This window comes from Rhamphochromis longiceps, linkage group LG8 (genome assembly GCF_057381845.1).
Source record: "Rhamphochromis longiceps isolate RC_006_pf linkage group LG8, R_longiceps_female_GT1.1, whole genome shotgun sequence".
NCBI classification, from domain to species: Eukaryota; Metazoa; Chordata; class Actinopteri; order Cichliformes; family Cichlidae; genus Rhamphochromis; species Rhamphochromis longiceps.
Window position 1 is genome coordinate 846,531 of NC_140564.1, and position 243,793 is coordinate 1,090,323.

Consider the following 243,793-nt stretch of genomic DNA (forward strand, 5'->3'; position numbering starts at 1 on the left):
GATCTCCACGCAGGCACACATGAATGCACATACATTTGCACACATCCAGAGATAAACTCACCCCAAACAATCCACATTCCAAGAAATCCAGACGTGGCTCTGATTGCACACACATGTGATTATGCGCAGAGGTCCACCCTACCAGCCAACCTCAGATCTCCACGCAGGCACACATGAATGCACATACATTTGCACACATCCAGAGATAAACTCACCCCAAACAATCCACATTCCAAGAAATCCAGACGTGGCTCTGATTGCACACACATGTGATTATGCGCAGAGGTCCACCCTACCAGCCAACCTCAGATCTCCACGCAGGCACACATGAATGCACATACATTTGCACACATCCAGAGATAAACTCACCCCAAACAATCCACATTCCAAGAAATCCAGACGTGGCTCTGATTGCACACACATGTGATTATGCGCAGAGGTCCACCCTACCAGCCAACCTCAGATCTCCACGCAGGCACACATGAATGCACATACATTTGCACACATCCAGAGATAAACTCACCCCAAACAATCCACATTCCAAGAAATCCAGACGTGGCTCTGATTGCACACACATGTGATTATGCGCAGAGGTCCACCCTACCACCCAACCCCAGACCTCCACGCAGGCACACATGAATGCACATACATTTGCACACATCCAGAGATAAACTCACCCCAAACAATCCACATTCCAAGAAATCCAGACGTGGCTCTGGCTGCACACACAGGTGATTATGCGCAGAGGTCCACCCTACCAGCCAACCTCAGATCTCCACGCAGGCACACATGAATGCACATACATTTGCACACATCCAGAGATAAACTCACCCCAAAAAAATCCACATTCCAAGAAATCCAGACGTGGCTCTGATTGCACACACAGGTGATTATGCGCAGAGGTCCACCCTACCAGCCAACCTCAGATTTCCACGCAGGCACACATGAATGCACATACATTTGCACACATCCAGAGATAAACTCACCCCAAACAATCCACATTCCAAGAAATCCAGACGTGGCTCTGATTGCACACACATGTGATTATGCGCAGAGGTCCACCCTACCAGCCAACCTCAGATCTCCACGCAGGCACACATGAATGCACATACATTTGCACACATCCAGAGATAAACTCACCCCAAACAATCCACATTCCAAGAAATCCAGACGTGGCTCTGATTGCACACACATGTGATTATGCGCAGAGGTCCACCCTACCACCCAACCCCAGACCTCCACGCAGGCACACATGAATGCACATACATTTGCACACATCCAGAGATAAACTCACCCCAAACAATCCACATTCCAAGAAATCCAGACGTGGCTCTGGCTGCACACACAGGTGATTATGCGCAGAGGTCCACCCTACCAGCCAACCTCAGATCTCCACGCAGGCACACATGAATGCACATACATTTGCACACATCCAGAGATAAACTCACCCCAAACAATCCACATTCCAAGAAATCCAGACGTGGCTCTGATTGCACACACATGTGATTATGCGCAGAGGTCCACCCTACCAGCCAACCTCAGATCTCCACGCAGGCACACATGAATGCACATACATTTGCACACATCCAGAGATAAACTCACCCCAAACAATCCACATTCCAAGAAATCCAGACGTGGCTCTGATTGCACACACATGTGATTATGCGCAGAGGTCCACCCTACCAGCCAACCTCAGATCTCCACGCAGGCACACATGAATGCACATACATTTGCACACATCCAGAGATAAACTCACCCCAAACAATCAACATTCCAAGAAATCCAGACGTGAATCTGATTGCACACACATGTGATTATGCGCAGAGGTCCACCCTACCAGCCAACCTCAGACCTCCACGCAGGCACACATGAATGCACATACATTTGCACACATCCAGAGATAAACTCACCCCAAAAAAATCCACATTCCAAGAAATCCAGACGTGGCTCTGATTGCACACACAGGTGATTATGCGCAGAGGTCCACCCTACCAGCCAACCTCAGATCTCCACGCAGGCACACATGAATGCACATACATTTGCACACATCCAGAGATAAACTCACCCCAAACAATCCACATTCCAAGAAATCCAGACGTGGCTCTGATTGCACACACATGTGATTATGCGCAGAGGTCCACCCTACCAGCCAACCTCAGATCTCCACGCAGGCACACATGAATGCACATACATTTGCACACATCCAGAGATAAACTCACCCCAAACAATCCACATTCCAAGAAATCCAGACGTGGCTCTGATTGCACACACATGTGATTATGCGCAGAGGTCCACCCTACCACCCAACCCCAGACCTCCACGCAGGCACACATGAATGCACATACATTTGCACACATCCAGAGATAAACTCACCCCAAACAATCCACATTCCAAGAAATCCAGACGTGGCTCTGGCTGCACACACAGGTGATTATGCGCAGAGGTCCACCCTACCAGCCAACCTCAGATCTCCACGCAGGCACACATGAATGCACATACATTTGCACACATCCAGAGATAAACTCACCCCAAAAAAATCCACATTCCAAGAAATCCAGACGTGGCTCTGGCTGCACACACAGGTGATTATGCGCAGAGGTCCACCCTACCAGCCAACCTCAGATCTCCACGCAGGCACACATGAATGCACATACATTTACACACATCCAGAGATAAACTCACCCCAAAAAAATCCACATTCCAAGAAATCCAGACGTGGCTCTGATTGCACACACAGGTGATTATGCGCAGAGGTCCACCCTACCAGCCAACCTCAGATCTCCACGCAGGCACACATGAATGCACATACATTTGCACACATCCAGAGATAAACTCACCCCAAACAATCCACATTCCAAGAAATCCAGACGTGGCTCTGATTGCACACACATGTGATTATGCGCAGAGGTCCACCCTACCAGCCAACCTCAGATCTCCACGCAGGCACACATGAATGCACATACATTTGCACACATCCAGAGATAAACTCACCCCAAACAATCCACATTCCAAGAAATCCAGACGTGGCTCTGATTGCACACACATGTGATTATGCGCAGAGGTCCACCCTACCAGCCAACCTCAGATCTCCACGCAGGCACACATGAATGCACATACATTTGCACACATCCAGAGATAAACTCACCCCAAACAATCAACATTCCAAGAAATCCAGACGTGAATCTGATTGCACACACATGTGATTATGCGCAGAGGTCCACCCTACCAGCCAACCTCAGACCTCCACGCAGGCACACATGAATGCACATACATTTGCACACATCCAGAGATAAACTCACCCCAAAAAAATCCACATTCCAAGAAATCCAGACGTGGCTCTGATTGCACACACAGGTGATTATGCGCAGAGGTCCACCCTACCAGCCAACCTCAGATCTCCACGCAGGCACACATGAATGCACATACATTTGCACACATCCAGAGATAAACTCACCCCAAACAATCCACATTCCAAGAAATCCAGACGTGGCTCTGATTGCACACACATGTGATTATGCGCAGAGGTCCACCCTACCAGCCAACCTCAGATCTCCACGCAGGCACACATGAATGCACATACATTTGCACACATCCAGAGATAAACTCACCCCAAACAATCCACATTCCAAGAAATCCAGACGTGGCTCTGATTGCACACACATGTGATTATGCGCAGAGGTCCACCCTACCAGCCAACCTCAGATCTCCACGCAGGCACACATGAATGCACATACATTTGCACACATCCAGAGATAAACTCACCCCAAACAATCCACATTCCAAGAAATCCAGACGTGGCTCTGATTGCACACACATGTGATTATGCGCAGAGGTCCACCCTACCAGCCAACCTCAGATCTCCACGCAGGCACACATGAATGCACATACATTTGCACACATCCAGAGATAAACTCACCCCAAACAATCCACATTCCAAGAAATCCAGACGTGGCTCTGATTGCACACACATGTGATTATGCGCAGAGGTCCACCCTACCAGCCAACCTCAGATCTCCACGCAGGCACACATGAATGCACATACATTTGCACACATCCAGAGATAAACTCACCCCAAACAATCCACATTCCAAGAAATCCAGACGTGGCTCTGATTGCACACACATGTGATTATGCGCAGAGGTCCACCCTACCAGCCAACCTCAGATCTCCACGCAGGCACACATGAATGCACATACATTTGCACACATCCAGAGATAAACTCACCCCAAACAATCCACATTCCAAGAAATCCAGACGTGGCTCTGATTGCACACACATGTGATTATGCGCAGAGGTCCACCCTACCAGCCAACCTCAGATCTCCACGCAGGCACACATGAATGCACATACATTTGCACACATCCAGAGATAAACTCACCCCAAACAATCCACATTCCAAGAAATCCAGACGTGGCTCTGATTGCACACACATGTGATTATGCGCAGAGGTCCACCCTACCAGCCAACCTCAGATCTCCACGCAGGCACACATGAATGCACATACATTTGCACACATCCAGAGATAAACTCACCCCAAACAATCCACATTCCAAGAAATCCAGACGTGAATCTGATTGCACACACATGTGATTATGCGCAGAGGTCCACCCTACCAGCCAACCTCAGATCTCCACGCAGGCACACATGAATGCACATACATTTGCACACATCCAGAGATAAACTCACCCCAAACAATCAACATTCCAAGAAATCCAGACGTGAATCTGATTGCACACACATGTGATTATGCGCAGAGGTCCACCCTACCAGCCAACCTCAGATCTCCACGCAGGCACACATGAATGCACATACATTTGCACACATCCAGAGATAAACTCACCCCAAACAATCCACATTCCAAGAAATCCAGACGTGGCTCTGATTGCACACACATGTGATTATGCGCAGAGGTCCACCCTACCAGCCAACCTCAGATCTCCACGCAGGCACACATGAATGCACATACATTTGCACACATCAAGAGATAAACTCACCCCAAACAATCCACATTCCAAGATATCCAGACGTGGCTCTGATTGCACACACATGTGATTATGCGCAGAGGTCCACCCTACCAGCCAACCTCAGATCTCCACGCAGGCACACATGAATGCACATACATTTGCACACATCCAGAGATAAACTCACCCCAAACAATCCACATTCCAAGAAATCCAGACGTGGCTCTGATTGCACACACATGTGATTATGCGCAGAGGTCCACCCTACCAGCCAACCTCAGATCTCCACGCAGGCACACATGAATGCACATACATTTCCACACATCCAGAGATAAACTCACCCCAAACAATCCACATTCCAAGAAATCCAGACGTGGCTCTGATTGCACACACATGTGATTATGCGCAGAGGTCCACCCTACCAGCCAACCTCAGATCTCCACGCAGGCACACATGAATGCACATACATTTGCACACATCCAGAGATAAACTCACCCCAAACAATCCACATTCCAAGAAATCCAGACGTGGCTCTGATTGCACACACATGTGATTATGCGCAGAGGTCCACCCTACCAGCCAACCTCAGATCTCCACGCAGGCACACATGAATGCACATACATTTGCACACATCCAGAGATAAACTCACCCCAAACAATCCACATTCCAAGAAATCCAGACGTGGCTCTGATTGCACACACATGTGATTATGCGCAGAGGTCCACCCTACCAGCCAACCTCAGATCTCCACGCAGGCACACATGAATGCACATACATTTGCACACATCCAGAGATAAACTCACCCCAAACAATCCACATTCCAAGAAATCCAGACGTGGCTCTGATTGCACACACATGTGATTATGCGCAGAGGTCCACCCTACCAGCCAACCTCAGATCTCCACGCAGGCACACATGAATGCACATACATTTGCACACATCCAGAGATAAACTCACCCCAAACAATCCACATTCCAAGAAATCCAGACGTGGCTCTGATTGCACACACATGTGATTATGCGCAGAGGTCCACCCTACCAGCCAACCTCAGATCTCCACGCAGGCACACATGAATGCACATACATTTGCACACATCCAGAGATAAACTCACCCCAAACAATCCACATTCCAAGAAATCCAGACGTGGCTCTGATTGCACACACATGTGATTATGCGCAGAGGTCCACCCTACCAGCCAACCTCAGATCTCCACGCAGGCACACATGAATGCACATACATTTGCACACATCCAGAGATAAACTCACCCCAAACAATCCACATTCCAAGAAATCCAGACGTGGCTCTGATTGCACACACATGTGATTATGCGCAGAGGTCCACCCTACCAGCCAACCTCAGATCTCCACGCAGGCACACATGAATGCACATACATTTGCACACATCCAGAGATAAACTCACCCCAAACAATCCACATTCCAAGAAATCCAGACGTGGCTCTGATTGCACACACATGTGATTATGCGCAGAGGTCCACCCTACCAGCCAACCTCAGATCTCCACGCAGGCACACATGAATGCACATACATTTGCACACATCCAGAGATAAACTCACCCCAAACAATCCACATTCCAAGAAATCCAGACGTGGCTCTGATTGCACACATGTGATTATGCGCAGAGGTCCACCCTACCAGCCAACCTCAGATCTCCATGCAGGCACACATGAATGCACATACATTTGCACACATCCAGAGATAAACTCACCCCAAACAATCCACATTCCAAGAAATCCAGACGTGGCTCTGATTGCACACACATGTGATTATGCGCAGAGGTCCACCCTACCAGCCAACCTCAGATCTCCACGCAGGCACACATGAATGCACATACATTTGCACACATCCAGAGATAAACTCACCCCAAACAATCCACATTCCAAGAAATCCAGACGTGGCTCTGATTGCACACACATGTGATTATGCGCAGAGGTCCACCCTACCAGCCAACCTCAGATCTCCACGCAGGCACACATGAATGCACATACATTTGCACACATCCAGAGATAAACTCACCCCAAACAATCCACATTCCAAGAAATCCAGACGTGGCTCTGATTGCACACACATGTGATTATGCGCAGAGGTCCACCCTACCAGCCAACCTCAGATCTCCACGCAGGCACACATGAATGCACATACATTTGCACACATCCAGAGATAAACTCACCCCAAACAATCCACATTCCAAGAAATCCAGACGTGGCTCTGATTGCACACATGTGATTATGCGCAGAGGTCCACCCTACCAGCCAACCTCAGATCTCCATGCAGGCACACATGAATGCACATACAGTTGCACACATCCAGAGATAAACTCACCCCAAACAATCCACATTCCAAGAAATCCAGACGTGGCTCTGATTGCACACACATGTGATTATGCGCAGAGGTCCACCCTACCAGCCAACCTCAGATCTCCACGCAGGCACACATGAATGCACATACATTTGCACACATCCAGAGATAAACTCACCCCAAACAATCCACATTCCAAGAAATCCAGACGTGGCTCTGATTGCACACACATGTGATTATGCGCAGAGGTCCACCCTACCAGCCAACCTCAGATCTCCACGCAGGCACACATGAATGCACATACATTTGCACACATCCAGAGATAAACTCACCCCAAACAATCCACATTCCAAGAAATCCAGACGTGGCTCTGATTGCACACACATGTGATTATGCGCAGAGGTCCACCCTACCAGCCAACCTCAGATCTCCACGCAGGCACACATGAATGCACATACATTTGCACACATCCAGAGATAAACTCACCCCAAACAATCCACATTCCAAGAAATCCAGACGTGGCTCTGATTGCACACACATGTGATTATGCGCAGAGGTCCACCCTACCAGCCAACCTCAGATCTCCACGCAGGCACACATGAATGCACATACATTTGCACACATCCAGAGATAAACTCACCCCAAACAATCCACATTCCAAGAAATCCAGACGTGGCTCTGATTGCACACACATGTGATTATGCGCAGAGGTCCACCCTACCAGCCAACCTCAGATCTCCACGCAGGCACACATGAATGCACATACATTTGCACACATCCAGAGATAAACTCACCCCAAACAATCCACATTCCAAGAAATCCAGACGTGGCTCTGATTGCACACACATGTGATTATGCGCAGAGGTCCACCCTACCACCCAACCCCAGACCTCCACGCAGGCACACATGAATGCACATACATTTGCACACATCCAGAGATAAACTCACCCCAAACAATCCACATTCCAAGAAATCCAGACGTGGCTCTGGCTGCACACACAGGTGATTATGCGCAGAGGTCCACCCTACCAGCCAACCTCAGATCTCCACGCAGGCACACATGAATGCACATACATTTGCACACATCCAGAGATAAACTCACCCCAAAAAAATCCACATTCCAAGAAATCCAGACGTGGCTCTGGCTGCACACACAGGTGATTATGCGCAGAGGTCCACCCTACCAGCCAACCTCAGATCTCCACGCAGGCACACATGAATGCACATACATTTGCACACATCCAGAGATAAACTCACCCCAAAAAAATCCACATTCCAAGAAATCCAGACGTGGCTCTGATTGCACACACAGGTGATTATGCGCAGAGGTCCACCCTACCAGCCAACCTCAGATCTCCACGCAGGCACACATGAATGCACATACATTTGCACACATCCAGAGATAAACTCACCCCAAACAATCCACATTCCAAGAAATCCAGACGTGGCTCTGATTGCACACACATGTGATTATGCGCAGAGGTCCACCCTACCAGCCAACCTCAGATCTCCACGCAGGCACACATGAATGCACATACATTTGCACACATCCAGAGATAAACTCACCCCAAACAATCCACATTCCAAGAAATCCAGACGTGAATCTGATTGCACACACATGTGATTATGCGCAGAGGTCCACCCTACCAGCCAACCTCAGATCTCCACGCAGGCACACATGAATGCACATACATTTGCACACATCCAGAGATAAACTCACCCCAAACAATCAACATTCCAAGAAATCCAGACGTGAATCTGATTGCACACACATGTGATTATGCGCAGAGGTCCACCCTACCAGCCAACCTCAGATCTCCACGCAGGCACACATGAATGCACATACATTTGCACACATCCAGAGATAAACTCACCCCAAACAATCCACATTCCAAGAAATCCAGACGTGGCTCTGATTGCACACACATGTGATTATGCGCAGAGGTCCACCCTACCAGCCAACCTCAGATCTCCACGCAGGCACACATGAATGCACATACATTTGCACACATCAAGAGATAAACTCACCCCAAACAATCCACATTCCAAGAAATCCAGACGTGAATCTGATTGCACACACATGTGATTATGCGCAGAGGTCCACCCTACCAGCCAACCTCAGATCTCCACGCAGGCACACATGAATGCACATACATTTGCACACATCCAGAGATAAACTCACCCCAAACAATCCACATTCCAAGAAATCCAGACGTGGCTCTGATTGCACACACATGTGATTATGCGCAGAGGTCCACCCTACCAGCCAACCTCAGATCTCCACGCAGGCACACATGAATGCACATACATTTGCACACATCCAGAGATAAACTCACCCCAAACAATCCACATTCCAAGAAATCCAGACGTGGCTCTGATTGCACACACATGTGATTATGCGCAGAGGTCCACCCTACCAGCCAACCTCAGATCTCCACGCAGGCACACATGAATGCACATACATTTGCACACATCCAGAGATAAACTCACCCCAAACAATCAACATTCCAAGAAATCCAGACGTGAATCTGATTGCACACACATGTGATTATGCGCAGAGGTCCACCCTACCAGCCAACCTCAGATCTCCACGCAGGCACACATGAATGCACATACATTTGCACACATCCAGAGATAAACTCACCCCAAACAATCCACATTCCAAGAAATCCAGACGTGGCTCTGATTGCACACACATGTGATTATGCGCAGAGGTCCACCCTACCAGCCAACCTCAGATCTCCACGCAGGCACACATGAATGCACATACATTTGCACACATCAAGAGATAAACTCACCCCAAACAATCCACATTCCAAGAAATCCAGACGTGAATCTGATTGCACACACATGTGATTATGCGCAGAGGTCCACCCTACCAGCCAACCTCAGATCTCCACGCAGGCACACATGAATGCACATACATTTGCACACATCCAGAGATAAACTCACCCCAAACAATCCACATTCCAAGAAATCCAGACGTGGCTCTGATTGCACACACATGTGATTATGCGCAGAGGTCCACCCTACCAGCCAACCTCAGATCTCCACGCAGGCACACATGAATGCACATACATTTCCACACATCCAGAGATAAACTCACCCCAAACAATCCACATTCCAAGAAATCCAGACGTGGCTCTGATTGCACACACATGTGATTATGCGCAGAGGTCCACCCTACCAGCCAACCTCAGATCTCCACGCAGGCACACATGAATGCACATGCATTTGCACACATCCAGAGATAAACTCACCCCAAACAATCCACATTCCAAGAAATCCAGACGTGGCTCTGATTGCACACACATGTGATTATGCGCAGAGGTCCACCCTACCACCCAACCCCAGACCTCCACGCAGGCACACATGAATGCACATACATTTGCACACATCCAGAGATAAACTCACCCCAAACAATCCACATTCCAAGAAATCCAGACGTGGCTCTGGCTGCACACACAGGTGATTATGCGCAGAGGTCCACCCTACCAGCCAACCTCAGATCTCCACGCAGGCACACATGAATGCACATACATTTGCACACATCCAGAGATAAACTCATCCCAAAAAAATCCACATTCCAAGAAATCCAGACGTGGCTCTGATTGCACACACAGGTGATTATGCGCAGAGGTCCACCCTACCAGCCAACCTCAGATCTCCACGCAGGCACACATGAATGCACATACATTTGCACACATCCAGAGATAAACTCACCCCAAACAATCCACATTCCAAGAAATCCAGACGTGGCTCTGATTGCACACACATGTGATTATGCGCAGAGGTCCACCCTACCAGCCAACCTCAGATCTCCACGCAGGCACACATGAATGCACATACATTTGCACACATCCAGAGATAAACTCACCCCAAACAATCCACATTCCAAGAAATCCAGACGTGGCTCTGATTGCACACACATGTGATTATGCGCAGAGGTCCACCCTACCAGCCAACCTCAGATCTCCACGCAGGCACACATGAATGCACATACATTTGCACACATCCAGAGATAAACTCACCCCAAACAATCAACATTCCAAGAAATCCAGACGTGAATCTGATTGCACACACATGTGATTATGCGCAGAGGTCCACCCTACCAGCCAACCTCAGACCTCCACGCAGGCACACATGAATGCACATACATTTGCACACATCCAGAGATAAACTCACCCCAAACAATCCACATTCCAAGAAATCCAGACGTGGCTCTGATTGCACACACATGTGATTATGCGCAGAGGTCCACCCTACCAGCCAACCTCAGATCTCCACGCAGGCACACATGAATGCACATACATTTGCACACATCCAGAGATAAACTCACCCCAAACAATCCACATTCCAAGAAATCCAGACGTGGCTCTGATTGCACACACATGTGATTATGCGCAGAGGTCCACCCTACCAGCCAACCTCAGATCTCCACGCAGGCACACATGAATGCACATACATTTGCACACATCCAGAGATAAACTCACCCCAAACAATCCACATTCCAAGAAATCCAGACGTGGCTCTGATTGCACACACATGTGATTATGCGCAGAGGTCCACCCTACCACCCAACCCCAGACCTCCACGCAGGCACACATGAATGCACATACATTTGCACACATCCAGAGATAAACTCACCCCAAACAATCCACATTCCAAGAAATCCAGACGTGGCTCTGGCTGCACACACAGGTGATTATGCGCAGAGGTCCACCCTACCAGCCAACCTCAGATCTCCACGCAGGCACACATGAATGCACATACATTTGCACACATCCAGAGATAAACTCACCCCAAAAAAATCCACATTCCAAGAAATCCAGACGTGGCTCTGATTGCACACACAGGTGATTATGCGCAGAGGTCCACCCTACCAGCCAACCTCAGATCTCCACGCAGGCACACATGAATGCACATACATTTGCACACATCCAGAGATAAACTCACCCCAAACAATCCACATTCCAAGAAATCCAGACGTGGCTCTGATTGCACACACATGTGATTATGCGCAGAGGTCCACCCTACCAGCCAACCTCAGATCTCCACGCAGGCACACATGAATGCACATACATTTGCACACATCCAGAGATAAACTCACCCCAAACAATCCACATTCCAAGAAATCCAGACGTGGCTCTGATTGCACACACATGTGATTATGCGCAGAGGTCCACCCTACCAGCCAACCTCAGATCTCCACGCAGGCACACATGAATGCACATACATTTGCACACATCCAGAGATAAACTCACCCCAAACAATCAACATTCCAAGAAATCCAGACGTGAATCTGATTGCACACACATGTGATTATGCGCAGAGGTCCACCCTACCAGCCAACCTCAGACCTCCACGCAGGCACACATGAATGCACATACATTTGCACACATCCAGAGATAAACTCACCCCAAACAATCCACATTCCAAGAAATCCAGACGTGGCTCTGATTGCACACACATGTGATTATGCGCAGAGGTCCACCCTACCAGCCAACCTCAGATCTCCACGCAGGCACACATGAATGCACATACATTTGCACACATCCAGAGATAAACTCACCCCAAACAATCCACATTCCAAGAAATCCAGACGTGGCTCTGATTGCACACACATGTGATTATGCGCAGAGGTCCACCCTACCAGCCAACCTCAGATCTCCACGCAGGCACACATGAATGCACATACATTTGCACACATCCAGAGATAAACTCACCCCAAACAATCCACATTCCAAGAAATCCAGACGTGGCTCTGATTGCACACACATGTGATTATGCGCAGAGGTCCACCCTACCAGCCAACCTCAGATCTCCACGCAGGCACACATGAATGCACATACATTTGCACACATCCAGAGATAAACTCACCCCAAACAATCCACATTCCAAGAAATCCAGACGTGGCTCTGATTGCACACACATGTGATTATGCGCAGAGGTCCACCCTACCAGCCAACCTCAGATCTCCACGCAGGCACACATGAATGCACATACATTTGCACACATCCAGAGATAAACTCACCCCAAACAATCCACATTCCAAGAAATCCAGACGTGGCTCTGATTGCACACACATGTGATTATGCGCAGAGGTCCACCCTACCAGCCAACCTCAGATCTCCACGCAGGCACACATGAATGCACATACATTTGCACACATCCAGAGATAAACTCACCCCAAACAATCCACATTCCAAGAAATCCAGACGTGGCTCTGATTGCACACACATGTGATTATGCGCAGAGGTCCACCCTACCAGCCAACCTCAGATCTCCACGCAGGCACACATGAATGCACATACATTTGCACACATCCAGAGATAAACTCACCCCAAACAATCCACATTCCAAGAAATCCAGACGTGGCTCTGATTGCACACACATGTGATTATGCGCAGAGGTCCACCCTACCAGCCAACCTCAGATCTCCACGCAGGCACACATGAATGCACATACATTTGCACACATCCAGAGATAAACTCACCCCAAACAATCCACATTCCAAGAAATCCAGACGTGGCTCTGATTGCACACATGTGATTATGCGCAGAGGTCCACCCTACCAGCCAACCTCAGATCTCCATGCAGGCACACATGAATGCACATACATTTGCACACATCCAGAGATAAACTCACCCCAAACAATCCACATTCCAAGAAATCCAGACGTGGCTCTGATTGCACACACATGTGATTATGCGCAGAGGTCCACCCTACCAGCCAACCTCAGATCTCCACGCAGGCACACATGAATGCACATACATTTGCACACATCCAGAGATAAACTCACCCCAAACAATCCACATTCCAAGAAATCCAGACGTGGCTCTGATTGCACACACATGTGATTATGCGCAGAGGTCCACCCTACCAGCCAACCTCAGATCTCCACGCAGGCACACATGAATGCACATACATTTGCACACATCCAGAGATAAACTCACCCCAAACAATCCACATTCCAAGAAATCCAGACGTGGCTCTGATTGCACACACATGTGATTATGCGCAGAGGTCCACCCTACCAGCCAACCTCAGATCTCCACGCAGGCACACATGAATGCACATACATTTGCACACATCCAGAGATAAACTCACCCCAAACAATCCACATTCCAAGAAATCCAGACGTGGCTCTGATTGCACACATGTGATTATGCGCAGAGGTCCACCCTACCAGCCAACCTCAGATCTCCATGCAGGCACACATGAATGCACATACAGTTGCACACATCCAGAGATAAACTCACCCCAAACAATCCACATTCCAAGAAATCCAGACGTGGCTCTGATTGCACACACATGTGATTATGCGCAGAGGTCCACCCTACCAGCCAACCTCAGATCTCCACGCAGGCACACATGAATGCACATACATTTGCACACATCCAGAGATAAACTCACCCCAAACAATCCACATTCCAAGAAATCCAGACGTGGCTCTGATTGCACACACATGTGATTATGCGCAGAGGTCCACCCTACCAGCCAACCTCAGATCTCCACGCAGGCACACATGAATGCACATACATTTCCACACATCCAGAGATAAACTCACCCCAAACAATCCACATTCCAAGAAATCCAGACGTGGCTCTGATTGCACACACATGTGATTATGCGCAGAGGTCCACCCTACCAGCCAACCTCAGATCTCCACGCAGGCACACATGAATGCACATACATTTGCACACATCCAGAGATAAACTCACCCCAAACAATCCACATTCCAAGAAATCCAGACGTGGCTCTGATTGCACACACATGTGATTATGCGCAGAGGTCCACCCTACCAGCCAACCTCAGATCTCCACGCAGGCACACATGAATGCACATACATTTGCACACATCCAGAGATAAACTCACCCCAAACAATCCACATTCCAAGAAATCCAGACGTGGCTCTGATTGCACACACATGTGATTATGCGCAGAGGTCCACCCTACCAGCCAACCTCAGATCTCCACGCAGGCACACATGAATGCACATACATTTGCACACATCCAGAGATAAACTCACCCCAAACAATCCACATTCCAAGAAATCCAGACGTGGCTCTGATTGCACACACATGTGATTATGCGCAGAGGTCCACCCTACCAGCCAACCTCAGATCTCCACGCAGGCACACATGAATGCACATACATTTGCACACATCCAGAGATAAACTCACCCCAAACAATCCACATTCCAAGAAATCCAGACGTGGCTCTGATTGCACACACATGTGATTATGCGCAGAGGTCCACCCTACCAGCCAACCCCAGACCTCCACGCAGGCACACATGAATGCACATACATTTGCACACATCCAGAGATAAACTCACCCCAAACAATCCACATTCCAAGAAATCCAGACGTGGCTCTGGCTGCACACACAGGTGATTATGCGCAGAGGTCCACCCTACCAGCCAACCTCAGATCTCCACGCAGGCACACATGAATGCACATACATTTGCACACATCCAGAGATAAACTCACCCCAAAAAAATCCACATTCCAAGAAATCCAGACGTGGCTCTGGCTGCACACACAGGTGATTATGCGCAGAGGTCCACCCTACCAGCCAACCTCAGATCTCCACGCAGGCACACATGAATGCACATACATTTGCACACATCCAGAGATAAACTCACCCCAAAAAAATCCACATTCCAAGAAATCCAGACGTGGCTCTGATTGCACACACAGGTGATTATGCGCAGAGGTCCACCCTACCAGCCAACCTCAGATCTCCACGCAGGCACACATGAATGCACATACATTTGCACACATCCAGAGATAAACTCACCCCAAACAATCCACATTCCAAGAAATCCAGACGTGGCTCTGATTGCACACACATGTGATTATGCGCAGAGGTCCACCCTACCAGCCAACCTCAGATCTCCACGCAGGCACACATGAATGCACATACATTTGCACACATCCAGAGATAAACTCACCCCAAACAATCCACATTCCAAGAAATCCAGACGTGAATCTGATTGCACACACATGTGATTATGCGCAGAGGTCCACCCTACCAGCCAACCTCAGATCTCCACGCAGGCACACATGAATGCACATACATTTGCACACATCCAGAGATAAACTCACCCCAAACAATCAACATTCCAAGAAATCCAGACGTGAATCTGATTGCACACACATGTGATTATGCGCAGAGGTCCACCCTACCAGCCAACCTCAGATCTCCACGCAGGCACACATGAATGCACATACATTTGCACACATCCAGAGATAAACTCACCCCAAACAATCCACATTCCAAGAAATCCAGACGTGGCTCTGATTGCACACACATGTGATTATGCGCAGAGGTCCACCCTACCAGCCAACCTCAGATCTCCACGCAGGCACACATGAATGCACATACATTTGCACACATCAAGAGATAAACTCACCCCAAACAATCCACATTCCAAGAAATCCAGACGTGGCTCTGATTGCACACACATGTGATTATGCGCAGAGGTCCACCCTACCAGCCAACCTCAGATCTCCACGCAGGCACACATGAATGCACATACATTTGCACACATCCAGAGATAAACTCACCCCAAACAATCCACATTCCAAGAAATCCAGACGTGGCTCTGATTGCACACACATGTGATTATGCGCAGAGGTCCACCCTACCAGCCAACCTCAGATCTCCACGCAGGCACACATGAATGCACATACATTTGCACACATCCAGAGATAAACTCACCCCAAACAATCCACATTCCAAGAAATCCAGACGTGGCTCTGATTGCACACACATGTGATTATGCGCAGAGGTCCACCCTACCAGCCAACCTCAGATCTCCACGCAGGCACACATGAATGCACATACATTTGCACACATCCAGAGATAAACTCACCCCAAACAATCCACATTCCAAGAAATCCAGACGTGGCTCTGATTGCACACACATGTGATTATGCGCAGAGGTCCACCCTACCAGCCAACCTCAGATCTCCACGCAGGCACACATGAATGCACATGCATTTGCACACATCCAGAGATAAACTCACCCCAAACAATCCACATTCCAAGAAATCCAGACGTGGCTCTGATTGCACACACATGTGATTATGCGCAGAGGTCCACCCTACCAGCCAACCTCAGATCTCCACGCAGGCACACATGAATGCACATACATTTGCACACATCCAGAGATAAACTCATCCCAAAAAAATCCACATTCCAAGAAATCCAGACGTGGCTCTGATTGCACACACAGGTGATTATGCGCAGAGGTCCACCCTACCAGCCAACCTCAGATCTCCACGCAGGCACACATGAATGCACATACATTTGCACACATCCAGAGATAAACTCACCCCAAACAATCCACATTCCAAGAAATCCAGACGTGGCTCTGATTGCACACACATGTGATTATGCGCAGAGGTCCACCCTACCAGCCAACCTCAGATCTCCACGCAGGCACACATGAATGCACATACATTTGCACACATCCAGAGATAAACTCACCCCAAACAATCCACATTCCAAGAAATCCAGACGTGGCTCTGATTGCACACACATGTGATTATGCGCAGAGGTCCACCCTACCAGCCAACCTCAGATCTCCACGCAGGCACACATGAATGCACATACATTTGCACACATCCAGAGATAAACTCACCCCAAACAATCAACATTCCAAGAAATCCAGACGTGAATCTGATTGCACACACATGTGATTATGCGCAGAGGTCCACCCTACCAGCCAACCTCAGACCTCCACGCAGGCACACATGAATGCACATACATTTGCACACATCCAGAGATAAACTCACCCCAAACAATCCACATTCCAAGAAATCCAGACGTGGCTCTGATTGCACACACATGTGATTATGCGCAGAGGTCCACCCTACCAGCCAACCTCAGATCTCCACGCAGGCACACATGAATGCACATACATTTGCACACATCCAGAGATAAACTCACCCCAAACAATCCACATTCCAAGAAATCCAGACGTGGCTCTGATTGCACACACATGTGATTATGCGCAGAGGTCCACCCTACCAGCCAACCTCAGATCTCCACGCAGGCACACATGAATGCACATACATTTGCACACATCCAGAGATAAACTCACCCCAAACAATCCACATTCCAAGAAATCCAGACGTGGCTCTGATTGCACACACATGTGATTATGCGCAGAGGTCCACCCTACCAGCCAACCTCAGATCTCCACGCAGGCACACATGAATGCACATACATTTGCACACATCCAGAGATAAACTCACCCCAAACAATCCACATTCCAAGAAATCCAGACGTGGCTCTGATTGCACACATGTGATTATGCGCAGAGGTCCACCCTACCAGCCAACCTCAGATCTCCATGCAGGCACACATGAATGCACATACAGTTGCACACATCCAGAGATAAACTCACCCCAAACAATCCACATTCCAAGAAATCCAGACGTGGCTCTGATTGCACACACATGTGATTATGCGCAGAGGTCCACCCTACCAGCCAACCTCAGATCTCCACGCAGGCACACATGAATGCACATACATTTGCACACATCCAGAGATAAACTCACCCCAAACAATCCACATTCCAAGAAATCCAGACGTGGCTCTGATTGCACACACATGTGATTATGCGCAGAGGTCCACCCTACCAGCCAACCTCAGATCTCCACGCAGGCACACATGAATGCACATACATTTCCACACATCCAGAGATAAACTCACCCCAAACAATCCACATTCCAAGAAATCCAGACGTGGCTCTGATTGCACACACATGTGATTATGCGCAGAGGTCCACCCTACCAGCCAACCTCAGATCTCCACGCAGGCACACATGAATGCACATACATTTGCACACATCCAGAGATAAACTCACCCCAAACAATCCACATTCCAAGAAATCCAGACGTGGCTCTGATTGCACACACATGTGATTATGCGCAGAGGTCCACCCTACCAGCCAACCTCAGATCTCCACGCAGGCACACATGAATGCACATACATTTGCACACATCCAGAGATAAACTCACCCCAAACAATCCACATTCCAAGAAATCCAGACGTGGCTCTGATTGCACACACATGTGATTATGCGCAGAGGTCCACCCTACCAGCCAACCTCAGATCTCCACGCAGGCACACATGAATGCACATACATTTGCACACATCCAGAGATAAACTCACCCCAAACAATCCACATTCCAAGAAATCCAGACGTGGCTCTGATTGCACACACATGTGATTATGCGCAGAGGTCCACCCTACCAGCCAACCTCAGATCTCCACGCAGGCACACATGAATGCACATACATTTGCACACATCCAGAGATAAACTCACCCCAAACAATCCACATTCCAAGAAATCCAGACGTGGCTCTGATTGCACACACATGTGATTATGCGCAGAGGTCCACCCTACCAGCCAACCCCAGACCTCCACGCAGGCACACATGAATGCACATACATTTGCACACATCCAGAGATAAACTCACCCCAAACAATCCACATTCCAAGAAATCCAGACGTGGCTCTGGCTGCACACACAGGTGATTATGCGCAGAGGTCCACCCTACCAGCCAACCTCAGATCTCCACGCAGGCACACATGAATGCACATACATTTGCACACATCCAGAGATAAACTCACCCCAAAAAAATCCACATTCCAAGAAATCCAGACGTGGCTCTGGCTGCACACACAGGTGATTATGCGCAGAGGTCCACCCTACCAGCCAACCTCAGATCTCCACGCAGGCACACATGAATGCACATACATTTGCACACATCCAGAGATAAACTCACCCCAAAAAAATCCACATTCCAAGAAATCCAGACGTGGCTCTGATTGCACACACAGGTGATTATGCGCAGAGGTCCACCCTACCAGCCAACCTCAGATCTCCACGCAGGCACACATGAATGCACATACATTTGCACACATCCAGAGATAAACTCACCCCAAACAATCCACATTCCAAGAAATCCAGACGTGGCTCTGATTGCACACACATGTGATTATGCGCAGAGGTCCACCCTACCAGCCAACCTCAGATCTCCACGCAGGCACACATGAATGCACATACATTTGCACACATCCAGAGATAAACTCACCCCAAACAATCCACATTCCAAGAAATCCAGACGTGAATCTGATTGCACACACATGTGATTATGCGCAGAGGTCCACCCTACCAGCCAACCTCAGATCTCCACGCAGGCACACATGAATGCACATACATTTGCACACATCCAGAGATAAACTCACCCCAAACAATCAACATTCCAAGAAATCCAGACGTGAATCTGATTGCACACACATGTGATTATGCGCAGAGGTCCACCCTACCAGCCAACCTCAGATCTCCACGCAGGCACACATGAATGCACATACATTTGCACACATCCAGAGATAAACTCACCCCAAACAATCCACATTCCAAGAAATCCAGACGTGGCTCTGATTGCACACACATGTGATTATGCGCAGAGGTCCACCCTACCAGCCAACCTCAGATCTCCACGCAGGCACACATGAATGCACATACATTTGCACACATCAAGAGATAAACTCACCCCAAACAATCCACATTCCAAGAAATCCAGACGTGAATCTGATTGCACACACATGTGATTATGCGCAGAGGTCCACCCTACCAGCCAACCTCAGATCTCCACGCAGGCACACATGAATGCACATACATTTGCACACATCCAGAGATAAACTCACCCCAAACAATCCACATTCCAAGAAATCCAGACGTGGCTCTGATTGCACACACATGTGATTATGCGCAGAGGTCCACCCTACCAGCCAACCTCAGATCTCCACGCAGGCACACATGAATGCACATACATTTCCACACATCCAGAGATAAACTCACCCCAAACAATCCACATTCCAAGAAATCCAGACGTGGCTCTGATTGCACACACATGTGATTATGCGCAGAGGTCCACCCTACCAGCCAACCTCAGATCTCCACGCAGGCACACATGAATGCACATACATTTGCACACATCCAGAGATAAACTCACCCCAAACAATCCACATTCCAAGAAATCCAGACGTGGCTCTGATTGCACACACATGTGATTATGCGCAGAGGTCCACCCTACCAGCCAACCTCAGATCTCCACGCAGGCACACATGAATGCACATACATTTGCACACATCCAGAGATAAACTCACCCCAAACAATCCACATTCCAAGAAATCCAGACGTGGCTCTGATTGCACACACATGTGATTATGCGCAGAGGTCCACCCTACCAGCCAACCTCAGATCTCCACGCAGGCACACATGAATGCACATACATTTGCACACATCCAGAGATAAACTCACCCCAAACAATCCACATTCCAAGAAATCCAGACGTGGCTCTGATTGCACACACATGTGATTATGCGCAGAGGTCCACCCTACCAGCCAACCTCAGATCTCCACGCAGGCACACATGAATGCACATGCATTTGCACACATCCAGAGATAAACTCACCCCAAACAATCCACATTCCAAGAAATCCAGACGTGGCTCTGATTGCACACACATGTGATTATGCGCAGAGGTCCACCCTACCACCCAACCCCAGACCTCCACGCAGGCACACATGAATGCACATACATTTGCACACATCCAGAGATAAACTCACCCCAAACAATCCACATTCCAAGAAATCCAGACGTGGCTCTGGCTGCACACACAGGTGATTATGCGCAGAGGTCCAGCCTACCAGCCAACCTCAGATCTCCACGCAGGCACACATGAATGCACATACATTTGCACACATCCAGAGATAAACTCATCCCAAAAAAATCCACATTCCAAGAAATCCAGACGTGGCTCTGATTGCACACACAGGTGATTATGCGCAGAGGTCCACCCTACCAGCCAACCTCAGATCTCCACGCAGGCACACATGAATGCACATACATTTGCACACATCCAGAGATAAACTCACCCCAAACAATCCACATTCCAAGAAATCCAGACGTGGCTCTGATTGCACACACATGTGATTATGCGCAGAGGTCCACCCTACCAGCCAACCTCAGATCTCCACGCAGGCACACATGAATGCACATACATTTGCACACATCCAGAGATAAACTCACCCCAAACAATCCACATTCCAAGAAATCCAGACGTGGCTCTGATTGCACACACATGTGATTATGCGCAGAGGTCCACCCTACCAGCCAACCTCAGATCTCCACGCAGGCACACATGAATGCACATACATTTGCACACATCCAGAGATAAACTCACCCCAAACAATCAACATTCCAAGAAATCCAGACGTGAATCTGATTGCACACACATGTGATTATGCGCAGAGGTCCACCCTACCAGCCAACCTCAGACCTCCACGCAGGCACACATGAATGCACATACATTTGCACACATCCAGAGATAAACTCACCCCAAACAATCCACATTCCAAGAAATCCAGACGTGGCTCTGATTGCACACACATGTGATTATGCGCAGAGGTCCACCCTACCAGCCAACCTCAGATCTCCACGCAGGCACACATGAATGCACATACATTTGCACACATCCAGAGATAAACTCACCCCAAACAATCCACATTCCAAGAAATCCAGACGTGGCTCTGATTGCACACACATGTGATTATGCGCAGAGGTCCACCCTACCAGCCAACCTCAGATCTCCACGCAGGCACACATGAATGCACATACATTTGCACACATCCAGAGATAAACTCACCCCAAACAATCCACATTCCAAGAAATCCAGACGTGGCTCTGATTGCACACACATGTGATTATGCGCAGAGGTCCACCCTACCACCCAACCCCAGACCTCCACGCAGGCACACATGAATGCACATACATTTGCACACATCCAGAGATAAACTCACCCCAAACAATCCACATTCCAAGAAATCCAGACGTGGCTCTGGCTGCACACACAGGTGATTATGCGCAGAGGTCCACCCTACCAGCCAACCTCAGATCTCCACGCAGGCACACATGAATGCACATACATTTGCACACATCCAGAGATAAACTCACCCCAAACAATCCACATTCCAAGAAATCCAGACGTGGCTCTGATTGCACACACATGTGATTATGCGCAGAGGTCCACCCTACCAGCCAACCTCAGATCTCCACGCAGGCACACATGAATGCACATGCATTTGCACACATCCAGAGATAAACTCACCCCAAACAATCCACATTCCAAGAAATCCAGACGTGGCTCTGATTGCACACACATGTGATTATGCGCAGAGGTCCACCCTACCACCCAACCCCAGACCTCCACGCAGGCACACATGAATGCACATACATTTGCACACATCCAGAGATAAACTCACCCCAAACAATCCACATTCCAAGAAATCCAGACGTGGCTCTGGCTGCACACACAGGTGATTATGCGCAGAGGTCCACCCTACCAGCCAACCTCAGATCTCCACGCAGGCACACATGAATGCACATACATTTGCACACATCCAGAGATAAACTCATCCCAAAAAAATCCACATTCCAAGAAATCCAGACGTGGCTCTGATTGCACACACAGGTGATTATGCGCAGAGGTCCACCCTACCAGCCAACCTCAGATCTCCACGCAGGCACACATGAATGCACATACATTTGCACACATCCAGAGATAAACTCACCCCAAACAATCCACATTCCAAGAAATCCAGACGTGGCTCTGATTGCACACACATGTGATTATGCGCAGAGGTCCACCCTACCAGCCAACCTCAGATCTCCACGCAGGCACACATGAATGCACATACATTTGCACACATCCAGAGATAAACTCACCCCAAACAATCCACATTCCAAGAAATCCAGACGTGGCTCTGATTGCACACACATGTGATTATGCGCAGAGGTCCACCCTACCAGCCAACCTCAGATCTCCACGCAGGCACACATGAATGCACATACATTTGCACACATCCAGAGATAAACTCACCCCAAACAATCAACATTCCAAGAAATCCAGACGTGAATCTGATTGCACACACATGTGATTATGCGCAGAGGTCCACCCTACCAGCCAACCTCAGACCTCCACGCAGGCACACATGAATGCACATACATTTGCACACATCCAGAGATAAACTCACCCCAAACAATCCACATTCCAAGAAATCCAGACGTGGCTCTGATTGCACACACATGTGATTATGCGCAGAGGTCCACCCTACCAGCCAACCTCAGATCTCCACGCAGGCACACATGAATGCACATACATTTGCACACATCCAGAGATAAACTCACCCCAAACAATCCACATTCCAAGAAATCCAGACGTGGCTCTGATTGCACACACATGTGATTATGCGCAGAGGTCCACCCTACCACCCAACCCCAGACCTCCACGCAGGCACACATGAATGCACATACATTTGCACACATCCAGAGATAAACTCACCCCAAACAATCCACATTCCAAGAAATCCAGACGTGGCTCTGGCTGCACACACAGGTGATTATGCGCAGAGGTCCACCCTACCAGCCAACCTCAGATCTCCACGCAGGCACACATGAATGCACATACATTTGCACACATCCAGAGATAAACTCACCCCAAAAAAATCCACATTCCAAGAAATCCAGACGTGGCTCTGATTGCACACACAGGTGATTATGCGCAGAGGTCCACCCTACCAGCCAACCTCAGATCTCCACGCAGGCACACATGAATGCACATACATTTGCACACATCCAGAGATAAACTCACCCCAAACAATCCACATTCCAAGAAATCCAGACGTGGCTCTGATTGCACACACATGTGATTATGCGCAGAGGTCCACCCTACCAGCCAACCTCAGATCTCCACGCAGGCACACATGAATGCACATACATTTGCACACATCCAGAGATAAACTCACCCCAAACAATCCACATTCCAAGAAATCCAGACGTGGCTCTGATTGCACACACATGTGATTATGCGCAGAGGTCCACCCTACCAGCCAACCTCAGATCTCCACGCAGGCACACATGAATGCACATACATTTGCACACATCCAGAGATAAACTCACCCCAAACAATCAACATTCCAAGAAATCCAGACGTGAATCTGATTGCACACACATGTGATTATGCGCAGAGGTCCACCCTACCAGCCAACCTCAGACCTCCACGCAGGCACACATGAATGCACATACATTTGCACACATCCAGAGATAAACTCACCCCAAACAATCCACATTCCAAGAAATCCAGACGTGGCTCTGATTGCACACACATGTGATTATGCGCAGAGGTCCACCCTACCAGCCAACCTCAGATCTCCACGCAGGCACACATGAATGCACATACATTTGCACACATCCAGAGATAAACTCACCCCAAACAATCCACATTCCAAGAAATCCAGACGTGGCTCTGATTGCACACACATGTGATTATGCGCAGAGGTCCACCCTACCAGCCAACCTCAGATCTCCACGCAGGCACACATGAATGCACATACATTTGCACACATCCAGAGATAAACTCACCCCAAACAATCCACATTCCAAGAAATCCAGACGTGGCTCTGATTGCACACACATGTGATTATGCGCAGAGGTCCACCCTACCAGCCAACCTCAGATCTCCACGCAGGCACACATGAATGCACATACATTTGCACACATCCAGAGATAAACTCACCCCAAACAATCCACATTCCAAGAAATCCAGACGTGGCTCTGATTGCACACACATGTGATTATGCGCAGAGGTCCACCCTACCAGCCAACCTCAGATCTCCACGCAGGCACACATGAATGCACATACATTTGCACACATCCAGAGATAAACTCACCCCAAACAATCCACATTCCAAGAAATCCAGACGTGGCTCTGATTGCACACATGTGATTATGCGCAGAGGTCCACCCTACCAGCCAACCTCAGATCTCCATGCAGGCACACATGAATGCACATACATTTGCACACATCCAGAGATAAACTCACCCCAAACAATCCACATTCCAAGAAATCCAGACGTGGCTCTGATTGCACACACATGTGATTATGCGCAGAGGTCCACCCTACCAGCCAACCTCAGATCTCCACGCAGGCACACATGAATGCACATACATTTGCACACATCCAGAGATAAACTCACCCCAAACAATCCACATTCCAAGAAATCCAGACGTGGCTCTGATTGCACACACATGTGATTATGCGCAGAGGTCCACCCTACCAGCCAACCTCAGATCTCCACGCAGGCACACATGAATGCACATACATTTGCACACATCCAGAGATAAACTCACCCCAAACAATCCACATTCCAAGAAATCCAGACGTGGCTCTGATTGCACACACATGTGATTATGCGCAGAGGTCCACCCTACCAGCCAACCTCAGATCTCCACGCAGGCACACATGAATGCACATACATTTGCACACATCCAGAGATAAACTCACCCCAAACAATCCACATTCCAAGAAATCCAGACGTGGCTCTGATTGCACACACATGTGATTATGCGCAGAGGTCCACCCTACCAGCCAACCTCAGATCTCCACGCAGGCACACATGAATGCACATACATTTGCACACATCCAGAGATAAACTCACCCCAAACAATCCACATTCCAAGAAATCCAGACGTGGCTCTGATTGCACACACATGTGATTATGCGCAGAGGTCCACCCTACCAGCCAACCTCAGATCTCCACGCAGGCACACATGAATGCACATACATTTGCACACATCCAGAGATAAACTCACCCCAAACAATCCACATTCCAAGAAATCCAGACGTGGCTCTGATTGCACACACATGTGATTATGCGCAGAGGTCCACCCTACCAGCCAACCTCAGATCTCCACGCAGGCACACATGAATGCACATACATTTGCACACATCCAGAGATAAACTCACCCCAAACAATCCACATTCCAAGAAATCCAGACGTGGCTCTGATTGCACACACATGTGATTATGCGCAGAGGTCCACCCTACCAGCCAACCCCAGACCTCCACGCAGGCACACATGAATGCACATACATTTGCACACATCCAGAGATAAACTCACCCCAAACAATCCACATTCCAAGAAATCCAGACGTGGCTCTGGCTGCACACACAGGTGATTATGCGCAGAGGTCCACCCTACCAGCCAACCTCAGATCTCCACGCAGGCACACATGAATGCACATACATTTGCACACATCCAGAGATAAACTCACCCCAAAAAAATCCACATTCCAAGAAATCCAGACGTGGCTCTGGCTGCACACACAGGTGATTATGCGCAGAGGTCCACCCTACCAGCCAACCTCAGATCTCCACGCAGGCACACATGAATGCACATACATTTGCACACATCCAGAGATAAACTCACCCCAAAAAAATCCACATTCCAAGAAATCCAGACGTGGCTCTGATTGCACACACAGGTGATTATGCGCAGAGGTCCACCCTACCAGCCAACCTCAGATCTCCACGCAGGCACACATGAATGCACATACATTTGCACACATCCAGAGATAAACTCACCCCAAACAATCCACATTCCAAGAAATCCAGACGTGGCTCTGATTGCACACACATGTGATTATGCGCAGAGGTCCACCCTACCAGCCAACCTCAGATCTCCACGCAGGCACACATGAATGCACATACATTTGCACACATCCAGAGATAAACTCACCCCAAACAATCCACATTCCAAGAAATCCAGACGTGAATCTGATTGCACACACATGTGATTATGCGCAGAGGTCCACCCTACCAGCCAACCTCAGATCTCCACGCAGGCACACATGAATGCACATACATTTGCACACATCCAGAGATAAACTCACCCCAAACAATCAACATTCCAAGAAATCCAGACGTGAATCTGATTGCACACACATGTGATTATGCGCAGAGGTCCACCCTACCAGCCAACCTCAGATCTCCACGCAGGCACACATGAATGCACATACATTTGCACACATCCAGAGATAAACTCACCCCAAACAATCCACATTCCAAGAAATCCAGACGTGGCTCTGATTGCACACACATGTGATTATGCGCAGAGGTCCACCCTACCAGCCAACCTCAGATCTCCACGCAGGCACACATGAATGCACATAAATTTGCACACATCAAGAGATAAACTCACCCCAAACAATCCACATTCCAAGAAATCCAGACGTGGCTCTGATTGCACACACATGTGATTATGCGCAGAGGTCCACCCTACCAGCCAACCTCAGATCTCCACGCAGGCACACATGAATGCACATACATTTGCACACATCCAGAGATAAACTCACCCCAAACAATCCACATTCCAAGAAATCCAGACGTGGCTCTGATTGCACACACATGTGATTATGCGCAGAGGTCCACCCTACCAGCCAACCTCAGATCTCCACGCAGGCACACATGAATGCACATACATTTGCACACATCCAGAGATAAACTCACCCCAAACAATCCACATTCCAAGAAATCCAGACGTGGCTCTGATTGCACACACATGTGATTATGCGCAGAGGTCCACCCTACCAGCCAACCTCAGATCTCCACGCAGGCACACATGAATGCACATACATTTGCACACATCCAGAGATAAACTCACCCCAAACAATCCACATTCCAAGAAATCCAGACGTGGCTCTGATTGCACACACATGTGATTATGCGCAGAGGTCCACCCTACCAGCCAACCTCAGATCTCCACGCAGGCACACATGAATGCACATGCATTTGCACACATCCAGAGATAAACTCACCCCAAACAATCCACATTCCAAGAAATCCAGACGTGGCTCTGATTGCACACACATGTGATTATGCGCAGAGGTCCACCCTACCAGCCAACCTCAGATCTCCACGCAGGCACACATGAATGCACATACATTTGCACACATCCAGAGATAAACTCATCCCAAAAAAATCCACATTCCAAGAAATCCAGACGTGGCTCTGATTGCACACACAGGTGATTATGCGCAGAGGTCCACCCTACCAGCCAACCTCAGATCTCCACGCAGGCACACATGAATGCACATACATTTGCACACATCCAGAGATAAACTCACCCCAAACAATCCACATTCCAAGAAATCCAGACGTGGCTCTGATTGCACACACATGTGATTATGCGCAGAGGTCCACCCTACCAGCCAACCTCAGATCTCCACGCAGGCACACATGAATGCACATACATTTGCACACATCCAGAGATAAACTCACCCCAAACAATCCACATTCCAAGAAATCCAGACGTGGCTCTGATTGCACACACATGTGATTATGCGCAGAGGTCCACCCTACCAGCCAACCTCAGATCTCCACGCAGGCACACATGAATGCACATACATTTGCACACATCCAGAGATAAACTCACCCCAAACAATCAACATTCCAAGAAATCCAGACGTGAATCTGATTGCACACACATGTGATTATGCGCAGAGGTCCACCCTACCAGCCAACCTCAGACCTCCACGCAGGCACACATGAATGCACATACATTTGCACACATCCAGAGATAAACTCACCCCAAACAATCCACATTCCAAGAAATCCAGACGTGGCTCTGATTGCACACACATGTGATTATGCGCAGAGGTCCACCCTACCAGCCAACCTCAGATCTCCACGCAGGCACACATGAATGCACATACATTTGCACACATCCAGAGATAAACTCACCCCAAACAATCCACATTCCAAGAAATCCAGACGTGGCTCTGATTGCACACACATGTGATTATGCGCAGAGGTCCACCCTACCAGCCAACCTCAGATCTCCACGCAGGCACACATGAATGCACATACATTTGCACACATCCAGAGATAAACTCACCCCAAACAATCCACATTCCAAGAAATCCAGACGTGGCTCTGATTGCACACACATGTGATTATGCGCAGAGGTCCACCCTACCAGCCAACCTCAGATCTCCACGCAGGCACACATGAATGCACATACATTTGCACACATCCAGAGATAAACTCACCCCAAACAATCCACATTCCAAGAAATCCAGACGTGGCTCTGATTGCACACATGTGATTATGCGCAGAGGTCCACCCTACCAGCCAACCTCAGATCTCCATGCAGGCACACATGAATGCACATACAGTTGCACACATCCAGAGATAAACTCACCCCAAACAATCCACATTCCAAGAAATCCAGACGTGGCTCTGATTGCACACACATGTGATTATGCGCAGAGGTCCACCCTACCAGCCAACCTCAGATCTCCACGCAGGCACACATGAATGCACATACATTTGCACACATCCAGAGATAAACTCACCCCAAACAATCCACATTCCAAGAAATCCAGACGTGGCTCTGATTGCACACACATGTGATTATGCGCAGAGGTCCACCCTACCAGCCAACCTCAGATCTCCACGCAGGCACACATGAATGCACATACATTTCCACACATCCAGAGATAAACTCACCCCAAACAATCCACATTCCAAGAAATCCAGACGTGGCTCTGATTGCACACACATGTGATTATGCGCAGAGGTCCACCCTACCAGCCAACCTCAGATCTCCACGCAGGCACACATGAATGCACATACATTTGCACACATCCAGAGATAAACTCACCCCAAACAATCCACATTCCAAGAAATCCAGACGTGGCTCTGATTGCACACACATGTGATTATGCGCAGAGGTCCACCCTACCAGCCAACCTCAGATCTCCACGCAGGCACACATGAATGCACATACATTTGCACACATCCAGAGATAAACTCACCCCAAACAATCCACATTCCAAGAAATCCAGACGTGGCTCTGATTGCACACACATGTGATTATGCGCAGAGGTCCACCCTACCAGCCAACCTCAGATCTCCACGCAGGCACACATGAATGCACATACATTTGCACACATCCAGAGATAAACTCACCCCAAACAATCCACATTCCAAGAAATCCAGACGTGGCTCTGATTGCACACACATGTGATTATGCGCAGAGGTCCACCCTACCAGCCAACCTCAGATCTCCACGCAGGCACACATGAATGCACATACATTTGCACACATCCAGAGATAAACTCACCCCAAACAATCCACATTCCAAGAAATCCAGACGTGGCTCTGATTGCACACACATGTGATTATGCGCAGAGGTCCACCCTACCAGCCAACCCCAGACCTCCACGCAGGCACACATGAATGCACATACATTTGCACACATCCAGAGATAAACTCACCCCAAACAATCCACATTCCAAGAAATCCAGACGTGGCTCTGGCTGCACACACAGGTGATTATGCGCAGAGGTCCACCCTACCAGCCAACCTCAGATCTCCACGCAGGCACACATGAATGCACATACATTTGCACACATCCAGAGATAAACTCACCCCAAAAAAATCCACATTCCAAGAAATCCAGACGTGGCTCTGGCTGCACACACAGGTGATTATGCGCAGAGGTCCACCCTACCAGCCAACCTCAGATCTCCACGCAGGCACACATGAATGCACATACATTTGCACACATCCAGAGATAAACTCACCCCAAAAAAATCCACATTCCAAGAAATCCAGACGTGGCTCTGATTGCACACACAGGTGATTATGCGCAGAGGTCCACCCTACCAGCCAACCTCAGATCTCCACGCAGGCACACATGAATGCACATACATTTGCACACATCCAGAGATAAACTCACCCCAAACAATCCACATTCCAAGAAATCCAGACGTGGCTCTGATTGCACACACATGTGATTATGCGCAGAGGTCCACCCTACCAGCCAACCTCAGATCTCCACGCAGGCACACATGAATGCACATACATTTGCACACATCCAGAGATAAACTCACCCCAAACAATCCACATTCCAAGAAATCCAGACGTGAATCTGATTGCACACACATGTGATTATGCGCAGAGGTCCACCCTACCAGCCAACCTCAGATCTCCACGCAGGCACACATGAATGCACATACATTTGCACACATCCAGAGATAAACTCACCCCAAACAATCAACATTCCAAGAAATCCAGACGTGAATCTGATTGCACACACATGTGATTATGCGCAGAGGTCCACCCTACCAGCCAACCTCAGATCTCCACGCAGGCACACATGAATGCACATACATTTGCACACATCCAGAGATAAACTCACCCCAAACAATCCACATTCCAAGAAATCCAGACGTGGCTCTGATTGCACACACATGTGATTATGCGCAGAGGTCCACCCTACCAGCCAACCTCAGATCTCCACGCAGGCACACATGAATGCACATACATTTGCACACATCAAGAGATAAACTCACCCCAAACAATCCACATTCCAAGAAATCCAGACGTGAATCTGATTGCACACACATGTGATTATGCGCAGAGGTCCACCCTACCAGCCAACCTCAGATCTCCACGCAGGCACACATGAATGCACATACATTTGCACACATCCAGAGATAAACTCACCCCAAACAATCCACATTCCAAGAAATCCAGACGTGGCTCTGATTGCACACACATGTGATTATGCGCAGAGGTCCACCCTACCAGCCAACCTCAGATCTCCACGCAGGCACACATGAATGCACATACATTTCCACACATCCAGAGATAAACTCACCCCAAACAATCCACATTCCAAGAAATCCAGACGTGGCTCTGATTGCACACACATGTGATTATGCGCAGAGGTCCACCCTACCAGCCAACCTCAGATCTCCACGCAGGCACACATGAATGCACATACATTTGCACACATCCAGAGATAAACTCACCCCAAACAATCCACATTCCAAGAAATCCAGACGTGGCTCTGATTGCACACACATGTGATTATGCGCAGAGGTCCACCCTACCAGCCAACCTCAGATCTCCACGCAGGCACACATGAATGCACATACATTTGCACACATCCAGAGATAAACTCACCCCAAACAATCCACATTCCAAGAAATCCAGACGTGGCTCTGATTGCACACACATGTGATTATGCGCAGAGGTCCACCCTACCAGCCAACCTCAGATCTCCACGCAGGCACACATGAATGCACATACATTTGCACACATCCAGAGATAAACTCACCCCAAACAATCCACATTCCAAGAAATCCAGACGTGGCTCTGATTGCACACACATGTGATTATGCGCAGAGGTCCACCCTACCAGCCAACCTCAGATCTCCACGCAGGCACACATGAATGCACATGCATTTGCACACATCCAGAGATAAACTCACCCCAAACAATCCACATTCCAAGAAATCCAGACGTGGCTCTGATTGCACACACATGTGATTATGCGCAGAGGTCCACCCTACCACCCAACCCCAGACCTCCACGCAGGCACACATGAATGCACATACATTTGCACACATCCAGAGATAAACTCACCCCAAACAATCCACATTCCAAGAAATCCAGACGTGGCTCTGGCTGCACACACAGGTGATTATGCGCAGAGGTCCACCCTACCAGCCAACCTCAGATCTCCACGCAGGCACACATGAATGCACATACATTTGCACACATCCAGAGATAAACTCATCCCAAAAAAATCCACATTCCAAGAAATCCAGACGTGGCTCTGATTGCACACACAGGTGATTATGCGCAGAGGTCCACCCTACCAGCCAACCTCAGATCTCCACGCAGGCACACATGAATGCACATACATTTGCACACATCCAGAGATAAACTCACCCCAAACAATCCACATTCCAAGAAATCCAGACGTGGCTCTGATTGCACACACATGTGATTATGCGCAGAGGTCCACCCTACCAGCCAACCTCAGATCTCCACGCAGGCACACATGAATGCACATACATTTGCACACATCCAGAGATAAACTCACCCCAAACAATCCACATTCCAAGAAATCCAGACGTGGCTCTGATTGCACACACATGTGATTATGCGCAGAGGTCCACCCTACCAGCCAACCTCAGATCTCCACGCAGGCACACATGAATGCACATACATTTGCACACATCCAGAGATAAACTCACCCCAAACAATCAACATTCCAAGAAATCCAGACGTGAATCTGATTGCACACACATGTGATTATGCGCAGAGGTCCACCCTACCAGCCAACCTCAGACCTCCACGCAGGCACACATGAATGCACATACATTTGCACACATCCAGAGATAAACTCACCCCAAACAATCCACATTCCAAGAAATCCAGACGTGGCTCTGATTGCACACACATGTGATTATGCGCAGAGGTCCACCCTACCAGCCAACCTCAGATCTCCACGCAGGCACACATGAATGCACATACATTTGCACACATCCAGAGATAAACTCACCCCAAACAATCCACATTCCAAGAAATCCAGACGTGGCTCTGATTGCACACACATGTGATTATGCGCAGAGGTCCACCCTACCAGCCAACCTCAGATCTCCACGCAGGCACACATGAATGCACATACATTTGCACACATCCAGAGATAAACTCACCCCAAACAATCCACATTCCAAGAAATCCAGACGTGGCTCTGATTGCACACACATGTGATTATGCGCAGAGGTCCACCCTACCAGCCAACCTCAGATCTCCACGCAGGCACACATGAATGCACATACATTTGCACACATCCAGAGATAAACTCACCCCAAACAATCCACATTCCAAGAAATCCAGACGTGGCTCTGATTGCACACACATGTGATTATGCGCAGAGGTCCACCCTACCAGCCAACCTCAGATCTCCACGCAGGCACACATGAATGCACATACATTTGCACACATCCAGAGATAAACTCACCCCAAACAATCCACATTCCAAGAAATCCAGACGTGGCTCTGATTGCACACACATGTGATTATGCGCAGAGGTCCACCCTACCAGCCAACCTCAGATCTCCACGCAGGCACACATGAATGCACATACATTTGCACACATCCAGAGATAAACTCACCCCAAACAATCCACATTCCAAGAAATCCAGACGTGGCTCTGATTGCACACACATGTGATTATGCGCAGAGGTCCACCCTACCAGCCAACCTCAGATCTCCACGCAGGCACACATGAATGCACATACATTTGCACACATCCAGAGATAAACTCACCCCAAACAATCCACATTCCAAGAAATCCAGACGTGGCTCTGATTGCACACATGTGATTATGCGCAGAGGTCCACCCTACCAGCCAACCTCAGATCTCCATGCAGGCACACATGAATGCACATACATTTGCACACATCCAGAGATAAACTCACCCCAAACAATCCACATTCCAAGAAATCCAGACGTGGCTCTGATTGCACACACATGTGATTATGCGCAGAGGTCCACCCTACCAGCCAACCTCAGATCTCCACGCAGGCACACATGAATGCACATACATTTGCACACATCCAGAGATAAACTCACCCCAAACAATCCACATTCCAAGAAATCCAGACGTGGCTCTGATTGCACACACATGTGATTATGCGCAGAGGTCCACCCTACCAGCCAACCTCAGATCTCCACGCAGGCACACATGAATGCACATACATTTGCACACATCCAGAGATAAACTCACCCCAAACAATCCACATTCCAAGAAATCCAGACGTGGCTCTGATTGCACACACATGTGATTATGCGCAGAGGTCCACCCTACCAGCCAACCTCAGATCTCCACGCAGGCACACATGAATGCACATACATTTGCACACATCCAGAGATAAACTCACCCCAAACAATCCACATTCCAAGAAATCCAGACGTGGCTCTGATTGCACACACATGTGATTATGCGCAGAGGTCCACCCTACCAGCCAACCTCAGATCTCCACGCAGGCACACATGAATGCACATACATTTGCACACATCCAGAGATAAACTCACCCCAAACAATCCACATTCCAAGAAATCCAGACGTGGCTCTGATTGCACACACATGTGATTATGCGCAGAGGTCCACCCTACCACCCAACCCCAGACCTCCACGCAGGCACACATGAATGCACATACATTTGCACACATCCAGAGATAAACTCACCCCAAACAATCCACATTCCAAGAAATCCAGACGTGGCTCTGGCTGCACACACAGGTGATTATGCGCAGAGGTCCACCCTACCAGCCAACCTCAGATCTCCACGCAGGCACACATGAATGCACATACATTTGCACACATCCAGAGATAAACTCACCCCAAAAAAATCCACATTCCAAGAAATCCAGACGTGGCTCTGATTGCACACACAGGTGATTATGCGCAGAGGTCCACCCTACCAGCCAACCTCAGATCTCCACGCAGGCACACATGAATGCACATACATTTGCACACATCCAGAGATAAACTCACCCCAAACAATCCACATTCCAAGAAATCCAGACGTGGCTCTGATTGCACACACATGTGATTATGCGCAGAGGTCCACCCTACCAGCCAACCTCAGATCTCCACGCAGGCACACATGAATGCACATACATTTGCACACATCCAGAGATAAACTCACCCCAAACAATCCACATTCCAAGAAATCCAGACGTGGCTCTGATTGCACACACATGTGATTATGCGCAGAGGTCCACCCTACCAGCCAACCTCAGATCTCCACGCAGGCACACATGAATGCACATACATTTGCACACATCCAGAGATAAACTCACCCCAAACAATCCACATTCCAAGAAATCCAGACGTGGCTCTGATTGCACACACATGTGATTATGCGCAGAGGTCCACCCTACCAGCCAACCTCAGATCTCCACGCAGGCACACATGAATGCACATACATTTGCACACATCCAGAGATAAACTCACCCCAAACAATCCACATTCCAAGAAATCCAGACGTGGCTCTGATTGCACACACATGTGATTATGCGCAGAGGTCCACCCTACCAGCCAACCTCAGATCTCCACGCAGGCACACATGAATGCACATACATTTGCACACATCCAGAGATAAACTCACCCCAAACAATCCACATTCCAAGAAATCCAGACGTGGCTCTGATTGCACACACATGTGATTATGCGCAGAGGTCCACCCTACCAGCCAACCTCAGATCTCCACGCAGGCACACATGAATGCACATACATTTGCACACATCCAGAGATAAACTCACCCCAAACAATCCACATTCCAAGAAATCCAGACGTGGCTCTGATTGCACACACATGTGATTATGCGCAGAGGTCCACCCTACCAGCCAACCTCAGATCTCCACGCAGGCACACATGAATGCACATACATTTGCACACATCCAGAGATAAACTCACCCCAAACAATCCACATTCCAAGAAATCCAGACGTGGCTCTGATTGCACACACATGTGATTATGCGCAGAGGTCCACCCTACCAGCCAACCTCAGATCTCCACGCAGGCACACATGAATGCACATACATTTGCACACATCCAGAGATAAACTCACCCCAAACAATCCACATTCCAAGAAATCCAGACGTGGCTCTGATTGCACACACATGTGATTATGCGCAGAGGTCCACCCTACCAGCCAACCTCAGATCTCCACGCAGGCACACATGAATGCACATACATTTGCACACATCCAGAGATAAACTCACCCCAAACAATCCACATTCCAAGAAATCCAGACGTGGCTCTGATTGCACACACATGTGATTATGCGCAGAGGTCCACCCTACCAGCCAACCTCAGATCTCCACGCAGGCACACATGAATGCACATACATTTGCACACATCCAGAGATAAACTCACCCCAAACAATCCACATTCCAAGAAATCCAGACGTGGCTCTGATTGCACACACATGTGATTATGCGCAGAGGTCCACCCTACCAGCCAACCTCAGATCTCCACGCAGGCACACATGAATGCACATACATTTGCACACATCCAGAGATAAACTCACCCCAAACAATCAACATTCCAAGAAATCCAGACGTGAATCTGATTGCACACACATGTGATTATGCGCAGAGGTCCACCCTACCAGCCAACCTCAGACCTCCACGCAGGCACACATGAATGCACATACATTTGCACACATCCAGAGATAAACTCACCCCAAACAATCCACATTCCAAGAAATCCAGACGTGGCTCTGATTGCACACACATGTGATTATGCGCAGAGGTCCACCCTACCAGCCAACCTCAGATCTCCACGCAGGCACACATGAATGCACATACATTTGCACACATCCAGAGATAAACTCACCCCAAACAATCCACATTCCAAGAAATCCAGACGTGGCTCTGATTGCACACATGTGATTATGCGCAGAGGTCCACCCTACCAGCCAACCTCAGATCTCCATGCAGGCACACATGAATGCACATACAGTTGCACACATCCAGAGATAAACTCACCCCAAACAATCCACATTCCAAGAAATCCAGACGTGGCTCTGATTGCACACACATGTGATTATGCGCAGAGGTCCACCCTACCAGCCAACCTCAGATCTCCACGCAGGCACACATGAATGCACATACATTTGCACACATCCAGAGATAAACTCACCCCAAACAATCCACATTCCAAGAAATCCAGACGTGGCTCTGATTGCACACACATGTGATTATGCGCAGAGGTCCACCCTACCAGCCAACCTCAGATCTCCACGCAGGCACACATGAATGCACATACATTTCCACACATCCAGAGATAAACTCACCCCAAACAATCCACATTCCAAGAAATCCAGACGTGGCTCTGATTGCACACACATGTGATTATGCGCAGAGGTCCACCCTACCAGCCAACCTCAGATCTCCACGCAGGCACACATGAATGCACATACATTTGCACACATCCAGAGATAAACTCACCCCAAACAATCCACATTCCAAGAAATCCAGACGTGGCTCTGATTGCACACACATGTGATTATGCGCAGAGGTCCACCCTACCAGCCAACCTCAGATCTCCACGCAGGCACACATGAATGCACATACATTTGCACACATCCAGAGATAAACTCACCCCAAACAATCCACATTCCAAGAAATCCAGACGTGGCTCTGATTGCACACACATGTGATTATGCGCAGAGGTCCACCCTACCAGCCAACCTCAGATCTCCACGCAGGCACACATGAATGCACATACATTTGCACACATCCAGAGATAAACTCACCCCAAACAATCCACATTCCAAGAAATCCAGACGTGGCTCTGATTGCACACACATGTGATTATGCGCAGAGGTCCACCCTACCAGCCAACCTCAGATCTCCACGCAGGCACACATGAATGCACATACATTTGCACACATCCAGAGATAAACTCACCCCAAACAATCCACATTCCAAGAAATCCAGACGTGGCTCTGATTGCACACACATGTGATTATGCGCAGAGGTCCACCCTACCAGCCAACCCCAGACCTCCACGCAGGCACACATGAATGCACATACATTTGCACACATCCAGAGATAAACTCACCCCAAACAATCCACATTCCAAGAAATCCAGACGTGGCTCTGGCTGCACACACAGGTGATTATGCGCAGAGGTCCACCCTACCAGCCAACCTCAGATCTCCACGCAGGCACACATGAATGCACATACATTTGCACACATCCAGAGATAAACTCACCCCAAAAAAATCCACATTCCAAGAAATCCAGACGTGGCTCTGGCTGCACACACAGGTGATTATGCGCAGAGGTCCACCCTACCAGCCAACCTCAGATCTCCACGCAGGCACACATGAATGCACATACATTTGCACACATCCAGAGATAAACTCACCCCAAAAAAATCCACATTCCAAGAAATCCAGACGTGGCTCTGATTGCACACACAGGTGATTATGCGCAGAGGTCCACCCTACCAGCCAACCTCAGATCTCCACGCAGGCACACATGAATGCACATACATTTGCACACATCCAGAGATAAACTCACCCCAAACAATCCACATTCCAAGAAATCCAGACGTGGCTCTGATTGCACACACATGTGATTATGCGCAGAGGTCCACCCTACCAGCCAACCTCAGATCTCCACGCAGGCACACATGAATGCACATACATTTGCACACATCCAGAGATAAACTCACCCCAAACAATCCACATTCCAAGAAATCCAGACGTGAATCTGATTGCACACACATGTGATTATGCGCAGAGGTCCACCCTACCAGCCAACCTCAGATCTCCACGCAGGCACACATGAATGCACATACATTTGCACACATCCAGAGATAAACTCACCCCAAACAATCAACATTCCAAGAAATCCAGACGTGAATCTGATTGCACACACATGTGATTATGCGCAGAGGTCCACCCTACCAGCCAACCTCAGATCTCCACGCAGGCACACATGAATGCACATACATTTGCACACATCCAGAGATAAACTCACCCCAAACAATCCACATTCCAAGAAATCCAGACGTGGCTCTGATTGCACACACATGTGATTATGCGCAGAGGTCCACCCTACCAGCCAACCTCAGATCTCCACGCAGGCACACATGAATGCACATACATTTGCACACATCAAGAGATAAACTCACCCCAAACAATCCACATTCCAAGAAATCCAGACGTGAATCTGATTGCACACACATGTGATTATGCGCAGAGGTCCACCCTACCAGCCAACCTCAGATCTCCACGCAGGCACACATGAATGCACATACATTTGCACACATCCAGAGATAAACTCACCCCAAACAATCCACATTCCAAGAAATCCAGACGTGGCTCTGATTGCACACACATGTGATTATGCGCAGAGGTCCACCCTACCAGCCAACCTCAGATCTCCACGCAGGCACACATGAATGCACATACATTTCCACACATCCAGAGATAAACTCACCCCAAACAATCCACATTCCAAGAAATCCAGACGTGGCTCTGATTGCACACACATGTGATTATGCGCAGAGGTCCACCCTACCAGCCAACCTCAGATCTCCACGCAGGCACACATGAATGCACATACATTTGCACACATCCAGAGATAAACTCACCCCAAACAATCCACATTCCAAGAAATCCAGACGTGGCTCTGATTGCACACACATGTGATTATGCGCAGAGGTCCACCCTACCAGCCAACCTCAGATCTCCACGCAGGCACACATGAATGCACATACATTTGCACACATCCAGAGATAAACTCACCCCAAACAATCCACATTCCAAGAAATCCAGACGTGGCTCTGATTGCACACACATGTGATTATGCGCAGAGGTCCACCCTACCAGCCAACCTCAGATCTCCACGCAGGCACACATGAATGCACATACATTTGCACACATCCAGAGATAAACTCACCCCAAACAATCCACATTCCAAGAAATCCAGACGTGGCTCTGATTGCACACACATGTGATTATGCGCAGAGGTCCACCCTACCAGCCAACCTCAGATCTCCACGCAGGCACACATGAATGCACATGCATTTGCACACATCCAGAGATAAACTCACCCCAAACAATCCACATTCCAAGAAATCCAGACGTGGCTCTGATTGCACACACATGTGATTATGCGCAGAGGTCCACCCTACCACCCAACCCCAGACCTCCACGCAGGCACACATGAATGCACATACATTTGCACACATCCAGAGATAAACTCACCCCAAACAATCCACATTCCAAGAAATCCAGACGTGGCTCTGGCTGCACACACAGGTGATTATGCGCAGAGGTCCACCCTACCAGCCAACCTCAGATCTCCACGCAGGCACACATGAATGCACATACATTTGCACACATCCAGAGATAAACTCATCCCAAAAAAATCCACATTCCAAGAAATCCAGACGTGGCTCTGATTGCACACACAGGTGATTATGCGCAGAGGTCCACCCTACCAGCCAACCTCAGATCTCCACGCAGGCACACATGAATGCACATACATTTGCACACATCCAGAGATAAACTCACCCCAAACAATCCACATTCCAAGAAATCCAGACGTGGCTCTGATTGCACACACATGTGATTATGCGCAGAGGTCCACCCTACCAGCCAACCTCAGATCTCCACGCAGGCACACATGAATGCACATACATTTGCACACATCCAGAGATAAACTCACCCCAAACAATCCACATTCCAAGAAATCCAGACGTGGCTCTGATTGCACACACATGTGATTATGCGCAGAGGTCCACCCTACCAGCCAACCTCAGATCTCCACGCAGGCACACATGAATGCACATACATTTGCACACATCCAGAGATAAACTCACCCCAAACAATCAACATTCCAAGAAATCCAGACGTGAATCTGATTGCACACACATGTGATTATGCGCAGAGGTCCACCCTACCAGCCAACCTCAGACCTCCACGCAGGCACACATGAATGCACATACATTTGCACACATCCAGAGATAAACTCACCCCAAACAATCCACATTCCAAGAAATCCAGACGTGGCTCTGATTGCACACACATGTGATTATGCGCAGAGGTCCACCCTACCAGCCAACCTCAGATCTCCACGCAGGCACACATGAATGCACATACATTTGCACACATCCAGAGATAAACTCACCCCAAACAATCCACATTCCAAGAAATCCAGACGTGGCTCTGATTGCACACACATGTGATTATGCGCAGAGGTCCACCCTACCAGCCAACCTCAGATCTCCACGCAGGCACACATGAATGCACATACATTTGCACACATCCAGAGATAAACTCACCCCAAACAATCCACATTCCAAGAAATCCAGACGTGGCTCTGATTGCACACACATGTGATTATGCGCAGAGGTCCACCCTACCAGCCAACCTCAGATCTCCACGCAGGCACACATGAATGCACATACATTTGCACACATCCAGAGATAAACTCACCCCAAACAATCCACATTCCAAGAAATCCAGACGTGGCTCTGATTGCACACACATGTGATTATGCGCAGAGGTCCACCCTACCAGCCAACCTCAGATCTCCACGCAGGCACACATGAATGCACATACATTTGCACACATCCAGAGATAAACTCACCCCAAACAATCCACATTCCAAGAAATCCAGACGTGGCTCTGATTGCACACACATGTGATTATGCGCAGAGGTCCACCCTACCAGCCAACCTCAGATCTCCACGCAGGCACACATGAATGCACATACATTTGCACACATCCAGAGATAAACTCACCCCAAACAATCCACATTCCAAGAAATCCAGACGTGGCTCTGATTGCACACACATGTGATTATGCGCAGAGGTCCACCCTACCAGCCAACCTCAGATCTCCACGCAGGCACACATGAATGCACATACATTTGCACACATCCAGAGATAAACTCACCCCAAACAATCCACATTCCAAGAAATCCAGACGTGGCTCTGATTGCACACATGTGATTATGCGCAGAGGTCCACCCTACCAGCCAACCTCAGATCTCCATGCAGGCACACATGAATGCACATACATTTGCACACATCCAGAGATAAACTCACCCCAAACAATCCACATTCCAAGAAATCCAGACGTGGCTCTGATTGCACACACATGTGATTATGCGCAGAGGTCCACCCTACCAGCCAACCTCAGATCTCCACGCAGGCACACATGAATGCACATACATTTGCACACATCCAGAGATAAACTCACCCCAAACAATCCACATTCCAAGAAATCCAGACGTGGCTCTGATTGCACACACATGTGATTATGCGCAGAGGTCCACCCTACCAGCCAACCTCAGATCTCCACGCAGGCACACATGAATGCACATACATTTGCACACATCCAGAGATAAACTCACCCCAAACAATCCACATTCCAAGAAATCCAGACGTGGCTCTGATTGCACACACATGTGATTATGCGCAGAGGTCCACCCTACCAGCCAACCTCAGATCTCCACGCAGGCACACATGAATGCACATACATTTGCACACATCCAGAGATAAACTCACCCCAAACAATCCACATTCCAAGAAATCCAGACGTGGCTCTGATTGCACACACATGTGATTATGCGCAGAGGTCCACCCTACCAGCCAACCTCAGATCTCCACGCAGGCACACATGAATGCACATACATTTGCACACATCCAGAGATAAACTCACCCCAAACAATCCACATTCCAAGAAATCCAGACGTGGCTCTGATTGCACACACATGTGATTATGCGCAGAGGTCCACCCTACCACCCAACCCCAGACCTCCACGCAGGCACACATGAATGCACATACATTTGCACACATCCAGAGATAAACTCACCCCAAACAATCCACATTCCAAGAAATCCAGACGTGGCTCTGGCTGCACACACAGGTGATTATGCGCAGAGGTCCACCCTACCAGCCAACCTCAGATCTCCACGCAGGCACACATGAATGCACATACATTTGCACACATCCAGAGATAAACTCACCCCAAAAAAATCCACATTCCAAGAAATCCAGACGTGGCTCTGATTGCACACACAGGTGATTATGCGCAGAGGTCCACCCTACCAGCCAACCTCAGATCTCCACGCAGGCACACATGAATGCACATACATTTGCACACATCCAGAGATAAACTCACCCCAAACAATCCACATTCCAAGAAATCCAGACGTGGCTCTGATTGCACACACATGTGATTATGCGCAGAGGTCCACCCTACCAGCCAACCTCAGATCTCCACGCAGGCACACATGAATGCACATACATTTGCACACATCCAGAGATAAACTCACCCCAAACAATCCACATTCCAAGAAATCCAGACGTGGCTCTGATTGCACACACATGTGATTATGCGCAGAGGTCCACCCTACCAGCCAACCTCAGATCTCCACGCAGGCACACATGAATGCACATACATTTGCACACATCCAGAGATAAACTCACCCCAAACAATCCACATTCCAAGAAATCCAGACGTGGCTCTGATTGCACACACATGTGATTATGCGCAGAGGTCCACCCTACCAGCCAACCTCAGATCTCCACGCAGGCACACATGAATGCACATACATTTGCACACATCCAGAGATAAACTCACCCCAAACAATCCACATTCCAAGAAATCCAGACGTGGCTCTGATTGCACACACATGTGATTATGCGCAGAGGTCCACCCTACCAGCCAACCTCAGATCTCCACGCAGGCACACATGAATGCACATACATTTGCACACATCCAGAGATAAACTCACCCCAAACAATCCACATTCCAAGAAATCCAGACGTGGCTCTGATTGCACACACATGTGATTATGCGCAGAGGTCCACCCTACCAGCCAACCTCAGATCTCCACGCAGGCACACATGAATGCACATACATTTGCACACATCCAGAGATAAACTCACCCCAAACAATCCACATTCCAAGAAATCCAGACGTGGCTCTGATTGCACACACATGTGATTATGCGCAGAGGTCCACCCTACCAGCCAACCTCAGATCTCCACGCAGGCACACATGAATGCACATACATTTGCACACATCCAGAGATAAACTCACCCCAAACAATCCACATTCCAAGAAATCCAGACGTGGCTCTGATTGCACACACATGTGATTATGCGCAGAGGTCCACCCTACCAGCCAACCTCAGATCTCCACGCAGGCACACATGAATGCACATACATTTGCACACATCCAGAGATAAACTCACCCCAAACAATCCACATTCCAAGAAATCCAGACGTGGCTCTGATTGCACACACATGTGATTATGCGCAGAGGTCCACCCTACCAGCCAACCTCAGATCTCCACGCAGGCACACATGAATGCACATACATTTGCACACATCCAGAGATAAACTCACCCCAAACAATCCACATTCCAAGAAATCCAGACGTGGCTCTGATTGCACACACATGTGATTATGCGCAGAGGTCCACCCTACCAGCCAACCTCAGATCTCCACGCAGGCACACATGAATGCACATACATTTGCACACATCCAGAGATAAACTCACCCCAAACAATCCACATTCCAAGAAATCCAGACGTGGCTCTGATTGCACACACATGTGATTATGCGCAGAGGTCCACCCTACCAGCCAACCTCAGATCTCCACGCAGGCACACATGAATGCACATACATTTGCACACATCCAGAGATAAACTCACCCCAAACAATCAACATTCCAAGAAATCCAGACGTGAATCTGATTGCACACACATGTGATTATGCGCAGAGGTCCACCCTACCAGCCAACCTCAGACCTCCACGCAGGCACACATGAATGCACATACATTTGCACACATCCAGAGATAAACTCACCCCAAACAATCCACATTCCAAGAAATCCAGACGTGGCTCTGATTGCACACACATGTGATTATGCGCAGAGGTCCACCCTACCAGCCAACCTCAGATCTCCACGCAGGCACACATGAATGCACATACATTTGCACACATCCAGAGATAAACTCACCCCAAACAATCCACATTCCAAGAAATCCAGACGTGGCTCTGATTGCACACACATGTGATTATGCGCAGAGGTCCACCCTACCAGCCAACCTCAGATCTCCACGCAGGCACACATGAATGCACATACATTTGCACACATCCAGAGATAAACTCACCCCAAACAATCCACATTCCAAGAAATCCAGACGTGGCTCTGATTGCACACACATGTGATTATGCGCAGAGGTCCACCCTACCAGCCAACCTCAGATCTCCACGCAGGCACACATGAATGCACATACATTTGCACACATCCAGAGATAAACTCACCCCAAACAATCCACATTCCAAGAAATCCAGACGTGGCTCTGATTGCACACACATGTGATTATGCGCAGAGGTCCACCCTACCAGCCAACCTCAGATCTCCACGCAGGCACACATGAATGCACATACATTTGCACACATCCAGAGATAAACTCACCCCAAACAATCCACATTCCAAGAAATCCAGACGTGGCTCTGATTGCACACACATGTGATTATGCGCAGAGGTCCACCCTACCAGCCAACCTCAGATCTCCACGCAGGCACACATGAATGCACATACATTTGCACACATCCAGAGATAAACTCACCCCAAACAATCCACATTCCAAGAAATCCAGACGTGGCTCTGATTGCACACACATGTGATTATGCGCAGAGGTCCACCCTACCAGCCAACCTCAGATCTCCACGCAGGCACACATGAATGCACATACATTTGCACACATCCAGAGATAAACTCACCCCAAACAATCCACATTCCAAGAAATCCAGACGTGGCTCTGATTGCACACATGTGATTATGCGCAGAGGTCCACCCTACCAGCCAACCTCAGATCTCCATGCAGGCACACATGAATGCACATACATTTGCACACATCCAGAGATAAACTCACCCCAAACAATCCACATTCCAAGAAATCCAGACGTGGCTCTGATTGCACACACATGTGATTATGCGCAGAGGTCCACCCTACCAGCCAACCTCAGATCTCCACGCAGGCACACATGAATGCACATACATTTGCACACATCCAGAGATAAACTCACCCCAAACAATCCACATTCCAAGAAATCCAGACGTGGCTCTGATTGCACACACATGTGATTATGCGCAGAGGTCCACCCTACCAGCCAACCTCAGATCTCCACGCAGGCACACATGAATGCACATACATTTGCACACATCCAGAGATAAACTCACCCCAAACAATCCACATTCCAAGAAATCCAGACGTGGCTCTGATTGCACACACATGTGATTATGCGCAGAGGTCCACCCTACCAGCCAACCTCAGATCTCCACGCAGGCACACATGAATGCACATACATTTGCACACATCCAGAGATAAACTCACCCCAAACAATCCACATTCCAAGAAATCCAGACGTGGCTCTGATTGCACACACATGTGATTATGCGCAGAGGTCCACCCTACCACCCAACCCCAGACCTCTACGCAGGCACACATGAATGCACATACATTTGCACACATCCAGAGATAAACTCACCCCAAACAATCCACATTCCAAGAAATCCAGACGTGGCTCTGGCTGCACACACAGGTGATTATGCGCAGAGGTCCACCCTACCAGCCAACCTCAGATCTCCACGCAGGCACACATGAATGCACATACATTTGCACACATCCAGAGATAAACTCACCCCAAAAAAATCCACATTCCAAGAAATCCAGACGTGGCTCTGATTGCACACACAGGTGATTATGCGCAGAGGTCCACCCTACCAGCCAACCTCAGATCTCCACGCAGGCACACATGAATGCACATACATTTGCACACATCCAGAGATAAACTCACCCCAAACAATCCACATTCCAAGAAATCCAGACGTGGCTCTGATTGCACACACATGTGATTATGCGCAGAGGTCCACCCTACCAGCCAACCTCAGATCTCCACGCAGGCACACATGAATGCACATACATTTGCACACATCCAGAGATAAACTCACCCCAAACAATCCACATTCCAAGAAATCCAGACGTGGCTCTGATTGCACACACATGTGATTATGCGCAGAGGTCCACCCTACCAGCCAACCTCAGATCTCCACGCAGGCACACATGAATGCACATACATTTGCACACATCCAGAGATAAACTCACCCCAAACAATCCACATTCCAAGAAATCCAGACGTGGCTCTGATTGCACACACATGTGATTATGCGCAGAGGTCCACCCTACCACCCAACCCCAGACCTCCACGCAGGCACACATGAATGCACATACATTTGCACACATCCAGAGATAAACTCACCCCAAACAATCCACATTCCAAGAAATCCAGACGTGGCTCTGATTGCACACACATGTGATTATGCGCAGAGGTCCACCCTACCAGCCAACCTCAGATCTCCACGCAGGCACACATGAATGCACATACATTTGCACACATCCAGAGATAAACTCACCCCAAACAATCCACATTCCAAGAAATCCAGACGTGGCTCTGATTGCACACACATGTGATTATGCGCAGAGGTCCACCCTACCAGCCAACCTCAGATCTCCACGCAGGCACACATGAATGCACATACATTTGCACACATCCAGAGATAAACTCACCCCAAACAATCCACATTCCAAGAAATCCAGACGTGGCTCTGATTGCACACACATGTGATTATGCGCAGAGGTCCACCCTACCAGCCAACCTCAGATCTCCACGCAGGCACACATGAATGCACATACATTTGCACACATCCAGAGATAAACTCACCCCAAACAATCAACATTCCAAGAAATCCAGACGTGAATCTGATTGCACACACATGTGATTATGCGCAGAGGTCCACCCTACCAGCCAACCTCAGACCTCCACGCAGGCACACATGAATGCACATACATTTGCACACATCCAGAGATAAACTCACCCCAAACAATCCACATTCCAAGAAATCCAGACGTGGCTCTGATTGCACACACATGTGATTATGCGCAGAGGTCCACCCTACCAGCCAACCTCAGATCTCCACGCAGGCACACATGAATGCACATACATTTGCACACATCCAGAGATAAACTCACCCCAAACAATCCACATTCCAAGAAATCCAGACGTGGCTCTGATTGCACACACATGTGATTATGCGCAGAGGTCCACCCTACCAGCCAACCTCAGATCTCCACGCAGGCACACATGAATGCACATACATTTGCACACATCCAGAGATAAACTCACCCCAAACAATCCACATTCCAAGAAATCCAGACGTGGCTCTGATTGCACACACATGTGATTATGCGCAGAGGTCCACCCTACCAGCCAACCTCAGATCTCCACGCAGGCACACATGAATGCACATACATTTGCACACATCCAGAGATAAACTCACCCCAAACAATCCACATTCCAAGAAATCCAGACGTGGCTCTGATTGCACACACAGGTGATCATGCGCAGAGGTCCACCCTACCAGCCAACCTCAGATCTCCACGCAGGCACACATGAATGCACATACATTTGCACACATCCAGAGATAAACTCACCCCAAACAATCCACATTCCAAGAAATCCAGACGTGGCTCTGATTGCACACACATGTGATTATGCGCAGAGGTCCACCCTACCAGCCAACCTCAGATCTCCACGCAGGCACACATGAATGCACATACATTTTCACACATCCAGAGATAAACTCACCCCAAACAATCCACATTCCAAGAAATCCAGACGTGGCTCTGATTGCACACACATGTGATTATGCGCAGAGGTCCACCCTACCAGCCAACCTCAGATCTCCACGCAGGCACACATGAATGCACATACATTTGTACACATCCAGTGATAAACTCACCCCAAACAATCCACATTCCAAGAAATCCAGACGTGGCTCTGATTGCACACACATGTGATTATGCGCAGAGGTCCACCCTACCAGCCAACCTCAGATCTCCACGCAGGCACACATGAATGCACATACATTTGCACACATCCAGAGATAAACTCACCCCAAACAATCCACATTCCAAGAAATCCAGACGTGGCTCTGATTGCACACACATGTGATTATGCGCAGAGGTCCACCCTACCAGCCAACCTCAGATCTCCACGCAGGCACACATGAATGCACATACATTTGCACACATCCAGAGATAAACTCACCCCAAACAATCCACATTCCAAGAAATCCAGACGTGGCTCTGATTGCACACACATGTGATTATGCGCAGAGGTCCACCCTACCATCCAACCTCAGATCTCCACGCAGGCACACATGAATGCACATACATTTGCACACATCCAGAGATAAACTCACCCCAAACAATCCACATTCCAAGAAATCCAGACGTGGCTCTGGCTGCACACACAGGTGATTATGCGCAGAGGTCCACCCTACCAGCCAACCTCAGATCTCCACGCAGGCACACATGAATGCACATACATTTGCACACATCCAGAGATAAACTCACCCCAAAAAAATCCACATTCCAAGAAATCCAGACGTGGCTCTGATTGCACACACAGGTGATTATGCGCAGAGGTCCACCCTACCAGCCAACCTCAGATCTCCACGCAGGCACACATGAATGCACATACATTTGCACACATCCAGAGATAAACTCACCCCAAACAATCCACATTCCAAGAAATCCAGACGTGGCTCTGGCTGCACACACATGTGATTATGCGCAGAGGTCCACCCTACCAGCCAACCTCAGATCTCCACGCAGGCACACATGAATGCACATACATTTGCACACATCCAGAGATAAACTCACCCCAAACAATCCACATTCCAAGAAATCCAGACGTGGCTCTGATTGCACACACATGTGATTATGCGCAGAGGTCCACCCTACCAGCCAACCTCAGATCTCCACACAGGCACACATGAATGCACATACATTTGCACACATCCAGAGATAAACTCACCCCAAACAATCCACATTCCAAGAAATCCAGACGTGAATCTGATTGCACACACATGTGATTATGCGCAGAGGTCCACCCTACCAGCCAACCTCAGATCTCCACGCAGGCACACATGAATGCACATACATTTGCACACATCCAGAGATAAACTCACCCCAAAATATTCCACATTCCAAGAAATCCAGACGTGGCTCTGATTGTACAGACATGTGATTATGCGCAGAGGTCCACCCTACCACCCAACCCCAGATCTCCACGCAGGCACACATGAATGCACAAACATTTGCACACATCCAGAGATAAACTCACCCCAAACAATCCACATTCCAAGAAATCCAGACGTGGCTCTGATTGCACACACATGTGATTATGCGCAGAGGTCCACCCTACCAGCCAACCTCAGATCTCCACACAGGCACACATGAATGCACATACATTTGCACACATCCAGAGATAAACTCACCCCAAACAATCCACATTCCAAGAAATCCAGACGTGGCTCTGGCTGCACACACAGGTGATTATGCGCAGAGGTCCACCCTACCAGCCAACCTCAGATCTCCACGCAGGCACACATGAATGCACATACATTTGCACACATCCAGAGATAAACTCACCCCAAAAAAATCCACATTCCAAGAAATCCAGACGTGGCTCTGATTGCACACACAGGTGATTATGCGCAGAGGTCCACCCTACCAGCCAACCTCAGATCTCCACGCAGGCACACATGAATGCACATACATTTGCACACATCCAGAGATAAACTCACCCCAAACAATCCACATTCCAAGAAATCCAGACGTGGCTCTGATTGCACACACATGTGATTATGCGCAGAGGTCCACCCTACCAGCCAACCTCAGATCTCCACGCAGGCACACATGAATGCACATACATTTGCACACATCCAGAGATAAACTCACCCCAAACAATCCACATTCCAAGAAATCCAGACGTGGCTCTGATTGCACACACATGTGATTATGCGCAGAGGTCCACCCTACCAGCCAACCTCAGATCTCCACGCAGGCACACATGAATGCACATACATTTGCACACATCCAGAGATAAACTCACCCCAAACAATCAACATTCCAAGAAATCCAGACGTGAATCTGATTGCACACACATGTGATTATGCGCAGAGGTCCACCCTACCAGCCAACCTCAGACCTCCACGCAGGCACACATGAATGCACATACATTTGCACACATCCAGAGATAAACTCACCCCAAACAATCCACATTCCAAGAAATCCAGACGTGGCTCTGATTGCACACACATGTGATTATGCGCAGAGGTCCACCCTACCAGCCAACCTCAGATCTCCACGCAGGCACACATGAATGCACATACATTTGCACACATCCAGAGATAAACTCACCCCAAACAATCCACATTCCAAGAAATCCAGACGTGGCTCTGATTGCACACACATGTGATTATGCGCAGAGGTCCACCCTACCAGCCAACCTCAGATCTCCACGCAGGCACACATGAATGCACATACATTTGCACACATCCAGAGATAAACTCACCCCAAACAATCCACATTCCAAGAAATCCAGACGTGGCTCTGATTGCACACACATGTGATTATGCGCAGAGGTCCACCCTACCAGCCAACCTCAGATCTCCACGCAGGCACACATGAATGCACATACATTTGCACACATCCAGAGATAAACTCACCCCAAACAATCCACATTCCAAGAAATCCAGACGTGGCTCTGATTGCACACACATGTGATTATGCGCAGAGGTCCACCCTACCAGCCAACCTCAGATCTCCACGCAGGCACACATGAATGCACATACATTTGCACACATCCAGAGATAAACTCACCCCAAACAATCCACATTCCAAGAAATCCAGACGTGGCTCTGATTGCACACACATGTGATTATGCGCAGAGGTCCACCCTACCAGCCAACCTCAGATCTCCACGCAGGCACACATGAATGCACATACATTTGCACACATCCAGAGATAAACTCACCCCAAACAATCCACATTCCAAGAAATCCAGACGTGGCTCTGATTGCACACACATGTGATTATGCGCAGAGGTCCACCCTACCAGCCAACCTCAGATCTCCACGCAGGCACACATGAATGCACATACATTTGCACACATCCAGAGATAAACTCACCCCAAACAATCCACATTCCAAGAAATCCAGACGTGGCTCTGATTGCACACACATGTGATTATGCGCAGAGGTCCACCCTACCAGCCAACCTCAGATCTCCACGCAGGCACACATGAATGCACATACATTTGCACACATCCAGAGATAAACTCACCCCAAACAATCCACATTCCAAGAAATCCAGACGTGGCTCTGATTGCACACATGTGATTATGCGCAGAGGTCCACCCTACCAGCCAACCTCAGATCTCCATGCAGGCACACATGAATGCACATACATTTGCACACATCCAGAGATAAACTCACCCCAAACAATCCACATTCCAAGAAATCCAGACGTGGCTCTGATTGCACACACATGTGATTATGCGCAGAGGTCCACCCTACCAGCCAACCTCAGATCTCCACGCAGGCACACATGAATGCACATACATTTGCACACATCCAGAGATAAACTCACCCCAAACAATCCACATTCCAAGAAATCCAGACGTGGCTCTGATTGCACACACATGTGATTATGCGCAGAGGTCCACCCTACCAGCCAACCTCAGATCTCCACGCAGGCACACATGAATGCACATACATTTGCACACATCCAGAGATAAACTCACCCCAAACAATCCACATTCCAAGAAATCCAGACGTGGCTCTGATTGCACACACATGTGATTATGCGCAGAGGTCCACCCTACCAGCCAACCTCAGATCTCCACGCAGGCACACATGAATGCACATACATTTGCACACATCCAGAGATAAACTCACCCCAAACAATCCACATTCCAAGAAATCCAGACGTGGCTCTGATTGCACACACATGTGATTATGCGCAGAGGTCCACCCTACCAGCCAACCTCAGATCTCCACGCAGGCACACATGAATGCACATACATTTGCACACATCCAGAGATAAACTCACCCCAAACAATCCACATTCCAAGAAATCCAGACGTGGCTCTGATTGCACACACATGTGATTATGCGCAGAGGTCCACCCTACCACCCAACCCCAGACCTCCACGCAGGCACACATGAATGCACATACATTTGCACACATCCAGAGATAAACTCACCCCAAACAATCCACATTCCAAGAAATCCAGACGTGGCTCTGGCTGCACACACAGGTGATTATGCGCAGAGGTCCACCCTACCAGCCAACCTCAGATCTCCACGCAGGCACACATGAATGCACATACATTTGCACACATCCAGAGATAAACTCACCCCAAAAAAATCCACATTCCAAGAAATCCAGACGTGGCTCTGATTGCACACACAGGTGATTATGCGCAGAGGTCCACCCTACCAGCCAACCTCAGATCTCCACGCAGGCACACATGAATGCACATACATTTGCACACATCCAGAGATAAACTCACCCCAAACAATCCACATTCCAAGAAATCCAGACGTGGCTCTGATTGCACACACATGTGATTATGCGCAGAGGTCCACCCTACCAGCCAACCTCAGATCTCCACGCAGGCACACATGAATGCACATACATTTGCACACATCCAGAGATAAACTCACCCCAAACAATCCACATTCCAAGAAATCCAGACGTGGCTCTGATTGCACACACATGTGATTATGCGCAGAGGTCCACCCTACCAGCCAACCTCAGATCTCCACGCAGGCACACATGAATGCACATACATTTGCACACATCCAGAGATAAACTCACCCCAAACAATCCACATTCCAAGAAATCCAGACGTGGCTCTGATTGCACACACATGTGATTATGCGCAGAGGTCCACCCTACCAGCCAACCTCAGATCTCCACGCAGGCACACATGAATGCACATACATTTGCACACATCCAGAGATAAACTCACCCCAAACAATCCACATTCCAAGAAATCCAGACGTGGCTCTGATTGCACACACATGTGATTATGCGCAGAGGTCCACCCTACCAGCCAACCTCAGATCTCCACGCAGGCACACATGAATGCACATACATTTGCACACATCCAGAGATAAACTCACCCCAAACAATCCACATTCCAAGAAATCCAGACGTGGCTCTGATTGCACACACATGTGATTATGCGCAGAGGTCCACCCTACCACCCAACCCCAGACCTCCACGCAGGCACACATGAATGCACATACATTTGCACACATCCAGAGATAAACTCACCCCAAACAATCCACATTCCAAGAAATCCAGACGTGGCTCTGATTGCACACACATGTGATTATGCGCAGAGGTCCACCCTACCAGCCAACCTCAGATCTCCACGCAGGCACACATGAATGCACATACATTTGCACACATCCAGAGATAAACTCACCCCAAACAATCCACATTCCAAGAAATCCAGACGTGGCTCTGATTGCACACACATGTGATTATGCGCAGAGGTCCACCCTACCAGCCAACCTCAGATCTCCACGCAGGCACACATGAATGCACATACATTTGCACACATCCAGAGATAAACTCACCCCAAACAATCCACATTCCAAGAAATCCAGACGTGGCTCTGATTGCACACACATGTGATTATGCGCAGAGGTCCACCCTACCAGCCAACCTCAGATCTCCACGCAGGCACACATGAATGCACATACATTTGCACACATCCAGAGATAAACTCACCCCAAACAATCCACATTCCAAGAAATCCAGACGTGGCTCTGATTGCACACACATGTGATTATGCGCAGAGGTCCACCCTACCAGCCAACCTCAGATCTCCACGCAGGCACACATGAATGCACATACATTTGCACACATCCAGAGATAAACTCACCCCAAACAATCAACATTCCAAGAAATCCAGACGTGAATCTGATTGCACACACATGTGATTATGCGCAGAGGTCCACCCTACCAGCCAACCTCAGACCTCCACGCAGGCACACATGAATGCACATACATTTGCACACATCCAGAGATAAACTCACCCCAAACAATCCACATTCCAAGAAATCCAGACGTGGCTCTGATTGCACACACATGTGATTATGCGCAGAGGTCCACCCTACCAGCCAACCTCAGATCTCCACGCAGGCACACATGAATGCACATACATTTGCACACATCCAGAGATAAACTCACCCCAAACAATCCACATTCCAAGAAATCCAGACGTGGCTCTGATTGCACACACATGTGATTATGCGCAGAGGTCCACCCTACCAGCCAACCTCAGATCTCCACGCAGGCACACATGAATGCACATACATTTGCACACATCCAGAGATAAACTCACCCCAAACAATCCACATTCCAAGAAATCCAGACGTGGCTCTGATTGCACACACATGTGATTATGCGCAGAGGTCCACCCTACCAGCCAACCTCAGATCTCCACGCAGGCACACATGAATGCACATACATTTGCACACATCCAGAGATAAACTCACCCCAAACAATCCACATTCCAAGAAATCCAGACGTGGCTCTGATTGCACACACAGGTGATCATGCGCAGAGGTCCACCCTACCAGCCAACCTCAGATCTCCACGCAGGCACACATGAATGCACATACATTTGCACACATCCAGAGATAAACTCACCCCAAACAATCCACATTCCAAGAAATCCAGACGTGGCTCTGATTGCACACACATGTGATTATGCGCAGAGGTCCACCCTACCAGCCAACCTCAGATCTCCACGCAGGCACACATGAATGCACATACATTTGCACACATCCAGAGATAAACTCACCCCAAACAATCCACATTCCAAGAAATCCAGACGTGGCTCTGATTGCACACACATGTGATTATGCGCAGAGGTCCACCCTACCAGCCAACCTCAGATCTCCACGCAGGCACACATGAATGCACATACATTTGCACACATCCAGAGATAAACTCACCCCAAACAATCCACATTCCAAGAAATCCAGACGTGGCTCTGATTGCACACACATGTGATTATGCGCAGAGGTCCACCCTACCAGCCAACCTCAGATCTCCACGCAGGCACACATGAATGCACATACATTTGCACACATCCAGAGATAAACTCACCCCAAACAATCCACATTCCAAGAAATCCAGACGTGGCTCTGGCTGCACACACAGGTGATTATGCGCAGAGGTCCACCCTACCAGCCAACCTCAGATCTCCACGCAGGCACACATGAATGCACATACATTTGCACACATCCAGAGATAAACTCACCCCAAAAAAATCCACATTCCAAGAAATCCAGACGTGGCTCTGATTGCACACACAGGTGATTATGCGCAGAGGTCCACCCTACCAGCCAACCTCAGATCTCCACGCAGGCACACATGAATGCACATACATTTGCACACATCCAGAGATAAACTCACCCCAAACAATCCACATTCCAAGAAATCCAGACGTGGCTCTGGCTGCACACACATGTGATTATGCGCAGAGGTCCACCCTACCAGCCAACCTCAGATCTCCACGCAGGCACACATGAATGCACATACATTTGCACACATCCAGAGATAAACTCACCCCAAACAATCCACATTCCAAGAAATCCAGACGTGGCTCTGATTGCACACACATGTGATTATGCGCAGAGGTCCACCCTACCAGCCAACCTCAGATCTCCACGCAGGCACACATGAATGCACATACATTTGCACACATCCAGAGATAAACTCCCCAACAGAAACCAAATTCCAAGAAATCCAGATGTGACAATGCTTGCACACACATGTGGTTATGCGCAGAGGTCCACCCTGTTATGGTAAGGACTAATTCAATGGTTCATGCAGCACCCTCTGGTGGTTGTGCCGTGTGTATTTGTTTTTGCAATTTGGCAATAAACGGAGTCGCCACGTTAAGACAGAGCTGTCCCAGCGAAGAAGAACGTCACGAAAACGGAAGCTTTCTCACCGGAGAGAACTCGCCCTCCAAGTTTGCATTAACAGCCACAGTAAGAGCTAAGCTAACAAATTAGAAAACACTAACTAGCATCTCGTGACTAGCAGCATGGCAGCCGCGCCAGCAGCCTTCCAAGTATCACCGCCGCCGAAGTTCGACTTTTCAAAGCCAGAAGAGTGGCCAAAATGGATCCGACGCTTTGAGAGGTTCAGGATAGCATCCCGACTCGAGCTACAATCGGACGAAAACCAGTTTAACACTCTGATATATACAATGGTCGATGAAGCTGAAGACGTGATCACCTCGTTGAACCTGACCGAAGAGGAGGCGAGTGAGTACCACACTCTCAAAGACCAACTCGAGACACACTTTGTAGTCAGAAGAAATGTTATCTTTGAACGTGCAAAGTTCAACCAAAGGCAGCAAGAAGCAGGACAGACTGCAGACTGGTTTATTACATCCCTATATGCCTTGGCTGAGCATTGCGGCTACGGGGCGCTGCACAGTGAAATGATAAGAGACAGACTCGTTGTCGGAATAAGAGACATTAGGCTCTCGGAGCAACTGCAAATGGACGCAGAGCTCACGTTAGAAAAAGCAGTGATACGGATTCGCCAAAGTGAGCTTGTTAAGAAGCAGCAGGATCTTCTTAAAAACAACTTCAAGCAGGAAAATCTTTGTAACGTGGACATCATTAAAGGAAAAATAAAACACTTTAAACCAAGAAAGACTGTGCCACAAACCACAGAGAGGAATGTGAAAAGCCAATGCAACCGATGTGGAAAGACACCCTTTCACAGCAAGAACCTGTGCCCAGCCAAAGAGGTACTCTGCAATCAGTGTAAAAAGAAAGGTCACTATGCAAGAGTGTGCAGATCTGGGGCAGTGGGAGAAATACGTGCAGCAGGTGGTGACAGTGAAGAAAGGGAGGTAGCATTTTTGGGAACAGTAGCTTCAGAGAGAACTGAGGATGCGTGGTTGACTAAAATAAAAGTTAACAATGTAGACTGCTGGCTCAAAATTGACACAGGAGCGGACGTAACCGTCTTGCCTGAAAAAGAGTACAATGCTCTAGCACAAAAACCACAGCTGCAACCCACAGATCTGAAACTGTATGGGGCGGGACTGTCTCCACTAGCAGTTAGAGGGACATTTACTGCTAACCTGAGCACTCTGAGCAAAACTACAGTACAGCCTGTGTATGTAGTAGCAGACCTGACGCAGGGGTTACTTAGCCGCTTAGCAAGTGTAGCACTTGGGCTAGTGGCCAGAGTAGAAGCAGTGTCACTCACTTCGGTAGAGGCAGTAAAGCAGCAGTTTCCAAAACTATTCAGTGGGTTAGGCTGAATGGAGGGGGAATACAAAATCGAGCTTAAAGCAGACGCTAAACCATTCGCCCTGTCAACCCCAAGAAGGGTCCCGCTTCCCCTGTTGCCCAAAGTCAAAAGAGAGCTCGCTCGTATGGAAGAGTTAGGTGTAATGTCCAGAGTAGAGCAGCCTACTGACTGGTGTGCAGGAATGGTTCCAGTACCTAAACCAAACAGAGATGAAGTGCGTGTGTGCGTGGACTTGACCAAACTAAATACTTCTGTGAAAAGGGAAAGACACATGTTGCCATCAGTTGAGCACACCCTAGGACAGCTAGAGGGCGCAAAGTTGTTCTCAAAACTCGATGCTAACTCAGGGTTTTGGCAAATACCTTTGTCCAAGCAGTCAGCTCTTCTCACAACCTTCATCACACCATTCGGAAGGTACTGTTTCAATAGACTCTGTTTTGGCATATCCTCAGCCCCTGAGCATTTTCAAAAACGAATGTCTCAGCTTTTGGAGGGGCTGGATGGAGTTGTCTGCCAGATGGATGACATTCTGGTTTATGCTGACACACAGACCCAGCACGACAAGAGGCTGGTTGCAGTCCTCGAACGGCTCACAAATAAACTCCCCTAAAGAAACTCCCCTGACACTGGCAACAGTGACGCCAGTATGTTACGTGGCGATGAAAAGTCTAACGGTGCAGATTCACGGAGTAATCAGAAAAGTTTAGCATGAATCTGGATATTAGATTCAAGATTTAAGTTTTAAGCTTATCAGATATCACTTGTTAGAAGAGATTTCTTTCTAAGGATACCGTTTGAAAAAATCTCTTCTCAATCTGCTGTCCTTTTCTGCTTGCATCTTTTTTTTTTTTCATCTAACACTGACGTTATTCCATGTTAATTATTTTTTCTCCGTGAAAAACACAGCAAATCATCTTATCCCGGTACCAACTCATCTTATCCCGGTATCCACGGTACCCATCCCTAGTTGTCACATGACATTTGTGGACCCCGCTATTTTTTTAGTTGGACAATTTATCAGTAAAGTTTCAATCTCTGTTATTACCCCTAGACTAGACCGGCTGCACCACACAGACACAGACACTGCAAACCTCATCTCTGGAGAAAAACCACAAGAACAACATCCAAAAGAAAGAAAACATACCTTAGAAACATGCCGGGTTAGAGGAGACGGCAGCACTGCAGAGGTGAGGACAGGCATCTGTTTGAAATAGACAAAACAGTAAACATAGTCATACAGACTCAGAGACGCTTTCCATCCAATCTATCTGAGTTTGAGCTGTTTTACAGTGAAGAATGGGCAAATATTTCAGTCTCTAGATGTGCAAAGCTGGTAGAGACATACTCCAAAAGACCTGCAGGTGTAACTGGAGCAAAATGTGGCTCTATAAAGAGCAGGGGGTGAATAGAAAAGAATGACACACTTTTCCAAATTTCATTTGCTTAGAATTTTGACAACCATGTATTATTTTCATGCCACTTCACAATTATGTGCTACTTTGTGTTAATCTACCATTGAAACTGTCAATAAAAACATCTTTTGTTTGTGGTTGTAAGGTGACAAAATGTGCACAAGTTCAAGGACTATGAATGCTATTTCAAGGGACTGTAATGTTAAATCACCCCCCATGCACACATCAGTGCACATGCATGTACACATATGCAGAGTTACATTATCAAAGAAGCTAAAAAAAACAAGCTCTGCTTTAACTTTTAACTAAAAAAAAGACTGCAAACTTTAGGAACAATATGGAATGAGTGATAATGTCATCATTCCATGAATTGAAAAAATTTGTTTCACCTTAAATCTTTTTTTCTTTTCTTAATTGCAAAAACTGTAAATTTGGCTCAGGGGGACCTGAAAGCCAGGAGACAATTTATTGACTTTGCCCACAATCTTATGGAGGAAAAGATTTCCATTAAATATTAATAGAGCAAAATCTCTCTCTCTTAAGTATTTGCACCTAACCACGTCCTAACCTAGCAGTCATATACAGCTATTAATTAATCCTGCATTTTTTTTGTCAAAGACATTTCTCACCATGAAATTACCCGATTCAAAACATGAACACTGTTAGCCTTTGCAGTAATTTCCATAGCTTAGTACTGCAAAATCAACAGTAAAAAACTCTAAAGGATGTTAGCAGTTTAGTACTGTAATTTGCATGTAATTGTGGGAAAATTCCATGAGATTACACTATTTTTACGGTAACTCACCGTACTCATGGAAACAGCTGTAAAATACAGCAAATGTAACAATTGGTGATGTTACTGAGATTATACTATTACACCATCCGGATTTCTGTTGTTTTCTACTGTAGATCTAAGAGTAATTACTTAAATCCTCATTCAGTTGTTTTTATTTGTTTGCTTCTTTTTTCTTGCTTTGTTTGTTGGGTTTTTTCCTTCCTGGTCTGAGGGATAGGGGTTCTAAGTGTTGTGGGTAGGGGATAAACTGCTGGAAGCAACTATAAGACATGTGAGTGTGTCATTAATCTGTATTCTGATATTTCAGTTTTAACAGTCACTGTGAAACTTGCTTGTTTGGCGTTTGACAATTCTGCGTGTATTTGCTTTTCTTTGTTGCTTCAACTCAATAAAAATATCTTTGAGAAAAAAAAATCCTCATTCAGAGTGTATTACTATAAAATGTGATTCACTGTGAAAGCAGTATAACATATAAACTACAATATACAGTATAATTTTTAACTTGAGTAAGTTGCAGCCACACTAAAATTTAATTCCTTGAACTGAATGGAACCTCATATATTAATAAATGCATTTGTTTAGTCAAACAATGTGAAACATTAGTAATACTATTAATTAATAGTATACTTGTAAGGTTAGTATTGTGATAGAGTCGAGTATATTTAATTATACTCTTGTAGACATTATGACATTATGCTAGTACAATTATGGTGAACAAAAAGTACATCTAAAAGTTAATTTCAAGAATACTGTTATGTACTAAAACGGGGGCCAATATAGTCCCAAGAAGCATTATTAGTATACGTACTAGGTAAGATATACTTGGGAAATATAATTGAAGTATACTTATTTTTGTATGGCCAGCAACAAAAACTAATGGCTACATTTAGAGTAATGTTTAAAAATGACTTCATTTAGCAGGATGTTGCTTTTTTTCTCTTCTTATTCTTTCTTATACTGGACCTTCATTTGTTTTGTATAAGGTGGTACTTTTTAAGACACCTCTGCCTAACTACAGTGAACTGACCTAATAATATGCTCTGGTCGTCATTTTACACAAGGTGTCACATCCATGAAACCTACACCACTAACCAGCATCAGTCCTACAACTTCACTCTCAAAATTAATAAATTCTGGGACAAGCAGAAACTGTATTTTTAGCGGTGCATTTTGTTGCAGGCCAGACTGCTATTAAATGCTCTCCTAAAGAAATAATTCCTTTGTAGCACCACTTCGTCTTGGTTCAGAAGAGATGTCCTGATATACGTGATTGTTAGGTATTTTAGTACCATGGGAGCATTTACTGGATATTGTTTTATAGTGACATTATGCAGGAAAACTCTGTCATTCAATAAGGCCCCTTTGTTTTAGTTATTTTTCTCTTTGACCCAAGAATTGATGTGTGAGAATCACAGGCTGGTACAAGGTTGAAATACCACAGAGATCACTCCCTCAGCTACATTAGTTTCTTAATCTTTTAGGAGACGCCTGTTGAAGGCCAGATGGTTTGTTTCAGAATTCACTAATGAAAGAACTCTTTATTTCGTGCCTTGAAAATATGTCGCTGAGATAATCACAATTGTAGCTGAACTGATACACTATACAAAGGATGCTTCTTCACCCAAGGGCAGAAAGACGCTCCCTTATCTTGGTCTGTACTGGTTTAAACTGAGAATCTGCTGACTCATGAATTTGTCCCTCTATATAAACTGTTGTACTTGTGAATAAAGTTGAGTCAATTTGGGAAGACAACCTGAAGCAGTCTCTGTTTTCTTGTTCTCCCAAGCTGCTCCCGAGCTCGTACTAACACGCTGAATGGCATGCTTGAATATTACTTGAGAATATATTTGACTGTGTTACAGACTAAGGTACATTCTCTGCTGATAGACGTCCACGCCTCGGAGGAAGCCGATCCACGGATTAGGCCCTGGAAGCCGTTTCCTTCAATTTTGGTGTCAGAAGTGGGATCCTGACGAAGGTAGGCACTCGTCTTTTATTTTATAAGACTGTGTTATGTCTTTCTCAGTGATCCACATAGAAACGGGATACGCTGACGAGGCCTTCTTCAGTGGCCCACATAGTAACAAGTGGGATACGCTGAGGAGCCTTCTTTAGTGGCCCACATAGAAACACAGGAAGTTGCCTGTTGTTTTGTAAATTAAAGCAGAAAGGACACAGGAAGTTGCCTGGGGTCATAAAATGAGAAGTTGCTCGTTAAAAAGTGAGAAGTTGCTCACTAAAAAGATAAAATTGCTAGCAAAAAATCAAGTAACCTCAGGTGTGCCACAGCAAAATAAAAACTAACTTAAATCCTTCAAGCGTCTAAACCCCTCTGGAAATCACTGACCATGGGTCAGAATAATTCAAAGACCTTAGACGGGTCCGATAAAAAATCAAAATTAACTGTAAAACCAGATACCACCACTTGGGTGGGCCTGATTATAGATATATATTATGTCAACGAATTCCAGGTGTGACTGAATCTCAGCTTATTGAAGAAGTAGAGGAACTAGACCCTAAAGATGACCAAGCAGCCAACACCACCTCGTTTTTGTGGATAAACGATGACAAAATCACAGCCTTTTTTCAAAATCTAAAGAAATTTCTGCTCACAATGTCTAGAGATAAAATCAAACGTTTCACACACTGCTGGACTAATGAGGCATGCACGCCTGAAGGAGGAAATGATCAGATTTTCATAACAACATTCTTAAACAATATTCATCCAGAATGTTCACAACTATTGAAGCTGACTGCCACTGATAATCTCTATGACATGAAGATAAAGAACTTTATCACACTTGTCAAAACAAAAGCTGGTGCAGATCTTTTCCCCAACAGCACGAAGGCTAAAAGTGTTAAGATGATGTTGAATTTTGATGTTGAAGGCTCAGAGGAAAGTGAAAAAATGATGTATGCAGGGGCCCCGCCCCCTCAACAAGCGCAGCAGGGAGATTTCAGAAGGAGAGATAGGAGTGGAGACGCATGTTTTTATTGTGGAAAAATAGGACACTGGAGGAGGGAATGCAAATCAGCAGCACGTAGGTCTCAACCACAAAACACAGGACCAGCTCCTGCCACTAGGCGTCAGCAGAGCTCTTCCAGACAAGGTAACTGGCAACGCAGACAGGAATCACATCAAAATAATGGCCCTTTTGCACTTAGGCAGCAACCTTATAATCCACATTTTAATCCCCACCCATATGATAACAAAAGACTGGACCGACAATAGGGAGGCCCAGGTGAAGACGAGGGACAGTGTGAAGCACTACACACAATTTGCAATTGTCCCGTAACACAGAAAGCTTGCCCACGTTAGATATAGAAATAGGTGAAAAGATTTATTCCTTTTTAGTTGACAGTGGAGCCACTAAAAGTTCACTGTCTGGAAAATTCTATAGTGGGCCTGTTTCCTCTGTGTGCATCAACACCATGGGAATAAACGGAACTCTAGTGCAATGCCCCAAAACTCATTCTCTAAAAACACGCTGGGGCCCAAAACCAGACGAAATTACATATCATCCATTCATAATTATTCCAAACTCGCCTGTGAATCTATTAGGCAGAGATTTAATGGCAAAAATGAACTTGTGTATTTCATTTAACACAAAGGGTGAAATGTTTGCAGACACTGATAACAGCTATGTTTTCTCTGCCCTATGCACCGACACCATGGAGAAGGAACAGCCTCTGTGTCAGCTGGACGCCTCAGCGGAGAATGAACTCAATATCCATCTGACTGGTACCCCACGTCACACACTGTGCCAAACACGTGTACAGACACCACTACCAGGTAACCCCATGCCTGGAAGCCACATATTTGTTTCTCTCACACTGTTCAACAACATGATAACTGCTCACACCAGTGAAGGCCAAACAGTGGTTTTGTCGCATAACTCAGACATAGGCTATGACATTACTGCACCATGTCGACACATAGATCTAACCTACCCCATACACTGTACTATCTTTGCTGTCACATTGCCAGCTGAATATCAAAACATGACATTATGGTCAAGAGGTGAGAATGATGTAGGATTTATCGACTGTACACCTTATCATGCTCAGCTGAAAAACAACAAGCCGGTATATGTCAAGCAATATCCCATTTCCGCTGAAAAAGCCGCAGCCTTAGACATCATCATAGGAGATTTATTGACAGCTGGAGTAATAAAGCCCACAGTATCTCCATATAACACTCCTGTCAATCCTGTGCCAAAGCCTAACAAACCTGGCGTATGGCGTTTCACACAAGACTTAAGGCAAATTAATGCAGTCATTATGCCTCTGCCACCTCTTGTCCCAGATGTTCCCAGCATACTGACATCTATTCCAGCAACAGCCACACATTTTACTGTGGTGGATTTGTGCTCCGCCTTTTTCTCAGTACCTGTGCATGAGGACACACAGCCGATATTTGCTTTTACACATAGAGATAAGCAGTACACATGGACTCGCTTACCCCAAGGCATGGTAGACAGCCCTGCGGCTTTCTCAATGGTGGTACGTGCTACCCTGGACGGCTTCATTCCTCCAGAGGGCTGTACCTTGATCCAGTACGTGGATGATCTCCTCCTCTGTGCTGAAAGTGAAAAACTATGTCAAACTGCCACACATATGCTACTCCAGCACCTCCAACAGACTGGCCACAAAGCATCAGCAAAGAAAATGCAGTACTGTCAGACTTCTGTTCAATATTTGGGATTTACACTGTCTCACGGACAACGTTCCATGACTACAGACAGGGTCAAAGCTGTGACCTCTGTCCCTAAGCCCACTACACAGAAGGAAATGCTGTCTTTCCTAGGCATGGTGAACTATTGCAGACAGTGGATACCAGACTGTTCTTTTCATGACCACATTCTGCGTGAATGCTGCAAAAAAGACAAGCCTCCTCGAATACTGTGGTCAACAGAAATGACTGCCTCTTTCAATGCATTACAGGGAGCGCTGACCTCTGCCCCTTGTTTGGGTCTGCCTGACTACCACTTACCGTTCCACCTGTACGTCACAGAGAACGGCACAACCTGTGCAGGCGTATTGGCCCAAGAGCATGGCTGTGGCTACTGTCCAGTAGCCTTCTACTCAAAGGTGCTGCCAGCAGTAGTTCAGGGGATGCCGGCCTGCCTGAGAGCAGTAGCAGCTTGCTCTATCATGATAAGGGACTGCGAGAAGCTCACACTCTCACATGACACTATTCTACACACCAATCACCAGGTCACGACCATTCTAGCAAACATAACTACACAACATATGACCGCACAACGTCGCTCAGGTTATGAAGCTACACTGACTTCAACAGCAAATCTCACTATAAAAGCAAACAGCACACCCAATTCGCCAGCACACTTACTCATTCGTATGCTGTGTTCCTCTGACCGACAGGATGGTTCAGACGACCCTGACGATCATGATTGTATGACACGTATACAGGAATCCACAGCACCACGCCCAGACTTAGAGCAGACACCAATACCAGACTCAGTCATTGTTTATGTGGACGGGTCCTGTTCAAAACCAAATGACAACTCATTTCTTTGTGGCTATTCGGTGGTGACATTGCCTGACATCATACTAGAGGCTCACTCATTACCATTTCACTCAGCACAAAAAGCAGAGCTCATGGCTTTAATACGCACCTGTGAGTTACATGTGGATAAGCGGGTAACAATTTACACTGATAGCCGTTATGCATTCGGTGTGGTGCATGACTTTGGCACATTGTGGAGACAGAGAGGCTTCACATCTGCTGATGGAAAATCGATCGCTAATTCTGATCTTGTTCAAAGACTTTTGCAGGCTATACAGCTGCCATCGGCAATTGCAGTTGTTAAAACGAAGGGGCACAGCACGGCTGACACAGACGAAGCAGTGGGAAATGCTCTTGCAGACGTAACCGCGAAAGCAGCTGCTGCCTCACAGCAACCACCCAGAAAGGAAGTATTATCTTTGCCTTTACAGCTGCCACTTGTCGCACTCCCAGACTATTTAGAAGCAAATGTTGACCTAAAATTCATACAAGAGCAAGCCTCTGCCTTAGATTACACTTACTGGGAAAGTAATGATTGTACCTTAGATAACAGAGACGGCTTATACAAAAACCTTGAGGGTTTGATTGCCCTCCCATCTTCACTACTGCCAATCCTTGTCCGCCATTTTCACGGTGTGAGTCATGTCGGACAAAGAGGGGTAATAGGAGCAATAAAATCAAGATTTGTAATCGAGAAAACATCACACGCAGTAAAACGCATATTAGCAACCTGTCTAACATGTGCACGAACTAATGTAGGTAGCTCAAAAGCAAAACATCAGCATTTACCACAACCAGATTTCCCATTTCATACATTACAAATTGATTTTACACACATGCCAGCACAAGGAAGCATCAAGTACTTACTGGTAATAGTGGACCAATTTAGTAAATGGGTAGAAGCTTATCCAACATCAAAAGAAACTGCAGAAGTAGTCTGTCAAAAGTTGTGCAATGAAATAATACCCAGATTTGGAATACCTCACCAAATTAACAGTGATAGAGGACCTTCATTCACATCAGAAGTAATTCAAAAGTGTGCTAAAACTCTAGGAATAGACTGGAAATATCATGTGCCATACCATCCTCAGAGTTCAGGAGTTGTAGAAAGAATGAATAGGACCATAAAAAAATCGCCTGACTAAAGCAATGATAGAAACAGGAATGACCTGGATCAAACTACTTCCTCAAATCCTCTGCGAGATTAGAATGACTCCATCCGCAGCAACCAAATTATCTCCATTTGAAATAATCATGGGAAGACCGTTTCCAACACCATGGTCAGCCTCCAGAGGGGCACCGCTATTGGAAGGGGACATAGACACTGCATTGTCTGACTATGTTCATAACCTGGTAGAAACACTGAATAATAACTATCAGAAAGTTTGTCTCTCTCAGCCTCTCCCTTCCACAGATCCAACCCATCCGTGGAAACCAGGAGATGCGGTGTTGGTGAAGTCGCTAAAACCAAGGGCACTCAGGGAGGCCGCGTGTTCCAGCCCCCAGACTGTACTTGCAGTGACGAGAACCAGCATCCTAACAGACGGACAACCTCAGTGGATTCATGCCAGCAGGGTTAAGACCAGCCCCACCAAACCACCTAAGGCGTCGGATCAAGTAGATGACGACTCAGGCGAGCCAGCGCCCGGATTCAATACACCTACACACGCACAATCACTGATTAACACACAACGCCTGAAAGAGCCAAGACTCAGAAAGCCCTTTGATCCCCCACCTGAACAACAACAAGGTACTCGAACATCCAGCAGGAACAGAAAGCCTAGAGTACCACACAATGTCTAACCTGATAAAGATAGACTCGTTTCATCCTGATAATGGAAAAAATGAAATGCCCATTGTCATCACACGACGCTTAGGTCTCTCGAACCTGGGACCAGGCCAGGAGACGACTGAAGAACTGTGTTTTTTTATATATTTAGATTATTAATCATATCTACTGCATTAACCTTAGGATTTTTATTTACTATTTTGTATTGTAAACTGCAACCCTGTTCACATTTCTACAAGCCACATTTTGCTGACAATACCTCATGCTCCACTTGGCAAGACACCCACCTAGTACAGCTACTTCAATGTATTTGCAATTAGCACAAATTGATCCTGAGGATGTGCCAGATGTTACCAATGATGATCCTGGTGTGTATATTGAACATTAGGCTGTGAACTATTACATTTTATGATTTGCTTTTTATATTATGTTATTACATTTGTGATTTTTCCTTTCTATTTGAGTTATTATTTTAAAAAAATAATAAAAGAGGGGAACTGTTAGGTATTTTAGTACCATGGGAGCATTTACTGGATATTGTTTTATAGTGACATTATGCAGGAAAACTCTGTCATTCAATAAGGCCCCTTTGTTTTAGTTATTTTTCTCTTTGACCCAAGAATTGATGTGTGAGAATCACAGGCTGGTACAAGGTTGAAATACCACAGAGATCACTCCCTCAGCTACATTAGTTTCTTAATCTTTTAGGAGACGCCTGTTGAAGGCCAGATGGTTTGTTTCAGAATTCACTAATGAAAGAACTCTTTATTTCGTGCCTTGAAAATATGTCGCTGAGATAATCACAATTGTAGCTGAACTGATACACTATACAAAGGATGCTTCTTCACCCAAGGGCAGAAAGACGCTCCCTTATCTTGGTCTGTACTGGTTTAAACTGAGAATCTGCTGACTCATGAATTTGTCCCTCTATATAAACTGTTGTACTTGTGAATAAAGTTGAGTCAATTTGGGAAGACAACCTGAAGCAGTCTCTGTTTTCTTGTTCTCCCAAGCTGCTCCCGAGCTCGTACTAACACGCTGAATGGCATGCTTGAATATTACTTGAGAATATATTTGACTGTGTTACAAACTAAGGTACATTCTCTGCTGATAGACGTCCACGCCTCGGAGGAAGCCGATCCACGGATTAGGCCCTGGAAGCCGTTTCCTTCAGTGATAATGTAACACATTGTCACAGTTTAGCGCGTTGGGTTGTGTTGGATTGTTACGTTTTTAAAGCTTTGTAATGCGACAGGTGCGATAGCCGACACCACACCTTCACCTGACGTACAACGTGACGTATGACGCACACGTTGGGTATTCACTTTCAAAACAACACTGGGGATAGAAAATAGTGCTCGAGGTGGTTAATGCTCCTTTCGCTGGTTGCCAACCACCATTAAATAACAACAAGAAGAAAATATTGATCTGCTTCTCTTAGTTTTGCACGTTTAAGCCGCAATTCAGACTCAAAAAAAGCTGCAAAGCAGGAGAACGACATGGCCATCAAATATTCTGTGCCACAGATACAGTTCGCTGCAGCACAGAGTGATGATGAGACCGTTAACATGTGCAACTTAGAAGTAGTCAGAGGTAACTGGATGTTCAATCGGGTTAAATGCAAGGTTGATTGGATTATATCTGAAGAGCGTATGCTATTCGTGGGAACTCTGCTAGACTCCAAATTGCTGCTCGTCCATGCGGGAGTATCTCAAAATTAAATGAAACCACTTAACACTTTTTCCCTAAAACGGACTGACATGGGACACATTAAAGTTGGATCGGAACCAGCTAATCAGTCTGAAGGTAAGTGTTTTTTTCACTTATTCGAGAGAAGTCCGAAATGCGTTCTTAGTACTGTTTGTTTTGACTTTTAAGCTACCCTACCAGGATATTTTCATTTAAAGACAAATTGTCAATATCTCTGAATGTGGAGACTCAAAAGACTAGTTAGGTAATTTGCCGATGGATTTATGAGACTTGATAGAAACTTGGACGTTTGCAACAGGTGAATCGGTGAACTACCGAGGTTGTGCCCAAATGCTTAAAGCTGTTAGCTGGTCAGTGTTTTCAGGTGTGCTTGTACTACCTGTACGGTGCGGAGTGCTGACTAAGTCATGTTAAACCCATTAAAGCGTCGAGCTCAAATATCTTTTCATTTTTGTGCACTGTTCTCTTGTTGGCACACATTTTCTGTTTATTGAAGCCTTTTGTGAATAATTTTGATCATGTAAAAACTGGGAATTGGTCCCTATTGACAATACTCTTATTTTTTGCATTGAATATGTCATTCAGGAAAGGTAATTGGTCACTGAAGTTTTTGCAACTGTGTATTTCTAAATTTTGTGGCTTCAGTGCACACAAATTTATATTGTTCAGTTTGCATGTTAAAAGCCTGCCAAGCACCCCAAGGCTGATTATGCTTGGTAAGAAGTCATTTATGACATAGAGCTGATTAGACCATATTAAAATTTCTGTTTGGCACAGGAGCTTTTCGTGGACACAGGTATCCAGTCTCTGTTTTGTTAGCTCAAATTTCTGTAATTTCCTTTATAAACCAAGGTTGTTGGACATGTGTCTCAGTGAATCCAGCAAAGTAACAATATCAAATTTCACATTACATATTACTGATCAACAGTAGTCTAGCTACACCAACAGCAGAAATACTGAAGTCAATACTGTAAAGTTTAACAGCAGCACAAACTATAAACTCCAAAATAACCATACAGTTGATTCACCTCCGGTAACTGGGCTGACTCTTTGTTAGGTGTGTTTAATGGGCAGAATAATTCCCAATTATATACAATTATAATATGTTAAAATGGACCTATGTACACAAGGCCATTAATAATTAACTGTACGTAGGTATTTGCTTTATGACTATCTAGACAGTGTGAAGAAGTGAAGTATTGAAATTATTTTATGTTGCATAATGACAACATGTTGCCCCTATACATTTAAGGACAAAGTTCAATGACCGCCACCTGCTGGATGGTGAGTGCAGAGGGGCGTGTAATTGTTGAGCTGGACAAAGAGAACACCTGTGCTGATGCAATGTCAGTCTTCTTTGGTTCATTCTATGTATTGAACCTGGAATACCAGGAGTCAGCGGGTGCAAGGTTTTTTGTAAGGATAAACCCTGAAGAGGGAACAAAATGTACCTCCAAGGTTGGGACAAGCAGGAAGACTGGGACCACTGTGAAGCGAAAGGTTGTTCACATTAACCCTCATGTCACAACTTTCCTCCAGTGGCTTACTGAATTTGAGTGGAGAACTTCAAATTAGGGAAATTAGTAAATTTCTTGTATAATTTAAGTGACCAATGTGTTGTTACCCATGTCTCCACAGATGATCCATGGCCCATGCTTTCTGGACATTTACACAAGACGAGCAACAATGAAGACAAGCTCTCTCGCCATCTTGCAAGACGCTGTCTCTGTCCAATAGGTTTTTTTGAGTGCAACAGTTTTGATTTTTTTCCTTCTTTTACCCATCCATCCATCCATCCATCCATTCACTTCCGCTTATCCTTTTTCAGGGTCGCGGGGGGCGCTGGAGCCTATCCCAGCTGTCATAGGGCGAAAGGCGGGGTACACCCTGGACAGGTCGCCAGTCTGTCGCAGGGCCAACACACAGGGACAGACAACCATTCGCACTCACATTCATTCACACCTAGTGGCAATTTGTATTATCCAATTAACCTATCCCCACAAGCTGCATGTCTTTGGACGGTGGGAGGAAGCCGGAGTACCCGGAGAGAACCCACGCAAACACGGGGAGAACATGCAAACTCCACACAGAAAGACCTGATGGTGGAATTGAACTCAGGACCTTCTTGCTGTGTGGCAACAGTGCTAACCTTCTTTTACCCGTTTGTTAAAAATTATTTCAGCTACTTACACTTTAATTGTCACATGTATTGGCTCACCCTACAAATCAATGAACTCAGTCCACAAAGCAAGATCAGGGTTCAGTGCAGGTCAGTCAAGTTCCTTCACACCACACACGCTCATCCATGTCCTTGTGGACCCTGTTTTGTGCAATGATTTGGTCGTGTGAGCCAGTATTTTGGACAAAGTGTATATAAAGGCAGACGTGTGGGGCTTGATATTATATCCATTACAATTCAGTTTGTTTGTATGGTGCCAACAAAATGAATGCCAAGGCACTTCACATTGTAGGTTTGAGACCCTACAAAATATAAGTAAGGAAACCCAACACTTGAGCATGTGTTGTCTGCCATGATATGGATATGACATAATATTGTTATTGTTTGTACAACCATCTGAGAAAATAATGGATTACATGGTTTAGTAAAAACAAGTGCTTCCTCAATGAAAATATGTTTTCAGTTCTTTTCAGTTTTTGATTTTGGAAATGTGCATTTCAGCAGGGAAGAATCAGAATTGAAATAAAGTGGTGTAAAGCACATGAATTATATTTTGTGTGTGTGTGTGTGTGTGTGTGTGTGTGTGTGTGTGTGTGTGTGTGTGTGTGTGTGTGTGTGTGTGTGTGTATCCATCCATCCAACTTTTTTGGAACCCTCCAGTCTCTTACAGTATGTTACTGTTAACTGAAATTACGGTAAATTACGACCTGTTAAAAGAGTAAATGACCGCCTGTTAGGACACGGTGTCCTCTAGCAGAGATGAATATTTTTGGTACTGATGATGCGTACCAACGGTAAGTTACTGGTTAATATATTGCAGTTTATTACCTTGCAGCGGGCTTACAGTGACATACCGTGAATAAACGGTAGTATACCAATTTATTAATCACAGTATGATGTTACTTTGTTGACGTAATTTACGACATAACGGTATCTCACTGACATAACTGTCGCCAGTGAGATACCGTAAAAAAGGCTACGGTGCGTTACCATAATTTGTCCAAGAGTATTATACCACACCAGCAAAAAACGGTATCATCCTGCAGAAAGGTAAGCTACCGTAACACGGCGTCACGATATGACGCTGGCAGCAGTGACGCCAGTATGTTACCGTAAAGTGGCGATGAAAAGTCTAACGGTGCAGATACACGGAGTAATCAGAAAAGTTTAGCATGAATCTGGACATTAGATTTAAGATTTAAGTTTTAAGCTTATCAGATATCACTTGTTAGAAGCTCCTTACCGTTTGAAGAAATCTCTTCTCAATCTGCTGTCCTCTTCTGCTTGCATCTTTTTTTTTTTCATCTAACACTGACGTTATTTTTTCTCCGTGAAAAACACAGCAACTCATCTTATCCCGGGGTGCCAGGAAGTCGAGCTGCGGATCTCAGCAGAAAACTTTTCAAACTGATTGCAGGTTGATCCAGGTATACATTTGAAACAGGTTCTCCTCGGTGACGTGACAGTCGGAACGCATCTGCGTAACCATGGTTACAGGGGGACGCTTTGGAGCTCTGCTGTTCAGCAGCAAAATATTTCAGATCAATATGTAAATACTCCAACTCTAAAACCAAGTAATATAAATATGCTGCATATGTGTATAGTGCGTTCATGTGTGTGTGCGCTGCGTGGTGACGTAGGCGCGTGCATGTGTGCCCCGGTCACAGCTCCTTTCAGCATGGCCGGAGGTAAGTCACTGCCACTTTGCTCGCAGCTAATTAAAGTTTGTTCAGATCCCAAGCTGCAATGTGAATACAGCCAAACCGCCGCGTTTTTATTTGTCATTAAGAGACTCATTCGGGATAAGTTTTGTGGAGGGCGGAGTTCACTAATATACGCTTATGAGTTTTAGCCGAGAACGCAGCTAAAATGCTAGCATGCTAAGTTAGCCTGATTGCTAGCGGCTACTCGCGGCAGTCTTTTTTTAACAGCATGCACTCTTTTTTCCTTCGTCAGGAGAGGTGTACTGGCAGTCGCGTGACACACACAGATCAGACACATATTTCTGTGTTGCAGGTATGGAGATGTTCTTCTGTTTTGGAGATGCTGTCTTTCATTCATTGTTTTTATAAGTACAGTGTTGTACTGCCTGTTAGATGGCGGTTATTAATATAATTGTACTGAAGTATAATGTTTGAACTATAAGTACCAGAATATTGGGTCCTGGTTATTGAATTGTATTTATCTGACTGTTTATTTGTTTTTGAATTATTTTGTTTATTGTTCTTATAAGTTGTTTTTGATGTTTTTTTCAGTGACATATTATTTATTTTGTGCTTTTTGTTTTTGAGAGCTTAAGTTAATGTTTTAAAACAATTTGTTGTATTTGATTCATTATATTATTGTAGTGTTAATGAAGCTGCAGACACAGCTCCTTTCAGCATGGCCGGAGGAGAGGTGTACTGGCAGTCGCGTGACACACACAGATCAGACACATGTTTCTGTGTTGCAGATGTGCAGTAAAGAGCCAAAGACCCATTACTGTCTCCTGCCTCTTACTTTCACGCCAGAACACAACGCAAGAACAACAGGCGTAACACATGAACGGGTTACACATACTGAGGTGAGTTGTTGAGGATATGTCGAGCTGTCGATAAGCACGGCTGTTTCTGTGCTCTTATATACTGTTAGCCTGTTTTGCTGGCGTTAGTGAAGCTGTTTTCAACTGGATGTAACATTGTTGAACTCTGATGATTAATGAATAAACTCTCGATGTGACGATGTGAGCATGTAATTGTAACCCTGTGTTCATTTAGTCGTTTGATACCGTTTAATATCCAGTACATCTATTGGGTGTTTTATAACATGCCCTGGAATCATTTTAAGTTTTACAATGCCGGTGATTTACGACTCTTTCGCGACAGTCAACTGTGGCGTAAACTCTGGCGGGTCTCAGAGCTAGCTTATGTGAGCCAGCAGTGACATCTATACATGCAGTAGCCTTAAAATACTGATTATTTATTCTCCTGCTAGGTAAGAATTTGTGTTTTATAAGTTTATTGTCACATTGTGCGCCATGTTATTGTTTCGGTGAAATGAATTTCTACAATGGCGGACTTAGACAAAATAGTGTTACTGTTAATTTGACTCTCTGCAGTGTTTAAATGCTTACACATACACACACAGTTACTGTCCCGCCACACGTAGGACTCAGTTCTGCTTCTATGCCCCATCTTTGTTTACTCTTTCCCACCCAACAAGTGCATAAATAAGATGTTAAAAACGTCATCATCATATCAAACATGATCGATTTGGGGGGAGTTTGTTTGGCACATGCTGACTGCATCCTAATTATAACCAGAAGAGGAGGCGAGAGCAGAGAACGAGAGTGCAGCAGTTTGGTCAAAGGAACAGGTGAAGAAGAGGTGAGCATCCAAGAGACGAGCAAGAGGACAGTTTCAAAGCAGACATTATGGCACAATAAAAGCTGTAAGAGCAGAGATTCATTCATATCTTTACTATTTTTCTTTAGCTTCTACTCCCGCTGCTTACAATAAATCTGAGATAAAGAACAAACAAGAACAACTCACATGGCATTGATTGTTTAGTTCAGTGTCACTCTGTGATTGTTTGACATTTCATATAAATGTGACTCTAAACTATAGCCAATAATATTAAAAAGCTGCTGTTACTGAGTGAAACTTGAAGGATTATGATAAACTTCAGTTCTTACTGAATCTGTAACATTGCTTTTTTTAAAATTGTTAAATGACTTTTGTGTCACTGTGCACAGTGAAAAGCTCACTTGATGTAGTGGTGAGGCCATGTTCACCACTAGATGGAGACAACCTGGCACAGGTATTTTCTATACACTAAATTTCACACTGAAAAGCCTTGGTGGGAATTGTTGTTTCATAGAAAGTAAAGGAAAACGCTCATACTCTCTCCCGCACTCGATATATGATCCATTGTTGATCTGCACGCAGCTGTTGTCACAAATGTGGCACTCGCTTACGTCACTGTCATGAGACATTCTCGCAAAAAAAAAAATCACGGTTTTAGTAACGCAGTAACGCAGCGTTCCTACGGGAAAGTAACAGTAATCTAATTACCGTTTTTGCAATAGTAATCCCTTACTTTACTCGTTATTTGAAAAAAAGTAATCGGATTACAGTAACGCGTTACTGCCCATCTCTGGACGTCATCATCCCGTAAGCCAATTAGGTTGTCACTAGGGATGGGTATCGTTTAGGTTAGGTTAGCAGTGCTTAAACAATGGAAAAAAACACAAACTTTGTCCAAAAACCTCTCATGTTTAGCTGTTTCCCACTTTTTCTTTTGTCATTTTAGCCTTTTTGGCCAGGATGAAGGGAGCATCTGCCATCAAACAAGAAGACAGCTGCATGTAACTACGACGGTGTTTGCTACTTCACCTTACATGCATTAATGTAATAACGTGGTTAGCCTACTCAACGTAAATTACACACGAACAACATTAAGCTCCTCGCCCAGAGAAGAACGGCTGCTGCTGCATCATCATCCGTCATCATTTCCGCTACACTGGCAGGGCTAGGGGCCAGGACTCTCGTCTTCGGGTTCTTGGGGGATGTTGCTAACTCCGGGTCTGATAACAGGCACCACAGCCGCAGTAGATGTGCTTGGTGTGAGGTCTTGCAGCAAGCTATCAAATATGGTGCATTTCTCGGCTTTTAAAAAAACGCTATGCGTCGCCAGGTTCGTCGTCAGATTCGAGATGTTACCTCCTTTGCACAGTATCAGCTTAAAGCACTTGTTGCAGGCTGCTGAGTTTGCATCTTTTGCTGTGAAATACAGCCAGACTTTGACCGCTTCGCCTTGGGCATTTTTAATCTGTAGCTCTGCTCTAAAAGAACGTACGTACCTGGGCCCGCCTACTATCCTCGGAAAGGTAAAATGATTGGCTAGAATCCAAAGTGTATGATATCTCAGGGGAAAAAAAGCACCGAAATAAAGCACCGAAATGTGCGCTGCTTTTCGGTCTGTTTACTACCGTTTATGTCAGAACCGGTACCATAACGGCACCGGATACCGGTACCCATCCCTAGTTGTCACATGACATTTGTGGACCCCGGTATTTTTTTAGTTGGACAATTTATCAGTAAAGTTTCAATCTCTGACATTACCCCTAGACTAGACCGGCTGCACCACACAGACACTGCAAACCTCATCTCTGAAGAAAAACCACAAGAACAACATCCAAAAGAAAGAAAACATACCTTAGAAACATGCCGGGTTAGAGGAGACGGCAGCACTGCAGAGGTGAGGACAGGCATCTGTTTGAAATAGACAAAACAGTAAACATAGTCATACAGACTCAGAGACGCTTTCCATCCAATCTGTCTAAGTTTGAGCTGTTTTACAGTGAAGAATGGGCAAATAATTCAGTCTCTAGATGTGCAAAGCTGGTAGAGACGTACTCCAAAAGACCTGCAGGTGTAACTGGAGCAAAATGTGGCTCTATGAAGAGCAGGGGGTGAATAGAAAAGAATGACACACTTTTCCAAATTTCATTTGCTTAGAATTTTGACAACCATGTATTATTTTCATGCCACTTCACAATTATGTGCTACTTTGTGTTAATCTACCATTGAAACTGTCAATAAAAACATCTTTTGTTTGTGGTTGTAAGGTGACAAAATGTGCACAAGTTCAAGGACTATGAATGCTATTTCAAGGGACTGTAATGTTAAATCACCCCCCATGCACACATCAGTGCACATGCATGTACACATATGCAGAGTTACATTATCAAAGAAGCTAAAAAAAACAAGCTCTGCTTTAACTTTTAACTAAAAAAAAGACTGCAAACTTTAGGAACAATATGGAATGAGTGATAATGTCATCATTCCATGAATTGAAAAAATTTGTTTCACCTTAAATCTTTTTTTCTTTTCTTAATTGCAAAAACTGTAAATTTGGCTCAAGGGGACCTGAAAGCCAGGAGACAATTTATTGACTTTGCCCACAATCTTATGGAGGAAAAGATTTCCATTAAATATTAATAGAGCAAAATCTCTCTCTCTTAAGTATTTGCACCTAACCACGTCCTAACCTAGCAGTCATATACAGCTATTAATTAATCCTGCATTTTTTTTGTCAAAGACATTTCTCACCATGAAATTACCCGATTCAAAACATGAACACTGTTAGCCTTTGCAGTAATTTCCATAGCTTAGTACTGCAAAATCAACAGTAAAAAACTCTAAAGGATGTTAGCAGTTTAGTACTGTAATTTGCATGTAATTGTGGGAAAATTCCATGAGATTACACTATTTTTACGGTAACTCACCGTACTCATGGAAACAGCTGTAAAATACAGCAAATGTAACAATTGGTGATGTTACTGAGATTATACTATTACACCATCCGGATTTCTGTTGTTTTCTACTGTAGATCTAAGAGTAATTACTTAAATCCTCATTCAGTTGTTTTTATTTGTTTGCTTCTTTTTTCTTGCTTTGTTTGTTGGGTTTTTTCCTTCCTGGTCTGAGGGATAGGGGTTCTAAGTGTTGTGGGTAGGGGATAAACTGCTGGAAGCAACTATAAGACATGTGAGTGTGTCATTAATCTGTATTCTGATATTTCAGTTTTAACAGTCACTGTGAAACTTGCTTGTTTGGCGTTTGACAATTCTGCGTGTATTTGCTTTTCTTTGTTGCTTCAACTCAATAAAAATATCTTTGAGAAAAAAAAATCCTCATTCAGAGTGTATTACTATAAAATGTGATTCACTGTGAAAGCAGTATAACATATAAACTACAATATACAGTATAATTTTTAACTTAAGGAGTAAGTTGCAGCCACACTAAAATTTAATTCCTTGAACTGAATGGAACCTCATATATTAATAAATGCATTTGTTTAGTCAAACAATGTGAAACATTAGTAATACTATTAATTAATAGTATACTTGTAAGGTTAGTATTGTGATAGAGTCGAGTATATTTAATTATACTCTTGTAGACATTATGACATTATGCTAGTACAATTATGGTGAACAAAAAGTACATCTAAAAGTTAATTTCAAGAATACTGTTATGTACTAAAACGGGGGCCAATATAGTCCCAAGAAGCATTATTAGTATACGTACTAGGTAAGATATACTTGGGAAATATAATTGAAGTATACTTATTTTTGTATGGCCAGCAACAAAAACTAATGGCTACATTTAGAGTAATGTTTAAAAATGACTTCATTTAGCAGGATGTTGCTTTTTTTCTCTTCTTATTCTTTCTTATACTGGACCTTCATTTGTTTTGTATAAGGTGGTACTTTTTAAGACACCTCTGCCTAACTACAGTGAACTGACCTAATAATATGCTCTGGTCGTCATTTTACACAAGGTGTCACATCCATGAAACCTACACCACTAACCAGCATCAGTCCTACAACTTCACTCTCAAAATTAATAAATTCTGGGACAAGCAGAAACTGTATTTTTAGCGGTGCATTTTGTTGCAGGCCAGACTGCTATTAAATGCTCTCCTAAAGAAATAATTCCTTTGTAGCACCACTTCGTCTTGGTTCAGAAGAGATGTCCTGATATACGTGATTGTTAGGTATTTTAGTACCATGGTAGCATTTACTGGATATTGTTTTATAGTGACATTATGCAGGAAAACTCTGTCATTCAATAAGGCCCCTTTGTTTTAGTTATTTTTCTCTTTGACCCAAGAATTGATGTGTGAGAATCACAGGCTGGTACAAGGTTGAAATACCACAGAGATCACTCCCTCAGCTACATTAGTTTCTTAATCTTTTAGGAGACGCCTGTTGAAGGCCAGATGGTTTGTTTCAGAATTCACTAATGAAAGAACTCTTTATTTCGTGCCTTGAAAATATGTCGCTGAGATAATCACAATTGTAGCTGAACTGATACACTATACAAAGGATGCTTCTTCACCCAAGGGCAGAAAGACGCTCCCTTATCTTGGTCTGTACTGGTTTAAACTGAGAATCTGCTGACTCATGAATTTTACCCTCTATATAAACTGTTGTACTTGTGAATAAAGTTGAGTCAATTTGGGAAGACAACCTGAAGCAGTCTCTGTTTTCTTGTTCTCCCAAGCTGCTCCCGAGCTCGTACTAACACGCTGAATGGCATGCTTGAATATTACTTGAGAATATATTTGACTGTGTTACAGACTAAGGTACATTCTCTGCTGATAGACGTCCACGCCTCGGAGGAAGCCGATCCACGGATTAGGCCCTGGAAGCCGTTTCCTTCAATTTTGGTGTCAGAAGTGGGATCCTGACGAAGGTAGGCACTCGTCTTTTATTTTATAAGACTGTGTTATGTCTTTCTCAGTGATCCACATAGAAACGGGATACGCTGACGAGGCCTTCTTCAGTGGCCCACATAGTAACAAGTGGGATACGCTGAGGAGCCTTCTTTAGTGGCCCACATAGAAACACAGGAAGTTGCCTGTTGTTTTGTAAATTAAAGCAGAAAGGACACAGGAAGTTGCCTGGGGTCATAAAACGAGAAGTTGCTCGTTAAAAAGTGAGAAGTTGCTCACTAAAAAGATAAAATTGCTAGCAAAAAATCAAGTAACCTCAGGTGTGCCACAGCAAAATAAAAACTAACTTAAATCCTTCAAGCGTCTAAACCCCTCTGGAAATCACTGACCATGGGTCAGAATAATTCAAAGACCTTAGACGGGTCCGATAAAAAATCAAAATTAACTGTAAAACCAGATACCACCACTTGGGTGGGCCTGATTATAGATATATATTATGTCAACGAATTCCAGGTGTGACTGAATCTCAGCTTATTGAAGAAGTAGAGGAACTAGACCCTAAAGATGACCAAGCAGCCAACACCACCTCGTTTTTGTGGATAAACGATGACAAAATCACAGCCTTTTTTCAAAATCTAAAGAAATTTCTGCTCACAATGTCTAGAGATAAAATCAAACGTTTCACACACTGCTGGACTAATGAGGCATGCACGCCTGAAGGAGGAAATGATCAGATTTTCATAACAACATTCTTAAACAATATTCATCCAGAATGTTCACAACTATTGAAGCTGACTGCCACTGATAATCTCTATGACATGAAGATAAAGAACTTTATCACACTTGTCAAAACAAAAGCTGGTGCAGATCTTTTCCCCAACAGCACGAAGGCTAAAAGTGTTAAGATGATGTTGAATTTTGATGTTGAAGGCTCAGAGGAAAGTGAAAAAATGATGTATGCAGGGGCCCCGCCCCCTCAACAAGCGCAGCAGGGAGATTTCAGAAGGAGAGATAGGAGTGGAGACGCATGTTTTTATTGTGGAAAAATAGGACACTGGAGGAGGGAATGCAAATCAGCAGCACGTAGGTCTCAACCACAAAACACAGGACCAGCTCCTGCCACTAGGCGTCAGCAGAGCTCTTCCAGACAAGGTAACTGGCAACGCAGACAGGAATCACATCAAAATAATGGCCCTTTTGCACTTAGGCAGCAACCTTATAATCCACATTTTAATCCCCACCCATATGATAACAAAAGACTGGACCGACAATAGGGAGGCCCAGGTGAAGACGAGGGACAGTGTGAAGCACTACACACAATTTGCAATTGTCCCGTAACACAGAAAGCTTGCCCACGTTAGATATAGAAATAGGTGAAAAGATTTATTCCTTTTTAGTTGACAGTGGAGCCACTAAAAGTTCACTGTCTGGAAAATTCTATAGTGGGCCTGTTTCCTCTGTGTGCATCAACACCATGGGAATAAACGGAACTCTAGTGCAATGCCCCAAAACTCATTCTCTAAAAACACGCTGGGGCCCAAAACCAGACGAAATTACATATCATCCATTCATAATTATTCCAAACTCGCCTGTGAATCTATTAGGCAGAGATTTAATGGCAAAAATGAACTTGTGTATTTCATTTAACACAAAGGGTGAAATGTTTGCAGACACTGATAACAGCTATGTTTTCTCTGCCCTATGCACCGACACCATGGAGAAGGAACAGCCTCTGTGTCAGCTGGACGCCTCAGCGGAGAATGAACTCAATATCCATCTGACTGGTATCCCACGTCACACACTGTGCCAAACACGTGTACAGACACCACTACCAGGTAACCCCATGCCTGGAAGCCACATATTTGTTTCTCTCACACTGTTCAACAACATGATAACTGCTCACACCAGTGAAGGCCAAACAGTGGTTTTGTCGCATAACTCAGACATAGGCTATGACATTACTGCACCATGTCGACACATAGTACAGTGTATGGGGTAGGTTAGATCTATCTTTGCTGTCACATTGCCAGCTGAATATCAAAACATGACATTATGGTCAAGAGGTGAGAATGATGTAGGATTTATCGACTGTACACCTTATCATGCTCAGCTGAAAAACAACAAGCCGGTATATGTCAAGCAATATCCCATTTCCGCTGAAAAAGCCGCAGCCTTAGACATCATCATAGGAGATTTATTGACAGCTGGAGTAATAAAGCCCACAGTATCTCCATATAACACTCCTGTCAATCCTGTGCCAAAGCCTAACAAACCTGGCGTATGGCGTTTCACACAAGACTTAAGGCAAATTAATGCAGTCATTATGCCTCTGCCACCTCTTGTCCCAGATGTTCCCAGCATACTGACATCTATTCCAGCAACAGCCACACATTTTACTGTGGTGGATTTGTGCTCCGCCTTTTTCTCAGTACCTGTGCATGAGGACACACAGCCGATATTTGCTTTTACACATAGAGATAAGCAGTACACATGGACTCGCTTACCCCAAGGCATGGTAGACAGCCCTGCGGCTTTCTCAATGGTGGTACGTGCTACCCTGGACGGCTTCATTCCTCCAGAGGGCTGTACCTTGATCCAGTACGTGGATGATCTCCTCCTCTGTGCTGAAAGTGAAAAACTATGTCAAACTGCCACACATATGCTACTCCAGCACCTCCAACAGACTGGCCACAAAGCATCAGCAAAGAAAATGCAGTACTGTCAGACTTCTGTTCAATATTTGGGATTTACACTGTCTCACGGACAACGTTCCATGACTACAGACAGGGTCAAAGCTGTGACCTCTGTCCCTAAGCCCACTACACAGAAGGAAATGCTGTCTTTCCTAGGCATGGTGAACTATTGCAGACAGTGGATACCAGACTGTTCTTTTCATGACCACATTCTGCGTGAATGCTGCAAAAAAGACAAGCCTCCTCGAATACTGTGGTCAACAGAAATGACTGCCTCTTTCAATGCATTACAGGGAGCGCTGACCTCTGCCCCTTGTTTGGGTCTGCCTGACTACCACTTACCGTTCCACCTGTACGTCACAGAGAACGGCACAACCTGTGCAGGCGTATTGGCCCAAGAGCATGGCTGTGGCTACTGTCCAGTAGCCTTCTACTCAAAGGTGCTGCCAGCAGTAGTTCAGGGGATGCCGGCCTGCCTGAGAGCAGTAGCAGCTTGCTCTATCATGATAAGGGACTGCGAGAAGCTCACACTCTCACATGACACTATTCTACACACCAATCACCAGGTCACGACCATTCTAGCAAACATAACTACACAACATATGACCGCACAACGTCGCTCAGGTTATGAAGCTACACTGACTTCAACAGCAAATCTCACTATAAAAGCAAACAGCACACCCAATTCGCCAGCACACTTACTCATTCGTATGCTGTGTTCCTCTGACCGACAGGATGGTTCAGACGACCCTGACGATCATGATTGTATGACACGTATACAGGAATCCACAGCACCACGCCCAGACTTAGAGCAGACACCAATACCAGACTCAGTCATTGTTTATGTGGACGGGTCCTGTTCAAAACCAAATGACAACTCATTTCTTTGTGGCTATTCGGTGGTGACATTGCCTGACATCATACTAGAGGCTCACTCATTACCATTTCACTCAGCACAAAAAGCAGAGCTCATGGCTTTAATACGCACCTGTGAGTTACATGTGGATAAGCGGGTAACAATTTACACTGATAGCCGTTATGCATTCGGTGTGGTGCATGACTTTGGCACATTGTGGAGACAGAGAGGCTTCACATCTGCTGATGGAAAATCGATCGCTAATTCTGATCTTGTTCAAAGACTTTTGCAGGCTATACAGCTGCCATCGGCAATTGCAGTTGTTAAAACGAAGGGGCACAGCACGGCTGACACAGACGAAGCAGTGGGAAATGCTCTTGCAGACGTAACCGCGAAAGCAGCTGCTGCCTCACAGCAACCACCCAGAAAGGAAGTATTATCTTTGCCTTTACAGCTGCCACTTGTCGCACTCCCAGACTATTTAGAAGCAAATGTTGACCTAAAATTCATACAAGAGCAAGCCTCTGCCTTAGATTACACTTACTGGGAAAGTAATGATTGTACCTTAGATAACAGAGACGGCTTATACAAAAACCTTGAGGGTTTGATTGCCCTCCCATCTTCACTACTGCCAATCCTTGTCCGCCATTTTCACGGTGTGAGTCATGTCGGACAAAGAGGGGTAATAGGAGCAATAAAATCAAGATTTGTAATCGAGAAAACATCACACGCAGTAAAACGCATATTAGCAACCTGTCTAACATGTGCACGAACTAATGTAGGTAGCTCAAAAGCAAAACATCAGCATTTACCACAACCAGATTTCCCATTTCATACATTACAAATTGATTTTACACACATGCCAGCACAAGGAAGCATCAAGTACTTACTGGTAATAGTGGACCAATTTAGTAAATGGGTAGAAGCTTATCCAACATCAAAAGAAACTGCAGAAGTAGTCTGTCAAAAGTTGTGCAATGAAATAATACCCAGATTTGGAATACCTCACCAAATTAACAGTGATAGAGGACCTTCATTCACATCAGAAGTAATTCAAAAGTGTGCTAAAACTCTAGGAATAGACTGGAAATATCATGTGCCATACCATCCTCAGAGTTCAGGAGTTGTAGAAAGAATGAATAGGACCATAAAAAATCGCCTGACTAAAGCAATGATAGAAACAGGAATGACCTGGATCAAACTACTTCCTCAAATCCTCTGCGAGATTAGAATGACTCCATCCGCAGCAACCAAATTATCTCCATTTGAAATAATCATGGGAAGACCGTTTCCAACACCATGGTCAGCCTCCAGAGGGGCACCGCTATTGGAAGGGGACATAGACACTGCATTGTCTGACTATGTTCATAACCTGGTAGAAACACTGAATAATAACTATCAGAAAGTTTGTCTCTCTCAGCCTCTCCCTTCCACAGATCCAACCCATCCGTGGAAACCAGGAGATGCGGTGTTGGTGAAGTCGCTAAAACCAAGGGCACTCAGGGAGGCCGCGTGTTCCAGCCCCCAGACTGTACTTGCAGTGACGAGAACCAGCATCCTAACAGACGGACAACCTCAGTGGATTCATGCCAGCAGGGTTAAGACCAGCCCCACCAAACCACCTAAGGCATCGGATCAAGTAGATGACGACTCAGGCGAGCCAGCGCCCGGATTCAATACACCTACACACGCACAATCACTGATTAACACACAACGCCTGAAAGAGCCAAGACTCAGAAAGCCCTTTGATCCCCCACCTGAACAACAACAAGGTACTCGAACATCCAGCAGGAACAGAAAGCCTAGAGTACCACACAATGTCTAACCTGATAAAGATAGACTCGTTTCATCCTGATAATGGAAAAAATGAAATGCCCATTGTCATCACACGACGCTTAGGTCTCTCGAACCTGGGACCAGGCCAGGAGACGACTGAAGAACTGTGTTTTTTTTATATATTTAGATTATTAATCATATCTACTGCATTAACCTTAGGATTTTTATTTACTATTTTGTATTGTAAACTGCAACCCTGTTCACATTTCTACAAGCCACATTTTGCTGACAATACCTCATGCTCCACTTGGCAAGACACCCACCTAGTACAGCTACTTCAATGTATTTGCAATTAGCACAAATTGATCCTGAGGATGTGCCAGATGTTACCAATGATGTTCCTGATGTGTATATTGAACATTAGGCTGTGAACTATTACATTTTATGATTTGCTTTTTATATTATGTTATTACATTTGTGATTTTTCCTTTCTATTTGAGTTATTATTTTAAAAAAATAATAAAAGAGGGGAACTGTTAGGTATTTTAGTACCATGGGAGCATTTACTGGATATTGTTTTATAGTGACATTATGCAGGAAAACTCTGTCATTCAATAAGGCCCCTTTGTTTTAGTTATTTTTCTCTTTGACCCAAGAATTGATGTGTGAGAATCACAGGCTGGTACAAGGTTGAAATACCACAGAGATCACTCCCTCAGCTACATTAGTTTCTTAATCTTTTAGGAGACGCCTGTTGAAGGCCAGATGGTTTGTTTCAGAATTCACTAATGAAAGAACTCTTTATTTCGTGCCTTGAAAATATGTCGCTGAGATAATCACAATTGTAGCTGAACTGATACACTATACAAAGGATGCTTCTTCACCCAAGGGCAGAAAGACGCTCCCTTATCTTGGTCTGTACTGGTTTAAACTGAGAATCTGCTGACTCATGAATTTGTCCCTCTATATAAACTGTTGTACTTGTGAATAAAGTTGAGTCAATTTGGGAAGACAACCTGAAGCAGTCTCTGTTTTCTTGTTCTCCCAAGCTGCTCCCGAGCTCGTACTAACACGCTGAATGGCATGCTTGAATATTACTTGAGAATATATTTGACTGTGTTACAGACTAAGGTACATTCTCTGCTGATAGACGTCCACGCCTCGGAGGAAGCCGATCCACGGATTAGGCCCTGGAAGCCGTTTCCTTCAGTGATAATGTAACACATTATCACAGTTTAGCGCGTTGGGTTGTGTTGGATTGTTACGTTTTTAAAGCTTTGTAATGCGACAGGTGCGATAGCCGACACCACACCTTCACCTGACGTACAACGTGACGTATGACGCACACGTTGGGTATTCACTTTCAAAACAACACTGGGGATAGAAAATAGTGCTCGAGGTGGTTAATGCTCCTTTCGCTGGTTGCCAACCACCATTAAATAACAACAAGAAGAAAATATTGATCTGCTTCTCTTAGTTTTGCACGTTTAAGCCGCAATTCAGACTCAAAAAAAGCTGCAAAGCAGGAGAACGACATGGCCATCAAATATTCTGTGCCACAGATACAGTTCGCTGCAGCACAGAGTGATGATGAGACCGTTAACATGTGCAACTTAGAAGTAGTCAGAGGTAACTGGATGTTCAATCGGGTTAAATGCAAGGTTGATTGGATTATATCTGAAGATCGTATGCTATTCGTGGGAACTCTGCTAGACTCCAAATTGCTGCTCGTCCATGCGGGAGTATCTCAAAATTAAATGAAACCACTTAACACTTTTTCCCTAAAACGGACTGACATGGGACACATTAAAGTTGGATCGGAACCAGCTAATCAGTCTGAAGGTAAGTGTTTTTTTCACTTATTCGAGAGAAGTCCGAAATGCGTTCTTAGTACTGTTTGTTTTGACTTTTAAGCTACCCTACCAGGATATTTTCATTTAAAGACAAATTGTCAATATCTCTGAATGTGGAGACTCAAAAGACTAGTTAGGTAATTTGCCGATGGATTTATGAGACTTGATAGAAACTTGGACGTTTGCAACAGGTGAATCGGTGAACTACCGAGGTTGTGCCCAAATGCTTAAAGCTGTTAGCTGGTCAGTGTTTTCAGGTGTGCTTGTACTACCTGTACGGTGCGGAGTGCTGACTAAGTCATGTTAAACCCATTAAAGCGTCGAGCTCAAATATCTTTTCATGTTTGTGCACTGTTCTCTTGTTGGCACACATTTTCTGTTTATTGAAGCCTTTTGTGAATAATTTTGATCATGTAAAAACTGGGAATTGGTCCCTATTGACAATACTCTTATTTTTTGCATTGAATATGTCATTCAGGAAAGGTAATTGGTCACTGAAGTTTTTGCAACTGTGTATTTCTAAATTTTGTGGCTTCAGTGCACACAAATTTATATTGTTCAGTTTGCATGTTAAAAGCCTGCCAAGCACCCCAAGGCTGATTATGCTTGGTAAGAAGTCATTTATGACATAGAGCTGATTAGACCATATTAAAATTTCTGTTTGGCACAGGAGCTTTTCGTGGACACAGGTATCCAGTCTCTGTTTTGTTAGCTCAAATTTCTGTAATTTCCTTTATAAACCAAGGTTGTTGGACATGTGTCTCAGTGAATCCAGCAAAGTAACAATATCAAATTTCACATTACATATTACTGATCAACAGTAGTCTAGCTACACCAACAGCAGAAATACTGAAGTCAATACTGTAAAGTTTAACAGCAGCACAAACTATAAACTCCAAAATAACCATACAGTTGATTCACCTCCGGTAACTGGGCTGACTCTTTGTTAGGTGTGTTTAATGGGCAGAATAATTCCCAATTATATACAATTATAATATGTTAAAATGGACTTATGTACACAAGGCCATTAATAATTAACTGTACGTAGGTATTTGCTTTATGACTATCTAGACAGTGTGAAGAAGTGAAGTATTGAAATTATTTTATGTTGCATAATGACAACATGTTGCCCCTATACATTTAAGGACAAAGTTCAATGACCGCCACCTGCTGGATGGTGAGTGCAGAGGGGCGTGTAATTGTTGAGCTGGACAAAGAGAACACCTGTGCTGATGCAATGTCAGTCTTCTTTGGTTCATTCTATGTATTGAACCTGGAATACCAGGAGTCAGCGTGTGCAAGGTTTTTTGTAAGGATAAACCCTGAAGAGGGAACAAAATGTACCTCCAAGGTTGGGACAAGCAGGAAGACTGGGACCACTGTGAAGCGAAAGGTTGTTCACATTAACCCTCATGTCACAACTTTCCTCCAGTGGCTTACTGAATTTGAGTGGAGAACTTCAAATTAGGGAAATTAGTAAATTTCTTGTATAATTTAAGTGACCAATGTGTGTTACCCATGTCTCCACAGATGATCCATGGCCCATGCTTTCTGGACATTTACACAAGACGAGCAACAATGAAGACAAGCTCTCTCGCCATCTTGCAAGACGCTGTCTCTGTCCAATAGGTTTTTTTGAGTGCAACAGTTTTGATTTTTTTCCCTTCTTTTACCCATCCATCCATCCATTCACTTCCGCTTATCCTTTTTCAGGGTCGCGGGGGGCGCTGGAGCCTATCCCAGCTGTCATAGGGCGAAAGGCGGGGTACACCCTGGACAGGTCGCCAGTCTGTCGCAGGGCCAACACACAGGGACAGACAACCATTCACACTCACATTCACTCGCACATTCACACCTAGTGGCAATTTGTATTATCCAATTAACCTATCCCCACAAGCTGCATGTCTTTGGACGGTGGGAGGAAGCCGGAGTACCCGGAGAGAACCCACGCAAACACGGGGAGAACATGCAAACTCCACACAGAAAGACCTGATGGTGGAATTGAACTCAGGACCTTCTTGCTGTGTGGCAACAGTGCTAACCTTCTTTTACCCGTTTGTTAAAAATTATTTCAGCTACTTACACTTTAATTGTCACATGTATTGGCTCACCCTACAAATCAATGAACTCAGTCCACAAAGCAAGATCAGGGTTCAGTGCAGGTCAGTCAAGTTCCTTCACACCACACACGCTCATCCATGTCCTTGTGGACCCTGTTTTGTGCAATGATTTGGTCGTGTGAGCCAGTATTTTGGACAAAGTGTATATAAAGGCAGACGTGTGGGGCTTGATATTATATCCATTACAATTCAGTTTGTTTGTATGGTGCCAACAAAATGAATGCCAAGGCACTTCACATTGTAGGTTTGAGACCCTACAAAATATAAGTAAGGAAACCCAACACTTGAGCATGTGTTGTCTGCCATGATATGGATATGACATAATATTGTTATTGTTTGTACAACCATCTGAGAAAATAATGGATTACATGGTTTAGTAAAAACAAGTGCTTCCTCAATGAAAATATGTTTTCAGTTCTTTTCAGTTTTTGATTTTGGAAATGTGCATTTCAGCAGGGAAGAATCAGAATTGAAATAAAGTGGTGTAAAGCACATGAATTATATTTTGTGTGTGTGTGTGTGTGTGTGTGTGTATCCATCCATCCAACTTTTTTGGAACCCTCCAGTCTCTTACAGTATGTTACTGTTAACTGAAATTACGGTAAATTACGACCTGTTAAAAGAGTAAATGACCGCCTGTTAGGACACGGTGTCCTCTAGCAGAGATGAATATTTTTGGTACTGATGATGCGTACCAACGGTAAGTTACTGGTTAATATATTGCAGTTTATTACCTTGCAGCGGGCTTACAGTGACATACCGTGAATAAACGGTAGTATACCAATTTATTAATCACAGTATGATGTTACTTTGTTGACGTAATTTACGACATAACGACATAACGGTATCTCACTGACATAACTGTCGCCAGTGAGATACCGTAAAAAAGGCTACGGTGCGTTACCATAATTTGTCCAAGAGTATTATACCACACCAGCAAAAAACGGTATCATCCTGCAGAAAGGTAAGCTACCGTAACACGGCGTCACGATATGACGCTGGCAGCAGTGAGGCCAGTATGTTACCGTAAAGTGGCGATGAAAAGTCTAACGGTGCAGATACACGGAGTAATCAGAAAAGTTTAGCATGAATCTGGACATTAGATTTAAGATTTAAGTTTTAAGCTTATCAGATATCACTTGTTAGAAGCTCCTTACCGTTTGAAGAAATCTCTTCTCAATCTGCTGTCCTCTTCTGCTTGCATCTTTTTTTTTTTCATCTAACACTGACGTTATTTTTTCTCCGTGAAAAACACAGCAACTCATCTTATCCCGGGGTGCCAGGAAGTCGAGCTGCGGATCTCAGCAGAAAACTTTTCAAACTGATTGCAGGTTGATCCAGGTATACATTTGAAACAGGTTCTCCTCGGTGACGTGACAGTCGGAACGCATCTGCGTAACCATGGTTACAGGGGGACGCTTTGGAGCTCTGCTGTTCAGCAGCAAAATATTTCAGATCAATATGTAAATACTCCAACTCTAAAACCAAGTAATATAAATATGCTGCATATGTGTATAGTGCGTTCATGTGTGTGTGCGCTGCGTGGTGACGTAGGCGCGTGCATGTGTGCCCCGGTCACAGCTCCTTTCAGCATGGCCGGAGGTAAGTCACTGCCACTTTGCTCGCAGCTAATTAAAGTTTGTTCAGATCCCAAGCTGCAATGTGAATACAGCCAAACCGCCGCGTTTTTGTTTGTCATTAAGAGACTCATTCGGGATAAGTTTTGTGGAGGGCGGAGTTCACTAATATACGCTTATGAGTTTTAGCCGAGAACGCAGCTAAAATGCTAGCATGCTAAGTTAGCCTGATTGCTAGCGGCTACTCGCGGCAGTCTTTTTTTAACAGCATGCACTCTTTTCCTTCGTCAGGAGAGGTGTACTGGCAGTCGCGTGACACACACAGATCAGACACATATTTCTGTGTTGCAGGTATGGAGATGTTCTTCTGTTTTGGAGATGCTGTCTTTCAGTCATTGTTTTTATAAGTACAGTGTTGTATTGCCTGTTAGATGGCGGTTATTAATATAATTGTACTGAAGTATAATGTTTGAACTATAAGTACCAGAATATTGGGTCCTGGTTATTGAATTGTATTTATCTGACTGTTTATTTGTTTTTGAATTATTTTGTTTATTGTTCTTATAAGTTGTTTTTGATGTTTTTTTCAGTGACATATTATTTATTTTGTGCTTTTTGTTTTTGAGAGCTTAAGTTAATGTTTTAAAACAATTTGTTGTATTTGATTCATTATATTATTGTAGTGTTAATGAAGCTGCAGACACAGCTCCTTTCAGCATGGCCGGAGGAGAGGTGTACTGGCAGTCGCGTGACACACACAGATCAGACACATGTTTCTGTGTTGCAGATGTGCAGTAAAGAGCCAAAGACCCAGTACTGTCTCCTGCCTCTTACTTTCACGCCAGAACACAACGCAAGAACAACAGGCGTAACACATGAACGGGTTACACATACTGAGGTGAGTTGTTGAGGATATGTCGAGCTGTCGATGAGCACGGCTGTTTCTGTGCTCTTATATACTGTTAGCCTGTTTTGCTGGCGTTAGTGAAGCTGTTTTCAACTGGATGTAACATTGTTGAACTCTGATGATTAATGAATAAACTCTCGATGTGACGATGTGAGCATGTAATTGTAACCCTGTGTTCATTTAGTCGTTTGATACCGTTTAATATCCAGTACATCTATTGGGTGTTTTATAACATGCCCTGGAATCATTTTAAGTTTTACAATGCCGGTGATTTACGACTCTTTCGCGACAGTCAACTGTGGCGTAAACTCTGGCGGGTCTCAGAGCTAGCTTATGTGAGCCAGCAGTGACATCTATACATGCAGTAGCCTTAAAATACTGATTATTTATTCTCCTGCTAGGTAAGAATTTGTGTTTTATACGTTTATTGTCACATTGTGCGCCATGTTATTGTTTCGGTGAAATGAATTTCTACAATGGCGGACTTAGACAAAATAGTGTTACTGTTAATTTGACTCTCTGCAGTGTTTAAATGCTTACACATACACACACAGTTACTGTCCCTCCACACGTATCAGTTCTGCTTCTATGCCCCATCTTTGTTTACTCTTTCCCACCCAACAAGTGCATAAATAAGATGTTAAAAACGTCATCATCATATCAAACATGATAGATTTGGGGGGAGTTTGTTTGGCACATGCTGACTGCATCCTAATTATAACCAGAAGAGGAGGCGAGAGGAGAGAACGAGAGTGCAGCAGTTTGGTCAAAGGAACAGGTGAAGAAGAGGTGAGCATCCAAGAGACGAGCAAGAGGACAGTTTCAAAGCAGACATTATGGCACAATAAAAGCTGTAAGAGCAGAGATTCATTCATATCTTTACTATTTTTCTTTAGCTTTTACTCCCGCTGCTTACAATAAATCTGAGATAAAGAACAAACAAGAACAACTCACATGGCATTGATTGTTTAGTTCAGTGTCACTCTGTGATTGTTTGACATTTCATATAAATGTGACTCTAAAATATAGCCAATAATATTAAAAAGCTGCTGTTACTGAGTGAAACTTGAAGGATTATGATAAACTTCAATTCTTACTGAATCTGTAACATTGCTTTTTTTAAAATTGTTAAATGACTTTTGTGTCACTGTGCACAGTGAAAAGCTCACCTGATGGTGGTGTAGTGGTGAGGCCATGTTCACCACTAGATGGAGACAACCTGGCACAGGTATTTTCTATACACTAAATTTCACACTGAAAAGCCTTGGTGGGAATTTTTGTTTCATAGAAAGTAAAGGAAAACATGTCTTGAGGTCTTTTTCCTGTGTTTTCAAAATTGTGTTTTTCACATACACATCAAAACTTCACACAGACAAACACACACAGAAAACAATAAAATATGTCAAATTGCATGCACGTCTCATTCATTTTCTGAGAATTTCAACACTTTTAGTTTTTATGGAAAATAACTTTGTCAGGTCAGTGAATAGCTGCCACATAAGTACAAATCTAAATCATACATGTGTATTATAGAAAAAAGCACAAACCGTTGTGCTGTTAGTTCATAATAAATGGGTAGGGGTGCATAGTCAGTAAAAGTCACCAAGGCTCTGCAGAGCTCCAAACCTGCTCTTCCACAGACAGAAGCATCAAAAATGTGCGCTGGGAGCTTCATGGCATGGATTTCTACAGCCAAGCAAATCTATATGTGTGTGGCCAAGAACCTTAGTCCATGTAGGGCATCTTAGCACAGTTTACTTGTGTCAGCTAGTGGGAGGGCAGAGAGCGCAGCCTTTACATTGTTTTATTGTAGAGTGACAGGAACTGCCTATGAGCTTCTAATCAAGCAGAAGTGTTGACGGAAAATCTATCAAAGGAAATACATTGATGGAAAATCAAAGAAGAGAAATATTTATGTGATGTTCCATTTTCCTGAGAGCTGATTGGCTGTGATGACTCCTTCAAGTACTACATGCTACTTTGTCCTGCTAGTTAAGCCTGCTGTCTGTTCTCAGGCCTCCTCCTGCTTCACTGCCATATATCCATCACCAGAGTGCTCCACTGACCTGCCTGCTGACATCAGACCACACCCCTGTGTCATGTGACCTGGCAGGAGTAGCAAAGCTGGACTCAGACCTGGCCCAGGCAAGTTCAAAGGCAGCTGTGGTAGAGAGAGTATATGGGCTCAAATTGTGGTCATAAATATTTTGTACTTGTAAATCAGGATTTGTGTGTGTATGGGATCAGAACAATGCCACCTTGACATGAAACCGAAAAAAATATTGAAACTGAAAAAAATGTACAACGCGGCTGCGGTCATTGGTCATTATTTTCCTGTATGAATCGCTGTTACAGTAAAAAATGTCACTTGCATATATCATATAGGAGACACACACATTGATATACACTAAATAGTCATTTCATTTCTCTTTTTTTGTGTTGCCAATTTTTCGCGGGACACGCAATCGTGTTCTCTGATTGGATAGTTAAATTTGTGATTGACATGACATTGGCCAATCAGATGAGAGGAAGAAAAATAGGGTCAAAATTCGTACTTGTAACTTGAAAGTTTAGTGCAGACTTTCACACATATTTTTTGGATAAGTCCACACACAAATCTTTTTTACACACACAAATCCTGATTTACAAGTACAAAACTGATTTACAAGTACAAAATATTTATGACCACAATTGAGCCCATAGTAGTAAAGCACTGGAAGGATGAGGTGGAAACAGGAAGTGTGTAGATACAGTGGACTTGGCATCCTCCATCTGCCTCCATGCTCTCTTTACTGGTCTTCTAAAAACTTCTCCTGTAGCTGTTTAAATGTTTAGGATAGCATTTAGAATTCAACGTTTGTCATTACACATGTCTAAATACAGGGTAACAAAATACAGTTTGCATCTAATCAGTAAGTGCAATAAGAGCAGATTATGTATAAGTTCAGTAGAGAGCAGATATACAGATGTACTGTTGTATACATATGTACAGATATACAGATGGTGTAGCATACAGATGTTCTGTATTGCTGTACAGATGGGCAGATATACAGGTGTACTGTGAACAAATATACAGATGTGCTACATATATGCAGATGTATCGGTGTGAGGTAAACAGATCTACAGAGTGCTATGAATATATCTACAGCAGTGGAAGCGTAGCTCTCTGAACAGACTGTAACAGTGAACAGTGTAGGCACTATAACAGAGACTCTGTCAGTGTCGTAAAACTATAGCAGTAACCAATGTGAGCATGTGGTGAATGTTGTTACGATCCAATGTTGTCAGTGTTTTGTGTTAGGCGTGACTGTTATGTGTTTCCTGTTTTACTTTGAAGGTCTGTCTTATCTCAGTGTGTTCAGGTTACGCTTCCTTGTCTCGTCAGTTCTGATTTGCCCAGCTGTGTTTCCCTCCTGTTGTCCGTTCCCTGATTGCTCCCTCTATGTATTTAAGCCCTGTGTTTCAGTTTGTCATGCGTCGTGATCATTGTGGTGTTGGTATCGTAGTTTTGTATATAGCTGTAAATAGATTTGTAAAGTAGCAATTGAGTATTTTTTTTTTCCACCTTGTATTTTTTCCACCTTTTTTCCACCACTCTCCCAAACACGTCACTATAAGACTGGACTCTCACACACGTCACCACACGCACCACCACACATTTCCTATAATTCTATAATTCCTATAATTTATAATCCTTATCTTTATAATCTCTTCTGCTATTTGCACATTCTTTACTGTAAATTCCTAAGTTAATTTGTAAATTTTTGTAGTAAATTGTAAATATTGTAAAACTTTTCTTCTGTCATTTAATGGTCGGGCATTGTACAGCTACAAGCATTTCACCCCCATGTCATACTGTGTATGGTTGTGTGTGTGTGACAAATAAAATTTGAATTTGAATTTGATTTGAATTTGATTTATATATTGTTCACTGCAGCAGCCTAGTAGGCGTGAGAAGCCATTTTTGTTGATTAAGTTTTCTCCTGTTTTTCATGTAGCGAGTTAGGTAAGTGAATTGTCTTTTGTTTGGTTTTTCATTTTGGGTAGGAAAGCGTAGGGACCATTAGGGAGTTTTGTTTATTTTCGGCACTGCTCACTGCTGAAGCAAATAAATGGCTGCTTAGCATTTTAAAATATACTATTGTTTGGGTTCTTGTTTTGGGTGGAGTGTGGTGGGCCAATGTTGTGTTGCGTTCAAGACACGCCTAGACTTAGAACGTAACAATGTTGAGAATGAAATCATGGTCACTGGGAGGAGGAGTGTAGAAGGGTTCAGTGAGTGTGGATGGAAAGGTTCAGCGGGGGCTGAGTTCAGTAGGGTGACAGCTGTGGGGGAGGAGCTGTTCCTAAACCTGCTGGTTTTAGTCTGAAGGCTCCTGTAGCACCTTCTGGGGGGGAGGAGCTGGAGGAGTTTATTGGCAGGATGAGAGGAGTCCCTGAGAATGATGCGTGCTCGGCATAGACATCTCTTCTTGTGGACATCCTCAATGGCAGGAAGTGGAGTCCCTGTGGTGAAAACTGCCCAACCCGCTGCAGTGCCTTGTGGCCAGCAACAGTTCCCATACCAGAGTGTGACACAGTTGGTCAGGATGCTCTCTATCACATAGTGGTAGAAGTTAACCAGTATGTCAGTAGACAGGTGGTTCTTCTTCAGTGTCCTCAAGGAAAAAAAGGCGCTGATGGGCCTTCTTGACCAGGCTGGAGGTGTCAGTTGACCAGGACAGATTCTCAGAGATGTGGGTCCCCAAGAACTTGAAGCTGGAGACCCGTTCAACAGCTGTGCCATTTATGTAGATGGGGACATGGGGGTCTCTGTTCTCCCTCCTGAAGTCCACAATGAGCTCTTTGGTTTTGCTGGTATTCAGGAGCAGGTTATTGTCAGCACCACACAGCTAGGTGCTTTACTCTTCCCTGTAGCAGACTCATCATTGTCTCTGATGAGACAGTCACCGCGGTGTCATCTGCAGACTGGATGATGGAGTTGGATCCGGACCGAGGTCTGCAGTCATAGAGGAACGGGCTCAGCACACAGCCCTGTGGAGTGCCAGTGTTGAGTGTGATGGTGGTAGAGCAGTTATGGCCTGACCTTACATGCCAGGGTCTGTTGGTCAGAAAGTCCATGATCCAGGTACAGATAATAATAATAATAATAATGGATTACATTTATATAGCGTCTTGTCTAAGGACACAACGACCAGGGGGATCAAACCGGCAACCTTCCAGTTATAGATGAGCTTCCCAATCCCCTGAACCATGGTCGCCTGGAGTTGCTGAGTCCAAAATCCACAAGTTTGGTGATCAGCTTGGAGGGAATGCCTGTACTGAATGCTGAGCTGAAGTCAACAAACAGCATTCTTACATAAGTATTGCATAAATATCTGAGTACACGTTGCAAGAAACTGCATTCCCAGATCACATCCACTGTGTGCTGGAAAATTTGCAACGATTCTACAAAAAAGTTCCACGTGGTGGGTTTTTTTTTTCTTCCTACTGGTGATGATCCAGTGGAGCTCCAGTCACTCCAGGCTCCCTTGTGGTTCCACAAAACAAACAAACTCGTGCGTCCATGACTGATACTCCTGCTTCACTTCTGTATGAATTGATCTTTTCATCACGGTTCACTTTGGACAAGCAGGGCCCTATTTCAGGAAGCCGGTTTAGAAAACTCAGAGTGAAAAACGATACGCAGGGTTGAGTAACCCCGAACTGTCCAACTCGGAATATTCGGTTTCAGAAAGGCTGATAACAATTAGTTCAATCAACGCGGAGTTGCTTTAACCCCAAGTTAAGCGCGCGCACGAGGATACATAAAGCCCTGATTAGTGGAGCACAGATTAAGCGAGTCACCATGGAGACGGAGGGAAAGAAGGCGCGGTCAATGTATTTTACAGCGCTTGAGGCCGAAATTCTGATGGCAGCATATGCTGATAACATGCAAATTTTGCGGGAAAAAAGTAACACAGCCACAGCTGCAAAAGAAAGGGAGCATGCATGGCAAAACATAGCCGACAGAGTCAATGCGTGAGTGTTAATTTAAACATTGATCTAGGGATTTCCACCCATTTAACACGTTATCTTATTATATTTCATTATATTTTATTTTATTTTTTATTTCATACATTTGATTTTGTGATGTGATGTGAGCGCAGGTGCAACCCAACAGGCCCCAAACGTTCCTGGCAGCAAGTAAAAATGAAATATAAAAATATAGTCCAAACAGGTAAGGTGTAATTGTATTATGAGCCATAGTGCTTGGTCTGTTTGTCCCATGTAAATCAATTGCAGTTAGAGGCTACATTAATTTTCTTTCTGTAAGCACTTATTGAAATTATCTGAGCACATTACAAGTACATATTTGCTTACTCTGTATGCTCAAATGTGACCTGTTATAGCCAACAGAAAAAAAAGCGGAGGCCCGAAAAACAGGTGGGGGTCCTCCACCACCACCACTCACAGAGGCTGAGCAGTTGGCTTCCACATTTGTGATAATGTTGGCAGCATCACATATGATCTTCACAGTGCAGAGAACACAAATTAGCATCCATTACTATAATGAAATAATTTGTTAGTTTGAAATGCTACAGGGAACTATGTACCTGCACATTAATGCTGTGGAAAGACTTCCTGTTCACATAGTCTCCTTCATTTACTGAAGGAGCAATGATTGGAATGTGAGTGCCATCTATACAGCCAATCACGCCTGGGAACCGTGAAAATAAATGTAAAATTTAAGTAGTAGTTCAAGTATCACCACATCATGTATTAAGTTTCGTTCATCCTGATACCTGCAATTTTGTGGCATCCCTCTTTGATAAATCTTGTGGGTCTATGACCGGGGAACACCACAAACGAGTACAGGAGACGTTTCAGTGCAACTGTAACATTCCTGACTGCCCGACAGACGGTAGCCTTGGAAACGTGCTCAGCGTCATCAATATTATACAGAAAGCTCCCGTTTGCAAAAACCGAAGTGCGATACAAATAATATGTACAGAACTGAGAGAATGTCCGCGATGTGTCACATGAGCAATATTAGGCCTGAGGATGTTATTCAAATAAATTATAGATTGTGCTGAAAAACGGTAACGTTCACACAGAAAATCATCAGGAAATGATAAAATGTCCGAACGCGCTCTGATCACTCTCTCCCGGCGGAGAGCTCTGCGGAGAATTTGGGCTTCAACATCTACTGGCTCTTCAAGGAAGGGACACGCCATGTCTGACACTTCCTACAGTCAGGTTTCTGACAAAGAGGCGGAGAACGTCAGGGTTAGTTGAAGTAAACCTGCTAGGGGGCAGGTTAGCTTCACGGAGTGTGTCGTCATAGTAACTCACTCAGAATTAATCTAAACTCGCTTTGTGAAACCGAAAACCCAGAGTTTTCGTTAACTCAGGGTATACTTACTCAGAGTTTGCACTAAACCGGCTTCCTGAAATAGGGCCCAGGAAACAGAGGTGACGCTGACTTGTGGCTTTGCAGGAGGATTCCCTTTAACAACAGGAGCATGCACACAGTTTGTTTTAGGCCACCATGAATAGCTCACATTGTAAATCACAAAGAGCCAGTATATGATACTGTAGCTTCCACTCACTGTGACGGGATGGCTCGTAGGTGATTACACTCTGCTTCATTTGGTTCCAGTTCAGATTAAGGGACAACACATGAAAAGACAGAAACTGGAAACAAATGTTAGAAAAATATTTACTGTTAGAAAACATTCAGTGAAAACAAAATAGATTTTTCTGTTTGGCTTCAAATCTGAGTCTCCAAAAGCCAGTCAGACAGTAGAGTTGGTATAAACAGAGAGAGGAGATGAATCTTTTTTTTTAGACAGAGGAAGGAAAATATTTAGATTCACTTAAAAGGATAATTCTCTATTTTTAGCACTTTCCACTTTCACTTTCTTGCCATTGAACCATAATTAGCTTTAATTTCACTTCAAATACACGAACACAGAAAAGTAAAAGTGTGATTCTACCAAAGGTAAAACCTAAAATATAGCATTTTGAAAGAGTTCAAGGAGTTCAAATATTTGCTGGTCACTGCATTTTTGTGCGTGCAGAATTGCTAGTTTGTTGCAGAGCATGGTTCGAGGTTTTGGAGAAGCGAGGGGAGACAGCCACCGGAAGACACCTGGCGCGGAGGCGAATAAGATGCTCTTTTGAACTTTTTTTAAAATCGTTAATGAAACTTTTTTGGTTGTGAAACCTACGTATCTATTGTATCTGTTTGACGTTGAAGGGGCGTCATTAAATTTAAGCCCTAATGGTATAAAACATCTGCTCGTGCATTGTTAGTTAGAGATCGATGCTGTCTGCGTACAGCGGTCGTCTCTCCACGCGTGTCATTAAAATCATCATTTGACTTCACCCGGCCGGATCAGTGTTGTTATTTTTTTGGATTACCTCCTGTATCCCTCCTTGATATTTGAACCCTAACACTGCTGTATATGTGCTGGATTATTTGGACTACATTGCATTGTACAGTTAAACTATGATTGTATCTGTGGGGCTTAAAAACAATGACATGTGTGCACACACAGTGGATTCATTTTCACTTCTTTAGGGCTGGTCTGGAAACATTAACTGGCTCTAGATGACAGAAAGCGCTGCAAGGGCAGAAAAAACAGTATTAATCCCTTTTTGGTGCACATTATGACAGCTGGGATTCATGTATTGTGCATGTGTTGAGGTTTTCTCTTTGTGACTGAGGTCCTTACTGGCGGTGGGATTTGTATTGAGCGTGCAGTGCAGAGTGATCAGACACATATGTGCTGTTCCACAAACGGGATGTTTTTATTGTAGTCACTGTAGCAAGTGAGATCATTGAGAAATAAACCAGGAGAGATCAAACCACAGATCTTAAGTCCATGATACAATCTGAAGGAAGAGACAAGGCTCACTGTGTGGAAGGCTGAGATACTCGTCACTTCTGCAGACGAGCAGCAGAGATAGTTCAACAGGCCACAGAGTATTTTCCCTCCATCTCTGAGTGAAGTTATCTCAAACTCGTTTCTGTCTCTGTGAAATACAGCAGCTTTTAGCTGCAACACACTGTGAAACAAACTGCACAAAAACAGTTTGTGTGTTTGCTGATGTTTGTTGAGCTGTGTTAAGGGTTCAATATTTAGGAGGAGAGTAAAAACAACCATGGTCCAGAAGAGCTTGGTCAAACAATTGATTTTAATGACCACACGCAGCGTGGTGAGATGTACACTGCAAAACATCAGCTGTAGATCTCCGCCCAAAAAGACACTTCAGATTGCTTTTGATTCATCAGGGTTAACGCCCCCTCATGCGTCATCAGATACAATACATGCATACGTCAAATCAAAACCACAATGACTTTTAACACAGTTTGAAAAGAACATCGCCTCGTCTCCATGCCAGGTCCATCTTCTGACTCTCGCTTCTCCAAAACCTCGGGCCATGCTCTGCAACAACCTAGCAATTCTGCACGCACAAAAATGCCGTTGCAAGAAAATATATCTGAACTCTCACCTAGAACATAAGCCTACCTACAGTGTGTGCAGGTGTGTGTGTGTGTGTGTGTGTGTGTGTGTGTGTGTGTGTGTGTGTGTGTGTGTGTGGCTCGACCTCACACGAACTTTGTCTTATGAGAAGAGAGGCCAATTCTCATGTGCATAATAACCTAATCAAAAGATATAAATGAATAAAAGACAATAATGAATAACCTGGTTATTCAAATAGCATCCACACAGCTCCTCAAAGTCACTTTCACTTTGACAAGCACGCTCTGCAAAAGCCTGTGCTTCCTGTCTACTTTAACACAGAGTGTACTCAGAGTTAGGCCTTTCTTTTATAATGCAACAGAATCAGCACATACACATTTAAGATTATAACAAGCATTCAAAAGCATTTAAGATTATAGATTTAACTCAACAGTTTAACGTGGTTATAACTGCACCTGTAATAAAGGCTAATTGGCTACCAATATGTTTAAACATCTGAATACAATATCAATGCTGTAGATTATGTTATTAATGTCATTACTGCAATGGTAATGATGATGACCATGAACCATAGCAGTGAAATAATTTCCCTGATCTCCACAGCTGATAGAAACGTTGCATTTGAAATTACCTGCCACGACATGTTACTCCCTTTATGCTTGATCGTCTTCTGTAGGGCTCATTAGATGCTGAAGTACCGCGGCCACAACTTATGGACACCTGCAGTCGTTCCAGAGCTGTGCCAAAAAATCAAAACCACACAGCGGCCCACTTGGACCCTTTACTATGGCACACGTCATCTCTTTTTATGTGACGTCCCCTGGTGATTATTTTAAATGAAGGCTCAGAGTGACAGAAACAATAACTCCCTGTAAATTTGTTGAACCAAAAGTAACGAGAAAATGTAAGAAGTTTCAAAATAGGGCGGCTGTGGCTCACTGTACAGGGAGTGCAGAATTATTAGGCAAGTTGTATTTTTGAGGAATAATTTTATTATTGAACAACAACCATGTTCTCAATGAACCCAAAAAACTCATTAATATCAAAGCTGAATGTTTGTGGAAGTAGTTTTTAGTTTGTTTTCAGTTTTAGCTATTTTAGGGGGATATCTGTGTGTGCAGGTGACTATTACTGTGCATAATTATTAGGCAACTTAACAAAAAACAAATATATACCCATTTCAATTATTTATTTTTACCAGTGACACCAATATAACATCTCCACATTCACAAATATACATTTCTGACATTCAAAAACAAAACAAAAACAAATCAGCGACCAATATAGCCACCTTTCTTTGCAAGGACACTCAAAACCCTGCCATCCATGGATTCTGTCAGTGTTTTGATCTGTTCACCATCAACATTGCGTGCAGCAGCAACCACAGCCTCCCAGACACTGTTCAGAGAGGTGTACTGTTTTCCCTCCTTGTAAATCTCACATTTGATGATGGACCACAGGTTCTCAATGGGGTTCAGATCAGGTGAACAAGGAGGCCATGTCATTAGTTTTTCTTCTTTTATACCCTTTCTTGCCAGCCACGCTGTGGAGTACTTGGACGCGTGTGATGGAGCATTGTCCTGCATGAAAATCATGTTTTTCTTGAAGGATGCAGACTTCTTCCTGTACCACTGCTTGAAGAAGGTGTCTTCCAGAAACTGGCAGTAGGACTGGGAGTTGAGCTTGACTCCATCCTCAACCCGAAAAGGCCCCACAAGCTCATCTTTGATGATACCAGCCCAAACCAGTACTCCACCTCCACCTTGCTGGCATCTGAGTGGGACTGGAGCTCTCTGCCCTTTACCAATCCAGCCACGGGCCCATCCATCTGGCCCATCAAGACTCACTCTCATTTCATCAGTCCATAAAACCTTAGAAAAACCAGTCTTGAGATATTTCTTGGCCCAGTCTTGACGTTTCAGCTTGTGTGTCTTGTTCAGTGGTGGTCGTCTTTCAGCCTTTCTTACCTTGGCCATGTCTCTGAGTATTGCACACCTTGTGCTTTTGGGCACTCCAGTGATGTTGCAGCTCTGAAATATGGCCAAACTGGTGGCAAGTGGCATCTTGGCAGCTGCACGCTTGACTTTTCTCAGTTCATGGGCAGTTATTTTGCGCCTTGGTTTTTCCACACGCTTCTTGCGACCCTGTTGACTATTTTGAATGAAACGCTTGATTGTTCGATGATCACGCTTCAGAAGCTTTGCAATTTTAAGACTGCTGCATCCCTCTGCAAGATATCTCACTATTTTTGACTTTTCTGAGCCTGTCAAGTCCTTCTTTTGACCCATTTTGCCAAAGGAAAGGACGTTGCCTAATAATTATGCACACCTGATATAGGGTGTTGATGTCATTAGACCACACCCCTTCTCATTACAGAGATGCACATCACCTAATATGCTTAATTGGTAGTAGGCTTTCGAGCCTATACAGCTTGGAGTAAGACAACATGCATGAAGAGGATGATGTGGACAAAATACTCATTTGCCTAATAATTCTGCACTCCCTGTATGCTGGACCAGTGAAATTCTCCTTTCTGTCAGTGTAAAGATGACATATTTAACTGTTTTTCTACATGATAAAGAAAAAGCTGATGTGACAAAGACAGAAATCTGTCGGCACGGCTCTTTGTACTTAAATCGTAAGAAATAAACGTGTAAGATTACAGAAAAAAGCCCTGACAGCTCATTGCCCAAACTGCACAGTTTTTCCTTTCGTTTTTTAAACTGTAGTTGTCAATAGAAAATTGATTAACCGCATAAATTAACCGTATAAAGGTTATACTGACAACAGGAGGGAATGTCAATAGAAAATTGTATTTGTTTAGTCAGTATAAGCTTTTAATGATATAAGTTTATTCGTGATAGAATGCTGCATGATGATCTCTTCATTGCTCAGAACTGATTGTTCTTTATGAAACGTGTTCTGATATTCGTATCTGAATCTTTCCACAGCGATAGTAAGAAGTTGAACAAGCAGTTCTGACATCGCACACACACACACACGCACACACACACACACACACACGCACACACACACACACACACACACACACACACATGAACATGCTCATGTCACTGAACGAATGTATTAATTCCTGTTGTATAAAGAAAGAAAGCAGACGGTGACAGAGCGCGAGTCCATGAATGTCTCCTGTGCGAGCGCTCTGTGACCGTCCTCACGAGTAAACACAACTGCAGTGTTTGTGTTTTCTAACTCAGGTGTCTCAGCTGAAGAACTGCGGGGTGATTTTTAAAAATCCCCTGTCAGTAGTCATATAAAACAGAGATTTCTGTAGTAAAAAGTGAAAAACAAACTTTTCTGTCATTTAATTGTTATTTGCTTGATGTCTTTGTGTAGCATGAATGGCAATAAAGGAGGTTTTTATCACTAGGAAAAGCTGTAAAACTTATAAAAACACGGTTAAAAGTCCAAATTTCATGCTTGTGCTTCTTTGTGGTGAGCAGCAGATCCAACAAGTTAAGAATTATTAACGACTTCAAGCGAGCGTTCATGCCTGTGAAACTCATTTAGACACTCAGACAGTGAGCCATGGCTCTGTGGTATGTGCACACATCTCTGCCATTCAAAGACACTTTGTATAACTTGATTTTATGTTATTTTTCAAATGTACATATTCTTTTTCAACAAAGCAACATTTTATTCAGTGTTTTCATGAAAATAGTATTTTTATGCATTAAGTACTACTTGGGAGAACACACCTGAGGTCTAAGGCCTGGACAAGTTTGAAACAATGGAAAATAGCAGAAAATAAAAACAAGTCTGCACTCAGCTTTGCAGTCTTCCATTGAAATGCAGTCAGATGCTGCCCACTTTACGTTTTCACAGTTGTTTGGTGGTGGCTATGGCGGAGCTGCCACAAGAGGCCAGGTGGATGAGGGAAAGGTGAGGCAGGAGGAGCAGAGGCCCGAGGCGGCCGCCGGTCCGAGTGTCAGGTGAACTGAACTTCAGGTAAGAAGTTATGACCTGCAGTCTATCTGGATCAGATATAAACCAAGTTTAGGTGGAGTTTATTTTCGTTGTGCTGACTTTTTACAGTCAGTTACAATAACTCGTACTGCGTACTAGCCAGCTTGACGGAGTTTCTACAGCTGGGTGGTGCTATGATGTTACTGATAGTGAACTTCATTTTATTCATAAGGTTAGTTAGTAGAGTTGCCAACCGTCCCCTAAAAAACTGAATTGTCCCGCATTCAGAGAAAATATTACGCGTTTCGTATTGAGGTGAAAAGGAGCACAGTTTGTCCCGGACTTCAGCTAGGATGGAAAAAGACACAAAGCTGGAGTTATTCTGTGTCTTTACACTGTCAGCTGTCTCTTCTTCTCTCATTCTCTCACCCTCCCTCTCCTGTTGCTACTTCAATCATGAAACTGATCAATGATCAGCTGATCGTCTCTCTCGTTAGTTTATCTCCCACTTTGCGCCAGAAAGAGGAAGCCAGCGGTTGTCGAGCTAAAAAACAGCAGCACGTTTAAGCTTGATCAGCTGTTGTTAGAATTTATTTAATATTACTTTCTAGTATCAGCTGATGTTTGCTGGAGCCACAGCTGTAAAGCTGCTGGTCATGATGTCGGTTTGGATATGTGGTGAGAAACATCTCTCTCTCTATGACAGCTGGGATAGGCTCCAGCGCTCCCCGCGACCCTGAGAAGGATAAGTGGAAGCGAATGAATGGATGGATGGATTATTAGAGTTACAGTCATACATATTTTCAGAAGCTTGTATTTAATCTCCATAAGAAACAATCATATTTAGCAGCATGAAAATTACATATTTATTTAGAAAATTACGTATTTTTATTGGAAGATCATGAGGGAGGAAAATATATGGTTCTTCAAAACAGAAAAATAAACAAAAAATCCATATTATGGAGTTGACAAGTGGTGACACACGAGTAGAAAGCAAGATATTATTTCTTTCAAAATGACCATTAAACCTTAACAACCTTTGTAATATCACAAGACACATCATAACAATTCTGTTTTTGCACATGTCAAGTTCTACATCTTAATAGTTCACCAGCAAGTAGCTGCCTACTACTCCTTGATTCCTAAAGTACTCTGTGGTTGTGTGTTTAGACCCTGCTGGACTTTCTCTCCTTTTGACTCTCTGTGCTAGTTTCCAAAACCTTCTCTTCTGCCTTTTTTCTCTTCCTTTCAGATCACTGATGTTCTTTATTTTTCCGTCTTTCACTCTATTTGTCCATCTTTCCCTTTATGAGAAACTCAGGCTGGCTGTTAATTTTTTCTCTACTTATTTTTTGATCCTCCCTGTTCCTTCTCTTTTGTTCCTCTACTGACAGCTTCCCCTTTGCTATTCTAGCCTGAAATGTACCATTTTGTAATTGCTATAATTTTTCTGAAGCATATGCATTTACACATATTAAGGATGAATATTCACAACACAAATATGTATTAAGCAACAGAAATGCTATCCGGTCTTTAAGTCTGATGTCATTAGCCGTTTCCAGGTCCAAACTCCGCTGCAGATCCCAAAGTCAAAGGAACTCTGCGGCATCACTGAGAGTTACAAACTGTCTAAATTCTTTCATCTTTAATAAAATGATCAGTGTGGCTGTTTTACCAGGTGTAACATCCAGGCATCCATGAAAACAGAATATATGAAATTTAACAGAGTTAGAAGTTAGCTCGCCGGTTTCCACCTTAACACCAGCTCTGCTATCACTTCCAACATAAATGAAGACAAAACTAAACAGCAGTGGCGTTTGTAGGGTTACTGATGTTGGACTAGCTGGTATATAATGATGTGCTACGTGATTGCTAGCGACACAGCTATGTTAGCGTAACATAAACACAGTGAAACTTTTTTCCACTTGATAAAAGTTAACGTGAGGGTTCCCGATGGTTAGGCTGACAGTGATCACTGACTGTTTTTAGGGGCTTGTTCAGATTAAATAGAACAAGATAAAAAAGAATAAAAACATGTTAAAACACAACAGCCTTAATAAACACAGAGTAGTTTGGACCCGAAAGCAGGGTTCATACATCATCACTTAAAAGACCAGCTCTCGGGGCAGAGATAGCTCAGTAGATAGTGTTTGCCCCATGATCGTTGGGGGTTCAAATCCACTGAACAGCGGCTATCCTGAGATACCCTTGAGCAAGGTACCGTCTCTACACACTGCTCCCCGGGTCATGGATTGGTAGCTGCCCACTGCTTCACTGAGTAAATGGGTTAAATGCAGAGGACTAAGCATTTTCCTACAGGATTAATAAAGTATACATTAACTATGAGATTCAAGATCAGGCAAATTCCATAATATTCAACACATCTGTAAAGCAGAAATATCAGTAAAATACACAGGAAGTAATATGACTGAAATAGTAATAAAAATAACTTAATATAATTAGTGAATAGGACACTTTTGTGACATTTGCCAAAATCATTAGAAAAAGGGTCAACACCGTCAGGCAAAAATCCTGATGGTGCTGACAAAATACCCTACTTTCTCTCATAGCGCGTTTTTCTGACAGACGCCATCTTGTTTTTCATCAGTTGCTTATGGCCTCTACTGTGGTGTTGATGCACTATGGGTGTGACACAGAGTTTTATCAGAAAGGTATGCAATAAATGAAATAAAAATTAAAAAAACTCACCAGAGCAGTGACCTCATGGCATGTGTATCAAACAGGAAGTGGTAAAGGGGTCCTCACAGTGTAAGTTACCCACAATAATTCCTGATTTTTTTGTACTTTTTAAAAAATCTGATGGTGTTGACAGAAACTTTGGACATGTTTTGTCCCTTATCTCAAGAATCACTGATATATTCTCAAAATCTTTCATAAACTGCCTGCTTTTCAGGAATGAGGTGGTAATTCGATTTTGGAGCAGTTCTTGAGCCATAACCAATGATGAGCAGCTTTCCTCACTGTCACTGGTACGGTGCTGCACTGATGCCTTCCTGAGAGCAAATGCAAGCACAAAGAGTTAAGTCAGCAGTTTTTTGATGAGCTTTCAATATTTCCTTTAACTAACGGGGAGTGAGGTCCTTTTATCTCAGGCATGTCAGGAATACTGAAACCTGGGCTGACTGACCTGACCACAGCCTCTATGACTTCAGCATCACTGTGTCCTTTACACAAGAGGCCGACTGGCCCACAGATCTTGACACCTCTCCTTACTGTCACTTCTTGAAGCCTGTTTCCTGCTGTAGGAAACACATTTTATGGAGCTGTCAGCTGACTCGGCGATGTTCTGTTCACTCTTTGACACACCCTGCTAATTGCTTATATTAACATCTCTTGGCTGGTCTGAGAATGGGTTGGCGTTCCCCGGACAAGCTGGAGGAGGCTTCTCTGCTTGGGCTGCTGCTGTGTTACTGCTGCATTTCTGCTCATCAGACTCACCTAATGAGATGGCTGGAACTGTTTCTTTTTGGCGAGGTGTCTGATGTCAGCTGGCAGTGATGATGATGATGCCACTCGAAGCTGCTTTTTCAAGTTTGATTCAGTTAGTCTTGAGTGGAAGCGCCTCTTTGCAAGAGTCAGTTTTGAAAAGACCTGTTCAAAGTGGTACGTTGTCCCAAACAGAGATGCAAATTTCAGGGCATGTCTCGCCAGGATGGGAAAAGCCTCAGCATGAACGTACAGTTTGTGAAAGTCCAGCAGAGAGAGGCTGTTATACTTAGCTTTGAGCTCGTAGTTGTTTTGCAGCCCAATTATTTCCACTTGGAAAGTGTCTGGCACAGATGGTTGCACATTAAACGGCGTAGCAAACATCTCCAGTTCCTTTTGGATATTCTTCACATCTTGAAACCTGTCATTAAATGCCTGAATGAGTTTTGCACAACGACTGTTGTTGTGATTTGGCGCTACACAAATAAAATTTAACTGAATTTAGAATTTGTTTGTTTTCTTTTATTGTGAAAGAACTATAGAGGAAGCGACCACCTTTTCGCACATGCGTAGAAAAACATCCTAGTTTCCGGAACCGATCAGGCAGCCAAAGGCAACAACATGGCTGCTGATAGCGATGTGAGTTTGTTTTGTAACATGTCAGTGTGGTTGTTAAGCGCGCTGTAACAATACGACAGCTGATTTTACGTTTACGTTTGTGTTTTGCAGCCCGAGTCGGAGGTTTTCGAGATCACCGACTTCACCACTGCGTCCGAGTGGGAGCGGTAAGCCAGCTGGTCATTACTCTGAAAACTAGGATTAGTCCACAGCTTTACGTGTTCCGCACAGCTCGCCCTCGGGAGACACGAACCTGCATTTATTTCTTCAGGCCTAAACATAACAACATGATTGTATATTACAGCGAACCTAACCTCAAATAGTCAAGCTAAAGAGTGAGGCTGTGTATCTGTGCATATACATTTACCACCACTCTGATATCGCACACCAGCATCACTAAAACTATAACACTGCACAGATATAGATGTGCTTCCGGTGTAGATGAATAGGAAGACTGATGCCATATGTGTGAGCCATTTTTAAATAATCTTCTGGATATTGATTACCAAACAAACTATAGCCAACTAAATGGCCTGCATTTGTATAGCGCTTTTCTAGTCCCTAAGGACCCCAAGGCGCTTCACACTACATTCAGTCATGCACCCATTCACACACACATTCACACACTGGCGATGGCAGCTACATTGTAGCCACAGCTGCCCTGGGGCGCACTGACAGAGGCGAGGCTGCCGGACACATTTTGTAAAATGTATTATTACAAAATGTGCGTTAAATAAAATGCATTTTCCAAGAACTGACCTGTAATTAGACACATTTGTCAATAAGGAACTCACCTGCTTGTTAGGGCTTGAGCCAGAAGTTTGAACTAGGAGTGGGTTTCCATAATCGATATTCCAATTAAAATCGATTTTAGCTTGAATAAAGTGATATTGATTCATTAAATCCTGAATCGATTTTAAATATAAATGTATTTTGCCAGAAACTCCAGAATCTCAGGTTAAACCTCACAAAACGATTTCAACAATCACCAAACAGCTGAAACAGTAAATGAGAGCAGCTGCACGGGTTCCACACAAAGACGTAAACACAGAGCGTGGACCGTTCACCCGACGGCACGTACACAGACGTATGAGCTGACCGCTCACAGAGTCTGAGCTGCAGGTTTTGTCACTCTGACCAAAATTGACTGAACCAGCAGCAAAAGAAGATCCAGACTAGGCTTCACGTTTGATACTCATCGTCATTAAATCTCTTATACTTTGGCTGGTTTGCTTCCACCACAATAAAATCACACTTCCTGTACAGCTCTCTCTCTCTGTGTGCTTCAAGAAAAGTTTCCCATCTCAAGTCTGTTTTCTGCATTATTCGCTGCTTATTATGCACCCGTCTACCGTTGTTTACAGTGCTGTTGGAGGCTGGGGTTTTTTGTTGTTTGTTTGTTTTTGTTTTTTAAACAAAACAGCAGTAAACCAGTAGGCTGTGGCTCCTTGTGTTTGTCAGGTGACAATAAACTAAATATAGCTAGATGGTACAGATTAGAGTCACTCTGTCAAAAGTCGGAATTTTCAACCTCAAAATCAGTAATAAAATAAATGGACTGGTTCTTATACAGCGCTTGCCTGCTCTCCTGGAGTACTCAAAGTGGTCTATACAACATGCCACACTCACTATTATCTATACGGTGAGCGCTTTCTAACTATCATACATATGCATTTATACTCTGATGGATGCATCGGAGAGCAAGTCGGGGTTAGTATCTTGCCCAAGGATATTTGGCATGCAAACTGGGGGAGCCGGGGATCGAACCACCAACCCTCTGATCAGCAGCTGACCTGCTCTACCTCCTGAGCTACAGCCAGCCCTTAAATAAATATATTAAATGACGAGAAACACGAGCGCACACTGAAAAAAAAACAAGGGACTCTGAGACACTGAGGCAGCTGATCTGGTTGGCCAATGTTAGCATCAGATTGATTCTTGTTTTAGTGGTTCCTTCCAAAATCACAATGCCACTAACCAAAGGTCACGAGGAGGGGGGAGGGGGGGGGGCTAAATGGTTGTTTGTACCAAAGCACTGTCTCGGCAAATTACTGCGTTGTCATGTCCTAATATGTTGATCCATTGGTTGGTGCAGCTCGTGTGTGCAGAGGCAGTTCAAATGGCTGCAGCCTCTTTAACGAATCACAGTTAACATTTGCATTCAGTCATATTCATTGCTTACTGTAGATGTAATATTTAAAGCACAGTGTGCTTGGAGGGAAATTCATTTCTGAAGATTAGTTTCAGTGGTTATTTAGCATGAACCAGACACTGTGCATGTATGCTGGGCTAATCTGTTCATCTGCCTGAAGTTTTGTGTCCAGAGTGGAGGAAGTGCTTAATGATTGGAAGCTGACAGGGAACACTGCACGGAAGGTTTCTCCAGAGAAGGTATTTTTTACTCATCAAATCTTTACATGCGTGTGAAGTATGCAGAAAGGAAGTATCTCACCTTCATCGTATGATGCTGCATTATCTGAACACAGGGGGAATACACCAGTGGAACCTGGGCGGAGAAGTCGCAGGAAATTAATTTTGCTGACTTCAAGTTCTACATAAGCCACTACTTTCTGAAACAAGAGTGTGAAGAGGATGATGGGAAGGACAACCTCGAGGAAGGTAGAGTCACTTTGTCTGCACTATTATCAACATCAGCTTTTCATTGACTGTTTGTTGTGAATGATGTCGACAGTGTTGGACAGTCCTGCTCAGTGCACATGCAGGCTGTGGTGGAAGGACCGTCACGTTTTCAGAATTTTGTTATCAGAACGATGACAAGCTGACATCCAGACTCCACACCCTTTATTATGTAGCTTTAGTTTTTATTATCCTGCAGGTTTGCAGAAATATTTATTATTATTAACATCATCCCAGGGCACAGCTGTGGGCCTCCATCCTCTGGTTTTCATGCTTTGACTCTGGCTTGTACCACAGCCTGCTCCCACACCACTGTTGAAACACTGATGAAGTAAACCTTGGAAAAAGCACGAGGTTTGGATGTATCCGCTTAAAAAAAGGAATAAACACCTTTTTTCTTTGTACAAATAAAAGCAGGCAAAGCAGAAATGTTACCTGGATACTTGCTTATTTGGTTGTGAATGGCAGTGGGCGTCCACTGAGGAGGGTAGCAAGGCTCCATCTTTGAAATTGAACGCTGCACTGAGGTCTAGCAGGACAAGCACAGAGATGAGTCCACTGTCAGAGGCCATAAGAAGATCATTTGTAACCTTCACTAAAGCTGTTTCTGTGCTGTGATGAGCTCTGAAACCTGACTGAAACTCTTCAAATAAACCATTCCTCTGCAGATGATCTGTTAGCTGTTTGACAACTACTCTTTCAAGGATGTTTGATATGAAAGGAAGGTTGGAGATTGGCCTGTAAGTCAGCTGGGTCTGTCCTGTACATCACTAGAGACACCAGTGATGTACAGGACAGTAAATTACTGCCACCTTGTGGCCGCAACAGAAATGAGCATCTGTGAAAGTCAACCCAGTACAGTTATTTTGGTAGATGTCCCACTTTAATAATCATATGCACCTCAGATGGTGTTTAAAATGAACAATGTTTTTGACACAGTTCTTCTATTGGCAGATGCTATACCGTTGGCAATGCAGGATCTTCTCTGTATGAACAATGATTTCCCTCCACGAGCCCACTGCCTGGTCAGATGGTAAGTTTAGTCTTTACTTTTTATGCTAAAAAACTGCTTCACTCAAAGTGGAGTGGAGTCATTTATCTGCACGCCTCACAGCGAGAAGGTCCCGGATCAAATCTGTGTGGAGATGCATCCTGTAACTGTGCCTGCGCAGGTTTCCTCCACAGTGCAAAGATGTGCATGTTAGGTTTGTTACGGATTCAAATATTGGGGATGGATACAAGAGGAAAAACCAAAATAACAACACTGGTCCAGCCGGGTTGAGTCAAACGATGATTTTAATGATCACACGCGTGGGAGATGGACACCGTACGCAGACAGCATCAGATCTCAAAATGGTGGAGCATTGATCAAACTCTTATAGCCTCTAGTGGCCCCCACCTAATCATAAAGCCTAAACATTCACATGCTTTCTCTCACACGGCGCCTAAGCTACGACCTTGGCTCCCTGTTTATCTGCTCCTGCTGAGATGGGGCAGAAAACCTCTCCAGTATGTTCTGTTCTCTTCTAATCAGACAAATAAGGCGATGACTTTCTGCGAACACTATTTCTTATAACTCAGCAGTATAATGCATCATAAAACAATATCATTCATTCACAGTAAATCAGCAGTCTAATGTAATGCAAATCAGTTTAACAAATGCAATAGTTATCAGCTTCGTCTAATTCAGGAGAATAATGCAAACTAAAACTACATAATAATTCACAATCTTTAATTAGGGGTCTAACATGGCATAAAATAATATTATAATCCCACAGGTTAAATGGATATGTGAGCTAGATACAGTGCATAGCATAAAGTGCAACATGAACATATAGTTTAAGTGTGTCTTTCATTTAAGAGAGCAAGTCCAGAAAGTGCAAGTGTTTCTGGCTTTGAGTTGCCAGAAAGACTTCGTAAATATAAGCAGAGAATCATAGATGCGTCTACAAAGAGGTAATTCAGACAATTTCTGAATATTTTATTTTTCTTCAGAGTGTAATAGTAAAATAATATCCCATTGATTAGTGATGGTCTTTATTGTTACCAAGGGATCTAACAGCATACAGAATGAAGCAAATGTTTCTTCCATCCTATGTGGATAAATGTCTGCTGTGATGCTGTATGTCTTGGTAGGTTTGGCATACGAGAGTTTGTGGTCATCAGCCCTGGAACGAACTGTGAGGCCGTCATCAGTGAGTCGAAATGCAACCTGCTTCTAAGCTCCATCTCCATCTCTCTGGCCAACAGTGGCTGGTAAGTTACGGTCATCGCACTGCGTGGAAGGTTTTGTGAGCACATTAGTGCCTCCTGACGGTGTGATGTGTGTTCATGTTTGAGTTTTAAGTGTGCAACTGAAGGAGTGATGGTTCACCCTTTGAAGGCGAACCATTTCTCTCTCACTATCGATAACGCCACAGTTTTCCCTTCTCCTCAGGTTAAGAGCTTTGGTGTCATCCTAGACAGTTCACTTTCCTATAAATCTCACATCAATAATTTCACCTATTCTGCCTGTTTCCATCTATGCAGCATTTTTTTTTTTTTTTGCCTGTCCCATTTGGTTCTTTAGCCGTCAGAATTGTTGTCTGAAGACCAACAAGGAGACCCAATGGATTTACTTTGCCAAATGGATCATCGTGGCATTGCCGTACTGGTCCATTTGATCGACCTTTGTTGTTGTTATTATTTATTTTATTTTATTTTCAGTTGTTACAGACGGGACAGACATGACTGAGGGATAGGAAAGGGAGAAAGAAAGAGGAAGGAAAAGAAAAACAGAAGGGGAGAGGGACAGTGAGAGAGGGCACTTAAAAAGAGAAAGAAGAGAAAAAAATCTTCTGGATCACCTGTTGAGAGAAAAAGAAAAGAAAACAAGCAAAAAAAACAAAGCAACATACTAAACACAACACCATCGCATTAATCTAGCTAAGTGTAAACAGCAGTAAATACTAAATATTGAATGTTGTTGTGCAGCACGCAGGACAGACAGCGCACAATGTGCTTGGAAATAGCACCAATAAAGGTGTAGTTTATGTCTATGAACAGTGAACACCCGTGTGCACACCTGTGTGGATCAGCGCGCTTGTATTCAAAAGGTTTCCCCATGTAACGGTCTGCAAGAGGATGTAGAGAGCCATAGCCCATTCTCCAGGGCATGAAGCAGGCATGGAGGAGATCCAGGCTCCAGACATCCAGAGGCCCCAGAGTGTGAGAGCCCAAGGAGGACCACCGGAGGGGCATCCGTGCCACCCTCCTGGGAAGAGCTGAGGAGAGCCCCAGACGAGGGGTCACCCCAGTAGCCACGGAGCAGAAGCCAGAGGGGGCTGCAGTGGCGTGCCCACCGGCTCTGCCGGCAGCCAGCTGTGCCAGAGTGAACCGAGCCGCAGGCCCGGAGGCCCGAGGGCCCCCTTTGCCCAGGAAGAGGCCCCGATGGCCAGCAGAGAACGGGGGTGTGTGAAGACCCCAAACCTCCCTCCTCTCGCTCATGTGTAGTGTTGCTGCGTGTTGTTCTAAGGTGCATTTAAAACATGGGAGAGCATGGTGCTGCTGCCAGAGAGCAGCAGGTGTTAGCACGGCCCCTCCCGAGAACCCTCAATGTCTACATGGATTTAAAGTTGAGAGGTGGGGTATGCAGCGTTAACAGATTACGTCCTTCTCTCTCCACCCAGTCTTCGTCCATTCTTGTCCACAGTCTCGTTACCTCCTGTATTGACTACTGCAATTCTCTTTTGCATGGTCTCCCCCATAAATCCCTCCATAAGCTTCAACTGGTTCAGAACTCTGCTGCTCGCATTATCACCAGAGCCCCCTCCTACCAGCACATCACCTGTTCTTCAGGAACTTCACTGGCTCCCAGTGGAGTTCCAGATAATATACAAACTTCTGCTCACCTTCAAGGCCATTCATAACCTCGCTCCTCCTTACCTTTCTGACCTGTTCAGCACTACCTGTTCTGCCCGCTCACTTCGATCTTCTTCTTCTATCCAGCTTTCTGTGCTTCCCTTCCGCCTCACCACCATGGGAAGCAGAGCTTATAGCTGCTCTGCTCCCAGGCTGTGGAGCTCTCTGCTCCCACATATAAGAAACACTGGTTCTCCCCCAGTTCAAATCTCAACTCAAAACCCATCTGTTCAAATCTGCATGTTCACTGTGAATCCACTGTTTGTTCATTTTATCTCTTACTTTTGTTTTTATTGCTCTTCATTGTGTCAGTGTTCTGTTATGTGTTTTTATCTATTGTACAGTGTCCTTTGGTGTCTTGAAGGGCGCTTTATAAATACAATTTATTATTATTATTGTTATTCTACTGGAAGAAGAGTTTTACATTTAGATTGGCTTTTATTTTTTATATTATTTCACTATCAATCTGAAAAATGTTAAAAAGCCTTTAAATTAACATGGTCTCATCCACCCCATGCCCCCCCTTTAGACTCACCCCTGTTTGCTGCAGGTAAAATGCGACGGTTGCAGGCTGTGACATGTAAACATGGTATCAGACTAAATGAATAGTTCATCAACATATTTGAATGTAGCCTGACTTCTGTAGCTTTCCTGCTGTGATGGAGGACGAGCTCTTTCAGAATAAAGGTTTTAATGATGATCACGAGAGCAGCGCTGCTGAAAGAAGTTTTCTTTCACTTTACCTGAGCTCACCGTCTCAGTAACGCCTCTTTGCTCCTGTCAGTGTGTAAACTTCAGCTCCACGTCAAACTGCAGCGTCATCATCACTGCTGCTGTGTTATCAGTGTTTTTGTTTAACACTGGGGATGTGTGGGCTTAATGTTGTCAGACCTTTTATTCACATGCTGCTCCTAAATAAGTTTGGTTTGCATGGCTGTTTATACTCACAAATGTGGCTGAATAATGTATATGTGTTAGTCCCCGTAGGCCGTAGCGAAATAACTCTGCATTTAACCCATTCACCCAATGCAGCGCCTGGGGAGTGTGTAGGGACCTTGCTCAGGGGTACCTCAGCTTAGCTTTTCACTTGATTCAAACCCCCAACCTTCTGATCCCGGGGCAGCCACTCTACCTACTGACCTATCCCTCACACACGTTTACATCGTTGAACAAGTCTGTGCTACAGAGCACGCAGCATCGCAGCATCGCAGCAAAGAATTGGTTTGGAGGATTTTTTTTAGAAGTGATGAATTGCTGCAGCCCCAGATTACGCCAATGAACACAACATATTAAAACCAGTCTGTGTAGCACTCAGCGGTCCGTGCAGTGACAGTGCTGACATACATGCCAGTACAATGCAGTTCTGCAGCTTGTTGCTCTGTGTTTCAGTCGGACTGTTTAGTTTAGCTGGATTGTTGCTGGTTGAGAGAAACTGAAGCTGGATGTCGGGCGTGTACCAGAGATCCTGCTAGTAATGCCTTCTGCTGTTTATCTTGTGTTCAGTCAGGTGCCGATGTTTGTGCAGATCCAGCAGAAGTGGAGGCGGATGTATGCCGGAGAGTGCAAAGGACCAGGCGTGCGCACCGACTTTGAGATCGTTCACCTGCGTCGAGCGCCCGTGCAGTACAACCACCTGTCCGGCCTACTCGACATCTTCAAATCTAAGATAGTAAGTGCTCTGGAACAAACATCTTTATATGGATCATATTTCAAGGTTGTTTGTTTGTTTTTAATAAAGAAAAATTAAAATTGTGCAGCCACAGAGCGTCATGTACCCATGTTCTACAAGTATCACCTCAGCATCCTGTTCCAGACCATTTTAGGACGATGTGAATCCTGTTAAATGCAACTAATAATCATAAAAGCATCCACGAAGTGCATGTAAATGTATTTTCTAAAACATTTATTCATCTGGTTTTTCCTGCTCATGTACAGTCTCTCCTCCTCCTCCTCCTCCTCCTGCTGTGCTCTGACAGTCACACAAAAACTGTATTCAACTTGAAAATAACACAAACATCTTATCTTATAATAAGAATATATTCTTGTAATAGTTCATCAACGAGCAGGTTGATAACAGTACAGCACACTGCTTAGTTATGTGAACATTGGGAAAACAGAAGAGGAAGAAGAAGACGTCTAATTCTGTGTAAATTCGGTTTCTGGATTTTTGTGAAATTAATTTGTGAATAAAATAAAGACTGTTAGGAAGTGGATGTTGGTTTAATGATCAGTTTGTTTGAACTTTGTTTATTCCTATTCCTGGAAACACAATGGATTCCCAGACATCACGTTGTTTAACCCTTTCATGCACAGTGGTCTGCAGCTATTCAAAGGCTGTTTTCTTGTATTTGTGTTGATGTTGATGGTAAACTTGCACAGAAACACTACACACTGATGTCTCCATACCCTTCATAAGTCAAAACCGATGTTGTCCACCTAAGTGGACATTTAAAAAATGAAGTTCAAAAATCTTATATTCATTCCTAAAGAAGAATAAAAATCCTGATTGATGTTGTCATCATCCACACATGAGGGTTAAATGTGTTCAGTATGTTCCCAGAAACAGCCGACAATGACGAGGTGTAATCCACGCCTGTACAGAGAGATTAATGCTGCAGCTTGTTACCATAAACATGAGCTGATGTCTTCCTGTTGTCATCAGGGTTGTTCCCTGTTCCCTCTGCCTCCAGTCAACATCGCCATTCGCTTCACCTACGTGCTCCAAGACTGGCAGCAGTATTCATGGCCACAGCAGCCTCCAGGTAGGCAGTACATGTTATGGTATTAATACACAAATAAAAAAAATGTAATATTATTATTAAGAAATTATTAAATTTTTTTTAAATACATGTCAGCAAGTGGCTGACATCCAGAAACCCTGCCAGTGGCTTTTAGGAGTCGTGTGTGTGATGCAGGTCATGTTGTTGTTTCCTGTGGAACGATTGTACCTGCTGGTTCCAGGTCGTTCTTCTGATAAGTCTTTTCACTCGTCTGTCTGAAATCGTGTGGGGAGCGCTTGGTCGTGGCTGGTTTATCGTAAATAAATAAAAACCCTGCAGGGGCAACGCCAGGTTTATGGCCCCAACAGTGCTCACTGGAACCTTCAGTAACTTAGAAGTTCTTCTGTAGCCGATGCCATCAGTCTTAAGTGTGCAAAGGTCTTGAGAGAGCTTGTTGGTTTTACCCATCATGAGACGCTTCTTGTGTGAAACCTGGCTAATGAGGCCATAGTTGGGACTGAACCGGCTGATATTAATTTGCACTAAGTGGCAGGATTGCTCTGTAATTACTCATAAATGTGTCTTTTTGCACCTTTCTTTCTGTCCAATACATTTCCCCCGTGTCATTCTTCATTGTTAGATGTCATGTACGGACATCTATGGTAGCGCTGGGTGATATGAGCAAAATGTAATATCACAATATTTTTTTGCTATATCACAAAACACGAAATAAATCACGATATGTTTAAGTTATTTTCAACCATATAGGATCTAAATTTGCACTTATTCAAACCGACCATTCAGGATGGTTTTCTATTGTTAACATAAAAATGATATGAATGAACTGAAATGTTTTCTTTTAACCATCAGCTGCACACAGAGGATTTTCACAGATTACAGTACAATCACAGTAAGTCTCTTTCTGTGGTCAACACTAGACTTTAACATCAAAAGATCACAGCAACAAAAAACGACGTCAAGAAAAAAATCATGAGTCAAAATAAAACGACTGAAATGAAAAAGCTGCTCTGTTGTTCTTATAAAAATGACAAAAATAAAAAAAATGGATGACATCAAATTACAGAAACAAGTCGAGACAGTGACTATAAAACAGTTTATTTAATGTTTGCTTGGTGTGCAGGGAGACGTTGACATGCAGGGTTTAAAACATCGTTACTTTTGCAGCGAGATTCATTCTCTCACCGTCTGAAACTCCTGATGTCGCCATATTTTTACCTGTTCAATTCCATTTTATTTATACAGCACCAAATCACAACAACAGTCGCCTCAAGGTGCTTTATATTGCACAGTATCGTACAATAATAGATACAGAGAAAAACCCAACAATCATATGACCCCCGATCAGCAAGCACTTTGGTGACAGTGGGAAGGAAAAACTCCCTTTTAACAGGAAGAAACCTCCAGCAGAACCAGGCTCAGGGAGGGGCGGGGCCATCTGCTGTGATTGGTTGGAATGAGAGAAGGAAGACGGGATAAAGACCTGCTGTGGAAGAGAGACAGAGATTAATAACAGATATGATTCAATGCAGAGAGGTCTGTTAACACATAGTGAGTGAAGAAGAAACACCCAGTGCATCATGGGAATCCCCCGGCAGCCTACGTCTATTGCAGCATAACTAAGGGAGGATTCAGGGTCACCTGGTCCAGCCCTAACTATATGCTTTAGCAAAAAGGAAAGTTTGAAGCCTGATCTTGAAAGTAGAGGTAGTGTCTGTCTCCTGAATCCAAACTGGAAGCTGGTTCCACAGAAGAGGGGCCTGAAAACTGAAGGCTCTGCCTCCCATTCTACTTTTAAATACTCTAGGAACAACAAGTAGGCCTGCAGAGCGAGAGCGAAGTGCTCTAATAGGGTGATATGGTACTACAAGGTCATTAAGATAAGATGGGGCCTGATTATTTAAGACACAGGCATCGAACTCCAGGCCTCGAGGGCCGGTGTCCTGCAGGTTTTAGATGTGTCCTTGATCCAACACAGATGATTTAAACGGCTAAATCACCTCCTCAACATGTCTTGAAGTTCTCCAGAGGCCTGGTAATGAACTAATCCTTTGATTCAGGTGTGTAGACCCAGGGTGAGATCTAAAACCTGCAGGACACCAGCCCTCGAGGCCTGGAGTTGGCAAAGCCTTATTTAAGACCTTGTATGTGAGGAGCAGGATTTTGAATTTTCACCATCGTACGTAGAAAAACTCACAATACATCGAGTTTATTTGTTATATTGTTTGATTTAAAGTTGTTTCTCTGCATGTGTGGATTGGATGGGTTGTTACCAACATCTAGTGAGAATTTCATGTGAACATCACCTTTAGAAATATATGTAGACAATTGGTGATGCGTTCAATATGTTTTACGTGTGTGTGTGTGTCACAAACAGAGGTTGGTTGTGTTACTGAACTCCCTGACTGTGAGGAAGCCCTGGGTGGGCTCTGGTGACAGACTGCCTGCTTTGCTGTTTGGATGATTATTCAGTTTTTTGTGTTTTTTCTGGCAGATTTTGATGCGCTCCTTGGTGGCGAGGTGGGGGGGGTGGAGTTTGGGAAGTTTCCATTCGGTGCCTGTGAGGAGCCAATAAGGTAAAAACTGATGATACTTTCTAAAAATTACAGTCACATGTTTTCTGCACACTGAGCAGTCGGTGTGACGGCTTTGTTGCTTATCACGTGGTCTCGGAGCCTCTTCATCATCATCCTTATCTGTGGGTCTGAGGAAGACTTACTTTGTTTGCTGTTACTGTGTTTCTGTTTTTCACTTTTGTAGTGAACTTCATCTCGCAACAACCTGGCCTCATCTTACTGAAGGCATAGTTGTGGATAATGACGTGTACAGGTAAGGCTGTGTATGCAGTGTTCTGGTGTACTGTACTAAGAGCAGCTGCAATATACCAGCTAGTTCGTTTTGTTACCTCGCAACACTCAGCCTCACTGCAACTGCGTCACCAGCTGAGCCACGAGGAAACCGATGGGCTCAAATTGTGGTCATAAATATTTTGTACTTGTGAGTTCAAACTCACACACTGCTAGGGAACCTGAGCGCAGAGTTTTACACCCAGTTTGTTGCTTTGTGTCTGTAAGACGACCTTAACAAAAAAAAAATTGTAACTCGTGTAAATATTTTTTACAAACACACAAATTCTCATCTGTAGATGCACAAACATAAAATCTTCAGATATTCTGGCTTACAAGGTTACAAAGCTCACAACTACACATTTGATTTGCAAGTACAAATGACCACAATCTGAGCCCATAGAAACCAGCACTAATCAGCCAGTGACCACAGCTGATGCTAGCGTGGGCTAAAGTGCACCACACTGAGTGATGAGGTACCCGGGCTAGAAAGACAACTCCAGTTTGAGGCGCATGTCCTCCTGACATTTGGTGTTTGTGTTAACGATCCAATGGAAAAGCTTTGATGGGAGTGAGCTGTTCACTTGCACTATAGCACACAAAACGCTGCGCTGAGCACTGAGTGTTGCATCCGTGTACACACTGCATTGCTTCATATTTCACTCGTAAAGTAGGAAATGGGTGGAGCAGTTTATTAAAAGGGTAAACGTACATGGGTTTGATTGTAAGGCCCAAACAGAGCTGGCACAGGTCTAACAAGCATGAAGGGACAAACTGAGTGTGACATAAGGAAATGCTTACATGTGTAATTATCTTGATTACTGGTGAAGGACTACGTCACATGTAATCAAACATGACTCATTACTTATAAAAACCCTTTAACTAAAAGTGTATCAGAAACTCTCCTCTACTGTTTACTCTGGTTATCACCCAACAGTGACCTCGACCCTCTTCAAGCTCCTCACTGGTCAGTTCGAGTCAGGACGGCTGAAAATCCTCAGTGTTTACTGGGTAAGTTAAGCTGATCAGTGGGACACTCGGGGACAGAGACCATGATGCTTTGGGGCAGACCACAGAGGTTTTACTAGTCAGTACAGATTTCAAACACACCGCTACATACAACATTAAGGTCAGTGCATTAAGTGCACTGACCTTAATGTTGTATTTTTCTGGTTGCTAATACACTTGGATCCATTACAAACATACACATTGTTGTGTGATGTGTGAAGACTTTTTATGGCTTTGTTTTTTGTCCAAACAGCACAGAGGAAACTATTTCTAAGCTAAAATTCATGCATCAAATGATACGCAGCAGCTAAGACGGATGTAATCAAGCTACCGATAGAAAGAACATAGTAAAGGACAAATAAAGTGTCTTTTTTTCCTCATTGTTCTATGTGTGGGCCTCCTACTTCCTCCCACAGTCCAAAGACATGCAGTTAGTGGGGACAGGTTCATTGGGGCTCTAAATTTCCCACGGTGTGAATGTCTGTCTCTGTGTTTGCCCTGCGGCAGACTGGCGACCTGTCCAGGGTGTGCCCCGCCTCTCATGACAGCCCCAAGCACTTTACATGTGATGTAAAGTGGACTTTTATTTTGTTGCCACGTCCATGATTTAGAAAATGTTACACAGATGTTGTCCTGCTTCGCTGTGCTGAAGCGTGTGCTTCATGAAAAGTTTGAATAAGAAAATATCAGGTCAGTAACTGTTTGTGTTCCCTGTAGGTGAGGCTGTGACAGAGCTCTTTAAACTCTGCTGTAGGACTGAGTGTACAGAGGAGATTCCTGGAAGAGGATACGCTGAAGATGAGGGCAAAGGTCAGGTTCCTGGCTTTACTTGTTGAGTGACCATATTGCATTCTGGAAACATGCGTAGTTTACTGGGAGATCTGGGCATCTGTGCTGACCCAGGCCTCAGCAATTGAACAGAAACTCTTGGATGTGTTTGTCGTCTGTAGAAAACAGTGATATCAGCTCTGCTTTGTCCAAGTTGACCGAGCCAGCAGCAACTGTGCCCATTTCCAAACTGTCTGTCTCCAACATGGTGCACAGTGCCCGGAAGCACATTCGCCGCCATCGACGCATCGATGAGTCGCCCCTTAACACCGAGATACTCAATTCTGTCCTTCTGGTAAGAGTTAATCATGTAACCTGTTTAAAAGGCATTAACTAGTCGGAGTTGACTGATACTTGACTGAGTTTTAATGGTTTCAGCTCATTTTATGAGGAAACTGATTCTGACAGAAGAGGTGTGGATCCCGTGTTAGGAGACGGTGAGCGTGATATTCAGAGCAGCAGAGACCTCGGAGCGTGTGGTAGTTTGACTCGTACTGATGTGGCTCCTCTGCTTCTTTTCACAAACAGTTTTTCCTTCCTGGTCACTGTTGAGCCCGTCACACTCAGCAGCTCGAGCTCGAGCTAAGACAGCCTTGAATCTTCAAACTACAGCCGTAATTGCATTTATGTCTTAGAGTGCTGGCCACAGATATTGATCCCATCTGACAGCAGCTCAGTAAAGCACAAGAGCGTCATCTTAAACAGGATATCAGGCAGCGTTCTTATTTTTATTGTCTACTTCTGGTCACATCCTGCTTTTGCCACTGAGCGATCAGCATCCTGTGTTTTATCATGAAGTGATGACTACGTGAGCTCCACTTGTTTAATTCTTCTAACATCTAGAAAACAACAGAGTTTCTAAATGACAGACTTATTTATTTGTGTTTGTGTCTCAGTATCTGTTTCCAGATGCTGCTGTGGAGAAGTCTGACTGTAAGAATAACACTCAGCTGTCCAACTCCAGTGGGACATCGGAGCAAGAGAAAACCTCTGATTATGTATGTTTGCCTCTTCACCACTCGCACACTCAAGGTTACACTCAGGTCAGGTCCAATATAAGTTTCAGAGTGAAGACAGGCTCAGTGCTGTCAGTACTTTGTCAGGATTTTTATTAGAATGTATTAAATTTGGTGTCCTGCTGTTTGATTTCATGCTGGTCTTTTCCCTCGTTGTAGAACCTTTTCCACCAGCTGAAGTCAGCCCCCAGTGACAGTCTGACCTACCGTCTGGCTCTGTGTGTGTGTCTGGTCAACTATTACTACGGTGGGCTGCGGGCTGTTGGACACCTCTGGCAGGAGTTTGTCCTTGAGTTGCGTTACCGGTGGGAAAATAACCATCTTATTTGTGGGTGGGTACCTCACAGGCTCGTGCTGCTTTGATTTTAAAGATGTCACACATATTAACATTTTCATTTTATAGCAGGTAAAATAAGTAGGGATGGGTATCGAAAACCGGTTCTTGTTGAGAACCGGTTCCCACTGTTTCAGTTCCTTGGAAGTGTTTGCCATTTTTGCAAATGATTCCCTTATCGATTCCAGTCGCCCCGAATGACGTCACCACGTTGCGGAGCGTCATTTACCTGGCAGGAAACATGGCGCGTAAGCAGCTCAAACGCTCAAAAGTTTGGTTATACTTTACGAGAACGGATGACAACAGGGCAACTTGCAATACTTGCAAAGTGGATGTTTCATTTAAGGGAGGAAACACTACGAATATGCAAAAGCGTTTGCTCACAAAACACGTGATAACCTTGAATGAATGTCGTGTTTTTAATTCCCCTCCGGACTCGTGAATCTCAACCCAGCAGCAGCGGTAACGTTTGCACGTCCTCTCCCGTTAATGCGGCAGGTAAATAATCAGCTAACAGTGCATATTATGTTAGCGCGATCTGCCTTATTACAAAACCATTACTGTGCATTTAGTGACCATGATGAGAGACAGAGTCTGGCTCAGATGCTGGCAGCTCTCGCTGCAGTCTACCGGCAGCGTCTCCTTTCAGGCCAGGATAGACGAATGTCACCGAGCAGTGACTCAGTTTGTGGTCAAAGGCTTGCACCCATTTGCCACAGCAGATGCCCCCGATTTTCGGTAAGTGAATGTGTTTAATTGTAGGCAGGGACATTTCTGGATATTCTTGTGTAATTGCTACAGAATAATTTATGTTATACTTTGTTATTGCTACAGAAGAACATTTACAATTTTTTTTCCTGGGGACCCTGGGACACCCCATTGAAGAGCCGTAGGCTGTGGATCTCTTAAGATCTCACTGTTGGGTTTGTAAGGCCATGTTACTCCTAAATTTCTATCTTGTTCAAAGAGAAGATATAAAACAAAGTTCAAAGCTAATCGACCTTAGTGTTCTCCTTTTTTAAAAAGAATCGATAAAGAATCGAATCGTTAAACAGAATCGAAAATGGAATCGGAATCGTGAAAATCTTATCAATACCCATCCTTAAAATATGTATTGAACACGTCAGCAGTTCTCTAAGCAAATATATTTCTAAAGGTGCTTTGATGTGAAATTATCACCAGATGTCGGTAACACAGGGACATTAAACACACAGACATTTATTTATTACTTTATACAAATGTTGGTGATGACAGTTCATGGCAGCGTCTGTATGGAGAAACCAGTCCCATCATTGCTCATGACTTTGACCCACTCACCACACAAACGGTCTCTAAATCCCGAATGCTCCGTGGATCCTTCCCACAGATTCGGCTCAGGTGATTGGCTGGGCCGTTCCAGCAGCTTTACTTGATTTCTCTGAAACCAACAGTTTCCATTGGCTGTGTTTGAGATCATGGTCTTGCTGAAACATCCATCCTTGTTTCATCTTCATCATCCTGGTAGATGGCAGCAGATTTTAATCAACAATGTCTCCATTCATCCTTCCTGGAGTTATGTTTAATGGCTCAGTCCCTTTTGCAGCTTGTTATAAAGTTTTTATGCATAACTTTTCTAAGCAATCACACATTTTTTTGGGAACATCAAAATCATAATGCTCCCACCTCCAGACTTCAGTGTTGCTGTGGTGTTTTTGGGATGCAGCCACCCAAACACGGTGTGTTTACAGCATTCAAAGAGTTTTGCTCTTAACAAAGGCAGTCGCACTTTTCTCCTCTCCCTTAGCTTCCCTGCTTAGCCTCTTGTGTCCTTGTCTAGTCTCGTGTTTTTTGTATTACTTTTCCCTGGAACACTCTCTCACAGTCTGTTCTCTAAAACCTAAAAGAGGAATTATGGATTTGATCAACTGGTCCCTGAATGCAATTGACACCCCTTTCTCAACGAGAAGTCTGGGCTCGGGTGAGCCTGAGTGCTGAAGATATCTACCTATTCGGAACCATGATAACAGGGTTCTTGCTGATCGGAGCTGGCTTGGCCCTGACTTATCGAAGAATTAAGAAAGCGGAACCAGCTGTTCAAACCCCCACAAGGCTGCCCGCTGGGATTCAAACGATGGGAAGAGGCGTGAGTTTCTCAAAATGAGCTCATTGAGTGCAGCATGGATAAGATCTTGGAGAAGCTTACGGCTGCTGTGAATACTCAGAATAAGACTTCTGAGTGCAAATTGGATCACATCTTGGAGAAGCTCACTGTGGTCGTTGTTAACTTGTTATTTTCTGTTATACTGCGAGAGTACTGTTGCCTGCGAAGGGTTGTTGTTGGTGTGGAGAAAAATGGCGTAACAAATAAAGCGCTTGGAGTGAGACTACGACGTCGTGTCTTTTGAGTTAACAGTCGTGAGTTCTCAGAATCGGCTCTCTGAGCACAAGAATGACAACATCACGGAGCGCAAGTTTGATAACATCATGGAGAAGCTCACGGCTCTCCAACGGGAGATTGAGAGACCAGTGTCGGAGTGTTAGAACAGCTTTGAAATTCATATGAGCTGTTCGCACTAAAGTAAAAACTTCCATCACTTATGCGGATACCCCTTCGGCCCCAGCCGTGGGCTCAAGGCTGGGGCCGAACAACAACTCCCTGATAACGACTGTGTTTAGACTGTTCTTCCCACTCCATGCAAGGCCACCTGGGTTGGCTGGAAGACTGTTTACTTAGCCTGGCAGGGAGGAGGACACTGTCTCAGCTGAACTCTGGACACGCACACGCTTACACAGACATATATATACACATGCAGATGTACACTCCTCCCCCCTCCAAACGCCTTCGACGCTTATTCCCCTCCGATGCTGACGGTGGATCAAGGAGACCAGCGCACGCAGGCCCGGATGTGCTGTCTACACTGGCTGTCTCTCACCCTTTACCCATCCCTGTTGCTTGTCATGTGTTTCTTTCGTGTATTAAGAGTTGTTTCATGTGCAGAGGTGTTTTTTTTCTGTTCTCAAACTGATCTCCCTGTTGGAGCTCAGTCTGGGGGGAGTTATTTTTTTCTCCTTATCTTTCCTCATGTGGTGCATTTTCCATTGTTACACCTCTCTGACCTGTCTTCCCCATGTGATGTTTGTGTCATGTATGTATGGTCAGAAGGGTAAGATGGCGCTGGCAAAGGTCGGCAGCCTTAACCCAATTTCCATCGGGGTCAGCCTTCAGGATCAATAAAGTTTTATTGAATTGAATTGAATTATGTGACCAAACTATGTTAAAGTTAAAGCGTATTGTTGTACCTATGCATTACACTGGAGCAGAGCTTACATACATTCTTACCTGCTTACACTCATCATTCATTCGTCAAACTGAATAAAATGGCAATAAAATAGGGTGGCTGCAGCTCAGGCAGTAGAGCGGGTCGTCTACTGATCGGAAGGTTGGTGGTTCAATTCCTGGCTTCCCCCAGTCTGCATGCCAAATATCCTTGGGCAAGATACTAACCCCAAATTGCTCGCCGATGCATTCATTGGAGTGTGTGTGTGTGAGAGAGAATGTTACTTAGAAAGCACCTAGAAAAATGTGCTTGTGCGAATGGGTGAATGCACAAGTTGTGTAAAGTGCTTTTAGTGCTCAGAAGAGTAGAAAAGCGCTATATAAGAACCAGTCCATTTACCATTTAACCAGAGGAGTATTGCACTGGTTGGATGGCAGCAGCCATGGAGGGAGGGTGTAATTGTCCCGTGTTATGCTGGTGTTTTGTATTAGATGTAAGCTTACATTTGGCAGCATTAGTGAACATTCTACTGAATGTTACACAGGACTGTCTCAGGTAGGAGGGAGGCTCACTCGGTCCGTTCACTGAGCTTAGTGTTCAGTGATCGATGGTCCAGGGGAAAAGCTGTTTTCTTAGCCTGGCTGTCCTGTTTCTTGAACAGGTGCTGTCCAGGATGAGATGAGATTTGATTGGCTCTCCTGAGACAGCGAGTGCTGACCATGTCCTCCAGGGAAGGAAAGGGACAGGCACTATTCTTCTGTGCTGTCTTAATGACCCACCGAGCAGTTAGCATACCAAGCTGTTAGCAGTAGGTGGGGACACACTATGGTGCTGTGGTAAAAAAGCCACCAAGACTTTCTTCTCCAGATGGTGGTTCCTCCTCCTCAGCATCCTGAGGTGGAGTCTTTGACTTTGGACCATGAGAGGTCCTCAGCTACGTGAGTCCCCAGGAACGAGGACACTCGCTGAACACAGTCTGCTTGATGTGGAGAGGAACGTGTTTCCCTCTGCTGAGGTCACATCTCCTTAGTTTTGATGGCGCTGAGCAGACGGTTGTGTTCATTGCAGCAGCCTGTCAGGTTTTTAACCTCCTGCCTGTTCGCCGTCTTCTCCACTGATGATTGTCGCATCATCAGCAAATGTAACGATGGTGTTAGAGGGGCAGGTAGGTGTGAACTCATGAGTGTACAGGAGAGCAGGCAAAGACGCCTGTGGATACTTTATGAATGCAGATGATAATATTCTGCCAGCGTTTCACAGACTTGTTCAGCAAACTTTAAACACACTTCACGCTTCTCTTTTTTTCTGTGGCTCTTGCGCACATATAGTTTTCTTTGAAACAGTCGTACCTGCTGATTCCAGGCCTTTCTGTGGCTCTTCATAACTGGGCCTTGACTCTTCTGATAATTCTTTTCACTGGTCTGTGTGAAATCTCGTGGCCCATTTATGGTGAAATAATATTCTTTCCACTTTACCAAAAGTGCGCTGGAACCTTCAGTAGTTCTACTGTGACCACTGCCACCAGCATGTTTTGCAAAAGTCTTGAGAGAGCTCGTTGTTTTTACCCATCATGAGACGTTTGTTGTGTGAAACCTGAATAATGAGACCATCAGTTGGGACTGAACCAGCTGATATTTGATTTGATATTAATTGGCGAGGTCTGTGACGAGTTACATGACTCTTTGGTGGCAGGACTCCTGGGCTGGAGGTGCGAGTCCCACTGAGTCTGTGGATGTTGTTGGACTGTCCTGGTTTCCCACCTCGGGATAAGCAGACTACAGTAGCGGTTTCCCTTTCTAAGAAGTGGGACTCTAGGGGCTGTGCTTGAACTTGGGAATGATACTCCAAAGCCTCCCTGGAAGTCTGTGACTGGGTCAGTTCGTTAGTTGAACCTGAGGTTGAGGATATATTTTCAGCCCTGCAGCTCCTCTGCCTGCTGTCAGATGGTGACGGCATACAAAGTATCTGGTACCACTGTCCTCTGTGTGCTGCTGTTGGTCCGTCAGCTGTGGAGAGAGTGAAGAATAAGTGATAATGAAAAGTTGTTGTTCTCGTTGAACTCTGTTATTGCTGCTTTATTCGTGGCCAACACTCAGCAGATATTGGCATCAGCCGATTTCAGTCGGGATCTCAATGGAGTTCATGGAAGAGCAGAACCTATTTGCAAACATTTGTGGAAACACATTTTGAGACCAGAGGAGATGGATTTGTCAGAGCGGGGGCCCCCAGGCTGTGGAGTGCTTTGCCTCCATCATTATGTTGCCTTGATTGCATTTACAGTGGGGCAAAAAAGTATTTAGTCAGCCACCGATTGTGCAAGTTCCCCCACTTAAAATGATGACAGAGGTCAGTAATTTGCACCAGAGGTACACTTCAACTGTGAGAGACAGAATGTGAAAAAAAAATCCATGAATCCACATGGTAGGATTTGTAAAGAATTTATTCGTAAATCAGGGTGGAAAATAAAGTATTTGGTCACCTCAAACAAGGAAAATCTCTGGCTCTCACAGACCTGTAACGTCTTCTGTAAGAAGCTTTTCTGTCCCCCACTCGTTACCTGTATGAATGGCACCTGTTTGAACTCATCATCTGTATAAAAGACACCTGTCCACAGCCTCAAACAGTCAGACTCCAAACTCCGCCATGGCCAAGACCAAAGAGCTTTCGAAGGACACCAGGAAAAGTATTGTAGACCTGCACCAGACTGGGAAGAGTGAATCTACAATAGGCAAGCAGCTTGGTGTGAAAAAATCAACTGTGGGAGCAATCATCAGAAAATGGAAAACATACAAGACCACTGATAATCTCCCACGATCTGGGACTCCACGCAAGATCTCATCCCGTGGGGTCAAAATGATCATGAGAACGGTGAGCAAAGATCCCAGAACCACACGGGGGGACCTGGTGAATGACCTGCAGAGAGCTGGGACCAAAGTAACAAAGGTCACCATCAGTAACACACTACAACGGCAGGGAATCAAATCCCGCAGTGCCAGACGTGTTCCGCTGCTGAAGCCAGTGCATGTCCAGGCCCGTCTGAAGTTTGCCAGAGAGCACATGGATGATACAGCAGAGGATTGGGAGAATGTCATGTGGTCAGATGAAACCAAAGTAGAACTTTTTGGTATAAACTCAACTCGTCGTGTTTGGAGGAAGAAGAATACTGAGTTGCATCCCAAGAACACCATACCTACTGTGAAGCATGGGGGTGGAAACATCATGCTATGGGGCTGTTTTTCTGCCAAGGGGACAGGACGACTGATCCGTGTTAAGGACAGAATGAATGGGGCCATGTATCGTGAGATTTTGAGCCAAAACCTCCTTCCATCAGTGAGAACTTTGAAGATGAAACGAGGCTGGGTCTTCCAACATGACAATGATCCAAAACACACCGCCCGGGCAACAAAGGAGTGGCTCCGTAAGAAGCATTTGAAAGTCCTGGAGTGGCCTAGCCAGTCTCCAGACCTCAACCCCATAGAAAATCTGTGGCGGGAGTTGAAAGTCCGTGTTGCTCGGCGACAGCCCCAAAACATCACTGCTCTCGAGAAGATCTGCATGGAGGAATGGGCCAAAATACCAGCTACTGTGTGTGCAAACCTGGTAAAGACCTATAGTAAACGTTTGACCTCTGTTATTGCCAACAAAGGTTATGTTACAAAGTATTGAGTTGTATTCTTGTTATTGACCAAATACTTATTTTCCACCCTGATTTACCAATAAATTCTTTACAAATCCTACCATGTGGATTCATGGATTTTTGTTTCACATTCTGTCTCTCACAGTTGAAGTGTACCTCTGGTGCAAATTACTGACCTCTGTCATCATTTTAAGTGGGGGAACTTGCACAATCGGTGGCTGACTAAACACTTCTTTGCCCCACTGTATTTTTATAAACAGCAGCTTGAGACTCATTTATTTAGCCTGGCTTTGAACTAGATTTGTGCTGTTTCATATTATTGTGAAGCACTCTGTGGTTCTTATCCTGTGCCATATAAATAAAGTCAAATGCTGGATGTCTGTACTTTGTCCAGCTTCAGCTGACCAGCTGAGCTGACACTTTAGAATCGGGCTTTGGTGTTGTTGTCAGTCATGTTGGATCTCCGTCCGTCTCTAATAACAGACAAATGACCAAAATGTAAAAATCCAACTCCAAGTACATAATACCAGGTACAAAAGCCCCTGCAGTGTTTGTGCCGTGCTCTAACTAAAACTTTGCTTGAAATTGTTTAAGCAGTATTTGTTTCTCTGTTAACACACTGGTGTTCACTCATATCCATCTCTGTGCTTCCTAATCTGCAGGCTGGCAGGTGGAGCTCCTGATCTTCGCTGTTGTCTTTTGCATCAGAAGTTCCAGGTAGCCACACAGTGCAAGGACTAATTGAACGATTTAAAAGACAAAAAACAACATCATGCACATTTGTAGACTTGCAACTTTAATTCCAGTGGTTTATCAAAAGTGTTGTGTTAACTTTGATAATTGGAACGATGTTTAGGTGATAAAGAGAAAAATGAATTCTGAGAGCTGATGCTCAGTGTGATACAGCATCTTCAAACTCCCAAACACCTGTTTATGTCGTGTTGTCTGTTGAACACAAGTAGCAGTGTTATGTTTCCATGTGTGAAAAGAGTTTTTGTTCCTGGACAGATGCTGAATTGTTGTATCGAAAGGAAGAAGGCCAGAGATGAATCTCACAAGGTACCCGAGGGGAAAGAAAAGGAACACAGGGTCTCAGGTGCCTGCCAGAAGAGCCGCCAAGGACCAGAGTGTGCAACCAGTGCTTCCAGTTCAACAAGAGAGATGTCTCAAGGAAAATCCTGGGACTCGTGGAGTGACAGCGAGGAGGAATTCTTCGAGTGCCTGAGTGACCAGGGCGAGACTGAGGCGACACAAGCTGAGGGCAGAGCTGAGGGCAGGCTGCACCCCCACAACAACATGACTCTGCTCAACTCTGCAGAGCCTCTCTATGTTCCCGTCACACAGGTCAGAGTCACTGCCTCACTGTGCAAACACATCATATGCTGTTATTTATTCCAAATACAGCATGTTGAAAATAATAGTCGGGTCACATGGGGTGGAGCCTATCCCATACCATAGGGCGAGAGGCGGGGTTCACCCTGGACAGGTCGCCAGTCGCAGGGCGAACACAGAGAGACAGACAAACATTTAACCCAGGGGTGGGCAACTCCAGGCCTCGAGGGCCGGCGTCCTGCAGATCTCACCCTGTGTCAACACACCTGAATTAGATGATTAGTTCAGCCTCTGGAGAACTTCCACGATAAGGATAAGCTTTATTTGTTGGTTGCCTGCAACTGAGATGACCTAATCGACCATAGATACAATGTACAAACTTAACATTGGGGATACAGGTCAGGCTAACTAGCAACAAAGGATAGCCCTAACCCAAGACACGTTGAGGAGGTCATTTAGCCATTGAAATCAGCTGTGTTGGATCAAGGACACATCTAAAACCTGCAGGACACCGGCCCTCGAGGCCTGGAGTTGGACACCTCTGATTTATGCTCTCATTCACACCTGTGGGCAGTTTAGAGTCAGAGTTAACCCAACCCCACTCGCTCCATGTTCAAAGACCTGCAGTTAATAATTAGAACTAAAAGAAAGCGGTTGTAACAGTACAGAGGCGGCCTTTGTGTGACAAAACCATGAAAGCAGATCTCATATAAGTGGTTCACAGAAATGTCATTAAGCTCAGCTGAAGCTGACTGAGTCTGATATCTGTGCGTCATGTTTCATTTTCAGGAACCTGCTCCAATGACAGAGGACCTGTTAGCAGAGCAGTCAGAGGTACTGACCAAACTGGGCACATCAGCTGAAGGTACCCACCTGCGTGCTCGGATGCAGAGTGCCTGTCTGCTATCTGACATGGAGTCCTTCAAAGTGAGTCGGACACACTCTGGGTCAGCTGTCTCCTAAGTTTCTTAGTGCTTCCTGTCTAACATCCACACTTAGACGGACACATCAGAGAGCAGCTTGGGGTTAGTATCTTGGCTAAGGATACTTGGCCTGCAGACTGGAGGAACCAGGGATTGAACCACGACCTTCTGATCAGTAGATGACCTGCTAATGAGCTACAGCCACCCGTTAGCCTTCAGCATTAGCCACATGTTGTGGAAGTTTTCCATTAAATAAAGCCTGCAGACGAGCGGTAGCTAACATTCTTTAATCAAAACAAAGAACAGAAAACCAAGCTTGGTGGAGAGCCTGCATGACCGCGGGGCAGACGGTCAGCAGAGTCTCCCTGAGCCTAGCATGGCTCTCAGTTAAAAACCTTCTTCAGGAACAAAAGGCAGTGCACAGCTGTTTCACACCTTAAGGTCCACACTCCCTTGCTACCTCCCAGAGTCCTCGAAGAGACAAAAGATTCTTCCTGTGGAGTTCTGCTTCCCCCCAACTTCCTTACCAGACTCCCACCATCTGTGTAACTGCATGAGTGTGAGACATGCTAAAATCCAGTGGCACCAAGGCATTATACAATAACATAATATGAATAATACATAAATAAAAGAAATTCTTATACACACATTAGCGTCAGTGTGCCCTCGAGTTGCTACATGTCTGCTAGTTTTACTGTTCAGGATGTTTTGTGTGTGTGTGTGAACTGCCTGCAGTGAACATAACTGTGCAGTCACACACACACACAGTAGTCACAGAGAGTACCGCTGTGGTAGGGTGACCATAAAGAGGACACTGGGCCCAGTCATGAAGAACTTTAATAATACTGTTAGCTTAAAGAAAACGACGTCTTCTCTGTGCAGTTAATGAATGGGATATTAATAAAAAATGTCATGTAGGCTTTTACAAGTAAACTAGTGTGGAATAAGAGGACTGTTGATCAGCCTACGCTGTGGAAAGCTGTGACTCTGTCACTGACACGTGTGGCATGATGGATGCAGTCATGCTGGGAGAAGCTACGTGAGTGCAGAAACCTCTGATCACCAGACGATCACGTGGTCGTCAGTTTTCAAACAGCTCATTGCAGTTTTATAAATCATCTTCAGAGGTTATTTGAACCTTGTCTTTGCAGAGACCTGCAGACCTGAGGCAGTAATGCAGTGATAATGACCAGCACACAGTGTAAGTCATGCTGCAGCTGCCCTGAATCTACAGTGTTGGTTATTCCCACCATGTTTCTGATCCAGTGTGGACGAGCTCTTTATTCAGTCTGAACTGGTTTTAATACTAAAATACAATTGATTTGTTATTCATAGATTTTCAGATTTACTCTTACACAAAAAAGTAAAACATTTTTGTTGCCAGATCACACGTATTTACTTCCAGTCCTGAACAGAAGGAAATCGTTTTGATGCCTAAATGACATTTTATGTTCAGTGACAGCCTGGTGTGCTTGGGTCCATGAATGCAGTGGTGTCGTGAGTGGGCCCTGTTCGAGTCGTCAGTGCCAGTATGAGGTGTCAGTGAATATATTTACACATTACTTCATTTAAAGTACGAGTTTGTGTCTCTGTCCACAGGCAGCCAACCCCGGCTGTGTCCTGGAGGATTTTGTGCGCTGGTATTCACCTCGGGATTACGTAGAAGAGGAAGTGGTTGATGAGAAGGGCAACACGATGGTGACCGGGACACTCAGTCCCAGGATGAAGATCCCAGGCAACATGTGGGTGGAGGCTTGGGAGACTGCCAGGGTCACACCTGCACGACGCCAAAAAAGACTTTTTGATGACACCAAGGAGGCCGAGAAGGTCTGAAGCAGGTCGTTCGTTTTGCCGCATGTGTGTTTTTAAGCCAAACGTGTTTACTAAGTGGATCACAAAGTGTTTTCATGAATGTTTCTGCTGATTTTCAGGATCCGCTTCTGCCATGGGACCGTTTTGGCTCATGTATGTTGGAGAAGTCAGTTTAACACAGATCTGTGCTCACAGACATGTTGAAGCATTTTCACATGTTGATGAAAAAGGATCTGATGCTGTCACACACGATGTTTAACTGACACACAGCAGCTCTCTGTGGTGTGATGGTGTTAAATGAAGAACAACTTTAAACCAGCTTCTATTAATGATCCGGTCGGCTTTATGGGAAAGGGACAAACAGTAACTGGGGTTAGTTGTTTCCTCACCCAAAGAGGGTCCTGGATTTGGACCCGGGCAGGTCCCTGCCAAGCGTTTGCATGTTCTTCCTGCACATATGAAAGCAGAGCTCGGAGCTCCAGTTTGCACCATCACTGAAAATGTTGCCTGTCTTTTAAAGACATTGTTTATCCAAAAAGAGAAAGTTAAAAATAATGCTCACTGATAGTCTTATGACAGATTTAAAGATCTGGGTATGACTGGTCCCTCTGTGAATAACCATCATAGAGAAAGGTCACCGTTTATCTGGAGTCTTCTTCAGAGGCAGCCTGTTGGCTGTGCAAAAATATTCTGTTGATCTGAAAGAGCAAAAGGAAAACAGAAGCCAGGCAAACTAAACTTTTTGGGGGTTTGTCTTTAGGTTCTGCACTACATGGCGATGCAGAAACCTGCAGACCTGGCCCGTCACCTCCTGCCCTGTATACTTCATGCAACTATTCAGAAGTTAAAGGAAGAAGGTAAGTCCTCACCGTTTGGTTGAAAAACACGTTTATATGAAATAAAATCAGGGAAAATAACTCTGAGCCCACAGCAGGTAAATTACAGTAAGACCGAAATACAAAAAACTAAAGATATTAAAATAAGTACTAAAAAAATGAAATGCAACCCGAGATGTTAATGGAGAAAAAAAACCAGAAGCTGCATGAATAAAAAAGTAGAAATCTTGGACGCTGCCAGCATAATGCACAGGCTTTTGACGGGGCTCGCACACAAACACAAAGCAGAGGATGAAGCATCACCAAATATGTTTCCAAACTAAAGAAGATAAGATGAAGCATACCTGCGCAGCGGTGGGTGATGAGGAGAGGCCGCAGCGTGTCTGTCTTAAAGTGCAAGTTTGTGACAGTTTAAAGCTTAACAAGCTAAGACGCCAAACATCCAGAGCACAAAGACAAGTCAGAGGGCTTTTTCAGACACACACTTCTAAACTGTCGTGCTCAACAGTGTCTCTGCTAAAACTGCGTCTGTGCTCTGCCCCTGTAAAGTTGCCTATCGAGTGCTTAATGATAAGGTGCATGCTAGCTGCTTTCCTCTGCAGGTGGATAAAGCCACTGATAGTGACAAAGGAATGACTTCTGCAGACAGGCTCCTGGCAGAGCCACTGCAGAGGAACTCTTTACAATCACTGACTGTGAAACGTGAGGACTGTGTGGGGATGTGCAGATGGGGGCGGGACGACTGGGAAACGAGGAGGGCTGCAAGTGGACGCACTGTATGATACACGCTGGCGTCTACACAGCTCAGTCCTGAGCTGAGTGATGTAATGACTGATTGCATCGACACAGTCATTACATCAAAATACAACCCCTTTTTTCCGGCACTGAAGCGAAACAGGCTCCGCCCACACAGCCGTTCTGTATCACAGCTGTGATGCAAAAAGATTTGGGCACCACTGGTATAGAGTGACTGGAACCCAGAACCTGGAAGTGTCCAGTGATGTGAGGGTAAAGGACGTCTCACTGTGTACTTTGGTGCACAGATGAGTTTGTGGTCGGTTCAGTGAATGCAGCCCATGAGCTGCAGAAAAAGCCCAAATCCTGAGCCTCCCAAGATTTACTGCACATGTTTCTTTTTCAGCTATTTATTTATGAGTGACTTATGTATGCATGTATATATATGTATATATTGTACTATTCTTAGTTAGCGTATTGTCTGTCTTGTCTTAATGTTGGTTTATAATGGAGCACTGTAACAAAAAATAATTTCCCCCGGGGATCAATAAAGTATTCTGATTCTGATTCTGATTGATTTGGGCTCAAGATGTGTTCTGCACTGCAGGCCCTTGGACTCCATCAGGGTTTGGGCCAGTTTTGAGCTCTTATAAGTATCAGAGATGGACACGTGATATTTTCAGGGCTGCGTAGGCATGATGGGTAGAACATGACCCTGGTGTTAAAATGCAGGTAAATGTGATTTAGTTTGTTTACTCTAACTAGCTACCCAACCCTCACTGTGAAAGGAGCCTGGAAAGTTTCCCCAGCATGAATTTCTTTCAGTCAAGTTTTCTCCAGTAATGATCAGAAATCAGATAAAACCCACTCTTTATTTTATTCTACACACAATAAATTGATAATTATTCCAGGATACAGAAAAGTCTAGATTTCGTCTTCAGACTGTCACATCTGGAGCAGGGCATAATTTGATTTGGTTTTTAGAAGAAGCTAAAGATCTTTCAGTCGTGTTGCTGTTGTTCCCTGACACCTGCAGTGCAACCATTAATTTAGCTAATGAGAGTTCACGTATAATTATAACAGGTCTTAGTTTCTGGATCGTCTCTAAGTTGACGGTATACTGCTAAGACCAGTTCTGAGTCTAGAGACAGCCAATGAGAGACACTAGTAAGGACATCACTGAGGAGAGTTTTCTAGTACTTTGGAGAAACCTCAATCAGCTAACATCCTACTGTGATACTCAGACCTTTTCTCTAATTAAACCAGAAAGCTAGTTTTCATTTATTCTATAATATCCCAGAATGTTTCAGCAGGTCAGAAATGCTTTGGTGCATGTCCAGGTTGTATGCAAATTAATTCTGATTAAGTCTGGACTACAAAATACAAAACATAGCTTGGACACAACAATAATGTCCTCGTTTCACGTCTTTAAAAAATGTATTTTGATCTTATGACACTTACTAAAAGCTTTACTTCCAGAGGTTGACAGAGACGCTCCGTGCTGATAACACGTGAATGTGTGAAGGTTTGTATCATATCTATCTAATAGACTCCAGTTTGTGCATGTAAATGGAGAGTCCTCTTCACACACTGAGGTTAATTATGGAGTTCCACAGGGTTCAGTGCTAGGACCAATTCTGTTTACATTATACATGCTTCCCTTAGGCAGCATCATTAGAAGACATAGCATACATTTACACTGCTATGCAGATGACACCCAGCTCTATCTGTCCATGAAGCCAGATAACACACACCAATGGGTTAAACTGCAGGAATGTCTTAAAGACACAAAGACCTGGATGGCCGCTAACTTTCTGCTTCTTAATTCAGATCAAACTGAGGTTATTGTACTCGGTTATTGCAGATGGCCCCGCCCCTCCCTGAGCCTGGCTCTGCTGAAGGCTTCTTCCTGTTTAAAGGGAGTTTTTCCTTGTGCCAAAGCACATGTGGGTATATTCCTGGACAAAAGGCTTAGTTTCTATTTGCAGATGTGTTCTGTGATCCTCTGAAATAGCTGGATTAATTAACTCCAATAATAATCCATCAAGACTTTGTGGATATGTTTTAATCTCTGTAAAGATTATTATAAAATGTTGTGAAGGTTTTGTTTATTTCAAAAGGATCTGTATTAGTAAGATAATAGTTTGCAGGTTTACTCGATTTTAGGCTTTTTCTCATGTTAACAGTAATTGAGGTTACAAACGTGGCAGGTCTTTCTTTTAATCACAGCTTTCTGTCACTCTGGAAACACTGTCATTTCTTCTCTTTCAGAGTCTGCTGAAGATATTCCATCAGTGCAAAAAACCATTCAGCAAGCTACAGTTCAAGCGAGCAAGCTCCTGCAGTCCCCCAACCAGGACTACAAGAAGTTAGAGGTCAGTGAAAACTCGACCGGACTTTCCACAAATGATTCAGTTTAAAAGAAAGTATCATTAGATTCACCCAAAAAAGTTTTGTTTTTAATACATTATTGATTGATTGTTAACTGTGTTTGTGTTGTAGTTGAGTATGTGCTGTACACGAGGTGTACGTAGACTGGACAGTGTGCACCATGGCTGAGAACTTGGCTGATAATTATTATGACTGTTGATGGTTGAACCATGAAAACAGGGGTGTGGTGCAGTGGGATTGTAGTGGGAGCTGGAGTAATAAACTCCAGTGCTTCCTCAGTGATGGCTAACTTTTTTCTAAACCTAAGTAATTCCTTCGGCTGTTCCCACCTGGGCTCAAAGCTTTTATACTCTGCTGATATCGGATGTGTTTATCAGTGATCGAAAACAGAGACTGAGATTGTTATTATTGAGTTTGATCACACGTTAGGTGCATTAAACACCTGCTTTAATACTGTCCTAAAGTCTGAGAACAATCATCACTTCTTCACATATAAAAATGTTCTTCTCACTAGCACTCAGTATCCATACAGCCCCTTTTCTTTGAATAACACTGTACAGCTGCACAGCTAAACCCCACCATGTTATATTTGCTTGATTGGACAGTCTTGTTGTGTAAAAGTATTCTTGGCTTTCTCAAAGTACATTTAAGTATGCCATGTATCCACTGTGACTCCAAACACGCCTTTTACACCCTGAGACTCAGCCTATAACGTTCCACGTAGGAAAAACCATGTACAGTGGGGCAAAAAAGTATTTAGTCAGCCACCGATTGTGCAAGTTCCCCCACCTAAAATGATGACAGAGGTCAGTAATTTGCACCAGAGGTACACTTCAACTGTGAGAGACAGAATGTGAAAAAAAAATCCATGAATCCACATGGTAGGATTTGTAAAGAATTTATTGGTAAATCAGGGTGGAAAATAAGTATTTGGTCAATAACAAGAATACAACTCAATACTTTGTAACATAACCTTTGTTGGCAATAACAGAGGTCAAACGTTTACTATAGGTCTTTACCAGGTTTGCACACACAGTAGCTGGTATTTTGGCCCATTCCTCCATGCAGATCTTCTCGAGAGCAGTGATGTTTTGGGGCTGTCGCCGAGCAACACGGACTTTCAACTCCCGCCACAGATTTTCTATGGGGTTGAGGTCTGGAGACTGGCTAGGCCACTCCAGGACTTTCAAATGCTTCTTACGGAGCCACTCCTTTGTTGCCCGGGCGGTGTGTTTTGGATCATTGTCATGTTGGAAGACCCAGCCTCGTTTCATCTTCAAAGTTCTCACTGATGGAAGGAGGTTTTGGCTCAAAATCTCACGATACATGGCCCCATTCATTCTGTCCTTAACACGGATCAGTCGTCCTGTCCCCTTGGCAGAAAAACAGCCCCATAGCATGATGTTTCCACCCCCATGCTTCACAGTAGGTATGGTGTTCTTGGGATGCAACTCAGTATTCTTCTTCCTCCAAACACGACGAGTTGAGTTTATACCAAAAAGTTCTACTTTGGTTTCATCTGACCACATGACATTCTCCCAATCCTCTGCTGTATCATCCATGTGCTCTCTGGCAAACTTCAGACGGGCCTGGACATGCACTGGCTTCAGCAGCGGAACACGTCTGGCACTGCGGGATTTGATTCCCTGCCGTTGTAGTGTGTTACTGATGGTGACCTTTGTTACTTTGGTCCCAGCTCTCTGCAGGTCATTCACCAGGTCCCCCCGTGTGGTTCTGGGATCTTTGCTCACCGTTCTCATGATCATTTTGACCCCACGGGATGAGATCTTGCGTGGAGCCCCAGATCGAGGGAGATTATCAGTGGTCTTGTATGTCTTCCATTTTCTGATGATTGCTCCCACAGTTGATTTTTTCACACCAAGCTGCTTGCCTATTGTAGATTCACTCTTCCCAGTCTGGTGCAGGTCTACAATACTTTTCCTGGTGTCCTTCGAAAGCTCTTTGGTCTTGGCCATGGCGGAGTTTGGAGTCTGACTGTTTGAGGCTGTGGACAGGTGTCTTTTATACAGATGATGAGTTCAAACAGGTGCCATTCATACAGGTAACGAGTGGGGGACAGAAAAGCTTCTTACAGAAGACGTTACAGGTCTGTGAGAGCCAGAGATTTTCCTTGTTTGAGGTGACCAAATACTTATTTTCCACCCTGATTTACGAATAAATTCTTTACAAATCCTACCATGTGGATTCATGGATTTTTTTTTCACATTCTGTCTCTCACAGTTGAAGTGTACCTCTGGTGCAAATTACTGACCTCTGTCATCATTTTAAGTGGGGGAACTTGCACAATCGGTGGCTGACTAAATACTTTTTTGCCCCACTGTATGTGTATAAATGTGACAGTCTTGGGGTCTCATGCTGTCAGGATTGAGCAGACAGTTGTTCTTGTCCTGTGTGCAGGATTTCATTAACCAGCTGCTGAGCATGGAGACAGTCATCACTCAAGCTCGCTCGCTCAAGGCCAAGTTCTCCATTCCTGAGGACGACAGCGGAGAGGCTGCTGATGAACTGAAGAAGTGAGTCGCAGAGTTTGAGCTGCGCTCACTGACAGCTTTGTTTGTGCTGTTGGTAACATGTAACCGTCTTCACCGTCACTATAGATAGTTTGTCAGTAACAGGTTGTCACGATGAATCTGTTAACGTTTCACAAAGACGCCGTCTGAAGGATCACAGTCAGTTCACACGTTTCACCTTTCACCTTGTCACGCCTGCAGTTAGTGCAAAACGCGGCGGCGCGATTTTTAACCGGTAGTAGGAGATTCGATCACATCACTCCGGTTCTGGCTTCCTTGCATTGGCTTCCCATTGATTTTAGGGTTCGTTTTAAGGTCCTTTTATTGGTTTTTAAATCTTTAAATGGTCTGGCTCCTGTGTACTTATCTGACTTGCTGAAGCCACATGTTCCTCCTCGCTCGCTCCGTTCAGCTGAGCAGCTGCTGCTGTCGGTCCCTAAGTCGCGGCTGAAATGCAGAGGAGACCGTGCCTTTTCAATTGCGGCTCCGATGCTCTGGAATAACCTTCTCCTCCAAATTAGACAAGCGTCATCAGTGCAGGTCTTTCAGTCCAGATTGAAAACCTATTTTTATTCCCTGGCTTTTAACTGTAGGAAACTGACACCTTCTTATTTATTTTATTGTATGTAATGATTTTATGGTATTTTTAATTTGGTTGTTGTTTTGATCTGTGTTGTTCAGCACTTTGGTCTGCCTGGTGTGTTCTTAAAGTGCTATACAAATAAATGATGATGATGATGATGTTTCTTTCTCGCTCATGTTGGTGGTCTTATTTATAGTTTTGGTGTCTTCAGGTTTTACATGTTCTTATTTAAGTGTTTTGTTTTGTGGGAATATTGTAACATTTCCCACATTGTGTGTTGTCTCTAGGTTTGTGAGCTCCCTGCTGGAGGAACCAGAGGTGGTAGTGACAGGAGCAGGCCAGGGCCTGGCTGGCAGTATAATCCACAGACTCTTCATCAGTGCTCAGAGGGTAACTCTCACTCTGCCTCCGTGTCCTTCCCACGTCTTGCTGTCAGTTTCATGTATACAGTCATGTATTTGTCATCTATAGAGACATCTTTAGAGGTACACACACACACCAGTCAACCACTTATTCAATATCAGCATCAAGAATAGGTCGGTGTCCCGGTCCTAGAACAAGACATGAAGTCAGCGCTGTTTTATTTATATATACTTCATGTAGATGAAACTGGAAGGACGTGGTCAGCACTGATGTAAAGACGCAGTGTTGTCTGTCAGTGTCAGGAGAGTCTGCTCTATTGTAACGTTGTTTCTTCCTGAAACACACAATTGCTGCTGCTGTGCTGTGAAGCACGTTCAGAGCTATAAGAACCAGTCTGTTTAACTATCAATGAAAAATGAAGAATTATCAGTTTGACTGTGTGACAATTCTGCAGGAACAAAGTTGTGCAGCTCTCTCCACAGTGGAGCAGATCTCCTTCCTGTCTTTGACGCTTCTTTTTCTCTTTCTGCTGTAACAACTATTAATGTGCATTTGTATATGTTTACAGTGTTAGCAGAAACAAAGCTTTGGTGGCCGTGACTCCAGAGATGGAGCCGAGTATCTAATCGAATCATCGGTTTGTTCTTTAAGCCTTAAAAGTGTCCATGTGCTCCACACTGGATCCCAGATTGACTCTGATGCATCAACTGGAACATGAATCCAAAATCCTGCTCCTTCAAGGTCTTAAATAATCAGGCCCCATCTTATCTTAATGACCTTGTAGTACCATATCACCCTATTAGAGCACTTCGCTCTCGCTCTGCAGGCCTACTTGTTGTTCCTAGAGTATTTAAAAGTAGAATGGGAGGCAGAGCCTTCAGTTTTCAGGCCCCTCTTCTGTGGAACCAGCTTCCAGTTTGGATTCAGGAGACAGAGAAAACTTTCCTCTTTGATAAAGTTGGATCAGGAACCTTAATTAGTCTGCAATAGACCCTGTGCACGAGAAAATGCTAACTTCCTGTTTTAAGATCGGATGCAGGGTTGTACATTTCCGGTAGCTTTACTTTGCGGTCAATTGCTGCTGCAAAGATGGACTCCAAAATCATGTCCAAAATATGAAAACAGAAAGATGGCGTTAAGTTACAAAGAGCAGAAGGTGGGAACACTCACCACTGCTGTGTCATAAAAAAATCAAATGATCAGTTTTGACGTTTGAAACGTGCAGATCGATTGGTGGTTTACATCACTCAACACAAGCAGAACTGCATTACAGAATCAGAAGCACATCTCTGTATAGTGACAGTTCTTATGATTTAAACAGCATTCAAACTACAGGTGAACAATAGTCAAAGGTTTCCCTGCTAGTCAAGTACACACCTACACAGCATGTCAACAAACCGTGGTAAGGGTCTCTATGCATGAGTATTTACGAAGGGTATGTTGTGACGTACCTTCAAAATTACCGCGGTCCCTCGCTATAACGCGGCCTCGCTGTTTCGCAGATTTTTTTTTTGTGCAAGTTTGCATGCTTTTTTTTTTTTTTGCGCACAGCGCTTTGTGTTCTGCATCCTGATTGGCTGCAGACTATTGTTGATCTCCTCCGTGCCGTCTCTCCTGTACAGTACAGAATCGCTGATTCATTGATTCATTAATGACTCACTGATGTTGAATTATCTCTCAGCTGCTCTGTTCTCATGTGCTGGACCTGAAAACACGGTTTGATCTTTGGTTTCTGTAATACTGGACTTATTTGTCTACGAAGGTTTGAACTTTGAGAGCTTAAACAAGAGAGAAACGTGTGAAAATGTTCATGCCTGTCTGAGTGTATAAATCAAATCAAATCACTTTTATTGTCACATCACATGTGCAGGTACATTGGTACAGCACATGTGAGTGAAATTCTTGTGTGCGAGCTTCACAAGCAACAGAGTTGTGCAAAATACAAGAATGGCTACATCTGAAACTAATAAATATATGTACAATATATAATAGTGTATGCATTTCTGGATGTGTATACTAAATATTTTTCTACGTGTGTGTGTGTGTGTACACATATTTTACAAATTAAATAGAGTAAACAATGAATAGAATATATAAAATAAATAAAATAAAATATACAGAGTTGAATATGTGCAAAACAGTGGCGTTACTGTACAGTATGGAGTGCATAATGTTAAAGTTCCAGTAGTGAAGCTGAGGTGTCTATGACGTGTTCAGCAGTCTGATGGCCTGATGGAAGAAGCTGTCTCTCAGTCTGCTGGTACGGGACCGGATGCTGCAGAACCTCCTTCCTGATGGAAGTAGTCTGAACAGTTTATGGCTGGGGTGACTGGAGTCCTTGATGATCCTCCCCGCTTTCCTCAGGCACCGCTTCCTGTAGATGTCTTGGAGGGAGGGAAGCTCACCTCCAATTATCCGTTCAGAGCACCGCACTACTCGCTGGAGAGCTTTGCAGTTGTAGGCGGTGCTGTTGCCATACCAGGTGGTGATGCATCCAGTGAGGATGCTCTCAATGGCACAGTGATAGAAGGTCCTGAGGATGCGGGGGCTCATGCCGAATCTTTTCAGTCTCCTGAGAAAGAAGAGGCGCTGCTGCGCTATAAAGTGTGTAGTGACGGGTTTTACCTTAAAACATCTATAATAATTGTAAAAAATAAAGTTGGCTACTTCAGATTTCACCTATCACAGGATATTTTTAGAACGTAACTCCCGCGATAAACGAGGGAGCGCTGTTTACAGATACTGAGAAGTATAAAATTTGAATCCTTTCTCTCGTTTGCTCTGAGGCGCGGGGGGAAAATATCGACAAGTCGATCAACATCATCTACAGATACATTCGACATCTCGAGAAATGTAAATCGCCACTTGATTCGTCCATTTGGTTGAAAAACCCGACCGTGAACAAGGAGCGAATATAACACCGGAAACTAAGCGCTATACGCCGGAAGTAGCATATGCTAAGGCGCACAGGTCTAAGTTATAGGTCTAAGTTTCCCATGATGCACTGGGTGTTTCTTCTTCACTCAGCATGTGTTAGTACACCTCTCTGCATTCAGTCCGTCTGCCCCTCATCTATCGATGGATGTTAGAGGCTTTGGTTCCCACTGTCGCTCACAGACGGTCACCTAATGTTTCCTGTGTAACTGCAGGGTCTTTGCCTTATAACATAGAAGCAGCTTGAAGTAACTGTTGTTGTGATGCTGTGTGTGTGTAATAAAGCTCCCTTACTGACAGTGGGTCACCACAGCTTGTAGCTCCATGTATTTGATGTGGCACGTTTGCCCTCGCTGACACAACCCTAAAGAGATTTGTGTGTATGAATAAAGTTTATTGTTCATACAGTTCATACAGTACCATATGTCTGTGAAAGGGTGAATGAGGGTTGTAGCTCCCTCAGCAGCTGTGGAGCGATGGCTCGTGGTCACCTGATTCAGCCCTGGAGATGTGGTTGGTTAGACACGCTGCTTTAGTTTACACTACAAACCACACTCACCTGTTTACACACCTTTTGTGTTACAGCCACCTTGTTACACTCAAACACCAGATGATGCATCTGAGCCAACTAAGGATTCACTGAGACTGAAGAAGCTCGAGATCATAAGAATTTGAGGCTCAGCTGATACCATAGGAGAATCCAACCATTGTATGTCAAGAGACTCTAGGCAGTGAAAGCTCCATCTGGAGGAGGAACGACGTGGTTCAGAGCGTTGCCTCCTGCAGCTGTTGACATGTTCAGATTTCAGCTCTGTCGGTTAGAAAGTCTGTTTTTGTTTTTCATCTGTGTGTTGCTCTTTCATCCTTTTCTTCTTCCTGTTTCTTGCATCAAGCTGGCTGACTTCACCACTGATGAGGTAACCATGCAGTAAGCCTCGTGTCGCTCACAGTTACATTTAACATGGTGCGATAAACACACTCAGTCACTGTAAGGTGCATCCTCTCTAAAGGTTCACATAACAGACAAACAGGATAATAAAAATAATCTGGTTCTCTGCAGCGTCCTCAGATGAACAACACACAACAATAATACACGTCTCAGTATTTGTTACACTGAACACAAATATAAACACAACACTTTTGTTTCCATGAGCTGAACCGGATCCTGACTGGTTTTGCGACATGTGTGTCATTGTGCTACACATGTACGGCATATTTCAGAGTGGCCTTTTATTGTGGGCAGTCTCAGACACACCTGTGCAATATTCATGCTGTCTAATCAGCACCTTGACATGCCACTCCAAAAAATAATTTCTGTCCACTATGAGATGAAGGAGAACAGCAGCCTGATACCTGCAGGCCTGACAGCAGCAGATGTGTCACTGCTGTAACACTCAGCAGTCGCCTCATTGTTCTGACACACACAACAAAACTATTGACTACACTACACACTAACTACACACTAACTACACACTCACTACACACTAACTACACACTCACTACATAAGATTTGCGCTAAACGTCGCAAATCTCTCACATCTCCAAGCACCGCCGTCACTCCTAAAACTTCCTCCCGTTTCTAGCCCTTGCCATATCATTTTTGATTGGTCCACATGGTACATTTTTCCACCAATAGGAAAGGCTGGGGGGTGTTGTTTTTGCTCACAGGCTTTCCAGCGTTTTCCTTATAAAACGCCGTTTTTACCGTTTCTTCCTGCAGTAAATAAACAACGACAGTATTCAGGAAGAAAACCAAACATTGCAGATATTTTATCATAACTCTGGTTTTACGCGGCCGATCAACACAATTTAAAAACTGGTATAAAGTCCACACTTTGTCCGTCAGTTGTTCCGTCTGTCCTGCTCACATCTCCAGTGGTTGTACACGTTGTCATTAACGTGGCTTCACTCCACATCAGCCGCTTTGCTAAAACACCGGTGTCAGCACATAAGGACGCTGTCATAGCCTGACAACCACGTATGCGAATGTGAATCGGATCATTGGCTGGACTGTGGGATAAGGTGGCCTCGTTCTAATCCCATACAGGAGCAGCCAGTCACTGACTCACACTGCAAAACAGAATCGTTAAAGTTTTAATTTTAATTTCAATTCAGGTGATTTTTAAAAAAAAAAATTTTTTTGTGTGCACAACGCAGATTTTCTGTGCGCAGAGACGTGCCAGCAGTGCGCAATTGTGCACGCGTGCAGCTTAGAGGGAACATTGCTTGCGAGTCTCGGGTCTTTTGTGTTTGTAGAAAATGTTTCATATCTTTGAGTTCAGCTCATGGAAAACAGGAGCAAAAACAAAAGTGTTGCGTTTATATTTTTGTTCAGTGTAAAACATCAGGTTTGACCCAGAATAGAGTTTGATCCACATGGTGGCGCTGTGAAAAGTGCGCGCTGTACTGATGTCACCAGTGTTCCCAGCCCACAGACCAGTGCTGCCACTAATCGAGTTTCATTAGCAGCATCTAAATGCTGTTTAAAGGTGGACTTCATCTGTCACACAGGAGCAGTTTGGCTTCGCTTTGCTTAAATAATGACCTGGTGTATTTCTGTATACACACCTGCTGAGGATCAGGTCACTTTTATAATAAAAGGTTAATACGTAAAAACTTAAAGATAAAAAGGGCTGTTTTTAGCAGTATTTAGGCTGCAGTCTGTGTATTATGTCCATGATATTCTACATTACAGTAAAAACAGTAATTATATAAAGAACAGATGGATCAGGATCCTGTCTGTTCTTTACTATGATCTCAGCTGATAATGAGGCTTGAAAGAGACATGTTTGAACTTTTGCATTGATCAGACAAATAAGCCTGCATGTTTGCATGAGCTTTACCTTTAACTGTAAAACATGAAGCCTTTGTTATTAAAAAAACAAAACCCTTTTGGTGTCATACAGGTAAGAAAGCAGCGAAGCGTTTTTCTCTCTAACAGACGTTTCATCTGTTTTCTCTGCTGTTGCTCTGACGGGACCTGCAGGGTGTTTTTGGTGACGTGGAGGTTTGCACAGTTGTTGCCTGTGGTGTGTGTAGAAATGTTCATGTTCTAGTCCCACTGTGAAGCACATAGACGTGTCCTGACTTCCTGTCTGTCCCACACTCTGTTGTCTCTGTTTGTTGCTGCCAACAGTACAAATCATCTTTGCAGATTTTACTGAATTAACAAAAACATATTTACTGAAAGACTTATTCAGTAAACACGTTTGTTACACTGAGACTGAAACAGAGATCCCTGTTTACGCTCATAGAAAACGAGCCTCTGTTTTACTTTATTGAAATCATTTCTAATCACAGACAGGATCAGCAGCGTGCAGCTGCAGTGAGGTGTTAGTAGAGGAGCTGTGTTTGTGAGCTGTAGTCTGGATCAGGTCTCTGTGGGAGACTCGGTTACAGTACTTCTGAATATCCACGTGTCCACCTCACACAGCACATTTCTTCAGAATCGGTTGCTGTTTGCTAACATTTGACCTTTGCCCTTTTAGGCTGCCCTTCTGGCGCCCGTCGATGAGGACTTGGGATCTGACAAGAAGCAAACTGGGGGAAGCAGCAGAGTACCAGACTTCCCTCCTCCAGCAGGCCGGGAGATCTTGTTGCGCACCTGTGTGCCGCGACCAGCAGCGTACTCCAAGGCGCTGCCTCAGCGGCTCTTCTGTGTCCTGATGAGGGAGGAGTTTAGGTTGGCCGGAGCCTTTTCCACAGACACGTCCTTCTTTTAAGTCCTGTGAACAATTCACACCTGGGATAAAGATAAGTGAAGGACACAGGATGGAGACTTTCACATGTATGAACGTGGCCATGGAGTAAGATCATAGAAATACATTTCTTCATTTGTTTGCTTTATTTGTAAGAATGGTGCAATATTTCAGCATCTACGGCTCGCCCAAGCTTAAAAGCAGGAAGCAGTATATTACTGGCATTGATTAAGAAGCATTTATGGCTTTGTCTGGAAATATGTGAAACTACATCCTTCTGTGTATTCATAAATCTGCAGCTGTGATAAAACAGTTTCACACTAAAACCTTCATTTTACCTTCAAAGCTTCTCTTGATGCCTTTTTAAGGAAATGAAATTTGTCGTTAGGATGGAGTTCCCCATCCTGCACTCACCACACGCTAACACAACCTTCTCAACTCTGATATTTAGTAGATTATATTTCAGTTGCAGGGATTGGTCCTGATGGTAAACATGAGTGTCGGTGAGGACTTCATGGGTCGTTTCAGCTGAGCTCCATCCTCCAGCATGTCCTGCTGCTGGATTAACACACAGCTGTTTGTTTGCATCCAACCAGAACCAGACCGTGCAGTTCTTATTCCTGTTCATAAGCTGATTGTTCAAACATGAAGCTCTTTGACGTTGTATAAAAACTGAAACGACACTTTACAGCTGACTGTGATGTTTTAGATCGAGCTGGTTCCTCGAGGCGCGTCCGACAGCGTGAGGGGAAAATTGGTTTTGTAATATTTTCTTTGTTTTGTTAAGGGTGTATCCATCCCATAATACAGACACTTTTAACGACAGGGCGTTTTCTGATTTGCTTTCAGTGTTCATTTGATTTGTTACTAGAGCAGCAGTCAGTGCTTTACAGTTGGTTCACTGTCGTCTTGTTTCCTCCCTCGTCCCGCTGACCACCCCACACGCCGCCTCCTGTTAAAGGCTAACGTGGGTCCTTCCACCCACAGCTGCAGCGCACACGCAGGATTTTTGATTTGGGGAATGTTCTCTGTAATATTGTAGAGCTGACTGCTGTTGTTGGCACTGTAAAACAATAAAGCTGAATTGAACTAAAGTGAATCATTTGAAAATGACTCAGTGTTTTATCAGCGACACGTTACCACAGCCTTTTAAGATCACTGAACCTGTTACTTCAAAAAACAACATGTAATGTTGAAGGGGACAAAGAGTTAGATCATGTTTGACACCTTTGTTGATCAAAACTTCTAAGATCCAGGTTGAATCAAACAGCATTAGGTGTGTGATTTCACTCTGCTCCACACACCTGCGTGCTCCAATCAGAGACACCAGAGGAACAGGTGATGAATGTGATGGGGAAGCATACGCAGGTGTGACATACAGAGCCGTGGGAATTACAGGACATTATTACTGTTGATATATTCTCAGCGATCAGCTGTTAGTGAAGAGCATGAAAACCTTACTGCACGTCAGTCCGCTCAACTTAGCTCGCTGGATAATTTACTCGTCAGCTTGAAAACATTTAACTTTAACAAAATGTTCACCAACATAGGGGTCAGTGCAGGTCACTGAGTCATCCTGCACACTAGCCCTGCCCCACCACCTGTGTTTATACACCTCTGCAGCCCCTCCTCCTTCAGCCGGGACATTTGTTCTAGCCTTCATTCATAAACTCGGCTTTCTAACATGCAGCTAAAGTTCAGTCTGCATGCTCGACCCACACTCCTGGCAGCTGAAGTGAAATACTGCTGTGCGTAAGGGTCGGGCGGGTGACCACGTCACCTGGTCATGGGGTAAATGCTGCGGCCGGGTTCAACTCTGACCTGAGGCCCTTTATTTCTCCCTCCCTGCTTTGCTGTCTGGTCTTCATTGTGCTATTAAATACAGACAATGTTTGTTCTCCTCCTCCCATCACCACCTTTGTTGCATGTAGAAAAGTGTCATATAGAACCAGTCGTTACTTTAATGGTCTGAACTAAACGGTCGGGTGGCGCCATGTCAACAGCGACTAAGAATTTTCTGGGCCAACAGGATTTGTGTTTCAGTCCCTGATAAACTCACCCATCCTCTAAAAAACAAAACCCAAAAACTGTATTTACAAGATAAATGATCAGAAATAGTAACGACAACAAAAGCACAGGAATCATAGATCCAACGGGACAGGCTCGTTACAATGAAGGAAAACACTGAGCGACTGTTGAGGCCTTTATTAGTCCTACAAAACATAACAGAAATATTACAATAAAACACAGAGGCCTTTATTGTCACGTCCATCGTACTGTGACTCCTCAGTACATTCATCTCCAATCAGCAGCTTCCTTCACTGACCCAATCACAGGTCTCAGGCCAGCTGTTGTACTCAGGTTTGGATTATTTGCTGAGGTTTTAGCTCTCTGGACCAAAGCCTTTAAAAGGAAACAGTTTCTCAGAGGTTACATCAGTAAATATGATCTCACTGGTACAGTGATCATTCACATCTCTGATTAACCTCTGAAGAGACACATTTGGTCCTTAGCAACGCCTCTGTCACAGGCGTCTGTCAGAACAACAGCGTGTGTTTGACACAGTCCATCATGAAGAAAAGCAGTTTTTCTTCTGAATTAGTGAAATAACTGGTCTGTAAATTACAGTAACACGAGTGTCATTGTTAAAACACAGTTTATGAAACAATTAATTTGTTGTTAACTTACTGACAACGTAAACATTTGCTGGTTGCCACAGTAACTGATGACTGTGTGGTCACATGACTGAAAAGTAAACAAATGTCACAAAATAAAGAAATGCCTCCAACTGGTGTTACGAGTAGTTAGTGTGCAGAAACACGGCTGCAAGGTCAGCCCTCCACAGTCGCTCATCAGGCTGGTCGCAGCGCGTTTGTCTGTCTACTGATGTCTGCATGAGCAGAAACACCAATTTAAGTGATGTTATGTAATTCAGGATTCAATGTGTCAGTGTTTGTTACTTTGTTACATTCATTTTTTAACCACGTATTTTGTTGTGGGATGAACTTCTGCAAACAACAACATGGCAACAAAAAACAAAACAAAACTTGCAGTTGGAATCGATGGAGCTGTGAGATGTTGATTGGTTCACTAACCATTACCATTTGGGATATTAGGATAACAGTAGCATGTAAACATAAGCAGTGCAAAGACTTCCTATAACGGCACATTTACAGTCTAGTTTGGGGAAAGCTGAGGAATTAGGGTGAAGAGACGGTGGATGTTTAACCCTCCCTTGGTTTGACAGCTCGCTCAGCCAGCGAGTTATGAATGATGTTCTTGATAGACTCCGCCCCCGCGCCTTCTAGGAAAGTGCGGTGATCTCCCTCGATGACGTGGACCGACACCTCGCCATCACAGACCTGAAGAAAGACGCAGTACACAGTTTGAACATTGGAAGGCTCAGACTGAGTTTATAGAAACACACGCACAGTGAAGATAAGTACTACAGACTGATGTAAATGTGCATCGTTACCTCGCTGAGCTTATAGTCAGCTCCCAGGTTTTGCTCATATTCGCTGCTGGTTTCAGCGCGCAGCAGCTTCACGCTGCCGTGGTATTTTGCAGTAGGTACATATGCATCAGCAGCCTTTAGCTTGTAGTAGAAGGCGGAGGCTGCAAAGTGCAGTGAGTCTCGGTCGATGTCCTTGTGAGCGGAGGTGATTAGGTCCACGGCCACACTGACGCGTGCATTCAGGTCTGACAGCGGGAGCAGAGTCTCCAAAAGCTGTAGGACGTAACCATGGAGACGACTATAAGTTCATAGCAAACGTTACTGCGTGCTCGCGGAGATATTATTGTTTTCAGAAAAGTAAGTGACACATAATTAATGAACATCACAGATCTTATGTATATGAAAATGCAAAATGAAGATGTTTTGATATTCAGGAGTTACAAATGTCAGCTTTCAGTGAGAAACTGTACGAAGCTTTGATTTACTTTAGTCTCCATAACAGCTCCAAACATCACATCATTGTTGAGTCAAACCTGCACCACACACAGACTGTGCTGGAACAGCAGCTCCAGACTGTGTTACAGTCACCATCTTTACCTTACAGGCAAAAAGCTCAGGTTGTGTGGCCTTTAACGCTGATGCCACATAAAGGAATACTTGTGTGTGAACGTGTGGGTCAGACACAGTATACCTTGTTGTATTCAATGCCAGTGAACTGCTGGATGAAGGCACACAAGGCTTCAGTCTCAGCCTCAGACTCGTTGCCGGGTGTTAGCTTGGCTCTGTAGCTCTGCAAATGAAAAACACAGATGAACGTGTTCACATGCAGATCATGTGAACAGAGCTCATCACACACACTATACAGCAGATTAGTTAGAATAATAAACAGCCTTTATCATTGTTAGAGTGACGTGCAGTAAATTCCCACATATACTGAAAGCTTAACAAATCATATTGTGACAATCATAACCTGGACCTGTGAATTCGTCCATCACAGGTCGACACGTTCAGGTCAAATCCCCGAGCGCGACACGTGACCCTTCCTTCATTTAACGCATCTGCGGCTCACTGCCAATCATCCCTAATATTAGGGCTGCTCGATTATGGCAAAAATGATAATCACGATTATTTTCACTGAAATTGAGATCGCGATTATTTGACGATATTTATTTAACCCTTTAAGACCTACCATAGAACCAAGTCTGCCAGAGCTTATATTATTTTTTTACATGTTGTAGTGCCATTTGTGGGAGCATTTCAAGTTGCTATACAACTGTTATAGCCCATATCTTAATAATATGTCTGCATTAAGTCCATAGTAACTACATTAATTGCAAAAAAGTGCAATAAACTACAAAAAAATTGAAAATTGTTTTTTACATATATTTCTACTTGGAGAAATTTAAGAGGTTTATCCCTCAAAACTTTAAATACAAAAAAGTTTATTTTGAGTGTCTTCATAGTTTTATTTTGGAGATGCAGCAATTTTTATATACTGCAGGAAAAACAAAAAACAATCCTATGATGCAAATTTGCAAAGAAAACAGCAGGTGCATCAAAATAAACTATTTCCAGCTGTGGAATTCAAGTTCTAAGCATCCCAGCAACTATTCAGAAAAGTCAAACATGACCAGTATAGGCTTTTAAGGCCTACAAGTAAAAAAAACTACATTTTCCGCGAAAATGACATCACTTCCGGTTTCGGGCAGGAAATGGCGGACATGTGATAGTTAGCGGTGACGTCTGTTTCAATGTGCCAAGTGTTACGAACAGCTGATCGGATCGGCAAAGCGTGTTTCTGGAATATTATGTTTTTGTTCCTGCAAGCGCTTTTTATGCAATTTTTGCAAAGCTTTATGTGGAAGGAAACCGTGACCGAGGACAAGCTGATGGCATCAGATGTAAGTACAACTCCTCCGGTTTCATATGCAAAACAAATTATTGCGCTAGCTTACATGGTTCAGGTTCTACAGGGATTTAAAAATAGTTACACAACACTGAGCGTGCTGCTCTGACCGGCTTTAAAGGGTTAACAATAACAATGTATTGAACAATGACTTTAAAAAATAATATAACATAGTGTGCAACACCACTGAAGTTTTTTTTACCTCTCTTTTCAACCAGCGGCAGTCACTCTCCAAATAACTTCTGCTTAGCTTTCCGAGCTTCCCTCGGGTCCTCTTAATCAGCGGTCTCCAACCTTTTTTGCGCCACGGACGGTTTATGCAATATTTTCACGGACCGGCCTTTAAGGTGTCGCGGATAAATGAGGGAGGGGCTAATAATCGGCTCAGTCATTTTTAATGATCGTTGAAAGCCCAGATCCTAATCGTGATTAAAATTCGATTAATTGAGCAGCCCTACCTAATATGTTTTGATTACATGAAATAAAGATGCGCGAGTGTTTCTCTGACCTGTGTGTACGCCGCCACATATGAATGTGAGCCATCAAAGAGAAACAGGAACTCCACAGGCTGATTCTGGGTCTGCAGCTGAGAGCACATTTCAAATGCTACACAGGCACCAAAAGAATATCCAGCGACTCTGTACGGGCCGTCCGGCTGCACCTGCCTGACGCAGCTCACGTAGTAGGCAGCCAGGGACTCAATGCTATCCAGAGGAGCAGCTGCAAAGGAAACACATGAGGGGAGTTAGTTTAGCTGCACAGTGACATAAACAGCTGATGCACAACATGTGAGTGACAAAGGTCTGAGAACAGAACCACAAACTTTTAAACTGTGAAACAAAGAAAACATGAAATCACATCAGGTCTTTGGTTTTCCTCAGGCCACTATGGAGGGAGCTGTACATGTACAAGTGTTTGCAGTTTCACCTTTGAACAGTCAGACTTTCAGCTTCAACACATTTTGCTGTTTAACAGTTACACACGTTTTGATACACATGATTGTGACACCTGGTGAGGACGCACACTCATCATTTGATGACGATGGTTCAAAGTGTTGATTTTGTATTTTAAAGTTTTTCTCTGTGACTGTAAAGTCATTTTAATATGAGCCCCATTATGCTGACAAACCCACACCGACGATGCACACAGCTCAGCAACACCAACGAGCCTGAAACTCAAACGACATGAAAAGTTATCCATGAGGCGCCAAAACACAACAACAGCTGCAGCAAAGGCTCTTTGTACTGTAAGAAGAAGATCCTACAAAAGTAGGAAGCCTCACAAACCACATGTAGACTGGTTGTGCAAACTCCCACAGACCCTGCAGTCGAGAGGATAACGAGCTGCTCCAGTGATCATGACCAGGACACAAACTGCTTCCTCCTGAATCAGAGGCCTGACTGACAGACACACCCTGGCATAGAGGAAGCTGAGGAGTGTGACAGTTGGAGCACACGCTCAGGTCTAGGTCTTTAAACAGGGGAACCACCACCCCAGTGTGCCAGTCCAGAGGCAGCATCCCAGAGCTTCACGCAGCGCCGTGTCAGCCAGGACGGCCCTGCAACACCCAGATCCTTCTCATCAGCCTGTCCTAAATCCTAGCAGGAGCTACCACGACGCGTACCACAAAATGCATCGCACTGGTTCTTCCCAGTAGTTCAACTCCTTGGAACTGGTTGTCTGCTTGCCAATGAATCCTGCTTATTGGTTCCACTTGTGCTACAATCAGGACGAATTGTAGTGGCGCAGTCTAAAGCTGGATATGAATATTACTTTTATGTTTATTGCACAAAAGGACAGCATGCTAGCTCCAAGCTAGAGCTCAGAGCGATGAGGAAGCTGAGCTTCAGCAGGTAACAGAGGTGGTGATGATCAGTCGAGCGGTCGCCTCTGATCATGTTTCTACGGTACCAGCACAAACACACAGTGTGTTTGTGTGACTGCAGGTTTATATTGTGAAATGTAATTATGAGACAGCGTGCTTCACAAAGAAAGCACTGTAACAAGTAACTAATAGACAAGTAACTAATTACTTTGTCTTGGGAGTAATTAAGATAGAACACTTCTAAAAAGTAATGCAGTATGTAACAGAGTACACCCATGACCCAAACACTGATCACACCTCCAACATGCACAAACATTTGACATCATATAACTGATTCATAATGAATGTGTTTGACTGTTCTCTCACAGTGGAGCCGATAAGAATCAATAAAGGAATTAATTCCATGAGTGACGTCAATAATGGAGTCCGTTTCCATCCGCAGACACACTGCAACACTATCAGCCCAGAACCCGGACCCGGACCTGGACCCAGCAGTGTGGGATCCTGCTGAGCTGTGGACGTCCTGAAGGATTCTAGATTTGATTGACTTCAATCACAAAAAGCTTCCTCAGAGTCGAGGCTGTGCTGAAGAAGGCGGACACACCAAATACTGACTGAAGTCTACAAACTGTTCCTGAGTCTGCACACGTTTCATAAACGACTCTGCATATTTCCTTTCCAAATGCAAAGTGCACAGTAGCTCCTGTCTGTTGTGCAGGACTCGGTATTTTCATTGTCTTTAAAGTATAACAAACCTTTGGTGCACTGCAAGCCGTAGCAAGGCACGCTGAGCTTAGAAGCAAGCGTCTTAAAGGCTGCGATGGAGCCCTCGATGGGATGTACCAGGAACAGCGGCCCGTCCTGGCTCTTCACCTTGTTCAGTGACATCACAGTAGGGCTGCTGGGGCTGACCATCAGCTTGGTCAGATCAGACTCCAACACAGAGCGAACGCCGTCCTTCTTAGCTGTGGTGTGTGGAGATGTACTCAGTTATGTTTGTACACATGATAACACATTTCATATTAACAAGAGTCTTAACAGCTCGATTTAAACAAATACATAAGTGCTTTTTTACAACCTGAAACCTTTTCAAAGATCTTTCTGCATTTAAAAAGCAGCTCTTCATACCGCTTTGTCCTTCTGGCTTGCTATTGGCCAGCTCTCGCAACTTGTTAATGGTGAGCTGGCGGATATCCCTCATGGCCATGACGATGTCATAGTCGCGTTCCAGAGTCTGGCGAACCTCAACGCCCATCAAAGAGTCCAGACCCAAATCAGCCAATGAGGTGTCAGCATTCAGACTGCTGACATCCCGCACACCTGTGAGTGAGAAGAAGTTAAAAACAACGAAGAAATGAGTCGATGTCTGTGATACAAAGTAACCTCAAAGATCACCAAAGCGACTCAGGACGGCGGTCTTTTCTTATATAACACCTTTATGAACGCTAGTTTGGTATAACCTGACTCTTACCTAGAATGTGAGCTACAGCGTCCACCAAGTCTTTCCGGTTTCCTGCTTCACTCTTTACGACCGTCCTCTCCGCCAGCACAAAGCTGGACACCACTGGGTGCTGCTGGCACAGGAAGAAGTCCAGCACTTCCAGACAGGAGGCCATGCGCTGCGGGAGGGTGCCACCGATCACAACGTCATTCCCACCCATGGTCTCTAGAACCACCCCAACATCACCAATGGCACCCCACTGGACTGCAAGTCCAGGCAGGCCATCATAGTGGCGCTTCTCACACACGCGCTCCATCGCAGAGTTGGCGTAGCCATAATTACTTTGGCCAGCGTTGCCACGGCCACAGCTGACTGAAGAGAAGGCCACAAAGTGTCTGAGCTCTGGACACAGTTTCCTTGTTACTCTAGAGAGGGGATGGAAACATCCAGAGGTCAGCTCATGATGGTACCCAGTGACACACAGAGGGAGGAGCCACTCTTCTCACTTACCTGTCCAGGTTGATGGTGCCGTCATTTTTAGGTTTGTTAACTTCGAGATAAAGCTGAGGAGTTAAATTCTCCAACATACCGTCTTTCAACACCTGAATGCAAACAAACATCAACAAACGGTCACTTTAAACGTTAACTGGCAGTAGTTTAGCTGTTAGCATGTTAGCATCTGATAATTGAGAAACTTGAGTCGACATCGTTAGCATCGTTCTTGCTTTTGTTTTCGTTGCATGTCATGTGACACTGCAGCTATTGAAGTCCAACAAAGGGATCTGACCATCATTCTAGTATGCAGTAATAATGCAGTAATAATGCAGTAATAATGCAGGATCCAAACACTGACAGCAACGTCAGCATTAGACAGCGAGTGAGGCGCCTGCTGGAAGGTGGAAGATGTTGTAAATGTAAACAAACCGTCTTGACTGAGAAGTTACTTTAGAAAATAAAATGTATTGTTTCAAAATAAAAGTAAAGAAAGAAAGCTACTGTTAGGTACTAGCACTGGTACACACATGAAAGGTAGCACTCTCCCCTGCTCGCTGTAAAAAGTCACTGCTGCCTCTAACACATCCACGGCTTGTTTCTGGGAGGGGCAGTTACCCCCCCACGGTTAGTTAGTGACACTGAAGAGCAAAAGTATGGAGGGCTCAGCTCAGTGACAGCTGCAGCAGCCAAAGTGCACGAACCAGATATATGTAGTCCAAATTTAGGAAGGACCATAAAACCTGTGAAACATGATTTTTCCAAGGTGACACATATAAATAACTAAAGGGAATCTGACCATGGCTAGGTGAAAGACACCACCCACTGCACCCATGGCACAGGCCTCAGCAATCAGTTGCTCTGTTCCTTTCAGTGTGCCGACATCACTGGTGGACACAAACACCTCCACACCCTGATTCTGCCAGTCCTGCACCCGCTTCGCCTGGTAACCTGAAGACAGTTCAACAGTGAAGCTGTAAGATGAGTCACATCAGCACTGATGCAGGACTTGGCTGTGCACATCAGTAGGAGCACCGTGTCATCGTGCATTACCGTTTCTCACGCCTGATCTAGAAGTCAGCACCAGTTTGTGGGCTCCCCTCTCCACCAGCCACTGAGCAAGCTCCAAACCAAACCCCCCGAGCCCCCCAGTTATAATGTAGGAGTGGGACGAGTGGCAGAAGGTGCGACAGATAGCTGGCAGAGACAGAGGGGAAGCAGCCCGTACAGCTGCTCCCTGCTCCTCACAACGGACCTGTGAGAAAAGAAAAGCTGGTCAGAAGATAAGCAGCAGTCCAGCCACTCTGCAGTCACAGTAACATACCAACCACATGCATGTAGGGATGGGCAGGTCCAGTACAAACACCTCACTCACCTGAACCAGGACCTTGCCGATGTGCTTGCCCTGAGCCATGTATCTGAATGCTTGTTCCACTTGGTCCTTATCGAACACTGTGGTTCTCAGAGGCTGAACTACTCCTCCCACAATGCCCTGCTGCAAACACTGGGACACCTCCTCCCACTCTTGGTTGCCCTCTTCAAAGAGAGCATCCAGCAGGATACCATGGAAAGCCACATTCTTAAGGAATAACGCCATGCCTGAAGGAATCACAGCAACGTGACAGCGTTTGTCAAGGCTTCAAGAATCATTTATGACAACAAAACTCTGGTTAACACCTGCAGGAACCTTTAAAAAGCTAATAAAACATGTTTATATATTTATCTATCCTGTTGTCAATAAACACCAGATCTACTGACCCAGAGGAGTGTTGTTGGAAAGGTCATATTTGCCGATCTCCAGGAATCGTCCGTGTCGAGCGAGGCAGCGAACACTGGCCTGCAGCTTCTCCTCGGCCAGAGAATTCAGCACCACATCCACGCCTGAAACACACGCAGCAAACACGACGTCACATACAGTCAGTGTATAACATGGAAGAATAACTGAGTGGGGATTACTCAGTTCACACAACTGTTACTTGTTAAACTCAAAAACCTGCTAAAGCTTTGTGTGCACAAGTCTTGTTCCAGGACATTCTTGGGTTCCTCAACATGGAACAAAGTGTCTGCAGTACACGTGCCGTGTTCCACACCGGCTTTAAAGTCCCAGAGGAAACATCAAACATGTTAGAGGAGGCGGAGCTGACAACCACGAACAGCACCAGTGCTCACACAGAAGCACACACAGTCATCGATGCAGCACTGGGAGGAAACACACTGGCACCGGTGCATGATGCACATTTCACCAATGAGTTTACAGTGAGAGCTGCTGAGCAGCAGCACTGTGACCGGACGGGGAAAATTACTACTGAAAGAAAGACGAGAGATTCTGGACTTAATGTCCGTCTTTGGATCCAGGACCTCGACACAGGAAGTCTGGACCGGCTCTCTGTTCAAACAGTCCAGTCTCTGATCCTTTGAGTATGATCCATAAGGCGGTGCAGAGCCTGGATGGAGCCGACGGGTGGGGGCACTGCCTCTGGCCTTCACATATCTCGCCTGCCTACTCAAGCCGGGGCCCCGAGCAGCTTTGCAGGCCCAGCTTTCATCAGCCACTCACAGCAGCTACTCTGCTCTTGGAATACGACTGTGTTCAAAGGCTGGAGTAACCTGTAAGTGCCATTTATACTAATGTATATCAATACTCAGGGAATATTGTTTGGAAGAATGGTCTTCCATCCCTGCAGCAGAGCACAGGGAATGATTGCTGACTGCTAATCCAAGATATCTGATGTCATGTCAATCGTCCCCTGAAGCACTGAGCAGCTACCTTTGCCTTGTGTGTGGAGCAGAATGTGCCGTTCAAAGGAAGTATCTCTGGAGTTGGCGAAAGCCTCTGCTGATAGCTGAGGGAATCTCTTCTGCAGGTACGTCCGCTTCTCCATTGAGCCTAGACAAGAGGCCCCGCCCCCAAAGTTGGGGTAAAAAGACATGAGATATAATTACAACTTATTAGCAAGAGGCTTTAAAAGAATCTATAATAAGAGTTGTTACTGTGAGTCTGTGTGCGAGTGTTACATACTCACCGACTGTAGTGAACACTCTGCACTTCTTACTGAGCGCTATGGCGATGGCAGCCTGGCCCACGCCTCCTGACCCCGAGTGGATGAGCACGGTCTCTCCAGGGCGTAATCTGCCACGCACTACCAGGGAGTAATACGCTGTGGCATAAACCACTGGCACAGAAGCTGCTTGCTCCAGTGTCCTGAACACACACACACACAACACAATAAGTGTGTGGTTTATGTAGCAGGATGTAACTGTGCTGTATGCTGGAGAAACTGCACAGCAGCAGCTTCATGAATGAGACTAATGAATAAATGAATCCTGTGTCAGTGCTCCGCCTTCAGGCTTGGACACTGAAGACTGTCTCACTTAATAATCGAGCACGTACACAACGCCTGTCTGCTCATTCACACACACATTCATACAGTGATTCTTTTATCTAAAACACACACACACACACACACGTCACCATATCAGCAGGAGTCTGGATCTTTGTGTTACAGATGTGTAGGACGTGCTGTTACTGTGTATCTGCAGAGTTGATACAAAGTTTCTGATCACGCGTTTAGTTTGAACTTTCAGCACAAACAGCTTCATGTGTGCAAACAGACTGAAGACCACTGCCAGTTAAACTAGTAACTACTGGCATCAGGTGAGCTTCTCTGAAGGCTGCTGATGATTAAAAAAAAGATTTCTTGTATTTTAATGTTCATGTTAAAGCTGCTGAGAACGTTCAGAGTTCTCCGCACACTGACCAGCTGTGGGGAACCTCCCAGAGGAACCTTCTGTCAGCGTCCACGACCGTTGCCAGGCCTTTGGCAGGCAACAGCCCCATCACACGACGCCCGCTGGGGTCGCGACCAGAAAACTCCATACCCAGCATGCACTGCTTTAAAGCCTGGTCCCCTTTATAACAAATAACAAATGGAAAAGGTTTGTCATGTGACTGTGAATGTTCAACAACAGCATCACACACTACGACCCAGCAGAGTGTGGCATTACTTGGTGTGTACAGACACACTACCTGGGATGGCGTCGGGCGGCAGCTTGCCAGTAGCCAGCATGATGTCTCTGAAGTTGAGCGAGCTGTAGTAGACGTGGCACAGCTGCACAGCAGGGCTGCTGCTCACAAAGTGGCGAAGCGGGGACGCGATCCAGCGCAGAGACGACAGGTCGCCGCGTGTCAGCACATTGACGTAAGCGGCTTCGGTCGGCGCTTCATTTACATCTGAAACAGCAAGCAGACAAGCCTCAGTGAGCGCGGGAACCAAGAGGGAAGGAGGCAGTACTGTCTAACTCACTGCTGGGTTCAAACACCTGCAGCAGGGGCGCCTTACAGAGCTTTGTGAGAGAGCACAGCTCTACAATTAAAAGTCATTCTGACGACTGTTTGTTCCATGTAAAATTACAGTTTTGCAGATTTTACGGATTCATTTTTGTAAAAGTGCAGCTGAATCTCAACTCTGTGTTGCAGCGTCTTGAAACAGAACTGTAAGAATGACGTGTAAATAACAACGTCATTCTTATTCTTTATGTTTGTGATGTCATTCATAGGAAGTGCGTCCTCCACACGTTTAGAGCGCAGGCCGAGACATGTAAAGTGACCTGGACCAAACATGAGTGGATCCTGACACGTGACCATCTGCAGCTCATTCGCCTCCTTAAATACACGTATGAGTGCGAGTCGAACCATGAGTGATGAGCTGGTGTCTGAAGGTGCCCCAGCGTCCGTCCCTGAACACGTTCATGACCAGATCCTTCTGCAGTACTGACTGGATGGACTGGTGATCCTGCTGGAGGTCTGGTGCTGCTGAAGACTCGTTTAGGTTGGACACAAACACACAGCTGGTGGCAAAGCGAGAGAAGAAACACAAACAGGCATAAAGACACGTTGGTCCTGCAGTAACACATGAATAATACAACAGTGAACCCAAAGTGTTGAACCAGGGCAGACTGAGCGTGACAGACTTTAGCTGGTCTGAAAGCAGAGGACGAGTCCTCAGAGGTTTGAGCCTCTATCTGAGGCCTGTGGGAAAAACTGATCCTTATCATTTGACTTTACACAGAAATATAAGCAACAGAAAGGATCCACTATGTTTCCACTGTACAATGAAGTGTTAACGTCTGAGGAAGCCTCACTGATTACACTTGTGCTGAGTCTATTAGAAACCTGTGCTCTGGCACATTAGTGATCATCAGTAAGACTCTAAATCCTGACTGAAAGTCTTGGTGTGATCCTTTCTACATAAAAGCTGCAGTGTGAGAACAACGAGCTGTTAACGATGTCGTACCGTATCCGGTTGCCACCAGGCTCTTGCCGTAAACAGTTGACCATTCCCACAATCCCACACTCTGGCTGAGAAGCAGTCAGCCACACTGGATGGTCTGAGGACTCTGACATCACTTCCTGCTGCAGAGCAGAGTCCCCACAGTTAGACTTTTAAACAGCTCAAATCTCTCTCATATATACTTTATGATAACACAGAGAAAACAGCCAATCAGACGAGCCCAATGAGCGAGCTGTGAGTGTTCGGGGACAACGACAGACAGGGAGACGAAAGTGGGACTGACCTTGAGCGTTTCCACCCACTGATAGTCTTTGCTGTCCACAGGCAGGAAAACCGGCTGTTTACTCACAGACTGACGGCGACACAGAAAGAGGGCGGAGCCGTAGAAAGACTTCCTGACAGCCACCAGGTTAAGAGAAGCCTCTGAGAGCACTTCCTCCCACTCAGCCTTCCAACAAGATCAGAATAATCAAAACTCAGCTGACAGCACGTCACAGCAGGGTGGAAAAATGTTCTGTTTAAACACACCTGTGTGAGGAGTCCCTGCTGGCTGCTGCTCTGAGCAGTGCTGGACAGGAAGGCCACAGCCTCCCCCACAGTCTCCCCCTTCAGCAGCGTGTGGAGGAGAACAAACCCACTTTCTTTGGCTCCAGATGCCAGATTTGCTACCAGCAGCCTGGGCTCTGTCTTCACTGGACCCCATGCATGGTTACACAGCACCAGGTCCGCCCCCACAGCAACGTCTCCAGCAGCTGGGCCGGTCAGAGGATCCCACTGAGCCGCAGCGACACCGAGCTCCTCCAGGGGAGCCTGGTGGGGGGCCAGAAGCTCCAGACTGGCCGCAGTCGCAGTGTAGTCCACACGGAGCATGGGCTGGATGTTGAGCAGGGGCACGACGCGAGAGAAGAGCTGGCCGTCGTCTGAGAGAGCCTGCAGGAGTCAGAGGCGTGAAAATGATGAGTGTGTGGAAATAATCCAGCTAAATCCAGCTGTTTGAGAGTCTTACCTCCAACACTTTGATCCTGCCAGGTGTGCTGTTTTCCACCGTGATGTCGAGGCAATGTCTCAGGGCGTCGTCGACCAGCAGACCCTGGAGCAGGTCGTCTTTAAGCAGGCACAGCCGCTCCTTCTGCACCACCTGCTCCAGCTCAGAGTGGAGGTTCCCATTGAACTCGAGGCCACAGAGCAGGGTTAGCAGCCGCAGCAGGCTGGGCTCAGAAGGCTCACCGCTGGGAGGAGGTGCATCAGAGCCCCCCTGTAACCCCGGGATGGAGAGCTTGACACCATGAGGGGCCAGCTTCTGCTGCAGTGTGTGGATCAAAACTGGACACGGAGGACAGGAGAGAAGACGGACTTTAGCACGATGTTTGGTTTGATGTTCGTCATCTCCTCACAAGGAGATCAAAACAAGTCTAACAGGTAACAGCTCTTAAATACATACAGGGAGAAAGATGCGAACAACCAGACAATCCCATCATGTCCGTCTCCTCACACAGTTTACATCAGATCACACGTGCAAACATTATTTTGATCCAGTTATCACTCATATGTTTACTGCATGTGAGTGATGGAGAGATTGTCTGTACCTTTGCAAAGCCTCAGCTGCTCTGCCAGCTTCCCATTGGCTGTAAGGCAGTCCGTCTCCACATCAGGAACAAACAGGAACTCCTCCAGTGTGGGCGGGCTCTGCAGCTGCTGCCGGCGAGGGGCTACTGTGGCGTGCAGGCCACAGATCTGGACTCCACCAGCAGTGATGTTGTCAAGGTAACGGCTTACGTGGACATCAACCGCTGCAGGAATCAAACAGAGTCAAACATCGAGCTGAAGGGGACCAAACGCTGAGAGCGAACAGCAGCCGGTGTTTTACACATAAAACGGTCACATCATGTTGACATGACAGCCACAAACCGCTAAGTAACGATCAGGAGGATCACTGCTGCTGATCTGAAGTGAGGGAGGCAAACACACCTTGCTTTCCTTCAGCGTGCTCGCTGACTTTTTCCAGGTGTGCAGCAGGATGGACGCACACGGAGCGGATTCTGGTCGGCAAACGCAAACCTCCACCCGGCAGCCCCAAGACGATCATCTGCAACATGGTGTCCAGAAACGTCACCCAGTTTCCTGTCCATTCCAGCTTCCCACGGTCTCCTAGAAACAGCCAATCAGATTATTAGAAAAACAGTCCTACCAACATTTATCTGAGTGTAACTAGAATCATGTCCTTTTATGTCCCAGCAGGACAATAAGCCACAGCTCCAGCGTACCTGCTGTGTTTGACTCCAAGATGCCCTGAAAGGTTTTTCCATAGTCGTAGCCTCGCAGTCTGAGCTCCTTGTAGATCTCGTGTGCGTTAAGCTTCATCGAGGCGTCGCTCCTGTCGGCAGCTTCCCGGCTGATCTCACCGTTGAATGAATCGAGTGCCGAATCCTCCAGGATGCTCACCTTACCTGAAAACCAGCGATTCTGAATATTCACGAGTTCATACTGAAAGTCAAAAGTCTGCAGACGAGTTTTACTCTGTCGCTGGAACAACTAACAGACCTCTGAGGTTTTCTTGCTCTGGTCACAGAGCTTCACCTCAGCCTGATGGATGCAGCTCGGTGTCATGTGACCTGAGCTACAGCCGGCCTGTGCTGAACCAATCAGCAGCCGAGCGACACGGGAAACCCGTTTAAACGACACTGCACTAAATAATAAACAATATGTTTGTGGATATAATGTTGTGTGATTTTCAGCGACAAATGTAAATGATGTGTAAACTTTGGGATCTTCATCAGCAGCTCAGCCTGTGTGCTGATGCAAAGACGTACCGCTGACAGTCAGGCTCCCGTTCTCCGAAACCTCGAACCTGCTGGTGGCGGGCATGAGACGCACCTCCAACTGGACCGCACCTGTGATAAACAGTCAACAGCTTCATCCACTGTAACAATAACAATAATAATAATAATGCACTTATCAAAATCAGAGTTTTTCACAATAAAAGTCACAAAAACCAATTAAATGTAAAAGATGTTGCTGTTGATTATTTTAGTAATGAAGTCGTCTGTCAGTGACTCCATCGAGTCATCGAGGAAACAAAATACTTTTGTCTTATTAATGAGGAAAAATAATTATTCAGAAGAAAATCAGACTGAGCTGCTGTGTGAGCAGCGTCTAACCCTCATGTGACACAGTGAGACAACATCTGTAAAATTATCTCAAAGGTCAAATTCAACTAGAATAACATCGATATGCAACCGAAACAAAGATGTACGTCCGTCTCCTTGAAGGTTTCTGAATTTAATACAAGGTGGAAGCAAGGAAGCAAGGAAGGAAGGATGATTTTCAAACATTAATACCAATATTTGATATTATTTCACTTTCAATCTGAAAAATGTTACAAAATCCTCGTTTGACGTGTGTTAACACGTCTGTGCACCGCAGAGCGCCGGCGTGTTAAACGAAGCATGGCAGCCAATAACGAGCATCGAGGATTTTCATCATCCAATCACGCAGTGAGTTCAGGGATTTAAACGTGTGAAATCGTCAGTGTGGCGTAACTAAGACGCTCGGCAGGTCTTACAAAGCTGTAACAATCTCACCGCCTCCACATCATCTCTTACTGGTTAAAGTGGGACTGACAGGATAGGCACTGGGCCGATCACATGACCTCACCTGCTCGACGAGGTCATGTGATCGTGGTTCAAGCCATTAACAAGCCACGCCTCCCATACTTACTGGCGTTTGACAGAATGGTGGCCCTGTGGATAGTCACATCCTCAAAGGTTACGGGCGTCGTTTCCATGACAACCCCTAGACTCCTCACCAAGGTGCGCCAGGCCAGCACCAGGTAACCAGTTGCCGGGTAGAGGACACGCCCATCGATGCTGTGTCCAATGAGATAGTGGTCTGCAGACTCTGGGCTGACGTCTGTTACATCAATGACGCGACGTTAAACCAAATCAGAAAAACGTTTTCACTGCGATGGAAACACTGCGAGCGCACTTCTTACCAATGTTATACACCGCCGCAGAACCAGAGCCTCCCGAGCCCGACAGGAAGTGTTCCGCTTTAGGGATATCCCACGTCTGGGCGTGGTCCCACTGCACCAAGGGCGAGATCATTGGAGTACCAACCGGCACAGGGTAGGTCACAGCGGGGCACAGGGCGTTGGCGTCCACGTTGATGCTAAAGGCAGAGAGTGGTGTGAGTGAGCAGCTGTCACAGTCAAACAGCCAATGAGGGAGGCTCTCCTCACCCGTTCATGAAGATCCTCCCGACGTTCGAGAGGAAAAACTCGAGGTTGTTGGTGTGACCTCTCTTCATCAGGGGGACGACTGAACACGTGGGCTTCAGGCTGCGCTTCAGGATGGCCTGTGTGAAGAAGTCAACGCTTCAGTCACAGCAGCGAGTGAAACGCTTTACAGCCCTGGTTTCCAACGGTAACACCACCTATTCAGGCTAGTGTCCCTGTAAAGTACATCACCCAGTAACATCTGGACAGGTGTGTGTGGAAAAAAAGCTTTGATAAATCAGTGTTTCTGAGCTTCAGACAGCAACAGCTGCTGAACGCTGTGTGTTGAGGCTGACACACACAGACACACACAGGAAGCAGCCCCACATGTGTGGACAGCACTGGTAGCAAACCTGCAGCAGAGCATGCGGAGCTATTTCCAGCACCACAGCGTTTTCGGGCACCAGGCTCAGGCCCTCCTGGAACAGCACGGGGCTCACGAGGTTGTTGACGTGGTATTCAGCCGAGCTGTGCAGAGCCAAAGCAGAGTCCCACTCAGACTGAGGGATGCTGGTGCTCACCCAGCGCGCCGAACGCTTCTTTGGCTCTTTGATCACCTGCAGTGACAGGATGGCAGCTCATTAATATTCAGCACAGCAGTCTGCACCAGGTTTCCTGTGACAGTGTTGGCGCCTGGCACGCTGATGTGTGAGCCCTGCTTCTACTGACAGGACCGAGCATGGATGGGACGTGCGGCGCTACATACCTTCTTCAGAGCTGCGAGCAGGGCTGGAGCGATGGAGGCCATGTAGTAGGAGTGAAACGCCACCCCGGCACTGCGCACTTCCTTTGCAAACACTCCTTGTTGTTTGAGCTCGGACACAAAGGCACTGACTGCTTCCTAAAAATCAAACGTGGCACATGTTCAAACATCTGGGACCACAGCTGTACAGCAGGACACAGCTTCCATAGTTTAAAACACACTGAGCTGTCACTCATCTGGACTGATGGAACAATGAGTTCACTGTGTTTGGCTATAAATAAGTGAGAGCGTCACGGCGATCACGTGTGTCATATGATACATGAAGCTCAGGTAAAACAGAGACGTGCTGTATGCAAGCACCTTGATTTGGTGCCATAACTCAAACTGAACCAACCAGCAGAAAAAGAAATTCAAGCTGCTAGAAGAACCAGGAAAGTGACCTGAGGGCCGGAGATGGTGACCGTGTCCTCAGCGTTGTGGCAGGCTGGAACCACCCCCTGAGGACACTGAGCGATGCACTCCTCCCAGGTCAGCCCTGCAACACACAGGAAGCACAAAGCTCAAACATGGCGTCCGACCCTGCAGAATCAGAGCCCTGAACACAACACTGAGTCCCATCTGTTAAAAGAAGACGCGCTCTCACCCACTGCAGCCATGCCTCCTGGAGGAAGGCTGGCCTCCTTGATGCAGCGGCCTCTCCAGTACGCAGCCAGGAGGGCCTCGCTGTGACTCAGGGAGCGGTCAGCATAGCCACAGGCTAGCTCTCCCACCGAGTGCCCCACGATGCCATCGGGCTGCAGACCCAGCTTGGTGAGCAGATCGATCTGAGCGATCTGTAAGGAGAAAAAACACGACGATTGCTCTGGCAGTCTGAGTCATCGTCCACCTGTGAACTCAGCAGCCATAGAAGGCCACTGCATGTTTATGCTCCTCCTCCTCGTGCCCACAGATCGCTGCAGGCTCTTTCTGGTGCTCTCCGGTCTAATGTGGCTCGACTGTGCAATGCATTCACAAGATTTTCACAACGCTTGACCTCTGACCCCTGATGTTGAGGTCGGGGTCACTGAGATCCAAACTCCTCTGACATTTTCAGTAGATAGATCTAAGGTATCGATTTGAAGCTCCTCTCAACCTTTTCCAGCTGAGAGGTAAAAAACACCCAATAACTCTTCCTCACTGTGAGCTCAGACTAAACACTCGTTTCCACAGAGTGAGACGTTTCCACGCAGGTGTTAGTTAAAGCAGGGGCACAGTGATTGGTCGGGTCATAAATAAATGTTTGTGCTGACGTCTTCTATAAACTGAGTGGTACACATGGATCTGTGCTCGACTCGAAGCTTTGAAAACAAACGAGTGTTGAAATGCTTCCCTTTTCTCTCTGTGAAGCAGCATCGCTGCATCGCTGTACCTGTACTGCAGCCAGGCCAACGAAGGCGTGAACGGTGTCTTCGAACGTGTCCTCCTGAGCCTCCATGAGCAGACGAGACACCACCAGCCCCGTCTCCTTCAGCGCCGCATCGGACCGCAGAATGGAGTCTCTGAAGTCTGGCAGCTGCATGAGACTGCGGCCCATCCCGGCCCACTGCGTCCCCATACCTGCATTACAGACAGCGTGTAGCAACACGTTGGTATATGAGGTGTGTGCGTGCAGCTCTGCATCGCAGCTGTGTTCAAACCCTTTTAAATAAACTGGAAACAAACTTTCATGTTGCCCAGCTGATGGTTGCTTAGTAACAGCGTGCTCTCAGCGACTCAACGTCACTCCTGTTACGTTCTCGTTCCTCCATCGATCTCATCGTTCACCCCAAATCTGTCCAAACATCTTTGTATCATGTGAAGCGTCTCATACTTCTGACTGTGTGCAGCGACTCACCTGAACAAACGTACCACAGAGGCCTGGCGGCGCCCGGCACCTGCTGCACTTCCATGACGTCGCTCTGAGAGCCAATCAGAGCGAAACCTCTGTAGGGCATGCTGGCGGCGGGCGCTCCTGACACTTCGTTCAGCAGAGACAGGAAGGCGTCGTCCGCAGCGTGTTCCTTCCCCTTCTGCAGGACGGAGCTCACCGCCGTCTCTGTGCGCCCGCAGGCCTGAAGCATTCTGGGAAGCTTCCCGGGTGAAGCCGAAGCGGCCGTTTTCTCAGCCGGACGAAGGATGACGTGAACGTTGGAACCTCCGAATCCAAAGGAGTTGATCCCTACGATGCCTCCTCGGACGGGAACGGGCCGATCGACGACGCGAACCCGACCGTCGGTGAGGGCGGGGATGTCAGGGTTAGGATGGAGGAAGTGCAGGTTGGGGGCCCAGACTCCTCGCTCCAGAGAGAGCAGCACCTGCACGTCGCATCAAACACATGAGCAGCGGTTTAAAGCAAATAATGACTCATGATTCCAGTTTAACCCTTTAAGACCGACCATAGAACCAAGTCCGCCAGAGCTTATATTATTTTTTTACATGCTGTAGTGCCAATTTTGGGAGCATTTCAAGTTGCTATACATCAATACAACTGTTATAGCCCAAATTGTAATAATATGTCTGCATTAAGTCCATAGTAACTACATCAATTGCAAAAAAGTGCAATAAACTACAAAAAAAAATTGAAAATCGTTTTTGTTTTTTTTACATATATTTCTACTTGGAGAAATTTAAGAGGTTTATCCCTCAAAACTCTAAATACTAAAAAGTTGCAAAAAATAGTTTACAACAGGAAACTTATTTTGAGTGTCTTCATAGTTTTATTTTGGAGATACAGCAATTTTTATACACTGCAGGAAAAACAAAAAACAATCCTATGATGCAAATTTGCAAAGAAAACAGCAGGTGCATCAAAATAAACTATTTCCAGCTGTGCAATTCAAGTTCTAAGCTTCCCAGAAACTATTCAGGAAAGCATCAAGTCAAACATGACTTATGAAAACACCAGTATAGGTTTATAAGGCCTACAAGTAAAAAACTACATTTTCCGCGAAAATGACGTCACTTCCAATTTCGGGCAGGAAATGGCGGACATGCGATCGTTCGCGCTGACGTCTGTTTCACTGTGGGAAGTGTTACGAACAGCTGATCGGATCGGCAAAGCGTGTTTCTGGAATATTATGTTTTTGTTCTTGCAAGAGCTTTTTATGCAGTTTTTGCAAAGCTTTATGTGGAAGGAAACCGTGACCGAGGACAAGCTGATGGCATAAGATGTAAGTACAACTCCTCCGGTTTCATATGCAAAACAAATTATTGTGCTAGCTTACATGGTTGCAGTGCTACCGGGATTTAAAAATAGTTACGCAAAAAAGAGCGTGCTGCTCCGACTGGCTTCAAAGGGTTAACACAGAGCTCATCATAAAAGAGGCCACAGCTCCAGATTTCTACTAAGCAGCACTTCAGAATATTTGGAAGCATTTTTATTTCTCTGAGACGCCACTAAAGGAAGAGTGGAGGAGGTGTGTTTGGGTGGGTGTGGCTCCACCCGGCGATGACTGCATACAGGACACAGTGTGTTCGTGATCTGTGTGTACCGTCTGTCAGCTGATTGGATGTTTCCAACGTCACACGGTCTCAGTGAGAACATTAGAAGACGACTGTGGTTTCAAACCTTTGCCAGGGCAGCCAGCCCAGAGGCCGGCTCTGGATGACCCATGTTGGACTTGGTGGAGCCAATCAGCAGAGGCTCTCGCTTTGACTCGCAGAAAACGCTGACGATGCCATTCACTTCCTGTGGGTCGCCGACCTGCGTGGACAGAGCAGAGGTTAAATACGGTGGATCTGGTTAGTAAGAGCGCCTCTCTGTGCCGACACACCTGACGGCTGCACTGACCTTTGTCCCGGTGCCGTGGGCTTCGATGTACTCCACCTGCTCTGGAGACACGCTGGCCTCCTGGTAGAGTGAACGAACCAGCCTCTGCTGCATCTCACCAGACGGAAACGTCACCCCTGCGTGAGCACGTCACAGAAAACCGGTAAACGAAACCATTTCTCCGATCGGCCGTGACTTCCAGTGCTCCCCTGGACCTCCTTACCTTGCTCTTTGTATCCGTCTGTGTTGTTGCCTGCGTTGATCACTGTGGCATACACTCTTCTAGCCGCCGGTCGTTTGGTCAGCAGCACTGCCACCGCTGCCTCCGAGCGGCAGTATCCATTTCCTGACAACACAAACGTGACGCTTTAACCCTGCAGCACGCTCGCATGTATGTCACACATTGAAGACAGTTAAAGCTGAGACAAAAAACGTTCTACGTCATTGAGTTAGTCAAGAAATGTCAAAGTAAATGTAACACAGAAAGATTAAATGTGCCGGCAGTCGGTGGAGGAGCGGCTCCTCCCCATCGCTCCCAAACAGAAACTCTGTGATGTCACGTGTAGACCAGGTGATGTTTTACCTGAAGCATCAAATGACTTGCAGGTCCCCTCTGGACTGAGCATGCCCAGCTTCATGAACTGCACTGAAGTGTTCGGCTTGAGAACCAGGTTCACTCCCCCAACTAAAGCAGCGTCACAGTGGCCCTGCCGGATGGCGTGGAAGGCGTTTTCTAGAGCCAGCAGGCTGGAGGAGCACGCCGTGTCTATGGCAGTGCTGGGGCCTGGAGAACAAAGGCAGCAGGGTTAGAGCCGGGCGCCACATACGGAGCCGCCCATCTGATCGTCCGAGCTGTGGTATGCTGAGGAAACCACTACGGCACAGAGCGAGAAACAGAGTAAAAACACACAAAATATATCAGCAACAATTCAGTGGACGAATAAAATCAGAGCCCAGATCGTTCATTCAAAGCAGTCCAGCTGCTGCAGCGTGCGTGCTCTCTGCACGTTTACGTCCTGCCTGTCGACACAAACACTACTGCACGTCACTGATCTGCAGACTCCTTTGCTACTCTAAGATCAAAGGTGATCCTGAGCTGCAGCAGAGCGTCCACCTAAACCTGAGTGTGTGTCTCACACTGGATCACGCTGACAGCACTGCAAACACACACGTGCTGAGCAGCGCTGCGTGCACGTACCGCTGAAGTCGAAGAAGTAGGACAGTCTATTGGCCAACATGCCGCGCTGGCAGCCCGTCATGCTGTAGCCCAGGAGCTCCTCTGGATCTCTGCTGAATGCTTCGCCCGCCTCGGAGCCGCTCACACCGATGTACACGCCTGTTTTGCTGCCGCGCAGCGTGGCTGGATTCAGTCCTGCAGCACAACATTTCATTTTCACTCACATGTCGTCTTTCCCCCAACTGCAAACTAAACCTCAGCTCACCACTCGTTTGCTCTCACCTCCATCTACAATAGCCTCGTAGGCGATCTCCAGCATGAGGCGCAGCTGCGGGTCCATGCTGTTGGCCTGTTTGGGATGGACTCCAAAGAAGGCTGCGTCGAAGTGGCTGATGTCTTTGAGTTTCCCGTTCCTCTTTGGAAGACCGTACAGACCTGCAAACAGCACAATGTTACAGCAGCAGGACCCCACACACGGTCCACAGCCACTGCTCACACTGAGCACCAAACACGATGCTGTGAGACCAGACTGAGCCAAAGAGGGGAGGAAAATCCTCACGAGGACGTTTCCCTTTTCCAGCACAGAGAGCGACAGAGGACATCTGAGTGCTTATTACTGCCTGTGTGCAGCTCACAGGAAGCAGGCAAAAGCACACAGCAGGTTTATGATCACACCAGTTAGGAATCACCAGTAAAACTTGGATAACAAAAAATGAAACCATGAAGTTAAATCCATATGATGATGATTAAAAAAAACTTTACTTTTTAACAGGAAGTGGAATAAACTGAAGTGACACTGGCAGCGATCAGATGAATCAACTAAAGTAAATAAACCAAGCTGTTGGTTAAATCTGCTCCATCCTCTGTTCCTGATGACTCACATTCATTATTTTACCTTCAAATATGTCAAAGCAGCTAAACTCAGCTCAGCCTGCAGAGGCACCAACACTGCTGCACAGTGCAGGAGGTATAAAATATTAGTCTTTGACGAGAAACTCAGCTCAGTAAATATGTTACATAGAAACCGAAGGGAAGCTTTTACCTGGTGTCCATCGCCGGTTGTCCTCTGTTACCATATCCACACCATTGATGAGGTTTTCCCAGAATTCCTCCAGGTTGCTGGACTCAGGCAGGCGGCCCGATATTCCAGCTATGACGATCTCATCCATGTTTATTTACTGCAGACACAGAGGGCCAATCAGTGACAAGCATTCTGCAGTTTAACAACAATGAATGTGGTCGGTGCTGGGGCCAGACTCACTATTCATGTAACCATGGCAACAACCATCCCAACAATACAGCACTCCACGCTGCACCGGACAGTGACCTAGAAAAAAACAGGTCTGTGTGTGTGTCAGTGTGTGTGTGTCCTCTCTGATCACACTGATGTTTGCAACTTTGTGGACACAATAAAAACACTGCTGCGTGTGACTGCGACCTGCAGAGCTGCAGCTACGCTGTGTCTCCAAAACCATCCAGGTCCTGAGTAAAGCTGTGCCAGAGCCCGGCGCAGCATCACATGCAGCTCTGACATGCACACTGTGAGGTTGCACCAACAAAAACCAACAATCACACTCATGCCACTGTTTTGCTTGTGTGGCATTACAAATGTGAAGACAACGCGACCACGTTACACAACACGACACAGTCTGAAGGGATTTGGACTCCAGGATGTCCCGCCCTGGGATTACATCTAGCCCGGCTCCTTCAGTGCACCATCTTGACCCAGATTACACCCCATTGTGAGCGTATGCAGACAATTTGCTAACTACGAGCTAGCTGCTAAACTGCAAAGTCACTGTGTGCGCACAGCTCGGCGTGACCATTTCTATTCAGGGCACATCCTCCTCGTCTTCCCCCGTTCTCCCTCACTCTGCTCCTTTGTGTCAGGGCTTCGCTCTGCAGCAGCCACAACAGGACCTGACTTGTCAGCATCTTCACAGGAAGAGCGTGAAACAGTGAACAACAATGACACATTCTCAGCTCCTTCCATGACTCCACACTGTAACTATGTGTGGATCCACGGGCGCTGCGTGAACAGGAAAAACGTGTTCCTGGATTTCATCTCCACATTAGTTTGTTGCTTCAACACTGCTGTCATTAAAAAGTTTCACGTTGCACTGCAGGGGGCTCGGCCACTGACTCGATGCTTTCTGAAATAGTTCCAGGAATGAGTTTGGTTTCTTTTGTCAACATATTCTTTAATCTCACTGTCCTACACATGCCTGTTAGCTTAGCTGGTCATTTTAAACAACTTTGAATGTGAAGCTGATGAAGTGCTGTGAACGATGGTGACTGTAGTTTAAAGCGATCTGACAGATGAGTGAGTCTAAAAAGAATCAATGAGCCCTGAAGCACCGTGGTGACCACAGGGCTGCAGTAACAACAGTGCTGCTGTTCACTGGACCCAAGCACCAGCGTGGCCACCATACTGATCAGGGCCCAGGCCTCCAACACGTGTATGTCCACGGACTCTCGAGTTCTCCCAGAATAACTGACGGCAGTGGGCTATCACAGATGCTGATGAGCTACGCCCCTCATCCTCAGTGCTGTTCTGTCCTGGGATCTTGTATGCCAGCTCCATGCTGTCACACAGCTGAGCTTGGGGATTATTTTAACAAACCATTAACATTTTGGCTGATAACTATTTTTATTCTCCTGTAACTTTACTATATAAAGAGCTAAATCCTCTAAAGTTTCAGGAGTAATGCGTCATAATAAGAAGTGTTTGTGAACTAAAAACCAGCAATGTGGGAGACTGTTTGTCCGTGATTTACACAGAGGGAACAAATCGTGGCAGGATCAGCCTGATATGATTTGTATCCCACTATAACTTCGTTGTATGAAGAGCTAACATCTCAAGAATGTCAGGAGTAGTTAGTCATTATAACAAAAATTGTCGGGGATGCCGAGTTTGGACACCGGTCGGGACCACAATAAGCAGCGAGCAGCAGCCGCGGACGAGCTTACCTGTCTGAGCCGAACCGACGGATGTTCCGGTAAAACGTGAGGCTGAGCCGCTCAGCACGCTCGGTCATGTGTCGAGTCTTCAGCCGCCGTGGGTGTGAGAGCCTCCGTTAGCCTCCGCGCTTCATTCACGCTTTTTTCTCTGATGAACTTAAATGTGTCACACTCTGCCTGCCCACGCCACATGGGCTGACAACCGCTTGGCTCAGCAGTCCAATGAGAGGAGAGGCAGGGCTCTGCGATCCAGCCAGTGATGGAGCAACTGTGTGGATGCGCGCAGAAAAAAGAGCCGGGGTTACTAACGGTCAACCGGCAGCGGCGCGACGAGAGCAGCCGGCAGATGGGACGCGATAAACTCTAGTCATCCTCCTACGACGGTCACGGAGGGAGGTGGGGGGGTACTGATAGCGTGCACGGGGCGAGGGAGCGTCTGTGTCTGCGGGACGTGCACGCGCAGAGCTGCTCAACGTTACACCGCAGCTGACGATGCGAAGGTGCAGCCGGCAACTTCTGGATGACAGGCGAAGCTGGCCAATCACGGAGCGAGGATGTGAGGCTTCGTCCAATCGCTGCAGACCTGCAGCCACTGTTGAGATAGGGTGATTAAAGGGCGGGACCCAACTGTGACGTAGCCAGGAGAGCTCGCGTGACTTGTCAGGGTTACTGGAGTTCACGGTTCAGTCGCATGATGGTGTAAGGAGCTGCTGACCTCCAGCTCCACCTATGGTCAGTACTCATCAGCTCCATCCAGCTCATCGGGACTTTGGCTCCTCAGCTGAGGTGAAGTGTCCTGTAATGGACCACAACAATCACACTCATCTACACAAAGCACACAGCTCACCAAAGCAGCCACACCGTGACCTGTGTGTCCCACCTGGAGCCTCAGAAGCCAGGGCAGGTCTCACACTGGAGCGTGTGCTTCGGTCCCTGCTGATCCAGTCTGCTTGCCAAATATCCTCAGGCAAGATTTACTCACACATCCATCGGAGTGTGTGAATGTGAGAAAAAACAGAAGAAAGTGCTTGTGTGAGTGTGTGACTGCTATATAAAAATAGGTGCATTCACCACGATGTAGGTCTGTGGATGGATGATAGCTCAGGTACAGCTCGTGTTGTCTGAAATAACTTCATGTCATACCCCACAGTAAAGCCTGTCTGTGGATCCTCAGGGCTGCATGACAAAGTGCCCTTGGGCAAAACGCTCAAGCTGAATCTGCATCCATGTGAGTGCTGCAGGCAGTGAGCGTGATACAAAGCACTCAGAGTTCAGGTGTGTCTCGCTGTCACCCAGCATTCACCTGTGTGTCCCTATACCAGTGCTGCCACACATGATGTCCTGATGATGGTTCACTTTGTGTCGAAACACTTTGTGCACGCCCACACTTGTATTTCACAGATCAGCGTTTCCCAGGTTTTCCACAGATACTATGATAATATAATGAAAGTGAAGGGGACAGTCCCAAACAACACACAGTGGGTCAGTGTACAAAATTAGCAGTGTGTATCACCTGTTTGGTATCTGGGAATATCAGGAATAAAAGGACGGACTGACAAAGGTTTACTGAGAGGTGAGAGGAAATGTGGCAGGGTGACAGCTGATATCATATGGAGCATATGAAATATGGTCTCCAGCACTTATAAAATCTCTATTCCAGGGGAGAAATGCACTTCCTGTTTCTCCACAACAACATGTAACAGGAGTGGGTTTCTGAACCTGAGGAGAAACAGCAGCAGCTGCTCGTGTTTCAGAAAGAAGCTGCCTGTAGATTTGATCATGTGTCTGTTAAACCATGACGACAGAGTGTTTAGAGTTCACCAAAGCAAGTTGCTTTATTTACATGCAAACCTGTCAGTGATTGTTTCTGTCGCAGACACACCACTGTCTGCTCTGATTCACACCCACAGCGTACGCTGATGACCCAGCTGATCTCTGTGGTAAAGCAGATACTTTCTCGGGGATGAAGCATGTTTTGAAGCTGCTCGCGTGGAAGCCACCGTGGTCTGCTGCAACAGTGTTTGTGTGCGACTGTCCTCGTGTGCACAGAGACGGATGAACACCAGAGAGAATTACACACGACAGGACAAAACCTGAAACCTCCCACTAGAAGGACATGAAGATGTACTGAAGGACAACAAGACTGGAACAATGATGGGGACACATTTTAACTTTATAAAGGATTTATTCACGAGTACGTGAATTTATGTTGGAGTTCTAACCCACTGATCAGTGTTACTTCCTCATGCTCCTCAGGTTGGTTCTTCGTCTTTCTGTGGATTCTGTTAGTTCACTTTTGTGACTCTAGTTTAGCTTCAGGTTTATTAGTTTCCTCCACGTGTCTCCATGTGTCTTTACCTTTTTGTCCATGGTTCGTCCGTCTTTGTGTCTGTGTCAGTGTTACGTTTCCTGTTTTATTTTGACAGTCCCTTACTGTGACTCTGTCCAGCTGTGTCCCCTGTGGTGTCCACTCTGCCTCGTCCCCTCGTGTGTGTTTAAGGCCTCGTGCTGTATGCTCCTGTGTGTTCTGTGTCTCTGTAGTTTCTTCAGTTATTGGATCTGACAGAGTGTGTGAGAGCGCAGCAATAAAGGTGTAACGCTCCTTAAAATCATGAATATTCCTCCCTGAAACTCTCACGTGGGTTCAACACGTTTGATTTCTGTTCAGGTTTTTGCTGGTCAGGGTTTGTTTTCTCCTTCTGCTGCAGTGCATATGTGCATGAAAACAATCACATCTTATTCAGTAACCTGTTTGTTGTATAGCTTCATTGTCGGTCAGTCATAGTTGTCCTGTTGTGTTATTCGAGTTCTGCTTCCTGCTCAGTTTGATGGACTGTGTGGTTCAGCTCCAGTTTCAGGTTTTTGGTCCCTTGAGTGTTTCTTATCCGTCCTGTCTCTGTCTCGATTGTCTCTGTCCTGCAGTGTTTTTGTCTTTGTGTTCATGTTTACTGTGAGTGTTCTTGTGTATGTGGCCTGTGTCCTCCTTTGCTGGTGTGTGTTTGCTGTTGTTTTCTGTCTGATTGTCTTCATTACATCCATCAGAGTCTCGTTCCCTTCCTTGTCCCACTCTTCTCTCTTTTTTGTGTTGTCCGTGATGCTCGTGTGTTACTCCCAGTGTGCCAGCTGCTGGGAGCTCTGGTCTGGGCTTGTCCTCAACATCCATCTCAGTCTTTAACATTGTAGTTTCTGATCTTGCTGATCCTGGCAGGGACTGCAGGTCTGTTGGTCTTGGTAGTGCTTGGCAGTGTTTTAGACTGGCTCCTGCTTTGCTGGACCTCAGTCTGGGGCTGGCTGGGAATCACACCACTACCATGCACCATCATCTGGACTCCAGAGCCACCAGACTGTCTGCTCCTGAGCCCACGTTCACCTTTTGGAGAGACAAAAGAAGTTGACTTACAACTGTTTCATTTGTTGAATTCAGATCCAAAAACACACTAACAGCAGCACAGGTCACTGCGATTCGCTGCAGTGACGTGTCGGTGCAGGTTGGTCCAGTGCAGCCTATTAATGCGTGCCATGTCTATGATCTATAAACTGTTCAAAGACATCATAACTCCCACGAGTTTCAACCAGCTGTTCATTACCTGGTTTGGTTACAGATGCTACAAGTGTATTTATGACATGTGTGCTCAGCTCAGCTAAAGTGATGCTTCCCATATATATATGTACCACATAATGCCTAAAATGAATAAAAGGATTCTGTTGCTGATTTTTATGCAGTTCTGTTGACAAACAACAACAACAGTACAAAGTTCAACCTCTCCCTGACTCGTGCTGCCATTCCCACCAGTCTGACGCCCTCCACCATCATTCCCATCCCCAAAACGACGTGAGACCTCACGTCTGTACTCACGAAGCACATCCCCATGACAGTGACACCAAAGGCAGACATTCATCATCATCACTGAAATGAGCTGTCAGGGCTGAACAGAAGGAAATAAACGGTAAGTGGACGCGTTCTTATTTAGCACTGTTCTGCTGTAACTGAGCACTCAGTGCTTTCTGCAATCTCATCCATCCACACAAGCACTTTAAGCACTTTCTATCTAACATTCACGGAGTAACTTGGGCCCAGCCTGTTGCCCAACGATATTTCACATGAAGACTGGAGACGACCTGCTGGATGGACAAGAAGATTTGTGGCTGTGGTCCGAGTTAGAGATGGTCTGTAGCTCGATGTGTCTGTACCTTCCTGTTCATCATGACCTCCTCTACCTGCTGAACCACCCAGAAACATTGGCTCAAATAAGTTTATTATGTCTATTTTTTTATGTTTAAGGACAACAGATGGAAATTAGCCTTTGGCTATAATCTGGCATGTTTACATTCATGTAATTGTTTTGTTTTTTTTACATTTATGTTCATTAACATGCACTGTCCTAAATAAATAAATAATTAAATAAGTCATCAGTCTCAGAGTTCACTGTTGGATGTCGGTAAAGACAGAAGATAGACTCACGTTTCTCCCACAGTGGAACTGTACACAAGAAAGCAGCACTGTTGCTTTAACAGCTATCACAGACATCTCTAACTCATCCTTTATCAACACATCATTCAAACTTTGTGCTTTGTTTTTCTGGTTTCACAATTATTGACTGCTATGATGCCAATCACTGCAAGTCAGCTTTATCTGGTTGGGAAATTGTTCCCTGGAGCGCTGACAGAGACCAGGCCACACGTTGAGCAACAGCTGATCTGTCGCTGACTCACACTGGGAGCAGAGTTTGTTTTATTCCAGTAACATAGAGTAACTGTACTTATGATCACAAACTAGATACAAAATGAGATGAAATGAATGTTTGTGATGCTGGCTGTGAACTTGTTTTGTCTTCTGCTACAAACTGACACTCAGTGCTCTGACTACACTACAGTGATGTGCAAAGACTGCGAGTACAGCGCATCGTGGGGAGGATGTGGATACCTTCTGAGTCCGTAAGTCCACGATCCAGAGTGTCCCACAGCATCGTTAATGAGCACAGCGATTCATGCGACACAGTCCTGGACAAGTGCAGCTGTGAGCGTGTCTAAAGAAGAAGAAGAGTTATTTTACACTACGGCTGTGCGAATCACAGATTTACTCTTCTGATGTTTACTACTTCATTAATATATACACACAAATGTGTACTTGCATTTACAGTATGCAGCATTTTTCTAGTGTTACTGAACCCACACATTTAACCACAGGCCATTTAGGAACACCACTCAACATAACAAGCATGTTGGAGGAGAACACAGCCATCCAGGCAGGGAGTGAACAGGCCAGCTGGGCTTGGCAGTGCATTAATGCATTCTTCAAGGCTCTCACCTCAGACGTGTCTCTGGGTTTGAGCCCATGGCAAGTGTTTGCAGTCCCTTTGAAGAAAGCCTGGCTCTTTGTTGGTGGGATGTGCTGTTCAGCAGCAGCAGAAGCTCTCTGCATCAGTGCATATTGCAGCTCCTGATGGCACAAACACACCAACACTGTATCCGGTGCAGCACAGACACGGACGTGTTCTTATTAAAGTAAAGCACATACTTTCCCCTCAAGTAAAAACGTCAGATTTTTAATTTGAACACATTTGCACAAAGTGCCGCCTGCACTCATGTGTCAGTGTGATACTGAGGGATGGCGACCACGGCATTTGTATCCATTTCAAATGACATCTACAACAAAGTAACACATTCAAACCTCTGTAAACCTGCTGGAGAAGAGGACGAGGACGTTGTTGAGCAGATACCTGAGTGGTGAGCTGGTACTGCAGCTGTTCCACAGCAGAAAGGCGGCCATGGTGGTCTCCTAGTTTCTCTGTGGGGGTGTCCTTCTCCAGCCCCCCCGGTGCTGTTGGACACAGAGATATTTAAGGACCTCTGACTGCTTAATTTTTCATGAGTCTGTCTGTAAACACCACAGAATATATCATCCACCTGTGGAAACAAACACCACACATGCATGCTAATAATAGTCCATACGCGTAGAGTCTGAATCACTTTTCTTGTAACTTTTCCCACTGCAGCCCCACACAGTACTGCTGTGTCTGAATCCATCCAGTAATAAAACGTTCTCATGCAGTCGCTGCAGAACATTTGATATACGTGTGACTCCACAATCCTGGAACTCTAAATGCTTTTGCTGTCGTTTGCTGTCTCCTCAAAAAGGCCCTGAGTCGCTGTTTTACATTCCTAAAAGGAGGAAACAGCAGGAAAGCCCACGTCAGTGCCAACAGGAACTGAATAAAAGAAGGCTAACTGGTCAGGTGGAGTGATGTCAGACTGATCTGAGATGATGACGATCAGGTACGTGCTGTTCCTAACTGTGTGATTTCACCTGCAGTATCTGAACTCACAGGTGCTGGAATCACATTCCTTCTCTAAAGGAAACTTCATTATGTCCTTTATTACCTCCTTTAGCATACAATTAACCGGAGCATTCTTTACAACAGGAGAGTAAATAATCCCCACAATTCATAGCGGCACACCATCCGACTATTCTTAAGAGGAAAAGTGTGACTGTGCAGGTCCAGTTTGATTTTGTACTGCCAGCGTCTCAGTTTGTCCTTAAATTCATTTATGCTTCCAGTAAACTGGGCTGGGCTGCAGCCTCCCAGCACAGCCACCCTGCTGTGCTGTACCGGGGTGTGCAGTGACGGGTGTGTAACTCTACCCTGCCGTCCGTCGGCGGCGATCTGGGCACGGAGGCGGTTGCCCAGCGCTATCAGCTGCTGTTTCTCTCTGCTCAAACGGGCGATGCAGGACGCTGCCTGCTTCAGCCTGACGCGAAGGAGCTGGGGGTCATTTTTAGCAGGATGGACGCTCTTAAACACGCCACACATCAGAGCTGGTTTCACATACTTGCTGTCTCCTTGGAGCTGCACCAGTGTCCTCTGAAAAGATGATGATGAAACCATTTTGTGCTTTCTAACAGTGATAGGTAGGGTTAAGCAGATCAGTGGCTCCACCTCCACCGACAGATCAATAAACCTCCTGTAGTACCTGCTGTGTGATGTCATTGGAAGCTGACTCCACACGTGTCACAGCGGGGCACCTGCCACGTTCATCCAGACACGAACCACCTGAGGACCCACGGCACAAATATGATGCAGTGATATGAGGGAGACAATGTGACCAACAAACGTCAAAGATACAGGTTTCAGTGACTGTGGAAGATGAACATGTTCAACAGCCACAAACACCTCTGCTGCTTAACGCCTTATGTTCCTCTCTATCATCTACTTACAGTGTTTGTGTTAGCTAACGTAATGTTTTGGGGTTATATGGAGGAAATTAACAGTATGAATAATACCAGCTTGATTTTCAGGCTGTGATCTGCCTGGATTGATGTGTTGTGGGTCCTCCATGGCTGAAGCCAGGCCTGACAGTCCTGTGACACCTCCTCGCTGCTCCTCGAGGTGCTTACCTGACAGGTGCACCTCCTGCTCCAGAGGCTGACGGGAGTCTGAGTCCAGTTTTACAGAGAAGGAGAAGGAGTGTTAAAGTTTAGCTTAACACTCAGATTATCCAAAGCTATTATTTTATACATTAAAATGAAAAACAGAAAACAAGTTCATGATAATTCTAAGCTTTTCTTTCTTACATGCGATGAGCAGAGTGTCTGTGGCTGTAAGTTCAACAAAAGCATGTTTAACAGAAGAATCAGCAGCAGTGATGTGGGTCACTGGGTCAAATCTATCTTAGCATGTGGAGCCCACTGAAAGGGTTTGCGTGTATAGTTTGTCACAGTGATGCAGAAACTCATCAAGGTTTGTATACAGAGCCAGACAGCACCTGCTGTGTTGCCTTTGGAGGCTGAAGATTCCTGATACGGAGGTTGCACTGGTGCCTCAGCATTAGGTAAGACTAGGAGATGGCCGAGACCTTCCATGTCCTTTCTCATCTGGGTAACCACAGCACGCAGGGCGCTGTTCTGCTCCTGTAGACGCCGGATCTCCACCGATGCCAGAGAATCCACCTTTGGAGTGAGACCCTGTGGATTTAGATGGTTTTATGTCGTGTAAGTGATGTTTCACAGGAAGAAGAACAGGAATTGGAAATTTGCATTATTGTGTGTTGAATGTTCAGATCAAAAATACACAAAACGATGAGACTGCAGGGACACCAACAACACAACAATAACTATAAATCTGCTTCCATCAGTACTGAACAGGACTATGCAGAGCTCTGTGCCGCTCTCAGACATGTGCATCACTGTACAGCTTTTTAACCATAATTATGCAAATTTATGGGTAACAAAATTACAAATGTTTTGAGCAAAGTGTATATTTATCCTAAATGTACCTGTAATACCTACAGCATGTTCTAATCACTCTAATAGGATATTATGGTCGACAGTATCGAACGCTGCACTGAGGTCTAGCAGGACAAGCACAGAGATGAGTCCACTGTCAGAGGCCATAAGAAGATCATTTGTAACCTTCACTAAAGCTGTTTCTGTGCTGTGATGAGCTCTGAAACCTGACTGAAACTCTTCAAATAAACCTCTGCAGATGATCTGTTAGCTGTTTGACAACTACTCTTTCAAGGATGTTTGATATGAAAGGAAGGTTGGAGATTGGCCTATAATTAGCTAAGACTGCTGGGTCTAGAAGATCCTCAGTCATCAGTGATGTACAGGACAGTAAATTACTGCCACCTTGTGGCCACAACAGAAATGAGCATCTGTGAAAGTCAACCCAGTACAGTGATTCTGACAGATGTCCCACTTTAATAATCACATGCACCCTCAGATGGTGTATTCAAACCCAGGACCTTCTTGCTGTGAGGTTAATCACTGCACCACCGTGCAGCCCTTCTATTAGCTTCTTGTATTCATCTGAAAGTCCCATCATCATAATGAGCCAGCATGTTGTAGGCAATGAGAGCACGGCAGAAATCAATAGCAAAACTACCGCTATCCAAGCCGAGCCACCGGTGTGGCTGAAACCCAGGGATCCAGCTCACCGGAGGCGGTCTCAGCGCTCCTGAAAGAGGTGTTTTGGCTTGACAGGGAAGTCCGCGTGGAAAGATTTCATCGTAGTCTGACTCAACGGAGACACGGGGATACCCCACAAGTTATCATTGCTAAATCAAACAGCAAAGGAGATGCCGTGGACATCCTCAGGAGTGTGCGCAGAGGTAAACTACTCTTCAACGGAAACCCAATCGCCATATTCCCCGACTACACGGCAGGGTGGCGAAAGTCAGGGCAGCTTTCACTGCGTGAGGAAGATACTCCACGATAGACTGGGAGTCCACATCCTGTACCCTGCCAGATTTCCTGTCTCTTACAACAACGTTGAAAAAGAGTTTGTGGATGCTGCCAAAGCCATGGATTATGTCAAGGAAAACATACTTTCTCCAGCAGGTGGTGAACTATGATGGTCTTATCTCCTGGACCAAGGTGGAAGGTAACTCGGAGTTCTTTACTTCAGTAAGCTACATCACAGAGCTTAGTTGCAAGTTGTGCAGGCCTGAGTTCCAATATTGTTCTAGCAGACAGCACTGAGACCTGTTGGTTGCACTGAGACTGTTCGCAGCAATTCTCCCCGAACTTCAGTTCATCATTTCATATGAAGACATCTAAACTTGAGTTAGCTGCATTCGAGGACTTGTTGACTTTTTGTCTTGTTGTTGTCTGACCTGCTCAGGTCCCTTGCTCTCCCAGGGATCATTTGATGGGTAAAAAACTTGTACAAGGTGCTTTATATATTCGTTTTTGGTTTGTTGGTTTGATGGTTCCTTTTGTTTTGTCCTATGTTAAGCAAAATCCTTGGGTCATCATGGAGTTCAAAATTACTTATGCTCCCAGATATCTGTAACTTCACTCTGAAGAGTTAAGATGGATTTGCTTAAAGTCATAAGTTATAATGTCAAAGGCCTCCACAGCCCCGTTAAAAGAGGTAACACTAGGTCAGCTACAAAGTTTCAATTGTCACATATGTCTGTGAAGGTTCTCAGTCATCCAGGTCATCGTAGTCTAAGGAGCTTGCAAAGAAAAGCGTCTGGACTTCTTTAAGTTGCTTGAAGACGTTTCACCTCTCATCCGAGAAGCTTCTTCAGTTCTAAGGTCAAATGGTGGAGAGTCCCAGATATAAACCTAGTGGGAGTTTCCCCCCACAGAGGGACAAAAGGACCCCCTGATGATCCTCTAATCGCCTGAGCCAAGGTGTGAAACTGGGTGTGGGTCCCAATCAGCCAGAGTTTCGGGTGAGTTCATTGTGAAACCTGGCCCCACCTTATCATGCGAATTCCTGAGGTCAGATGGCCCAGGATGTGAGTGGGCGTTAAGGCGTCTGGGAAGGGATCTCAAAACTGGATTATAGATGGCAGAGAGTTGGTGTCGTAAACCCCGCCTCTGTTCAAAGATGGTCGCTCACAGTGGACATAGATGCTTCTTTCACTCCTCTTTCAAACCATTTGTCCTCTCTGTCCAAAATGTGAACATTGGCATCCTCGAAAGAGTGACCTTTATCCTTAAGATGCAGATGGACTGCTGAGTCTTGTCCTGTGGAGGTGGCTCTTCTGTGTTGTGCCATGCGCTTGTGAAGTGGCTGTTTGGTCTCTCCAATGTAGAGGTCTGAGGTCACATAGCTTTTTTACAGGAGACACATTTATCTGATGTTGAGCATGACAAGCTAAAAAGGTCGTGGGCACAACAAGTGTTTTATTCATCTCACAAATCTGGCAGGAAAAGAGGGGTGGCTATCCTAAAGACCCAGATGGAAGGTACATTATGGTCAATGGCTCCATCGATGGAGTATTGGTTTCTCTCTTCAATATTTATGCCCCTAATGAGGATGAGCCAAAGTTCATACAATTTTTAATGTTCTGGTATTTTACTGCTTGGAGTGATTTTGACTGTGTCTTGTCACCTTACATGGACAAACAACCAAGCTCTAAAAGTCATGTGTCTCACATGAGTAAAGCTCTAAAACACTTAACAACTGAACTGGGACCAACTGATGTTTGGAGAAATAGGTTTCCTAGAGTCAGAGGTTATACTTCTTACTGGCATAGACATGCATCCTATTCCAGGATAGATTTATTTTTTACCTCCAAAACAGAAGAACATAGAATTAACAATATTGGAATTTTACCAATTACACTATCTGACCATGCACCGCTATCACTCTCATGGGACTTAGGATTGACACCAAAACTAAAACTTTGGCCTCACTCCTAAATGATAGCGAGTTTTGTGAGTTCATACATCCATCCAGCGTGTGCTGCTGAACTTGGGGAGCCGCTACAACGAGTCTTCAACCTCAGTCTGCGACTGGGGAGAGTGCCCGCCCTATGGAAGACATCCTGCATCGTCCCGGTCCCCAAAAAGAACCGGCCCAATGAGCTGAATGACTTCCGACCGGTGGCACTGACGTCACATCTTATGAAGACTCTAGAGCGGCTCTTCCTCAACCTCCTCCGACCACAGGTACAACATGCCCAGGACCCACTACAGTTTGCATACAAGGCGGGTGTCGGAGTGGAGGATGCCATCCTGTACCTCCTACACAGAGCCCACTCACACCTGGATGGGGGAAAAGGCACGGTCAGGATACTGTTTCTTGACTTTTCCAGTGCCTTTAATACCATCCGGCCCTGTATGCTTCAAGAAAAACTGAACAGGATGGAGGTGGACCCCTGCCTGGTGGCTTGGATCTCCGACTACCTCACCGACAGACCACAGTACGTCAGGCTGAAGGACATCACGTCTGACACTGTGGTCAGCAGCACAGGAGCACCACAGGGAACTGTGCTGTCCCCTCTTCTCTTCACCCTGTACACCTCTGACTTCTGCTACAACTCTGAATTATGCCATATTCAGAAGTTTGCAGACGACACAGCCATCATGGGGTGTATCTGGGATGATCAAGAAGAGGAGTACAGAAGTCTGGTGAGGAACTTTGTCGCATGGAGTCACACAAACCACCTGCAACTCAACACCTCAAAGACTAAGGAACTGGTTGTGGACTTCGGGAGGTCTAGAGCAGGTCCACTGCCGGTTCAGATAGAGGGGGAGGAGGTGGAGGTGGTCAACAAGTACAAGTACCTCGGGCTGTGGGTGGACAATAAACTGGACTGGTCATGCAACACAGAGCACCTGTATAAAAAAGCCCAAAGCCGACTGTACTTCCTCAGGAGGCTGAGGTCTTTTAACATCTGCAGGAAGCTCCTGAGGATGTTTTACCAGTCGGTGGTTGCTGGAGTACTTTTCTATGCTGTGGTGTGCTGGGGGAGCAGCACAGCAAAGAAGGACTCATCCAGGCTGGAGAAACTGATCAGGAGGGCTAGCTCTGTGGTCGGCATGAAGCTGGACACTCTGGTGACAGTGGCAGAGAAAAGGACACTAAAGAAACTGATGGACATTATGAACAATGCTGGGCATCCTCTGCACACGGCCATTAACAACCAGAAGAGTCTGTTCAGTGACAGGTTGCTTCTCCCCAAGACAAGAACTAACAGACTTAAAAACTCCTTTGTCCCACACGCCATCAGACTGTTTAACTCCTCTCTGGAGGGGAGAGGGAGGGGAAACAGGAGGACAAAGGAGGGGGGAACAACTAAGCTGTAGTGCCTCTTCACCTCACTGTGCAATACCTTGTGCAATACTTTTTGTAAATAGTCAACAGTGCAATAGACTCAATACTTGAAATGTGCAATTCACTTGTATTTTTATTTTTATTCCTATTTATCCCCTTCGTATATTTTATTTATATTTGTCTCTGTATTTATATATATGTGTGTGTGTGTATTATATATATATATATATATATATATATAACAGTTCTGTAACTGTAACTTCTGTCGGTGCTGTGCTTTTTTGGAAATCGAATTTCCCAGAGGAACCCACCCGAGGGATTAATAAAGTTCTATCTAATCTTATCTTATCTTATCATCCATTCACTTCCACTTATCCTTTTCAGGGTCGCTGGAGCCTATCCCAGCTGTCATAGGGCGAGAGGCGGGGTACAACCTGGACAGGTCGCCAGTCTGTCGCAGGGCCAACACACAGAGACAGACAACCATTCACACTCACATTCACACCTAGTGGCAATTTGAATTATCCAATTAACCTATCCCCACAAGCTGCATGTCTTTGGACGGTGGGAGGAAGCCGGAGTACCCGGAGGGAACCCACGCAGACACGGGGAGAACATGCAAACTCCACACAGAAAGACCCCGGCCTGATGTTGGAATTGAACTCAGGACCTTCTTGCTGTGCGGCAACAGTGCTAACCACCGTGCCACCGTGCTGCCTGAGTGAGTTCATACATACTGAATTAAATATTTACTTAGAATTGAATACAACTCCGGAGATATCGCCCTTAACTCTATCAGATTGCACCAAGGCATACATTAGAGGTTGCATAATATCATTTGCAAGTGCCAGAAAAAAAAAGGGAGGCCAGGTGGTGTGAATTGGAGGCCAAAATAAGGCACCTCGAGCAATAACACACAAAAACCACAGACAGCCGACTAGCTGTCCGATCTGAAAGTGCTGCGTAGTGAGATTAATAGTTTAATTAACAATAAAATTGAGGGCAATTTAAGATACATTAAACAAAAGTATTAGGAACAAGGTAGTAGGGCTGGTAGAGTGCTGGCAATAAGACTCAGGAAACAGCAATTCTGCAATATGGTCCAAAAGCTGAGATCGAATCAAACCCTAATTACTAAACCAAACCAAATTGGCAAGTTGCTTTGCCAATTTTTTCAAGTCATTATATAAAAATTCAGATACATGCAAGGATGACAGTACACTGTCTGATTTCTTAGAAAAGATCAATCTAAGAACACTGCTGGAATCGGTAGCAAAAGAGTTAGATGAACCAATTCAGGAACAAGACATTTTACAGGTGATTTCAAACCTTAAAACTAAAACAAGTCCTGGCCTGATGGTTTTATTAATGATAAAGACTTTAAGGAAAAAGTCGCCCCCTTATTACTAAAAGCTTACCCCTGCGCTCTGCGCAGAAGGAAATTGGGTTAAGGCTGCTGACCTTTGCAAGCGCCATCTTACCCTTTCGACCATACATACCTGTACATGACACAAACATCACACGGGGTAGACAGGTCAGAGAGGTATAACTATGGAAAATGCACCACATGAGGAAAGACGAGGAGAAAAAAGAACTCCGCCCAGACTGAGCTGGGAAAAACCACCTCAGCACGTGGCTAAACACTGAGAAGACAATATGATCATTGGAATCCCTGCTTTTCTCTAACATTTCACTTAAGATGTGCATATGGGGGAATGGACAAGGGTCACACTAAAGATTTGGCGTAGAATCAAACAAACATTTGGTCCAAAAGAAATTTTAATTGTATCAAGCCTTTCCAACCTGCAGGGTTTTTGTCCTATTATGGAAGACCCTGGCTTCAGAGCATGGTCAAATAACGGGCTTCATAAACTTTGTCATGTTGTGAGGAATGGGCACCTGAGTTCAACAGCTGAGAGGTCAGTTTCTACAGAGCCCCTCTGATGACATGGTCCAAAAAATAAATAAATTGTGGCCACAAAATACTATTTCGTGGGCACGAAATGCTAATTTGTGGGCACGAAACACTTGACCGATAACCGTGATCCTTCCCAGGCCCTTGCAGTTGGTTGACAATAAAATCTATCCCAGCGTCCAGGTCGTACTTACGTCTGTAAAGCAACTGGGCTTGCAGTATCCTGTTTTAACGTCTCTCCGTAATAATGGTTCCTTGCATTGCAGGCTTTTCAAAATGTATTTGTAGCTCATTCCCAGCCTAAAATAAAAGTCAATCATACCGTCTCTGCCCACGGTGTGTAGGTTTAGCCTACTCTCATGCTTATGTCTCTACGCAGCTGTCCAGGATTGTATCAATATGATGTGCGCACGTTATCTATTTTGTTGCCACAAATGCAGAATTCGTTGCCACGTTTTACCCAATTCGTGCCCACAAATGAGCATTTCGTGCGCACGTTATACTATTTCGAGTGCACGAAGTAGTATTTTGTGGCCACAATTTATTTATTTTTTGGACCATGTCATCAGAGGGGCTCCAGAAGTTTCAGCTTCCTTCTTCTGACTTTTTTTTAGATTTTTGCAGCTAAGAAGTTTTTTGACAAAACATAAAGAATGGAAGCAAGTTTGGAGCCCTCACCCATCGAGGAAATATCTCTAAAAATATTTCACAGTAATTCCTCCCCAAAATTGATTAGTAATTTCTATCATGCATTTATGAGTTTTAATACAAGTGCAACTTTGTATATTAAGGCCAGGCGGGAAGCTGAGCTTGGCACTCAAATCTCAGAGGAGACTTGGGAAGAAGAGTTCAGTGAGGCCCATCTGGTGACTAATTCTGGGCTGTGGAGAGAATTTAAAGGGAAGGTGGTCATGAGATATTTTAGACCCCCCAGAGATCGTTGCTAAAATGAACCAACTCCTGACACTTGTTGGCGAAATTGTGGTACTCACTTAGGAACCCATTCACACATATTCTGGTCATGTCCATTGGCTCCGTTTGGAAGGACATATTTAAAGCTCTCAATAGTTTCCCAACAACTGTTAACAAAAGACCAACAGTTAGCCATGTTAGGGGTACTACCAAATGGTTTTACAGGAAACAATAAAGAGTATCTCTTGAGAATCTTGCTTACAGCAGCACTAAAGTGTATCATCATTAAATGGTTAAATCTTGATTGATAAAATAAGAGAGATTTATCAGATGGAGGGAATAACACATGCTCTGCAGATGCAGAGAGGATTGTTCAGTGATGACCCATACATGCTTATTGTTTCAATAATCCAGCAGAGGTTCACTCTGTTCATTTATTACTACTAAGATTGCCACGTCTTATTAATATTATTTGAAGTTTTTTTTAATTTAACTTCTACATTGCTGCCCTGTTCCTGTATCTGTTCAACTTGTGAACATTGACAAGTATAAGTTGCAAGGTTGTAAATTATAATAAAAAATGGGTTTTAAAAAAAGCTGAATGACAGCAGGAGCTCTGTTCCAGCACGCTTTGGCTGAGCAGCCAAGCCGTAGACTGATATTAGTGTGTGGTTAAACATGTGCTCACCTGTACAGCCTGATCTTGCTCCCTGCTAGTGGACTGGAGCAAGACGGTCAGATCATGCAGCTGCTGCTCTCTCTCCATCAGCTCAGCTTTAGCCTGACACATGAAAACTGTGTTACATTCATAAAACATCCTGGGCTTTGAAACCAGCAGCTCTCCTCTGTCAGTGTGCTGAAACTGAAACAGGTCACTGTTGAGGGGGGGTGGGGGCCACCCGAGCCTGCTGCCATTACCAGCAGGTTTGCTGTGTCTCCCAGCACATCAGCATGGAGGAGATTCGGGAGATGGACAGTTACTCTAGGAGAGCTGAAGGGCTGTAGCAGGTCCTGAACCCCTCAGCAGGTCTGCTTCTGCACAGGAATGGGATGACTGGCACTAGCCATAGAATACCAGTATTGGCAGATCCACCCTGTGTTTTTCACAGATGAAAGAAGCTTCACCCTGACCACAGGTCACACGTGAAAGAAGCTGTGGAGAGCGTTATGTTGCCTGCAACATTGTTACAGACACCATCACATTATGGGGAAGGACTTTCATGTAGGGATTGGTACCAAAGTACCATCAGGGTGTACACCTCACCCCTGGCGTCGTTGCCCACCTCTCAATGTTAAATACATGTAGACATTGAGGGCTAGCAGGAGGGACCATGCGCTTACCTGCTGCTCTCTGGCAGGTAGCTCCAAGCCCTCCTGGGTTTAAATGCACCTTAGAACACACATGCATCAACACTACAATGAGCGGGTGGAGGGAGGTTTGGAGTCTTCTCTCACCCCCATTCTCTGCGGCCTGCTGGAGCGGGGGGGCTAGGAGGAGGAGTTGGCTGTCCGACTGCGGTCTGGAGTGTGGAGCCTTCCTGCTGCTGCGGAGTCGGGGCGGTCTGCTTCTCCCCACCGCAGGGAAAAGGGTAACACCACCTGGGTCTGGGTGCAGTTCCCCCTCCAGGGGCAAGGGTACCTAGACCCGGTTTGTAGAGTACGCTTGGGGAGTGTGATCGTGTGTACAGCGTCTCTTTATGTCTGTCTCCACGTTGGTTGAGTGTGGAGTAAGTGCATATGAGAGCATGAGGGTGGGAATGGATGTTTGTGTCTGTGTGTGCCTGTATGTCTGTGTCTATATGTCAGGTTGGGTGTCAGGCGCCACCTCTCTGGGGACATCTCAGGCCCTCCAAGGTTTGGAGGCCTATCTCCACCCACCACTTCCCCTGCCAGTGGCGGACCCCCTCAGACATCGGTGCGTTGGTGGTTCTTTGTGTCCGGGGATGGGCGTCCAGGTACACACCGGCTCACTCCTTGGCGGCCGCTTATCGGGGCCTGGAGCCTGGGGCTCGCTCGGGCACTTCGGAGGTGGGGTGCCCCCGGCCTCTCGGCCTGGGGCTCGGTCACTCAGGCGCGGCTGACTGCCGGCGGAGCTCACGGGCGCGTCACTGCAACTCCCCCTGGCTTCTGCTCCGCGGCTGCTGAGTGAGCCCTCATCTGGGACTCTCCTCAGCTCTTTCTGGGACAGTGGCGCAGCTGCCCCTCTGTTGGTCTTCCTTGGTCTCTTGATCTCCTCCATACCTGCTTCATGCCCTGGAGGACGGGGCTGTGCCCCCCCCCCTCTATCAGATCATTACATGAAGGAACCTTTTAAAAACAAGCGCGTCCATGCTCACAGGTGTACACACGGGTGATCACACCCACAAACTACACCCTTTTTGGCTCCTACCTCAAAGCACACTGTGTTCTGTTGATCTTATGTGCTGCACAATAATGTTTAATATTTAGTATTTACTGTCATATTCCCATATATCATTGTGACGTTGTTTATTCTATTACTCTTGTTCTCTTCTGCTTGTTTTCTTTTTTCTTTCTCAGCAGGTGATCCAGGTGATTGATATATGCATTTTTTTTCTCTGCCCGTTCTGTTGGTTTTTGTCTTTTGCCCTTCTCCCCCGTCCCTCTTCTCAGCTGTTTCTCTTTCCCTCTTTCTTTCTCCCCTTCTTTCCCCCAGTCAAGTCTGTCCCGTATTCAGTAAGTGAAAATAAAATAAACAATAAAAGGTGAATCAAATGGGCCATTACGGCAAGGCTGGGATGGTCAATTTGGTAAAGTAAATCCGTTGGGCATCTTTGTTTGCCTTTAGACAACAATTCTGATGCAAAAGAACCAAACGGGACAGGCCAAAAAAAAGGAAAAAAAAAAAAAAAAGAAAAAAAAAAAGGGATTGGTAAGGACATCTTGATTACATCTTGGGATGAAATCCTTGTACCAGTGTCAGACCCTACACTGGTGCAGTGGGTCCTGATGTAAATTCAGTAGGACACCTCTGGGACATTATGTCGCGGCCCCAGAGACACTCCCAGGTTGCACCTCTGACTTTTCAGGAGCTCCATGATGCCCTGGGCCAGATCTGTTATCTCATCAGGAGCATGCCCCGATGTTGTCAGGCAACGTGAGGACCATACAAACTCCTCAGTATCATCTCTAACTGCTACAAAGAAATGTCATCCACACAGACTAGCCTGCTGCATCCGAATCTCTCTGTAATCATGTCCATCATTCAGTCCTTTCATTCCTAACACTACCATCAGTCTGTATGAGCATAGATCTGATGTGTTCTCATTTCTCGTTTTTTAAATGACACCTGCTGACATGAACACGCGTGTAACAGAAAACACGTGAAAAAAAGTCTCTTTTTTCTGTCCTGCAGTGAACTGTCCAGCTTCCATCACTGCAGGTATTTCAGTTAGCATTAGTGCTAAAGTGCACACAGAGTCTATTGAATGGGTTGGGTTATGTGTGAGCCACTGACCTGGTCTCTGGCCTCGATCAGGTCTTGTATTAGCTGCTCATTTGCAAGGTAGTAGTCCGCCTTTACATCTTCAAAGCGTCGCTGCCATTCCAGCTCCATCTGCACGCTGTTCTTCTCCAAGACTTTCTCTCTGTTGAGGCCAGCTCTCAGATGCTGTTTGTACCTGACAGGAAATTATAAATACAAAGAGATGATGCCCATACTCCCTGTTTATTACTCCATTCAATGCATCAGGAAGGACCTCCATGGCACTCCCGACTTCGTATTTCTTCTTTCCCCCTCTCACCTTTCAGTCTGTTTCCTGCTCCGCTCCAGCTCAGTCCTTAGTGTGGTTTCTCTCTCCTGCAGGCTGATGATTTGTGTGTCTTTCAGGACCATTTCACTGGACACCTGCCTGACATACTCGTCCCACTGAGTCCACATTTGTGGCTGCTCTGTGTGAAGCCTTTGAAAATGCAGACCGAATAAGACTAGTACTTAAAATATGGGCTATTATATTTTATATGTGATATTGCTGTGTGTTGGACTGAGCCTTAGGGAACATGGCGAGAAAAGGTGGCTGAGGAGGAGGACGTAAAATGAAATGCTGCTGTGAGAGAGACAGGAAGCTAATCCAGACACGCCCACGCCTCTCACGTGAGGGTCACTGTGATTAAGGCTCATGTGAGAATTTTAGCAGCTATGGTATCAGTTTCAAAATCCTAGGTCACTTCCTCGTTGAGTATTCATAATTCAATTCAATTCAATTCAGTTTAGTTTTATTTATACAGCACCAAATCACAACAGCAGTCACCTCAAGGCGCTTTATGTTGCACAGTAGATCGTACAATAATAGATACAGAGAAAAACCCAACAATCATATGACCCCTATGAGCAGCACTTTGGTGACAGTGGGAAGGAAAAACTCCCTTTTAACAGGAAGAAACCTCCAGCAGAACCAGGCTCAGGAAGGGGCGGGGCCATCTGCTGTGATTGGTTGGGGTGAGAGAAGGAAGACAGGATAAAGACATGCTGTGGAAGAGAGACAGAGGTTAATAACAGATATGATTCAGTGCAGAGAGGTCTGTTAATACATAGTGAGTGAGAAAGGTGACTGGAAAGGAAAAACTCAGTGCATCATGGGAATCCCCCGGCAGCCTACGTCTATTGCAGCATAACTAAGGGAGGATTCAGGGTCACCTGGTCCAGCCCTAACTATATGCTTTAGCAAAAAGGAAAGTTTGAAGCCTAATCTTAAAAGTAGAGATAGTGTCTGTCTCCTGAATCCAAACTGGAAGCTGGTTCCACAGAAGAGGGGCCTGAAAACTGAAGGCTCTGCCTCCCATTCTACTTTTAAATACTCTAGGAACAACAAGTAGGCCTGCAGAGCGAGAGCCAAGTGCTCTAATAGGGTGATATGGTACTACAAGGTCATTAAGATAAGATGGGGCCTGATTATTTAAGACCTTGTATGTGAGAAGCAGGATTTTGAATTCTGGATTTAACAGGAAGCCAAAACAGGAGAAATCTGCTCTCTCTTTCTAGTCCCTGTCAGGACTCTTGCTGCAGCATTTTGGATCAGCTGAAGGCTTTCAGGGAGTTTTTAGGACTTCCTGATAATAATGAATAATGAGTCGTCCAGCCTGGAAGTAATAAATGCATGAACTAGTTTTTCAACGTCACTCTGAGACAGGATATTTCTAACTTTAGAGATGTTGCACAAATGGAAGAACGCAGTCTTACATATTTGTTTAATATGTGCGTTGAAGGACATGTCCTGGTCAAAAATGACTCCAAGGTTCCTCACAGTGTTACTGGAGGCCAAGGTAATGATGAGCTCTGAAACCTGACTGAAACTCTTCAATTAAGCCATTCCTCTGCAGATGATCTGTTAGCTGTTTGACAACTACTCTTTCAAGGATGTTTGATATGAAAGGAAGGTTGGAGATTGGCCTATAATTAGCTAAGACTGCTGGGTCTAGAGATGCTTTTTGACTACAGCCAGCTTGAAGGCCTGTGGTACATAGCTGATTATTAGAGATAGGTTGATCATATTTAAGATCGAAGAATTAATTAATGGCAGGACTTCTTTGAGCAGTTTTGTAGGAATGGGGTCTAAAAGACACGTTGATGGTTTGGAGGAAGTAATTATTGAAGTTAACTCAGAAAGATCAATTGGATCATAATAACTTTATTACTTCATTAAACTCAATAGGTGCTGTTTACTCGTTTTACTGAGGCTACTGCTGGTTAGGGTTAACAAACACAGCTGACAAAAACACTGTTACTCCAAAGGCTACGGTGACTCACTGTTATTTCAAATTGAGGTTCTACAGAAGAGTTTGGCTCTGACTTACTTCTTATTGTGGTAGTCTCGCTCCACCTGTAATTTGTTCTCCATCTGTTTCAGCTCATCTCCACGATCTTTTATTCTGCAACACACACACACACACACACACACACACACACACACACACACACACACACACACACACACACACACACACACACACACACACACACACACACACACACTTTTACATAGCTTTAAATAACATCACTCAAGTAAAGACAACTCCTCGCAGTTGCACTGAAATAAAACTTGTTAATGTAAAGCAACATGTAGAGCTCCTCAGTCATCCTCACAGCCTGTGGACCACTAGACCCTTCAATCAACAGCTTAAACATACTGTGAAACATATTTTTGCAAATGACATATTTCCTGATATCGTTCTAGAGCCCTGTCCTGGTTTCATTTGGGGATTGCATGTTATCTAAACAGGGACAATAGAGGTGCATGGAATCTAGTTTGCAGAGCTTGTTGCATTGAAAATTAAACAATGACATTTAAATATTTAGCAAAACCAATTTGTCTTTCCAGATCCAACGTCTTAGTGTCTATTGATAGCCCACAGACCTCTATTGTTTTCACTAGAGGCAGACGAATGTTTCAAAATGTGTGCAAATAAAGCCAAAGTGATCTGTGTGCACAGGTAACAGCACAGGCAGGTGAGGAAATCTATCTTTTGCAACCTGCCTCCATCCTGTCAGAGCTCACATGTCAAACTGGTGTCATTACGTAAAGTTTGATAGAAGCTTGAATGGTAGGCTCAGAGGACAGATAACCGCAGTGCTTTTAATATGCATGAAAACACAATGAAAATTCAGCAGACTGTTACTTGTCCACTGAGCCTGGAATGACACGCTGTGGACAGACGAGTAACAAACAACGCTTCAAAAATGTTTGCTGGTTTTTAAAGGCCAATCAATTAGAACATTTTCACTATTTTCAATGAAAAATGCAAAGACAGCGTGAATTATAGGCTTTAAAGAGAAGTTCAAATCGAGTTCATCATGACAAAGAGAAACATGAAAAAGTGCTGATGAGCGTCCCACTCTGAACAGCCCGACTGCTGAGTAACTGCAAACACACGGCTACACTGGTCTTACTTCATTATTTCCAACACCAACATTGTTCTGGTGTTACACGTTCACATGTTTTCACATCATCCTTCTCAGAACATGAAACAAATATTCTCACATTATTACAGATTTCTATCAGACATGGAGCTGAAAGCTAGTCTAAGTTTAGGAGACAGACAGCCTCTACTTTAAAGATCAGCCTTCAATCGCTCTGATGAAGCCTGGAGTTTGGCTGGGTCAGCTATCCTGCTATGGCCTCAGGCTGCAGGCCGACTGCCTCCATGCACTGAGCGTTTCCTCTTCACTCACCTGTTTTCACTCATGCATTTCTATAGTTCACCTCTCTGTCCTCTCCTTACTGACCCTGCATCTGTAGGAGGACACTTCCTGTTGAAAGGGACTTCTTTCCTCGCAGTTGTCAGCGGGCTCATAGAGGATCATGTGATCGTATTACAAAGAGCCTTGAGATGAATGTTATCATGAGGTGCAGTTTAAATACAATGAAAAAAATGTTTGTTTTAAAGCACAGCTTTCCACTCCACATGCTTCATGTCCCGCGCCTGCAGCATGCTACAGCGTGCCCATAACCAGCTCATGTTCTATAAAACCTCGCCTGGCTTAATATCACAAGAGTGACCACAACATCTGTAAAGTACATAACAATAATCATAAATGCAGTCACAGTTTTTTTATATCTATAGCTGCACGACTATAGTCAAGACAATTAATCATTATTAGGATTAAACATATCACTGCTTTCACATTCATGTGGTGCTGCCAGTGTACAAACCTTTGCATTATATAAAGACACAGAGCGCCTCTAAGAAGAAAGATGACCACACACACACACACACACACACACACACACACACACACACACACACACACACACACACACACACACACACACACACACACACACACACACACACATCCTAATTGTAATGAAATCACTGTCCTCCTCTTTACACTGTGCCACATGCTTGTTAATTAAAACTTCTTTGCAGACAGGTAAGTTGTTTATTCACCTTGATTGACTCTCCAATAAATGAGAAGCTACAACAGGGATGTCCAAAGTCCAGCCCAGGGGCCAATCATGGCCCTAGGTCTGATTTTTTATGGCCCGCTGCCACAAACAGAATTAATAAAGCGTACTTTCTCTGTCCACCTTATGTTGTCAGCACCATGAGATGCGATGCATGAAAGCTTTATACACACGTCAGTAAGTGTCGTTTAAAATGAGGCTGAGATACTGACGTTTCAGGTCCACACGGTTTGATCTTTGTGTTACTCTGTGAATGAAAAGTCGTTTTATTCTGTTAAGGCTTGAATGAACCTGATCTCCATAATTCTTGTGTTATTGAAAATAAGGTGTGAAAAACACCTCTGAGCTGCACACAATCTGCAGCAAACAAATAAACCATCTTTAACTCCATTCATTAGACCTGCAGGACGGATGTGACTAAAACCTGAAGCAAATAACTCGACGTCAGTGAGAAGTGCTCACAGCGGGTCGTTTGGTGGACGGAGTTTCTCTCTGTAGGATCGTTACCTTGCAGCTTGATGTATCTTGAGGCTGCCGCTGTGATTTGGTGCTATAGAAATTGAATTGAACTGAATTTACATGCAGTGCAGGTTTTGTCACTTTGGAAAAATAACTACATGAGGGGATAACGCCTCCTCTGCCTGGTAAGTTGTCCTCGTTCCATCCAGGTCGTGGTTTTCTAAGGAGGTCAGGAAGAAAGGGACTGCACTTCACCTCTCAGCCCAACAGCTTCTTCACTTCTAGTCAGTCAGCTGATTACTTTCCGAGCTCATTAGACTCTAATGGATACGCTGCACCGGCTCACTGTTGTGGATGTCTGATTGAGTGCTGGGCAACAAGGATTAGTAACTTTTTTTTTTGTGGTGTGTTTTCAGACTACGTCCAAAAACAGATGATGTTGAGTCTCTTTGAGGATCAAGGTCCTTGTTATGTATCTATCTAACCTGGTTACTCATTCAGAGGAATCCAGGTAACTTCCAGCTCCATGGTGCAGCTAACAATCTCATTAACTCTGTGTATGAATCATTCAAACACAAAAAGTCTCTAACTGAAGGTATGAACCAGTGTTGTGTCGACACATAACAGCAGTAAATAAGTAAGCAAACAAAAACTGTATAGAGCCAAGAAGAAGAATGAAACTCACGGTCTTGGCCCTCAAAGCTGGACCATTGCAGCTGGGTCCTGATAACACTTACAAAAGAATCAATGTCAGATTGTACCTGTTCTACTGTGTTACAAGGAGCCTGTTGGAAAAACACTGCATTTGTTCCCATTTCTTTCACTGACTACAAAAAACGTCAAAGAAACAGGAAACAGGGAGAAAACGCTGAAGTACGCCAAATTACACAGATTTTGATCCACCGTGAGACACGTGAAAGACGGGAACAGCTTCATTTTTCACAATGACAGTAATCAGTCACACATTGGTCTCCCCAATGCACCACGTGCCCCGCTACAGTACTGCACAGCTACAGTACTGCACAGCTACAGCTACAGTACTACACAGCTACAGTACAGTGCTACACAGCTACAGTACTGCACAGCTACAGTACAGTGCTGCACAGCTACAGTACTGCACAGCTACAGCTACAGTACTACACAGCTACAGTACAGTGCTACACAGCTACAGTACTGCACAGCTACAGTACAGTGCTGCACAGCTACAGTACTGCACAGCTACAGCTACAGTACTACACAGCTACAGTACTACACAGCTACAGTGCTACACAGCTACAGTACAGTGCTGCACAGCTACAGTACTGCACAGCTACAGCTACAGTACTACACAGCTACAGTACAGTGCTACACAGCTACAGTACTGCACAGCTACAGTACAGTGCTGCACAGCTACAGTACTGCACAGCTACAGCTACAGTACTACACAGCTACAGTACTGCACAGCTACAGCTACAGTACTACACAGCTACAGTACTACACAGCTACAGCTACAGTACTACACAGCTACAGTACTACACAGCTACAGTACTACACAGCTGTACTGTTTCAAGTCCAATATTCTCCAGGACTCAGGCTGCTGTCCTGGGGTTTCAGCTTCAGAGGTCCAGCTCTGTGACTCTGACTGTTGTCTGTGCGCATGTGCTGAACAGCTGGGTGCTGTATGTCATATACAGATTTATAGCGGTATTATGGTGGACACCACTTTAATGATGACGTCAGTGGCTGTTTCCATCACAGTCGTGGTGCGCAGCCGCAGAGACAAAGTTACAAACGTATAACTTTTACACTCACAGTGTGCTGTAGCCGGTGCATCACTCCTGCCGCGAGCGCAGAGACAGCCCGGTCCCTGAACCTGCTGTTACCGGATGAAAACAGGAAGTGCAAAGACGTAACGAGCACGCGCTCACACATCCGCCTATCGTTGGGTTACCTTAAACAGCTACGTGCACACCTGCAGGCCTGGTCTTCATGCAGTCACCATGTCACAGCTGGCGTGAACTTTTTGGCTTATTCCCCTGCGAGGTAAGCGGTTTCCATGGAAACCGTGCGTCGGCTAAATTGCTCCCCGGCTACAGCGATGACATGGTTCCTGTTTACTGCTGTGGGTTCAAGACTGTGTGCGATGTTGTGTTTGGTATGAGATGACAGATGGGCGATGAGGACAGTGGAGCACGGACTTCGTGTTCTTCTAGAAGTGACAGCTCGGAAGTCCCATTACATTAATACATATAACAGTCATGTCCCACCTGCAGTGATCAGTGCTCAGCATCACGGAGCGCCACCCTGACATAGTTCTGATGGAGCACGGTGTTGTGCCAAAAACTGATTTCCAATGTTTCTGTGTATTTTTTCTGTGCAATATCTTTACGTATGTTCGTAAACAGACTTCGGCGAACACGGTTTACAAAGGGGTTATATATAGAATTAAAAAATTATCTGTTTTTCAAGTATCTTTACAACTCTGTGTTATTGTACTTACATTATAACCAATCCGGTCCTTTATCCTCACTTAAAATATTTTTACTGAACTATTGTAATATTTGCTGCCGTTTCTGCTGTCCTGTTGGCCAGCTTACTCTTACAAAAGACATTTTTAATGGTAATGAGATTTTTTTAACTGCATAAATAAAGGTTACGTAAAAGTCATTGCCAAAAACTGATTGCGGCTTCTACCTTGTTACACGAATGTTGTTTGTGGCTCAAGATGACTTTCAGGGGTGTCAAACTCAAATACACACTGGGCCAAAATTCCAAACTGGGCTAACATTAATATTTATTGAAAAACAAATCTTCCTCTAGATATAAGAATGAATCTTTTCTTATGAACTCAAACACGCTTTGCTGAAAAACTGAATATGGAACAAACAAAGCTTAATACTAAGCAATATATATATTAGCTGTATAATACCAGTAGGCCAGCTCTAATAGGAATTTGGTATGGCTTCGCGGGCCAAATGTAATTAGGCTGCGGGCCAAATTTGGCCCACGGGCCAGAGTTTGACACCTATGCTTTATGTCATCCATAAGGGATGCATTTAACATATGTTTCACATATTATAGCCCAATAAGTTACTTATAGCAATTTAAATACGAGCAATCAGTTTTTGGCAAATACCGGAAATCAGTTTTTGGAAGACGATCACTTTTTGGGACAGCACCGGCGTCATCAGGAGGAGTCTTCTGAGCTTTGTTGTGCTGGTGCTGGTACAGATCCCTGACTTGGAGCGGAGTCCGGTTTCCTGCAGTGTGGATCTGAAAGCGGGGCGTGGTTTAGGCTTTCCGTGTGCGCGTCATGCTTCAATAAAAACGAACAACGGACGCGCGCTCATGCGAGGAAGTCCAGCCGCCAGACGCAGACAGCATCTCAGCAGGTACGTGATCGATGAGCGATATTTGTTTCATTTCACACTCTGCTGTGATTGTCGTCATCACTGGGTGCTACAGGTGGGGCGCGCAGCGACTGCTTCACAGTTTAATACAAGTTCAAATAGACTTTAAACTCTCAGAGTGATGGAGCTCAGGTGTATCTCAGGTCTGCGTGATGCACTGAAAGCTGAAGCTCTTATTGCTCCAGTCAGGCGCATGTGTGCCCAGCTGCATGCATCACACCAAGTTTAGTTTTTGGTCATTCAGTCTATTAAAGCGCATCAGCACAATGTAGAAAAGCATATATGGGACATGTAGCTACTGAGAATGTACTCTGTGAACACTGGCTCGTTCCCCTCGTGTGAAATTATGGGAAGCAGCACAAAAGTAGGCGATTAGACAGAAAGTGTCTGCTCGTGTCCTGAGTCGCTGAGACTTCAGCAGCTACATAGACGTGCAGCGTTTTCACCAGGTTGACTCGTCCGTATCTGACTGATTTCAAGATAATAATAATAATAATGCTGTTTGGAATAACCAACTTAGTAATAAATTTCTTGTATACATAGACACCATGTTGCTGTTGCACTGCCGGTTTCCACTATATTCGCCGCACATACAGCGACTGTATCACTGATACCGGTTTGTGCCAAAAACTGATTTCCAATGTTTCCGTGAGTTTTCTATGTGTAATATCTTTACTTATGTTCGGTGAGCAGGGTTTACAAAAGAGTTTTATATCAAATTTAAAGGTTCCATGTTTTTCAAGTATCTTTTTGACTTTGTGTGATTGTACTTACATTATAACCAATCCGGTCTTTCTGTCCACTTAAAATATGTTTGCAATATCTGCTATCCTGATTACTCTTAAAAAAGATATTTTTAGTGTCAATGATTTTTTTTTAAAAAACTGCATAAATAAAAGGATATATTAACGTCACTGCCAAAGGTCGTGGTATTCTACTGGTGGTGCCTACTGGTGGTGGTCAGAGGGCCCGGTGGCGCCAGTGTCCGGCAGCCTCGCCTCTGTCAGTGCGCCCCAGGGTGGCTGTGGCTACAATGTAGCTGCCATCACCAGTGTGTGAATGTGTGTGTGAATGGGTGGATGACTGGATGTGTAAAGCACTTTGGGGTCCTTAGGGACTAGTAAAGCGCTATATAAATACAGGCCATTACCATTCTAAGGAGCTCGGAGCTGCAGGATTGTTGTTTGTGGCTCAAGATGACTTGATATCATTCATGAGGGATACGTTGACATATGTTTCACATATTATAGACGACACTGGGCTGAAGAAACAACAGTATCTGTGCAGAGAATCACAGATTATGGTGGCAGAGATGTTGCAACAGACTTTTAATTCTGTACCAGAACATCTAGAAGGTTTTTGTTTTTTCTTTTGGTCTGTTGAAAGAAAGCCCACCGTGGCAAACAGTTCCCGTTAACATGCTCGATTCTGGGCCCTGCTGTCCTGAGTTTTCTCATGTCTAATGTAGGAACAGGAAGACCAGTTTCTATCCACATGTGTGTGACTCGTTGGCTTCTAACATAATACAAACTGTCCCTGCCAGTTAAACAGTCATTCTGTTCTTTATCGACATTTCCTGCTGTTTAGATTTACATTTTTTTTTACTTTTTATTTTATTTATTTGAACAACTCTCCTGTCTAGTAATAATTTGGATTTATATAGTGCTTTTCTAGGCACCCAAAGCGCTTTACAATACCACTATTCATTCACTCTCACATTCACACACTGGTGGAGGCAGCTACGGTTGTAGCCACAGCTGCTCTGGGGCAGACTGACAGAGGCAAGGCTGCCATATCGCGCCATCGGCCCCTCTGGCCAACACCAGTAGGCAAGTAGGGTAAAGTGTCTTGCCCAAGGACACAACGACCAGGACAGAGAGCCCGGGGATCGAACCGGCGACCTTCCGGTTACAGATGCACTTCCCAACCCCCTGAGCCACGGTCAACCCAAGTACACATACAGTTTCTTCAGAAAAACAGAATACTAAGAGAGTCACAATATATATATATTTAATACACATATATAATGGTAATTAGAAAAATAAGATAAAGTAAAAGAAAAGAAAAGGAAACATGCCTGCGGTGTCAAACATTTCATTCATTCATTTCAAATTCTCTTTTTTCTGTCTATCTTCATTCAGCTCTCTTTTTTTTTGTTGTACGTTAACCATTTTCCCCAGTCATTCAAAAAGCGTTCTTCCTTCAATTTCAGTTTATATGTAAAGTTCTCCATCTCCATAATGTCCTCCACCATTGCTACCACTGCTGCTTTCCTGGTGTTTCTGTCTTAAGCCAGTTTTTGGTGATGGCCTTCTTTGCTGCCAAAAGGAGAATCTGAGCCAGGTATCGATCCTTTACATCTACAGTACCTTCCAAGTATCCTAGATACAAAACAAGGCAGGTTCTGGGAATTGTATAACCTGATATATCACAGAGAGCTGAGTGAATTTTGACCCAGAAAGTGTGAATTTCCCTGCATTTCCAGAAAATGTATGTGTGGTCTGGTTCATCCCATCCACGCAGCCTCCAACATTGTTGTTGTGTATTGGTTTGTTTATTTTTAATCTTAGGTGTAATAAAGTAGCGAATTTGATTTTTCCAGATGAATTCTCTCCACCTCAATGACTGAGCTGTGTTCTTATGTTCTTTCCATGTTTCATACCACACCTCAGTGATTTCTTCACTCAGCTCTCTTTCCCATTTTACTTTAACATATACAGCTGAGTCCTGTCTTGATTCCATCAAACATTTGTAGACACTGTTTTTGGAATAACACTTTTATATGCTAGCATAATTATTTTTATAATAGGATGGATTTTGTCTTCCTCTATTTTTATGTTTTTATTAAAGTAATCTCTCACCTGTAAGTATCTGTAAAAATCCTTGTTTTTTAAGTTGTATTCCCGTTTTAATTCTTCAAAACTTTTAATTTCTCCTTTTTTGATTAATAAACAAATTGCTGTGATTCCCTTTTCATTCCAACTTTTAAAACCAAGATCCAATTTTCCTGGTCTAAATTCTTCATCGAAGGCTATCCATTTTAGCAAACCAAGCTCTTTGCCAATCCTGAATTCCCTTACTGTGTCATACCATACATTTAATGTAAAGGATATTATCGGGTTCCTATCTTGGTCTTTAGTTATGTATTCAGGGATCTTTTTTATACCCATGTTTGTTTGGATTGGGACATTGAGTGTGGAGAGCTCCACATCCTTCCAGCGAGCCCCGTCATCATCACTACACCAATATGTTATCTGGCGTATCTGTGCAGCACGAAAATATTCTTTTAAATTAGGAAGCGACATTCCTCCTTTCTCCTTAGTAAGCTGTAAAGTAGTGTATCGTACCCTTGGCCGCTTGCCTTCCCAGACAAATCTAGATATATACTTATCCCATTCTGAGAATATGCTTATCGGAAAAAAGAGGAATAAATATAACAATCGTGGTAAGATATTCATCTTTATCACATTTATCCTGTCACTAAATCCTAACGGATATGTATTCCATCTTTCCATATCCTGCCTTATCCTGTTATTTATATGTCCATAGTTACTTTGATATAGTTTGTCATAGTCTTTGGTTATATTTATACCTAAATATTTAAGGGTTTTTGCCTCCCACTTTATTTCCCATTCCTTAAGATTTTGAGTTGGTGTACAATTAAACATTAGAACTTGAGTTTTAAGTATATTTACTTTGTAGCCAGAAAGCGTACCAAATTTTCCTAACATTTCTGTAAGCTGCATAAAAGAGTTTGTGGGGTTTTTGAGGGCTATCAACACGTCCTCTGCAAACAGACTAATTACATGCTCTTGTTTATTGATTTCTATTCCTGTTATTAGGGAGTCTTGTCTAATCATTTGTGCCAATGGCTCAATATACAAGGCGAATAAGGTTGGACTTAAACAGCAACCCTGTCTAGTTCCTCTCTCTAGTTGGAACGTCTTTGTCAATGAGCCGTTAACTTTTAGTCTTACAGTCGGTTTGTCATAGAGAGATTTAATACATTGGATTGATTTCGTAGTGAACCCGAACTTTGCCATGGTTAGGTACAGGAGGTCCCAGCTGACTCGATCGAAGGCTTTTTCTGCGTCTAAACTTATCAACGCAGCCGGTATCTTGTCTTTATGTATTTGGTGTATGATGTGTAGGGTCCTTCTAATATTGTCTTGTGCCTGTCTATTTTTGACAAAACCTGCTTGGTCCTCATCTATCAGGTCTGGTATAAACGACTGGAGCCTATTTGATAGGATTGTAGGGTCGATTTTATAATCAACATTTAATAAACATTTAATAAAGGCACCCGAGTGCCTTTATTGTGATCTCGGGTGACTTCAACCATGTATCACTGGACAATACACTACCAACATTCAAACAATATGTGGACTGTCCCACCAGGGGAGAGAAAACTTTAGACTTACTGTATGCTAACGTCAAGGATGCATACAGCTCCTCCTCCCTCCCCCCACTTGGTAGGTCAGATCATAACCTGATTCACCTCACCCCCCGCTATGTGCCAATTGTGAGGAGGGAACCTGTGACCACCAGGACTGTTAGGAGGTGGTCAGAGGAGGCAATAGCGGAACTACAGGGCTGTTTCGAGGTGACCGACTGGGAAACACTCTGTGAGCCTCACGCCGAGGACATCAATGGGCTTACTGAGTGTATCACAGACTACATAACTTTCTGCACCGACTCCATTGTTCCAGCTCAGACTGTTCATTGTTACCCAAATAACAAGCCGTGGGTGACTAAGGACATCAAAGCCCTCCTCAACAACAAGAAGAGGGCTTTCAGAGGGGGCAACAAAGAGGAGGTGAGGAAGGTCCAGGTGTTACTAAAGGACAAGATCAGAGAGGCTAAGGACAATTACAGGAGGAAGCTGGAGTGGAAACTCCAGCAGAACAGCATGAGAGAGGTGTGGAGGGGCATGAAGACCATCACTGGATTCAGGCCAACCAACAGCAGGGGAGCTGAGGGAGGTGAGAATAGAGCCGACGAGTTGAATCTGTTTTTCAATAGATTCGACACCACAGTGTCTGCTCCCACCCCCACAACCTCACCTGCAGTCAGCCTGGAATCCAGAGCCACACCACTGTGCCAGCCTCTCTCTTCACATGTTGCCTCCTGTGAGAGTCCTGACACCCCTCCCCCACCCATCACCTTCACTCAATACCAGGTTGAGATGCAAATGAGGAGACTTCACTCAGGCAAGTCTGCTGGACCAGACGGAGTGAGTCCCCTCGTCCTCAAGACCTGTGCCCCCCAGCTGTGTGGAGTCTTTCATAAACTGTTTATGCTGAGTCTGAGTCTGCAGAGGGTCCCGGTGATGTGGAAGACATCATGCCTCGTCCCTGTACCAAAGACGCCTCGTCCCAGTGGCCCCCAGGATTACAGGCCCGTGGCACTGACCTCCCACATCATGAAGACCCTGGAAAGGCTCATCCTGGACCAGCTGCGACCCATAGTAAGACCACATCTGGATCCCCTTCAGTTCGCTTATCAGCCTCGTCTCGGAACAGAGGACGCCATCATCTACCTGCTCAATCGTGTCTACACCCATCTGGACCAGCCGGCGAGCACTGTGAGGGTCATGTTTTTTGACTTTTCCAGTGCTTTCAACACCATCAGGCCGACCCTCCTGGGTGATAAGTTAGCAGCGATGCAGGTGGATGCTTCTCTGGTGTCCTGGATTGTTGATTACCTGACAGGAAGACCACAATATGTACGTCTCCCACAGTGTGTGTCTGACAAGGTGATTAGCAACACAGGGGCACCACAGGGGACTGTCCTCTCCCCCTTCCTCTTCACCCTCTACACCACAGACTTCAGCCACTGCACAGAGACCTGCCATCTTCAGAAGTTTTCTGATGACTCTGCGGTGGTTGGATGCATCAGCAGGGATGATGAGACAGAGTACCGGGCTGTGGTCGACTCCTTTGTCACATGGTGTGAGCAGAATCATCTGCAGCTCAACGTGGCAAAGACCAAGGAACTGATCGTGGACTTCAGGAAGACCAGGAAACACTTGACCCCTGTTTCAATCCAGGGGGTCAGTGTTGACATTGTGGAGGACTATAAATACCTTGGAGTACACATTGACAATAAACTGGACTGGGCTAAAAACACCACAGCACTTTACAGGAAGGGCCAGAGTCGTCTCTATTTTTTGAGGCGACTGAGGTCCTTCAACATCTGCCAGAAAATGCTGAGGATTTTCTATGAGTCTGTTGTGGCCAGTGCGATCCTCTATGCTGTTGCATGCTGGGGGAGCAGGCTGAGGGTCGCAGATGCCAACAGACTTAATAAACTAATCCGTAAGGCCAGCAATGTTGTGGGGATGGAGCTGGACTCCCTCAAGGTGGTGTCGGAGAGGCGGATGCTGTCCAAGATAAAGACAATGTTGGATAACACCTCCCACCCACTCCATGACATGTTGGTCAGTCACAGGAGCTCGTTCAGCGAGAGACTGAGATTACCGAAAAGCACCACTGAACGACACAGGAAATCATTCCTGCCTGTGGCCATCTCCCTGTACAACGCATCCACTTAACACACTGTTTGCTGCTACAACTACACATGTTTCTTTTCCAACTATTTATTTATAAGTGACTTATGTATGTATGTATGTATATATATGTATATATTGTACTATTCTTAGTTAGCGTATTGTCTGTCTTGTCTTAATGTTGGTTTAAAATGGAGCACTGTAACAAAAAATAATTTCCCCCAGGGATCAATAAAGTATTCTGATTCTGATTCTGATTCTGATAACACTGATATAGGCCTGTAATTTTGGCAGTATTCTCTTTGTTTTTGTGGTTTTGGCAGCAACGTGATAATTGCCTCCCTCCAAGAGGAGAGAATCACATGTTTAGTGTGAGTCCAATTAAGAGTCTGGTGGAGTAAGGGTATCAATTCTTTTTTCAAATTTCTTGTAGCATTCGGCAGGAAACCCATCACTGCCTGGTGCCTTGTTTGTTCTTAATTTTCCAATCGCTTGCTGTCATGCGATCATTTTGTATTGTTCCAATAGAGGGTGGATCTAAGGCATCTAAAAATGTTTTGATATCATTTAGGTCATTATTAGTAAGTGCATTTTGGGTATACAGGTCCTTATAATAATCGGTAAAGATACTTTCTATCTCTTCTAGGTTATGTGCCATTTGTTCTGTCTTAGAATTATACAATTTGTTGACTGTTGTTTCTGTAAACATCTTGCCAATAGCCGTGCAGCTTTAGGGCCTGATTCATAGTAGCTCTGTTTTACATATCTTGCTTTTACTTCTGTTTCATATAAGAATAAATTATTAATTTTCTTCTTAATATCTTTCATTTGTTGTTGTATCTTGACATCTACCTTGCGTTTGTGTTTATTCTCCAATTGTGACATTTCAACTACATACTCGTTATATTGCTTCATCCTTTCTCTTTTAAGGTTACTTGATATTGCGATTAGTTTCCCACGTATAACTGCCTTCAAACAGTCCCATAGAAAAACTGGATCTTTTTCACCGTTGTCATTTTCTTCTACATATGTTTTGACATCTTTTTGTATTTGTTCTACCACAGATTTATTGTTTAATAGCCCCACATTTAGTCTCCATATTGTGTTTTTTGGTCTACCTTTAAGATAGATTTTTAAGTAGATAGCACTATGGTCCGACACATCTGCCACTCCAATCCAACAATCTGTTATTATATCTCTATTCCCTTTTTGCATAAAGAAGTAGTCTGTTCTTGAATATACACAATGTGTTGCTGAATAATGACTATAATTCCTCTGTAGCAGATGGAAAGCTCTCCAGACATCAAAATAGTTAGTGTCTTCCAATGTATGTCTTACTAATTTTGGAATTGAATTTGTATTTTTCTTCAGGCTGGTTGTGTCCAAATGACTATCTAATATCACATTGAAATCTCCTCCACATATGCACATACCTTCTGCTTGTAGCACAAGAATATCAAAAATTAATGTGAAGAATTCCTTATTACTTTCAGGGGGCATGCACATTCATCAATGTGACCAGTGTTTGATGAAACACACCCTTCACTATAACATATCTACCTTCCTTATCCTTTATTTCTTTGTGAGATTGAAACTTAAGGGAATTAGTTATCAGAATTGCAACCCCTCTTTTCCTAGAGTTTGTGTGAGAGCTGTAAAAGGTGTTTTTGAACCCAAATTTCCTCAGTTTTTCATGTTCTATTTTTGATAAATGAGTTTCTTGTAGGAAAGTTATCTGTGTCTTCTCCTTTTTCAGTTTAGTCATAATCTTGGCCCTTTTAACTGGGTTAAAGATTCCATTAACATTTAAGGACATACACTTTATTTCTTCATGTGTAGTGAGCATTATCCTTTTGTGATTTACTGGCTGTCTTTTGAGACCCCCACAGGCACTCCATTGAACCCTTGTTTAAACAAAACATTTTCATTAACAAGTTACAAGTTAGTTTAACTTTGTACAGATAAGAGGACTTCAATAAAGAGGTACCAGCCACCTTCCCCACCTGTTGTTCCTCTCTTTGTTTTTGGGGGGTATGTCTCTCATATTGAAAGGGCCCCCCTCCAGTAATGAGATATGACTCACGAAAGATTGTCACACTCATACTAGTCCTTATTATTATATTATATAGTCCATCCCTAGCCAACTTTGTGTTTCCATGTAATCCTACCAGACACACCTTAAATCCATCTTGTTGTCATACGTCTCCATATACGCCTCTCATGCATGGTTATTGTTATGCTGAAATTCTTGAAGTCTCTCACGAGCTCGCCTGCGAGCCACCCCAGCAAACGTGGGCCGGACCGGTTTCCATGTCGCTGCCCCGGTTGACAGACTTCCCTCTGTGCTCTCTCTCTCTCCTGGCTGTTTATCCCTTTTTCCACGTTGTATCCTCTCGCTTGCAGGTCGTTAGCAGCCTCCTCTGCTTCGCCACACGTTTTCACTCCATTTGGCCAATGGACTTGCATCTTGCTGAGAGGAGTCTGGAAGCGGATGCCTTCTTTCTTTAATATCTTTTTGATATTCACGTATGCTTTACGTTCTTGCACCATTCTTGCCGAATAGTCGTGGTCAAAATAAACCCTGCTTCCGTCCAGAGTGACTATTGACCTTTTTATGTATCATCTCTTTGGTTGTGAATTGTTGGAAATTGACAACGACTGACCTCGGGGGGAGACCTGCTGCTGTTTCGGGGTTAACGCTCGGTGTGCGTGTTGAATCTGGAGGTTGATGTTAATATTAAGCTCCTCTCTGAGCCAGACTTCCAGAAACTGGGCCAGCGATTCTGCCTTAGATTCGGCTCCCTCTTGTATTCCGTAGATCTGCAGATTGTTACGTCTGGATCACAGTTCCAAGTCATCCAATTTGGTCATCATCGCTTTTTGTTCTCTCATTAGTTCTGTCAGGGTTTGATTGGCCTCGTGGCTCCACGTCTCTATTTCTTCTGTGCGCGTCAGCGCAGCTTCTAATTTACCTTCTTGTTCTCTAAGTTCTGTAGTCATGCTCTTAAACTGCTGGTCGATGTCTTCTTTGAATTTAGACAGTTCGTGTCTCATTTGGCCGGTAATTTCTTCTTTGAATGTCATGAAGTCTGATTTCAATTCGTTTTGGAGTGATTGAATTTGTTTGCTAATACAATCCAGTCCGTTTTGAAACGCGGCCATATTAGCTTCAGGTGCTAGCTTGTCCTCGTTGTTCGGGTGTTTTATGTCTTTACCTTGGGTGTCCGTAGTTCTTTTATTCTTTGCTTTGTTGTCCCTCCGCTCATCTTCCAAAGTTGTTTTGTCTCACGCTTTAATTCGTGTTTTAGCGGAGTTTATCTACTTGGCTTGCGGGAGCTCTGTACTTATGCGACCGTACTGCTCTACCGCCACACCGGAAGCCCCCTAGGTTTACATTTTATTTGTTCAAATTTTACAAAAGGTCATAATTCAACAAGCTCATATTCTCACAGTCATTGAAGGTTTCTCATTTATATAAGTATAATTAGAGCCCACTATTCAAAGACATGCATGTTAGGTTGTCTGATGATTCTGAATTGGTCCTGGTCATACTGTCCTTTCCAAGCATACAGCACTTTGTTCTATAGACCTGCTACGAGCCATTTGTTTCCTGTACACTGTTACAGGAGCCGGTCTGCATTGCTGGCAGTAAGTTGGACTCCTCCAGGGCTGCTCTTTGTCACCGAGTCTGTGCACAGTTTTTATGGACAGAATTTCTAGGGAGGGAAAGAAGAAACTGACGGACTTATTGGGGGCGTGGCCACAGTGAGCCGGACCCTGCACCGGCCCGTTGTGGTAAAGAGAGAGGGCATAGTGTAAAAGCAGAGCTCTCGATTTACCTGCAGATCTACTTTCCTAATCTAACCGTCTGTGACGCAGCATTTTGAGTTCTTATGCTGAATATGTGCTTAGTTATCGTGTTGCCATTATTAGTTAGGATTTAGTTGAGTTTTATACTTGTTTAGGTTTCCATCGATGTCCCCTTCTGTAAGTCTGTCCTTGTCTTCATGTCTACATCTCTCAGTGTTTCCTGGTTTATTTTGAAAGAGTCGTGTGTTTCTTTGTTCAGTGTGTTTAGTTTCACTTCCCCTGCAGCGTCATTATGTTCATTTCAGTCAGCTGTGTTTCCACTTCCTCCTGTCTGTATTTAAGTCCTCTGTCTTCTTCTCTGTGGTACGTCCCTTCACGTCTTATCAAAGTTCATTCATAGTTATCACAGTTTAGACACAGTTATTATAGTCTGTCACTGCTCATGCTGCTTTATTTTTGTATTCATGTTCACAGCCTAAATAAACAGTGTGCCTTTTTTAAAAAAAAACTTAGTTCCACCTCCTTCCCTCTCTGCTCTTGGGTCCACTGCATCATCACATTGGCGTACCCCGCCGTGACAGTGGCTGGCCTCTTCCTTAGAGATAGAGTAGGGCAGACTGAGGAGACACTGCTGAGAGACATTTGATTGGAGCTCTGGAGGAGATGGCTTTGAGACAGGGAGGTCTGGGTGTTCCTGCCGCAGCCACAAGCTAGTGTTCAGGCATGGTACAAAGCAAGTAAATACTTACTCTGAATAATCAGTCAGACTTATTGTAAATTGTGGACCACACACACCAAATTTCATTTTAAGTGTTCAACAAAAGGGACGTGAGACAACAGAGCCAAAGCGCACCACTGTAAAGGAAAATGTCTTGCCTAATTTATGGTATACAAAAAGAAACACAACTTCATAAAGACAATTAATAGATCAAAAATAATTCAGGAAATGTGATTATTTTTTCCATGTAACTTGGAATAAGTCAAATTAATTATCCAACTATAGCCAGCTACACCTAAATGAAATGAACTGTGTTTCTAGAAGATGTTCCTTAAACGCAGACATGAGCACACTCCTGATCATAGGCAATGGAAAAAAAGCCACATAACCTTGATGACAGCTGGTCCCTGGGATACCCATCAAGATAGTCCTCATGCCACACCTCATCGTTGCCTCTTGGTCATGCTTTATTCAATTCAATTTAATACAGTGCCAAATCACAACAACAGTCGCCTCAAGGCGCTTTATATTGTACAGTAGACCCTATAATAATGGTAAATGGACTGGTTCTTATATAACGCTTTTCTACTCATCTGAGCACTCAAAGCGCTTTACACAACTTGTGCATTCACCCATTCGTAAAAGCACATTTTTCTAAATGCTTTATAGCTAACATTCACACACATTCATACTCCGATGGATGCATTGGAGAGCAATTTGGGGTTAGTATCTTGCCCAAGGATATTTGGCATGCAGACTAGGGGAAGCCAGGAATCGAACCACCAACCTTCCGATCAGTAGATGACCTGCTCTACCACCTGAGCTACAGCCAGAGATAATAGATACAGAGAAAAACCCAACAATCATATGACCCCCTATGAGCAAGCACTTTGGCAACAGTGGGAAGGAAAAACTCCCTTTTAACAGGAAGAAACCTCCGGCAGAACCAGGCTCAGGGAGGGGCGGGGCCATCTGCTGTGACTGGTTGGGGTGAGAGAAGGAAGACAGGATAAAGACATGCTGTGGAAGAGAGACAGAGGTTAATAACAGATATGATTCAATGCAGAGAGGTCTGTTAACACATAGTGAGTGAAGAAGGTGACTGGAAAGGAAAAACTCAATGCATCATGGGAATCCCCCAGCAGCCTACGTCTATCGCAGCATAACTAAGGGAGGATTCAGGGTCACCTGGTCCAGCCCTAACTATATGCTTTAGCAAAAAGGAAAGTTTGAAGCCTAATCTTGAAAGTAGAGATAGTGTCTGTCTCCTGAATCCAAACTGGAAGCTGGTTCCACAGAAGAGGGGCCTGAAAACTGAAGGCTCTCCTGTCTCTACCACCTGAGAGCATCTCTGTATGACATTATAAGGCTCATTAAGCTTGAGTCAGACAAACTGACTGGAGATTATTTTTTAAATAAAGAGGAGTTTAGTATTTTGGCCCTGGGTTAGACACAGGAGATAGTTTGATTGTACTGTCATGAACTTTAACATTTAACTGTAGAGTTTGAAATGTAGCTCTAGGGTTTCTTTACGGTTTCTCTAAGCACTGCATGGTCTGTACTTGGATTAGCTGAGAATCCACTTGGAAGATCGGCAAGTGTCTGGAAGATTTCCTCCTTGAAAAAATTGCCCTTGTTGTAGCATGATTGAGTTCAGATTTTTGGAAATGACCTTATAACCCCTCCAACAGATTGATAGGTAGCAACATTTAATTCATTTCTGACAACTGCTGATGTCTCCAGACCAGCAAACAGCCAGACAAGGCCGTACGTGCTGATGATCCAGTAACTTGCAGCACTGTTAGCTTGCTGAGGCTGCATAGCAGGCTGAGGAGATGCTCCTGAGAGACAGCTTATGTTTGCTTTATTTTTCCTTTTTGTCACAAAGTCTGTTTAGTATGATTTACTCACATATTGAAGAATCTGCAGCTGTGGCACAGCTTTTGCATTGAGTTGGTTGATGGCTGTATTAAGTCTGTGCTTTGTACCAATGTGTCTACAGTTACTGACCTCATCATAGCTCCCAGAAAATAATGGGAGGAGCGGTGTTGGATGATGGACCTCCTGGAGTGAAGGCGCCAGATGGAGGCTGGGGTTGGGCAGTGTTGGCGGGATGCTTCGTCATCACTGGCTTCTCATACGCGTTCCCCAAGGCTGTCAGCATCTTCTTCAAGGACCTTATTCAAGAGTTTGAGGTTGGCTACAGTGCCACAGCTTGGATCTCCTCAATACTGCTTGCCATGCTATATGGCACAGGTACCCAAGTATAACACATGAAACTGCTAATAACTGATTGCACACGTATTCTGTGTACTGACTGATGAACTGTGTTCTTAGGCCCTCTGTGCAGCGTGCTGGTCAACAGATTTGGCTGTAGGCCGGTGATGATGGTTGGAGGAGTCTTTGCTTCAGTGGGAATGATTCTGGCTTCCTTTGCCAAAAGCATCACACATATTTACCTCTGCACTGGAGTTATTACAGGTAGAGTCACAAAAAGTGTTAAATATTTAGACTTTGTGAACAAATTTATGCTCAGAGTGGCAAGTACTAGTCTGTCTGTCTTAATTGAATAATTGATCCAATAATCAATTAATGATTCATTAACCCTGCAATGTGACTCATTTCTCTATACTTGCGTCTCTCTGCAGGTCTGGGTCTAGCAATGAACTTCCAGCCATCTCTGATAATGTTGAACTGCTACTTCAGTGAGAAGCGTCCTCTAGCCAATGGCTTGGCAGCAGCAGGCAGCCCTGTGGCGCTATGCTGTCTGTCTCCATTGGGGCAGAGTCTCCAAAACCAGTATGGTTGGCGGGGTGGATTCCTTATACTAGGAGGCATGCTGTTCAACTGCTGTGCCTGTGGTGCTCTCATGCGGCCCCTGTCCACCCCTAAGAAGTCCCAGATGCTGGAAGAAAACACTCTGCTGGCTGCAGACAAACCGAAGGCAAAGAAGAAACTATTGGACTTCAGTGTGTTCAAGGACAGAGGTTTTGTAATCTATGCCATTGCAGCTTCTGTGATGGTGCTAGGCTTGTTTGTGCCGCCTGTGTTTGTGGTCAGTTATGCTAAAGGCCTTGGCTACAAGGACACCAACTCAGCACTGCTGCTCTCGATCTTAGGATTTGTTGATATGTTTGCCCGACCTGCATCAGGACTCATAGCAGGCATGAAGCGTGTGCGGCCTCGAAGCGTCTATCTCTTCAGCTTCGCTATGATCTTCAATGGGTGCACTGACATCATAGGATCGCAGGTAACATTGCAGTCAAGTCCTCTTCAAGTAGAATGCTTCCAGTTGGCGAGTTGTCTTAATGATTGCAGATCTGGGTCGTAATAAGTGAATATTGTAAACTGGGCCGTATACGTAGTGTGAAACCTGTTGTCTCATTTCAGGCAAAGAACTATGCTGGTCTGGTGGTCTTCTGTATTTTCTTTGGTATATCATACGGGATGGTTGGAGCACTTCAGTTTGAGGTCCTCATGGCCATTGTGGGGAAAGAGAAGTTTTCCAGTGCCATCGGCCTGGTGCTGCTAATGGAAGCTGTTGCTGTGCTGGTGGGACCTCCTGGAGCAGGTCAGAGTATCCAAGCAATGATGGTGCTCTCTCTGTTACCATCCCGCCCACATTTAGAGTAAAATATCTCATCTGTATAATAACACCTAATCCTCAGATTATCAGTTTAATCTGCATCTCTTCACATCTGCATGGGAAAATGTCCGAGGACAGGGTTGCAACCACCATGTTGCCCTCGATGCAAAACAATATTAATGATAATTATTAAAATAATAGAAAGCTAGTACGGTGGGGTTTTTCTGGATGGGTTTATACTGTGAAGTTTACTACTTAATCACCTCAGCCAACATGAGTAGATCCAGACTTAAAGTGTTTGAGCTTCAGATGCTTTTAAGATAGCTATAGCTGTCCCAGCACTTCCCGAAGAACATCAGCTGTCATGTCTTTTACAGAGATGTTGACTTTGTGTATCTGTTTAAGATAAAACCAAAAATAACAACCCTTGGTTCATCCATAGTCAGTGACAAACACTAGGTCATGTACTCTGCTCCATCTTTCTAACACGCATGGACACAAACCAACCGTTACATGTGTCCCTTTCTTAGTATCCTCCTTGTTTTTATAAAGTGATCACGGGAACAATGAACAACATTCATACTAACACTGTTGCACTCTCCACCAGGTCGGCTCCTGGACGCTACCCATCAGTACATGTACGTGTTCCTGTTGGCGGGCTGTGAAGTGACAGTATCTGCCTTTGTCATTGCCACCGGGAACTTTCTTTGCATTAGGAGGGAACGAGAAGATGGACAGGCTAAGATTGAGATGGCCGTAAGCGCCGCTGAGCTGGAGGGCCTCAACCAGGCGGCAAACGAAGAACACGATGGAGGCAAAAAGGAGCAGACGGGAAAAGAAAATGGAAAAGTCCGTGTTTTGAAAGTGCAGGAAGACATGACTGTGACGGAGGCACCAGAAGACACCGGGAATTAACATTAGTATTAGCGAGATAGCATAAATTGTACCGATAGGACACAGAAAGATCTGATGCTACGGTAAAAAAAAGAAAGAACTGACATTTGATCACAAATGTATATCCAAGTGTCACAGGTTCACTAGCTGCTTTCAGCTGAAATGGCTCTAACGCCCCACACCGGTAAGAGGAAAAACTCATCACCAGTTTGAGTGTAGAATCATCTTTTTAGTTATCGGTCTTATTCATCTGTAAAAAACATCCTACAGCTGCTTTCAATCACATCTCCGAGTCTGTGAGCAGACGCAGCTCGTCTTCAGGGTGAAGCTTGACGTGCTAATAAAAGAACATGTTTGCAGCTCAGTCTGTGGGTTCCTCTGGGTCATTTGTGCAACGGTTTCTTGGTAAATTATACAAGAACAGGAAACATATTTAGAAAGAATGGCTGTTGTCATCCAACATGCCCATAAAAGGCTTCACGATATACTGCTGCTGTTCACCTGCTTGTCTTACTCTGCTGGACAGTCGTCTGTTTCACATATAAAGTGCTGTTTCTTATTATTTTAATGTGCTGAATCCAAACCTGACAATTAAAATATCTGATTAGCTGCTGTCTCCAAGACATTTATTTTTACACTACATGTTGTTTAGATGAGTTTTTTTTTTATATGTGTTTGGTAATATCTGACCTTTCTTCATTATGAAACAATAATCAGAGAAACGTCAACACAGATTAGTCTTAATATGAAAGCACAGCAGGGTTATTGCAGCCCTGCCCTCACATTGTGAGCAATGCTGTGACGTTTCTCAGTTACAATAATGTGACATAACTCCTGCCGTTGGTGTCACTGTGTCTGTAAACATAACTGGAAACAGGCATGTAGAGTGGCCCAGTGTTAACAATCCATTCAAAGTTTGCCTGACACCCACTGAGGTCATCAAAGTCCGTCCACCGTCTTCCACCTATCAGGGTCGTTGGGGGGCTGGAGCCTATCACAGCTGTCATACGACGAGAGGCGGGGTCCACCCTGGACAGGTCGCCAGCCCGTGGCAGGGCTAACACACAGACAACCATTCACACTGATCCCCACTAACTGCATGTCTTTGTGGGAGGAAGCCGGAGAGAACAGACTCCACACAGACCCCGGCCTGATGGGGTTAGGGTCCTGAGTTCGAAACCCTAACCTGGAACTGAACTCAGGACAGTGCTAACTGTCAGGACAGTGTAACCACTGTGCTGCCCGTTATCAGAGACAAATATAAATCAATGATAAGTCTTCAAAGTCAACTTGATGATTTATTGGTGGAAACTTGACAAAAAGCTTTAGAACCTACAAACTGTCATGCTGTTTGTCCATTTACAGAAAATACTGTAGAAAGATTTTAAACACGTCACCTCTGACCTCACTTTGACATTTCTACCTCCCTCCCAAGGATCCTTACATCAGTACTGTGAAGACAAAGTGAACAACTTACCTATAATACATGTAGTATATTATATAATAGCTCAAGCTGCCCAGTTATTCCCCCTCCTACATGTGTTTGGAGCAATACCCTGATTTTTGCTGCACTACAAACTTTGATCTTTATGTCGTTTCAGCTCCTTCTTGCGTTCGCTCCTGCCTGATGCTGTTACAGAGCTGCTCTGTGCGTGACTCTCTCAGACCAACATCAGAGCGCGCACACTGCTGCAGCTCCGTCTGTTTTCCTGGCTCATGTGTACACAGCAGAGATGTGATGAAGGAGCGTAGCAGAGCGCACAGGTTCACATCAAAAACACAACAGCAGAGCCTTTTCACAGCAGAGATGGAGCTTTATTACAGTCGACTGTAAGACGCATTCATATAAAAACCCAATGCACTACTTCTGAAAAAGAGGCACGCACTCTGGTTGGTGCAGACGGTGCTGTCACAGCACCAGGATGACAGAGTCCTTCAGCTTCTCATTTGCTGCCCTCAAGGAGGCGCAGCGACTCCTGAATCATGTTCAGACTCTTGTCCACTGGTACGTCACAAAAACCCAAACACACTTTAATATTATAAATGTTTCACAGTGCAGAAACAATACGAACTCAAAAGTAAGAATATTATATATACAGTGAAAGAACTTTTGGTGAAATATACCCAATGATGTGTTTGCCCAACACAGTGCTTCTTTGTGATAGAGCAGAGAAACCTGGGACGCTCGGGGGAAACCCAACCCCTGCAAAGGTGTCTTCTTAAGTTTAACTCACACTCAGGCTTGTATCCGGACGCCTGCGATGCATCGAAACGTGCTCTGTGCAATCTTTTATGTTACATTTAGCTTTTTATTGCCAAAGTCCATCCCTACACCAAATCAAGACAACCTTCTGCTCTCCCGGGTGCGTCTAACATTTATGCTCGGGTTCTGCCCAAACAACCGGCTCCACGCTGCAGGAGAAACAAGGACATCAGCTCATCTACACACCTGCAGCTCATTTACTAACTTGCAATAAGATAAAGATGTTAGCGTCGCCACCATAGCAGCATAGCTATGTTGCAGCTAGCCTGCTAACTTTAGCACTTTAAAAATCCTGTTTAAAAACAACAACAAAAAACTAGTGCTGAGTTTTTCACCGAAGCAAAAAGATTTACCTGCCAGCTTGAATAAACTAAAAACAGTACATGAGTGATTTTTAGCCAACGGTAAAAAAAGATGGAAAACAGCATGCAGCTGTAAATGTGATGTCATGCTGTAAGCTGGCCTCTCAGCTGCTGTCTCTGGGCTGATGCTAGCTCACATACACGAGCAGCAGGATGCCTGGTTTAGAGTTACTCGCTAACACAAACAGCTGAATCAATCAGGAGCGTGTGGGGATGGCTGTCGGCGACAACACTAACAAATGAGACGAAATGAAAACTGAACGTGTGAACAGTGCGCCCGCCCTCAGACCGAGACGCTCCTATTCAGAGTTCTCACTGACAAACCGTCCAGTGAGGAAGGCTGATGCAGCGGTCCGTGAGGTCCTCATGGTTTGGATCAGCCTGCTGCGGTGCCGGGTCAGCCCTGATAAACTAGTTCAAGTGGCCCCAAAAGTAAAAAGCCCTGAAAACCAACAGTCTGGATTCAGATCACAAAGGTAAATGGAAAAGCATCAGAGGGTCAGTCTGTGACTGGAGCTGGAGCCGTAGACGTTATGGTGGAGATCAGGGCTCGGACTGCTTGTATTGTTGGTGCTCGTTGAGGAGCTCGTAGCTGGAGACCAGAGGATGGTACCTCAGACACCACCTGACGGAGACACAGAGCAGCAGCCAGTGTCAGAACAGACCATGACGCTCCAAAACACAGCTGTCCCCACAGCCGGCGTCCGACCGAGACAGCAGGCTGAAGAGCTGCACCAAACACGGCGAGAACACTGGGAGGGACTTACCCCGCGCTGCCGCTGTCACACGAGGACATGGCGAGCGTCTACTTGGTGTGATGCTCGTAGGGAATGCTATTCTGAGGTTGAGGGAAGAGAGAGAACAGAGTCAATATGTCAGAATCCAAACACACAACTCAGCAACACGACATCATCACACAGGCATCAGATTACAGGACAACAAGTACCAGCTTACAGAAAAATTACTGCTGTGATACTGCTGCACTACTACTGCAATACTGCTGCACTACTGCTGCAATACTGCTGTACTACTGCTGCAATACTGCTGCAATACTGCTGTACTACTGCTGCAATACTGCTGCAATACTGCTGTACTACTACTGCAATACTGCTGCACTACTGCTGCAATACTGCTGTACTACTACTGCAATACTACTGCACTACTGCTGCAATACTGCTGTACTACTACTGCAATACTGCTGCACTACTGCTGCAATACTGCTGTACTACTACTGCAATACTACTGCACTACTGCTGCAATACTGCTGTACTACTACTGCAATACTGCTGCACTACTACTGCAATACTGCTGCACTACTACTGCAATACTGCTGTACTACTACTGCAATACTGCTGCACTACTACTGCAATACTGCTGCACTACTGCTGCAATACTGCTGTACTACTGCTGCAATACTGCTGCACTACTACTGCAATACTGCTGCACTACTGCTGCACTACTGCTGTACTACTGCTGCACTACTGCTGTACTACTGCTGTAATACTGCTGCAATACTGCTGTACTACTGCTGCACTACTGCTGTAATACTGCTGCACTACTGCTGCACTACTGCTGTACTACTGCTGTACTACTGCTGTAATACTGCTGCACTACTGCTGTACTACTGCTGCAATACTGCTGCAATACTGCTGTACTACTGCTGCACTACTGCTGTACTACTGCTGCACTACTGCTGCAATACTGCTGTACTACTGCTGTACTACTGCTGCACTACTGCTGTAATACTGCTGCACTACTGCTGTACTACTGCTGCACTACTGCTGAAAACCCAAACAAGCCCAGCTTTGTCGTCCGTACTTGTGCGCGGGCTTTTCTGCGTGCTCAGCTCACATGAAATATTCAGTGAGTCTCGTGCTGTTGGTTCACACAGACTAGGAGCAGAGGGAGTGTTGTACCTGTGAGGTGGACATGCGGGAGGTGTCCTGTCGCCCAGTCAGATCGGAGGATGACACGTTGATCGGAGCGCCGCGGTGCAGCCTCATGCTAACCTTTCGCTCACGCTCCATCCCGGACACTTGTCGAGGAGACGTGTTAGCTGGAGACCATAAACACATCGTACTGTGAGATGAATAAGTCCATGTTTCAAAGACTGACTGCAAAGGGCTGGAGTTCATGTTAACCTGTACATGCTTGCACCGTGTCACAGTAACATCACCTGAACCGTTAAAGGAAAGACAAACGATGTGAGAGCACCATCACCTCCATCAAGGAGCCAGCCGCACAACAGCAGACAGATCATCAGCTGACACGCTGAGGCCACTGAGGCCACAGCAACACTACAGGAGCAGCTCCTCTTCGTCTACAGGACGTGCGCACTGCATATAAACACGTCTGGACACCAGATTCCTACAGAGTTGTGATCTGAATGCACCAGGATCAGCTCTATAAGTTCTCTACATTGTGTTTCTTTTATTTATTCTTTGGTGTTATTTCAGTTACAGCTGACAGCATCTGAGCTGACAGGCAGGAGAAAGGAATAAAAGGAAGGAGGGAGAAAATAGAACAAAATCTAATAAAAGGATGGAGTACAAATAGAAATGCACAACACTGCACCTGTAAGAAAAACCAACATAGAGCATCTGGAACACAGAAATATGAAAGTGCACAGATACATGTACCAACGATCTCCTTTTCTTTAACGGAGAACACCGTCCTCTACCGAGGTTGTTTCCTACATTTTTTGCGTATTTGGGACACTTACATGTGATCTAACGATGCTAACGCAGCTGGAGTGAACTGACCTGTCTGTGAGGTGGGTGTTAGCGGGGTGGGCACTGTTCCCTCCTGGGTCCCTCGGGGGCGCCCGGGCGCAGCAGGGACTCTCGCCCCGGGGTTCCTGCTGTGCCTCAACCGGTCGTCCCGATCCCGACGCTCCCTTTCTGCTTCCTCTGCTGCACGGTTGGCTCCCTTTAGCAGGTCACAGAACAGATTATGGACCGACTGAGACTCTGCGGGTTTATTAGCCTCTGCACGCATGCTAACCCTGTACTGTAACCATCGCGCGCTCTTTGGCCCGGCACAGATTCGTTTATGCTCAGCAGGCTTCTGTACTTTTTGCACTAATGCGTGCACTCGTGCAGGAGCTCTATTCCCCTTCATGAATTCCTCTCTCTGTTACAAAGACGCCATCACAGGACCACGTACCAGCCTCCACACACACATCTTACTAATGTGACAGGCTTGCCATCCTGGTTTGTCGCCAACATGGACGACTGACAGGGTGGGACTTCCACCAGCTTTGGTCTAAAGCAAAGTAACGACCTTCACAGTCCACGCCGAGACATCTGAACCTGAGCCACAGAAAAACAGGGTCATGAAGTATCGACTAAAACTATGACATGATCCAAACTCACAGTGTGCCCTGTTACAAACTGCAGAGCTGCTCTTTAACCCCGTGTTCATGTCTATGCACAGTTTTAATATCTCTTTACATGTGAACAGTCGGCCATAATTAGAGGCGTGGCTGCTTTGAGTGACAGGTGGATGATGACTTGTTAGCCCTCACTGAGCTGGACCCGGCAGCTGTGTTGGTACTGAGCAGCTGTCAGCAGGACTCAAACAACCATTGCAGATCATTTCTAAATGTTTAACACACAATAACAAACCAGCAGCTAACAAACGAGGAGGAGACGAGCCCTGTTTGTCAGTCTGGTCCCCGTGTGTGATGCATCCTAGCAGGTCACTAAACATCTCACCGTCCTGTGTAAACAGACGCAGCAGAGAGGACCTGCTGTGTCAGGAAACACAGTTTGCTTCAGGCTGACGTCTGTTTCTTTAACGTTAACTAATAAAGATTTCATGAATTACAAATTAACTTTCATCCATTACAGAAAAAAAGACTCGTGACCATCTCACAGACAAAACATTATGTACAGCTACTTTCAGTGTTGCCCTTACAGTAAAAAGGGCCTCGAGGTCATCCTTGTTGTGTTTCAGCACTAAAGAAAAAAACTGAGTGATATTGCAGCTCCAACATCTCAGACCACAGGATGGAGTCACACCTGTTCAACCTGTTTAATGTTCTCCTGCTTCTCTGACAGCTGATACTCACAAACTTCAGCATGTTCCAGTCGAACACGTAGTCGTAGGAGAAGCCCTGTCTGTGGAACAGGTTTCTGAAGAGCTGCCGTAAGTACGAGTAATCGGGCTTGTCATCGAAGCGCAGGGAGCGACAGAAGTTCAGATAGGTGGCGAACTCAGCTGTGACAGAGTGGAAACAAACATGTTTGAGCCGACGTGCAGCTGGGATCACGCGGCTTCAAATAAAGGAAAGCTCTGAAGACGGCAAACTCACAGGGGTAGCCTTTGCACAGCACCTCGATTGGCGTGGACATTTTCTTCTCACTGATGCGTTCGTACTTCTGCCTCTTGGTAGCGGCCTTCAGCCCCTGCCAAGGCAGCGAGCCCAGATTGAAATACATGAGGACGTATCCCAACGACTCAAGGTCATCGCGCCTCGACTGCTCTGTGGAGACAACGAGCGGAAATAAAGATGATGAAGAGGAAACGGGTTTCACTACAGCAGCAGAGTATCTCAGGTGGGATAAAGAGGAGCAGGAGTGCGTGGCGGATGACAAACAGGCTTGTTACCGATCCCAAGATGAGTGTTGATTGAGGCGTAGCGAGCGGTGCCAGTCAGGTTCTTGTTCTCGCGGTACGGGATGTGCTGGTGCGTGCGAGCATCTCGGTACTTTTTAGCCAGACCAAAGTCAATAATGTACACCAAGTTGCCCTTTTTGCCGAGTCCCATCAGGAAGTTATCCGGCTTCACGTCTCTGTGAATGAAGTTCTTGGAGTGAATGTACTCGATGCGACTGATCTGCAGTGGATCACAAACAAAGACAGACAGATTAGGTCCAGTGCAGCTCGTATCTGCGCCCGGCTTCATTCATGCATTCACGTGTGTGCACGTTCGTGTGTGTGTGTGTGAGCAGCAGGTGTGTGTGCACGTTCATGTGTGTGTGTGCACTTTCGTGTGTGTGTGTGTGAGCAGCAGGTGTGTGTGCACGTTCATGTGTGTGTGTGCACGTTTGTGTGCACGTTCGTGTGAGAGCAGCTCACCATCTGGTCAGCGAGCAGCAGGACCGTCTTCAGGCTGAACTTGCGGGAACAAAAGTTGAAGAGATCCTCCAGGCTGGGTCCCAGCAGCTCCATCACCATCACATTGTAGTCGCCTTCAGCTCCACACCACTTTATTGTTGGGATGCCCACTGCAACCACACAGAAACAAATGCGTCTGCAGTCACTGTCTGATGGGTTTCTCCTGCTGGCAGCGTCTCCACTATCACCGCCTCCTGCGCTGCTCAGAATAAGCACACAGTGATGAAGGGCGTGTCCTCGGGGGTAACAAAGTGCTCCTGCTCTGATACTGAAACCTTCACTCACACTCAGCAGGGCTCCTGAGGCCCACACCCACGTAACAAAGTGTGATTCTGTCCTACTTCACTCCCTCCTTTAAATGTGGCGCTGACAAAATGAAAACTGGCGTCCTACTTGTGTATTGGTTTGGGCAGTCATTTCCACGCTCTAAAGGAAACTCTGCAGCATCTCTGCAATGTGTAAAGCCCACATGTGCCTGCAGGCAATCCTGACACTGGCTGAGCTGTGCTGGGGTCTCCTCTCAGACCTGGATCAAGGATGTTACGTCACAGGCTTACATCACATCCCACAGGGTGTGATTTAGACTCAGGAACATGAGGGCCAATGAGTGCTGTTGGTGCATCCATCACCTACACCAGCCACATGAAGGTCTGTCCTGTCCTTCTGTGGACCTGTCTCACAGTCCTGAGACTGCAGTGGGAGACCTGGAAGAGCTGGACTACCTGGTGCTGTCCGGTGCTCCCAGCACTGACACGGACATGAAGGAAGAGCTCAGCAGTGTGGAGCGCCGCAGATTCACAGTGTCTGACTTTCTCAGTGATAATCCTGAACTGAAACGAACTTTGTGTTAAACTCTGATCATCACTGCTGTGAGCCGTGCACCGAGCTGAGGCTGCTACATCCAACCCACGGGACAGTCGAGGCGTGGACACAGAAGCCTTCTGTGCTAAACCGCAGCACAGCGGTGGTCCACGGCTCACTGAGGTCATTCAACATGACCTTGTGTTTGTTTGGTGACTAATGGGATCACTGCAACGACAGGCAAGTGTCCATCACATTACACGTGGAGGAATAAAGAGAGCAGAGAGTAGGAGCAGGAAACGAGTCCTGCAGCTAACGGGCGATCGTGGCTCAAGAGTTGGGAGTTCGCCTTGTAATCGGAAGGTTGCCGGTTCGAGCCCCGGCTTGGAAAGTCTCGGTCGTTGTGTCCTTGGGCAAGACACTTCACCCGTTGCCTACTGGTGGTGGTCAGAGGGCCCGGTGGCGCCAGTGTCCGGCAGCCTCGCCTCTGTCAGTGCGTCCCAGGGTGGCTGTGGCTACAATGTAGCTGCCATCACCAGTGTGTGAATGTGTGTGTGAATGGGTGGATGACTGGATATGTAAAGCGCTTTGGGGTCCTTAGGGACTAGTAAAGCGCTATATAAATACAGGCCATTTACCATTTACCATCTAACGTGTCCTGCAGCTAACGAGTCCTGCAGCTAACGAGTCCTGCAGCTAACGAGTCCTGCAGCTAACCGTGACAGACTGCATGAGAACGAAGACACAGACAGACTGTGGTCACCTCCTCCTTGCATCATCTTGTAGATCTTGCTCTCGATGTGGAGCTGCGGATGTTTCGTCTTCACACATTCTAACTTGATCGCAACTTCTTCTCCCACTGAGATGTCTGTGCCTGGAAAAAGACCAACAGGGATACACATTAATACACACAGTGACACACACACAGATATAATGGAAGCCACAACATCAACAACAGCAATATTCATGGAGATGTTCCTGATGATGAGTCCTGTGGTCTCCAACATGTTCCTGTTTCCAGCAGCACACAGAAGGACAACAACACCTACACACTGCTGTGTAAACGTCAGTGTGTCTCCTTCATGAGGCGGCCTACATGGATGAAGTGAAGAATCTGGCATCGTGGTGCCAGGACAACCACCTCCAGCTGAACGTCAGCAAGACCAAGGAGCTGGTGGTGGACTTCAGAAGGGGTCAGCACAGAGACTACAAGCCCATTATCATCAATGGAGCTCCAGTGGAGAGGGTGCAGTCCTTCAAGTATCTTGGTGTCCACATCTCCTCAGACCTGACATGGGCTGCCCACATTCAGGTCCAGACCAAAAAGGCTAGGCAGCGCCTGTATCACCTACGACAACTGAGGAAGTTCAGGGTCTCTCCAAAGATCCTCAGGATTTTCTATACAGGCGCTGTGGAGAGCATCCTCACACAGAACATGACATCGTGGTTCGGGAACAGCTGTGTGAAGGACCAAAAAGCTCTCCAGAGAGTGATCCGTACAGCAGAACACTGCTGCAGGATTGCTCTCCCCCCGCTTCAGGACACCTACACCAGGAGATGCCGGACTAGAGCAGCGCAGATACTGAAGGACCCGTCCCATCCTGGCAACAAACTGTTCCAACTTCTGCAATCTGGTAGAAGGTTCCGCATCTTCCGGGCAAGGACAGAGAGACTCAAGAGGAGCTTCTATCCCCAAGCCATCCATGCCCTAAACACACACACCCGCCCTCTCACATCATCTATAATTGACTGAGACAGGACTCTTCCAGACACTAAACCAAGGCACAATGTACATTTCAAATTCCTTTAATTTTAAATATGTTTATATTGTCTATCCTGTAAAATAGTCAGATGTCTATTCATATTAATGTACAGAATTCACCTGCTTGCTGCTGCTACTGCACATTCACCCAGTGTATATACTATATGTAGATATATATAATGTTCTTCCTCTACACCCCCCCCCAATTTTTGCACATGTCGAGGAGCGTGTCAGGCTACATTTCACTGTGTGTTATACTTGTTTAACTATGCATGTGACAAATAATAAAGAACCTTGAACCTTGAACCTTCAAAATAAACTAAATACAAACAAATTTCATAAATCGTGACTTAGCTGGACTCACAACACAGCAGAGAAACAGGAAACCACAACAAATCCTCAAGAAGCTGCATCTTTGTCAGCTACAGCACAAACAGGAACCCAGGTGAGGCCGAGCTCCAGGACATGGAGGAGGAGCAGGCAGACCAGGGTCAGGCAGCAGACAGGTGCTCGAAGAGGGAGGTGGATGCTGTGAGTGGAGCACAAACAGGGAGCAGCATGTTCTGCAATATTCACGCCACCCTTCCAAGTGCTTTTGTGACACAGCACATGTGCAGACTCTGCTCCTGCTGCAGCACCTTACCTGCTTCTTTAAAGGAAAACTCCGGACCTGCCAGCCTCAGGCCCTCGGTGCACCAGCCAAACAGGATTTTTATTATTAAACTTACTATCATCAGTTTGCTAAACACAGTCAACACTAGTCACAGTGTCGGTGTAGTGGTCCTCGTACAGTATTTGGGTGGTGCAGTGGTTCACACTGCCGTTTACCTGGAAGACATTTGTGGGTTCAAACCTGCACATTCAGCACGCCCAGACGTGCCGCGCCGACATCGGCACCGTTAAAACATGTCAGCGGCGCACAAACAGAGCTATCGTCTGCCTGTGAATGTGACTTCAAGGCTGACACTAACAACTCCCATGTTATTTAACCCTTTAAGACCGACCATAGAACCAAGTCCGCCAGAGCGCATCTTATATTTGTACATGCTGTAGTGCCAATTTTGGGAGTATTTCAAGTTGCTATACAGCAATACAACTGTTATAGCCCAAATTGTAATAATATGTCTGCATTAAGTCCATAGTGCTACATTAATTGCAAAAAAGTGCAATAAACTACAAAAAAATTGAAAGTCATTTTTGGTTTTAACATATATTTCTACTTGGAGAAATTTAAGGGTTTATCCCTCAAAACTTTAAATACAAAAAAGTTGCAAAAAATATTTTACAACAACAGGAAACTTATTTTGAGTGTCTTCATAGTTTTATTTTTGAGATACAGCAATTTTTATACACTGCAGAAAAAAAAAAGAAAAACAATCCTATGATGCAAATTTGCAAAGAAAACAGCAGGTGCATCAAAATAAACTATTTCCAGCTGTGCAATTCAAGTTCTAAGCTTCCCAGCAACTATTCAGAAAAGCATCAAGTCAAACATGACTTATGAAAACACCAGTATAGGTTTATAAGGCCTATAAGTAAAAAAACAACAAAAAACAACCCACATTTTCCGCGAAAACGACGTCACTTCCGGTTTCGGGCAGGTAATGGCGGACATGCGATAGTTCGCGCTGACGTCTTTTTCAGTGTAGGAAGTGTTACGAACAGCTGATGGATCAGCAAAGCGTATTTCTGGAATATTATGTCTTCGTTGCTGCAAGCGCTTTTTATAGAATTTTTGCAAAACTATATGTGGAAGGAAACCGTGACCTAGGACAAGCTGATGGCATAAGATGTAAGTACAACTCCTCCGGTTTCATATGCAAAAAAAGAAAAATATTGCGCTAGCTTACGTGGTTGCAGTGCTACAGGGATTTAAAAATAGTTACGCAAAGCGGAGCGTGCTGCTCTGACTGGCTTTAAAGGGTTAACTGAGACAAAAAACCGATGCTGTACTCATGCAATGATTACTGTGTAACTACATTTCCCAGTAACGTCAATCCTTCTCATAGCTGTGCTGTGGAAGCTGCCATATTACCTCGCCATCTTGAGTACAGAGGCAAGGATGGACATGCTGTGTCACCGAATCGTGTTTTACGTATGTGGTGAGAACCCAGCAGAACAGTCTGAATACATGCTCATGCATGTGTGAGCGTCCACCGATGTTAGCACTGACAGCTAACAGCTGCAAACACAGCAGTAACACTAACACTGCTGCCATCTAGTGGTGAGATTTCACACCCTGTAACTTCAATAAGTGCCAGCAGCATCACAGCCGTGGAAAAAACAAAGGGACACATTTACACACAGTATTTTCATTAACACACGAACAGATCAGGATGGTACATAATGTTTGGTGTTCCACACGTTCCACATTATCTCCTGTGGATAAATCCTGAGCTCCACCGGAGCCTCAGACTTTTCTAACAGGTGAGTTCAGTCTTACAGAAAACCAGACTGGCTCATCTTCAGCCGACTCTCTCGACTATGGAGAGAAACACGTGGAAACCTGCGTCCACACGTTATCATTTTCACTGGGACAACAACTGCTCCCCCATCAGGTGTGTTCATATGACCCCACTATGAGCTCCAACCACTCATTTTAAAGTGACGACTGAATTTCAAGGAATTAAGATAAGTGTGAATATTATCTTTAGCTCTGGCACAATGACACCTCTTAATGTCAGTAGCTAGCAGAGACACAAATCCAGCCACAGGGGTCACCAGCAGCAGTAACAGGCCAACCCCTGCAGGCCCCCCGAGGACGGACAAAACCAGGCGCCTTCTGAACAGGGTCAGGGTGACCTTTGTTTGAAGCACACTCTCCGTCCTCACACTAGCACAGAGGGTTTAGACTTTTACATAATGCAATCCAGTCAAAAAGGTTACATTTAAAATATTTACTGTGGTAACTGATGTAAGGATGTCTCGTATGTACCTCACAGTGAGTGATACACACGATTAGCAAAACACAGCATGCTGGACGAGACAAAGTCACACTTCTAGCTCAGCACGCAAGTGAAGACTAAGCTTCTATCATATCAGGTAGCATCTAATGCTGGAAGCTGCTGGGCCTCGACCACCACGTCAGCATTTGTGAGCTTGCTGTGATGCAGACATCAGTAACTTTGTGGCTGAAACGGTACTGCTTGCTGACCCATACATGAGTGCTGTCTGTTTCATTGTAGGTGGTAACTTCTGTCTGAACCCCGCCTCCCTAAAATAAATTCAAGATGGCAGCAGCCCAGATGTTAAAATTCAAGCCACAACCATCTTTTTATACAGTCTTTGTTCATATTAGTGGCTGACTGGCATATTAGATATTAGATATAGTCAGTGTGTCCTGGCTCACACTGGTGCCACTCCCTGAACCATTGATGTTATGGACTGGGGTCACAGTGGGCGACCCTTTGAACAGCATAGACTGAAGAAATTCCCACACGGAGTGGACAGTGTGGCTGTACGGTTACATACATGTGTAACACAAAGGCTAACAGATATGTTCCGGATTAAGACCTGTGCAGTAGATGGGCTTTACATCTTCCAACAACTGCTCACACTGTCAAACCAATTCACCGGACAATTGCATCCACGCTCTTTGGTTCTGTCCACCAGTTCAGAAGTTTTGGCGCGAGATATGTGAAGACTTATCAAAGTGTCTGAAATGTAACATTCCAACTTCCCCCTTAGTGTGTTTGTTGGGCAGCTTAGATAATGTCACTACAGATAAGAATATCGCCCATATGGTTTTCACTGCCCTATGCATAGCCAAGAAAACAGTCCTCATGAACTGGAAAAATAAAAATAATCTTAATTCTAACCAATATAAAAATTATCTATTAGATTACATTAGTCTTGATACAGCCTCTGCCACCACATCAGATCAATTGCTCTGGGCTCCTTTGATCAGCTCCATCACCTAGTGGGGGTGGGGGGGCCACAGCCCTGGCGCAAGGTGCCGCCGGTGCATCGAGCCACCTGGGGGGCTCTTCAACTGGTGGGGGAGATTGTCACATCTTGCAGGAGGTCTCCTCTCTCCAGGAACTCACTCTGCAGGTGGGGAGAGATATATGGGAAGTGGAGGAAGATCTCAGCCTGGGTGTCTATTGTCTTGTGTAATCTGGAAGATGAGTGGATGACGGGGTGGGCGCAGTTTTCTCTGTGGTGGGGCCAGGTGAGCTGTCCCGGGCTCTGTGGGGCCAGGCGGCGCTGCTGAACTAGGCCCCGGTCCCAATGGGCCTGGGCCCCCTTTCCCTGGTGGGTTGCAGAGTATGGGGGTGCCTACTGCGGTCAGCGGGGGAGCTGGCTCCAGGGAGGGGCCATTTGCCCCTCCCTTCCTTCCCTCCCCATCTCCAGCTGCCTCCCTCTTCCCGCTCCACCACAATCACCCACACATGCAGGGCCTTGGGGTAAAGGTGTGTCACCAGGGTGCAGGGGAGACTACCCCCCCCCCCCGTCCCCTTCTGGCTGCCTGTGCCTCAATTTTATCCCACAACTTAGACATTCACATTACTCACACTCTCATTACACATACATATAGGATCTTGGGGGTGGGCACGCTACATGGACTCCAAAAGGCCATCAGGGTGTACACCCCACCCCTGGCGTCGTTGCCCACCTCTCAATGTTAAATACACGTAGACATTGAGGGCTAGCAGGAGGGACCATGCGCTTACCTGCTGCTCTCTGGCAGGTAGCTCCATGCCCTCCTGGGTTTAAATGCACCTTAGAACACACATGCATCAACACTACAATGAGCGGGTGGAGGGAGGTTTGGAGTCTTCTCTCACCCCCATTCTCTGCGACCTGCTGGAGCGGGGGGGCTAGGAGGAGGAGTTGGCCGTCCGACTGCGGTCTGGAGTGTGGGGCCTCCCTGCTGCTGCGGAGTCGGGGCGGTCTGCTTCTCCCCACCGCAGGGAAAAGGGTAACACCACCTGGGTCTGGGTGCAGTTCCCCCTCCAGGGGCAAGGGTACCTAGACCCGGTTTGTAGAGTACGCTTGGGGAGTGTGATCATGTGTACAGCGTCTCTTTATGTCTGTCTCCACGTTGGTTGAGTGTGGAGTAAGTGCATATGAGAGCATGAGGGTGGGAATGGATGTTTGTGTCTGTGTGTGCCTGTATGTCTGTGTCTATATGTCAGGTTGGGTGTCAGACGCCACCTCTCTGGGGACATCTCAGGCCCTCCAAGGTTTGGAGGCCTATCTCCACCCACCACCACTTCCCCTGCCAGTGGCGGACTCCCTCAGACATCGGTGCGTTGGTGGTTCTTTGTGTCCGGGGGTGGGCGCCTGGGTACACACCGGCTCACTCCTTGGCGGCTGCTTATCGGGGCCTGGAGCCTGGGGCTCACTCGGGCTCCTTCGGGGGTGGGGCGCCCTCGGCCTCCCAGCCGGCCTGGGGCTCGGTCACTCAGGCACGGCTGGCTGCCGGCGGAGCTCACGGGCGCGTCACTGCAACTCCCCCTGGCTTCTGCTCCGCGGCTGCTGAGTGAGCCCTCATCTGGGACTCTCCTCAGCTCTTACTGGGACAGTGGCGCGGCTGCCCCTCTGTTGGTCTTCCTTGGTCTCTTGATCTCCTCCATACCTGCTTCATGCCCTGGAGGACGGGGCTGTGCCCCCCCCCCCCTCTATCAGACCATTACATGAAGGAACCTTTTAAAAACAAGCGCGTCCATGCTCACAGGTGTACACACGGGTGATCACACACACAAACTACACCCTTTTTGGCTCCTACCTTAAAGCACACTGTGCGCTGTCGATCTTACGTGCTGCACAATAATGTTTAATATTTAGTATTTACTGTCATATTCCCATAGATCATCATGATGTTGTTTATTATGTTGCTCTTTCTTTGCTTTTTTTCTCTTTTTTCTTTCTCAGCAGGTGATCCAGGTGATTGATAGATGTGTTTTTTGTCTGTTTGTTTTGTTGGTTTTTGCCCTTTATCTCCGTCCCTCTTCCCCGCTCTTTTTCTTTCCCCCAGTCAAGTCTGTCCCGTGTGTAGCAAGTGAAAATAAAATAAACAATAAAAGGTGAATCAAATAGACCATTAAGGCAAGGCTGGGATGGTCCATTTGGTAAAGTAAATCCGTTGGGCATCTTTGTTTGCCTTTAGACAACAATTCTGATGCAAAAGAACCAAACGGGACAGGCAAAGAAAGAAAAGAAAAGGACCTGCGCAGTACACACAGTAACAGTACACACTCTTCCTCGTTTTGTTCCTTGTTGTTTCCGTACTTTCAGGCTATTGTATCATCCCCCCCCCCGTGTAACCCACCTTGTGTTTCTGGCGTTACACTAACTGCACTGTCGTGGGTGAGGGCTGCAGGGTGGATGACCTGCCTCGGGTTAAACACCACACACACGGGATAACAAACAGTAAATATCACGTAGACCCGGAAGTCCTGCAGCGGTGACCAAATCTTCACTTTCTGAAGCGCAGCAGTGTTTTGAACGGCACGTTTCAGGTGACAGCTTCCACTCACCTAAGTAGATGTCCCCGAAGGACCCACTCCCGATCTTCCTGCCCAGCCGGTAGCGGTTGCCCACTCTGAGCTCCATGTCCGCGGTGCTCTTTGACACAGTCTCCTTATCTTAGTTATGAAGCACTTCTCCTGCAGTATGAAGGAATATTAGAGCTTTGAGTCCGTCGGTGTACACAGCCCGGTCCCTTTCGATCTCTTCCTGTAACAGCGCAGGTTTCACCATCCCCTTTTTCTCTTTCTGACCACCGAAAGTCTGTAATATCGGTATGGTCCGGTACCGTGAAACGCGTAGTCTATGCTCTCCGTAGTTTGGGGGCCACTGTGATCCCAAACTTAACGATGGACTCCGATTACTCTGATCCAACTCCAGACAGCTGAACGGGTACGCAGCGTCTCCCAGTCTGTGAAAGCTGTCACTCGCTGCTGACGTCACTTCCCCTAGCAACTACAGGCAGATGTGGAAAAAACATGTCAAAGTGAACTCTCGACACTTACATGTCCTCATACAGACACGGGAAACCTAAACACACTTTGGAGTACAATAAAGCGCTGGCTCGGTGACTATACGGAAGCAGAGCGCGTGAAGCCGCTCGCTCTAATCACAGTTCATGTTGCTTCTTTGGGTCGAACAGAGTCCAGCGTTACTGTGGTGAATGTTTTCGGACCATGCCCACAAGTCTGTTGCTATTTTCTGATTGGCTCAATGTGGACCGACCACAGGTTTTTTTTTTCATTGGCTGTTAGGAAGCTTCTCACGTGGCAGGAGTGTGTTTTTAAAGTTAGGTAACCCGCCCTCACGTGTACGCCAATGCGCTGTCTGCATGCTGCATTCAAGTCCTGTCAGAATGTGTGTTTTTATGGCTTCATCCCGCCTCACAGTTCACAGGATGAGCTTTAAATATAAAATACATTTTGGGTGAAAATACTCCCTCCACGTGAAGGGTCCATGTAAAAGAAGAAAAACAAACAAACAAATGATTGTTGACCACACAAGAAATGCAAAAATTAGCCAAGAAATGCATCAAAGTTATGGCTGAGTTATAACACCATGGCAACGTAATAATAATCATATAATGACAAATTATATATATTTTTAAAATGTATTTTCCATGGCTGACAGCTATAAAATAGATCTTACAGTCAGTGCAGATTTGAGGGAGAATGTCTGCTGCTCTGTGACTTGCTTAGCGAGCCAACATCCCGTGGATGCTCCGAGGAATCACCCAGGAACAAAATGCTAACTTTGTTTTTACTCTCTTTCAAACTGTGACAATAACTCACTCAAGGACAGAATGTACAGGTGATCATAGGGCCAAACAAATACAGTTTATTGGCATACTTTTGTTTCTGTTTAAAAAGTCTTTTAACTTTATAATATTTAGTAAGGTAAAGTAATGCATTTTAATTACACAAAGGTGACAAATACTCTCTCATAACCAAAACACTGCTACTGGCTGTGTGGGACATTTAGATATAGATCCTGGTGTAAAATCAGGATCTTTCATGTTGTTCTCAGTGTATTGTTGCAGGGCTCACACAGGCAGCTTTACAGGGCTGAACACCTCAGCTCAGTGGGTGTGTAGGACATTGGACTAACGATCTTTAATCACATAGTTTTATACACCACTATTGAATGTAATTATGATCAATTCTTAAACTCTGGCTCCCACAGGGTGTCTTTTGTCTCTTTCCTTCACCCAAAGATGCACATGATCAGTAGTGAGTCAAAGAGCTTAAGCGAGGACTCCCAGTAGGGCTGAAATGTCCTGGGACTCTCCACCGTTTGGTCTGAGAGCTGAAGAAGCTTCTTTAAAGAGAGGTGAAACTTCACGAAACATCCAGTCGCTTTCCTTTCCAAACTCCTCACACTGTGCCAAACAGTTGTTAGTGCGGTTAAACTTCGGGGTCACTGGATATCTGTACACATGTTCATAAACAGTGATGCTAATAGTGCTGTTAAATTATGACTTGGTCTTATGCAATTAATTTGCAGCTTGCAAAAAATGAGTCATAAATATATGTATTAATATATGTATTTATTACAACATTTCTGCCATATGTACGATATAAAAAGTATGTTACAAGAAGGGTGTCATGTTCCCAGAGCTTAGTCCTGGCCATAAAGCAGGTAAAATAAATATTGAACAAAGTATGGAGCAAAGGTTTTGTACAAAATATTAATTACATTTCAGTAAATGTGTTCAATACTTTTTCTCTGTGTAATCTTTCATTATAAACTTAATTTATGGGTGTCTACAATTTGAATTCTTTGCACGTTTGGATTGGATGGGTTGTCACAGGCGTCATGTTAACAGCATAAATACATTTACTTAGAAATTGGTGACATGTTCAATACTGATTTTACCTGCTGTATTGGAGCCTATCCAGAGCTTACAACACCCCCCAGAATATCATCTTCAGGGAAGGATGAGATGAAGCAGCCCTCTGAGTCAACGAGTGGATCGCTGATCTTCCAGATTAGGATCGTTGAGCTTCAGTAGAGGTTGTAGTGATTGTAGGAGGAGCTGGGTGAAGACTTTGGTACTGAGATAAAGTTCAGCATAGGAATGGAAGCAGATGATGTCACCAAGGGGGAGCATATAGATGGTGAAGAGAAGAGGTCCAAGCACAGAAGCTCAAGTTCTGTTGAAGAATCAGGAGAGTAGCAGTGAGGCCAAGATGGCTGCTTATACATGAGAGAAATATGAGAAACAGGGTCGAAGGCTGCAGAAAGATCCAGGAGGATGTGCCCAGAGTCCACGGCAATGACAAGGTCCCGGACTTCCACACAGGTGGATTTCCTTCATTCCTAAGAAAATAAAACAGCTCAATACTCTTTTGCAAAGGTCTCTGCAACAGCACCGCCATACAAGGAAACTGCAGGTTCCAGTTTTTCACACAAAAGGCAAGACACACAATCACAGTGGCAAAGGTGCCATACGCCATTACTACCCAACGATCCAGCAGAGACTGAAGGGCTGCCACCGCCTCAAGTAGTGGCCACAAATGAGGATATCAGGACGAGGTGTGTGATTACACACACCTGTTCAGCAGACCCCATTTCTTACCATAACCAACCCATGCACACACACACGTGACTGCTTAGAGGAGAGGGCCACACAGAAAATGATGAGCCAGCAAGGTGAGGACTGAGGGGCCGTGACATCGTCAGGATCCACGCCTGGCTTTCTGAGGGGGCACAGAGCAGGTGGACATGGTGTTGTGTTCATACTACACACTGGATTTAATCAGTTTCTGTTACTCTCTGGCTATCTTCCACAATCTGACTTTCGTCCTGTCCTCCTGTTATTATTGTAGGATCTTTGACTTACAATATAAAGCACCTTGAGGTGACTGCTGTTGTGGTTTGGTGCTATATAAATAACATTTAATTGAATTTAACTGAATTACAGCTGTCTCTCTATATCATCTCTATATGTCTCTCATAATAGACCTTCTTAAAGAAACAGAAGAAACTGGTAAGTATCAGACCAGCAGGCTTTCCAGTGGGTAATTAGAGCTGGACAGAAAAGCAACCGTCAGTATCAGTGATATCAGTGAGATGAAGTGCCTGCAAAGAGCCTAGAGTATTATAATAACAAACAATACACACCACAAAATCAACTGATTTAATTGTCGACTTAATAATGTTTACTTATGTATTCATTTAAATGTGTATTTGTGTTCTGTAACCAGCAAATAAAGTTACAATTATAAATCATCTTCAGTGTTGGGGTTGGACGCAGGATGTGGGCTTCACCCATTTCTGTTTAGGCTAATGCTGACACCTGCTGGATGCATTTGAACATGAAGTAATGTAGGAACTCCGTCAGCTCTGAGCCATCTGTAACTTATTATTATTTATTTATTGCATAGGCTCAGATTAAACCCACATGCAGTTCATTTAGAAATTAGTGTTCAGTTATGTTTGAATTAGTGGACTTTGAGGAGTTTTTATTACAAAAAAAAGTCCAAATACTTTGACTGACCAGTGTTTGGCTTGGCTCTACTCCCAGAGCTCAACACAGAAGCATATGGATACGTTCACTTTCTACACTTTTCTCAGACAGGCATGAACATTTTCACATGTTTCTCTCTTGTTTAAACTCTCAAAGTTCAAATCTTCGTAGACAAATAAGTCCAGTATTACAGGATGAAACCAAAGATCAAACCGTGTTCTCAGGTCCAGAGCAGCTGCCAGAGGATTCAGCATTAATGAATCATTAATGAATCAATGGTACAGAAGCAGAGGAAGCAAGAAGAATGAGTTGAGTAAAGTTTGACTTATCTGTTTTGTTTCGCTTAATGCGCCTTATAATCTCAAAAATATGGTAACTTCTACCTTCCTTTAGCGTGTCCAGAAGTCCAACTTTTCGTGCGATGGTTAGCATCTTCCTCTGCCTTTAGGTGCTACCACAGGTGACTCTGATGGTGCACAACATTTCGTCAACAGTGTTGTGTTTGTTGGGGAGAAAATGTACAAAAACGTCACAACATAAACTTTTAAGATTTTTTCAGGCAAGAATGTAGCTGTGTAAAGTTCAAATATCTGCTCAATTTATCAAGACATCACATATTTGCAGAAATGCTCCGACGTTTTCGGAGACGTCTATTTTTTTTTAATGCTTTGTGGCAACTTTTGAACATCTGTGGCATCTATTAATGTCAAATCTAGCCTTTATTTAACAGCATAAGCAAACTGCTTTTCTATTTAACGACTTTTCTGTTTTATTACATTTTAAATAATAATAATAATAATAATAATAATAACAATAGTATTTGTTTTGTTAAAAATGTGTTTAAAAACAAGTTTTGTTGTGACAGCTATAGTCCAGATTAGTGGCCTGTTAAATGGTTAACGTCTAGGTTGGCTTTATACTTGAGAATAAAGTAATACAGTTTGTTCTTCTAAAGAATTAAGTTAAATTCCACAGTTGAATCATAAGAAACATTATGTTACTTACAAACACTGCCATATGTTAGATCTGGTCATTTTGCTTATAAGAAACTTTATATATTGGAAGTTAACTTTTAACAAGCATGTAATGATTATATTTAAATTAGGTGGTCTTTTTTTAAACGCATGTCTCTTTAGGCCTAAACTGACAGTACCAATACCACACATTCAGACACAGTAGATGGTGTTTTTAATACTATATGTGTTAGTCTAATTTGGTTGTATGGCGTCTACATTGACCCTCTGTGTTGTAAGTTATTATGATTGCACAGCCATTAAGGATCAAATCAGTTTCTGAAAAATGTTCTGTTTTTTTCTCCCTCTGCTTGCTTCTTACTGTCTTTGAGGCTCGGGTCCAGCACTCGGGTCCTGCTGCTGGACAGAAAGACATCAGTAAGTATTTTGGTTTTCCAATATATTAGTAACTGTCAGTGACATTTATATTAATTAGGCTGAACTTTAATCATACTTTAGATCAGCCTGTTTTACTTATTGTTTTATTTGTGCTTTGGTTTGGGGAAGTTGTTTCTGTACTGATCTTTTCCTGTCTTCTGTTATTAGACTTGAGATATGACTGCACGATGCTGTTGCTGGTGACTCCAGTTAATTCTACAAGACATGCTGTGTAAGTAAACGAACAACAACAGTTTGGTCTTTCTTGAAAGATCACATCCCCCAAACTTAGTTTAGAGGGTCTACACTGTATATAGTGAAGTCTGCAAGTTTTCTAACAGCAGCATTTGTTTTGTGCCCAAATCATTTTGCAGATCATTAGAATGAAAGTTATTGGCCATGTTTGCATAGATCTTTTTAAAATGATGCTTTCATGACATTATTGTGTGTTGGGTGGTGGTCACGGCTATCCAGACTGACAGTGGGACATTGAATGTCACCTCTCCAGAGGGGAGGGGGCCTGAGATTGTGTAAATTGGAGTCTGTTTCATACCAAATGCAGAAAAAAATGTTTTAAGAAAGCAATTAAGTTCATGTTCCAAAAAATATGATTGTTTGCTTGCAGGACACCAGGAGAGATGAGTCCTCCGT

General features: G+C 45.2%; 5 protein-coding genes and 2 long non-coding RNA genes across 21 annotated transcripts; 4 read left to right on the plus strand and 3 right to left on the minus strand.

Annotated features, from left to right (window-relative positions):
• Positions 1–65,317: 65,317 nt before the first annotated feature.
• LOC146662849 (uncharacterized) lies at positions 65,318–69,855 on the plus strand. The gene is made up of 2 exons (XR_014912944.1): positions 65,318–65,842; positions 67,839–69,855. It is a non-coding gene; the product is annotated as an uncharacterized LOC146662849 (long non-coding RNA).
• Positions 69,856–82,787: 12,932 nt separating this feature from the next.
• LOC146662850 (uncharacterized) lies at positions 82,788–87,325 on the plus strand. Its single transcript, XR_014912946.1, has 2 exons — positions 82,788–83,312; positions 85,309–87,325. It is a non-coding gene; the product is annotated as an uncharacterized LOC146662850 (long non-coding RNA).
• Positions 87,326–93,049: 5,724 nt separating this feature from the next.
• LOC146662851 (rab3 GTPase-activating protein catalytic subunit-like) lies at positions 93,050–152,157 on the plus strand. 7 transcript variants are annotated; one of them, XM_085415411.1, is made up of 25 exons: positions 93,094–93,250; positions 95,275–95,404; positions 110,836–110,891; positions 113,037–113,115; positions 113,211–113,343; positions 114,316–114,394; positions 115,498–115,617; positions 118,765–118,930; positions 119,924–120,023; positions 122,494–122,575; positions 122,760–122,828; positions 123,783–123,856; positions 124,571–124,663; positions 124,804–124,976; positions 125,578–125,679; positions 125,857–126,029; positions 133,588–133,642; positions 133,934–134,269; positions 135,047–135,184; positions 136,780–137,007; positions 137,753–137,849; positions 140,835–140,938; positions 143,373–143,488; positions 144,356–144,458; positions 150,854–152,157. In XM_085415411.1, the coding sequence occupies exons 1-25, from the start codon at positions 93,228–93,230 to the stop codon at positions 151,085–151,087; spliced, it is 3,063 nt and encodes a 1,020-aa protein (XP_085271537.1). In that variant the 5' UTR covers positions 93,094–93,227; the 3' UTR covers positions 151,088–152,157. The 7 variants fall into 7 exon arrangements, with proteins under 7 accessions (XP_085271538.1, XP_085271541.1, XP_085271540.1 ...); XM_085415410.1 differs by lacking the exon at positions 95,275–95,404 and having other exon boundaries at positions 93,051–93,250; XM_085415413.1 differs by lacking the exons at positions 93,094–93,250; positions 95,275–95,404 and adding an exon at positions 110,641–110,745.
• Positions 152,158–153,243: 1,086 nt separating this feature from the next.
• Positions 153,244–178,694, minus strand: fasn (fatty acid synthase). Of its 2 annotated transcripts, none has more exons than XM_085415409.1 (42): positions 178,383–178,694; positions 176,455–176,590; positions 175,695–175,847; positions 175,434–175,607; positions 174,819–175,019; positions 174,459–174,581; positions 174,257–174,372; positions 174,035–174,169; positions 172,322–172,781; positions 171,857–172,044; positions 171,092–171,281; positions 170,889–170,983; positions 170,452–170,586; positions 170,099–170,302; positions 169,710–169,825; positions 169,464–169,639; positions 169,190–169,381; positions 168,283–168,363; positions 167,737–167,919; positions 167,441–167,620; positions 167,059–167,262; positions 166,479–166,795; positions 166,001–166,402; positions 165,756–165,920; positions 165,476–165,591; positions 164,875–165,029; positions 164,209–164,412; positions 163,940–164,090; positions 163,205–163,383; positions 162,949–163,068; positions 161,940–162,062; positions 161,557–161,780; positions 161,235–161,436; positions 160,981–161,132; positions 160,200–160,291; positions 159,720–160,114; positions 159,377–159,568; positions 159,004–159,213; positions 156,932–157,143; positions 155,209–155,307; positions 154,539–154,790; positions 153,244–154,425 (listed from the first exon to the last, which is right to left on the minus strand). In XM_085415409.1, exons 2-42 carry the CDS (start codon positions 176,579–176,581, stop codon positions 154,288–154,290), a joined length of 7,533 nt encoding a protein of 2,510 aa, XP_085271535.1. In that variant the 5' UTR covers positions 176,582–176,590; positions 178,383–178,694; the 3' UTR covers positions 153,244–154,287. The 2 variants fall into 2 exon arrangements, with proteins under 2 accessions (XP_085271535.1, XP_085271534.1); XM_085415408.1 differs by having other exon boundaries at positions 165,476–165,594; positions 178,383–178,689.
• A 203-nt stretch (positions 178,695–178,897) lies between these two features.
• ccdc57 (coiled-coil domain containing 57) lies at positions 178,898–204,152 on the minus strand. 7 transcript variants are annotated; one of them, XM_085415418.1, is made up of 13 exons: positions 204,027–204,152; positions 199,527–199,601; positions 197,477–197,635; positions 197,191–197,353; positions 194,404–194,496; positions 186,138–186,336; positions 185,656–185,808; positions 185,346–185,425; positions 185,017–185,236; positions 184,094–184,194; positions 183,682–183,813; positions 183,298–183,400; positions 178,898–181,743 (listed from the first exon to the last, which is right to left on the minus strand). In XM_085415418.1, the coding sequence occupies exons 2-13, from the start codon at positions 199,568–199,570 to the stop codon at positions 181,538–181,540; spliced, it is 1,653 nt and encodes a 550-aa protein (XP_085271544.1). In that variant the 5' UTR covers positions 199,571–199,601; positions 204,027–204,152; the 3' UTR covers positions 178,898–181,537. The 7 variants fall into 7 exon arrangements, with proteins under 7 accessions (XP_085271544.1, XP_085271547.1, XP_085271543.1 ...); XM_085415421.1 differs by having other exon boundaries at positions 197,477–198,201; positions 204,027–204,082; XM_085415417.1 differs by lacking the exon at positions 204,027–204,152 and adding an exon at positions 203,888–204,024.
• An 889-nt stretch (positions 204,153–205,041) lies between these two features.
• On the plus strand, positions 205,042–221,332 carry LOC146662854 (monocarboxylate transporter 4-like). 2 transcript variants are annotated; one of them, XM_085415425.1, is made up of 6 exons: positions 205,042–205,467; positions 218,524–218,777; positions 218,859–219,002; positions 219,170–219,771; positions 219,912–220,092; positions 220,715–221,331. In XM_085415425.1, exons 2-6 carry the CDS (start codon positions 218,555–218,557, stop codon positions 221,020–221,022), a joined length of 1,458 nt encoding a protein of 485 aa, XP_085271551.1. In that variant the 5' UTR covers positions 205,042–205,467; positions 218,524–218,554; the 3' UTR covers positions 221,023–221,331. The 2 variants fall into 2 exon arrangements, with proteins under 2 accessions (XP_085271551.1, XP_085271552.1); XM_085415426.1 differs by lacking the exon at positions 205,042–205,467 and having other exon boundaries at positions 218,540–218,777; positions 220,715–221,332.
• Positions 221,333–222,794: 1,462 nt separating this feature from the next.
• Positions 222,795–238,418, minus strand: LOC146662855 (casein kinase I). The gene is made up of 10 exons (XM_085415407.1): positions 237,793–238,418; positions 230,312–230,422; positions 228,709–228,857; positions 228,238–228,466; positions 227,942–228,112; positions 227,699–227,847; positions 226,389–226,554; positions 225,543–225,682; positions 224,394–224,464; positions 222,795–224,251 (listed from the first exon to the last, which is right to left on the minus strand). The coding sequence occupies exons 1-9, from the start codon at positions 237,866–237,868 to the stop codon at positions 224,432–224,434; spliced, it is 1,224 nt and encodes a 407-aa protein (XP_085271533.1). The 5' UTR covers positions 237,869–238,418; the 3' UTR covers positions 222,795–224,251; positions 224,394–224,431.
• Positions 238,419–243,793: the final 5,375 nt, after the last annotated feature.

Coding starts and splice junctions, on each gene's coding strand:
- LOC146662851 (XM_085415411.1), top strand. CDS start 93,228: ATGAACGGGTTACACATACTGAG. Junction 95,405..110,835: donor TGGACTCAGACCTGGCCCAG/GCAAGTTCAAAG, acceptor TGTGTTTTGCAG/CCCGAGTCGGAGGTTTTCGA. Junction 125,680..125,856: donor AAGAGAAAACCTCTGATTAT/GTATGTTTGCCT, acceptor CCCTCGTTGTAG/AACCTTTTCCACCAGCTGAA.
- ccdc57 (XM_085415418.1), bottom strand. CDS start 199,570: ATGGAGAACAAATTACAGGTGGAGCGAGACTACCACAATAAGAA. Junction 197,354..197,476: donor AGCAGGAAACAGACTGAAAG/GTGAGAGGGGGA, acceptor ATTTCCTGTCAG/GTACAAACAGCATCTGAGAG. Junction 184,195..185,016: donor CGCCGCCGACGGACGGCAGG/GTAGAGTTACAC, acceptor TGTGTCCAACAG/CACCGGGGGGGCTGGAGAAG.
- fasn (XM_085415408.1), bottom strand. CDS start 176,581: ATGGATGAGATCGTCATAGCTGGAATATCGGGCCGCCTGCCTGAGTCC. Junction 166,796..167,058: donor GCAGCTGAGGCTTTGCAAAG/GTACAGACAATC, acceptor CTCCGTGTCCAG/TTTTGATCCACACACTGCAG. Junction 165,030..165,475: donor CCTGGTGGCAACCGGATACG/GTACGACATCGT, acceptor CTTTGCCACCAG/CTGTGTGTTTGTGTCCAACC.
- LOC146662854 (XM_085415425.1), top strand. CDS start 218,555: ATGGGAGGAGCGGTGTTGGATGATGGACCTCCTGGAGTGAAGGCGCCA. Junction 219,003..219,169: donor CTGCACTGGAGTTATTACAG/GTAGAGTCACAA, acceptor GTCTCTCTGCAG/GTCTGGGTCTAGCAATGAAC. Junction 220,093..220,714: donor GGTGGGACCTCCTGGAGCAG/GTCAGAGTATCC, acceptor ACTCTCCACCAG/GTCGGCTCCTGGACGCTACC.
- LOC146662855 (XM_085415407.1), bottom strand. CDS start 237,868: ATGGAGCTCAGAGTGGGCAACCGCTACCGGCTGGGCAGGAAGATCGGG. Junction 230,423..237,792: donor CTTCGGGGACATCTACTTAG/GTGAGTGGAAGC, acceptor GTCTTTTTCCAG/GCACAGACATCTCAGTGGGA. Junction 228,467..228,708: donor TGCTGCTCGCTGACCAGATG/GTGAGCTGCTCT, acceptor GATCCACTGCAG/ATCAGTCGCATCGAGTACAT.